The following is a 269,626-nucleotide window of genomic DNA, read 5'->3' as shown; positions in this document are numbered from 1 at the left end:
TCCACCTGCCTCAGCCTCCCAAAGTGCTGGGATTACAGGCGTGAGCCACTGCGCCTGGCTGACAATTTACTTGTCTTAGTATTATATGTAGATATGTGATTTTTGAGACCCTATTTTTAGAGTTGAATTTTTGACTAAAGACTTAATTTTATAATAATGAAATTACACAAGAGAAATTTAATTAAGTATTGACTTTATCTTTAGGCTTTTATATGTTTCTGATGCAAACATGAAAATTTCATATATTTACTTGACTGGGTTTTTTTTTTTGAAGACATACATTCATACAGTATTCACTTCCATTGTTATAATAAACGTTATTCAACATCTACTTTGTGCCAAGCACTCTGCTATAATGTGGGACCATAAAGATGAGTAAGACAGGGATTTTTGCCTCCAAGGACTTGGTATCACTGTCAACATTTTGGTGTATACAATATGGCTGTATTATATTTTTGTTTTACAAAATCAAGTCATTGTATATATTATTATGTATGCTTTCTTTTCATTTATTATAAATATTTTTCCCAGTCTGCTTTTAATATCTGTCAAATAAAAATTGAAATTGAAGATAATATCTAAGATTTCAGGAAATAAGCTACTTTAAATACTAAACATTGGTAAACGTACAGTCTTTTGCTGTGATTAGTATAACCCTGTTGACTTTTGCATATTGTGTTTTAGCTTTAGCTTTAATTTTCATGTAACTATAGGAACTGTAGGTCATTTTTGGCATGGTTCACCCCATAGTTTTAATTACTAGCAAGGATCCAGTTGCACAAATGCTGCCCCTGATGCTGTGTGATGGATTGCTAATATTAAAGTATTTTTGAAGATCCATGTAGAAAAACTACACCTCTGTGCTATCTGTGGTTAAGATACCTGGGCCACCTGAAGAGACTGTCACTCTGTACTTCATATCTGAAGTCATGGAATCCAAAGGTTGTTCCAGGATCTCCTCATCCCACGGCAGTCCAAATCCAGGAGTAAATCTAGGGGAATAATCAAGCACTTGGCTTCTATCTTGTCAACATTTGACTTGATAAAGGTCTAGGATTTGGGGAATTTTATCTTTATTTCCTCCCATTTTTTGGTTTACTTTCTTTTTTGAGTTGGATATTTAATTCACTTTATTTATTTATTTATTTATTTTGAGACAAGGTCTCACTCTATTGCAATGGTGCAGTCTTGGCTCATCACTACAACCTCCACCTCCTGGGTTCAAGGCAATTCTGGTGCCTAAAGGTGAATCTCATGCCTCACCCTCCCAAGTAGCTGGGACTACAGGCGCCAGCCACCACACCCAGCTAATTTTTGCATTTTTAGTAGAAATGGGTTTTGCCATGTTGGCCAGGCTGGTCTTGAACTCCTGGCCTCAAGTGATCCACCTGCCTTGGCCTCCCAAAGTGCTGGGACAACAGGCATGAGCCACCGAGCCTGGCCCACTTATTTATTTATTTAATTTTTTGAGACAGTCTTACTGTCACCGAGGCTGGAGTGCGGTGGTGCAATCTTGGCTCACTGCAACCTTTGCCTCCCAGGTTCAAGCAATTCTCCTGCCTCAACCTCCTGAGTAGCTGGGATTACAGGTACCCACCACCATCCCTGACTAATTTTTGTATTATTTATTTATTTATTTATTTATGAGATGGAGTCTCGCTCTTGTCACCCAGGCTGGAATGCAATGGTGCGATTTTGGCTCACTGCAACCTCCACCTCCTGGGTTCAAGCAGTTCTCTTGCCTCAGCCTCCAGAGTAGATGAGATTATAGGTGCCTGGTACCATGCCCAGCTAATTTTTGTTTTATTTGTTTGTTAATTGATTGATTGAGATGAAGTCTCGCTCTTGTCACCCAGGCTGGAGTGCAATGGTGCAATCTCTGCTCACTGCAACCTCTGCCTCCTGGTTTCAAGTGATTCTCCTGCCTCAGCCTCCTGAATAGCTGGAACTACAGGTGCCTGTCACCATGTTCAGCTAATTTTTGTATTTTTAGTAAAGAGAGGGTTTTGCCATGTTGGCCAGGCTGGTCTGAAACTCCTGGCCTCAAATGATCCACCCGCCTTGGCCTCCCAAGGTGCTGGGATTACAGGTGTGAGCCACTGTGCCCAGCCTGGTCCACTTATTTTTGTTCTCATTTTTTACATAAAGTATTTAAAGCTATGACTGGGCACAGTGGCTCATGCCTGTAATCCCAACACTTTGAGAGGCTGAGGCAAGAGGATCATTTGAGCCCAGGAGTTCAAGACCATCCTGGGCTATATAGTGAGATCTCGTCTCTACAAATTAATAAAATAAATTAGCTGGAAGTGGTAGCATGTGCCTGTCATGCTAGATACTTGGGAGGCTGAGAAGGGAGGATTGCTTGAGGCCAGGAGGTTGAGGCTGTAGTGAGCTGTGATCACGAGACTGCCTGCACTCAGCCTGGGTGACAGAGTGAGACTGTCTCAAAAGAAAAGAAAAGCTATGAATTTCCCCAATTGCTGATTTAATTGAATTGTAGCAATTCTGCCATTTAACTTTTTTTTCCAGAAATTTTTATTAAAGAAAAAAGCAGAAATAAATGTTAGAGTTAATAAATGGTGTTTCTCAAAAAAAAACACTAGATAATCCTCTAGTTTGCCTAATCAAGAAAGGACTAGGCCAGGTGCGGTGGTTCACACCTTTAATCCTAGCACTTTGGGAGGCTGAGGTGGGTGGATCACGAAGTCAGGAGTTCAAGACCAGCCTGGCCAACACAGTGAAACCCCGTCTTTACTAAAAATACAAAAATTAGCCGGGTGTGGTGGCACACGCCCGTAGTAGTCCTAGCTACTCAGGAAGCTGAGGCAGGAGAATCACTTGAACCCGGGAGGCAGAGGTTGTAGTGAGCCAAGACCATGCCATTGTACTCCAGCCTGGGCGACAGAAAGAGACTCCATCTAAAAAAAAAAAAGCACTAATATAAAAAGTAAAGAAAGGAAAAAACTGCCATACTAAAAAACCTCCTGGCCCAGATGGTTTCAGGAGGAAACTACCCAATCTTTTAAAGGCCAGATAATTTCTAATGTTAGATAAATTGTTTTAAAATATATAAAATTAAAGAAACTTTGTTTTTTTTATATGAAAATACCACATTGATGTCCAAATCTGAAAAAAAATTAATCTGAAATTTTCAGATGTCCAAATCTGAAAAAAATCTGACAAAAATCCTGTAAATCTCACATATGAGTATTGATGCAAAAATCCTAAATAAAATACTAGAAAGCAATCTATAGCATGTTTTAAAATGATATGGCATGACTGATACAAAGATGGTTCAATATTAGGAAGTCTGTTTATATAATTCACACATTAATATACCTAAGGCCAAACATGATGACTATCTTTATGCATAATAAGAAGGTCTTTGACAAAATTCAACACCCATTTCTGATTTCGTAAAAAAATACACAAAAAGTAGTATCTTGTTTAATGGGAAAGCACTAAATATTCCCATCAAAGCAAAGAAACAAGACAAGGATACCCACTAACTCCATTACATTTTAACATTGTATTGGAAAGAGCAAAACAATCACCAAAAGAACACAATGAAGGGAATCAGACTTGCAAAGAAGAGGGATCTTTTTACAGGTGATGTCATAGTTTAGGTGGAAAACAAAATTATAATTAAAACTAATTCAAACAATCCTATGCCTCAGTAAAGTAATAAAATAAGATTAACATAGAAATCAGTTTTTATACACGTGGTTACCAGTGACATAACACCAACAAGAATACTTAAGAAGTAGGCAAAACATATGATGAGGAAAACCATAAAATGTACCTGAAAAATACAAAAGTAGACTTTATGGTAAAATATCTTTTATTCTTGGATAGATAGACAATTTAAACAATCCTCAAGTTATATATTTAAAATGATCCTAGTCATGAAACCAATAGTTTTTCTGTTTTGTTTTGTTTCTCTAAAGCTAGACAAGTTGATTTTAAAGTTTACATGAAGAAATAAGGACAGGAAAATTTCCAAAAATGGGCAATGGAGGGATACTGGCCATATTATATATTAAAACATACTATAAATCCTGTATGGGCCAGGTGCAGTGGCTCATGCCTGTGATCCCAGCAGTTTGGGAGGCTGAAGTGGGTGGATCACTTGAGGCCAAGAGTTTGAGACTGGCCTGGCCAATATGGCAAAATTCTGTCTCTACAAAAAGTACAAAAATTAGCTGGGTGTGGTGGCCCACACCTGTAGTCCCAGCTACTTGAGAGGCTGAAGTGGCAGGATTGCTCGAGCCCAGGAGGTGCAGGTTGCAGTGAGCTGAGATCATGCTACTGGACTTCCAGCCTGGGCGACAGAGCAAGACTGTCTAAAAAAAAAAAAAAAGAAAAAAAGAAAAAAACAAAAAAACAATCTTGTATAATTAAAACAATGTAGTACTGTGTAGTATTGGTGCATTGGACAGATCAATGGATCAGAAAGACCATAAGTAGGCCCAAACATATGTAAAGTTTTAGTATATGATTTAAGTGGCATCTCAAATTACTGAGGAAAAAGAATTCTTCCTTTTTTCCTTCCTTCCTTCCTTTCTCTCCTTCCTTCTTTCCTTCCTTCCTTTCCTCCCTTCTTTCCTTCCTTCCTTTCCTCCCTCCTTCCCTCCTTCCTTTCTCTTTCCTTCCTTCCATCCCTCCTTCCCTCCTTCTTTCTCTTTCTGTTTCTTTCTTTCCTTCCTTCCTTCCCTCCCGTCCTTCCTCCTTTCTTTCTTTCTTTCCTTCTTTCTTTTGTTTCTCTTTCTTTCTTTTTTTTTTTTTTTGAGACGGAGTCTCACTCTTGTCACCCAGGCAGGAGTGCAATGGCACGATCTCGGCTCACTGCAACCTCTGCCTCCCAGGTTCAAGCAATTCTCCTGCCTCAGCCTCCCAAGGAGCTGGGATTACAGGCGTATACCACCACGCCCAGCTAATTTTTGTATTTTTAAGAGACAGGGTTTCACCATGTTGGCCAGGCTGGTCTCGAACTCCTAACCTCAGATGATCCGCCTACCTCGGCCTTCCAAAGTGCTGGGATTACAGGCGTGAGCCACTGCACCTGGCCTCTTTTTCCTTCTTTCTCAGAGACAGGATTTTGCTTTTTTACCCAGGCTGAAGTGCACTGGTGTGATCATAGCTCACTGCAGCTTCAAATCCCTAAGTTCAAGCAATCCTCCCACCTCAGCCTCCTGAGTAGCTACAACTACAGGTATGTACCACCACTCTTGGCTAAATTTTTAGACTTTTTTTTGTAGAGATGGGTTTCACTATATTGCCCACGTTGATCTTGAACTTCTGGCCTCAAGGAATCCTCCCACCTTGGCCTCCCAAAGTGCTGGGATTACAGGCATGAGCCACTGCACCCTGCCAAGATGATGTTTTTAATAAATAGAGTTGGATATATGGATATTTATTTGGAAGGAAACTTGGGTTTATACTTTATATACCATAATAAACTCCAAAAAGATCAGAGATCTAAATGTAAGAAATGAAACCTTATAAAATACCAGATGAAAACACAGGTAAATTTCCTTATAACCTGGGATGGAGGAAAGCCTTAAAATGCAAACACAGGAAAAGACTGATACATTTTGACTATATATAAAAATAGATAACTTTTGCATGGCAAAGAAAGCACACCATAATCAAAGTTAAAAAGGTAAATGACAAACTGGAGATATATATTTGCAACTCATCACCAACAAACTGCTTATCTTCCCAAAATACAAATATATAGACCCAGTAATCCCATTTCTAGGAATATGTCCTAATGATACATTTCCACAAATTAAAAAAAGCATAAGCATAAGGTTATTCATTGTAGCATTATTTGTAGTAGCATAAGATTGCAAATAACCTAAATGTTCACCAGGAGAGGACTAGTTGAACAAACACCCAAAGGAGTAAAAAAAGAGAAAAGAATATGCAGCCTTAAAAAAAGAGAAAAGAATGTGGGACCTGAAATTTTATACATGAATACAGCAGCATTATTCATGTTAGCCAAAAGTAGAAATAACCCAAATGTCTATCAACCAATGAATGGATAAAATATGGTATATCTAAACAATGAAAGATTACACAGCAGTAAAAAGGAGTGAAATACTGATACATGCTATGGAGATGAACCTTGAAAACATTATGCTAAGTGAAAGAAGCCAGACACAAAAAGCCACATGTAAGATTCCATTTATATAAAATGTTCAAATTATAGGCAAATCTGTAGAGACAGAAAGTAGATTATTGGTTGTCTAGGGCTGAAGGAAGAGAATGGGGGATAAGGAGGAGTAACTGCTAACGAATACAGGGTTTCTTTTGGGGGTGACGAATATGATCTCAGATTATGGTGATGGTCACACAACTCTGACTATATTGAAAACATTGAATTGTATACTTAAAGAAAGAAGAATGTGAGAGATTCTCATGAACTGATATGGAGTAAGCTCTAGGTTATAAGTGAAAAAAGCCAGATGCAGAACAGTATATATGATATGGTTTGACTCAGTGTCCCCAGCCAAGTCTCACCTCAAATTGTAATCTTCATAATCCCCACACATCAAGGGAGGGACCTGGTAAGAGGTGATTGAATCATGGGGGTTATTTCCCCCAAGCTGTTCTCATGATAGCGAGTGAGTTCTCACGAGATCTGATGGCTTTATAACTGTTCGACAGTTCCTCCTTCTCTCTCTCTCTCTCTCTCTCTCTCTTGCGTGCCACTATGTAAGATGTGCCTGCTTCTCCTTCTGCCATGACTGTAAGTTTCCTGAGGCCTCCCCAGTCCTGCAGAATTGTGAGTCAATTAAACCTCTTTCCTACACAAATTACCCAGTCTCAGGTATTCTTTATAGCAGTGTGAAAATGGACAAATACAATATATTTTCTGCCTAAGAAAGTTCACCTTCTTATCCTGCTTTTTTTCTTTTAGTTTTGAATTTATAAAACATTTGCATGTTTACGGGAGGTTATACTTAGAGATGTCTTGCGTTCATTCTGAATCCCTTTGTCCTCTTATCCATCCCCAACTCTTTTTTTTCTTTTTTTTTGGTTTCCAGTTTTTCCCAGCATTTGAATTGGTAATATCTCAGGTGAACCTTTAAAGTGGCAGAAGTTGTGTAAGACATTGATTTTTGGCCTGCAAACCTCCATTCCTCTTTCTGGTACTGGTACCACACCTTATTTTTTTGAGAGTCACCTTTACTGCACTGGTGTCCAGCTCTTGCCCATTCATGGGAAGTCACATGACTCAAGTTGCACCAGTTGGATACTCCTTCCTTGGAACACAAATCTTGATGAGAGAGAAAAAGAGATGAAAATGGTTGGTGCTCATTAGTTTCAGTGGCAGTAGCTTGAGAAAGCTATTGAATAGTTTCTACTATCTATTCTACATTCCCAGACTTTCTCTTTTCTTAGCCTAGTTTTCCAGCCTTCCTTTCATCTTCTAATCACCAATCCCCCATTTCCTTACTTCCTTCCAGTAAATTTCCCAGTTGTTTAATTTAGCCAGTGTGAGTTTTGGCGTTTGCAACCAAAATATCCTGACTGATACATATACTGAGTGTTAATGAGCTTGTATTGGAGTCAGGGGAAAATGCAAGGGAAGAAATAGGAGGCCCTCACCTGTTATTTTCTTCAATTTTTCTTTATCACCCTAGACTACTCATTTATTCATTCAAGAAATACTTACTGGCCAGGCGCGGTGACTCACACCTGTAATCCCAGCACTTTGGGAGGCCGAGGCAGGTGGATCACGAGGTCAGGAGATCGAGACCATCCTGGCCAACATGGTGAAACACTGTCTCTACTAAAAATACAAAAATTAGCTGGGTGTCGTGGCGCATGCTTGTAGTCCCAGCTACTCAGGAGGCTGAAGCAGGAGAATCACTTGAACCGGGGAGACAGAGGTTGCAGTGAGCTGAGATCGCACCACTGCACTCCAGCCTGGGCAACAGAGGAAGCCTGCCACCAAAAAAAAAAAAAAAAAAAAGAGGAAAAGAAATATTTACTGAGATAAATATGTCCCAGGCACTATACCAGGGATATAGTGATGAGAAAATCAGGTATAACTCTTGCCTTCATGGAGCATATAGTACAATGAGATAAATTAATGTTAATAAAATAATCACACCAATAATAGTAAATTCTAATTATAGTAATGTGACAAATGAGAGGAATATAAGTGGACATTTGATTCACAGGTATTGTTTAATATACTTATTGAATGTCTTGGTCAAAACCTTAAAATAAGAAAAGAAAATAAGAAATATAAGGATTGAAAAGGGAACATTATTTGTAGACCATATATGGAAAGGACAATCGCAAAATAAAGATTTCTATAAATAAAGAAGGTCAACAAGTTTGCCAGATACAAAGAGTTCCTTTAAAATCAGTAGCATTTTTCTACATCAGCAATAACGAGTAAGAAAAAATGATAGAAAATGAAAAAGCAAGAAAAAATATGATAACATTTCTGGAAATTAATGGTTCAAAAAATGAGTAGACATCAATAAAGAAAAATTTTAAGCTGTATTAAAAATATTATTTTAATATTTATATAAATGAAGAAATAGTCCATGGTCCTGGAAGTGATAGAATAACTTTGTAAAGTTGCCAGTTAACAACTGCCAGTGATCCCAAACCACCCGAGAGAAAATATTGATGCCATTCTGGTAATTTAACAAATTGGAAAGGTAAAATTTTGACGTGAATTGTAGAAGTGAAATTACATAGGACGTTCAACATCAATTCTTAAAAGTATATAAAGGTATATAAAAGTATTGTTATAAGAAAGAACAATGTGAAATGTTGATATGACCACTATATTATTAACCAATAAAATGTGGAGAAGGAAGGCTAGGTGAGAATATCAAAGGATTCCAAAGCATTTCAATTTCATTTCTTTTTTTTTTTTCCGAGACAGAGACTTGCTCTGTTGCCCAGGCTGGAGTGCAGTGGCACAATCTCGGCTCACAGCAACCTCTGCCTCCTGGGTTTGAGCAATTCTCCTGCCTCAGCCTCCTGGGATTACAGGTGCCTGCCACCATGCCCAGCTAATTTTTGTATTTTTAGTAGAGATGGAGTTGCACCATGTTGGCCAGGCTGGTCTCGAACTCCTGACCTCGTGATCCACCCACCAAGGTCTCCCAAAGTGCTGGGATTACAAGTTTGAGCCAGCACGCCCAGCCCTTCAGTTGCTTTTCTTTGTCCATTTTGAGCTTCTCCACTTACTGACTTACTGAGTCCAAAGTGGGAAAGTCCTGGTGATTTCCTGAAATTTTCAGTAATACCTGTACCAAAATTCTAAACTCTCATCATAAGCTTGTGTTCTCAGTCATTGCTGGGATACTCATTTGGTTTTCTCTTTTTTCTTTTTTCTTTCCTTTCCTTTTCTTTTCTTTCTTTCTTTCTTTTCTTTTCTTCTCTTTCTTTTTTCTTTTTCTTTCTTTCTTTCTTTTTCTTTCTTTCTTTCTCTTTCTTTCTTCTTTCTTTCTTTTTCTTTTTTTTTTTTTTGAGTTGGAGTTTAGGTCTTTTTGGCCAGGCTGGAGTGCAATGGCGCGATCTCGGCTCACCACAATCTCCACCTCCTGGGTTCAAGTGATTCTCCTGCCTCAGCCTCCTGAGTAGCTGGGATTACAGGCATGTGCCACCACACCCAGCTAAGTTTTGTATTTTTAGTACTAACGGGGTTTCTCCATTTTGGTCAGGCTGCTCTTGAACTCGCAACCTCAGGTGATCTGCCTGCCTCAGCCTCCCACAGTGCTAAGATTACAGGCATGAGCCATCGCGCCCAGCCTCATTCGGTTTTCTTTAAATTTTCTTTTTTTGAATTACTTATATATTCACACAATGAAAAATATCTGTTTCACCTCTGTCTTCCGGTCACCCAGTTCCACTCTCTAGAGTCAACAAACATTATAAGTTGAATTTATCTTTTTCTTCTCTCTTTTGAGGAATATGGTGGCAATCTATATTCTACTTGTTACTTTGCTTTTTTCCAATTTAACAATCAATATAGATCTTGGTGGTGATTCCATCTCCATTTGCAAAAGTCCTTTTTTTTTTTTTTTTTTTTTTTTTAGAAAGAAAGAAAAAAAAGAATGAGGAAGAGGAAGAAAAAGGAAGAGAAAGAGAGAGAGAGAATGGGAGTATTGCTTTCTTGCCCAGGCTAGAATGCAATTTAGTAATGGGTATTGAAAACCTCTTTTATACCAATAATTATACTTAATGATGAAGACAGGAAGGAATAAGGGAAGAAAATAACAAACAAGCAGCCAACCAATATTTCATTTAAACCTATGAAATGCTATGCGATTACTGAAGAGTGATTTACTTCCAATTATGTAGTCACTTTTGGAATAGGTGTGAGGTGGTAATGTATGTTTTGTGTATTTGAAGTGGAGAGTTCTATAAATATTTACTAAGTTTACTTGTTCCGGGTCTGAGTTCAAGTCCTGGATGTCCTTGTTAATTTTCTGTCTCGTTGATCTATGAAATCGTTAGTTCTTCTTGTTACATTGATCCTTTTGCCATTATGTAATGTCCTTCTTTGCCTCTTTCGATCTTTGTTGCTTTAAAGTCTACTTTATCAGAGGCGAGAATTTCATCTCCTGCTTTTTGTTTATTTGTTTATTTTTACTCTCTGTTTGGTTGGTAAATCTTCCTCCTTCTCTTTGTTTTGAGTCTTTGTGTATCATTGCATGTGAGATGGGTCTGGATGCAGCATATTGATGGGTTTTGGCTTTTTATCCAATTAGAATATATATAAGGTTAATACTGGCATTTGATGCTAGCTGGCTGTTTTGCCCATTAGTTGGTGTAAATTTTTCATTGTGTTAATGCTCTTTGCTTTTTGATATATTTTTGGAAAGGCTGATATTGGTTGTTCCTTTATATGTATAGTGCTTCTTTCAGAAGCTCTTGGAAAGCAAGCCTGGTGGTGGTGAAGTCTCTAAGTCCTTGTTTATTCGCAAAAGATTTAATTTCTCCTTCGCTTGTAAAGCTTAGTTTGGCTGGATAGGAAATTCTGGGTTGAAAGTTCTTTTCTTTAAGGATGTTAAATATTGGTCCCCACTCTTTTCTGGCTTGTAGGGTTTCTGCTGAGAGATCTGCTGTAAGTCTGATAGGTTTCCCTTTATGGGTAACCTGACCTTTCTCTCTGGCTGCCCTTAGTATTTTCTCCTTCATTTCAACCCTAATAAATCTGGCGATTATGTGCCTTGGGGTTGGTCTTCTTGAAGAATATCTTTGTGGTGTTCTCTGTATTACCTGGAGTTGAATATTACCCTGCCTTGCTAGGTTGGGAAAGTTTTCCTGAATGATATCCTGAAGAGTATTTTCCAACTTGGATTCATTCTCTTCATCACATTCAGGTACACCTATCAAACGTAAATTAGGTCTTTTCACATGGTCGCATATTTCATGGAGACTTTGCTCATTCCTTTTTATCCTTTTTTCTCCAATCTTGTCTTCTCGTTTCATTTCACTGAGCTGGTCCTCGACTTCTGATATCCTTTCTTCTGCTTGATCAATTCGACTGTTTAAACTTGTGCATGCTTCGCGAAGTTCTCATGTTGTGTTTATCAGCTCCATCAATTCACTTATATTCCTCTCTGAATTGTCCATTCTCGCTAACATTTCATCAAACCTTTTTTCAAAGTTCTTAGTTTCTTTGCATTGGGTTAGAACAAGTTCTTTTAATTCCCAGAAGTTTCTTATCACCCACCTTTTGAAACCTGCTTCTGATAATGGAACACACTCGCTCTCCATTAAGCCTTGCTCTGTTGCTGATGAGGAACTGCGATCCCCTGTAGAGGGAGAGGCATTCTGATTTTGAGTATTCTCTGCCTTTTTAGGCTGGTTTCTTCCCTTCGTTATATATTTATCCCTCTGTCGTCTTTGTAATTACCGACTTTCTAACTAGGTCTCTGAGTGGACGTCCAACTTGTTGGTTCCCAGCGCCGAAATCTGAGCAATCCACTGCGCTGGCCAAAACAGCAGTATTAAGATTGATGGTGCTTTTCTGCCCGGGAATCTCCAGACTCTGCACCAAGAACTGCCACGCTAAGGTGCCAGCAAAACCACTGCGCCGGCCACAAGAGTCACCCTGGTGACCTGTGGGGCTCCTCCACTGGGAATCTCTTGGTCTGTGAGCAACAAATATTCGTCTGAAAGTGTGGCGTCCTCTCATTCTCTGCGCTTTCACTGGGAGCTAGGAGCCCGAGCTGCTAGTGATCAGCCATCTTGGATCTCTCTCTAGCAAAAGTCCTTTTTTGTTTTTATTTATTTATTTATTTATTTATTTATTTATTTATTTATTTATTTTTTAAATAGAGACGGGGTCTTGCTATGTTGCCCAGGCTGGAGTGCAGTGGCTATTCACAGGCGTGATCCCACTACTGACCAGCACAGCAGTTTTGACCTGCTCCATTTCCAACCTGGCCTGGTTCACCCCTCCTTAGGCAACCTGGTGGTCCCCTGCTCCTGGGAGGTCACCATATTGATGCCGAACTTAGTGCGGACACCGATCGGCATAGTGCACTACAGCCCAGAACTCCTGGACTCAAGAGATCCTCCAGCCTCAGCCTCCCGAATAGCTGGGACTACAGGCACACGCCACCACGCCCGGCCCTTTTTTTTTTTTTTAATGGGTGCATTACATAAACATATCTTATTAAACCACCTCCTACTGATATACATTAGGTTGTTTCTAACCCTTTGATAATAAAAACAATGAAAATGAATATATATGTCATTTTACCCATGTGTAACTGGATCTCTAGGATAAATTCCTGGTAATGGAATTGCTAGTCAGGCCTGCCATGGTGGCTCACACCTGTAATCCTAGCATTTTGGGAAGCTGAGATGGGCAGATCACTTGAGGCCAGGAGTTTGAGACCAGCGTGGCTGACATGGTGAAACCCCCATTTCTACTAAAAATACAAAAATTAGCTGGTCGTGGTGGTGTGCACCTATAATCTCAGCTACTGGGGAGGCTGAGGCATGAGAATTGCTTGAACTCAGGAGGTGGAAGTTGCAGTGAGCCGAGATCATGCCACTGCGCTCTAGCCTGGGTGACAGACTGAGACCCTGTCTCAAGAAAAAGGGTATGTTGTTTTGACAGGTATAGCTCAACCGCCCTCTGCAGAAGTTGATACAAATTTATGCTTCAAGGGATGTATGTTTCTCCATACCTTTCCCAACACCTTATATTATTAAACTTGATGAGCCTTTGCTTATCTTTTACTGTGAACTGCCTGGTCTTTTTTTTTTTTTAAGAGATGGGGCCTTGCTTTGCCACCCATACCGAGGCTGCTGGAATACAGTGGTATCATCATAAATCACTGTAGCCTTGAACTCCTGGGCTCAACTGATGCTCCCACTTCAGCTTCCCAAGTAGCTAAGGTTACAGGTGCACACCACCACACCTGGCTAATTTAAAAAAAATTTTTGTAGAGATAGAGTCTTGCTATGTACCCCAGGCTGGTCTCAAATTCTTGGCCTCAAGCAATCTTCCCTCCTCAACCTTCCAAAGTGCTGGGATTACAGGCTTGAGCCACTGCACCTGGACAATTTTTGCCTGTTTTTTTCCTTTTTAATTGAATTAAACCTTAATTTCTTATTGATTTGCACAAGTTTTTATATTATAGGGAATTTATAATTTTGCTTTTCATTGTCTTGACTTACCCTTAAAGAGTCTGTAATGGCTAGGCCTTTTCTTTTTTCTTTTTTGAGATGGAGTCTTGCTCTGTTGCCTACGCTGTAGTGCAGTGGTGTGATCTCAGCTCACTGCAACCTCTGCCTCCTGGGTTCAAGCAATTCTCTTGCCTCAGCCTCCAAGTAGCTGTGATTACAGGCATGCACCACTGCACCCGGATTTTGTATTTTTAGTAGGAATAGGGTTTTACCATGTTGGCCAGGCTGGTCTTGAACTCCTGACCTCAAGTAATCCACCCATCTCGGCCTCCCAAAGTGCTGGGATTACAGGCATGAGCCATTCTGCCTGGCAGGCCTTTTATATAATAAAATAAAATAAAACACAGAATCAGAATATTCTACAACACAAGTATATGGCCTACTGATTTATTATAAGGTGAATACGCCTGTAATTACCACCCAGGTTACCTTGGTGACTAGAACTTTGCCAATTATCCCAGAAGACCCTCTGTATGCCCCATTCTGATCTCAACTCCCTCCCTTCCTTCATTATCCATTATCCTGTCTTTTACAATAACCACTTCTTTGTGTTTCTTCAGTTTCCAAACATGTACATTCCTAATCACTACAGTTTAGTATCGTATATTCAAAAATTGCTATGTCTTTAAAGTATCTTCTTTTTGAGATGGAATCTTACTCTGTTGGCCAGGCTGGAGTGCAGTGGTGTGATCTTGGCTCACTGCAACTTCTGCCTCCTGGATTCTCCTGCCTCAACCTCCTGAATAGCTGATATTACACATGCACACCACCATGACTGGCTAATTTTTTGTATTTTTAGTAGAGATAGGGTTTCACTATGTTGGCCATGCTGGTCTTGAACTCCTGACCTCAAGTGATCTGCCCAGCTTGGCCTCCCAAAGTGCTGGGATTACAGGCATGAGCCACCGAGCCCTGCCTTAAAGTATCTTTTAATCTTCAGGAATCCCCTCCATTCTTTGTTTTCTTTACATTTTTTTCCAGAGTAAGACGTCAGAACTTCTGATGTGTGGTTTCCCACCATCTGGATTTTGCTCTTGGTACAGTTCAATACATTTCTCTGTTTTCTGTATTACCTGCAGATTGGCAGCTGGAACCAGAGGCTTTATTGGATTTAGGTATAATCCCTTTGAAAAGTCCACAGGTGGTGCTGTGTTCATTCATCAGCAGGCTAGTAATGTTTGGTTTTCACCATTTTTTGATATTAGCAGCCTTTGATGCCCAATGTCTACATCCATTAATTTACTGGGAGTTGCAAAATTGTAATATTCTAACTCAATAATTTATTTGCCATGTATTAGTTGGACTGCTTTTACATACATCTATAAGTTGAAATATTTTTATAACCGCTGTTTTTACTGTTAGTAACCACAAGTACAATTTTATATAGGAAATATAAAATGAATCTTTGGTTCTCTCTCTTACCAGTTTTTAAGATAGTGATTTGGGTATCTATCATGATCCAAAACTAGTTAATTAGGTTTTTTAAAAATATCATGAGTCCATGATTTTAAGTATATTTGAAGAGTTCTGATCAATTACAATGATTATGCTGTATAAAGCTAAAAGTATCCTATCTTTGTTCAGTAGAAGCCTCTTCAAGTTGGTTCCTGAATCATTTGTGACCTAGTAGCTTTCTTGCTATCTGATGTGAAAACATATTCTAGATTCATCATGGACTTTTTCTGCCTTGGGCCTTGAATGAAGTATTTCCCTCTAAAAGCCTTAATTTTTCTTAGACATATTTCAAAACCACAATCTGTTTGGGTTAAAGGATGGCTAATTGCTACTGGATTGGCCATCGTTTGTAGGCTTCTTCAATGGACATTGCTAGGAAATGTATACACAGACACACAGACACACACACACACACACACACACACACACACACACAGAGCAAAATATCTCAAGTTCATACTGATACTTCTAATTCAAATTCAGGACTATAGGGTGTTTTACGTAACCTTTTCTACATTGGATATATTTCTATCCACCACATTGGAAATCCTGATTTTCAAGGACCTAGGTTATGATAGAATTAGAATATTCTATAATCACTCATTTACTTAGACCACATTATTCACACAAAAGTCTCAGGATAATACAATTACTGAGAACTTTTTTGTTTGTTTGTTTTGGGTTTGTTTTGACTATCTACTCTCCCTTTGTCTCCCCATTTTGATTTTTGCTTGTTGATATGGTCAATTTTAATCTATTTTTCTCATCAGTTTTTCCCCCCCATTTCTTCCTTTTCTGACTTCTTAGAGAATAACTGAATATTTTTATGATTCAATTTTACCTTCTTTTAATTAGCTGTAAGCTTAGTTGTGTCATTTTGGTGGATGGTTTAGGGTTATAATATACACCTTTACGTCACGACTTTCTGCCTTCCAGTAATATTATACCACTTTACATATAGTGTAAGAACCTTACAATCATGCACTTCCATTGCTTCCCTTCCAGCATTTATGCTATTTAGTAATATATTTTATTTTTATATGTGTTATAATTTCCACACTACATTGTTTTGATTTTATTTATTTATTTATTTTTAAATTTTTGCTATTTTTAATTTTATTTATTTATTTATTTTTGAGACATAGTCTCGCTCCATCACCGGGAGCCAGGCTGGAATGTAGTGGTGAGAACTTGGCTCACTGCAACCTCCGCCTCCTGGGTTCAAGCAATTCTCCTGCCTCAGCCTCCTGAGTAGCTGGGACTACAGGCGTGTGCCACTATGCCCAGCTAATTTTTGTATTTTTGGTAGAGACAGGTTTCACCATGTTGGCCAGGATGGTCTCGATCTCTTGACCTCATGATCCTCCTGCCTCAGCCTCCCAAAGTGCTGGGATTACAGGTGTGAGCCACCGCACCCAGACTGATTTTATTTAAACAGTGAATTATATTTTTAAAAATTTTAAAGTTTTTCTTAAACCTTTGTATATTTACTTACATATACTCATTTCTGGTGTTCTTCATTCCCTTGTGTAGATCCATATTTCCTCATATAATTTGTCTATTGCCTAAAGGACTTCTTTTAATAATTCTTGTATTGCAAATCTATGTGTGATAAATTGTTCCAGCTTTTGTATAACTTTTTTTTTTTTTTTTTTTTGAGACGGAGTCTCACACTGTTGCCCAGGCTGGAGTACAATGGTGCAATCTCAGCTCACTGCAGCCTCTACCTCCAGGGTTCAGGCGATTCGCCTGCCTCAGCCTCCCCAGTAGCTGGAATTACAGGTGCCCACCACGACACCCAGCTAATTTATGAATTTTTAGTAGAGACAGGGTTTCACCATTTTGGCCAGGCTGGTCTCGAACTTCTGACCTCAAGTGATCTGTCTGCCTTGGCCTCCCAAAGGGATTACAGGTATAAGACCACCGTGCCCGGCCAGCTTTTGTATATCTTCAAAAAGTCTTTATTTTGCCTTCAAATTTGAAAGATATTTTCACAGGGGGTAGAATTCTATGTTGATAGTTCCTGTTGTTTTTCACTTTCTTTCTTTCTTTTTTTTTTCTTGTTTTTGTTTTTCACTTTCAAATGTTGCCTCACTGTCTTCTTTTTTGTATCGTTTCTGATAGGAAATCCTCTGTGATCCATGTCATTGTTCCTTGTATGTAACGTGCATTTCCCCACCTCTAACTGCTTTTTTAAAAAGACATTATTTTTTAGAGCAGTTTTAGATTTACAACAAAATTGAAAGGAAGGTACAGAGATTTCCCATATACCTCCTACCTTCACACATGGGTAATCTTTCCCATTATCAACATCCTCCACCAGAGTGGTACATTTGTTATGATTGACAAACCTACATTGCTACATCATTATCACTTAAAGTCCCTAGTTTACATTGGGGTTCAGTCTTGGTGTTGTATATTCTAGGGGTTTGGATAAATGTATAATGGCATGTACTCACCACTAAAGTATCAGAGAGTAGTTTCATTGCCCTAGAAATCCTGTATGCTCTGTCTATTCATCTCTTCTTCCATGAAACCCTGGTAACCACTGATCTTTCTACTATCTCCATAGTTTTGCATTTTCCAGAATGACATATAGTTGGAAACATAAAGCATGTAGCATTTTCAGACTGGCCACTTTTACTTTGCAATATGCATTTGTGTCCTACATGTCTTTGCATGCCTTGATAACTTATTTCTTTTTAGTATCGAATAATATTCCAGTGCTTGGAAGTAACACAGTTTATCCATTCACCTCCTGAAGAACATTTAGTTGCTTTCAAGTTTTGGCAGTTGTGAATAAAGCTGCTATAAATAACCATGTGCAGGTTTTTGTGTGGACATAAGCTTTTAGCATCCTTGGGTAAATACTCAGGACTGTGACTGCTGAATCGCAGGTTAAGAGTATGTTTAGTTTTGTAAGAAACTACCAAACTGTCTTCCAAAGTGGCTATATCATTCTGCATTCCCATAGCAAAAAATAATAGTTCCTGTTGCCCCACATCCTTGCTAAACATTTGTTGTCAGTGTTTTGGATTTTAATCATTCTAATTGGTGTATAGTGGACCTCATTACAGTTTTAATTTGCAGTTTCCTAATTACATGTGATGTGGAGCATCTTTTCATATGCTTATTCACCATCTGCATATTTTCTTTGGTGAGGTATCTATTAAAGGCTTTGGTCCATTTTTAAATTGGATCGTTTATGTTCTTATTGTTGAGTTTTAAGAGTTTTTTGTATATTTTGGATAACAGTCATTTATCAGATTTCTGTAAGTTTGTTGCTTTAAGAAATTCTTGGTCCAGGCACGGTAGCTCACACCTGTTATCCCAGCACTTTGGGAGGCTGAGGTGGGCAGATCACAAGGTCAAGAGAGCAAGACTATCCTGGCCAACAGGGTGAAACCCCATCTCTACTAAAAACACAAAAATTAGCTGGATGTGGTGGTGTACGCTTGTAGTCCCAGCTACTTGGAAGGCTGAGACAGGAGAATTGCTTGAACCCAGGAGGTGGAGATTGCAGTGAGCTGAGATTGCACCACTGCACTCCAGCCTGGGTGACAGAGTGAGATTCTGTTTCAAAAAAAAAAATAAAATAAAAATAAACAGAAAAAAAAATGTAGGAGAATATTTTTGAAATTTAGGAGTGAGGAAGGTCTTTTTCAAAAAGATCCCCAAGACACAAATTATTCAACAAAATAACTCCTGTATTTATTACATCAAAATCAGAATATCTGTTAAATAGAAAAACAAATTAAACCAGATGACATATTGGGAGAAGATAGTTGCAGTATTTAAAAGCAACAGGAGACTAATATCTAGATTTTATAAGGAAGTTGTAGATTTACAATAAAAAGGGCAGAGAATCCAACAGAAAGATGAGTGAAGTGCATGTAAAGGCAATTCACAGAAGAGTAAACCAAAAAGCTAACTTTTGATGAAGTGATACTTCAACTCATGAATTATCAGAGAAATGCAAATAAAACAACAGTGAGACATCTCACACTGGGGTACTGCTGACAGTCTAGCAATTGGTCACCACCCCAAAATTTGCATGATGGGAACATAAATGGAAGGGCTATCATGGCAAAGAGAGAGGCCACGTATTGGCCTAACAGAATAGGCTCCCACTTACTAGGACCAAACTAACTACTACTGCCTCTGAATGCCCAACTTGTCAGCAACAGAGGTCAACATTAAGTCCTTCATATGGAATTATTTACTCAGGGGACCAAGTGGCTACTTGGTGCCACTTGGTGCCACATCACACTCCTTCTATTGTGTATTAATCGGGATTCTCCAGAGAAACAGAACCAATGGGATAGATGTAGATATATAAGAGGAGGTTTGTTATGGGAATTGGCTCACTCAATTATGGAGACCAAAAAGTGCCATGATCTGGCATCTGCATGCTGAAGACCAGGAAAGCTGGTGGTGTAATTCAGTCCAGGTCTGAAGGCCTGAGAGCTGTGTGTGTGTGGGGGGGTCGGAGGGTGGTGTTGGGGGATGGTTAGGGGAGAGCCTGGAGTCTGAAGGCCCAAAACCAGGAGCTCCAATGTCTGAGAGCAGGAGAAGATAGATGTCCCAGTTCACAAACAGAGAGAGAGACAGAAAGGGAAGTCACCCGTCCTTAGCCTTTTTGTTCTATTTAGGCCCTTAACAGATTGGATGATGCCCACCCACATTGGTGAGGGTGGATCTTCTTTACTCAGTCTACTGATTCAAATGCTAATTTCTTCTGGAACCACTCTCACAGACACACCTGGAAATAATATTTTACCAGCTATCTGGGTATCCCTCAGCCCAGTCAAGTTGGCATATAAAATTAACCATCACACCTTAAAAGAGCCGATGGTTCATGCCCACAGAAATGAAAATTTCTGGTATGAATTTTCCTTTCCTTCCTGTAATACCTCAGCTACAGCACTATCTGAGTGTTATGAAATGCCTGGTTCACAGGCATGGAAAGCATAGAATTTGACCAGCACTTTATGTGTTGGAGATGTAGGAGTGGGCCCATGACCATGGGATCCACTGGTTGTATCATGTATCACACCTCCTAGAGGCAGCTTTCTGGAATGGCCTTCTAAAGGTACAACTAAAGTGCTTGCTTGGAAGAAACACTCTGAAAGAGTGGAGTGGCATCCTTCAGAACATAACATATTTGTGTCTATCCAGAGATGTGTATTGGGTGCTCTGTTCCCAGTAGGAAGGATACAGGCATTAAGGAGGTTTAAATAGGAGTGGCCCCACTAACCCTCACTCCTAATGATCTGTTAGGGGATTTTGTGTTTCTTGTTCCTGAAACTCTGAGCTCTTCAGTGTTGGAGGTTCTTGTCCCAAATAGAGAAGATTCTTGCAAGGTGATATGGCAAGGGTCCCCCTGTATTACAGACTACTGCAGGGCACTTTGGACTCCTGTGATCTGGACCAGCAAGTAAAAAGTATTTACATGGGTAGAAGTAATTAATCCTGATTGACAAGAGGAGATAAGGCTGCTGTCACACAAGAGCAGTAGGGAGAAATAGATACGGTACCTACGAGATCCACTTTAGGCCTCTTGGTACTCCCTTGCCCCATTGTAACTGAACAGACATGTGCAGCAACCCTGAACTGGGAAAGTTATGACCATCAAGCATTTGCACCTTAGGGAGGTGAGTTGCACAACCAGCTGAACTACCAACATCTGATGAGGTACCTTCTGAGGGTGAAAGGAATTTAGAATGAATATTGAGAAGAAACAAGATGAGTCATAGCCTAAGATCAACTACAGTGACAGGGACTGTAGTTCATCTCAGTAACTTCCTTCTTGTTAGTTCCCTAAATCTGTGCAGCTCAAGGGGTGCACTGTGGCAGCTGTGAGAATGTGCCTCGCAGACCTCCAACTAGAGAAAGCATAACTGAGCATGGGTCCTAGCTGCTGCTGCTGCACTCTAAAATATATCACTGATTTTATGCCAAGGCCACTCCGTCCACAGGCTGCTCCCAGCCAATGACTGCATGTGGCAAGAGTACTAAGGTAGACCCACTCTTGAGAGATGCAGGACTACTCTATGACTGGCTTTTTTTTTTTTTTTTTTTTTAAATGAAGTCTCACTCTGTCTCCCAGGCTGGAGTGCAGTGCTGCGATCTTGGCTCACTGCAATGTCCCTCCCAGGTTCAAGTGATTCTCCTGCCTCAGCCTCTCGATTAGCTGGGATTACAGGTACCCACCACTCCTGGCTAATTTTTGTATTCTTAGTAGAGACGGGGTTTTACCATGTTAGCCAGGCTGGTCTCAAACTCCTGATCTCAGGTGATTCACTCACCTCAGCGTCCCAGTGCTGGGATTACAGGTGTGAGCCACCGCACCCAGCCTATATGACTGACTTTGGCTTGCCAGTGGCTGTGCTGAACCTTCTTTAGACAAGGACAGCCTTAGACAAGCCAGCCTAGAATGCTTCCCCTTAACTTCTCTCAGATCTGCATTGTGACTTGACAACTGTCCCAGCCATACAAGGCTTCCTTCCTATTTTTCTCACATATGCATTTCCCCAATAAAAACTTGCACAGTTAATCTCATCATAGTGTCTGCTTCTCAGAGGAGCTGAATTTATATAGCTTAGATGTGAGGGGTTAAACAAGAGTTAAGAGTTAGCCTCTAGTTTTTGGCTTGGGCAACTGAGTGCATGGTAATTGTCAGTCAGTGAGATAAGGAAGACCAGGGAACTCCATTTAAAGAGAAAATATATAGCAAGAGAACAGAGTGGGTGTGTGCAAGGACAAAAGGAAGGAAAGGCAGAGAGGCCTCTGGTGAGGAGGACAGGTCCACTTGCTTCAGGTTTCTGTTGCAGATGAAGTTACTCCTACCCCTCTGAAGCCTGCTCCCAATTCTCTAAATCTTAAGGGCAGCTCTAACCTCACCCATGGCTCAAAAACAGATTCTCATAAAAACACGTGTAAGGGGATTAGACAGAACAAACCTACCCTGGGGTTTCTGTCTTAGCTTGGGCTGCTATAACAAAATACCACAGATTGGGTGATTTAAACAAGATATTTATTTATCAGGTTCTTGCAAAAGTTATCTTCCTGGGTTGCAGCCACCTTCTCTCTGTGTTGCTCACATAGCCTTTCCATGGTAAATATGGAGGAGAGGGGGAGGGGGAGGAGGAGGGAGGAGGGCAGAGAGAGAGAGAGAGAGAGAGAGAGAGAGAATCTGTCTTCCTTTTTTCTCAGGGACCTATTCTAAACCTACTTACTTCCAAAGGCCCTGCCTCCAAACACTATCGCATTGTGGGTTAGGGCTTTAACATACAGGGGGGCACAAACATCTAACAGTTTCTTTCAGCCATATTGGAAAGTGCTCATTCTCAGATACTCAGGCTTTATCAAGTCCTGTGCCTTGTGGACCCTTAGCAGAGATGATCCTAAGCTGTTTTCAGTTCCTTACAGGAAAAAGAAACTAAACTCTGGCTTATAGAATTTAGCAAGGTCTCTTCAAATAGCCTTCCCTCTCAGAAAGGTGCCACTCTTTTCTAAAGGCTTCTTGCAGACCCCGTTCTTCAGTCTTTGAAAGTGGTGTCTGGGGCACAATTGGTTTATAGAGAATATTTATTAACTTATTTCTCCTTATCTCCCTGCCCTTATCCCCCCGCTTCTCTTTTATTGGCAAGCAAATTTCAAAAAGGGGGAAACTACACGTGTGAACATAATAATTTCCAGAACAAACCCAGAAATCAATTATTGATAGCTATGTAAAGTGTTGCAAACAGGGGCATGTTTGACTGCTGTGGCTGAGTGGAGAACAAAAAGCATTATCACCAGAAACACAAGGCTCCATTCATTTCCTTGGAAATTCAGAATAGTTTAAAATATTACTAAGGGACAAAGAGATTTGTCTCTGGTGCTAACTCATTGATTTTTGGTGAAAAATACTTTTTAACAATTTTTTAATGTTGATAATGTCAGTCCTTAATGCATGTCAATTATCTTATTATTCCTCTATGGGTTTCCTAGTGTTCTGCTATGGATTGTTGTTAATCTGCAGTGAAATGCCTCTGTCCAGCCATCTCCTCTCTGTTCATGTAAACCCAGCATTCCAGTCTTTTTCCAACTTCAGAACAGTGGTGAATGGAATTGCCAATGTTGATAAGATATCACTTTGTGTATTGGTTTTTCTCTGTTAGTAGCTGAATGCTTTAGCAAGTTTATCAGCCCCACTTGCTTAACAAATATGTTAAAACCGGAACTGTGGTTTCAAAGGCTCCAAAGTAAATAGGACAAATATTGCTAGGTTGAAAATTTCCTTCTTGCAATAAATCTGAGTTCAAAGAAGCTATAGAATTAAGCATTGTGCTTTTCATGTGAAATTCAATTCAACAAACATTTATTGTTAAAAAAAATTCTTTTAACTTCCTCTTCTTAATATAGTGGGTCCTGTAGAAGGAGGAAGTTTAGTGCCAAACACTGAACTATTTTCAATTGAGGTTAGCAGAGGTTATCCATAGGGCTGAAGAGTTGGGGAAATTTCTCCTCCAGTTCTATGGTTTTCTTCCATGGTCTACCTTTTTTTTTTTTTTTTAACACTAGTTCCAAATATCCAAGTATAATAGAAAAATGCTGAATTCAGAGGTTTTGTCTTATCCTTCTTATTTATTTGGGGCCACATCAGTTCACATTTCCTAAGTTCTCATCAGTCAGCAACAATTGCCCAGGCTCCATAGTCTGTTGGATTGACCAAGTCTGGCTTACATTATAATGGAGGAAGCAAGAACGCTCTCACATGACTCAGAAATTCCTAGGAAAGTAGACAATACCTGAATGCATATGTGACTACCATCGGTGTAGTCAGACACATCCATTGCTCAAAGACAAGTAGTTCTTTGTACATCTCTACTCAGATATCTACATTGAGGTTCCTAGGGGTTGCTTAGCTAGTTGGAGAAGGCCTGAGATTGTGTAGTGAAGAAATTCAGAGGAATTTTGAGCAGAGTTAGTGTCAAGGAGGGTCTGGGAGCAGGGACATTTCTTAGGGAACGTGATATGTAGGAGAAGATATGGAGAAGTGACATCCTGGGTTAAGGTACTGATGTAAAATATGGCCCCAGGGTTCAGGGTTTCTTGAAGCCCATCCTTGGAGCTTCTAGGGATCTGTGAAGTCCAGGTTAAAAGCTGCTTTTATGATACCTGTCTGAACAGACAGAAGTTAGTGTGGTATAGGCCAGGAAAGGCAGAAAGGGGAGCAGAAGGAAGGAAAAGTAGTTCTGTTCCTCAAACCAAAGGGAATGCTGAAGGATGGATCTGGGAGCCCTGAGAAGTTCCAGGTAGAGTGGCTCAGATGACAGGAGGCCTTCTCAAGAAGACACAGGAAGGACTTTGGGCTATGAACCTAAAGAGGCCCCAAGTACCAGTGACCTGCCTTCTGAACACATCTCATCAACTCTCACACAGGACTGAAGATTTCCCTCTTAAAGGTTCACTGGGGACCAGGTGTGGTGGCTCATGCCTGTAAGCCCAGCACTTTGGGAGGCCAAGGTGGGTGGATCACTTGAGGTAAGGAGTTCAAGACCAGGCTGGCCAATATGGTGAAACCCTATCTCTACTAAAAATACAAAAATTAGCCAGGCATGGTAGCACATGCCTGTAATCCCAGCTACTTGGAAGGCCGAGGCAGGAGTATCACTTGAACCTGGGAGGCGGAGTTTGCAGTGAGCTGAGATCATGCCACTGCACTCCAGTCTGGGCGACGGAACAAAACTCCATCTCAAAAAAAAAAAAAGGTTAGAATAGGGAATAGATTTTACTCATCTGAACAAAACAACATAATGTTTGTCATCAGGTAGTATAAATACCATCCATATTGATCTAATTCTATTTTTCTCTTCTATTTTCCTTGGTAGAAAGTGACAATTGTTTCTTTGGTTTACAAAGCTCTTTCGTTCTCACAATGAGCCTGAGGTTAGTCATTTTCTGCACTTTTCAAGGGAGTTGAGGCTCTGGGCAGTTTAGGGGCTTGTCTAGTGCCCTCAGCTTGGAGTGGCTGAAGGCATAACTCCAAGCTCAGTGCTACTTCCACCATACTTTCTACTTGGTTCTTGGTCAGACAGGTCCTACTTTTGTGCTTGGGATTTCACTGCATTGCTGATGCTCACACCCATCCTCCCCTGACAAAGACCATTAACCACATCACTGATCTCTGCCTTGACCACTTGTTCAATAGTTTTAGCCATTGGGCTAACAGTTGTTAGGCACCAAGATATGTGACCCACCTGAGACTCAGGAATGCGTTATCACTCCCACAAAAAAGTTACCAGAGGGTAACTCCCTCTAGTTACCCCTGAGCAAGGAGGAGCACTAATCTCCACTCCCCTTCATAAGAAAGAATAACCAGTCTGTCCAATTACAGAGAACTTTGGAAAGACGCTAAGGCACTCTGAGCCCAGAATTGTCCAGAGAAGAAATTCAGCTCCAAAAGGAAGAGGTTTGTGAAGACCTACAAGCTGTTTCTGGGGTCCTTGGACACATAGAAAACCAGAAGCCATCAATGAGTGTGACAGCTTTAACTCCCTTCCTGTAGGACCTGCTATGTTAGAATCCAAGGTCTGCTCAGGAGCTGTCCTACCTGCTCACGCTAGAGCATCCAGGGGGAACTGTGGATAGCTGCTCATGGCCCTTACAGGTGACTGAGCAGAGAATGGCTCCAAAGAAGATTACTAAGAGCTCATTTCAGGGGCAGTGGGGAATGCTAATACCATGGGAAATGTGGGAATTGCCCCATCAGTGGAGGGCAACAAAGCTGGCTTCCTGAGACTGGGAGGAGGCTCATACTCCCAAGGGGAACACTGGGGAAAAAGAAGCCTTCCTGCAGCCACTGTGACTGACAGTGGGGAACTACTTCTCATTATAGATCACTGGGGCTTCGGACTGCAGGGGTTTGTTCATTGCTTATTTGTGGTGCTGGGGTTTCTTTTCTTTTAATTAAACTTTGTGCTTGCAAAGGGGAGTTTGTATCACCGTACAGGGTCTCTGTCCATCATTTTGATTCAAGCTAAACTGATCAAGTGCAGGATATGTTCGCTACAGGATTATGCCAGGATACAGTTTTCTCTAGGTGAAATAATTCCTTTATAATCCCCATAATAGATCTACAAACAAGGAGGATTAGTGTGTGGGTCACCTTAAAAATCTGGTGAACCCCCTCTTGTTCCCAAGTATCTGTGTTTGGGGGAACTTAGTAAAGGGAGGAGCTTCCTGGGAACTTCTTGTGTTTAGTCTCAATCTGCCAATGATTTACTTACCCCTGTGTTGTTGAATTGGAAGATTAGGTGGTGATTTATCAGAAAGTGTAGTAGGAAAAACTTGTCATTTCTACGACCTCAAATACTGGTTAACTGCAAGTTTCCATCTAGACGGTAAGCTCTGATTCACTGTTCTGTATTTTCTAAAAGAGTTATACATAATTTGAAAAAATAGACCTGCCAAGAATTGAGATCTGTGTTCTCCTGGGTTAGAGCTAACATTTGTGGTGAGGGAAGCACTGCAGGTAACGGTTCAGAGCCTGGACTTCGGTGGCAGGTGAAGGCAAGTTACAGTCACAGCTCTGCTACTTGCTAATTGTGTGATTTTGGCAATTATTTAACTCTTTAGCCTTCAGTTTGCTTCCTTGGTTAATTTTTTCTTAGTTCTATTAGTTTTTCAATTATGTTTTCTGAAACTAGAGATCCTTTTGCCTCTTTTAATATTCACAGTAGAAATTCCTTTCTCTTGTTTCATTGCATTACAATTATTAGATGATATCAGTAACAATGACAATGGACATTCCTACCATATTTCTGACTTTAATGGGATGTTTCAAATGTTTCATATTGAGTATGATAATTGCTATATGTTCTGGTAGACATTATTTAAAATCAGCTTAAGAAAGTTTCCTTGTACTTTAAAAAATTGTGAATAGATGTTAAAGTTAGTCACATTCTTGGCATCTCTTGAGCCAAAATAATTATATGGCTTTTCTTCTTTAGTCTGTTAAAATAATGCATTTTATCAATAGTTTTCCCTATTAACTAATTATTTTTAATGTCAAATCATTTTAAAATCTAAGATAAATCCTAATTGGCTATGATGCATTTTTCTTTCTCACACATTTCTTTTTTTAATTTCTTGTCATGATTTTCACTCTGCTGCCCAAATTAGTATTGAACCCTCGGACTCAAGGGATCCTTCTGCCTCAGCCTCCCTAGTAGTGGGGACTACAGGCATGTGCCACCATGCCTGGATGCATTTTTCTTTTTAATATTTCTGAACTTGATTTTGTCATATTTTATTTAGGATTTTTTAAATTTAAGTTTTAAAATGATATTCATATATCATTTTCTCATGTGCTATCTTTATCAGGTTTTGCAATTGTGATTTTTAATTAATTGTGTTAATTTAAAAGAGCAGACTGGCACAGAGAAGTGGACATGTTGAAGGAGCTCCAGCTCTCCCTGTCAGTCATCCTGCTGCTTGCCTGTGGCTTCCTCTATCAGTTCACTCTGAAATCCAGCTGCCTCTTCTGCTCGCCTTCTTTCAAGTCCCAGCAGGGGCCGGAAGCCCTCCTGAGCCACAGACGTGGCATTGTGTTTCTAGAGACCTCAGAGAGAATGGAGCCACCCCACTTGGTCTCCTGTGCTGTAGAGTCTGCTGCCAAGATTTATCCTGAGCGGCCTGTGGCGTTTTTTATGAAGGGTCTCACTGATTCCACACCGATGCCCTCAAACTCCACATACCCAGCTTTTTCCCTGCTCTCAGAAATAGACAACGTTTTTCTCTTCCCTTTGGATATGAAAAGGCTGTTTGAAGACACACCATTGTTTTCATGGTACACTCAAGTAAGTGTTCAAGGGAACTTAAAATGTCGATGAATTATATATATGGGTAAACTGAGGGTAAGGACTCAGGTTGGAGATGGAACTAGAACCCATGTTTGGGCTGACTCTCATTTGGCCCTCTGTTTTACCACACTGAAAGCTGATCAAGTAAACAGGGGAGACTTAGGTTAGGTGTATCTTTAGTCTAGTGTCTTTTGCTTCTAGCCTTATTTCTTTTAGGATTTTGGTTACTTTGGAGACTATTCTTAACTGAATGAATTTTTATATCTTTTCTAGGTGTATAGGACATTTATTTTTTACTACAGTTTTAAATCCACTTATGTTAAACTTTTTTTTTTTTTGCACCTAAGGTGGAAATCAGGCAATATTTAACATGAAATTGATGTAAGTAGAAAATTCATGAAGGCTCTGTGAAATGCTGTGATATGAGATTGGGTTGTATTAAGATATGATTGAGAAACTCCTGGAGCTCGGAGGAATTTTGTAATCCCCATGTTAGCAGCAAACCATAATAAGGGAATAACATTCCAATCTAATATTTCTCTTACATGAGTTGAAATCGGGTTACTTAAGGAAATTATAGTACAACCATTCAATGATTCCATTATGCAGGCTTTAACTATGATTTTTTAAAACTGACATCTTATGAAGACTATAACATAATATAGAATTAAAACCACCTTATATCATAATATAATTAGATATAACATAATTATAATAGCTATAACGATTTAAATTATGCAAAAACCCACACACATCTATTGAAAAAAAGAGACCTGAAAGAACTATACAACACATTAATAGATGTTTTAGTATAATTGGATTAGGAGTGAATTTAGTGATGAGAATGTGTTGATTTTATAAATAAAATTATTTTAGAAAACAAAAAGTAATTTAAAAATTGACACAAAAATAATACTATTCATAATGGGCATGCTGGCATGCATCAGCTACTCCAGAGGCTGAGGTAGGAGGATTGCTGGAGCCCAGGAGTTCAAAGGCCAGCCTGGGCAACATACTGGTATAAAACAACAGAAATTCATTCTCTCACAGTTCTGGAGGCCAGAAGTCCCAGATTATTTTCACTGGGCCAATATCAAAGTGCTGGCAGGGGTGTGTTTCCTTCTGAGCTCCTAGGGAAGGATGATCCCTTGCCTCTTACAAGCTTCTCTGGCTGCCAGCATTCTCTGGCCAACAGCCCCTCACTCCAATCTCTGCCTCCATCTTCAAATCTCCTTCCCCTCTGTGTGTAAAATCTCCGTCTGTCTCTCTCTCTAAATGACACTTATGATTGTATTTAGGGTCCATCCAGGATATCTCCCTATCTTAAGGTTAATGACATCTGCAAAGTACTTTTCCCATATAAGGTAACATTGACAGGTTCCAGTAATTAGGACCTGAAGTCTTTCGGTAGCCATTATTTAGCCTACTCCCTGCCTCACTTCATTTGCCTGGGGACTGGGTGGACTGTCCTGGGTGCAGGGCATGCTTGCACCTAGTTGCTGTCAGGTGGAGACATTTTTTGGTTTAAGTGATAGACCTGATGGGGAGGGATCTGGTGGGCCAGAAAGGTAGGGCTGGGGCTGGGAGTGGCCCCTGTGGTTAGTTTTATTCTTGGCCCCAGTGACTTCTAGATCCCAAAGTGCCTATCTCTCCTTCTGAAGAGCCCTGAAGTCCTCAAATGGGGACCTATCAGGAGGAGGTGGGGCAGTTTATGGACCGAGTTTCCACTGTGAGGTCCTGGCAGTTGCCAACAGCAGAGTTCCCAACAAGTAGGTGGCACTGCCCTGTGCCGTGGCAGGGTGGGCAGAGGGGTAGGGAGGCAGTTGCTGGGAGTGGAGGAGACACCCTAGCTTGGTCTCTGTGGCTCTCAGTGCTAGCCTGCTAGAGGGTGCTCTGGGACTCTACAAGTTTCCTGATACCAGGGCTAGATTAATACTGCTTGATATAGTTTGAATATATGTCCTCACCAAATCTCATGTGGAATTGTATTCCCCAGTGTTTCAGGTGGGGCCTGGTAGGAGGTAAGTGGGTCACGGGGGTGGATCCCTTAAGTCTTGGTGCTCTCCTCGGGATAGTGAGTGGGTTCTCGTGAGATCTGGTGGTTTAAAAGTGTGTGGCACCTCCCCCTCCCACCCCCACTCTCTCTCTAGATCCTGCTCTCACCATGTGATGTGCCTACTCCTGCTTCACCTTCAGCTGTGAGTAAAAGCTCCCGGAGGCCTCCCCAGAAGCCAAGCAAATGTTATTGCTTTGCTTCCTGTACAGTCTGCAGAACCGTGAGCCAATCCAACCTCTTTTCTTTATAAATTACCCAGGCTCAGGTATTTCCTTATAGGAATGCAAGAACAACCTAACACACTGCCTAAATTGTATTTTTCTCCTTGAAAAAAATCTGTAATCAAATTATTTTGGGAGAAGTTACATACTTCATCCTTTTCTTACAGATGAATCATGAACATAAGGACACTAAAGCCTCTTTATCGTTCTGAACTAAAGAAATTTAACTGGATTCAACCCATCACTTCCTAAACTTATCTGAGCATGGAACCCTCTTTCAGTGTGACATTTAAATAATCTCTTGGCACTGATGTTCCATGGAACACAGTTTAGATTGCTCTGAGCTGCACCTTAATTTTACTACATTGGATTTTAGGAGCAAGATGGGCTCTGAACTAGAAAGCTCCTAAGTGTTTGTTCTGTCTGAGCCTGCAGGATTGTACATCTACAGGGATTACACCACAGTACCCTAGGGATGCTGAGCTGTGTGGCATGGGCTTCCCCAGTTAGGCCAACGCAGGTTAGCTGGGAGCCACCTGTTAGGAAAGATCCAAGATGCCATCACTTCTTCATGACCACTGGGTTTGCTGCATTGATCTGGACCATTGTAGCCCTTGAAGATGCCCAGGAATGAGAACTATGGGCATAGGAGGGGATGGGTGACTGTCCTCTGAGCAGCTAGAACCCTAAGCCTCTTTCTGCTGCTCATCCCTATTGGAGCGCTTATGTTTTAGGTTATTACTCTAATGCCTTCATGAAGGCAGATTCTTCTTCCTCCAGTTTTGTGTGGCTTTTGATGTCCTATGTCTCTGGGTCTGTTCACTAACAACTGCCAATTTACCAAATAATCATTTACTTATTTTTATCAAAACCTTGTTTTGTTTGACTGAGTGGATATCTGGAGCCAGACTGCCTGGGTTCAAATCCAATCTGTGCCTCTCTTACCTTGAACAAATGACTGAACTTCCTGTTCATAATTTTTAACTTGAAAAATAGGAATAACCATAGTTCTTATTTTTGAGGACTTGTGTAGATTATAAAGAGCTTAGGACAATTATTGATAAATGTTAGCTATTATTATTAGGTTTTTGGCAATTGTATACAATGTGACTTTTTTTTTTTTTTTTTTGAGATGGAATTTCACTCTTGCCACCCAGGCTGGAGTGCAATAGCATGGTCTTGGCTCACTGCAACCTCTGCCTCCTGGGTTCAAGCGATTCTCCTGTCTCAGCCTCCCTAGTAGCTGGGATTACAGGTGCCTGCCACCACACCCAGCTAATTTTTGTACTTTCAGTAGAGACGGGGTTTCACCACATTGGCCAGGCTGGTCTCGAACTCCTGAACTCAGGTGATCCACTCACCTCAGCCTCCCAAAGTGCTGGGATTACAGGTATGAGCCACCGCTCCCAGCACAATGTGACAATTTTTAACACCTTGTGAAGATTTCTGCAAAGTTTTAGTTGACCTGCTTTCATTAGACTTGATAGCAGAATTTTAAAAACTGTTCATTTTGTCAAAAGCCAAGGGTGGTTGTTTAATCTTTTAACCAATGTATTTAAAATTAAAAAAAAAATACATTTTGCTTTCTCTTTCTCTTCAAAATCTTAACATTCCTTATGGGAACATTGCCAATTATACTGATTTATTTTTATTCTTTTTAGAGTCATTTTCTGTTTTGCTCACATTTTAGCCTTTGCACTCATCGGTGAATTCTCTCTCTCCTACTCACATCTAGCCCATCAGTGAATCCTGACCAGCTTCATCTTCATTATGTACCCTTCTCTCACCCCCACTGTTAGCACCATCATCTCTCGTCTGGATTACGTCAGTCGACCCTTAACTTGCCTCTTTGCTTCTGCCCTTGCCACTTACCAACCCTACCCCAGACTGATTTCCATACAGCAGCCAGAGGGGCCCTTTGAAGATGAATTCAGATCACTTTTTTTCTTCCAAACCTTCCAAATAACTTCAGTCTTGGCCCCAGCCTACATGATCTGCCCTCCCTCCCCACCCCTCTCCAATTCTGATCTCATTGCCTACCCCACTCCCTCCTGTATTCTGCTTCAGCCCACTGCCTCCTCCTTGTTCCTGCACATGGCGAGTGCGCTTCTGCCTCAGGACTCTCACATTTGCTGGGATACAGACCCGAGTTTCAGTGACTCTTAGGCCCTGCATTCGTGGAACTACATGACCCTGGAGGGGAGGGCTGTGGTTAGAGGAAGCAACGCACTAGTGGAAAATCTCTACCGAAAGATAGTTAAGTTCTAGGAGTTCCCTCCTCCTAGAACTCTCTTCTCCTAGATATGGGCATGGTTCACCCACCCACTTCATTCCAGTTTCTGGAGGAACTAACGTAATATAGCGCTCCACCCTGCCCCTTTCACATTCCCTTCACCCAGTTTTTTTTTCTTTATAGTTGTTGTCAACATCCAACAGAGAATGTTTGTTTATTTATCTGTCTCCTTCCAGTAGGGATTTCTGTTTGTTTGTTCACTGCTGTATCCTTAGCGGCTTTAATAGTTTTTGGCACTAATAGAATGGTAAATAAGCCCTCAATAAATATTATTAAAGGAATTAATAAATGAGCAAAAGCATATATTTTAAGACTCTTTTTACCAACTTTTCACATAGCAGACATATTGATTTTTTTCATTGTCAGTTGTTAGCATTTTAAGGACTTTATTTGGTTCTTCCTCTACGGTTTCATATTTGTAGTTTATGTACACCCACGCTGAAGAATGACTCATACAGTGCATTGTGAAATCTTTTCTGGATTTCTTCTTTATCTTTCCAGTGCTTTAATGTTTTTAAAAAACAATTTCATCAAATGTTTAAAAGCTGCTAAAACCTTCCCACTGATACTGATTGCTGCAAACTTTTTACTTAAATGAAAAATTTTGGAGTGAGGTAAGTTTGGTAAATTTGCAAAACTGGGCTTGTGGCAAATAGGATTTTGGAAAGCTGACTTGTTTAATGCCCACCCCCCCCAAGCTGCACCCCGGCAACTTGGGGCTGATTTGCACCTGCTTCTGCAGATCAACACCAGTGCAGAGAGAAACTGGCTTCACATCAGCTCGGATGCATCCCGCCTGGCCATCATCTGGAAATACGGTGGCATCTACATGGACACCGACGTCATCTCCATCAGGCCCATCCCCGAAGAGAATTTTTTGGCTGCCCAGGATTCTCAATACTCTAGTAATGGAGTATTTGGGTTCCTCCCCCACCACCCCTTTTTGTGGGAATGCATGGAAAATTTTGTTGAAAACTACAATTCAGACATTTGGGGCAACCAAGGCCCTAATTTGATGACAAGGATGTTGAGGGTATGGTGCAAACTTAAAGACTTCCAGGAGCTGAGCGACCTCAGGTGTCCGAACATGTCCTTCCTACACCCCCAAAGATTTTACCCCATCTCCTATCCAGAGTGGAGGCGCTACTATGAAGTCTGGGACACAGACCCAAGCTTCAATGACTCTTATGCCCTGCATTTGTGGAACTACATGAACAAGGAGGGGCGGGCTGTGGTTAGCGGAAGCAACACACTGGTGGAAAATCTCTACCAAAAGCACTGTCCTGGGACTTACAGGGACCTGATTCAAGGCCCAGAGGGGCCAGTGACTGGGGAGCTGCATCCAGGTAACAAATGGAGCCAACACTAGGTTGCTGCTGCTGCAGTGTGGAAACGGACATTTCCTGGAGTGCGACACTTTCACTTGATCTCCACTGTCTCTTTGTTGGGGTGGGGTGGGCAGAGGGTTATCCAAATGTCAGTTAGGATTAGTTTTTTCTGTCTCTAATAGAACAATCCGAAACAATACTGGCTATAAAACATACACCCATGGTCCATGTGGCTGCATGACCTCCAACCCATCATGTTTGTATTTCAGGCAGTAGAATGAAGAAAAGAGAAAAGGTGCACTTGCTTGATTTTGTGAAGACTTCCTGCAAGTACCATATAACACTTCCTCTTACATTGCACTGACTTGGATGTAGCTGCAAGAGATGCTGGGAAATTTAAGGAGGAAGAAAAAATGGGTGCTGGATAGGCAGCTACCAGTTTTGCTACATGTTCTATTTATTCTTATTCTTTTTTTTTTTTTAAGATGGGGTTTTACCATGTTGATCAGGCTGGTCTTGAACTCTCGACTTCAGGTGATCTGCCCGCCTTGGCCTCCAAAGTGCTTGGATTATAGGTGTGAGCCACCATGCCTGGCCTCTATTTAATATAGTAAGATTAATTCTAGGACTTGTTAGAGCATTGACTGAGGAAAAAAGAGACTTGATTTCTAGTCCTGATTTTGACATTCATTAATGGATTCAGTCAATAAATATTAATTGAGCCTGGTCTATATGCCAAGCATTGATTTAGATGCTGCAGATACAGCTGAATCAAGCAGATGAGGTCCTCAGCACTTATATCCTAATCCCTGGCCTTACGACCCTTGGGTAGTCTCCTCCCCTGCCGAGGGTGTCTGCTGTTCTCTACCCTATTGCTTTCCAAAATACACAGTAACCCTGTCATAATTGGCCCATAGAAGCAAATTATAAACTCAGACTAGTTAAAACTGCTGTCCTTTTTAGGTTTACATAAAAAATTTACCTCCTGCATTTCAAAATGTCATGTTCGAAACACCATAAATATATATAATTTGTATTTGTGAATTATAAATAAATAATTTATTTCTTTTCAGGAGGTATGAGAATTAATATTTCTTCAGCAAACACTTCCAGCCAAGATTTTCTAGAACTTTCCTTTTGGTAGTTTGCTTTATGGAAAAAAGTTTACATTTGCCCTCAAATATAAAACTATAATGCCTTTTCAAACTATATCCATCTATCCCTCTTTTATTCGAATATTTCCCCCTTTAGGAATTACTGCTGGCCAGGCACTGTGGTTCACACCGTAATGCCAGCACTTTGGGAGGCTGAGGCAGGTGGAACACTTGAGCCCAGAAGTTCAAGACCAGCCTGGGCAACATGGTGAAACCCTGTCTCTACAAAAAATACAAAAATTAGCCAGGTGTGGTGATGCATGCCTGTGGTCCAAGCTAGTTAGGAGACTGAGTTGGGAGAATCACCTGAACCTGGGAAGGTTGAGGGTACAGTGAGCCAAGATCGTGCCACTGCACTCAGCGTGGGTGACAGAGCCAGATCCTATCTCAAAAAAAAGAAAGAAAGAAAGAAAGAAAAATTACTGTTTTGACAGTCTTATTAAAAAACATTCACAAGTCATGTCTCCTGCCCCAGCTTTCTTATTCACAGCTACTTGCTGTGGACTTGTAGATGTCTGATACCATCGTCAGGCTCTGAGGCCTGCTGCCATACCCCATGGCTGTCCTCTGGGTTGTGTCCTTGGAACCACTACTGGTTTTCAGCTCTCCTGACTGTCTCCACAGGTGAGGATTTCTAGGGCTAGCTGTCTTAGAGACAAGCAGGGACACATACATTGTCTCTCACTTCTACATCTGGAGAATGCATGACAAAGGGTTCTTCAACTATCGAACATTCCTTACCACCAGGGTTTTGAGGGATTTGATTAGAAATATTTTTGATATTTCAAAAATATGTGAACTGGCCACACACATTGGCTCACACCTATAATCCCAGCACTTTGGGAGGCCAAGGTGGGAGGATTGCTTGACACCAGGAGTTTGAGATGAGACTGGGCAACACATAAAGACCCTGTCCCTACAAAAAAAATATAGCCAGGCATGGTGGTGCATCTGTAGTCCCAGCTACTTTGGAGGCTAAGGAAGGAGGATCACTTGAGCTCATGGGTTTGAGGTTATGGTGAACTATGATCACGCCACTGCAGTCTAGTTTGGGTAATACAGTGAGATTCTATCTCAAATGAATAAATAAATAAATCTACGCACACACATACACACAAATTTATTTTGACATTAATGATAATTTGAAGTTTATAGGGAGTTTTACCTGGCAGTAAATTATATTTTTAATTAATAAAAAATGTAGGAAGTAAAGTAATAATGTGTTACTTAATGACTTCAGTTTGCTTAGTGGAAAAGAATATTTCAAAACATGGTGGTGATGATGATGGCAAGAGTAGTAAGAGGTAAGAAATGTGAGGTTCCTAGGACCCCAGATAACCCTGGATTCCTTCTGGCCTTTTGTGAGTCTATGCCATGCATTTATGTCAGCCTACATTTTGCAAATAGGCTCATGCTGATGCTTTTCCCTGTATTAATTTTTTTTCAAATCCTGCTCCTTCTTAGAATTTCAAACAGGATTGTGTGGGGCAAAAAGTGAAAGTGCCTCCTGTGTACTACTGTTAAGTTTGTATGTACCTCTCACTTTTTCTCTGCATATATATTCATGCTTATTAGTAAGAAATCTTCCAAGTACCCTACACTGCCACCTTGTCTGTCCTTGTTTTTTCCTCTGGACTTGCACAATTCAACAGGGCTGTCTAGTTTCTTTCTCCAGAGTAAGGGCCAACATCAGTGCTGATTGGTTGGTACCTGTGCCAGACTCGTTAAATATTTTGAATACCATTCCTGAGTTTCTCATATATATAGTTAAAAAAACCACAAATGGAATAATAAGATACATGTTATGGCCAGGTGCAGTCGCTCATGCCTGTAATCCCAGCACTCTGGGAGGCCGAGGTGGGTGGATCACTTGAGGTCGGGAGTTTGAGACCACCAGCCTGGCCTACATGATGAAACCTCATCTCTACTAAAAATACTAAAACTATCTGGGCGTGGTCGTGGGTGCCTGTAATCCCAGCTATTTGGGAGGCTGAGGCAGGAGAATTGCCTGAACCCAGGAGGCGGAGGTTGCAGGGAGCTGAGACTGTGCCACTGCATTCCAGCCCGGGCAACAAGAGCAAAAAAAAAAGATACTGTTATTTGTATGTTGTTTTTCACTTTAAAAATATATGTCTTAGGTACCTTTTTTCATTAGCACACAAAGATATACTTTATTCTTTATAATGGTTGCATGGTGTTTCATTGTAGAATACATGATACATAATCTATTCAATCATTGCTCAATTGGTAGATATTTAGGTTATTCTAATTTTAATAGTACACATAATACTATAGCAAAAAATTCTGATTTCCACATTTTTTGAGGACTTTAAATTTTGATATATGCTGCCAAATTATTTTGCTAGAAGGCTGTTTGAAACTGCCCATTTTCCAACTTTTCACCAATTTAAAACAACTATTTAATTTTGGCCAGTATAATAGTTTAAAACATGTAATTTTTATGACCATTTTCATAAGGTTGTTTACATGTTTAACTGGCAATATTTTTTTTTATTCTATGAGTTATCTCATCTTTTGTCCACTCTTTTGGGTTGTTCTATCATTTATTTGTAAACACTCCTTATAAATTAATGTCACTAATACTGTATCATTACATTGCATATTTTTAGTCTGTTCTTTGTTTTTTAATCTCATTTAGGATGTTTTCACCATATATGTTTTAAAATTTTATGTAATCCTGTGTTTTTTTGTCTTTTGGGTTTCACGCCATGCTTACCTACCCTTCCATCACCCTGCTCCCCTTTAAGAAATAAAGGTAAAGCTCTCTCACCTAAGGGAATTGTCAGGACCCTGAATCATAGATGTATCTTCTAAACTAAGTAGCAAGGTTAATGACTCACTCTCCTTAGTGAAATGGGGCAGGGATTATTAATTTGGGGGCCTGTGAAGAGATTTTGGGGGACTGAGAACTTACATCTTTATTTTTACTAGCTGTTAATAAAAATGTCTAATTTCTTTCAATTATGAATGTAGGCCACCAACCACACTAGTATTAGTAGAACCTGTGACTTTGTCATTAACTATTAGTTTTTTTAATCACATTAAAGTTATTACAGATATCTTGAAATATTGTTTACACTCTTACTACTTTTAGATCAGATTCTAAGTCTTGCCATTTAATACATTAATAAACAAAAATGCTACTATTTTACACATTTTCTTACGTTTTCATAGGTATATTTTCAATATGTTGATGTTCTCTGTAATTCTATGTTTTACTTTGTGTATTTAAAACCATTCTTAGTCCGGGTGCAGTGGCTCACGCTTGTAATCCCAGTACTTTGGGAGGTAAAGGCAGGTGGATCACGAGGTCAGGAGTTCGAGGCCAGCCTGACCAACACGGTAAAACCCTGTCTTTACCAAAAATACAAAAATTAGCTGGGCATGGTGGCACGCACCTGTAGTCCCAGCTACTGGGGAGGCTGAGGCAGGAGAATGGCTTGAACCCGGGAGGCGGAGGTTGCAGTGAGCTGAGATTGTGCCACTGCACTCCAGCCTGGCGACAGAGCGAGACTCTGTCTTAAACTACTACTACTACTACTACTAAACCATTCTGAGGAAAGGATATGGGCTTCATCAAATTGCCAAAGGGGAATCACTCCTCCAAAAGGCAAGAGTCCAGGCAGGAGGCAGCTGGGGCAGCTCCTTCCAGATCCCACCCCCATCACTGCCAGCCAATGACTGGCCAGATCACAGCCAGCCCACCACACCTTAGGCCAGGCTTATCCAGCTGCGCGTTTTCATTTCTGCTGAAGGGACCTTTTCCTGAGCAAGGTGGTCTTTTCGGTAAGTGCTCAGACTTCCTTCCAAGTGATCTTTTCAGGGATTGGGCTAGAATGCAGGATCTGCCTAAGAAAGAGTTTCCTTTCAGATTCTGCCAGTTCTAGACATGCTGGAGTGCAGGTCTTTTGTTGCCAGGTTCTTAGATTTTTCAGGAGAAATCAGCAAACCAGATTTTATGTAAAATCCCCCACTGACTATATGCCTGCCTATCTATACATCAACACAGAAAACCCAACAATACGCTTTTAACCTAAAATCACCTCAGGGCTCATTAGTGGCGGGCATCCCAGTGCTGGGAGACCTGTCTCATACACCTCAGATACATTTCCCTTCAGGAGAGGTGTGATGCCAGCAGTTGGCAGCAGAGGGCACTCCTATCACAGGCTGCCTAGGCTGTGTCCTATTTCCTGAGGTGTAGGAGGGAGACCATCTGTGAAAGGGGCTGAGGTGGGTCAGAGGGCAGGTGCCTAGTACTGGGCTAAGAAGGGAGTGAGGGGCCACAGGCATATTGAAAATCCATCCTCCTGTCCTCCCACCCAGCAGTTATGGGCCACCCTACTCAGGGTGACAGGAATGTCTCCTGGAGTAGCCAGCTAGGGCCAGTCTCCCTTGGTCTATGCACCTGTCCCCACAGCTGATGCCAGATCTTGTGTGTGCTGCATAGAGGTGGGCAGCAGAGAGTGACAGCTTTCCAGTGCCAAGTTATCTAGTCCTCTATAAGCTGTTGGTATCCTTGGGACTAAGAACAGAACTTGGCACATAATAGGCACTCAATAACTCTTCCCTGTGTTGAGTGTTGAACTAAGGCCCAGGAAGGGAAGGGTGTGAGAATTCCATGTGTGAGGTCTTGGTCAGCTCAAGTTGGAGGATTTGGTTTTTGGCTAAGGCAGATCTGGGTTCATGTCAAGTCTACTTTCTCACGCCAGCCCTGCAAAGAAGGACACTCTATTTACACATGGGGAAATTGAGGCTGGTGGAAATAATGCACACAAACACACATAAAGGTACCCTTGGAACTACTTTCTGCAAACTTCAGGGATACAGAGAACTACTTTCTGCAAACTTTAGGGAAAAGAGCTGAGAAACAAATGTCCCAGGTGATTTCAGTGTGAAGTCAGGAAAGCACACCACTGACTTCTAGGCCCCAGGCAAAGCTACAGATAACTTAGCTTATTTGGTTCTAACAACTCTTCTGGGTAGAGTTTATTTTTTCCATTTTACAGATGAGAAAAATGAAGGTCAGAGAAGTTACGTGACTTTCCCAGGGTTATGTAGCTTGGGAATGTGGAATGTAGATGTATCTTTGACTCCCAAAGCCTGGACTCTTCTCTTTGCTTTTGTGGGTGGCAGAAAACCCTGGGGTGAAAAAAGTGCCCTGACTAGGAGAAGACAGCAGGAAAAAGATTCGCCATCCGAGCAGATGGCACACAGATATCCTAACTTGGTTCTGGTCTCTGCTCTATCCACTATTTTTTTTAACGTTTAAAAAACTGTGGTAAAATAGACATAATATAAAATTTGCCATTGTAACCATTTTCAAGTGTATAATTCACTGGCATTAAGTACATTCACATTATTGTGCAACCATCACTACCACCCATCTCTGGAACTTTTTCATCATTCTCAAACTGAGATTCTATACTCATGAATCAATAACTACTCATTTCCCCTCTTCCACCCACTGGTAACCACCCTTCTACTTTCTGTCTCTGTGAATGGACTATTCTAGGTACAAGTGGAATCGTACAATATTTCTAGATATAAGTGGAATAATACAATATTTGCCCTTTTGTGTCTGGCTTATTTCATTTAGTATAATGTTTTTGCCTTGATCTGCATGTTTGTGTCTCTGCAAAATGGGGTTGAAATCCTGACCACCAAGGTGATGGTATTGGGAGGTGGGGCCTTTAGGAGGTGGTTAGGTCATGAGGGTAGAGTCCTCATAATTGGGATTAGTACCCTTATGAAATAAACCCCAGAGAGCCAGCTAGCCCCTTCTACTAAGTGACATGACGACAGTCTATCAACTAGGAAACGGGCCCTCACCAGGCACTGAATCTGCCAATGTCTCGAGTTTGGATTTCCCAGCCTCCAGAACTGTGAGAAAAAAACTTCTATTGTTTATATACTACGCACTCAATGGTATTTTGTCATAGCAGCCTGAATAGACTAAGGCAGTTTTGAAGGTTCATTCATATGTCAGGATTTCCTTCCCTTTTAAAGTTAATATTGCAGTGTATGGATATACCACATTTTGTTTATCCGTTTGTCTGTTTATAGACATTTGAATTGTTTCCACTTTTTGGCTATTGTGAATAATGCTATTATGAACATGAGTATATGGATATTTGTTTGAAGCCCTGCTTTCAGTTCTTTGGGGTATATACCCAGAAATGGAATTGCTGGATCTTTTGGCAATTCCGTGTTTAATTTTTTGAGGAACCATCATTCTGTTTCCACAGTAACAGTAGCATTTTAACATCCCACCAGCAATGCACAGGAGTTCCAGTTTCTCTGCATGTCCTTGCCAACGCTTGTTCCTACACACATTTGCTTTGGCTGCCTCAAAATGCAGAGCTTGGCAGATTGAGAGTGTGGTGGGAAGAAAGCCTTTGAAATGGAAAAAAAGGAAAGACGGAGGGAAGGCGAAGAGTTGGGGGGTGAGGGAGAGAGAGAGAGACACGGAGATGGAGACTTCCCACAAAACAGAATCTCAGCAAAACAACTACTGGCTGTGGGAAGAGATCAGGGACTAACATTAGGAGAAAAAAATACGTTTTTGAGTCCTGGGTTTCCCAGTTAGCATCCCCAGAGCAAACCAGCAAGTTGGGAGGGTGGGGGGTGGTGGGTGGGGGCTACGGAGGGAAGGTGGCTGCCATCTGTCTGACCAGACCTGGGGCACACCCAAAGAACTCTCCTAGCTTGGGGTCTGGTCAGGAAGAAACCAGGACGGTCCTTTTAGTTTATGAGGGGTGGGTACGGCTAGCTTCCAGGGTGGCTGCGGCCGCCCCTGCACAGCAGGCCAGCGATTGCACCGGCGGCAGGGTGTGGAGAGACCGAAGCAAGTCCAGCCTCTCAGCAAGGCCAGGAAACCACTCACTTGGATCCTGGATTTTGCTAACGGATTAAACGTGGCATTCCCTCCTTCCCCCTCCGTTGCAGACCTAAAAATAGCTCATCCCAGAGGGGCCGGGAGAGGCTCCACCTCTTCTTGAGGTGGGGCGGGGCGGCAGTAGTAGGAGCGGGAGGCGCCGGGGACCCCAGCCACGAGCTGCCTGCGCTCTGAGGTGCTCTCTGCCCCGCAGGCTGGCGGCACCGGGGTGGTCCGGGCAGGCTTTGCGTCCGCCGCAGGGAGCGCCAGGGCTGCGGGGGGCTGGGGAAGCATCCCGGGGCCGGCGGGCGGTAAGCATTCGGGGAACCGTCTCTGGGTTGTCTGGGGCGGTGGAGCAAGTCTGGAAGCGGGACGCGGGGCGAGGAGGGGAGCCGGTACCTCGAGACGTTTTCCCGCCGCCCCTAGCTCCAGGCGACCCCGTGGTGAGCAAGCCAAGCGGGTAAACTATGCCAGGAATTCGTCCCGGGAGCTGGGCGGGTGGGTAGCGTGGCTGCAGTCCGAGCGGTCAGGGCTGCGGGATGTTAAACATTAGTGGCTCCGGACGCCCTGAAGGGGTGCAGCTGGACGCGGGAGGAGCCGGCTGCGTGCGTCTGCGCTGCCCAGGGCGCGCCCTTCCGGCCCCGGCGCCGCCCTGCACCCGGGACCCTTCGGCCTGCCCCGAAACGCGGCGCTATGGGAGGGAAGGACCCTCGCGCGGGGGCGATGAAGGCGGGAGCAGGAATGACGGATGCCCCAAGACTCGGCTTCACCGGGAAGAAGGCCTTGGGTTTTTACTTTTTGAAAAAAGAAAAGTGATTGGGGAGGGTTTGATGATCTGAGTGCCACAGGTAAAGGAGGATCTTTCTTTTAGTAATGAAGTGATTTAAAAACAAACATACTGGTATCTTTCGTTCCCCCTCTTCCTCTCCTGGGCTGGACTTCAGCAGGAGGCAGACGTGGTATTTTCATCCTGAGGTGGCTGCGAATCAAGTTCACAGAAGACCTGGTCAGTGCAGGGCAGAGGTCCAGTAGGTAGGGCAGGGCAGGGCAGGCCGGGGTGGGGGTGGGGGTCTGAGGGGGCCTGGGCAGGGCCTAGTTCACGGAGCCCATATTAGGGACCCAGGGCCTAGGCTGCCCTGCCTCGTCTCCTGGAATTCGATTTCCAACAGGACTTTGGAGAGAGGCCTGGGAAGTATGGGTATTCTGACTTGATCTCTCACACCCTCATCTGCAGATAGGGTGGGTGATCTCTCCGTTCTCAGCCGCAGCCCCTAACACCTCTCCCCACCCCTCCCGGATGTGAGGACTGGCCAGTGAGACCAACCCTGCTTAGGGAAGACTGATCCTCCAGTCAAGCGGCTGATAAGGGGCCTTTGGTCATCTCGGTTAGCAGCAAGGGTCTGGAGACATCTCCTTCATCTGGAAATATTTTTTGATATTATCTAACTTGATAAAATGGCCTCATGAGGTTGTATGCTTCAGGTTGGGAACAGAAACTTGAATTCATGTGGACACCATAACTGTGGGTTGTGCCACGGAGCTGATATTTGATCAAAAAGTTTGTTGCTCAACTCAAATTGATGGGGACAGGGAAGGGCTGCACTGAGCCTTCCTGTGGACTCCCTGCAGAGATGGTCAGTCCAGGCCAGCCTGGCTAGGCACTCACAGTGTCTCCTGTCCCTAGGTCTGGCAACTCTAGTAGTTCTGGCTGAGTCACTGAAGGTGAACTCTTTCCTTCATGGCAGAGAAGACGCTAGTATGTTCTAAGCCAGTTTTCTTTTACATCTGTTTGTTTTACAATTCTGCATCTGGGAAGATAGGTCATGTCAGCACTGATTCCTCTTCTCTAAAGCACTCCCAAGGGACATCAGTCAAATACCTACCCCAATTTTTATTTTAAAGAAAATCCTTTTGTGGCAAAAACTTACTAGGCTTTTGATAAAATCATGGCCACTTAAAAATATCTCCTTAAAGTTGCTGGGAATAGGAGGCCAGCTGTAAGGAGAGCTTTGTGCCTGATGGAGGGGACCTCTGTCTTGTTGCTTGAAGGTTCTAGGAGTGGGTGCAGCCCCCATGAGGGTCAGGGAAGAGTGGAAAGGGAACTTTTTCTTTTTTTAAATAAAAACAGAATCTGACAATAAGTCTAGGGTCTGCAGTGGAAGTACTCCAGGAGATACCCCAGGTCCCTGTCATCTCCATTGAGGTCTCTGGAGCTCCCTTGTGTATTGTGTGTGCATAGCCTGTTTGCAAACTGTGCAAAGGTTTCCTTGGCAGCCGCAACAATAAGAATTAATGACATGCCTGAGCTCCCCCAGCAGGCACCTCTGAAGTTAGCTTGGGAGCCAGGGCAGGTTTGTCAATGATTGCCTGGCAGCCACCTTGGAAACTTGGCTCTCTCAAGTCCTCCTCTTGACTGCATTCTTGAGGAAGCAGAAGAGACAATGAGGTGGCAGTGTTGTTATTGTTGTCTAGCTGTCAGTTTATGTTAAAAAAATAAGGTGTTTGGCCAATTTTGAGAAAGTTATCTTTGACAGATTATCTATGGGCAGGTTTTAGAAGAACCATAAAGTCTCCAGGGACTGTTTCACAGTGGGATGGCTGCCTTGTGAGGTGGTGAACAGCCTGTCACTGGGAGTGTGCAAAGCAAGGGTGGTAGATGGGTTCTCTATATGCTAGATGGGTGTGGGATTGTCCCAGGCAGAAACCAACTCTTAACAATGAAGCAACTTTGAATGTTAGCACAAATATTCTTTTGGGTACCTAATTCATAATATTGGTCTAGGATTGGGAAGTTTTCCAAGACCCTGTCAATATATTTAAAGGTGATTAAACAGCTTCAGTTTTCTTAATGATAGTGAGTCTTTTTTTTGTTTGTTTTTTTTTGAGACAAAGTCTCTGTCGCCCAGGCTGGAGTGCAATGGCATGATCTCAGCTCTTTGCAACTTCTGCCTCCCGGGTTGAAGCGATTCTCCTGCCTCAGCCTCCTGAGTAGCTGGGACTACAGGTGTGTGCCACCATTCCCAGCTGATTTTTGTATTTTTAGTAGAGATGGGGTTTCATCATGTTGTCCAGGCTGATTTTGAGCTCCTGACCTCAGGCGATCTGTCTGCCACAGCCTCCCAAAGTGCTGGGACTACAGGCGTGAGCCACCGTGCCCGGACAACAGTGAGACATTTCTACCTTGTGTTTCTATTCCCAGATGTAGGAAAAGCAGTCTGCTCACAATTCAGTCTGGAGAAAGCACGATGTCCTTGCCCCGGGGGTGTATGTTTCCAGGTAACGTGCAACACTCTCATTTGGCTCTTTGTTCTGCCTATCCTAATCAGGACGCAAGCTGTGGAGCTGAGTCAGGTTCAGACAAGCCCTGCTGAAATACATGGAGAATTTAGGATCTGCAGCACTAACCCTGTCGTGATTTGCCGTAACCTCTGTCAGTGCTTGCACATTGGTCAAGAAAACTCAGGTATCGTAATTTCCATAATGGGAAATAATTTGTATATCATCATTATCATTATCATACTTATTGAGAGTTTAGCATAATTCAGAAGCTCTGGAATCTGATAGAACTTGGTTTGAATTTTGACTTCATTATTTAGTAGCTGAGTGAGCAGGGCCCTTAGCTTCTCTGAGCCCCAGTTTCTACATCTGTGAGATGAGACAGACCACAGCCATCTACAAGGCTATATGAGTTTAGAATTAGTACTTTTAAAGGCTGGCACAGTGCTTGGCATATAGATGTTTGATAAATGTTAACTATTATACTATCATCATGTCATCATAATCATCTTCAAGTTCCCACAGTTCTGCTCCATCTTTTTTTTTTTTTTTTTTGAGATGGAATTTCACTCTTGTTGCCCAGGCTGGAGTGCAGTGGTGTAGTCTCGGCTCACGGCTCACTGCAACCTCCACCTCCCAGGTTCAAGCTGTTCTCCTGCTTCAGCCTTCCAAGTAGCTGGGATTATAAGCACCTGCTGCCATGCCCAGGTAATTTCTGTATTTTTAGTAGAGATGGGTTTCACCATGTTGGCCAGGCTGGTCTTGAACTCCTGACCTCAGGTGATCTGTCTGCCTCGGCCTCTTTAAGTGCTGGCATTACAGGTGTGAGCCACCCTGCCTGGCCCTGCTCCGTTTTATAATGCCAGAGCTCTGGGAAATCTAAGAATTGGACCCTTAGGGGTCTAGAAAAAGACATGAGTCATACTTTTGAGGTGCATTAAAACCTCATGAACTCAGACTCCTAATTATGTGTGGCTGGGACCAGGGCTGTCACCCTCTGTGTTTATGGAGTATACGCAGAGTGTAAGTATGAAGGTTTCAGGGCTATTCAGGAAGCAAGCTCCAACACCGAGGCCATATCTTGACAGTCAGCGTGGGCACTGCGACTTCTCAGCAGTATGCCTGAGTCCACTTGCAAGGGCTCCTGCACTCTAAGCTCTTATTAGTAGCCCATGGGATTAATCTCCAGATGCAGATGGTCAACAAATCAAGCATTTACTAAGTCTGAATGGCATTTCCCTCCAATGAGTCTGAATGAGGGATCCCTAACTCAGCTTTTACTCTTTATCCTAACTTGGTGGTCTATAGCCCCATTTCTTCAAGACCCCAAGAATATAGAATTTTAAGTTAGATATTCTGAGATTTCAACAATTTTGCTCAGTTTAGTAGCAATCTGGGTGCCAGGCAATGGGCTAGGGGCTGGGATACAGCAGTATGAATAAGCCATGGTCTCAGCCCCTGTAAAGTTCATAGCTAGGGGAGTGGGAGAGGAAGGAGACAGAAGTGTCCTGGGTTCCCAGAGAACCCTTTTCCAGCTCCTATCTTGACACTTACCACTCTGTGGGGGTAATTTCTGTGTATTTTTCTGTCTTTCCAGAAAAAAAAAAAAACGTCGGAGCCAGATACTATCACTTACTAGTTGTGTGATTGTGGGAAAATCATTTCCCCTGGTTCTTTCCTCTCTGTGCCCTCTCTTTGTTCACTCTCTGTTTCTTCGTTTGTATAGTAGGTTGTTGTGAGAATTAAATGAGATAATACATGTAAAGCCTTAGCACTTGTGTGGAAAATAATAGAATTCCAGAAATGTGAACTATTTTTATTAACAATGGCAGGGATAGTTGCCCAGGTCATCATTGATCCCGAGTGTTAGTCATGATGCCTGGCACTTAGTAGGGCCTCAGGAATCATTTGTTGATGGGATGGAGATATGAATGTTGCAGAGCCACCCTAACAGGCCAAAGTGTATGCTCTGTCCTCTAGAAGGCCAGGAGAGGGGCAGAGAATTTTGACTTTGAGCCTAGCAGGGATATATGATGGTAATCATTTATTTATTTATTTATTTTATTTTTAATTTTACTGTAAGTTCTGGGATACATGTGCAGAACATGCAGGTTTGTTACATAGGTATACATGTGCCATGGTGGTTTGCTACACCTATCAACCCATCATTTAGGTTTTAAGCCCCGCATGCATTAGGTATTTGTCCTAAAGCTCTCCCTTCCCTTGTTCCCCAACACCTGAGAGGCCTTGGTGTGTGATGTTCCCCTCCTGGTGTCCGTGTGTTCTCATTGTTCAACTCCCACTTATGAGTGAGAACATGCAGTGTTTGGTTTTCTGTTGCTGTGTTAGTTTGCTGAGAATGATGATTTCCAGCTTCATCCATGTCCCTGCAAAGGACATGAACTCATCCTTTTTAATGGCTGCATAGTATTCCACAGTGTATATGTGCCACATTTTCTTTATCCAGTCTATCACTGATGGACATTTGGGTTGGTTCCCAGTCTTTGCTATTGTAAATAGTGCTGCAATAAACATATATCTGCATGTGTCTTTATAGTAGAATGATTTATAATCCTTTAGGCATATATCCAGTAATGGGATTGATAGGTCAAATGGTATTTCTGGTTCTAGATCCTTGAGGAATTGCCACACTGTCTTCCACAATGGTTGAACTAATTTATGCTACCATATGGTGGTAATCATTTACAAGCAGGGCCTTGAAAAATGCATCGACCTTTAGTTGGAGCAGAAGGAGGTGGCAAAGGGCCATCTATACCAAGAGGCCGTATGGAATAGAGGCTAGGAGGCCAGACTGGAGCCAGACTGCCTCAGTGTGAATCTTGCCTCTGGACCTTGGGCAAGCGTCTTTATTTCTCTGTGGCTTAGATGATAATAGTACTTCCTCAAGGGCTTGTCCTGAGAAATATATAAGTGATTCTTTGTAAAGCATTTAAAAACAGTGCCTATGAATTAAATAGCCCAGAGATATTAAAGTGTGGAAGGCAAGTAATATGGAAAATGGGAGATGCAGCTAGAAAGGTAGGTTTGGAAACAGTTCATTAAAGTCTTTGAATATCACTCAATGTATTTGGAATTAGCCAATAAGGAACACAAAATCCATTCCCCTATGGCTGGAGCTCAATAGTGGTTTCCCACTTTAAACAGGGCCTGCACTTTTAGGTTTGCCACAATCCCTAATGTTCACTAGCCCAATACTCCACAGATTAGTGGTTCTAAGTCAGTAAGTCTGGGGATCTGTATTTCTAACAAATTCCCAGGTGATGCTGATGATGCTGCTGGTCCAGGGACCACACTTTGGGAGCTACTGCCTTATTGTATCCCTGATGATGATGCTGGTCCAGGGACCACACTTTGGGAGCTACTGCCTTATTGTATCCCTGATGATGCTGCTGGTCCAGGGACCACACTTTGGGAGCTACTGCCTTATTGTATCTTGGACACTAAGATGGGGAATGAGTTGCCATTTATCATCAGGCATGCACTGTGGTTTTTTTCACTCCTGCTACATTTTGTGCATTAATGTTACTTTTCTGGCCCTAATGGAACTTGAGTTTAGAGTTCCTGGCATAACCAGTAAGGAAGGGTTGGATATAAGATCACAAGAGACTGGAAGGGCTAGAGAGAAAGAGATTTGGGAATGACTGAGGCTCGGCCTAGACCGAGCCTGTAGTAGCTGAAGCTCTGAGCTCATTCCTAGGGATAGCGTGCAGGGAGAAATGGGGTGCAGGTGGACAGCAGAATATCAAGCGGGCACTGGCACATCCTGTCATAAAAGAAAGGGGAAAGAATAGTCACTGTTTAAGGAAGAGGATTCAAAGAGGTAGGAGGAGAGATGAGAGAGAGAGTGGCTGATGGAGAGTTATTGACTTATTATAGAGAGAGGACTGTTGGCAAACATCTGAGGCCAAGCTTAAATAGTTAAACAGTAAAGTTCTCAGGTGAGCTCACTTGAGAGCTGGGACATCAGGAAGCAGGTGTCCTGTTACCCTTGCCCACAGCATGCCTGGTAACCTGCTGTTGCTCCGAGGCACAGCTTGTTGTGAGCAATAGTCTCTGAGGCTCCGCTGGCTCATTTGCAGCTTTGGAGCTAAGCATGGTGAGTATCATGTCGCCCAACTCCGTTTTTTTTCCCCATAACCATGGCACGTTAGGTAGAAATGTGCTAGTCTTCTCACGGCCATGGTGGAGGTGCTTATGTCTGGCTGGTTTTCTTTTTGGAGTACTTGTTGGGCAAGAGTATCTGAGAAAGGGAAGGATGGAGCTGAAACTGAAAAGGTGGGCCAGTGGCATCCTGTAGGCAGTCTCAAGAGCAGGCTAAGAGGTTTGCATTTGGTACAGTGGGAATAGGGAGCCATGCTGAACTCCAGGGTGGGGAGCAGCTGTGTGGTTAATATAGCTTCATAGCTCAGGACCTGATCTTAGAGTGGGCCTACATAGGCATACTATAAATGAGAAGTGAGTACATGGAAGAAGTGGAAGTTTAAGGGATAAAGGGTGATGATCTGTTCAAAGCAAAATTTTAGGAGGAATAGCCTCAAAAATCAATGTTGAGTGGTTCAGAGTCCATAAGCTTTGGTGCCAGATGAACCTACAATTACCCTTCAAACCTGGTCTCCTGTTTTCATCTATTTTGTACTGCTGCAACAGAATAACACAGACTGGGTAATTTTTAAAGAAAAGAAATTAATTTCTCACAGTTCTGGAAGCTAGAAGTCCAATATCAATGTGCTGGCACTGGGCAAGGGCCTTCTTGCTGTATCATCTCTTGGTGGAGAGTGGAAGGTCAAGAAAGCACAAGAGCAAGGGGAAAGGGGACGGAATTCCTCCATTCCTCAGGAACCTACTCCTGTGATAACTAACCCACCCCAACAATAATGACATTCATCCATTCATGAGGGCAGAGTCTTCGTGACTTAATTACCTCTTAAAAGTCTCACCTCTCAACATTGCTGCACTGGGGATGAAGTTTTCAACATATGACCTTTGGGGGATGCCACTGAACCACTCCAGAAGCCAGTTTCCTTATTTGTAAAAGGAGAATAATAATACCTGTTTGTAGGTTTGTATTCAGAGTTTGTATCTAGCACAGAGGGCAGCACTCCCTGCAGACTTGACAGTGTTATCACTGAGCACCTTCCCCTCGCATTTTCTCCAAGTCTCATGGCACCCTGAGAGGTAGGCAGGGCTGGCCTGTCACCACCTTTCACAGAAGAAGACAGTGGCTCACTGGGGTCAGGGGCTGTTCCTGGAGGCCCTTCTCTCTCTCTTTCTTTTTTTTTTTGCCAACCTGGTCCTACCATTTTTTAAGGCCTTCTTCCTTCATGAAGCTGATGACTTCTCTGACTTTTTATTGCACTTAAAAGTCTGAATCATGTAATCTCGAAATAACTTGATTAAATAGGGTAACATGTACCTCTTGTTGCCTTAGTCAGATTCTCACTTCAGCAAGAGCTGAAATTCTATTTTTTCTTTTGAAAAATAATAAAAGTGATAGAAGATGATGAGAAGAACTTTGAATAGTACAGAGAGGTGGAAAGTGAAAAATAAAAGTCCTCTAATCTCCATTCTCACTTCCCAGAGGTAGCCATTGCTTTTTGTTGTTGTTGTTGAGATGGAGTATTGCTCTGTTGCCCAGGCTGGAGTGCAGTGGCACCATCTTTGCTCACCACAACCTCCGCTTCCTGGGTTCAAGCGATTCTCCTGCCTCAGCCTCCTAACTAGCTGGGATTACAGGCGAGTGCCACCATGCCCAGCTAATTTTTGTATTTTTGGTAGAGACAGGGTTTCACCATGTTGGTCAGGCTGGTCTCAAACTCCTGAGCTTGTGATCTGCCTGTCTTGGCCTCCCAAAGTGCTGGGATTATAGGCATGAGCCACTGCACCTGGCTGGTAGCCATTGCTAATAGCTACTTGTTTATCTTTCCAGAAACAGTCTATGCTTATGAAATATACCTAAGGAAATAATATATATGAATCATAAATGAGCATATTTTATCATTATAAAACAAATTATGACAAATATAAGTCTTTCATATGTGTGTGTATATATATATGTATGTTGACTCTCCTTATCTGTGGATTCTACATCCATAGATTCAACAAACTGCGGATCAAAAATATTTGAAAAAAAAAAAAAAGGATAGTTTCTTTGTACTGAACATGTAGAGACTTTTTTCTTGTCATTCCTAAATAATTACATATAACAGCTATTTTTAAAGCATTTACATTGTATTAGGCATTATAAATAATCTGGAAATGATTTCAAATGTATAAGAGAATATGCATAGGTTATATGAAAATACTTCAGCATTTTATAAAAGCTATTCGAGCATCTGTAGATTTTGGTATCTGAGGAGGGTCCTGGATACTGAGGGATGACTGAATATGTATATATATGATTAACATCACTGGTCTGTGAAGGCCTATCCACCTGTCTGTTTGACCATCACTACCCACACACTATCCGTCTATTCATTTATCCCCATTCCACACTCCCATTTCCCTCCCTCCTTTTGTAGACAACAATCCTATATGATATATATCTTTCATTTTTGTGAGTTATTAAATATGATTATATTAATATGTCATTAAAACAGAAATAGAGGTACAATTGCCTACTTTGTGTGTTTACATATATATATACATATATATCTTGGAGATTATCATTTCATATCAGTACATGTAAGTCTGCTTTATACCAATCAATAGCTGCGTAATATTTCATTGCATAGAGATACATTGTACTTTGCTTTCTTCTACCTCTTCTTGTACTTTGCTTTTATAAAGAATACTACAATGACAGTTTTTTCACAAGTACCTTTGTATATATGAGTTTGTAGCATAAATTGTAATTCTTAGTGGAATATTCAAAATTCCCGTTGATACTGTCAAGTTACTCTTCAGAGAGAACAATTCGTATGTTCACCAAGAGTTTGGAGATTACAAACTGAGTCTTGGCAAACAAACTGGAGCTCTTTTTTCTTAACTGTTAAGTTTTAAAAAAAAAGCCCATCATGGATTGAGCATCATGTGGCAGAGACTCCCTGGCTCTCTTAAGCCCCTTCTAACAGAGGTGGACATCACATCACTCACATTCCAGGAGAGAGAACTTAGTCCTATGATCACATGTTATTGCTGGAGAAGCTGGGAAAGGTAGTCCACTCATGTTCCACTAGAATCCTGTAGTTACAGGAGAAAGAGAGGACAGGGTAGACATTAGGTAGCTTGGTCACTCACAGCGTATTGTTGGACTTAATCCTGAGATGAAAATAGGGTTGGAGAAGGACCCATTTCTAAATTGGATAGCCACCTGCTGACAAAGGCCTTTGCCAGGCACTCCTGCAGTGGAGGTGGGCTTTGCAGAGGGGGCTCACTAAGGACCTACTATGTGCCAGGAACTAGGCCGGGTACTTCACTTGCCTCATTCCTCACCACAGGCCTGCACAGTGGGCCTCATGTTCCTTCTTAGACACAGGAGGCTTACACATGTGCAGGGACTTGCCCAAGGCAGAGCATTCGAATCCACATCTGTGTGATTGCAAAGCCCACCTTTTCTTTCCACAGCTCTGGCCCTATCAGCACACACCATGCATGCTGAAGCTGCTGCACAATCACCTGACTTTTCCCCACTTAGGGGCTTGCTGGCCAGATATACAGTTTGTGCAGCCACACACACCTTACCTAACTTGGACTCTCTTCTCATTTTCCAGGCCTTCTCTCAGCTACTTGGCCTGCTGCCGTGGCCTTGGTGCCACCTTCCTCTGGTGGTCAGCTCAGGGATTCCCCTGCCCATGCAGTCCCCAGCTGCCACTGCTGAGGGCCTAAGTGGCCCCCTCTTTGGGGCTTACACGTTCCCCACCTTCAAGTTCCAGCCTCGTCGCGATAGCATGGACTGGAGGCGCATCAGCACCCTGGATGTAGACCGCGTGGCCCGGGAGCTGGATGTGGCCACTCTGCAGGAGAACATTGCCAGCATCACCTTCTGCAACTTGGAGCGGGAGGTATGCAGTCGCTGTGGGCAGCCTGTGGACCCAGCATTGCTCAAGGTGCTGCGCCTGGCGCAGCTCATCATCGAATACCTGCTGCACTGCCAGGACTGCCTGAGTGCCAGCATTGCCCAGCTGGAGGCACGGCTGCAAACCAGCCTGGGCCAGCAGCAGCGCAGTCAGCAGGAGCTGGGCCGCCAGGCTGACGAGCTCAAGGGTGTGCGGGAGGAGAGCCGCCGGCGTCGCAAGATGATCAGCACCCTGCAGCAGCTGCTAATGCAGACAGGCACCCACAGCTACCACACGGTGAGGAATCTCTACTGGGCGGGGAGAGTGGGAGGGCTGTGCACCCTAGCCACTGGGCAACTGGGGCAGCACTGCTGGTGGGGGTGCACAAGGCTGCTGGGGGCCATTCTCGGAGTGGTTAGGAGCAGATTTCAGGGATGCTGCTCTTGGCCAGAGAGCCTAGGGGTGTCTCATTAGGTTCTACTGTGTGTGTGTGTGTGTAGACTGTACATGTGTGGGAGGTGTGTGTATGGAGTGTGTATGTGTTTATGGAGAGGGTGCATATATATATTCATGAATGTATGGAGAGAGTGTGTGTTTGTAAATGGTGTGAATATGTGTGTGTGTTTAACGTGTGTGTGTATGAATACTTGAAGGGTATCTCTGTGTATATTGAGTGTGTAGTGTGTAATGTGTGCTTATACTATTTTATTATAAAGGATGCAACTCTGGAGCATATATAAAAAAGTGTATTTATAGTGTTTGTGTGTGTGTGAATGAACAAAGGGTATATATGTGTGTAAGAGTGTGCGTTTGTACTTATGGAGAGTGTGGGTAAGGATGTGTATGTAAAAGAAGGATGTGTATGTGTCTGAGGGTGTATTTATGGAGGGTGTGAGTGCATGCATATTTATGTATGTTGGAGGATTTGTGTGTGTGTGTGTGTTGTGTAAAGGTGTGTGTGAGGGGTTTGTGTGTGTGTATGTGTTGAATTTGTGTGTGACAAGGGATTGGTGGAGCCAGGCCGATTCTGGAATACTGACTCCATTATTCAACCAAATGATAGTTCATTACCCAGAGCAGCACTGGAGCATTTGAATGTGTCTCCATGGAAGTATGGACATTTGCCCTTTAATAAAAATTGTCATGATGGCTGGTCCTGTTCCAGGCTCTGTGGATGTGGGCACATGTCATGCTGGTTCAGGTTTTTAAGACATTCATAGTTTGTGGATGGGTGGGTTACCTATTTCTGCTCGTAACACTTCTGACACCAAATATGTGTTTTTTTTTCCTTACACCAACCAATTCTCCAATGCCAACTGGGTGCCCTGCAATTCAATTCTGACATTATCTAATGGAGTTAGCATCAGATTCCATGAGTTAAGGGATCAGTCCCACAAGACTGGCCCCACTTCAGATACCTGAGCCTCCTATATTTCTGACTAACTGTCTACAAATTGGGGGTTTCCACAACTCCATCCTGAGGATCAATAATTTGCTAGAATGGCTCACAGAACTCAGGAAGAAGACACTATATTACCAGTTTATGATAAAGGGTAGAAGTCAGAATAATCAAATGGAAGAGATGCACTTGGGGAAAAGAGAGGACAAGGTATGGGCGAAGGGACTTCCCTGCCCTTTCTGTGTGTGCCACCTCCTAGCACCTCAGTATTTACCAATCTGGAAACTCTCTAAATCCCATAATTTAGGGGTTTTATGAAGACTCCACCAAGCATGTGTAATTGATTAAATCATTGGCTGTTGCTTATTAGTCCAGCCCCTCTTCCCTCCCTGGAGGCTGGAGGGTGGGGCTGAAAGTTCCAACCCTCTACCCATGCCTTGGTCTTTCTGGTGACCAACCCCCATCCTGGGAGGATTACCTGAGCCCTGCATCCTCATCGTAATGATAGCTGATGAGCAAAAACAAAACAAAACAAAACAGGATGGGGGTTGGTCACCAGAAAGTCATTGGTGGGGTGCGGCAGAAGGTGCCCAGCCACCAGTCATTTCATTAGCATACATTCAAAACACACTGTCTTCGTAAGTTTAATGTTGCTACAAAGGAGTACCCGAGGCTGGATAAGTTATAAAGAAAAGAGATAATTTAACTCACAGTTCTGCTGGCTGGAAGGTTCAAGACTGGGCATCTGGCGAGGGCCTCAGGCTGCTTTCACTCCTGGTTAAAGGTGAAGGGGAGCTGGCCTGTGCAGATCTCATGGCAAGAGAGGAAGTAAGGGGAGAGGGAGGTGCCAGGCTCTTTGTAACAACCAGCTCTGTCAAACTCATAAGAATGAGAACTCCCTCACCCCCAAGGGAGGGCATTAATCTATATTTGAGGGATCTGCCCCCGTGACCCAAATACTTCCCAACTCTCTCAACACTGCTGCACTGGAGATTAAATTTCAACATGAGGTTTGGAATGGACAAACAAACTATAGCAAATCGCAAGGATCTCAGAAGCTTTTGTGTTATCAACTGGGGACTGAGACTAAATATTATTAGAAAAGATGCTTGATCACCCTTATCACTCTGAAGATTGTAAGTCATGGGTGTCCCATCTTTTGGCTTCCTGGACCACAATGGAAGAATTGTCTTCGGCCACACATAAAATACGGTAACATTAGTGATAGCTGATGAGCTTAAAAAAGAAATTCCTAAAAAAATCTCAATGCTTTAGGAAAGTTTACAAATTTGTGTTGGGCTGCATTCAAAGCTGTTCTGGGCCATATGTGGCCCATGGGCTGCAGGTTGGACAAGCTTGTTGTGTTTTAGGAGCTCCCTGCCAGAAACTAGAACAAAGACCCAATTTGCATTTTTTTTTTTTTTTTTTTTTTTTTTTGAGATGGGGTCTCTGTCACCAAGGTTGCTGTGTGATCATAGCTCACCACACCCTTAACCTCCCAGGCTCAGGTGATCCTTCCACTTCAGCCTTCTGAGTAATTAGGACTACAGACACCTACCACCACATTTGGCTAATTTTTTGTATTTTTTGTAGAGACAGGGTTTCTCTAAGTTGCCCAGTCTGGTTTCGAACTTCTGGGCTCAAGTGATCCACCCAACTCAGTCTCCCAAAGTTCTAGGATTGTAGGTGTGAGCCACTATGCCCAGCCTACGTTGTTATTACATCACAATATCACAGTGGGACAGAAGGAATCATTATGATATATTATTAATTGATAACAAATTGATATAATTGATACGATATTTATGATTAAAAGGGTCAGAACCCTTTTAGTATTAAGTCCTGTTGACACACCTGGTTGCTAGGAAGGCTGGGACATGGAGTGTTTATTCTCATTGACCACAGGACTATTACCAAGGAAGAAAATGGGTATTGGGGGACAACTGGCAATTCCTTCACAATTGTCTGCAAAGATAGCAAATAATCTGCCTATAACTGATTAACTAGCAATGGCAGCCTCCAAAGCTGTGTTGAGAAGAATTCTGAAATTTTACAGTGAGAAGACAGTATGATAGATTGGTCATGTCTGAAATGTCTCAGGAGAGGGATGTGGAATTACAGATACTGTTTATTTGCTAACCTCTGCCTCTGGTGATTCTCCACCCTTGGGACATTGGCATTTTTAAACAATTTTTTATTATAAAAAATTTCAAACGTATGCAATAGTAGAGAGAATAGTGTAATGAACCCTAGGCACTAACAGTTATCACCCCATAGCCAGTGTTGTTGCACCTGTCCCCCTGCCCACTTCCCCCACTTCTGGATTATTTTGAAGCATATTAGTAATATGATTTTATTTGTAATATTTCAATATCTCTATTTGTATCTCTAAAAGGGAAAGACTCTGACTTTTAAACATAGACAAACAGCATCATCACACTCTGAAAAAGCAATAGAAATTCCTGAGTATCATCAAATATCCAGTCAGTGTTCACAGTTTCCCGGGGGCACAGGTAGTATTTTAAAGCTCCCCAGGTGATTCTAGTAGGCAGCATGGGTTGACATCATTCCCTTGCTCAGTAAATTAAATTCTTTATTTCTGAAGCAGCCCAGGGGTCCCAAGGGGATGGGGGCTTTGATATAAATCCAAGGCTGACTCAGTTGACCTAATCCTGTTCCCCATTCCTTCCTCTCTGTATAGTGCCACCTGTGTGACAAGACATTCATGAATGCCACCTTTCTCCGGGGCCACATCCAGCGTAGGCATGCAGGACTGGACTCAGAAGGTGAGTCCAGACAGCAGCCTGGGCCCCTTCTGGGACTGTGGAAGGGCCTGGGGCTGGTATTAAGTGGGTGGTAACCACTTATACCACCCAAAACTGCTCTCAGAATCTCACTTTCCAATTGGGGTTGTGATGATCCCACCATCCACTGCCCGGAGAGCCCACATGGGTTGAAAGGATTTCTGACCCCATGTGTAAAGAAGGGCTGGGAGTCAGACAGGTAGATGTCACTCTTAGCTCTTTCTGTATTTATTATGTGACCTTGGTCAATACTTTCCCCTCTGTGTCTCAGTGGCCTTCACTGTAAGTGGGGCAGTCAGATGAAGTGACTTTGAAGGTCTCTTACCTTCCAGCCTTCTGCGAATCTGCAGTTCTCTGATGCTAGCCACGAATAAGCTTAAATGGGGTGAATGGGCAGTCAGACCAGTTCTTTGACTTTTCTACAGACCTGAGCTTATCATGATTTAATCACTTTAATTTTACAAATTCCAAAATGAGCAAGGCTGTTTGTTTTCCCCATAAAGAGATTTGCATATTTTGCATTCACCTTTTTTTTTTTTTTGAGACAGTGTCTCACTCTTTCACTCAGGCTCGAGTGCAGTGGCTTGATCTTGGCTCCACTGCAGCCTCCACTTCCTCGACTCAAGCCATCCCCACACCTTACCCTCCCAAGTAGCTGGGACTACAGGCACGTATCACCATTCCTGGCTAATTTAAAAAATTTTTCCTAGAGATGAGGTCTCACTATGTTGGCCAGGCCAGTCTCCTGGGCTCAAGCGATCTGCCTGCTTCAGCCTTCCAAAGTGCTAGGATTACAGGCATGAGCCACTGCACTCAACCTATATTTACTTTTTGAGATTCAGTAAGAAATATCTGTTAAAACATAAAATAAATATAAATATAAAAATACCATTAAGTAAAACTTTTCCTCCTATTTTTTGTCATTCAAATTCCCTTTTCATAGAACAGATTGAGTTTTAAAACAGTACCACTTACCTGATTATTATGCATTTAGTGCATATCTGACTCTTCTTAGTTCTGCATTGGAGGCTAAGGAAAAATAAATTTTCCATGCCTTAAATTTTTCTTTGAATAAAAATATGTCTCTGATTTAGAAAATTTAAATACAGGAAAGTAGAAAAGAGAAAATAAAAACCATGGACAATATCACCAGCAGTTAATATTTTGGTGTAGTCTCTGTAGACCTATATAATCAAATAGTGTGCACTTTGACTATTGCTTATTTTCATTTAAGAATATGTTGCATTTTCCAATGTCATTAAATTACCTTTGAAAATGTGATTTTTAATGGCTGAATTGTATTTTATCAAGTGGTTATCATAATTTATTTAACAATTTCCTCCTCTTGAATATATGCTTACCCCAACATTTCTTTATTATAAGTCACATGATGGTTGATATTCTTGCATGTAGATCTTTGTGTGTATCTCTTCTTATTTCCTTAATGTAAAGTGCTATAAGGAGAGATATGTGTTCTTAAGGTCACTTTTGCTATATCATGGCCTCTTTAATTGCGGGCAGCTGACTTCCCAGATGCTCAGCTCTCCTATTCCACAGTCGCCTCAAATCATGTTATTAAAGCAAATTAATTTATACTGCAACTAAAAATTGCTTGTTTTTAAAATGTCCAACCTGAGAAAAGTCATATCCCTCTTCAAAGAAAAGGCTTAGAACTTTAATAACAGTACTATTTATCTAGTAATCACTAAGTATGCTTTAAAAAGTATCAAATGTTCAAGAAAAATTGGTTTCTTTTTTGACTCTTAGCCCCTGCTTTATCATCAATATGTGGTTTAGTTAGGATGTTTTTATAATTCATTCTGAATCTTTTTCGTCACTTAAACAATTTAAAGTATGCACTTAAAGTAGCTTTGGTTCTTTATAATACATGCTGCTTTATTTTTCATTTGAAATTTAAAACTATATGCTTATTGAAAAAAGTGAACTTAAAACTATAATGATTTTTATTACTTTAAAATGATCTCTGATTACTGTCAGGATATATAGATATGTTTTTTGTACTGATAATTGGTGTACACACTATTTGGTATTCTGCTTCTGTTACTGTTGTAATTTTAAATTTCCATGCATCAGTACTGTCAAAATACTTATTTTAAGTGACAGTACAATAATAATTCACATTTTTTGAGCTGTCGTGCCAGGCACTATGCTAAGCACTTTGCATTCTCACATTTCATCCTCACAGCAGCCCTCTGAATTAGGTGCTATTGTTATCTCTATTTTTGAGTTTGGGGAAACAGAGGGACAGGGAGGTTACGTTCTTTGTCCAAAGTCAGTGTACTAAGTAGGAAAGCTGTTTTCAGACCGAGGTGTGGCTGACTGACGAGGTGAGAAACTAACTACACTCCCTTGATTTTTGGACTTAAACTGGTCACCCTGTCTTTGCATGGACCCCACAGGAAAACAGAAGAAGCAGGAACAGCCAGTGGAAGAGGTGTTAGAAGAGCTACGGGCCAAGCTAAAGTGGACCCAAGGGGAGCTGGAAGCCCAGAGGGAGGCCGAGAGGCAGCGGCAGCTCCAGGTGGGCAGGGAGAGAAAACATCAGGGAGACTTGGGTCATCCCAGGAGGCCCCTGATGCACATGAATCCCACAGGGCAAAATTTCCAGCTGGTTTCCCAGAGCTGGGACAGATAATGCCTTCTTGGACACAGCAAATGATTTTAGGTAGTCTGGAAAAGAAAATTGAATTATTTTTGCCAGACTTTTGTGGACGAAAGTAGAGCAGAGAGATGCAGTTTCCTGCATTAGTCAGCAGCCTCTGAGGATGTTTGAACCTGAATTTTAGCTTTGTACACAACACTGTTAGTTAACTTTTTGAGGACAAAGACTGGGTTTGATTCTGAAAGCTCCAGAACCCAGCCCAGATAAAATGCTCAGTAAATGTTTGTAGAATGAAAATACATGAAGTTGCCCTGCTCATTCCTTCATTATTCATTCTCTCAGCATGCATTTATTGAGCACCAGCTGCATAGTTGGTATTGTGACGAATACAGGCATACCTCATTTTTTGTGTGTGTTTTGTGTGTTTTACAGACATTGTATTGTTTGCACATTGAAGGTTTGTGCCAACCCTGTGTTGAGCAAATTTATCAGCATCATTTTCCAACAGCATGTACTCACTTCATGTGTCTGTGTCACATTTTGGTAATTCTCACAATATTTCAAACTTCTTGATTATCATTATATCTGTTATGGGGATCCGTGATCAGTGATCTTCGATGTTACTATTGTAATTGTTTTGGGGTGCCACAAACTGTCCATATAAGATAGCAAGCTTAATCAAACATCTCTTACTTTAAATCAAAAGGTAGGGCCGGGCGTGGTGGCTCATGCCTGTAATCCCAGCATTTTGGGAGACTGCAGTGGGCGGATCATGATGTCAGGAGTTTGAGACTAGCCTGGCCAACATGGTGAAACCCTGTCTCTACTAAAAATACAAAATTTAGCTGAGTGTGGTGGCACACACCTGTAATCCCAGCTACTCGGGAGGCTGAGGCAGGAGAATTGTTTGAACCCGGGAGGCGGAGGCTGCAGCGAGCTGAGATCATGCCATTGCACTCCAGCCTGGATGACAGGGCGAGACTCTGTCTCAAAAAAAAAAAAAAAAAAAAAAAAAAAATCAAAAGGTGGAAATGATTAAGTTTAGTGACGAAGGCATGTTGAGAGCTGAGATGGGCTGAGAGGTAGTCCTCTTGTGCCAAACAGCCAAGTTATAAATACAGAGTTATGAATTTCAAAGTTGTGCCTTGAAAGAAATTCAAAGCACTACTCCACTGAATGCACAAGTGATAAGAAAGTGAAACAGCCTTATTACTGAGATGGAGAAAGTTTTAATGGTCTGGGTAGAAGATCAAATCAGTCACAAAATTCCCTTAAGCCAAAGCCTAATCCAGAGCAAGGCCCTAACTCTATTCATTTCTATGAAGCCTGAGAGAAGTGAAGAAGCTGCAGAAGAAAAGTTGGAAGCTAATAGGTGTTGGTTCATAGGTTTAAGGAAAGAAACCATCTCCATAACAATGAAAGTGCAAGGTGAAGCAGCAAGTGCTAATGTAGAAGCTGCAGCAAGTTATCTAGAGGATCTAACTAAGATAATTGATCAAGGTGACTGTACTAAACAGATTTTCAGTGTAGAAAAAACAACCTTCTATTGGAAGAAGCCATCTAGAACTTTTGTAGTTAGAGATAAGTCAATGCCTGGCTTCACAAGTTCAAAGAACAGGATGATTCTCTTGTTAGGGTCTAATACAGCTGGTGACTTTAAATCGAAGCCAATGTTTATTTGCCAGTGTGAAAATTCTAGGGCCATTAAGAGTTATGCTAGCTCTCTCTACCTGTGCTCTAACAATGGAACAAGAAAGTCTGGATGACAGCACAGCTGTTTACAGCATGGTTTACTGAAAATTTTAAGCCCACTGTTGAGATCTACTGCTAACAAAAAGATTCCTTTCAAAATAATTACTGCTCATTGACAATGTTCCTGGTTATCTAAGAGCTCTGATGGAGATGTACAAGGAGATTTGTGTTGTTTTCAAGCCTGCTAACACAATATCCATTCTGCAGCCAATAAATCAGGAGTAATTTTGACTTCCAAGTCTTATTATTTAAGAAATACATCTTGTAAGGTTATAGCTGTCATAGATAGTGATTCTGAGCAAAGTAAATTGAAAACCTTTTGGAAAGGATTTGCCATTCTGGATGCTATTAAGAAAATGTGTGATTCTTTGGGGGAAGTCAAAATAGTAACATTAACAGGAGTCTGGATGAAATTGATTCAAGCCATTTTGGATGACTTTGAGGGATTCAAGACCTCAGTGGAGGAAGTAACTGCAGATGTGGTAGAAATAGCAAGAGAACTAGACTTAGAAGTGGAGCCTGAAGATGAGACTGAATTGCTGTGACCTCATGATAAAACTTTAATGGTTGAAGAGTTGTTTCTTATGGATGAGCAAATAAAGTTTTTTTTTCCCCCTAAATCTCTGTTTTTGGGGGGAATGGGCCTCTTGGGGGTCCTCACTGTATGGCTTGTTCATTGGCACTGCTTCCCAAGTCCTGGGGCTTCATCACATTGGGCAGCTTGGGCGGGCTGTAGAACAGCTTGATGCACAGGGCCCCAAAGGTGTCATCCACCTAGAAGGCCAGCCCCGCTGTGGCTGGGGCCTGTGGCCATGCTGTTTGGCTGGTGAAGTCACGCTCACCCAGTGTCTTGCCATCATCCAAGAGTTGGCCATCCTTGTACAGCCGCTGCTCTTCGGGCAGCCACTTGAGGATGCCCTCGACGTTGCACTTCAGCTTGAACAATTCCTTGGCGTCTGTGAAGATGGTGGTCTTGTGGCGCCAGATCATGAGGAAAACGTCCTGGGGGTGGTGGGCCGGCGTGAGGGTGAAACCCAGGCCCCCTGTGTGACCCAGCTGCTCCCCGCTGCCCCCCAAGTAGTTTCTTGAGATGGAATCTACTACTGTCGAAGATGCTGTGAACATTGTTAATTGATAAGAAAGGATTTAAAATATTACATTAACTTAGTTGAGAAAGCAGCAGGAAAGTTTAAGAGATTTGACTCTGATTTTGAAAGAAATTCTACTGTGTGTCAAATGCTACCAAACAGCATCTCATGCTATAGAGAGATCTTTCATGAAAGGAAGAACCAATTGATGTGGCAAACTTCATTGGTGTCTTTTTTTTTTTTTTTGACAGAGTCTTGTTCTGTCATCCAGGCTAGAGTGCAGTAGCATGGTCTCAGCTCACTGCAACTTTCGCCTCCTGGGTTCAAGTGATTCTCCTGCCTCAGCCTCCCTAGTAACTGGAATTACAGGCATGTGCCAGTAAACCTGACTAATTTTTTGTAGTTTTAGTAGAGACAGGGATTTTGCCATGTTTGCCATGTTGGTCTCGAACTCCTGACTTTAATCCACCCGCCTCTGCCTCCTAAAGTGTTGGGATTACAGGTGTGAGCCACCATGCCCGGCCTATTGTTGTCTTAAGAAATTACCGTAGCACCCCAACCCTGATCAGTCAGCAGCCATCAATATCAAGGCAAGACCCAACACCAGCAAAAAGATTATGACTCACTAAAGGATCAGACGATTGTTGACTTTTTTTAGCGATAAAGTATTTTTTTAAAAATTGTATTATTATTATTTTTTATTTTCTATAAGTTATTGGGGTACAGGTGGTATTTGGTCACATGAGTAAGTTCTTTAGTGGTGACTTGTGAGATTGTGGTGCACCCATCACTGAACAGTATACACTGCACCGTATTTGTTATCTTTTACCCCTTGCGCCCCTCCCACTCTTCCCCTCAAGTCCCCAAAGTCCATGGTATCATTCTTTTGTCTTTGCGTCCTCATAGCTTAGCTCCCACATATCAGCGAGAACATACGATGTTTGGTTTTCCATTCCTGAGTTACTTCACTTAACATAATAGTCTCTAATCTCATCCAGATCACTTCAAATGTGCAAATGTTGTTAATTTATTTCTTTTTATGGCTAAGTAGTATTCCATTGTGTGTGTGTATCTATCTATCTATCTATATCTATCTATATATATATACACCATAGTTTCTTTATCTACTTGTCGACTGATGGGCATTAGGGTTGGTTCCACGATTTTGCACTTGTGAATTGTGCTGCTATAAATGTGTGTGCAAGTATCTTTTCCAGTAATGACTTCTTTTCCTTTGGGTAGATACCCAGTAGTGGGATTGCTGGATCAAATGGTAGTTCTAGTTTTAATTCTTTAAGGAATCTCCACACTGTTTTCCATAGTGGCTGTACTAGTTTACATTCCCACCAACAGTGTAGAAGTGTTCCCTGATCACCACATCCACACTAACATCTACTGTGTTTTGATTTTTTGATTATGGCCATTCTTGCAGGTGTAAGGTGGTATTGCATTGTAGTTTTGATTTGCATTTCCCTGATCATTAGTGATCTTGAGCAGTTTTTCATATGTTTGTTGGCCGTTTGTATATCCCTTTTGAGAATGGTCTATTCATGTCCTTAGCCTGCTTTTTGATGGGATTGTTTGTTTTTTTCTTACTGATTTGTTTGAGTTCGTTGTAGATTCTGGATATTAAACCTTTGTCAGATGTATGGATTGTGAAGATTTTCTCCCACTCTGTGGGTTTTCTGTTTACTCTGCTGACTGTTCCTTTTGCTGTGCAAAGGCTCTTTAGTTTAATTAGGTCCTAGCTATTTCTCTTTGTTTTTAAGCAATAAAGTAGGTTTAAATTAAGTTATGTACGTTGTTTTTATACATAAACCTATGGAACACTTAATAGGTTACAGTCTAGTATAAATATAACTTTTATATACACTGGGGAAAAAAATATTTATATGGCATTCTTGCTTTATTGTGATACTTGCTCTATTCCATACTTGCTTTGTTATGATACTCACTTTATTGTGGTGGTCCGGAACTGAACCTGTAATATCTCAGAGGTACGCCTGCATAGAGAAAAAGGAACAAGTCCCTATCCTCAATGGACTTTACCATTCAGGTAAGACTAGCTTAGACTGGTCCTCTCAGCTCCAAACTATGGGAACTATGGGATGAATGTTCTTTGGGTCTCCATAGTGACTTGCATAGACAAGGAGGCCTAAGCAGGTTCTTAGTAAATATTTGTTGTAATGTGGAATTAATCATCTTATTGTTCTTGCTCTTCTTTGTAGGAAGCAGAGATCATTCATCAGAGACAAATAGAAGCTAAGAAACAATTTGATGAATGGAAACAACAAGAGTGGACCAAACTTTATGGGGAAATAGACAAACTAAAAAAAATATTTTGGGATGAATTTAAAAATGTTGCCAACCAGAACTCTTCACTAGAAGAGGTACCCAGTATAAAAGACTTTTCAAAGTTCCTTTGTTGGAAATCTGCTTATTCTCGAAATTAATTTCTTTGTTTGTACTAGTTTTAGTTCACTGCTGTTGGAAGCTAAAATACTGTGAGGACAGTTATCAGAAGCTAGTTATCAGAGGCCTGATATTAGAAGCCCAGATATCAGAGGCCTGGGGTTGAATCACTGCCCTGTCACATACTGATTGTGAGACCTTGAATGAATTAGTTAACCTCCTCATGCCTCAGTTTTATTTCTATAAGATAGGCTGCTGAAAGGGTTAAATTAGTACATAAACAGTAAGTAACATAATCCGGCATATAGTAATATATCAGTAGTATATCTGGTATATAGTAATATCTCTAGGTATTATCCTTATTTTTGCAAAGGGCTTTCATCACTGGACAAGAAATGGGGCGAAATTTAAATGAATGCATTTTTCTCCCAACAAATATTCCCTGAATCCTGGTTTACATGCCAGACACTCTGTTGGGGTCTTCAGAGGTCACACATAATGTCTAATATTTATGGACTGTGTTTACTATTTTCCAGCTCCTATGCAGTATACTTTATATATACTAACTTTTAATCTTCTTAGCAATCAACCATACCATTCTCAAAATGGGTGCATCACTAGTTTATAACTTTCATATATATATACACACACATATATATTTATTTTATTGCACTTTAGGTTCTGGGGTACATGTGCAGAACATGCAGGATTGTTGCATAGGTACATACATGGCAATGTGGTTTGCTGCCTCCATCCCCCCGTCACCTATATCTGGCATTTCTCCCCATGTTATCCCTCCCCAACCTCCCTATCCCTCACTGTCCCTCCCCTATTCCTCCCCAACAGACCCCTATTACTTTCTTTTTAAAAGTTTTTTAAAAGCTATTTCCTGATGTTAGGAAGGCCAATGAAAACTATATATATATATAGTATTTTTTCTTTTGCTTCCCCCCACCCCTAAAAACTATATATATTTTGAAATTTTTTTTTCCTCAAAACTTTTTCCCTGATACAGAAGTATGAGAGCTTACTTTGGCTAAGTTATGTGACTAAAGAGAGAACTTTAGACCTGGGTAAATTGAGATGCCAAAGGAGTGGCTAGCTAAATGAAAATACCATGAGGGTTTGTAATGCCAAGAAAGTCAGCTCTGTGGTGTGTCATAAGCTGCATCAGAACCTGGGAATTGTGCATACATCTGATCAAACTTTAAGGAGTTTAGAAATGGTTAACATTTGGAACCAGTATTGCTTAGCAATAGTTAAGAAATGTTAGCAAGAATGATACCAAGTTAAACTTAGGTGCTTGCCATTCTTTAAAGCCTTAATAGGGCTTATGAGTTTTTTGTTTCTGTTTTTTGTTTTTTTGTTTTTTTTGTTTTTGTTTTTGTTTTTTTTTTGAGACAGAGTTTCACTCTTGTTACTCAGGCTGGAGTGCAATGGCGTGATCTCGGCTCACCGCAACCTCCGCCTCCTGGGGCTTATGAGTTTTTTTTGTTGTTTTTGTTGTTGTTGAGATGGAGTCTTGCTCTGTCACCCAGGCTGGAATGCAGTGGCACGATCTTGGCTCACTGCAACCTCTGCTTCCTGTGTGGGTTCAAGTGATTCTCCTGCTTCAGCCTCCGGAGTAACTGGGACTACAGGCGCGTGCTACCACACCTGGCTAGTTTTTTGTATTTTTGGTAGAGATGAGTTTCACTATGTTGGCCAGGCTGGTCTCAATCTCCTGACCTCAGGTGATTTACCCGCCTCAGCCTCCCAAAGTGCTGGGATTACAGGTGTGAGCCACCATGCCCAGCAGGGTTTATGAGTTTTATGCAGTCATACAGATGGAAATATGTTGCTTTTGTTAATTCAACAGTCGTATATTTTAAGAAATAATCAAAGGTGGGTGAAAAGGCATCCTCTCTTTGATCCAGTTTTCTGTGCCTTTTCCTTCAGGTCACACACACTGCTAGCCCAGGAGTCAACAGGTGTTGATGACTCTACTCCAAGTTGTGCAAAGCCCTTTCTGGAGACAGCCAGGATGTTTTGTTGGGAGAGAGGCAGGAGTCCTCAGGGAGTGGCCTGGAGTGCCTGAGACCCTCCCACAGGCTCTAAGAGTCTGATTCTCATCAGTTTATTCCAGACTGAGGAAGAAATGGGGCAGCAGTCAGGAGATCTTGGGATTTTGAGTATACCAGAATTTAAGTGAAATGGAAACTACACTCTTTAATTTGTTCTTCCATGGAACTTGCTTTTTCTGTGCAAGGGCTGATCTCCCAGGAGAGCCTTCATGAAGGGGGCTGATTTGTGTGAATATTTGTTGGTGCGTAGGTATCTAGTGAGAATGAATTGGGAGGATGAGTTGGGTAAGGTGTGCACCTCTGACACTGTTCCATGTATAAAAGACAACATGGGCTGGGTGTGGTGGCTCACGCCTGTAATCCAAGCACTTTGGAGGCCAAGGCAGATGGATCACCTTAGGTAGGGAGTTCATGACCAGCCTGACCAACATGGTGAAACCCCGTCTTAAAAAAATAAAAATAAATAAAAAATAAAAAAAAGACAACATGATTAGATCTTCATCTGAATAAAACTATGCCCTGGCCTTTTCAGAAACTGCGGGCACTGCAGTCCCACAGTGTGATGGAATCCAACCTGGGATCACTGCAAAATGAGGAGTCTGAGGAGTGGCTCCGTCAGGCACGGGAGCTCCAGGCCCTGAGAGAGAAGACAGAAATTCAGGTGACCTGATGCTCCATGCCCCTCTTCCCACAGGAAGCCAAGAGCTATCTTCTCTTCCAATATATTCTTTCATTTTTGTTCTATGAATGTAGAGAAGTTGAAGGACATCAAAGTTCTATATTTTTAGACCTTCTGCCAATACATGAAAGCATAGAATAGGGTTCGCAGGTGAGGCTGGTGGTATGTGTGCAATGTCAGATTTGCCTAAGATCTTTTGAAAAATACATACAGCTCTGTCTCTTATTTGACACCTTTGCTCCATTCTGATTCTAACTCAGTTGAAAGCAACTCTTAGAAAGTGTGACAGTCTCTTGGGTTGGAAGATATTTGGGATGCATTCAGTGTTGTGATGATAGTTGTTTAGCAGCCAGCTCTCTGGAACTAAAAAGCTTTAATCTGTAGCATTTGCCAATTTCCATGGTGTAAATATTTCTACCATGGCCAATTTCATGCTATGTGTGAGGTCACCGAATGGAGCCGGGAGGACTTGTGCACAGTCTGCTCTCACAGGTTGGTAGGAGGTGGCTCTGGCTGACCCTGGATGAATTTTACTGCAGTCTGATTGTAAAATGATCTGTATCACTGATAATTCCATGGCAAAGAAGGGGAATCGGTACAGTTGTTAAATCATGTTGTGCTTCTCTTTCTGCTCTCCAAGATTCTTGAAAAAAAACCCCATAAAGTCTAGCTAACAATCAGCAGAACTGCTGATTGATGTTTTACAGGTTTCATGTTATAAAGAAGCCATTCTTTTCCCAAGAACTCTGTTCACATTCTTTCCCTGTTTTTCTATTATTGGCAAATTTGTGAGTTTGTATAATGTATGGAAATTAACTCAGCCCTTGTTGTTCTAATTGTGGTTATTTTTCCCAGTATTCTGTTGGTCTTTCAACTTTGTTGATTCTGGTTTGGCCATACAACAATGAATTATGTTTATGTAGTCAAAATTATCCAATTATTAATCTTTCTTTATAGCCTTCCTCACTCTGAGATTTAAAGACAACATTCCTGTGTTTTCTTTTAGTACTTTTATGGCCTTATTTTTTGTGTTAAATCTTTGACCCACCTAGAATTTATTTTGGTTTAAGATGTGAAATAAGGATCCAGCTTCCTATTTTTTTCTAGGCAGCTAGCCATTTGTTCCAACACCATTAGTCAATAATCCATCTCCCTCCCCTTAGTTTCCATTTATTTCCATCTTTAGTCTGGATTTTCTATTCTATTTCACTACTCTGTCTGCCTACCCATGAACCAGTACTTTTAACTTCCTATAGCTTTATAACATGTTTTAATACCTGTAAGGGCCCAATTGATAAGCTTTTAATCTTTTTCAGAAAATGGAATGGAAGAGAAAAATGAAGGAACTGCATGAAGAGCATGTGGCTGAGAAGCGAGAGGTAGTTCTTGTCTGGTGATCTCAGGGAATTTGGTTTCTTGTGACCTCTCAGAATTCAGTATTCTCCACCCCCCACTCACCCACCATCTCCCCTATCTCACCTGGAACTGGATGGCAGATACTTTGCTGCAGATATCGCTCCTGGCTACCGCTCCCATCAGGACACAGAAGAGGTTAGCTGCCCATCCAGCAGCTTCCCTGGCCAGGAGCAGGGGCCTCCAGGCCTTCTCTGAACTGAACATATCCTTTGTTCTATGGTCTTCTTTGCAGTGACCCCTTTAGGCTCTCCAGGGAGGGTTGTGCCATAAGCACCAGATGAATCACCTAGTGGTTTCACGTTTTGGCTCTTTGAAACTTTCCCACCCTAGGAGAGAACTGGGCGGCTGTGGGCCTCAGCGATAGTTCAGTGGGAGTTCAAAGAGAAGGATTCAGATACTGAGAATGGTGAACAGAGAGCAGCGGGCCTCAGGGCAGAGCAAACAGCTTCTGTAAAAATGCCCTCAGCAGGAGGCAAGTTGAGGAGGAAGCTGGTTCATTAGAGCCCCAGAATTCCGCCTGCAAAAAGCTTAGAAGATGAAAAGGCTTAGATCAGTCTGGCCCATGGTAGACGCTCCTCACTCTGGTGTAGGGACACACGATCACTCACATGTGATGGTTTTATTTTATCTGAAGCATTTTGAAATGGGAAATAAATTCACATTTGTTCCCAAAACAGGAGAAATACATTAAGATACACTGAGTAGAGTCTCACTCCCACCTGTCCCCATCTACCTGTCCCCAACACCCACTGCTCAGGTGACTTTTATGGCTTTCTTTTGTATTCTTCTAAAGTTTCTTTATGCAAGTATTAATAAATATTTTCACTTTATCTCTGCTCTTACATCAGAAGTAGCATGTTAACTCGTTTTCTTCACCTCTTGTTTTCACCTAAAAGGATCCATTTGATGATTTTCGAATGGTATTAATTTACCTGACTGTTCCTCAGTGGGTGGCTATGTCTGACAGAGCCCTTTCTCTCCTGGTCTTAAAGGCCTGCATTCTATTCTTACTTCTTCTCAGGCACAGCACAAAAATGTCCCCAGACTGGAAGGTAGTCTTGTTAGAAAGCCTGTCCACGTCTCAAAATCCTTTACCGTGCTTCAAGTGAAACCCTGGTCCAGCACATGCCTACAGGTGCTGGCCCTGCAGACACGGGGCACTCAGATGTCCCTGCAGACATTTGACCGACCGGCCAACCTGTGCCCGCCAGCTACAGGAGGAGAACCAGAGGCTCCAGGTCTCCCTGTCTCAGGATCAGAAGAAGGCAGCTGCCCAGTCCCAGCGTCAGATCAGCGCCCTCCGTGCCCAGCTGCAGGAACAAGCTAAGATCATTGCCTCCCAGGAGGAGATGGTAGGTCTGTCCCTCCTTTCAGCCAGGCCTTGGTGTCCTTGGGCCTCTATCCTGTGAGGATCTCCTTGGATTCTTCTGGGCTCAACAGTGCTAGTCTTACTACTGAGGCTTCTTAAGGAGAGAGAAGAGTCCTCTGGCGTGAAGGACACAAAATGATAAGGCTGTAACTGCCTCCTTCCAGGCTGAAGATGTGCCACCTCCTTACGGGCGGCTGGCAGAAGGGGCCACTCTAACAGCAGAGACCATATAAAATGCTCAGTGCCTCCCTTATGCTTTGCTTATTACCTCATTTAAGCCTCACTGCTATACTTCAAGGTAGGCATCCCCTTCTCCCCATCTTCATTTGACAGATGATGAAATACGCTGGAGAAGGCAAGTCCCTCGCTCAAGTCCTCATGGGGCACTCTGTGATGAGATTCAACCCTAGCCAGGCAGGAAGAACGCAAAGCTTGTGTTCTTTACACAGTGTTCTCAGGCTTAATTCCTTAGCCAGTATCTTTTTCATAAATGAACAGCCTCTGATGAGGTTACAGATAAAGCAGTGTGATGAAAAGGCACTCACTTAGCACCTTTCTCCTCAAGCTGGCCCCTGTGACTCTTTACCTCTTGCTGACAATTCTCTGTCCAGTCCAGGCTTAGCTCTCCCTCCTGAGCCCCAGGTCTGTGGAAAATCTGCGTCTTCCTCTGCTGCCATCCACCTCGTGGACTAGGTTCCACACAGCTACCCCGGGCTGAGCACCCACTGTTACTGTCTAGTCCCTGCCTCTTCTTCCTGCACCCCTTGCTATTTGTGCTTCTCTGTACTCCCAGCTACATTCCCCCCAGGCAGCATATCTACCCCACTCGCTTGTTACTTTTCACTGTTACCCCGCTGCCTCAAACGCTCAGCTCTGCACTGAGCTCTAGTCTGGAGGTTTCCTAAAGAGGAAACCACAGCAGAGTTTCCACCATGTTCCCTGCTGGCTGCAATGTGCTGTATGCTACTCAGACGTCTTGTTTGCAAGTGATTCAGTTAGGAACCTACTGGCTAAAGAGAACAGAATAGGCTAATAGGGACTTATTTTTATTGTAACAGCAATAAAGAGAGGTGACAGCTGCTGGCCTTGGTTAGCAGCAGAAGTATGCCATTGTGAACACAGCCTGTGGGTTTTTTTTTTTTTAACCATCTTCAGTATGATGACTTTTGTTTCCTGCTTCACTTTCATAGTTGCAAGCAGACTACTGTAGTCCCAGTCCTACAACCATATTTGGTGGAAAAGGTTGATGAAAAGGCCCCTTCCCAAGACTTCTCTTTGTCTATATTACTGGGCAAAGCTGTGTCGCATGGGCAGCAACAGCTGCAAAGAAGGCTGGGAAAGTAAATACTTAGTTTTGCAGTCTGGAGCAGGGGTAGGCAAAGAAGGCAACAGTGGAGAATGGACACATGAGTTATATGTCAGTATGTGCCACCGCAGGTAATAAAAAGTGACCCAAGCTTAAGCAGAAGAGGGAGTTTGCCATAAGGGTAGATGGTGCATATCATAGAGCTCACGCCAGGGGAGCAGCTGAGTCTGGGAATAAACTGAAACCAGAGACGTGAACGTGGTCATCAGTTTTCCTCTTCTGTGTGTCTCTGTTCCTTTCTCTATAACTGCTTTATTTTTTTCTTTTACCCTGAAAATCAGTTTCTGCTTCTTATCTGTTTCATGTGGTGAAACAAACAAATATACAAACCAAGAAAACTGTAAACAGTTGGCTGCCAGCAGCTCTTGACTTCATTCATTGTCAGTCCAGAATGTCTCTGCCCAAACCTGGATGTTGGCTACGGCTGTGATGTGAAGTCTCATTGTTCACCTGTGGCTGTCCTGCCTGCAGCCATGAAGGAGGAAGGAAGAGGAACTTCTTGGAGCAGGGTGGTTGAGTAGACAGTTCAGTGCATGTCTACATCTGGCCTCCTGTCCGGGGTCGTGTCTGACTCCTTCCTCCCGGGGTGCTCTGTTCAGAGGCTCACACTGTGGGAGGGGAGCCTCTCCCTTGCCCTGGCTGTTTTCCATGAATTATACCAATAGAACGATTGTGTGCATGTCCCACTCTGTTCCTATGGGACTACTGCCCTCGAGCTATAATTCTTTGAAGAGAGGACATTCTTGCCTCCCCACCTTGGAAAATGGAGCATGATGCCATTCTCTCTCTCACATGGACCCCAGAGATGTGTCAGGGGGCTGGGATGGTGCATCTGAGCTCCTTCCAGTTCCCAATGGGAGGCATGGAATCAGTAGCCATTCCTTCCTCAGTGTGCTAGGCAGACACACTGCTCCAAGCAGAGTTCTCACAACGTTCTCTGCTGGTTGTAACCCGCTCTATTCCACCTCTTTGCAGATCCAGACCTTGTCCCTCAGGAAGGTGGAGGGTAAGTCTACACAGGGCGGTTTATAGTAGTCTTGGCTGTTGTCTCTGGCTTTTCTCCCTCCTTTTCCCTCTCTCCCAGTCAATTCACGGGTAAGGATTGGTGACAGCAGCCTGTGGACATGTAGTATCAGGCTTCTGGGACACACAGGCTGCAGGTAGCGTTTGTGCTGAAGGCTTTCCATGCAAGCTGGCAGGGCTTCTTGCCTGGCTTGCTCCTGTCTGTAGAGGGATGGAGGCAGTGGGGAGGAGGGTGATTATGGGTGGAGTAGGGTTTCATGAGCAGGCTTTTCTAATGCACCATGCCTGCAGTGAATGAGGAAAATTAGGATTCAGCGTTGCCGGCAACCTTTACCTTGTTCCCAATGTTCAGCAAGTTGACCCCAGACTTATGTGAATGTGTCCTATTTGGATATACGGCCTCCTCTTGGGTACTGTGGTGTGGAAATGCATGTGTCTGTGTGTAAAGGGGTGTAGGTGCTGGCATCTGAAGTTAGATGGCAACCCACAGGGGACTGACTGCTCCTGTTTAGAGGACCTTGGACAGCCCCTTGTGAAGCTTGGCCCTTCATCTGCCACCCCCAGCTCCCCTGTCCTATGGCTTAAGCTATACTTCTACCTTTTATTGCAAACTCACATTTTCTCCTATCCCTCGCCTTCCCAGCCATACAGCCAGTTCAGAGAGGCCTGACCCCTGTGGCCCTGAACCTCCTGAGGGATGGAGGCAGAACAGAGCCATTAATAACAGCCGTGTGCCACACCTTTCCTTGGCCACTTCAGATTCATCATCTCATTACATTGGCTTACTATTGAATGTGGGGTGGATATTATTATCCTCATTTTCTAGGTGGGGAAACTGAGGCTGAGAGGGGTTCAAGGACTTGCCGTCTCTTGCACAGATAGCGAGGGGCAGAGATGGTGGGTGGACTCTGATCTTTCTGCCCTCCATGTCTGCTCCATCCTGCCTCTCCCCAGTCAAGACGAGCTGACTGGAGGGTTTTCTTTTTCTGGCTTATAACCAGCTGGAGTCCTGTACTTTTCTCCTAGTCAGGGATGGGGTCCAGGGCACTGGTGCCACTAACCATTCCTTTTCTCTTCAGGGATCCACGAGGTGCCAAAGGCTGCGGACACAGAGGAGGACTCTCCGGAGGAAGGTGGGGACTGACTTTCTTTCCTGGATGTCCAGGGCAGAAACAGATTTGCTGCCTTCCTCCTTGTTTAATTTGTCTCTACTTAACTGTATCTGGACACCTGAAACTGGAGTGGAGGGAACTAAGGACCTAAGGACATGAAATTATATATATATATATATATATATACACACACATATATATATATATATATATATTTTTTTTTTTTTTTTGTACGGAGTTTTGCTCTTGTTGCCCAGGGTGGATTGCAATGACATGATCTTGGCTCACTGCAACCTCTGCCTCTCTGGTTCAAGTGATTCTTCTGCCTCAGCCTCTCAAGTAGCTGAGATTACAGGCGCCCGCCACCAGCCTGGCTAATTTTTGCGCCACCATGCCTGGTTAATTTTTGTATTTTTAGTAGAGATGGTATTTTATCATGTTGACCAGGCTGGTCTTGAACTCCTGTCCTCAGGCGATCCCGCTTGCCTCAGCCTCCCAAAGTGCTGGGATTACAGGCATGAGCCACTACAGCCAGCCTGAAATAATACTTCTTAACACCTTCTGTGTGCCAGGTATGTGACATGCAGGTACTAACATTCAATCTGCTGGTTTAGTGATGGGGAAGCCCAGACCCAGAGAGGGTCATTAGCTTGTCCAAAGCCACAAAGCTAGCAGGTAGCTGAGTGAGGATTTGGAGTGACTTCTGATTCACAGCCCATCCCTCTGACTCTCACTTGAGCCTATGCAGAGCAGTGAAAGATAACTTGCTGAGTTGGCTTAAAATGGCCTTTGCTGTTTTCTTCTGCGTTGTGAGTTTCCTGCAGACAGGTCCCACAGGGCATAACTAATGTGTAGGAATCCACCTCGGCTCCCTTTTCAGAGCACTGGGTACCTGCTGTTTTTGTTCACCCTATTCCATGACTGACTCTGATTCGCAGACCTCTCAACCAGATGCAGCCAAGGGATGCAAAAGAAAAATGAAAAAAATAGAGATGCTCCCTGACTGCAAGGAGCTCTTCTTAGGATTGTCAGGGAGAGGAAGGACAGATGAGTAAGTAGTGACTGGAAAGCTACTGACCAGGGCCTGTCTGTTTGAGCAAGGCAATGATACGACAATTTCAAAGTTTCCCAGCAGACACACCCAGACAAATTTTAATTGTGCCATCAAAGAGCTCATTGTGGGATGTTTTATTTTTTAATGTAAAGTTTTTCTTTATTTTCAAGATGGTAATCTATGCCCTTCTGAAAAAAAAAGGAATGGTATAAAAGGGTGTGCAGTAAGAAATAGGCCTCCCTTCTGCCCAGCTATCCAGTTTCCTCTCCAGAAGTTTTATTGTTAATGATTTCACATGTATCCTTCAATTCTACATGGGAATATGTGCAAATGTAAGACATGTGTGTACCCATTCTTCTCCTTTTTCCCAAATGGGAACACACTGTACACATTGTTCTGCAGTTAGTTATGTTGTTAACAACTTATTTGGGAAATGGTTTCATATCCCTTTATAAAGAACTGCTTCATTATTTTTTTCAGGGCTTTGCAGCCTTCCATTAGATAGATGAACTAAAATTTATTTAACCAGTTAGTCCTCTGCTACCTCCCTCTACCCTCCCAGGGCATTTAACCTTCGGATATAGTTGTAAAAATTAGAATTGCATATCACTTTTGAGGAAGGTATCTGTTGAGTAACACAAGGTCCTCAGGTAGGATTAATCACATCTTCAAACAGTGGATGCAGGATACTAGAGAGGAGGAGTCTGAGACTGATGAGTCAGGGGATCCCATGGCTGTGCACCTGTTGCTACAGTGGAGGTTTTATTGCTTATCATACTGTGCGTGTTTGTCTACCTCTTCCCATCCCAGACCTGCAGGCAACAGCATCACTTGGGAATTTGTTAGAAATGCAAAGTTGTAATTCTCAGGCCCCATCCTAGACAAACTGAAGTGGAAACTCTGGGGGCAGGACCCAGCAGTCTGTTTTCACACACTCTCCAGGGCATTCTGATTCTTGCTCAAGTTTGAGAACCACTGTGAGACCAGTGGCTGTCTACAACTGGCTAAACGTTAAGAATCACCTATAAAGCTTGAACTGTCTGGAGGACCACTTCATACCCCCATGTTACCTAAAGCAGAACATGGAGTGGGTGGGTTCCAGGCATCAGCAGCATTTAAAGCTCCCCAGGTGATTCCAATGTGTAGACAAGGTTGAGGATCATGTCCAGGTGCAAACTTTATTGAGCAGAATCACACAGGGTTGGGGGTGAATGAGTGGCAGGGGAGCGATTATTATAACCCAGATTTCTGGGCCCCACCTGTAGAATTTTTGATTCAGTAGGTTTAGAGTGGGAGCTGAGAATCTGCGTCTCACAAGTTACCAGGTGATGCTGCTGCTTTGGCTCACAGTTAAGGAGAATTGTCCTACGATCATTGTTTCTCAGGCTTCACTGTTGATTAAAATATCTAGAGGATTTAAAACATAAATATGAAGTGTTGGGGTCCACCTTGAGAGATTCTGATGGCATCAGCCTGGGGTGATTCCAACACGCAGCCAATGGTGCGATTCACCACCCTTGATTGTGAGTGAGGTCCTTAGAGGGTGGGAGATGGGCTTCTGTGTCCTTAGCATCCAGCCCCAGCCTTATTACACTCATGCTACTTGTTCAGTTAATGTCTACTGAGTGAGTCAAAGGGCTTGGTCCAGCTCTTACCACAGAGGCCCCAACATGGAACTTGAAGAACACTCTGGGAGGCCTTCCTTGACTCGCCTTGGACTGCTCCTTTGTAGCACTTACCACATTTAATTGTAATTGCTTATTTTGCTAGCCTCAGATCAGTATTTCTTAAAGTATGGCCTGTGGCTCACCTCCATCAGAATCATCTCATGATGTTAAAATGCAGATTCTAGGGCCCTTCCCCAGACTTATGGAATCAGACTCTTTGGAGGGCGAGGTGAGGGACTATACATTTTTAACCCATGCCCAGGTGATTCTGATACATGCTGAAGTTAGAGGGAGAATACCCAATCTAGACGGTAAACTTGAGGGAGCAGCGATCTGTCTATTTGATCCACCAATTTATCACCTGGACCAGAATTTAGCCTGGCGTGGAAATGAGATGAGGGCATCAGGTGGAGCTAGGATTAGGCTGGAACCCATTGCAGAGGGCCTGGAATCTGAGATCAGAAGGGAGCCCAGGGAAGCTTTCAGGGCTCAAGTGCAAGCCCCAAGTCCTGAGTTAACCTGTGGTAGGACTGACTGAGCCCAGGTTTTAGAGATCCAGACTGGCAGGGGATGAGAATGCTGAAGGTGTGTCGAGTGCCCAAGGCAGTGGTACCCAGGAGCAGAAATACCCCAGCTTCTGACCCAAGGATGGACACTCAAGAGGGGTCAGTGGCCTTGGGAATCACAGGCCAGAGACCAGGATCCTTGGCAGAATGAGGGCGCGGCAGGTGCGGTGGGGTTCTGGGAATGGAGAGCTCAGGTGCCCAGGCTGATCTGGGTGATTATCTTATGCTACAGAGCCGGAGGACTCCCAGGATAGACAGCAAAAGGTGCTGGCAGCTCTGAGGTGTAACCCCACCTTGCTGAAGCAATTCAGACCAATCCTGGAGGATACCCTGGAAGAGAAGCTGGAGAGCATGGGGATAAGAAAGGTGAGTTTCAGGGCCACTGTTTTAAGGGCTGTTACCTACGATTTAGACATGAGGTGTTCTCAAACAGACAAATGGTTGATTGTTCTTTGCATTGTGAACTCATTCATCTCACTTGTGCCAGCCTGGGCTCCTTTGGCATCCACATGCCTTTCTCCCTTCACAGCTAGAATGTGGTATCTTTCCTCTGCTTCTCCAGCAGCTTCTCAGGACTGGCCCTATTTACTGGTGATGCTACCCTGAAGTCCTGACTGCTCAGTGTTCTCCACTCACTGGTTACTTCCTTTTGTGTCTCTAAATTTGTTGCTAGAGGGAATGTAATTGGCACAATCTGGCCTATGGACAGGTCTCCCCTTGGGTAAATATCCATTTCCAGGCCCATCATCTGTGGTACACATGGCCATGTCCACTCAGCAGGTGGCTGTGTGTGGGCATCACTGAAAGCTGTGCCTGACACCAATTATTATTTTTTTTGAGAAATAATAACTTATATTTTCCTATAGTTTTTTTAGCAATCACATATATATGTATATACATGTGCACATGTATATTTTATTTTCAGATTTTTAAATTTTTTAAATTTCAATGTTTTTTGGGGGGAAACAGGTGGTGTTTGGTGACATGAATAGTTCTTTAGTGGTGATTTCTGAGATTTTGGTGCACCCATCACCTGAGCGGTGTACACTGTACCCAGTGTGTAGTTTTTTTTATCCCTTGCCACCCACTACACTTTCCCCCAAATCCGCAAAGTCCAATGTATCATTCTTATGTCTTTGCATCCTCATAGCTTAGCTCCCACATATGAGTGAGACCATACGAGTTTGGTTTTCCATTCCTGAGTTACTTCACTTAGAATCATAGTCTCCAGTTCCATCCAGGTTGCTGCAGATACCATTATTTCATTCCTTTTTATGGCTGAGTAGTATTCCATGGCATGTAGATATACCACATTTTCTTTATCCGCTCGTCGATTGATGGGCATTTGGGCTGGTTCCATATTTTTGCAATTCCAAATTGTGCTGTTATAAACGTGCATGAGCAAGCATCTTTTTCTTGTAATGATTTCTTTTCCTTGGGGTAGATACCCAGTAGTGGGATTGCTGGATCAAAGGCTAGATCTACTTTTAGTTCTTTAGGGAATCTCCACACTGTTTTCCGTAGTGGTTGTACTAGCTTACATTGCCACCAACAGTGTAAAAGTGTTCCCTTTTCACCACATCCACGCCAACATCTATTAATTTTTGATTTTTTGTTTATGGCCATTCTTGTAGGAGGGAGGTGGTATCACATTGTGGTTTTGATTTGCATTTTCCTGGTAATTAGTGATGCTGAGCATCCCCACTCTGGGAAACTCCCTCTTCATTTAAGGACATTCTGCAGTCCTTAGGACCTCCAGTGCTCCTACCCAATGCTTCTGGGCCTGCTCCTCAGTCACCCATCCTGATCCATTGTCTCCTTGGGTTTGGATTATTCTTTTTTCTCCAGTTCCATGAGGAGTGACCTGGATTGTCTATTTTTTTCTTTTTTTTTTTTTTTGAGACAGAGTTTCGTTCTTGTTACTCAGGCTGGAGTGCAATGGCGCGATCTCGGCTCACCGCAACCTCCGCCTCCTGGGTTCAAGCAATTCTCCTGCCTCAGCCTCCTGAGTAGCTGGGATTACAGGCATGCGCCACCATGCCTAGCTAATTTTTTTGTATTTTTAGTAGAGACGGGGTTTCACCATGTTGACCAGGATGGTCTTGATCTCTTGACCTCATGATCCACCCGCCTCGGCCTCCCAAAGTGCTGGGATTACAGGTGTGCTCTTTCTTTGATGTAGGCATTTACTGCTATGAACTTTCCTCTTAGTACTGCTCTTGCTGTATCCCAGAGGTTTTGATAGGTTGTGTCACTATATTGTTCAGTTCAAAGAATTTTTAAATTTCCATCTTGATTTCATTGTTGACCCAATGATCATTCAGGAATGGGTTATTTAATTTCCATGTTTTTGATGGCTTTGAGGGTTTCTTTTGGAGTTGATTTCCAATTTTATTCCACTGTGATCTGAGAGAGTACTTGATATAATTTCTATTTTCTTAAATTTACTGAGACTTGTTTTGTGGCCTATCATCTGGTCTGTCTTGTAGAATGCTCCATGTGCTGATGAATAGAATGTATATTCTATCAGTTGTTGGGTAGAATGTTCTGTAAACATCTGTTAAGTCTGTTTGTTGTAGGATAGTTTAAGTCCATTGTTTCTTTGTTGATTTTCTGTCTTGATGACCTGTCTAGTGCTGTGAGTGCAGTATTAAAATCCCCTACTATTATTGTGTTTCTGTCTATCTCATTTCTTGGGTCAGTGGTAATTTTATTATAAATTTGGGAGGTCCAGTGTTAGGTACATATATATTTAGAATTGTGATATCTTCCTGTTGCACTCGTCCTTTTATCATTATATAATGTCCCTTTTTGTCTTTTAAACTGCTGTTGCTTTAAAGTTTGTTTTGTCTGATATAAGAATAGCTATTCCTGCTCACTTTTGGTGTCCATTTGCATGGAATATTATTTCCCACCCCTTTACCTTAAGTTATGTGAGTCCTAATGTGAGTTTAAGTGAGTCTCCTGAAGACAGAAGAAACTTGGTTGATGAATTCATATCTATTCTGCTATTCCGTGTTTTTTAAGTGGAGCATTTAGGCCCTTTACATTCAATGTTAGTATTGAGATGTGAGGTACTATTCTATTCATTGTGCTATTTGTTTCCTGAATACCTTGCTTTATTTTTTCATATGTTATTCTTGTCTAGGTCCTGTGAGATTTATGCTTTAAGCAGGTTCTATTTTGGTATATTTCAAGGACTTGTTTCAAGATTTAGAACTCCTTTTAGAATTCTTGTAGTGCTGGCTTGGAAGAGTAGCAGATTCTCTCAGCATATGTTTGTCTGGAAAAGACTATATCTTTCCTCATTTATGACGCTTAGTTTCACTGGATATAAAATTCTTGGCTGATAATTGTTTTGTTTAAGGGAGCTAAATAATAAGACCCCAATCCTTTCCAGCTTGTAGGGTTTCTGCTGAGAAATTTGTTGTTAATCTGATAGGTCTTTCTTTATAGGTTACCTGATGCTTCTGCCTCACAGTTCTTATGATTCTTTCCTTCATCTTGACTTTAGATAACCTGTTGACTATGTGCCTAGGTGATAATCTTTTTGCATTGAATTTCCCTGGAGTTCTCTGAGCTTCTTGTGTTTGGATATCTGGGTCGCTAGCAAGGTTGGGGAAGTTTTCTTTGATTATTCCGCTAAAAATGTTTTCAAACTTTTAGATTTCTCTTCTTCCTTGGGAATACCAATTATTCTTAGGTTTGGACATTTAACATAGTCCCAAACTTCTTGGAGACTTTGTTCATGTTTTAAAAATTCTTTTTTGTCTTTGATGGATTGGGTTAATTTGAAAGCCTTGCCTTTGAGCTCTGAAGTTCTTTCTCCTGCTTGTTCAGTTCTATTGCTGAGATTTTCCAGCGTATTTTGCATTTCTCTAAGTGTGTTTTTGATTTCCAGAAGTTGTGATTGTTTTCTATTTATGCTATTTCATTGAAGAATTTTCCTTTCATATCCTGTATCATGTGTTTGATTTCTTTAAGGTGGGCTTTACCTTTCTTTGGTGCCTCCTTGAATAGCTTAATAATTGACCTTCTGAATTCTTTTTCTGGCAATTCAGAGATTCATCTTGGTTTGGATCCATTGCTGGTGAGCTGGTATGATTTTTGGGGGTGTTAAAAACCTTGTTTTGTCATATTACCAGAATTGTTTTCCTGGTTCCTTCTCATTTGGGTAGACTATGTCAGAGGGAAGATCTGGAATTCAAGAGCTGCTGTTCAGATTCTTTTGTCCCACGGGGTGCTCCCTTGATGTGTTCTCCCCCTTCTCCTAGGAATGGGGCTTCCTGAGAGCTGAACGGTGGCAATAGTTTTTGATCTTCTGGGTCTAGCTACCCAGTGGAGTTACAGGCTGGTACTGGGAAGTGTTTGCAGAGTCCTGTGGTGTGATCCATCTTCAGGTCTTGCAGTCATGGATACTATTCTAGCACCTGCTCTGGTGGAGGTAGTAGGGAGTGAAGTGGACTCTGTGAGGGTCCTAGTTTTGTGTTTTTTGTTTGTTTGTTTGTTTAGTGCACTGGTTTTGTGTTGATTGGCCTCCAGCTAGGAGGTGGTGCTTTCAAGATCGCATCAGCTGTGATCCTATAGGGAGGATGCATACTTGCCCTAGGGAGACCTGATTAAGTGTTCAGGTTTCTCAAGCAGTGGGCATGGCCGTAGAGCTCCCAAGAGATTATGGCCTTTGTCTTCAGCTACCAGGCAGGTAGAGGAAGACCATCAGGTGGGGCCAGGGATAGATGTGTCTGAATTCAGTCTCTCCTTGGGTGAAGCTTACTGCAGCTGCTGTTGGGGGATGAGGGTGTGGTTCCCAGTCCAATGGAGTTATATTCCCAGGGGGATTTGGCCGCCTCTGCTGAATCATACAGGTTGTCAGGGAAGTGGGGGAGAGCCGGCAGTCACAGGCCTCAGCCTGCCTCCGTGCAGTCTGCACTCCCAAAGTCCCATCTCACTCGCACCGTGCCCCACCCCACCAACAGCACCGAGTCTGTAATCAGGCAGCCGGTGACCAGGGCTGAGAACTTGTCCCAGACCAGAGCCTCCCCACTGGGAAAGCAAGCAGACTGACAGGTTTTCACCATCTCAGGAAGCCCGCAGCAGTGATCCAGTTCCTTTAAAGGGTCTGTGGATTCTCTCTCCAGCTAGTATTTGAATGCCATTGTGCTTAACCAGAACACATATGTTGTTGTTAAAAGCACCAATTAAATAAAAACATATCTGTTATTAAAGTAGCCAAGCATTACATTATTGAAAATACTATTTGTATAGAGTAAGTTAGAAAAAAAAATAGACAACTAGGGTTATTTTAGTAAGAATGCTCACTACTTTGTTTTCAACTACTAACTTTGGCTCTGTATTCAGACTTGCTGAAGACATTCCTTGCTAACCTTACATGAATCCTCAACTTGGATTCAGATGCCTCCCTAGACCCTCCCATGGGCTCTGGATAGATGCCAAAGCTCGAGCAACTTCCAATAGGTCTTGAAAGAGTACCTGGATTGTGTTTATTGCAGTTTAGTTTTTTAAACATTGTTAGCCATGGACAGTGTGTTTGGCATAATAATGGTAATTGGGGGGTTTAAAAATGAGCAAGCCATGGTCTCTTATTCTAGGATTCAGTCAGATGGTAGAAAAGCATGTTCCAACTAAGTCCCTCATGCTGTGATGTGGTTAGAATTGTGACGAAGTCCTTTGCATTATCCTGCTATTCACATTTTGATGGGGCTCCCAAATCCTTAACCATTGCACTTTCAGCAACTTTGAAGCCACTGCTTGCCCTGCTCTGATCTTCATTTCATGCCCCCTCCTCATTCAAGAAAAGCACCAGGCACTGATCACAGACTCCCAGGCTAGCAGCAGCAGCAGCAGCAGGTGTGGGAGGCTTAGGGGAAGGAGGAGAAGCGTAGCCTCTGTCTGTAAAGGTGAACTCCTGTCTCCTCTAGGATGCAAAGGGAATCTCGGTTCAGACTCTCAGACACCTGGAATCCCTGCTGAGAGTCCAGCGGGAGCAGAAGGCCCGGAAGTTTTCTGAATTTCTGAGCCTGAGGGGAAAGCTCATCAAGGAAGTCACCAGCAGAGCGAAGGAGAGAGAGGAGAATGGTGCTGTGGTGTCCCAGCCAGACAGGCAGGCTTCAGGTACACTGGGGAGAGGGCTTGCTCAGGGCTGTGACCTGGAAGGGTCCCATTCTTGCCAAGGCTTGTTTGCATATGAGGAGGGTATAGTCTCTGTCCCCATTAGGGGCACTTCTCTGAAGGTCTGAGCTGGTAGAGTCCTCACAGATGACTGAGTCCCAAAGTTCTCTGTTGAGGAAACAGGATCTGGGGTGGGGGTGGGGGCACTTGCCCAGGGTCACTCAGGGAAGTTGGAGGAGAGCTGGAGCTGGACCCTGTTGTCAGCCTGAACTGTCCCTAAGCAGACATGCTGCCTCCCTTAGCACCTTCATTCTGTGCTACTTGGCTTGCTGTGACCACAGTTGAGTGTCTCTTTAACAGAGAGCAGCCTGTTCAGTTTCTGGCTCTACACACCAGGCATGCCAGCCCGGGGAGGCAGGCAGAGGCCTGGGAGCATTGAAGCTGCAGGTGGAGGCAAATATCAACCAAATGTAAATTTCCACAGAGCTCAGCTATCCCCTGCTCTGGCCATGGGAGGTCATGAGAGGCTGGGCCAGTTCTGCACTCAGATGAATTCTCAGAGCTCAGAGTTAGTTCCCTGGGCCAGGTCATAGCTGCTACTTTACCATTTGTCCATGCTCTGGGGGTCATGACAAGAGAAGGCCCTGTGTTTCTGGTGGAACACTGAATTCTGTGGACAAGTTCCCTTGAGTCTGTTCTTACAGAGCAAGGTTATTTGTGTTCCCAGGTTTGAAAGCCCCCTGTTTCTAGAGGGTTCCCAGAGGGCCTGGACTTCTGTAATTGGAGGCTCTGGGGAGGGCTTCAATGGGGCTGGGTCTGCTCATGCAGGGTGCTGCCCTGCTCCTTTCACTTCGTCTCCTCAGTCGGGGACACATGTGGCCAGAAGGAGGTCAATTCTGTATCTCCTGTGTCCAGAAAGAACTGATCTGAGCTCTTCGTGCAAAAATATTTTACAGTGTGGCCCCTGCATCTCTGAGGATATGAGAGATGATTTTAGTTGCTACAGGGACCAATCATTTTATGACTTATGTTTATTTTTCCTCATGTGAATTAGAAGAAAATAACACTAACATAGCAATACTGTGAGCTCATGGAAATTACTTGGACAAGTATAAAGCAGGTACTTTGTGTTTAAAAGAATTGTCATTTTGGCAGGAGAATATGGTAAAAAATGTGTTGATGACCTGGGAAATGATAATATTTAGTTTAAACTTCTGGTCTTAAAGTCTCTAAGAAAAGGACAGTTTTTAATCTTGCACAGAAATCTCAGACAGACAACCAGATTGTCCTGGTTGCTAATCTGGCTTTCATGCTCCAATTTAAAGGTACATCCTTTTGCTCATTCAGCCAAATGCTCATTCATTCATTAGTCCACTCATTCATTTAGTACAGTACTTGCTGAGGTTGACTCTGTGCCAGGGCCTGCCAACCTCACCTGGGAAACCAGCCAGGACCAGGTGATGTGATGGAGGCAAGCACGGGGGCAGTGGGAGCTCAGAGGAGGCAGGGGACAGGGACCCGGGGAGGATGAATGGAAAAACTCTCAGAATGCTGGCTTCCAAGAAAAAGCAAAGGTAACTTCCTCCTTCTAGGTGCCACGCCCCACCCACTCCCACACACCTTTGTTCCTGTAATAAAAAGCCAGGAGGAAAGGGAAAGGAGCCTTCACCGCCTTTGCCTTTCCCTGGCTGGGGTTCTGCCTTCTCTGGAGATGTTACTGAGGTGTGAGATGAACGTTGTGTTTTTGCGGCACTTTGTAGACCATTTCTTCCAGCTCTGCACCTTTATTCTCTTGCTGGGTCCCACAAGTGCTGTGTTAATGCTCACCCCCCATCTCTGCTCAGACCGTGCCTCTTCTCTTGTCTGGGGCAAGGCTGTGGAGGTAGCGAAGGCAGTGGTGAGAGCCCAAGATTGGGGCAGACAGACAACCTCAGTTTGTGTTCACCACTTTCTTCCGTGGAGCTGAGGGCAAGTCTCAATCTCTGGAGGCCTCTGTAGGGAAAATGATAGCCTCTGAAGATGCTCGGGGGCCAAGTGGCTGTATGTAAAGTGCTTTTCTTGGTATCTGGTGCACAGTGATGGGAAGCTATTGCTGTTATCCGCCAGCAGGCTTGTCTTTGTCTGCCCCTTCTCTTCAGTTTACTCTTTCTTGGCACCTCCACTTCTCAGTAGACACATTATCTGAGAGCAGTACACAGCTGGCCCTTGACCGATGCAGGGGTCAGGGACACCAACCCCCCATGCAGTTTAAAATTTGCATGTAATTTTTGACTGCCCCAAAACTTAATTACTCATAGTCTACTGTTGATGAGCAGTCTTACTGATAACATGGACTATTTACACATGTTTTATATGTTATATGTATTCTATGTTATATTACAATAAAGTAAGCTAGAGAAAAGAACTTGTTATTAAGAAAATCACAAGGAAGAGCAAATATGTTTACTATTCATTAAGAGGAAGTGGATCATCATAAAGGACTTCATCCTTGTCTTTATCTTCACCTTGACCTCATCTTTGTGTTGAGTAGGCTGAGGGGGAGGAGGAGGAAGTGGAAGGGTTGCTCCTGCTGTCTCAGGAGTGGCAGAGTTGGAAGGAAATCCACATATAAGTGGACCCGTGCTGTTCAAACCCATGTTGTTCAAGAGTCAACTGTATTCAAACATTTTTTGACCTTGAACTACTGTAAGAAACTCATTTTACGTTGTGACTGAAACCACACTTGCCTGACTCCCTGTGATGCACTCTCTCTCTTCTCTTTCCATGCAAAATCCGGGATCCCTCTTCCCGGCAATGGGTCTTGATGCAATTTGGAAAACAAAGTGGCTGTGTCCAATTGCCTGTCTCGGTACTGCCTTGCCCCAGGCCACGTTTAGGAGGTTTGAGCGGATCTTTGATAGTTCCTGCAGTCCTGCAGCGACCTCTGGTGGCAGTAGGGTCTTCCTGCAGGGCTGCCTGCACTGGAGCGGCTGTAGCGTGGGTTGGGAGAGAGGGTAGTGGCCTTGGTGAAGTCCGTTTCTAGGACTGCTGAGCCCCTCTTCAGACCTGCGGATTCCTCCTGGTCTTCTGTAATGACAGTATGACCCTGGAACACCCGTGCCCAGCTGGTCTCTGAGGAAAGTGTGGAACTGTGGTCCCAGCCTCGAATCTAGCCAGCAGCAGAATACCTAATTTGGCAGCAATCATGAAATCTGCTGTGGTTGTCACAGCACACTGAGAGGGAGTGGTTGTCCATTTTCAGGGTATTGGAGCCGCTTTCTTCCTCCTCTTAGGCTTGAAACCCAGCATGGCTGTACTGCAAAAGTCATTCCTTTCTGTGTTTCCAGTCAAAAACCAGCAGAGCACACTGGTCACCAGAGAGGCCCAGCCAAAGACCAGGACCCTGCAGGTGGCCTTGCCATCCAAGCCGGCAGAGCCACCCCCACCAACTCATCAGAGCCATGGCAGCCATGGCTCCACCCTGACCCAGGTGTCCACCCCCACTCCACGCCCCAGAGTGCATGGACCCTCCAGCACCCCTCCTTCCTCGGGGCCTGGGATGAGGTGAGCCCCAGACTCTGCCCTCTCACCCCACCTGTGGTGGTGGCTCCTGGCTTCAGGCAGCTCTGTTCTGGGCTCCCTCTGGGCTTCTCTAGATAGGAAAGGGGAAGACACATGTGACTAGAAGGTGCCTCAGGTGGGGTCCAGTGTGAGCTCTGGAGAAGAGACTTGAGAACTTGTGCTTCCAGCCAAGACAAACCCACCCTCCCCTTACCTATCCTCTATCCCAAGCCCATTCCCACTCCGGAGGGGCTGCATCCTCAGACAGGCAGGGCTCTACTAAGGGAGAAGCTGGTTGGCTGCTGCACTCCAGGGGTCTCCTGGCTGTCTTCTGTGCCTGAGGGAGGGAGCAGGGCTGGCCCTGAGCAAAGCAAACCAGCTTGCAACACGGTGAAGTTTGGGTTTTGAAGTTTTCTTTCTGGCCCATGCATCCCTCATTTCTTCTCCTTGTGGCAGCACCTCCCCATTCAGTTCTGAAGAGGACTCAGAGGGAGACCGTGTACAGCGTGTATCTCTACAGCCCCCGAAAGTTCCTTCCAGAATGGTGCCCCAGCCCGAGGTTGACTGGGACTGGTCTGACACAGAGACCTCGGAGGAGAACGCCCAGCCCCCTGGCCAGGGCTCAGGTGAGCTGGCATCCTCGGGTGAGTGGGCTGGGGCCACCGGTGTAGCCCTTCTCTAACTCAGATTTCTTGAGGCTCCAGCGACACCCTGCAGCTTCCTTTAGGCTTTCTGATTTGACATCTCTTTCCCTATTTGATTTGGAGAGGGTGGTCCTCCTTCCCCTAAGATATTTCATTGGGATAGTAGAGATATCAGGAGAAAGCTAGAGTTTGAGCAAGGTTTTATTTTACGCCTTGTTTTGTCATTAAATTGTTAACTGTGGGACGTTGAAGGGAGACCACTCACCTCTTTTCTCCTCCAGGTTCTTTCCAGTAGAGAATAAACACTGTGGCCAGTCATGGGTGATCAAAGAGAGGGGAGCATCACACCTGGGGTCCGTTGCGGGGGGCTAGGGGAGGGATAGTGGGAGGGACGGTGTGGAGGGATAACGTGGGGAGAAATGTCAGATACAGGTGATGGGGGGATGGAGGCAGCAAACCATCTTGCCATGAATGTACCTATGCAATAATCTTGCATGATCTGCACATGTAGCCCAGAATCTAAAGTACAATAATAATTGAAAAAAAAAAAAGCCTTGCTCTATCTGTGGTGACAGGGCCTATGAATGCCTAAGGCATAGGCTTCCTGTTAGGGCTGGATTAGAGGAACAACTGGCACTTGAGGCCAAAGTGGGGGCCCCTCCAGCATCCCAGAATCCAGATCCTGATCTTGTGCGCAGGGCTGGGTTTGCAAAGCAGACTCTGAGTGTGCGGGACCTCACACAGGCACACTCAGAGTCTGCCTGGAAAAACTCTTGGAATGCTGGCTTCCAAGAAAAAGCAAAGGTATCTTGCTCCTTCTAGATGCCATGCCCCACCCACTCCCACACACCTTTATTCCTGTAGTAAAAAGCCAGGAGGAAAGGGAAAGGAGCCTTCACCGCCTTTGCCTTTCCCTGGCTGGGGTTCTGCCTTCTCTGGAGATGTTACTGAGGTGTGAGATGAGCGTTGTGTTTTTGCGGCACTTTGTAGACCATTTCTTCCAGCTCTGCACCTTTATTCTCTTGCTGGGTCCCACAAGTGCTGTGTTAATGCTCACCCCCCATCTCTGCTCAGACCGTGCCTCTTCTCTTGTCTGGGGCAAGGCTGTGGAGGTAGCGAAGGCAGTGGTGAGAGCCCAAGATTGGGGCAGACAGACAACCTCAGTTTGTGTTCACCACTTTCTTCCGTGGAGCTGAGGGCAAGTCTCAATCTCTGGAGGCCTCTGTAGGGAAAATGATAGCCTCTGAAGATGCTCGGGGGCCAAGTGGCTGTATGTAAAGTGCTTTTCTTGGTATCTGGTGCACAGTGATGGGAAGCTATTGCTGTTATCCGCCAGCAGGCTTGTCTTTGTCTGCCCCTTCTCTTCAGTTTACTCTTTCTTGGCACCTCCACTTCTCAGTAGACACATTATCTGAGAGCAGTACACAGCTGGCCCTTGACCGATGCAGGGGTCAGGGACACCAACCCCCCATGCAGTTTAAAATTTGCATGTAATTTTTGACTGCCCCAAAACTTAATTACTCATAGTCTACTGTTGATGAGCAGTCTTACTGATAACATGGACTATTTACACATGTTTTATATGTTATATGTATTCTATGTTATATTACAATAAAGTAAGCTAGAGAAAAGAACTTGTTATTAAGAAAATCACAAGGAAGAGCAAATATGTTTACTATTCATTAAGAGGAAGTGGATCATCATAAAGGACTTCATCCTTGTCTTTATCTTCACCTTGACCTCATCTTTGTGTTGAGTAGGCTGAGGGGGAGGAGGAGGAAGTGGAAGGGTTGCTCCTGCTGTCTCAGGAGTGGCAGAGTTGGAAGGAAATCCACATATAAGTGGACCCGTGCTGTTCAAACCCATGTTGTTCAAGAGTCAACTGTATTCAAACATTTTTTGACCTTGAACTACTGTAAGAAACTCATTTTACGTTGTGACTGAAACCACACTTGCCTGACTCCCTGTGATGCACTCTCTCTCTTCTCTTTCCATGCAAAATCCGGGATCCCTCTTCCCGGCAATGGGTCTTGATGCAATTTGGAAAACAAAGTGGCTGTGTCCAATTGCCTGTCTCGGTACTGCCTTGCCCCAGGCCACGTTTAGGAGGTTTGAGCGGATCTTTGATAGTTCCTGCAGTCCTGCAGCGACCTCTGGTGGCAGTAGGGTCTTCCTGCAGGGCTGCCTGCACTGGAGCGGCTGTAGCGTGGGTTGGGAGAGAGGGTAGTGGCCTTGGTGAAGTCCGTTTCTAGGACTGCTGAGCCCCTCTTCAGACCTGCGGATTCCTCCTGGTCTTCTGTAATGACAGTATGACCCTGGAACACCCGTGCCCAGCTGGTCTCTGAGGAAAGTGTGGAACTGTGGTCCCAGCCTCGAATCTAGCCAGCAGCAGAATACCTAATTTGGCAGCAATCATGAAATCTGCTGTGGTTGTCACAGCACACTGAGAGGGAGTGGTTGTCCATTTTCAGGGTATTGGAGCCGCTTTCTTCCTCCTCTTAGGCTTGAAACCCAGCATGGCTGTACTGCAAAAGTCATTCCTTTCTGTGTTTCCAGTCAAAAACCAGCAGAGCACACTGGTCACCAGAGAGGCCCAGCCAAAGACCAGGACCCTGCAGGTGGCCTTGCCATCCAAGCCGGCAGAGCCACCCCCACCAACTCATCAGAGCCATGGCAGCCATGGCTCCACCCTGACCCAGGTGTCCACCCCCACTCCACGCCCCAGAGTGCATGGACCCTCCAGCACCCCTCCTTCCTCGGGGCCTGGGATGAGGTGAGCCCCAGACTCTGCCCTCTCACCCCACCTGTGGTGGTGGCTCCTGGCTTCAGGCAGCTCTGTTCTGGGCTCCCTCTGGGCTTCTCTAGATAGGAAAGGGGAAGACACATGTGACTAGAAGGTGCCTCAGGTGGGGTCCAGTGTGAGCTCTGGAGAAGAGACTTGAGAACTTGTGCTTCCAGCCAAGACAAACCCACCCTCCCCTTACCTATCCTCTATCCCAAGCCCATTCCCACTCCGGAGGGGCTGCATCCTCAGACAGGCAGGGCTCTACTAAGGGAGAAGCTGGTTGGCTGCTGCACTCCAGGGGTCTCCTGGCTGTCTTCTGTGCCTGAGGGAGGGAGCAGGGCTGGCCCTGAGCAAAGCAAACCAGCTTGCAACACGGTGAAGTTTGGGTTTTGAAGTTTTCTTTCTGGCCCATGCATCCCTCATTTCTTCTCCTTGTGGCAGCACCTCCCCATTCAGTTCTGAAGAGGACTCAGAGGGAGACCGTGTACAGCGTGTATCTCTACAGCCCCCGAAAGTTCCTTCCAGAATGGTGCCCCAGCCCGAGGTTGACTGGGACTGGTCTGACACAGAGACCTCGGAGGAGAACGCCCAGCCCCCTGGCCAGGGCTCAGGTGAGCTGGCATCCTCGGGTGAGTGGGCTGGGGCCACCGGTGTAGCCCTTCTCTAACTCAGATTTCTTGAGGCTCCAGCGACACCCTGCAGCTTCCTTTAGGCTTTCTGATTTGACATCTCTTTCCCTATTTGATTTGGAGAGGGTGGTCCTCCTTCCCCTAAGATATTTCATTGGGATAGTAGAGATATCAGGAGAAAGCTAGAGTTTGAGCAAGGTTTTATTTTACGCCTTGTTTTGTCATTAAATTGTTAACTGTGGGACGTTGAAGGGAGACCACTCACCTCTTTTCTCCTCCAGGTTCTTTCCAGTAGAGAATAAACACTGTGGCCAGTCATGGGTGATCAAAGAGAGGGGAGCATCACACCTGGGGTCCGTTGCGGGGGGCTAGGGGAGGGATAGTGGGAGGGACGGTGTGGAGGGATAACGTGGGGAGAAATGTCAGATACAGGTGATGGGGGGATGGAGGCAGCAAACCATCTTGCCATGAATGTACCTATGCAATAATCTTGCATGATCTGCACATGTAGCCCAGAATCTAAAGTACAATAATAATTGAAAAAAAAAAAAGCCTTGCTCTATCTGTGGTGACAGGGCCTATGAATGCCTAAGGCATAGGCTTCCTGTTAGGGCTGGATTAGAGGAACAACCGGCACTTGAGGCCAAAGTGGGGGCCCCTCCAGCATCCCAGAATCCAGATCCTGATCTTGTGCGCAGGGCTGGGTTTGCAAAGCAGACTCTGAGTGTGCGGGACCTCACACAGGCACACTCAGAGTCTGCCTGGAAAAACTCTTGGAATGCTGGCTTCCAAGAAAAAGCAAAGGTATCTTGCTCCTTCTAGATGCCATGCCCCACCCACTCCCACACACCTTTATTCCTGTAGTAAAAAGCCAGGAGGAAAGGGAAAGGAGCCTTCACCGCCTTTGCCTTTCCCTGGCTGGGGTTCTGCCTTCTCTGGAGATGTTACTGAGGTGTGAGATGAGCGTTGTGTTTTTGCGGCACTTTGTAGACCATTTCTTCCAGCTCTGCACCTTTATTCTCTTGCTGGGTCCCACAAGTGCTGTGTTAATGCTCACCCCCCATCTCTGCTCAGACCGTGCCTCTTCTCTTGTCTGGGGCAAGGCTGTGGAGGTAGCGAAGGCAGTGGTGAGAGCCCAAGATTAGGGCAGACAGACAACCTCGGCTTGTGTTCACCACTTTCTTCCATGGAGCTGAGGGTAAGTCTCTTAATCTCTGGAGGCCTCTGTAGGGAAAATGATAGCCTCTGAAGATGCTCAGGAGTGCCCTCTAGCCAGGCTCCAAACTCAGCCACAGGGGCGGGGAGGGTCTGAGAGAAAGAGCCGCACTGCATTCTGGATCAGCAGGCCTCCTTCAGGTGCACCGTGGCCCTGGGAGTGCTGCAGGCCCACCCCTCTGCTTGGCTCCTTCTGTGAGAAGGAGAAGGTAGTATGTGGGAAAGAAACCGGGAGGGGTTTCTCCTACCCTTGTCCATCCCAGTGAGTAGAGCAGAAGTTCCTGCATCTGTGGAAACTGGAGACATGAGAGAGAAAGCTGCCCCCCTATGTTGGCATTTCCGGGTGCTCACCAAGTGCTCAGCTCTGTGTGGGTCTCTCCACACGAGGTTCCTCATTTATGCCTCACAGCACTGATGAGGGAAGGCCGAGCCACACACGTGGTGACGGAAGTTGAAACAGCCTCCAAGATATTATGACTGGTCCAAGACCACAGGACTGGTGTCATGGGGATGTTGAGATTCTGTATGATGTTTTTGAAGTTAATGCTTTAGAGTCACTGTTTATTTGGATGGCAATAGGGTGGCAAGGTCTTGGGACTGGGAAATAAATATATTTGTAAAATAATTTTTATTTTCCCAAAAAGAGCTGCCTTTAGTGGTGTTCCCAATGTTAAGAATATCCACACAGTCTTTTATGCTGTTTGAGTTCATTAGCACCAGATCAAGAGTTGCTGGTCACAGAGTTACATATCACAGTGGTTAAAGCAGCCTCCAGGGGAATCCTTATTACAACTTGAAGGGAAAACAGTTTCCTACCATGAACATTTTGACAAATGTAGTTTTCTATAACACATAATGTACAACAAATATAACTTTTTGCAACAACTCAATTGGGAAAAATGTAGCTTCTCAGCAAAGCTGAGACAGAGGGGTAGCCACAAACAGCCTTTATAGCAGGCCGCCTTTGAGCCACAGCAGCCCATTTCATCCTACGGGAAAGCTCTTTGCTCTTTTCGGCCAGGAGACTTAGAAATTCAACTTGCTGATGAAAAGGGCATTGTAGAGACCTGAGCTAACTGTCATGGTAACTGGAATGAAAATAGTCATTAAACTTACTATTTTCTATCTAACAGGTTTAGATATGTTGACTAGTTGAGCATCCTTCTTTTCAAAACAATTGTCTACTCCCATTCTTTCAAGATTTTCCTATAAAACCACGAACTGAGGCCTGTAGCTTCTGGCCTCAGTGGCATTTTCTAGCCAAGGCTGAGTTAAAGAACATGGAATTTAGAGTTTTGTCTTTCTAAGGTTGGTGAGTAGAAACTCATCAGGCTAGGCTTGCACTCTGCAAAGTTCTTGCTCTTAATAGACTGCAGTACTTGGCAATGTTTACAGCATAAGCCAAGTCTGCCAGTCCATCAGAATTCACCAGAAACAAGATCTCTGGAGAAGTATTGATACCTTGCCAGGCAAGGGCAATGGGTGGCAAGGTCTTGGGACCGGGAGGAGTCTTCAGAGAAAGTCCTGGCTCTGCCACTTGCTACCTGCTTGTCCTTGTGCAGGGGGGTTCTGCTCCCTTGTTGTAAAATGAGGTATTTAGACAAGGTGATTAATGAGAATGAAACAGTGCCTGGTACATCGTAGGCCTTTAACAAATATTTCTTGAAAGAATCGTTGAGCCAAGGGCTGTTGTAGCTCCCAAAGTCTGCTCAGACCTTGATTTAATTTGAATCCTAGAAGGCTGTATTAGCTTCCTGCTTCTTGGTCATTCCTGAGGTTCATACATCACCTTGGTGTGCCAGGCACCAGGGATCTGTTGATGGTTTCTGTCATTGCTTAACTCCTGCTTCCCGCACGGACTTCACAGAAAGTCATTCTTGCCTGAGGTCCTCGCATGCGATCATAAAGATATGATATGATATCTTTATGGTATTTCTTCTTGTCTCTGTGTGAAGACGTTGAGGAACTAACTGCATGTTAATGATACAGTTCATTCCCCGCACTGAGCAGAGGTCCTGCTCAGCCTCTCAGTAGAGGGAAGCACAACTTCCTAAAGCCTCCATCACCAGCCGTGTCATTAAGTCTGCACAGTCACATTTTCAGAATAGGCCAAGCCTCTGTCCACTGGGTACCTGTTGGCCTGGCCTTCTCTGTCTCCTTGCCTCTCTTTTGTGATTGCTCAGCCTTCCTCCTCCTGGCCCTTTTTTCTCATTCCCTCTATCTACACTGGAGCCTGGACGCGAGACACGACCTGCAAGGGTGAAATGCTCATTTTCTAGGCTTCTCTCACTGACACAGCCACTTCTTCCCCTTCCAGGAACACTGGTGCAGTCAATGGTTAAAAACCTGGAGAAGCAGCTAGAAACTCCGGCAAAGAAGCCTGCTGGAGGGGTCAGTCTGTTTTTTACTCCCAATGCTGGGCCACAGAGGGCTCCCATACCTGGAAGGAAGCCTCAGGTAGGATGTGGGATGCTTAGAGTTTGCCCTGCAATTCCCTACAGAGCCAGCTCTGAGTTTGGGAGGCCTGGGGTAAAGGTTGGGGAGGGTCCAGCAGGTGTCATCCTTGGCCCTAGTGGGACATTGCAGGTGATGTCCCTCTGCCCCTGTGCATGTGGAGAGATAGCCGGTTTGGAATACTTGTATCCAAGTTAACTTTAAAAAGCCTTTTGGTTCATCATACAAGCAATGCTCAGTAAGTTTGGATTCTCCCATCTCCTGCCTCTAAGACAGCGTCGGAGCTGACTCTGTGTCTGGCTTCCTGCAGTTGCTGCTCTTCCAGCTCCATCTCATCCCACGGTGGGCTCCTCCCGAGTCCTTCACTCTGCCACAGACCCTAACACATTATGTGTGTGGAGCGGACTCCCCCAAGGGTGTTACTGGAGTGGCCTCACATAGCACATCAGAGTCAGTAACAGCACAAGACAGGAATACTTAGATACCTTTGTTTTAGAAACCTGAGCCTTGCCTCAGACTCTAGCCCACCATCAGATTTTCTGACTTAGAGCTCAGATGTTGAGCTTCCCCCAGCACCATCAGAGCCTCCTCACTGCCCTATCTCCTCCATCAGGGAACAATTTGCACGCTGCTGTTATTTTTCAAGCAGAAAACTTTAGCGCTCCCTTTACTTCACATCCTTTCTCAATCAGAAAGGTGCATGCTGGGGTAATCAGTGCCACTGTTCTAAGACGTGGAAGTGGCGGGCAACCATTCTTTGGTTTTTGGTAACTCTCCCCCTTCTTTACCACATAGTGTGTTTTGTTTATTACACAGCTCATGTATGTTGGTGAGTAATGCATCCAAATGATTGAAAAGAAAAACAAAACTTGTTCCTTTTTCCAAATTGTGAAAGAGCACCAACAGTCCCAAACAGAAAGAGACGCACTGCTCAGAGCACGCTTTTGCCGTGCACCCTGCGTGGGTCCTGATTGGTTGGCCTTACATTCCTGGAGAAAATGCATAGAATGGCTTGCTTCAAAGCCCAGGTGGCCAGCAGGGGCACTGAGGACTCTGGAAGGGAAGGCCTGGACTGCTATGCGGGTGGCTGTAGTCTGGGGGTGGCCTGGCCCCTTGTCTGACTCCAAGCTGTCCTGCTGGCTGCAGCCCAGACCCTTCCAGGCTGAAGGACTCCTGTTGTTCCCCGGCTCCTCTCATGCTCCTGCAGTCGGGATGTTTATCAGGCCGGAGGGAACCCATCTGAGAGGAGGTGGGAAGTTAGCCCACAGTACATTCAGCTCGAGAACTTGGTTGAGCTTCTAGCTCTGTCAAAGTGGGAGTTACAAATCTGCACAAAGTTTAAGTGAAAACAAGAGCAATCTGATCTGCACAGAGGCCTTTCTTTCCAAGGCACTTGCCTGGGTTTGGTTAGTAGAATTTCAGGGGTATTTGAAATCACTCTGACCCCAGGTCACTAAAACAGGTTCTCAAAGGTAGCGAGACTTGGGAAGGCAGGAGGAGTAACATCTCCCTATTGCTTTCTTCCTGATCTGCATTTGTCCCCATTTCCATTCTGCATTCCCATCCTGCAGTGTGCTTAGCTCTCAGCCACCCTCCTCCCTTATCAAAATGCATTTCCTTCTCCCCTTTTCCTTCTACAGCTTTCTAAAGATGAGAGTGACTTGGAGATCTCTTCCTTGGAAGATCTTCCTTTGGACCTGGACCAGAGAGAGAAACCCAAGCCCTTGTCTCGCTCAAAGCTCCCAGAGAAGTTTGGCACTGGTCTGCAGAGCTCTGGCCAACCCAGGGTCCCTGCCTGGTGATGCACCCCAGAGGCTGACAGGCCAGAGGGTTAACTTGGCTGGGGCCAGCTCAGGTCCTCTCCAATAGAAGAGGCTTCTGGGCCTCTCATCTTCACAAACAGCCAAGAGATGGTCCTCTTGGAGAGAAGCAGTGCAGGGAATAGATAGGGTCTCATCACTCTATCCCTGCCCTGTGAGAGGCCTTGCCGTAGAGGGCCACAGGTACCTGACTAGGATCCTCTGGGTCCCGAGGCTTGAAAAAGGGTTATAACAGGACCTCCAGGTAGTCTACCTCCATGTCTCCCCCAGACTGAAAAGAGTCAACTGGCTCTCTTTTCCCAAGCCTTTTATAAAGCTGCAGGAGGCCAGGCGTGGCTCACACCTGTAATCCCAGCACTTTGAGAGGCTGAGGTGGGTGGATTATGAGGTCAGGAGTTCAAGACCAGCCTAACCAAGATGGTGAAACCCTATCTCTACTAAAAATACAAAAAGTAGCCAGGTGTGGTGGCAGGCACCTGTAATCCCAGCTACTCAGGAGGTTGAGGCAGGAGAATCTCTTGAACCCAGGCAGCAGGGATTGCAGTGAGCTGAGATTGCGCCACTGCACTCTCAGCCTGAGCGACAGAGTGAGACTCTGTCTCAAAAACAAACAAAGAAAAACCGCAGGAACATTGTGGGGATGGGTCCTATCTGGGGTCCTTTTGGGAACATATGCCTCAGTCAGTCATTCAGTGATTGATCCAAAATTATTTACTGAGTGACTGCCTACTCTGTGCCAGGTTCTCCAGCCTCTCACTGCTGAGTTGGGGTGCAGGCAGAGGCTGGGACAGAATGTCTACAGCCAGTGCCAGCACAGGGTAGTAATCTAGTGATAGAGAACAAGGTGTTACAGGAGCGTATGAGAGACCATCCAAGCCAGCCTGGGTGATCCTGGGGAGTTTCCCAGGGTTGTGACATGTGGTAGACCTACTCATGGGTGCGAAGGGAGAAGGGCCACTTGGCTGGACTTCATGTCCCCAAAGGATCACACATGTAATTTTTGATATTATTTCCAAAATCAGGTTTTATACATAGCCATTTTATATTTTTAGTGTGAAAAACATTAATGTATTATATGTAAACATTTAAATATAGCACGATGTTTTTAACTCTGGTATGTATTTCATTATTTTTGGAGCTTTCAGGGGGTTGGGAGGGAAGGAAGCAACTGCATCTTAATTGTGTCAGTTTAGGTCTTTTGGGGCGCAGTTTTGAAGATGGAGTTATTGCGGAGCTGCATGTGGGAAAGAGGAGGTGGAGGCAGGATCTGGTGGGGAAAGGCCGCAGAGTGCAATGCTCATCTGACTATGTCAACAGAAAGAGAGAAGGAAGCCGGAGGAGTCAGGAGAGCTCAGGGCATCGATGTGCAATTGACAAGGTCTCCACTGACCCAGTGGGGAGCTCCTGAGCAAGAACTGCCCACTTGGGAGTCCCCATTGTGCAGAAATGGCCAGGCCCTTGTGCCTGCACCGCACTTGGCCATTGGCTGGAGCGACCCAGACTGAATGAGATCTCAACTTGAAAGCTGAAGTGAACCTGTCTGCCAACTTCATTTCTCCTGGTTAAATGGCATTTTTTTTCCGGAAAGGGAGACTCAGCAAAGAACCTCCATCCCTGCCATAGCAAAAATCTATTTTTAACTTTTTGCTATGGAAAATTTCAAACACATATATAAATAAAGGGAATAGTGTGATGAACCCATGTGCTCATCACTGGACTTTAAATATTATCAACTCAACTCAAGGTCAGTCTTGTTTCATCTATTACCACCTCTACCTCACCCAGACTTCTTTTGACCTCTGGATGGTCCTGACACCTGGCGAGGCCTTGAAGTTCTCATAGGAAGGTGATGGAAGACACGCACTTCAGGGAGCAAAAAGGGTCTGGTGGTGGAGTAGGGCGGCTAGGGAAGGGGGTGGGCTGGGGGGTCTTGTGGTATAAAGGAAGCAGCTCAGTGAGGAAGTTCAGGAGAGCTGATGCCACCAGATCAGCCCACAACCCTGGTGGAATGGGAGTTGATGAGTAATTGTTCCAGGCTTCCTGTGCTTCCGTGTGGCACCTCTGAGGTTTATTCCGCACAGTTTCTCAGAGTCCCTCATGGGATTGAGTGCTAGTTCTCATGAGTACGCAGTTACTATTATGAATGCATAGTTCATCGACCTTCCTCCTTTCTGTTTCATTTTTCTCTCTCCTTCACTTCTTTCTCTTATGAGCACCTCTGAGGTAAATTAATCTGCACCCAAGTCCTTGTCTCTAGCTCCACCTTTGGGGGAACCACAGTGAAACAGTAAACGTGTTAGTACGTGTGTGTGCACGCACTGGTGATGATTACCAGTGAGAATGTCCCTATTCTTGAATGTTCATCGTTATGTCATATGTTTCCAAATGGGTTTTTCTATCTACTTTGGAGGCTTTGACTAACATATTACTTTGGTTTTTCTATGCTGTGTTCACCCCTCCCCATTTTCAAATATATTTTAAAATTCTTTAATAAGTTGTGTTAGGTCTCCATAGAAACAGAACCAGGAGATATATATAAAAACATATAAAGTATACACACACATATCTATACATATATACATATATATACACACATAAGTATCTATACATATATATACATACGTATATATGTATATATGTATAGATACATATATACGTATGTATATGTATAGATTCTTATGTATATATGTATATATATCTATATCTATACATATATATACATACACACATAAGTATACATATATATGTATACACATAAGTATACATGTATATACGTATATATACACATAAGTATGTGTATGTGTGTATATATGTATGTATATATATGTGTGTATATATGTATATATGTATAGATACTTATGTGTATACACACATGTGTGTGTGTATATATGTATAGATACTTATATATGTATACACACGTGTGTGTATATATGTATATATGTATACTTATGTGTATACACACATGTGTGTGTATATATGTATAGATACTTATATATGTATACACATGTGTGTATATATGTATATATGTATACTTATGTGTATACACACATGTGTGTGTATATATGTATAGATACTTATATATGTATACACACATGTGTGTATATATATGTATAGATACTTATGTGTATATATACGTATATACATGTATACTTATGTGTATACATATATATGTATACATATGTGTGTGTATGTATATATATGTATAGATACTTTATTAGTCAATTTCTCTAATAAATGACAGGGTTTATTAAGGGAATTAGCTCACATGATTATGGAGGCTGAGAAGTCACGGCATAGACCATCTGTAAACTGGAGCATGAGGGAAGCTGGTAGAGTGGCTCAGTCTAAATCCAAAAGCCCGAGAACCTGGGACTGCTGGTACAGGTCCTGGGGTGCAAAGCCCAGAAAACCTGGAGTTCTGACATCGAAGGACAGAAGCTGGGTGTCCTGACTCCAGAGAGAGAGCCTTTCTATCTAGGCCCACAGCAGATTGGATGGTGCCCACCCACAGTGGGTGAGGGCAGATTTTCCTCACTCAGTTTACTGATTCAAATGCTAATCTCTTCTGGAAGCACCTTCTCAGACCTACTCAGAAATAATGCTTTACAGCTGTCCAGGTATCTCTTAATCTCATCAAATTGAACCTAAAATTAATCAGCACAAGATTTACCAGAACCATGGAACATATGAACAGATCTTTTAAAAATTAGACAAATAAGATTGATACAGAAAAATTAGAACATATAGATAATCAAAAAGAAAAATAAATTTGAGTAACCACAAATTCAGAGTCAATTATTGTTAACGTCTAGATGTACGTGCACTGATGAAAAAAAAAAAATCTCCTTCCTAGGGTTCAGTTCTTCTCTAGCTTGATTTTCCTCCTGGGAAACAGGTTACAAATGTCTTCATATCAGTAAACATGTACATGTCTGTACGTATAAATATAAGATAGTTTAATGGCCACCTAGTATTCCAGGCAAAGATTGAAAAAATTTTTTAAACCAGCCATTTCTACTTTTTGAGTTATGTAAATCATGAAGTGATTTAAAAATATGTATATAGATCTTTGTGCACTTGATTAAGATTTCCTTAAATTCTTAGAAGTGAGATTCCTGGGCCAACATAATAATGAAAGCCAGCACGATATGCCAGGCACTAGTCCAAGTTTAGTATGAATATTATGATTTAGCCTCACAGCATCCTTTGAGGTGGATGCCACTATTACAGTGCATGCATTTTATGGGCTAGGAATTGAGGCACACAGCCACTAAGGAACTTGCTTTGGGTCCTGCCACCAGTGAGTGGCATGACTACAATCTGACTTTGGCAGCCTGGCCCTGGAACTCTAGCTCCTTTCCCCATGTTCTTTTGTTACATATTGCCAAATGCTTTCCAGAACACTTGAGCCCATTTAGTCTGCTAGTGTTTAGAGCACACAAGAAAGCTAGTTTTTGGATTCCCTTGCTAGCAGGGATATCATTCATCTTTCAACGTTTTGGCCATGTGATACGTGAAAAATGAAACCTCACCTTTTAAGAAACTTGTATTTTTAAGATTTTTTTCTGAAGTAAAATTCTTTTTTATTTCTTTTCATACTGGTTATTGCTATTTTTTCTTTTATGAGTTGCCTGTAGTTAATTTTTCTTGTTGCTGTTTTATCTTTTTATTAGGGAAAATTTCAAGCATATATAAAAATAGAATTGTATAATGACCTTGGTGTTCCTATTACTCAGTTTTAACAATTATCAACACATAGGGAATCTTGTTTCCTGTAAATATTTCACCAAATAATATTGAATATTATAATATCATGCTGCATATTATTCCAAGTAATATACATGTAATACTGTATCTTATTCTAAATAATATTATTATCTCTACAAACATTTCTGTATGTGTCTCTAAAAGATACTTTCTTTTCAAAAATAACCATTGTACCACCATCACACTACAACAAAAATCAATACTTTTTTACTAAATGTCATCAAATATCTATTCCGTATCCACAATTCCTCTATTTTACTACACATATTTGTCTTTTTTAATCTATAGATTCCAGTTCCACTTTTCCCTCTTTCCTTTCTTCCCTTCTTCCCTCCTTTCCTCTCTTCCTTCCCCATGATTTGTATTATTTTTACTCTTGATAAATAAATCAGATTGTTTGTCTTAATTCCCCACAGTCTGGATTTTGCTAATTGATGACCGTGGTGGTATTTGTATTCCTTTTTCTCCTGAACTATCTGTAAATTTGTAGTTAGAGCTAAATACTTGATAAGATTCAGCTTTGACTGTTTTGTGTTTTGGCAGGACTCTTCATCAGTGGTGGTGTGCATCTCCGTCAGGAGACACAGAATCTTTTTCTCCTTTCTTGTGATGATGATGGCATGATGATAGACATTGATGACCATTGCCTAAATCCATCTGTTAATTAGAGATCTCTCAAATTTTGATAGTCTAAGTCTGTGATTCCTTTGACATTTGCTAGCTGGAAAACTTCTGTAAAGAGGAATTCTCCACATCAAACTGTCTGCTTGCCCTGAGGTACAATTCATACAGGTAAAACAGCTAAAGGTTTGAGTCTTTCTTTTTTTCAGAATAATGAGTTAATTTCCTAGTATCTTTAATAGGTGCCGTACAACCTTATGTATTTAAATGTATTTGATTTGTTTAAATCCTTTGTAGCTATTATTTTTATTATTGCTGAGATTGTCCTGTCTTTGGGTGCCTCTTTAATTTGATTCTTGAATGATTTTGATATGACGTTAGTAGTATGATAGCTTCCTTCCCGGCCCATTGCATACATTTCTTGTCCCAGACCTAAAATTAGTAATTTATCTGGGAGAGTCCTGGTTTTATTAAGAAGGAAATTATATTTATAGAAATAATCTGGTATTAGGAGTGCCTGTTACTACTGGACTTAATGTTTCTAAGATCTTTCAGTGTAGGATATACATTGAAATACAGAGGAAATACAATAAAAATATTGTGAGTTCATGTTGATATTCCCTATTCAAATTCCTGACTACAGAATTTTTACTTTATCTCATTGATCTAATATATCTATGTTGCTCTTCTTCCATACCAAAAATCCTGGCTGTTAACATCACAATCATAGTCTTAGAAATGGCAATACTCACCCTATTGCTTGTAGTATGAATACTGAAAACAATTTAAAATTTGTTATTAACTTTTTGGAGTTGTTTTGTCCTTAAGGGAGATCCCACTTGGGATGTCCTGTGAAATTACTGTGTTTTAAAGTCACTTGTAGTTCCTCTCTGTAGTTATGCTACTAGATGCCTTATTTTACTTTTGATTTTTAGAGACTGCATTTTTGTTATGTAATTTGTGTCTTATTGCTCTTAGGAGTTTTTAATATATTGAAAATATTAATCCTTTGTTATATATGTTACTTTTTCTCCTTTCTAGTCAGTCATTTGTCTTTTAATTATGTTCATGGAGTTTTTTTTGCTATAAAGAGATTTTAAGTTGTAGCTGTCTAATTAATCAGTGTTTTACTTTATAATTTCTCCTTTTGGTGTCATAATTAGGAAGGTCTTCTTCTAAGATTTCTACATGTTCATCTATGTTTTCTTTTACTAGTTTAAAAAGTCTTGAAATTTTGAATATGTACTATATCTGGATTTTTCGAGGGGTATTAGCAGTAAGTTAGGGATCTATTTTATTTTTACATTTAGTCATCTCAGCAGCATCACTTGACAATTCATCATTTCTTCACTTAAAAAGTGCCTGCTCCATCAAATGTAAATTATTGTATGTAGTTAGTCTATTCCTGGACTTTCTATATATTCCATTAATCTGACTGTTCTGGTACTATTCTGATATTGCACAGTTTTTAAAAATTCATTTTTAATTGTAAAATAACACATAAAATTTACCATCTTAACCACTTCTAATTGTATTGTTTGATGGTGTTGAGTATATTAACACTGTTGTGCAACCAATCTCCAGAACTTTTTCATCTTCCCCAACAGAAACTTTATACCCATTAAACAATTCCCTATCTCCCCCCAACCCCATTGCAGGCAACCACCATTCTACTTTCTATGATTTTGACTACTGTAGGTGCCTTATATGGTAGTATCATACAGTATTTGTCTTTTTGTGACTATCTTATTTCACTTAGCATAATGTCATCAAGGTTTATCCATGTTGTAGCTTGTGTCACAATTTCCTTCCTTTTAAACATTGAATAATACTCCATTATAAGAATATATCTCATTAAAAAAAATCCATTTGTTTGTCAACACTTGGGTTGCTTCCACATCTTGCCTATTATGAATAGTGCTGCTATAAACAACTGTGCAAATATTTCTCCAAGATCCTACTTTTGACTTTTTTGGATATATACCCAGAAGTGGAATTACTGGATCATATAGTAATCATATAGTCTATTTTTTGTTTTTCAGGAACCTGTATACTGTTTTCCATTTTATATTCCCACCGACAATGATCACGTGTTCCTATTTCTCCCCATCTTTGCTGACACTTGTTATTTTCTGTTTTTTTTTTTTAAATATTAGCCATGCTAATGGATGTGAGGTAGCATCTCATTGCAGTTTTGATTTGCATTTCCCTAATGATTAGTGAAGTTGAGTATCTTTTTATATGCTTGTTGGCCATTTGTATATCTTCGTTGGATAGATCTTTATCCAAGTCCTTTGCTTATTTTAAAATTGGTTTTTTTTGTTGCTGTTGTTGTTGAGTTATAGGATCTTTACATATTGTGGAGTTAGCTATGATTTGCAAATGTTTTCTTCCATTTTATAGGTTGTCTTTTACTCTGTTCATTGTGTGTTTTGATGCACAAGAATTTTCATTTTTTATGTAGTCAAATTTATCTATTTTTACTTTTATTGCCTGTGTTTTGGTGTTATTTCCAAGAAATCCTTGCCAAATCCAATGTCGTGAGTATTTCTCCCATCTTTTCTTCTAAGAGTTTATAGCGTTAGGTCTTATATATAGATCTTTGATCCAGTTTGAGTTAAATTTTGTATATGTTGTAAGGTGGGGAAGAAGGGGGGTCAAACTTCACTATTCTGCACATGGGTATCAAGTGTTCCTAACACCATGTGTTGAAGAGACTGTCCTTTTCCCATTGAATGTCTTAACATGCTTGTTGAAAATTGTGTGACCATATATGCAAGTGTTTATTTCTGGGGTCTCTGTTCTACACCATGGGTCTATATGTCTGTCTTTATACTAGGACTACACTATTTTGATTATTATAGCTTTGTCATAAATTTTGAAATCAGGAAGCATGAGACCTTCAACTTTGTTTTTCTTTTTTCGAGATTGTTTTGACTATTCAGGGTTCCTTGAGATTCCATATGAATTTTAGGATAAGTTTTGCTATTCCTGCAAAAAATGTTGGGATTTTGATAAAGATTGCATCACATTTGTAGATGATTTTGGGTAGTATTTCCATCTTAACAATACTAAATCTTCCAATCCATGATCACAGGATGCATTTCCATTTATTGGTGTCTTCTTTAATTTCTTTCAGCAATGTTTTGAAGTTTTTAGTGTACAAATCTTTTGTTTCCTTGGTTTGGTGTATTATTTTATTTTTGATGTTATTGTAAGTGGAATTGTCTTCTTAATTTCTTTTTCAGATTGTTCATTATTAATGTATAGAAATGCAACTGATTTTTGTGTGTTGATTTTGTGTCCTGTAACTTTGCTGAATTCATTTAGTCCTGACAGTGTGCTGTTTTTAATCATGGATATTGTATTATTTATTTCACCATCTTGCAAGACACAGATACCCTGGTTATTTTTCTCTTTTAGAATTTTATATTGGTTATTTTTCAAGTTGGAAATTATATCACATTTTTGTGAGGCCATCCCAATCTCCACATATGGATGAACACATGGAATGCCTTGACAGGTAGGTGCCTTCATTAATTCTAATTAGAAATATTTTTTAAAGTTGAGTCTTGAACCTTAGTTGTAGGCATCTTCTGAATACGTCTAAGTAGAAAGTCTTATTTCTTACAATTCTTCCTGTTCTGGATTCTTATCAGGCTAGTTCTCTGTAATGCAGGAGTATAATCCCTGGTAGTGTGGGGTAGCAGTGTGCTATAGGCTGTTACCAAAAAGTTTTGCAGTTGACTCAAGGTTGCTAACTTTTAATTTGCCAAGTCAGCACATGAAATGAAGTATTTAACAAGCACCATAATTTTATAAAGGACATTTTAATACCAGAAGACTAAGAAGATAGGACTGTGCAAGAGTGGACAATTGGTCCCACATTTTGTCTTAGACAAATGAAAATGTGGTAATGGACCAGCTCTGGTCCACAGCCTAGCACTTGGGAGCTGCTGCACTGGTTTGTGTCTTTGGACCATACCAGCTCTTCCATTCCATGACTGTGTAATTCAATATAAAAAGAGAAAATTTAATTAGCTGTATTTTCTGAGGTAAACTGAAGAATGCCCTTAACTTATACATATAGGAGTGACATTGATTGGAAATTTATAATAGGTTTATAGTTACAACCTGAAAAAGACTTTTATCACCTGAAAACCTGAGTCCACAATTTAGGAAGTAGAAGATGCTTTGGTCTCATGGTTGGAACCTAGTAGTGGTATGTAACCGACATAAAGATTAAGATCACTGGCCAGGCGCGGTGGCTCACGCCTGTAATCCCAGCACTTTGGGAGGCTGAGGCGGGTGGATCACGAGGTCAAGACATCGAGACCATCCTGGTCAACATGGTGAAACCCCATCTCTACTAAAAATACAAAAAAATTAGCTGGGCATGGTGGCGCATGCCTGTAATCCCAGCTACTCAGGAGGCTGAGGCAGGAGAATTGCCTGAACCCGGGAGGCGGAGGTTGCGGTGAGCCGAGATCGCGCCATTACACTCCAGCCTGGGTAACAAGAGCGAAACTCCGTCTCAAAAAAAAAAAAAAAAAAAAGATTAAGATCATTTTCAGCTTCAGAAAATCCAAAGTAAATTATGTATCTACAATAAGCTGACTCACATATTATAACCAAATTCTAGGCTTATAGGGAATCTACGTAAAGAAAGCTTTAAAATTAGCAGAGCATCAAGTGTGATTCTGCACTTTCTTCTCTTCCCCATGTCTCTCATTGCCAGTTTTTTTCTTTTTTTGAAATGGAGTCTTGCTCTGTTGCCCAGGCTGGAGTGCAGTGGCCTGATCTCAGCTGACTGCAACCTCTGCCTCCTGGATTCAAGCGATTCTCCTGCCTCAGCCTCCTGAGTATCTAGGATTACAGGCATGTGCCACTATGCCCAGCTAATTTTTGTATTTTTAGTAGAGACAGGGTTTCACCATGTTGGCCAGGCTGGTCTCAAACTCCTGACTTCAGGTGATCTGCCTGCCTTGGCCTCCCAAAGTGCTGGGATTACAGGTGTGAGCCATCGCGCCTGGCCTCACTACCAGTTTCTGAGGGGAGCTGCAAAGATCCGCTAAGGTTTCTCCAGGCTCAGGTGAAAAGGATGTGGAAGGAATTATCCTGCACCTATATGGCCTTCTCTACATCTGTGTTCATGTGTGTGTCTGTTACAAAATGTTGCAAGCCTGTCTCCCTGCTGGATGTAAAGATGCAGGCTCAATGTTTAGAATAGTAGACAGAAAACAGAGGTGCCAGTGGAGACACCAACATTTGTTAAGTTTGTTAGGGAGGAGGTGTCTGTGATGCTTGTATCACTTCTATCTGCCCATGGCCGACACTCATCATTTGATAAGCTGAACTGGGCCAAATCTGAGGCAGTAATTGTGCCAGGGGTGTCTTCATGCATTATCCCACCTAATGACAAGACAAGTGAGAAGGGCTAACCTAAGCAAGGAGCTGGAAAGAAAAATGTTTCAAAGGAATAGAGAGGACTTTAAATAAAGCTCAGAGGGTGGTGAATATAAGGACCTGATCCAGAAAAGATATGGTGAGCTGATTTGTTCTTCTATTGGCAATGGCTGACCATTGTTAGACTTTTGTGGAAGAGAAAGCTGCATTTTTTACTCAATAAACTCTATCAGTGCAATGGATCCAATGATTGGTATGAAAGAATAGAGAGGTGCCCATTGATCTATGATTCTGACCACAGTCAGGGATCTTAGACAGGAGATCAGTGAGAACTTAGGCCACACAGCTGATCACTAAGCATTCATTGAACCCACAGATTCAACAGCCTTTTCTTTGCTAAACTGAGCATAGTAGTCACATGGAGGGAGTGCTTTGGGTTCCCTGAGTGAAGGTGATGGGTTGGTTTGAAAGCTGCTACTGCTTCAGTTTTATTTTGTGTGTGTCCAGCCAACAGGTGCCTTCCACATGGTGGCACTGTGGGCCACAAAGTGAATGGCTACACAGGTACTTTTTAATGACAGGCGAACTTCACTGTAAGAAGTAAGCTGGGGTCCTCCAGCCTGTACCACCACTCACGGTTTGGCAGGATTTGTCGAATTGTCTTATTCAGCTAGGCAACTCTTTCATGATTAAAAAACAAAATGAAACACAAAACCCCCAACATTTGAAGATAGGAAATGGAGCAGGACAGGGTGTGGCCTCTCTTGCTTTCTGCGTACCCTTGTGTTGCCAAGGCCCAGCTGAGGTCCTTGCACAGAAAAGGCAATCAACAAATGCTGATGGGTTTCACAACCTGTACCTCCACCCCAGGAGCCTCACTATTAGGAGCTTTTCCCCAGCCTAGAAATGTCCAACGTGCATGGCAATCCCACACTGAAAGATCCGTATGACCCTGTTGCTCCCTCAGCTGCTGTACCATTTCTCTCATATCGTTTATAGATACATCTAACTGATTTGTCTATACCTGCTGAATCCCTTTCCTCATTCCACCAATTTCATATATGTTCTTTACGGAATTTCAGCTTTGGCTGACATGCCCTTGAACTGCCCTTCAACTGTCCCTTACTTCTCAACTTCCCAGCACATATGCAGACCACCACTACTTTCTCTTTGAAACAGGATCTTGCTCTATCACCCAGGCTAGAGTGCAGTAGTGTGATCACAGCTCACTGCAGCCTCGACCTCCCAGGCTCAAGAGATCCTCCTGCCTCAGCCTCCTCAGTAGCTGGGACCATAGATGTGTGCCACCATGCCCAGCTAATTTTTTATTTTTTATAGAGATGGGGTCTCCCTATGTTGCCCAGGTTGGTTTTGAACTCCTGGGCTCAGGTAATCCTCCCATCTGAGCTTCCTAAGGTGCTAGGATTATAGGTGTGCACCACTGTTCCCAGCCTTACCACTATTTTCATTATCTCCACCATCATCACTACCACCTCCACCTCTACCACCATCACCACTATCACCTTCACAACCTCATCCCCTTCACATCCACCACCATCACTACCATCATTCCACTACCACCATCACCACTCTACTACCACCATCACCTCCACTACCACCTCCACTACCACACCACCGCCATCACTACCATCATTCCACAACCACCTTCACCACTCTACTACCACCATCACCTCCACTACCATCTCCACTACCACCACCACCACCATCACTACGATCATTCCACTACCACCTTCACCTATCCACTACCACCATCACCTCCACTACCACCTCCACTACCACACCACCACCATCACTGCCATCATTCCACTACCACCATCACCACTCTACTACCACCATCACCTCCACTACCACCTCCACTACCACACTACCGCCATCACTACCATCATTCCACTACCACCTTCACCACTCTACTACCACCATCACCTCCACTACCACCTCTACTACCACACCACCACCATCACTGCCATCATTCCACTACCACCATCACCACTCTACTACCACCATCACCTCCACTACCACCTCCACTACCACACCACCGCCATCACTACCATCATTCCACTACCACCTTCACCACTCTACTACCACCATCACCTCCACTACCACCTCCACTACCACCACCACCGCCATCACTACCATCATTCCACTACCACCTTCACCACTCTACTACCACCATCACCTCCACTACCATCTCCACTACCACCACCACCACCATCACTACGATCATTCCACTACCACCATCACCACTCTACCACCATCACCTCCACTACCACCTCCACTACCACACCACTACCACTACCATCACTACCATCATTCCACTACCACCATCCCCACTCTACCACCACCATCACCTCCACTACCACTACCACCGCCATCACTACCATCATTACACTACCACCTTCACCACTCTACTACCACCATCACCTCCACTACCATCTCCACTACCACTACCACCGCCATTACTACCATCATTCCACTACCACCTTCACCACTCTACTACCACCATCACCTCCACCACCACTACCACCACCATCACTGCCATCATTCCACTACCATCATCAACACCTCTACTGCCACCATTACCTCCACTACCACACCACCGCCATCACTACCATCACTCCACCACCACCATCACCACCTCTACCACCACCATCACCTCCACTACCATCTCCACCACCACCACCATCACCACCTCTACCACCACCATCACCTCCACTACCACCACCACCGCCATCACTACCATCATTCCACTACCACCTTCACCACTCTACTACCACCATCACCTCCACTACCATCTCCACTACCATCTCCACTACCACCACCACCACCATCACTACGATCATTCCACTACCACCTTCACCTATCTACTACCACCATCACCTCCACTACCACCTCCATTACCACACCACCGCCATCACTACCATCATTCCACTACCACCTTCACCACTCTACTACCACCATCACCTCCACTACCATCTCCACTACCACCACCACCACCATCACTATGATCATTCCACTACCACCATCACCTCCACTACCACCTCCATTACCACACCACTACCACTACCATCACTACCATCATTCCACTACCACCATCCCCACTCTACTACCACCATCACCTCCACTACCACTGCCACCGCCATCACTACCATCATTACACTACCACCTTCACCACTCTACTACCACCATCACCTCCACTACCATCTCCACTACCACTACCACCGCCATCACTACCATCATTACACTGCCACCTTCACCACCTCTACTGCCACCATTACCTCCACTACCACACCACTGCCATCACTACCATCACTCCACCACCACCATCACCACCTCTACCACCACCATCACCTCCACTACCGTCTCCACCACCACCACCACCATCACCACCTCTACCACCACCATCACTACCATCACCTGCACTGCCTCCTCCACCTCGACATCCACCACATCACTACCATCACTCCATTACCACCATCACCACTTCTATCACCACCACAACCACCATCTCCACCACTACCACTTCCACCTCTATCACCATGGCTATTACCACCTCCTCTACTACCTCTATTACTATTATTACCACCCTCTTACCACCACATCACTATCACCACCTCCACAAACACCATCTCCATATATTTATCCAAGTAATCTAAAGATTACTTGGATAATGTTCTGGTCTTGTTAAATTTTTACCATTTGGAATTTCATAATGTAAATGTAGTTTCCACATGTACCAACCATGTTCCTTATTTGTGAAAGTAGCTTCCATTGTAGAATGGGTCAAAGAAACTGAAGATGGAGGTCAGGAGCTCCAGTTAAAATCCTGGCAGCCACAGACTTGTTTTATGACCTTGGGAAAGTCATGGAACCTTTTGTTTTCTCACCTGTGAAGTGAGGAGGCTGGCAGAGTCAGTCCCCTAGACTTACAGTATATATAATTCCATGAATGCTGCAGGCTTTAGAAATTCACTTTTACCTTTAAAAAGGTTAGTCAATTTACTAATTATAACCTGAAAGTCTTTTTGATATTTAAAAAATCCTCTTGCTTTTTCTTTGTTCTTTGAAAATTTAGAGCTGCCTCATTTCATAATGCCTGAAGCCTATATTTATAATCAGCATCTATTTCATGGTTCCGAGCCATTTTTCACATAATTGTCTTTTTTTTTTTTTTTTTTTTTTTTGCTTTAGAATTAGTTCTTTTGTGACTAATGTATAACAGAAACAAAATGACTTTTGAAAAAGCCCTTTAGGAATTACGGAGTTCACAGCTTTATCATTAGGGGCCCACACAGCTGTGTGACAGAACTGGGTCTCAGAAAGGGAAGGCAGCCCTGTTCTGGGAGACAGAGGCAGATGGTGTGTGCAGATCTGCAGTGGATGTAGATGGTGGTTTGAGAGTGGCCTGGAAGAAGCCAGAAAAATGGTAGTCTGGACTTCAGAGACGAGAGGGAGGCTGGCAGGGGGCCTTAGACCACAGAGCATGGGGGGGTGAGTGCAGAGGGTGCAGGTGACCACTCTGTTGCTGTGAGGGGCACTCTGGGCCCTCTGGCAGGGAACATGAGCTTACCTAGAACCCACAGATTAGTAGATCTAGGTGTCTTTGGGCTTCACCTGTCATGCTGGTGACATCATTGCTTACTTGCAATGCTGAGTCACATGTCAGCCTACTGTGAATGTTGGCTTCCAACATTCTTCCAACATTCCCTCAAATCTTGTTGCTGTGCTTTGTTGTTGAGAACAAATACACATCCTACCCAGAGTATGCAGAGAATCTGAATGATGATGTTCTGGTCTTGTTAAATTTACCATTTGGAATTTCATAATGTAAATGTAGCTTGACACATCTACCAACTGCGTCTTCACGTCTTTTCTTTGACTTTTAAGGCGGTAAGCCCCGCATTCCTAGAATGTGATTTATTTCCATGTTGGCATACCCCTGCCTTCCACACACAGCCACCTGCAGGCAGGCTAGGCAAAAGGCCTGTGGGTGGAGTGAGAAGAGCAAGGTATGTCCATTGTGCAAGGGATACACAAACATTTTCCACCATGGCTTAAAATTGAAGCTGGGGAGCATGAGATCACCATGTCAGCTGGAGGCAAGAAAGGACATTGGTTGGAAGGGACCACTGGTGTTGCAGAGCAACAGTCTCGAAGGTTCTTGGAGGATATAGCTGAGACCACCCCCAGAGGCCTGCTTTATGTTTGGCATGGGCCCCACGAGGGGTGGGGAGACTGCCCCTAGCGTCAGAGCCGGGCACACACAAGGTGAACGATGCCTTCTGCCGACGGGTGTTGTAACCTGAGGCAGCACTGTGAACAAAATGTGGAAGGGTGAGAGTGGATGCATGGGTCCACACATGTGACGATGGGCTTTTGATAGCCCAGAGTTCTGAACTTATTCTGTGAAAAATGTGAGTGAGACTCACCCTAAGTCAGAACTTTAGCACCATTTTAGACGCCCATACCGTAGGATCCACATCCTGGGATTCATACTCTGGGATCCACACCTTGGGCTCTCACCCTGGTAAGCCCACCTCCCCTTCGTGTTTCTCAAGCCACAAGTGAGTGGTGCTGCCACGGGGTTCTCCATCTAAGGCACGTCTACCTGGGGTATCAATTTTATTTGAATATCCGAGGGGATAAAAGTTAAGCATTTTAACTGGTAAATAACCTTAACCTTAAACAATTGCAACAGATATAGATATATTAAGTAGCAGAATGCAACATGCAAAAGGCTTCTTCATACTTAGAACTGTCCACTTGAGCCCTGGCCCTACTGGCCTTGCAGGGACATAGGCTGTTTCCTCTTTAAAAAATTTATTATTATTAACATATAATTCACATAATGTAATTTCAGCATGTTAAGGTATACAATTCAGTAGTTCTCAGTATATTTATAATATTGTGCAACTATCCCCACTGTTCCCCTGTGTTTAAGGGGTCCTTTCCTGGAAAGGTTCAGGGCCTATGCCGTTCTGCCTCCAGAGTAGAATTTGCAACATCGGTGACAGGAGATAGGGAAACACCTTTATTAGGGGAGGACTGGGTATCATGGGGCTGCATTTTCAGTTCCTATCAAGTCCTTCCACTTAGGCAACTCTCCTCCTTTCTATTTGGGAGGCAGGGCTTGAGTATTCATGCTGTGCTGTGTGGATTATCACCGGAAGAAACAAGGATGGAGTTTTCCTGCCATGACATCACTGAATCACAAAGGACAGCTTAGAAACTGCGAAGACTCCTGAGAGACTAGAAGGGGTTGGTCTTGCTTTTAATCAGGTTTCAATGCAGAGGCAGCTGTCCTGTCAGTTCCCTTATTCAGAGACACATTTGTTGTGGCATTAATAAACAAAGTCGGCATTCCCTAAAGACCAACAAAAGCCTGATCCAATGTGAGTTTGTGCCTTTCTGTAAAGATTTGTGGTGGGATTCCAGGAAGTATAGATAATGGTCTTCTACTCACTGCAGATACCTTGGCTATCCCTGGGGGCCAGATCCTTGGTTTGTTTTTGTTTTAAATCACATTTTATGCAAACTCACAGGCAGGCTTAAACAATAGTGAGTCTTCTTGTCATTCTTGGCCAGTAGCTCAGCTGAATGAAGATTTGGGAATACGAAAGCAAGTCTCTGAATTTGCCTCTGCTTTGAGATTTTTTTTTCTTGCAGACTTTCCTGAGATTTTTGCAACAGTCATATACCTTCTCAAAGCCATATAGCAAAATCTCGCTAGCTTAGATCCTAAATTTCATTATACACACCCATTGCAAGATCCAAGAATTCACTGTTTCAGAAAATAGCTCCTGCCTTTTTGAGAAATGGTAATTTACAAAGCTCTGAATAACGTAGCTATTCATAGACCACATACTGTGTGCTGGATGCTTTACTCATTATCTTGAATCCTTACAACAACCTTGCAAGGTAGGTATTAGCCTGTGTTGACTGTGCTGCTGAGGCTAAGACAGGTTAGTAACTGGCCTGCTTTCATACACTGGACTAGGAGATGCTCTGCCCCAAAATTTCCCAAGATACCCTCCCCAGTGTGAACCATACTTCTCAACTGGTCTCATGTCAGGAGAATTAAAATGGGCTCGAGTCAGGCAGACATGATTCAGATCCCAGCTCCAGTACCCACTAGATGAATGACTGGGTAGGTCATGTAACCTCCCCAAGCCTCGGTTTCCTCAGCTGTAACTGTGATAATGAAGCTTTGGGAGGTAGTTATGGGAATGGAATGAGCTGAATGCTTCTAAGCCCCAAGCATGGCATTAGCACATTGCATAGCACACCAGAATATCGACAAATGATCCTTCTCTTTTCTTCCTTATTCGTCTTTCTACCTGTTGTGACACCTGGCACAAAATAGGTTACTCAAAGAAATATTTGTGGAAGTAAATTCAAAGGCTTCTCCATGACCTTGTTTCATAGGGACATCATGAAGTGGGACCCTCTCCAAAAGCTCCCTGTAAGAACAAAAGAAGTTTTGAAGTATATCAAAGCTACTCATGGTTACAATCTTTAGGATGAAGCAGACAGACAAAAATAATCCTGAAAATAACAATAGTAGTAAAATTCTGAAGTAAAATTTACTAGATGGAGTGCTGTTGCTCTTCAAGAAACAGCAGTAGTTGAGGATCGTCAAGTACCCTGAAGCACAAGGGACAATAAATGTGACAAGAACAGCTTCTGGGTTGGGGGGATTGTTCAACAATGATTAGATTGGTTAGAGACAGTACGCTTTTGTTTGTGTATCCTTGCTTAAGAGTAGAGAAAATAAAATGTAAGATTTTTGAATATGTAACATGGGGTGTTAGAGTGAATGCATCTTCACTGATGCAGGGAGTGTTTGGCTGAGGTCCGTCTCAGAAAGGAATTCAACAGGGCAAACATGTGGCATGTGTACTGCTGCTTCCCAGTCAGTTCTACGACGAGCATTGCCAACTGTTCATGACATTCTTCCATTCCTGAGTCCTTCTCAGCATAGTCAGTTGGAATTGGTCTGAGTTGGCATTTAAGATCCAACCATTTGTTGTCCCTGGCTTCAAAAAGGAACACTTTCATGTACATTTAGTACCCAATATTCAAAGACTCCCTTCCTCCTCAGGAAGCTTTCTTTGTTCTCCTGACATGGCCAGAAAGGAACACTTTCATGTACATTTATTACCCAATATTCAAAGACTCCCTTCCTCCTCAGGAAGCTTTCTTTGTTCTCCTGACATGGCCAGATCATGGCACCAAAGCTACTAGCACCTTTCAGTATGCCACAGAGATTTTAGTGAAACAGTCATTTATATATATATATATATATATATATATATATATATATATATATATATATTTTTTTTTTACTGCTTTTTGCAATGTGTATGTCCTGGAACTCAGACATGAGTCTATGCACACTAGCTTAGAGAACAATAGAATTATTCCTACTCATCCCTACTCAAACTTGTTCTGTTTCACTTTTCTTCTCATGAGATGGGAGTTCCCAGGACGTTGTTCATTCCTCATGTTTTCCAAATCCACAAAACCCACATGACACCGTGGATATTTCTGTGGGAGCTGGACCTACACATGATCTTTGATGGAGGCCTGGCCTGGGTGTCCATGTTTTGATTAGGATGCCTTGGCTTTAAGCAATAGTAAATCCTAACTGAAATTGACTTAAGCAATAAAGAAACTTATCACACATTATAAAAAGTTCAGAGATGGGTGTTGTCAGGTGAGGAACGTAAAGTAGAGCTCTGGCTCCATTTCCCCAGACTTCTTTTGTTCTGCCTTTGTCCATGCTGGCTTCATCTTTGGGCTGCAGTACTTCCGGTGAATCATATGTAGTCATAAGAATGCTTCTTCCTTAGATGGAGGAAGAAGGTGTGCGTGTGCGTGTGCGTGTGTGTGTGTGTGTGTGTATTTCCAAGGATGGAGCTGCCTCTTGTTGTCTCTTCATTAAGAGTGAAGAAGTTTTCTCTTCAATGAAGAAATGCTGGAATCTTTCCTTTATGAATCACTAGTCAAAACTGGGTCATGTGCTCTTACAAAACTCACCATACTCTTGCCATATGATGTAGCCATCATGCTCCTTGGTATTTACAAAAAGAAACTGAAAGCTTATATCCACACAAAACCCCACACATAGATGTTTACAGCAGATTTATTCTTAGTTGCCAAAACTTGGAAGCAATCAAGATGTCCTTCAGCAGGTGAATGGATAAATTGTAGTACATCCAGACAATGGAATGCTATTCAGTACTAAAGATAAATGAGTTATCAAGCCCTGAAAAGACATGAAGAAATCTTAAGTGCATATCACAAACTGGAAGTAGCTAGTCTGAAAAGGCTACATACACTATGATCCCACCTATATGACATTCTGGAAAAGGCAAAACTGTAGAGACAGTAAAAATGTCAGTGGTTGCCAAGGGTTGGGGGAAGGAGGGATGAATAGTCAGAGGACAGAAGATTTTTATGGCCGTGAAGCTACTCTGTATGATACTACAGTGGTGGATATGTGTCATTATACATTTGTCAAAAACCCATAGAATGTACAATGACAAAAGCGAACCTTGTAAACTTTGGGTTATGATGATGTGTCAATGTAGGTTCATCAGTTGTAACAAAGGTACCAGTCTGTGGGGGATGTTGAAAATGGGGGAGTCTATGCATGTGTGGGTATGTGGGAAATCTCTGTACCTTCCTTTCAATTTTGCTGTGAGCTTAAAACTGCTTTTAAAAAATAAAGACTTAAAAAACAAAAAGAAACTGGGTCATGTGCTCCATGCCCTAAACCAATCACTGGTAAGGGGAATAGGACACCATGACTTAGGCAAATCAGAATATACCCCTTAAGCTAAGGATAGTGCCATAGGAGGGAGGGGTTGATTTACAATATTAGTAAGAAAAAAATGATAGTGATGGTGGAATGGATGTTGAGTAGGCAAGCCAACAGTTCTTGCTCCACAGGGACGGAGCTGATTGAATCAGAGGTGGACTCTTCAGAGAGAGGAGTGGCAAACATTTCATTGGGTAGTGATCAATCAGATTTTCTCTCTTGAGAGAATTTAAACTAAGGGAAACGTAGACTCTGCTTAGGCAGTAGTAGATGCTTTAACTAGAAGTTCACACAGAATTGGATCTGGGTGGGGCAACCATTATTAGTTGATGAGTAAGTATTTGGCAGGGAGAGCCAGAATCTTGGAGTGGGTTTTCTGTTCCTTGCATATGAAAAGACTTGACCAGGGTATTCATAGATGTATGCATTTTAGGGTGAGCACAGCTTAGGTTTAATCTGGGCCCTCTGCCCACCCAGTATACATATTTTTGCAGTTCTCAAATTAATGAAGTCATTTCAGATAGGTAAATGACACTAATACTTAGATTATGACTGCTATTCAAGGCCCACCTGCTCTTGAGTGTCTGGATAGAATCCTCAGTGACATTTGTATGGGATTCCCCACCTAACAAGGGCAACAGGATCTCCAGTTCCTTAGATTTGACCCCTTTTTCGTTAGGAGAATCCTGAGTGGCTTACACATTCTGAGCATGATGACAGCTGGAATTTCCAGTATCTTCTATGCTGGTCCCATGAAGGCTTTGATCACAATTGCTGTTGCTACTCTTTATCTTTTCCTTACTTTGGAATGATGATTTAGCTGGGTGTAAAATTCTAGCTTGACAGTTGTCTTCCTTCTGATCTTCGAAGAGATGATTACAAAGTCTTCTGCCATTTGTTGGTACTAATGTCAGTCTCATTGTCATAGATATGTAATACACATATTTTTTCTTATTTTAAGATGTTCTTTTTATTGTTGATATTCTCCATTTTCACTAGAAAGTAGCTAAGTATGGTTTAATACTTCTCAGGACACAGAGTGTTTTCAATACTAGAACATATGTCTTCAAGTTTAGAGGCATTTTCCTCTCCTTATTTGACTATTCTCCTTTCTTGGAACCTGAATTAAATGCATGTTAAAGTTCCCCATTCTATGTCTCCAAAGCCTTTTTAGTCTTCATATCTCTTTCCTTCACACATTGGCTCATTTTTTTGACTTGCTCTCCTCAGTCACTATTGCTGTGTCTTATCTGTTTAACACTGTTTAACTTATCTGTGTTTCTTGTTTCAATGACTATATTTTTATTTGGTTTATTTTAAAATCCTACATGCTCCTCCATCCCCCCACCACACCATTCTTTTTTTTTTTGGACATTTAACGTATACTTATTTTACAGTCTCTTTTTGATTTTTCTATTAGCTATAGACACTGAGATGGGAATTCTCTTGGTTATTATATTGGGTGCCTTTCTCGTCATGGTTTGTTTTCTCACATGCTCTCTAGTTCTTGATAGTGAGCATATCTTTAGTGAGAGGTGTTTTTGTTTGGGGAGCTTATGTGTGTCCTGGGATGTGGATGGATCCATAAGGAGTGCTGACTGTGGGACTCAACAGTTTTACCTGTGGCAGGCTAGTTTTTCCCTTTATTTCTTGACTTTTTAAAAAAACTGCTGCATGGTTCATAAATACTGTATTTTAATAGCAAAGTTTCTTCATGTTTTTGTAAAATAGAGGTTTAATACATGTTTCTTGAGTAGGTAAACACAACTGAATCTTGAAAGTATATTAAATGTGTGAAACCCAATTTGGAGAACAATAAATGAAGTGCCAGTTCTGCTGTTCACGGAAAGAAGAGCTGGCTTCCATGAAGCAAAAAAGAGTGTTAAGGGGTTGCATGTAAGTGGAGGTGACCCATGTTCAGCCTGTTTTTGGAGTTTCCATTCCAAGAAACATGAATCAGGGCAGAGCAGAAGAACTGAAGGGCAGTCAGCTACAGGATCTCACAACAGTGTCTTTTCACTCCTTGTCTATCCCATCCTACTCCGCAAACTGTACCCTCACTAGCTGCTCTGGGATTAAACTGTCCACTGAAGGGGCCATAATAATGTCCTTGGGAGAATCTGGCCTAAAGAGAGCTGCTGGAAAAGATTTTTCTTTCACATCCTGGAGGAAAATATGCCTGAAGGGAGAGGAGAGTTGAAATATTTGCCATCAATGATGATGACTAATTGATAAGTCTGTAATCCTTTTTAAAAATAGGTTTTAGGTGATTAAGTGCAAAAAGAGTAGTCTTGGTTTCATTTCTTTTAAAATCTTATCTCTGTACAACTTTCATATATACATACAGTTTTCCTGTTACCACCCTAGTGTGAAAAAGTTATTTTAGCAGATATTTTCAATCAATCAACTCAATGTACTGGGCATAAAATTACATTTTTTTTTGCTGTTATTCTTCCAGGAGTCTAGAAGTCTCTCATTTTTTAGCACATTCTGATTGAGAACCAAGGATTATCAAATTTCCTTTATTCTTACAAATACTCAACTCATCCATAAACATAAAACAAAGAGACACACATATCACACAAAATATTCAGTGTTAGCACACGTAAAAAGAGAGATCAAAACATAAAAACAAACATCTAACAAACTGATAGGTTGGTGAGAAATTTGAAGTGAAAGTCATCTTTTTTTTTCCTTACATGATACTACCTCCTAGTATGAGGCAAGACATTCAGAGAATGACCATTGATGAACTCTTTGCCATTGGTACTGGCTTTGCTTATTATCTGGAGATCCACTAAGAGATGTCTTTGAGATATGGAGATTGTGAGGGAATTCTCATCCTGGAACTTTTCACCTCTACATTAAATATGTACAAAGTAACATTTTCAAAAATTTCTTTCAATTCAGTTTGTAAAGTTAAGATTTTCATGGTTTAGTATTGATTTTAAAGACTGCCAAGACTTACCTATTGTTGTTAGCTGCTTAATGCTACTGTGTTTCCTCTTGATACATAAGCTAATATGTCCTTTTCCACGTGGATTCATACTCCCGGTTATGTGAGGCAGTGTATGAACGCTGATAGCTGGCCAGAACCGCTGTGATGGTGGAAGGCGAGGTGAGAGCCTGACTGCCTCAAATTCTCAGGCTTTCAGTCTTGCATTACATCTGGTGATATCCAATGTCCTATTCAACAAGGTCTATTTCTGACGCTCTTTAGGTCTTCCTGAAGATCCTAGTTTTCATCTAGTATTATTTTCCTTCAGAACGAAGAACTCTTTTAGCATTTTTTTAACAGTGCAGATTTTCTGGCAATGAATCTTTGTGGTTTCCTATTACCTGCAAACTATATTTGCCTCCATTCTTGAAGTGTATTTGTGCATTTTTTTTTTTCCTGTCAGCCCCTAAAAAATACCACTATCTTCTGGCCTCAACTGTTTCTTTTTTGATATTACCCTACAAGTCCCTGAGGTTCTGTTTTTGCTAAAACTTTTTTTCTGTATTTTTGAATAACTTCTAATGAGCTATCTTCAAGTTAACTGATAATTTCCTCTGTTATCTCCACTTTGCTAAGATAATACATTTTAAAATTTCAGATTTTGTATTTTTAGTTTCAGAAGTTCTGTTTTCAAGAATAGTTTTTATTTCTCTGTGAGATTTCTTGTCTTTTTAGTCATTATGAGCATATTTTCTTTTATGTATTTGAGCATAGTTACAATAGCTACTTCAAAAATCCCCATCTGCTAATTCCAATATCTGGATTATCTTGGGGTGAGGTCTCCATTGATCACCTTTTCTCTTGAAAATAGGTCATGTCATGTGCATGTCAGAGAATTTTGGGTTGTGTCCTGGATATTGTGAGAATTATGTTTCAGAGACTCTAGATGCTATTATAGACCTCCAAAGAGAATTGATTTTTTTGTTTGTTTGCTGGAGAAGACAATTTACTTGTTCTCATACAGCAAACTTTCTTTCTTGAGGACATCTCAAGTTGCCATTCAGCTCTTGATCCTAAGCCAGCTGTTTGTAGTTAGCCCTATACTTGCATAGCTTAGGGTTTAGCTAGAGACTCAGGGAGGGGTTTTTACGGAAAACTTGGATCTTCTCCCCCTGGGTCTCTTTTTTCTAAGATTCTCTGCTCACCTAATAGTGGCTGTAGTTGTCCTGAACTCTGTCTCATGGTTCTTCATGCTAGAAACACTGCAGATTCTCTAACAGATTTTAGCTACTTCATGCCACCTGACTTTGGCCTGTCTTTGGGCCAGAAGCCTTAAAAACGAAAATTTGCTTTATACTTTTCTTCTCTTTTAAATGTCGACTATCCTTCAGAATATATCCGTCTTTGTTCACTCTCTAGTGGCTTCAAGTAATTACTTTTTGTATTTTGTCCAATGTTTGTATTTGTTATCTGCAGGAGGGTTAGCCTGGTAGGAGCTTACTAAGCCATACTGGAAGCTGAGCTCCTCCTGCCTAGTTTTTGTATTAATTTCTGCGGAGTTTTGGTGTGTTATCAAAGAGGCCATGACGGTCATTTGATGCCAACCCTCCAATGAATTCCTTATTGGGTTCTCTCTGCTCCACTGGCTGTGCCCTTCTGCAGATGGATGGGGTGTGGCCTGTCTGCACAAAACCTACTGGTGGGTGGGTTCTGCCAGCTGTCATAAGAAGACATAGTCACATTCATTCACTGCTGACTCTTAAAATATCTCTGTCTACATTCTGACCCCCACTCCTAGCCCTCAACATTTTTTTTTTTTTTTTTTTTTGCAGCTGGACATTTTTGTTTTTCTTACTCTCTCTTAATTATGACTTAATTCTTAAGACTTGGGCAAACACTTCCAGTATCATAAGGGGCTTGCTGCCTGGCGGGGCTGCCTGTGCCCCACTGTGATACTTTATTCACCCTTCAGCCAGACCTTATCCTCCTTACCAGAGGTATTGCCGTGGCAACCTCCCTCCTTAGGGCAATAAGTATGGGCGGCAAAGTCTTACATGCTTAATATGTTTGATATTTTACCTTTCAAAACATTCTTTGGGGAAATTCAAGTTGGCCTGTTGAACAAAATAAATAAGCTTTTTATTGTCAACAAGGTTTAAGGGCGGTAGCTTTGATAACAGGGAAAGCTTAGACCGGTCAAAAACTTGCAACCAGAGTGAGCAGGTCACATCTAGTTCCACTTGAGATGAGAAAGGAATGGGAAACCTTTCCATGCTGATGGAAACTGACTCAGATCCCACATGCTGCTGGGGAAGCTCTAGCCTAAGGTGACTGCTGAGGTGAAGTGAGCTCTGGTCCAAACCCAACCTCGTAATGTTTGTGTAGCTGCCACCACTGGAGGGAACAGGTATTTCTCCTACAGACAGTCCACCTTTGGGATGCTGGGGCTTTTGCCCTTCTGGGTGGCATCACACCAGAGTCCTCTTTAGCCTGGAAGCCCTTAAGAGTGCACACACATCACGGAGCACACTGAGAGCTTTGCAGAGGCTGAGGGACCAGGTAGCCCAATGTCCTTCCCCATCTCTGCCATCTGTCTATGCACTAGTTACAGAGATAGGCTCTTATTTGGCATTATTTAAAATTCGAGTGTTAAAAATAAAAAATCTACAGTAAATTAAGTATTATGCTTCTTGACTTCATTGGCAAGTATTTTTTTCTTTTAAGTAGATTTATATGAATTTCTCCCTATCTTTATTTATTTTGTTCATTTGTTTTTTTCTTCTTCCTCGTCTCTCTCTCTCTCTCTCCCTTTTAAATTTTTTCCATTTAGAAAAATATAGTTATGAATTTATTTTTCCCATTTAATGAGATTTTCTATGGCATATTTGAAAAAGAGTGAGGTGTGGAGTCAGACAAACCCTGGTTGGAATCCATGCTTTTCTATTTATTTGCCATGTAGACTTGGCATAGCTGTCCTGGTTGGTTCAGGGCTGAGAGGTTTTCTGGAACACAGGACTTTTAGTAATGAACCTGGGACAGTCCTAGACAAACTGGGATGGTTGGTCACCTTACTTGGACAAGATACTTAGCCTCCCTGAGCCTTGGCTTCTTTACCTGTCAGCTGGGGATAATGATATCTGTCTCCTGGGGGTTATTTTGAGGGTTGGAAATACTGTAAGAAAAGGGCCTGAAACTATGTCTGGGACCTTGCAGGTTCTCAGTGATGATAATGATAATGACAGCAATATTAACATTAATAATCATCTGTATTTTTTAAAGGCTCAGAGTGAGTTTTTTTTTCTGCCATCAGTACTTTTCTCTTTATTTCTAATGTCTTTTCAAGAAGGAAAAGTTTATTTTGTTTTCTTCATTTTTACGTAACCCTGGGTATTATGGTTTGAATGTTTGTCCCTTCAAAAACTCATGTTGAAACTTAATTCCCAATGTGGAAGTAATGGGAAGTGGGGCCTTTAAGAGGTGATTGGGTCATGAGAACTTCACGCTTATGAATGGTTTAATCCATTCGTGGATTAATAGATTAGCAAGTTAATGGATTAGCGGGTTATCACAGGAATGGTACTGGTGGCTTTATAAGAAGAGCAAGAGAGACTTGAGCTAGCACACTTAGCTCCCTCACGACACGATACCCTGAACTCCTTTGGGACTCTGCAGAGAGAGTCCCCATTGGCAAGAAGGGCCTCACCAGGTGCAGCCCCTTGATCCTGAACGTCCAGCTTCCAGAATTGTAAAAAATAGATTTCATTTCTTTATAAATTACCCAGTTTCAGGTATTCTATTATAAGCAACAGAAAATTACTAAGAAACTGGGTTTCTGAAGCTTTGCTATGTCCAACTAAAAAACAATAGCTGCTGAATTTTCCCTGATGACTAACATCTGTGAGTAGAATCCATTGATAACACATGATTGAGATTATCTTTTAGAAACCTTGAAAAACTCAACAAGGACACAAAAGTCTTCTTTAGAGATAGGCTTTTCTGTGCATAGCTCATACAGAGTCCCTTCCTTATCAGATGGAGGGCTAATGAGTTACAGGTGATAACTATTTGGGGCCTCAGGGTCTGCTCTGGATATTTCTCCATACAGGTGGATCTGGTTGGCTCAGACCACCTGCCAACATTAGGCCACCTATCCTGAAGAAAGCCCATCCTGCTCTTTCTGGGTGGCCCTTCTAGTCAGGAAAAGGAGTTGGGAACTGAGATGGCCAGTGGATGGAGGAGATGAGGTCTGTGTGTCCTGTGGAGCCAGCAAAGGTTAACCTGGTATGGACTCTGGTCTTTGTTCTGATTCCCCTCATATGCCTGTGCAAAGGCCTTGAGCATGTCAGTTCTCCTTTCTGGTCCTTGTTCACTACAGAAGTAGCGGCCTCTGCTTTCCCATCTTCAGAGGCGAGTAGAGGTGAATAAGTGGGGAAATGATTGCCAATTGTCAAAGATCTCTAAAGGGGAAGAAAAGCTACAGCAACACAGTGTGAGGTCAGCTTATGGGCTCATGACCATCTTAATTTATTGTTTCAGAATAAACAGAGAACTCTACTCAGCCATGACTTAATAACTTCCTCCTTCCAAGCTGCCTGAGATAGTCATGTCTCTAGGTAATAAGCTATAACTGCTCCTGTGGACTTCATGTCTGGTGTTGTTTTCTGTTTTTTAATTCTTCAGTTTTTAGCTTTATTTTTTTCTCTAGATATAATATAAAGATATTCTCATGGAAGAAAATTTGCAAAGTACTGTAAAGTACAAATAAAAAATAAAGGTATCATCATTATATCTCCAATCAGAAGCAACTACTTAAAAATTTTTGGAATATATACTTCTTTCTAGGATGCTTTTCAATGCACTGTTTAATAGACTTAACATTAGAAAAATATTATAATAATTTTAATGACTATATAATAGTTTACTTATATGTAAAGACTACTAGAAATGTTCCCCTCATTAGATTTTTAGGTTGATCCAGTTACATTATTTTAAATAATTGATATATATCTTTGAGTATAAGTATTTATGATTATTTCCTTGGGAGAAATTTAAAGAAGGAGCATTGCTAGATTAAAGAAGAAATATTTCTAGCTTTCTTTCATATTAGATATAGTTCTATCTTTACGTTATCCTAAAAATATAAGTTAAAAGATAGGACAAAATATGATGTTTTCTATGTAAGGAACTTGTATGATCCTTGGTTTGCAGGTAGGACCTACCCACCCCTAGAAGTTTCTCTGAAGAAGAGTAAGTCTACGCTTTCTTTAGCTACCCACTGTGGCAGGGGTGACTAAGATTTCATCTTATTTGGTTATTAGGGAGTAGTTGCACTTAGTATTGAATATTGTGGTCATGTGGATATTAAAAACCATTACTGATAGACATTTTTGGGGTATCTAAATTAAATACCCTTACTCCAGAATAGAATTTGGACACATTTAAAGCATTTTAGTGACATTGTGTTTCTACAATATATTATAGTATCTTACATATTGAATAATAAACCGCAAGGAAAATTTTTGCTTATCATCAACTCTTAAGGGCCTTACGTGCTCATTTCACATTTATTTGGGCTCTTATGAAGAGAATACCCCCTTCCCTTTCTAGCTGTGGGTTGGGAAGTATGAAAAATCAGCTTGACTTTAGCTGAAGGAATGGAATTGTTCAAAAGCAGTTCTGAGGCATATGCAAATACTTAAAGAAAAATCAAAGAAGTGGTGGTCCCTGATGAGGCTCTGAAGTTGAACTGGCTGTGTAGTAAATGTGTGTATGTGTGAGTGTGAGTGTGTGTGTGATCTTTGAGTATTTAGGAGCATTGGGCCACTGGTGGGGTGAGATCAGCGTTGTTGGAGGTTGAAGTATATAAAGCACTAAGCACAGTACTGATTATCATGAGGACTCAGTACAGAAGTTAGATAATGAAAATATGTTAGTGAATCATTGTAATCAGTCCTGAAGGTCACATAATTGTTGGCAATGCAGTCAAAACCAGATATCCAGGTTTTTGATTCCAAGTCCAGTGCTCTCTCCAGTGGAACACGTCAACTAAGAGATACCAGGCATTTTGGCAAAAATTGTGGCCGTTGCCAGTCAACACTGGATAATGTCCTGTGGAGGCAGGAGGGGGCTGGATACTACCTAAGAAAAAGGTAAAAGAATTGGGCATCCCATCAAAAGACTGATTAAACCCCTTGCTTGTGGACCTTAAGATAGACAAGAGCGAAGCACCCAGTAGTCAGCTACTGGGGACTCCCAGGGATTTTTATGAGTAACAATGCTGAGTCATATTTTGAGCCTGTACTCCATGGCTTGGTTCCTCCATTTCTGTCTTTGTACGAGGAGACTTCAAAATGCCCCTAAATTTTAGAAAATCTAAATTTGAATAGCTCAAAATTATATAACTAAGAACAGCTTTCTACTGATGACTTTTTAAATCTCAGTTGTTTAAAACTGAATGTAAAGTGTTTTTTGCCTTTTTTTCCTCTTCATTTTTAGGTTTTAATTATCAGCTTTCTTTGAGAACCAGAGTAATCTCTCAGACCCTCCTTTCTGTACTATATACTATTTGGTAACTAGTTAGAGAAGCTTAGAAGTTATATCTCTGAAGCTTTCTCTGGAGTTCAGGTTCAACCAAAATGAGGCAAAGCAATCAGTTTGCCTGATTTCTAAGGACTCTGGGTCCTTAGAATACAAGTCTTCATGACATATGACAAATCTCCATGTTTTGGCTGGGGGACCCAGGCTTCACCAAGCTAGATACCACTGCTCTGGCTATAGGAAGAAGTTTAGGGATGGGTACATTACTCAAATCATCTAATGTATTTTGTTAGAATTTTTCTCCTGTGGCTAGAAGGAAAGAGATGCCTCCCTTTTGCTAGGTTTCATATAGCTGAAACATGGCTTTATGGCTGGAAATATAAGCAGTCAACACTGCTACCCTGTAGAAAATCTTCTTGAGAAGCAAACCAACAGAGAGGAAAGCAGAGCTGAGATGTGGAGTCTTAATCATAACCCTTGGTTCAGCTGTGCCTGAAGCCAGCCCTGGCCTCAGATATCCCAGTTACATAAGCATTACCCTCTTTGTCTTAAAGTTGTGCAGCTTGGTTTCCTGTCACTTAAGTGGGTCCTTTACTTGTATTATTCCACCATCCTTACCATCCCTATTTTACAGGTAAGGAAACCGAGACTCAGAAAGCCTAAGGGCTTTGCTCAAGCTAACACATCTGGGAAGTGCTATGATCTGGATTTGAGGTTGGGCTGTTCTGACTCTACAGCTTATGCTGTAGCCTGATACAGCCTGTTTATTGAGCTGGTAAACCCAACCCTTGGCAGCAACAAGAGGACGGGCATTGGCTTTCTTGTTTTACTGGCCCACAAATAGGCCAACGACATTAGACACCTTGGGCTGGTGTGCTTAGGGTCTGACAGGCTAAACTGGATCCTTGAACCCCATGCTGCATGCCTGGTTGCTCTAGGAACTCCTTTTCATTAAGGCTTCCCAACTTGCAGAAACCACAAACTGGTCTGGACCCACATCTAGCTGTCCTCCAGGTAGCTAGGCTGCTGCTGAGCAGAAATGGATTCTGAAAGCAGAAAAACTCCCATGAAGATGCATCCAACATTGAGGTATTGGGACTTCCCACCTCCACTTCCCAAAAATTACAAAAAAAGAGCAGATGCTATTCAACTGTAAGATAACAGTGCTTTTAATATTTAAGTAACAAAACATGTAGGTTAATACTCAATGCATATATAATAAGATAGAGCAACAACAACAAAATTACAAAGCACAATCTAAATATATGGAGGCTTTCAAACAATTAGGTGTTGCATAGAGAATGTGCTAATTAAAAACCCAGCTGAGTCACACTGCACTGCCTAAGACCTGACCAGGGACTTTCTAGTGGTAGGAGGGAGAGCTCATTGTGCCCTGTGGCCTTCAACTCAAATGGATGATCTTGTACTCAAATCCAGAGAACACTTAACAATCTTCATGCTCCAGATTGCCTAACCCTCCTCCCTGCTTTCTTTCTTCTTCTTTTTTTTTTTTTTTGAGATGGAGTCTTGCACTGTCACCAGGCTGGAGTGCAGTGGCGCAATCTCGGCTCACTGCAACCTCCACCTCGTGGGTTCAAGCGATTCTTCTGCTTCAGCCTCCCGAGTAGCTGGGACCACAGGCACGTGCCACCACGCCCGGCTAATTTTTTTTATATTTTTAGTGGAGATGGGGTTTCACCGCGTTGGCCAGGATGGTCTCGATCTCTTGACCTCGTGATCCTCCCGTCTCGACCTCCCAAAGTGCTGGGATTACATCTTTTTTCTTAGTTGACTTGTCTGCTCATCTTCTACCCAACCTGAGGCAGTGAGTTCCACAAATACTTCTTCTGGTTTGGCCTAAATCTTGCTGTCTCAGTGAAAAGGGCCTCTGAGCTCACTGCTCTGATTCTTGATGAACACAACTTGTTATTATTTAATGGGGCATGATCTGGTCTTTCCCCAGTCTGTTCAGCCTGAAGACCCTTATGAGTATTCACCAATCCCCCTGGAGGTCACTTTCATATGTACTATTGATGTGAGGACTTTTCTCTCAAATAATAGCCCAATGGCCAAGTTCCCCAGCACCAATGGCGCTCTGGGTAGTTTTTAGAGATTGTTCTTACCTCAGTTTCCCAGGGGGCCTATCTGGCTTTGGAACTGGGATGGAATTCTAGTGTCCTAGAAGGAATTTAGGCTTTCTGCTTAAAAGGGCAGTGATGTAAGCATAGGGAAGGTATGTGGTTGCAAAGAGCTTTCAGTTTTGCCTGAATATCTGATGGTCCAACCACTCTAGGTGAATTCAGAGAAGGGAACAGCTCTCAGAGTAACAAAACTGACCACAAGCCAGTTGTGATGGCGCATACCTATAGTCCCAGCTACTTGGGCGGCCAGGGTAGGAGAATTGCTTGAGTGCAGGAGTTTGAGGCCAGCCTGGAAAGTGAGACCCCGTCTCTAAACAAAGCAAAGCATAACAAAACAAACAAAACCAACCACAGTGCCAGGAAAGTGCTTGTAACCATGCAAATGTGGATATGTGTCACTTGGAAACCTAACATTAAATTTAGGTTCAATTTTTTTTTTTTTCTTAAGAACTGGTTTTAACCTACTTCCCAAGACTTGCTGTGTTCCATTGTTTATTTTTTATTTTTTAGACAGGGTCTTGCTATGTCACTGGCTGGAGTGCAGTGGTGTGATCACGGCTCACTGCAGCCTCAACCTATCTGGGCTCAAACGATCCTCCCACCTCAGCCTCCCGGGATGCTGGGACTTACAGGTGTTTGCCACCATGACTGGCTGATTTTTTTTTCTCTGTATTTTGTAGAGACAGGGTTTTTCCATGTTGCCCAGGCTGGTCTCAAACTTCTGGGCTCAAGTGATTCCTCCTCCTTAGCCTCCCAAAGTGCTGGGATTACAGACGTGAGCCACTGTGCCGAAACATTATTTATTTTTTACCTGGCTTACGCTTATTGTGTATAATCAGAGCCATAGAGGCCTCAAAGGGAAATAATTAGCATCAGTGAGCTTTTCATGGAATTTGTACTTAAGCATGACTTTACAAAGTACCATATAGACAATGTCAAAGCAGTTATTTTTTCATTTCCTTCTATCCACATGTAGGGGTGAGGCTTCACAGAAATAGTGTATCATTTTACTGAAACATTATTTGTTTTAACTATATTTAGGACTTAGATTACAAAGAAAATTTTCTCATTCATCTAGGGACAATTGCTGATCCGTGACAGAAAGAAGACTCCAGTGGAGAGCTCAGGAAACCCCTGGCATTCTTGCTGGAATAAGCAGAGGCCAACAGCAACAGAAAGGCTTGGTTTCCTCAATCTGAAAATTGCTTTGGTTTGGTAAGTTTTAAGATCACAGCATAAGAAAACTCAGATCATGGGCTGGAGAGATTACAAATAACTTTCTCTTTTTGCCTCTTCTTCAGTAAATGTTTATTAGTAGCCAAGTTAGGGGTGGGGAAGCAAACGTCAAATAGCAGAAAATAATGTCTTTTGATCTACTCTTTTTTTCCTTTCCAAAGAAGTTTTCCTGGGGATAAGCTGGGAAATAGATCATCAATGGGTTTATTGACTAGGAGGAAGAGAGGGAGTCTGTCTAAATCATCAAAATGTCAGAGAGAAATTCAAAGTACATTCTCTCATCAAAGTAGAAAGTTATATTTAAAAAAAGAAATAGAGTATTGAAAATGTGAGCTGTAGCATCTAATTCATAAATGATAACTCAGCTGTTTTATGATGAAATATTTAGAGACAGAGACATGAGGCTAACACCATTTGGCCTCTTCAAAGATGAAATGAAGGCTTTTCTTAGCTGTGAGTCAAAAGCAGTAAGAAATCAAGATGGAATATCCTTGTTTCTTGGGTGAGCTCTCTTGGGGAGTTTCTTCTGCTCATGCTGAGAGGTCTTGGAGCATTACACGTAGTCGTACTTGGAAGGATGAGATTGTCCCTCGTCCTCTGTGTGGGCACCCCCATCGTATATCTTCTTGCTTTTGGTGTTGGACCCAAAGCCAGTGCTGGCCTTGAAGCCTCCAGGCTTGTAGGCAACACTGTGGCCTGAGGCATGATAAGAAACAGCTTTGTAGCTGAAAGAAAAATAAACATTCCATGATTATAGAGGTCTTTGTTAGGAGGACCAGCCTCCTATTTACCCTAGACTGTCTCAGTCTCGGCACTGAAAGTCCAGTGTCCCTGGAAACCCATCAGTCCTGGGCAAACCAGGATAGTTAGTAACCCTAGTTTTTGGTACACTGGCTTTTCTGCCTCTGCAGTGGAACAGAAGTTCTGGCACTGTTTTAGAGCCTTGCTGAGCTGAGAACAAAATCCTCTGAGAATAAGATAATTGTGATTCCAAATGGACATTTTTGGATGGTGAAGAGAGGTATCCCCAAATCCTCAGTAACTAATGAGTTCCCTCTGTTAATCAGTAAAAATAAAGCTGAACCAGAAACAATGTCCGGGGAAACATTGTTACGTCAAAGGATCATAGAATTTGTGAGCTGGAAGGCACCTGTGTTCAGCCCATTGCCTTTACGCTGCTTATTTCATGGATGAGGTGATAGAGGCATAGAGAGAGCAAACAACGTCAGCAGCAGAACCACACTGGAATCCCGCTCTCCCCACACCAGTTCGATCTAGGGAGTTACAGCAGACTTTCTCAGCAGCAGCCGCACTGTTGACATTTTGGAACAGATGCTTCTTTGTTGTGGGACAGTTCTGTGCACTGTAGGGTGTTTAGCAGCGTCCCTGGCCTCTACCCATCAGATGCCAGTATCACTTTCCCCCATCCTCCCAAAGCTGCAACAATTAAAAATGTCTTCACGTGTTGCTAAATATCCCCTGGGGGGCAAATTACTCCTAGTCGAGAATCATGGAGTTACAAAACAATCTTAGAAGGAACCAAGATGGATGGATTTTTCTTTCAAATAGGATCACATTTAAATCAGTCTAGGCTGAAATAGTCTTGGTCTATTCTTTAGGTTCCTCCTAAAAGATAAGGTTCAATAATCTTTAAGTCAATAAAGTTCTTCCATATACCTAGAGTATTTTTTTTTTGGCTGCAAGTTATACATTAAAATAGACCCTGAACAAATAAAACGTCTGGTTGCAGCAGGACAGGGAGACTCACTTGGTTTCTTCTGGTGCCAGACCACGGCAGGCGATGCACATCATCACACCCCCAATTAGTGTGAGGCCTCCAGCGACCCAGCCCACGAACAGAGCTGCACCAAATGTGTACCTGGGAGGGGAGATGGTGGCTGTGAATGCTGTTGACTCGACTCTCCAGGCTCCGCCCACTGCACCTGGCTGTGCCTGTTCTTTCTGTCCTCACTTTTGGATTCCACATCCATCCCTGCCCATGCCCCCGAACACACACTCCTGTGGGTCACAGCCAACTGATCAGGTCCCCTGGAGAGTAGAACTGGGACTAAAGCTAGGGGGCAAAACAGCAGGGAGATTCTAGCATCACTTAACTGAAACATTATACATCTGATCTCTGCGAAACGTCTCAGGAAAGGGGAGCTCAGCACGGAAAAGAAGTGCCTCCCCTTGGAAGTTTCCCTTTGTGTTCCTCAAACAGAATGGGGACTGTTGTAGAACTCTGTGAATTACTAATATGTTTAAAGTCTATGACACAAGCTAAGAACATTATGCCAACAATAGGAAGACAAGTAATATGTGTGCAAACCTCTGCAACCTAAGAAAATACAGTACTTTAGATGTGCTTTAAAAGCACACACATTGGCCAGGCGCTGTGGCTCATGGCTGTAATCCCAGCACTTTGGGAGGCCGAGGTAGGCAATATCACCTGAGATCGGGAGTTTGAGACCAGCCTTGCCAGCATGGTGAAACTCTGTCTCTGTTAAAAATACAAAATTAGCTGGGCATAGTGACAGGTGCCTGTAATCCCAGCTACTCCAGAAGCTGAGGCAGGAGAATTGCTGGAACCCAGGAGGCGGAGGTTGAAGTGGACCGAGATCAAGCCATTGTACTCCAGTCTGGACAACAGAGCGAGACCTCAACAAAAAAAAAAAAAAAAAAAAAAAAAAAAAAAAAAAAAAAGCACACACATTTTAGCAGGATTAAAGTAAACAATATAAGCTTCATGACCAAGTGTAATATTAATATGTAGGTCAAAAGTGGTTAACTGAGTTCAGTCCTTGAAAAAGTCCTGGGAGAAAATTTACTTAGGCTATTTTTATTTCCTTTGGACTGGGAAAAAGACAGATATTTGGTTTGAGGGCTTCTGCCTTGGGATGAAGAACCCTGCCTCCTCATCCTACCCAGTGTGGATGGGGGCTGAACAGCAGGTCTTTTCCTGGGGCTCCTCCTAGGGGGTCCCTAGGTTATTTCCTGGTGACAGCCCTGCTCCTTGATACCCCTATAGATGGTTGAGTGATTGCTTAATGCTAATGATGATAACAACAATGCTACCATTTATTAAGCCCTTACTGATATTGTGATAAGCACTTTTTAACTACTATCTTGTTTAATTCTCCCAATAGCCACTGTGATAGTATTTGTCACTCGCATTTTACAGATGAAGACATTGAGTCTCAGCAAGGTTAAGTAACTTCTCCAATGACCCAGGAAGGACATGACATTGTCAGGATTCAAATTCAGGTCACTTTGACTTCAACGCTTTCATTGTTCATGCATCTTCTGGGCATGAGAGACAGTCTTCTTCCTCAATTTAGACAGTCTGGGTCAAGGTTAGCAAACCTAAATACTTACCTGGGACAGGCAAGAAACTTAAATGAGTGAAGTGAGCTAGATATAAGAACGTACTTCATTTTCTCAGCTGTAATATATGGGAAAAACCCCTATAAGCATGAGTCGGGCCATTTGGGTGTAGTGGGGATTGTGGTAAACTGGACAAAATGAGTCCTAGCCAAAAGGGCAGCTGCCTCTCAGCTGCAGAGATGGAGGCCATATAAGAATGAGGGTCCAGTGCAATGCTGCCAGATCTTCTGATGTTTTACACAAAGTTGGAAAAACAGAGTATGTGTGTATGTGTGTCTGGGGGTGAAGTCTCCTTGTACTAGGCACTAGTGGTGCTTTACCCGTTAACTGTTTCTGTGTCTCTTCCCTGGCTTGTATGTTCCTTTGCCTTTTCCTGCTGGCTCCTGTGGCTGCCTCTGGTTTAGCCACTGGCTTTGGTTTAGCCACTGAAGCCACTCTGCCCACAAGGACTGACTGGCACTGAGATACGAAAGCTCAGCTCTTTAGTTTGGAGTTGAGACAACTGTGACATATAATTCATACTGCACAGCGCCCCTCAGGATCAGGCCGAGTCCAGGGCTTCACCTGAAATCGCGCCCATGCTTGGCTTTCCTTCCTTCCTGGCCCTGCCTCTCTCACCCACTAACCAGTCTCCCTTTTCTTAACAAACTCTGGCACTGGGATCCTCTTCTCAGGATCTGTTTCTGAGGAACCCAACCCTAACTCTTCTAATTTTTAAAAGCTGGCGATTGGTTCAGATTATAAAATGAAATGTTTTGTACAAAACACCTTGCAGACTGTGTACAGTGTGAGGGCAGGCAGTTTGCAGCTCTAGTACAGGGCTTAGGCTCTGCCAATGTGACATACAACACATAATAGAGTTGGGGAACAGGAGAAGGAGGGTGTCCCAGGACCAAGTAGGGCACTGGAACCAAAGCTCCATCAAGGTGACTAACAAGGTCTTTCTTTGCATCTGGTCTGTCTTGTATGACTTCTGGGTGGAAAAAAATGAGAAGACAAAAGAAAGGGAAAGACAGCTGCCCATTTATGGAGGGAGAAGTTCAGGAGTAGTCTTAATTCCAGGACTGAAGTTGCCTGCCCATGGGACAGCGGCCAATGCCAGGGAGATGGTGTGAGAGAGTGATGGCAGGTATTAGTGCCAAGTGCAAAGTGGCTAGTAGATGGCTCCTCTGGGCAATGACAGTGATCCCGGGCACCCAAATACTCTGGGAAAGGTGGGCTCTTCTAAGTAGGGTGAGCAATCATTCTGGTTTGCCCATGATGGAGGAGTTTCCCAGAATGTGGAACTTACAGTGCTAAAACTGGGCAAGTCCCAGGCAGACTGGAATGAGTTGGTCATCCTACTTCTAAGTTGCACCTGTAACTAAGAGACCATGAGAGGAACATGGAGTAGGATCAGGGGAGCTTTTGGGGGCCACTTCCTTCCCATTCTTGAAATAAAGCAGAAATATGAATGGGGATTGGAGTTCCAGGGAGCCAGTGGTAATGGATTTATCATACTCTCACTCTCTGTCTGTACCCTATGTTGGTGTGGCTGGAAAAATGTCAAGTGCATGCATCCAGAGATGACGGGTCACTAAGATCTAATATTTATATTTCTTCCCAAGAACAAGATCTTTCTTTTTCAGGAATTTGTTCCAGCTTCTTGCTATGGGATATATCCCTTACTTTAAAGGGACTAAATGAATACAGGTGTTGGTATTGCTTTTCTATCTTTTAAAAGTTCTACCATCATTCAGACACCAAATTGTGGTGGGGTTTCATCTCCCTCTGCCAGGCTGTACCCCGTGTGAGAGTGGGGACTTTGTATCTCCAGCACTGTGAACATGTTTTGGCTTACAGCAGGTGCTCAATACATTTGTAGAATAAAAGAATTAATGAGTGAGAGAAAGAAGCAGCTGTGCCAGGAAGGAATATTACTTTTCTCAGCCGTACTGCACCTTGCTAATTTCTATTCAAATATTTACCTCTTCCTAGCTGGGTTCCTGTGATGGACTGTAGATGTAAGTTGATGTTCATTTACTTGCCTGGGTTAATAGTGCCTGTTTCGTTGCCATCACAATGGGGCTTGTGTAAGAGTGTTAGATAAATACTGTGAACTGTCACTGTATTTCAATGCAAATGTCAGATCAGCCTCAAGTCATATCACCAAGGATATTTCACTGAAATGAAGTTTATGAATTTACTGGTGATTGTTGATTTATGATATGGCATGGTTGTCTCTGATAAATTTTTGCTATTTCAGGCACTGACAGTCACATTAGGCACATGTGTTTAATCAGATTCTTATAACAATATTTATCATGGTGAATGCCAACACCTAGATTAGGAGGTTACCTGGTCTGAACAGTCTGCACCATCCCACCCATGCCGGTGTACATGTTAGCGGTGGACATCCAGAAGTTAGTAACCAGCATGTTGGCAAACACGGACACTCCAGCAATTGCACAAAGACCTGTGGGCAAAGAAAAAGAAAGCTCCAGAGTTAGTTTTAAGGAATTACAATGTTTCTGAGGCAGTTTATGCCTGAATGAGTTTAGATGAGTAGGCTGCAGAATATTGTATCCCTATAACCAAGTATTGAATTCTCGCTATGTGCTAAATATTGTGATAGGTGCTTATAATGTTTTATCTCACTAATTGTAGAAGAATATGTGTGTGTACAGAAAGAAATTTTTTATGTATCTTGGGACCATACTTGAATGGTCCAAATATTTTGGGTCTGGTTCTTTGGTAATGTCAAGATAATTCCCTTAAAATCACTTTCTAAAGCCTTGCCAAGAAAATGCTTTTTAGGGATCAAGTCACATGACTCTTTTAGGGTTGAAAACTTTTTTTTTTTTAGCTGAATTTAAGATTTAAAAGCTTACTAAGGTTTTTTGTTTTGTTTTGTTTTGTTTTTTTTAATAAAAAACCATTTTTAAAAATAGAGATGGGGTGTTACCATGCTGCTCAGGCTGGTCCTGAACTCCTGGGCTCAGGTGATCCTCCTGTCTTGGCCTCTCAAAATGCTGACATTATAGGCTAAGGACCTCTTATATTGGGGTTGGAGTGGCAGCTAAAAAGGACCTTAGCACTCATGATACACAATTGGGCCTCCACACTCAGATCATGAATCCCAGTATGAAAAGTTCTGAACCACATTCAGCAGTGGGAAGAGTCATGTTTTCTCTACCCAAATGATTTTGCTTTGGCATTCACAGAAGTGGGAACTCCAGGCTCTGTGTTTACCTGAGATGATGAACATGATCCCAGAGGTCAGTGTCATGTTGGCTTTGGCAGAGTCCTCCATGCTGCCAATGCGGATGCATTTCAGGGCAAAGATGGATACCAGGAGGCCAATGGCACCCAGGACGATGCCCACGATCATCAGGGCTCGCACCGCCTGCAGCATGGCTGTGGGACAAGGGGCAAGACACAAGCAGACGAATAAGACTGTCTCAACACACTTGATTAGGCTCTGGTTTAATAAAACAAAGCAGGCCAGGCACGGTGGCTGACGCCTGTAATCCCAGTACTTTGGGAGGCCGAGGTGGGCAGACCATGATGTCATGAGTTTGACACCAGCCTGACCATTATGGTGAAACCCCGTCTCTACTAAAAATATAAAATTAGCTGGGCAGGTGGCACACACCTGTAATCCCAGCTACTCAGGAGGCTGAGGCAGGAGAATCGCTTGAACCCAGGAGGCAGAGGTTGTGGTGGGCCAAGATCGCGCCACTGCACTCCAGCCTGGGTGACAGAGGGAGACTCCATCTCAAAGATAAATAAATAAATAAATAAAATAAAATAAATAATAAATAAAACAAAGTAACAACAACTAACCAGCACCAAACCTCTGAGAGACAGCAAAGTCCATAAACTGAATCTTGCCATTGTCAAAGGATGTGCAATTATGGGAAATACAAAATGCGTCACTTACAATTATCTGACTGATGAAGGACATGCACTCAGATGTCTACAAAATCAGAAAATTATGGATAGTTGGAACTGGGAGGGCCCTTGGATTGTATCTATTTCAGCTTCCTCATCTTTCAGGCCCTGACTTTATAGCTGGTGCCGTGATCATGGCAAATTAATCCAGCATGGGTATCTGAGTCAAACTGGGCAGATGAGAACCTTACACAGAATGTTTGTGCTTTGGACACAGAGAGCATCAGGCCAGTCTCTTTCCAGGGGCTGAAAGCATAAGATGCTGTCCTGGGAGTCCATGGTTTCCTGCAGGTGGTAAGCTATTGTATAATGGCAAGCAGACCAAACCCAAGAGAGAGGTTAAGAGCCCTGACAGGTTTTGAGCTCCTGACTCCAGCTTTTCCTATGGTCCACATACATGCTTTCCTTAGGTTTCAGGTGCTATCCTAGCATCATTATTATTCTTTTTAAAAAAATCCCTACCTGTTTGAAGTAATTCAGGTTGGGGTTCTGTTACTTGAAATCAAGCAGTTCTAACTTATGCAAGATGGTTTCATCAGTGTCTAGACATGCTAACCTTTAAAGCCTTATTGTTTATGGAGAGTTTCTACCCTTTCAGGTTCAAGGTCATGACCAGAGAGCTGCTGAAGCCCCTTGCAGATGTGAGGGACCTCTCATGCCAAGTCTTACAGCTGCAAAGAGACTGCATCCCACACTGTGGTGTCAGAGAAGAGGTAAAGGGCATCCTTTTTCTTTTGTGGGCAATTGCCAATTTTTTTCCTAGTTATATAAGCAATCTACTCATTATAAAAATTTCAGGATGAGGCCAGGCGCGGTGGCTTATGCCTGTAATCCCAGCACTTTGGGAGGCCAAGCAGCTGGATCACCTGAGGTCAGGAATTCAAGACCAGTCTGGCCAACATGGTGAATCCCCACCTCTACTAAAAATACAAAAATACTCGGGAGGCTGAGGTAGGAGAATCGCTTGAACCCAGGAGGCAGAGATTGCAGTTAGCCAAGATCATGCCATTGCACTCCAGCCTGGGCAACAAAAGTGAAACTCTGTCTCAAAAAAAATAAATAAATAAAATTCAGGATGTGTAGAAAACTATAAACAGGAAATAAAAAACAATAACCTGTTATTCCAATTCTTGGAGATAACTACCTTTAGCATTCTGGTGGGTAGTTTTCCAGGAAGGAATTTTTTAAAAGGAGAAGCAAAACCCTGATGAGGCTCCCCCGCTGTCACCTAGACCCCAGGGAGCAAGTCAGAAGCCAACTAGAAATGCAGATGGAGACCTCGCAGAGTTTTAACTAGAAGGGGATTGAGGGGTACAATCAAAGGAAGTGCCGTTCCTACCCTCAGTGAGATCAGTTAGTAGCACCCAGGCAACACTAAAATTTGGGAATGGAAAAGAAACAAGAGAAATGATTAACACTTTTTCTCTTTGAAGGAGATACTGAGGGAATCTGCCTATACAGCCGTAGGCAAAAGGCTCAGAGGAAACTGTAAACAAAACGGGAAGTTCTATCCTGCCCTAGTTTTCACAGGAGTCGCTACTTTTGATTGAAAGCCAGTAAGAAATTTTCAGACATTAAAAAATGTAATCCATGGGGGAAAAACCCTACAATGCAGGTAACGTAATTATCACCATTTTATGGTTGAAGAAATGGAGTCTCAGGTGAAGTAACTTGTCCAAGGACATACACCAAGGGAAAGGAGGCAGAGCTGGGGGTCAAATCCAGAACTGCCTCAAAATCAAGGCAGGTGGATCACCTGAGGTCAGGAGTTCAAGACCAGCCTGGCCAATGTGGTGAAACCCTGTCTCTACTAAAAATACAAAAACTTAGTCGGGCCTGGTGGTGGATGCCTGTAATCCCAGCTACTCGGGAGGCTGAGGCAGGAGAATCGCTTGAACTCAGGAGGTGGATGCAGTGAGCCGAGATTGTGCCACTGCACCCCAGCCTGGGCAACAAAAACAGAACTCCGTCTCAAAAAAACCCAAAATCATTACTTTTCCATCACAACACATTGCTTTGAGGCACCTTATTCTGGAAAAACAGGTAGAATCCTGGCTTTCATCAAGGTGCAAGGATCTGTAAGTGCTTACAGAATGTATCCTTCAAACTTGGAGACTCTGAAATGTATGCTAAGAATGTGGAAGGAAACATTCTCCAAATCATCTTAGGGAATAACCTGGCCTGGTAGATTATTTATAAATGTGACTCTCAGGATAGCAGCATTCCCATCTCCTCCAGCAGTCCTGCGAGAGAACTCTCTCCAGTCACCTTGGGAAGATTTCCCTCTCCCATAACAGCCAACATTAGTGGAGCTGCCAGAAGGTGTGTGTCATAAAGGAATTTGTCATGCCAGAAAATCGGCAATCAATGAGAAATATTGAAAAAAGGAGTTAGATAATGTAGAACTTGTTAAAGTGCCTTCTGCCTTAGCAGCCTTCTCACCAGATATCTGTCTGAAGTATGAATGACAGTGCCCAGCTATTCTAGTTCTATCCCATTGATGTCCATAAACTTGATTCTGATTCTCTTCTCCCTAAAGAAACTTCTGTTTTAATGTTGCTTCTCTGCTGGGAAGAGAATTCTACAAATAATGATCATTAGTCTTGGTCCTACTAGCAACTCTCATGGGTGCAGGTGCCAGTAAGTGGGAGGAAATTAGCTCTACCACTCATTGCCAGAAACCCCTGTGCATGGAGATGCATGGTGGTAAACTGACCTTCCCTTCCACCTGCATGGTCCTACCTTCTGGGATCCTATTCTTCTCTGTAGATAAGTAAACAGAGAAAACTTCCCCAAAGCAGGTAGCAGGTAGGTTTCTCTTTTAGCCATTCTGTCTCTTACTTGATATTCTGATCAAGAGGCTTATCAGCTGATAAGAGGTGAGTCAACAGGCTCTAAAGGCTGATTCCCTGCACCAAAGTTGTGACTACAGCATTCTTCCCAATGAACAATGAAGTGTTATCAGACCTCAAGGGTGGGCAGGATTCAGGGCTGAAAGAAGCAAACAGAGAAATGGGAACTCAGTGTTCCCTCCCTGTTGCAAAATAGTTTAATCCCACAAGTAGCTGTGGACTGACAGGTGAGGTGCCCTTGGGTGTGGTTTTTCAACTCAGGCTGCACCTGAGCATCTTCTGGGGGAACTTTTAAAGAAATATTAATGATTGTCTTCACCCCCAGAGATTTTCATTTAATTATTCAAAAACAAAATTTCAAGGAATAATGTGAGAAAATGACTTTCAAGGAGGGCACAGCAGAGGCACTCAGAGTGGAGAGCTGAGCTGAAAGGGAGTTCCCAGGGGCTGGCATCACTAAGTGGAAGTGGGAGTGAGGCTGATGGGAAAGCAGTTCACCAGCAGCCAAAGGCCTGGACTGGGGCCGTGGTGGGGTGGGGGATGGGAGGAGTCATACATTCAGGCATAGCTTGGTCCTAGACTGGGGACAACAGGGCTAATGGAGGAGCCCACAGGAGGGGAGCACAGAATATGGTAGTCTGAGGTCAGACCCCAGAGGAAAGAATAAGATGGGAGAGAATAGATTCTCTAGAGATCCCAGGGAATCAACACAGAGGTCCTCTGTACCTTGTAAAATTCTACAGACAGTGTGACACCAGGTGAGTGTTATTAGGTACATCATTTAAGCTCAATGAAAATGAGTCCTGGCCGGGCACAGTGGCTTACACCTGTAATCCCAGCACTTTGGGAGGCTGAGGCGGGTGGATCAACTGAGGTCGGAAGCATGAGACCAGCCTGACCAACGTGGAGGAAACCCCGTCTCTACTAAAAATACAAACTTAGCTGGGTGCCATTATGGGCTCCTGTAATCCCGCTTGAATCTGGGAGGCAAGATCACGCCATTGCACTCCAGCCTGGGCAACAAGAGTGAAACTCTGTCAAAAAATAAAATGAGTCCTCCATTCTGGAGTGAATCAGATATCTCTTGCTTAGATGTGTGAGGCTCAGATGCTACTTGGCGCCAGCATAAATCTAAGCCAGGCTCAATAAATATCAGTTTCCTCTTCTTCCCTAAAAAGAATGTACCCTTGGCAACTCCACATGGCTTTGACTTGTACTAACTGTATACAAACCTGAATCCTCTCACATGATGATTAAATACGGTTGAGGATTTGAACAGCCACGTGTGTGAGCTGCTATGGGCAAGAGGGGAAGAAAGTTTGAAAAGAGGAAGAAAAGAAAGACCTGAACCTCACAGCACCTAAGTAGTGGGGAAGATCAGGAAAAGTGGACACAAGACCCGCCATGAGCAGGGGAGCTAACTGATGGGAGAGGCAGCACAGGTGGGTTTCTGTCCTCACTGACCTTCCTCTTCACCTCTGTTGTGATTTGAATGTGTGTTTTCCTCCAAAATTTATATGTTGAAACTACGAGGTTAGGTTTGTAGGAGGTACCCTCAGGAAAGACAGTAGTGCCCTTATAAAAGGCCTCGAGGGAGGCTGTTTGTCTCTTTTGCTCTCTGTCCCTTCTGCCATATGAAGACACAGCGAAAGGCACAATCTTTGAAGAGCGTGAACCCTTACCAGACACGGAATCTGCTGACACCTTGATCTTGGACTTCCCAGCCTCCAAAACTGAGAATAAATTTCTGTTGTTTATATATTGCCCAGGCTAAGGTAATCTTGTTACAGTAGCAGGAACCATCTAAGACATCCTTTAAAGTGAGATCTAGCTACAACTCTGATGTGTCTCCCTACCAAGAAATGATGCTGCACCACTGACTAAGCCATCCTAGGGCATGATGCTTTGTGGTAGCTGCCCCTGCCGTCTATGGGGACGATAGGCATTCTGGTTCCTAGCTTTTCTCATTGAGAAATCACGGCCAGCAGCCTCATTTACCTAAGATGCAGGTTCTCTTAAGCTGTGTAGGCCTATTCTCAGCTCCCTGTGGTGTCTTCTTCATATGTACAACAACGTGTAAACATTTAGATGTTTGTCTACATATTTGAAGAGGCATGCTGATGCTAAAATATTTTTCTCTTTTGAAGAGAGGGCAAGCAGCTTGACTGAAAACCAATAGACGCCCCAACTTTATAACTAACTTATGATCACTTCATCTTCTAGGGCTGGTTTCTTCTACCAGAAAATGGGGAAAGGCAAACTGGTTTCACAACTAGTGAAACCTTCAGCCAATAGCAAGAAGAAATAAACAGACAAGCTCCTTTAAAAAGGACACTTATAAGAAGTCTCATTTATTTTCCCCTTACGGATTTTTGATTTAGATTTTGTGAAACTGTTCTCTGGGTTAAATGTGGTTTGGTTTAAAACCTCATTCCTGTGTGTGTAAATATGATTTACAGGTTGATAGGAAACTCCGTAACTCTCCAGTGGCTGTTGTTTTTACACACTGAAGCAGAAAGGGGAAAATGTAGCTAGTCATATAACAAAATCAAGACCCTCAGTGCCTGCAAAGGGGCTGAGATATAGTGAGGTGCTCAGAACATGGGTAGGATGCGGATGGGAAGGGAGAACACAGGACCCTAAGTCATCTACTTTGGATATTTGAATTCATAAAATGTGCTTGATTTTGGAGGAAAAAAAAGTCTAGAAGATCAAATGTCCCGTTTGAGAGCTCTCAGTGATGCAGACACAGCAGTGATGATTTAGTAATGTCAAGAGCTAGATCAAATGGATCACAGAACACTTTTTTTTTTTTTTTTAAAGACAGAGTTTCACTCAATTGCCAGTCTGAAGTGCGGTGGTACGATCTCAGCTCACTGCATCCTCCGCCTCCCGGGTTCAAGCAATTTTCCTGTCTCAGCCTCCTGAGTGGCTGGGACTACAGATGCCTGCCACCACGCCTGGCTAATTTTTTCATATTTTTGGTGGAGACTGGTTTTCACCATATTGATCAGGCTGGTCTCGAACTCCTGACCTTAGGTGATCCACACGCCTTGGCCTCCCAAAGTGCTCAGGTTATAGGTGTGAGCCACCACGCCCGACCCAGCACTTTCATGTAAATCTTACTGTGAGGCATTTCACAAATATAGAAAGTGAGGTCCAGAGATGTAGGTGGCCAAGCTGTGCCCTTGATTCCAGCTCACTTCCCTCTAACTGTAAGGTTTACCACTGTACCAAATTTAGTTCAAATGTTTGCAAATACTTTAGAAAAAGTATTACTTGACTGTGATGTCAAGCCAGGGACATGAGTTTGCTGTATCTTTGCCCCGTCTCCATTCTGCTCATTCTTGGCCCTTTGCTCTTCCCTTCCACTGTTTCCAGGAAAGGCATGTGTGAATGGGGTGCAAGTCATCCATGCTTTAAACTTAGTTAATACTCCTAAGTTCGCATCGTTGATTATATTGTTACAAATGGGTCAACGCCCATATGCCCTCTGCTCTTACTGTACTCAAGCCTAGACCAAACTCTTCAATTCTGAAGGCAGCACATTCCTGCCTTTAGAAACAGGGTCTGGGCAGGGGAAAAGAGCACAGACTTGGAAGTCTTTCAGCCTTGTGTTCGCCTCCTGTTTCTGTCATCTTCTATTCACAGGACTTTGGGCACATCCTTCCCTCACCCCCAGCCTCCAACTTTTTAAACCTAAAGCTAAGACATATTTTCTGGATTTTTGTAAAGATGAAGCTGAAGAGTCAGTATGTAGTTCAATAATACATAGTAGTTATTTTTATTTCTGGCACTGTCCTCAGAGCACTCCATGCTGTATTGACTGTGTGGAACGCAATGAGATTGAATCTTGAGCTATCACTTATACAGAGCTGGTAATATACAAGTATATAGTCGTGCTACCACCACCATTTACCTCACTAATCTATCTGTAGTTTACATAATACAACTTGTCGCATTGAATTACATTCTTCTATAGCTGTGAGTTCCAAAGAGACATGATACATTTTTGTCAGACAAATGAAAAGTTAAGTGAGAGTTTGCAAGAACAGAGATTGTACTTAGGAAGAATTTAATAACTGGTAATGATTATTATAACTATTTACTATTTTTTTGAGGTGGGATCTTGCTCTGTTGCCCATGTTGGAATGCACTGGCATCATCATAGCTCACTGCAGCCTTGAATTCCTGGGCTCAAGTGATCCTTCTGCCTCAGCCTCCTGAGTTACTAGGCTTACAGGTGTAATCCACTGTACCCAGTGATGATTATGATTATTAAGTAAAGTATTATAGGTATCTGCCTTGTGTCTTTCTGTAAACACTTTAAGGCTTACTTCTCTGCTAAAGGGTGGTACTTTTCTGGGTTCTAGGTCAAAATTAAACTCTCTGAGAGAATCATTGCAAACTTACATTTCTCCCTCCAGGCATTTCATCCAGCTCCTCTGCTTCAGGTCTCTCTTCCCCAGGTCTCTTGTCATGCTCAAGAAAATAGTTTAAACAGCTGTTTCTGATGGGAAGTTAGGCATTAGGTCCTGGCTAATTGTTACTCCTTCTGGCTCCTTTAGGAGCTGCACAAGTGTCCTCTAGTGCTGTTTTATCTCCTGGCATTGTTGCCTTTAGCTTTTGAGTTTCTTTCAAGCTTTTTCTTCCTGGTAATCTTCCTGCCCATTCTTACACTCTAAATATTTTTTGTTTGTTTGTCTTTGTTTTTTGAGACAGAATCTTGCTCTGTCACCCAGGCTGGAGTGGAATGGCGCGATCTTGGCTCACTGAAACCTCAGTTTCACGGGTTCAAGCAATTCTCCTGCCTCAGTCTCCCAAGTAGCTGGGATTACATGTGCCCACCACCATGCCTGGCTAATTTTTTTTGTATTTTTAGTAGAGATGAGGCTTCACCATATTGGCCAGACTGGTCTCAAACTCTTGACCTCAGGTGATCCACCCGCCTTGGCCTCCCAAAGTGCTGGGATTACAGGCGTGAGCCACTGCGCCTGGCCTAAATATTTTTTAAAAAATATTTTATTTTTAGAGATGAATGGAGTTTCCCTTTGTTGCCCAAGGTGGAGTACAGTGACATGATCACAGTTCACTGCAGCTTCTAACTCTAGCTCCAGTGATTTTCCTGACTCAGCCTCCCGAGTAACTGGGATTACAGGCATATAACATTGCCCAGCTAGTTTAAAAAAAATTTAAATGTACTATAGAGATGGGTCTCATTTTGTTGCCCAGGTTGGTCTTGAACTCCTGGTCTCAAGCAATCCTCCCACCTTGGCCTCCCAAAGTGCTGGGATTACAGGTGAAAGCCACCACTCCCAGCTCCTGTCCATTCCTTATCTAAGTCATCAAATAGACACTTGTATTTTGGGGTGCCAATTTGTAGTGTAGCCACTCCTGCTGCACGAGGACTGTGCTTCTAAGTCCATACGCTTCTTGAAGGCCACAGATTTTCAGTGATTTAAAGTACCTCATTTCCCGCAAACTCAATCCCAAGAAGTAGTTTTCCTGGCTTTTGGTGGAATCCTCTTTCCTCAACTCAGATAGGCAGAACTGGGGTACACTTCTGTGGTGGCTGCTGGGAACTGTCCTCCAGTTCCCAAGCTGGCTCAGCCCAGCTTGACTTTTCACAGCACAACTGGGAGACAGGACACAGAGCAGCATCCACTTCCCCTCCCCAAGGCCTCTGTGCTTGTTGTGGGCCATGCTGGGTTTTGTGGGAGTTGCAAGACAGGCACATCAGAGTCCTCTGGCCACAAGCTTACCGACAGAGCTTACCAACAGATGGTCTTGTGACCAACAGTTTCCAAGAGCCCTCAGTGAATTGCTGCTGGTCCTGACATTTACGTTTGCTGTCTTCCAGATGGCATTTGAGGAAGTCATTTCTTCCAGCTTCCCTAAAATCCTTCTCAGAGAGCCAAGGACCTCTCATTTTGTGGGTCTGAAACATCTTAGGGTTCCATGAGTGGCAACTGGGTTTCCTCTCTAAGAGGTCTTTGTCTGGCCTGACATGGAATAACAGTACCTAGCACCACCAACTCTCCCACCTCTCTTCCTCCCTCTCTCCCTCTCTACCTTCTTCCTTCTCTCCCTCTCTCCCTCACTCACTGTTCCTTTCTTCCCCCTTACATTTTGAAAAAAATGTGCTTTTTTTCCATGGCCATATTTACATTCCTCTGATATGAAATACCAGGGAATTTTTACATTGCAGAAATTTACCTCAAACCACTCCTCTTTCCTGATTCCAGGCCACCCCCTCCAAAATGTCTAGCTCTGAAATTACACACTATATATTATCTTGTATCAGATGATAGTTTACACATATAATTCAGTCATATTTGTTTGAATATAAATTAATGGTATATCTTCTTTTGCAATCTCATTGGGTTTGACTCTTTGGTGTTCAAGGAATTATCTGTCTCGCAGAACTGAAATTAGCGTGGTTGATATGTTGCAGCCCAGGCAGTTACTACTATTCAAATGCTCCCTGTGGTAGACACAGTAGGTGCTCACCAAATAGCTATGTGCTCCTACATCTCCCGGCTCCTGGGGCCATATGCCTAGTTCTGGCCAATGCACTGTGAGTGACATGTTACTTTCAGATTGAAGTAGTTAAGAACTGTTCCTCCTTCAAGCCTTTCTTCTCTTGCCCCAGCAACTTTGAATAGTGTAGCTACAAGCAGGCTGCTCTTCCTACAGTGGACTTTATGTGAGGAGTAAGTAAACTTTTGTTGTGTTAAGCCATTGAGATGTTTAAGTTTGTTTGTTGCAGCAGCAGACATTAACTGGTCTGACTGACAGAGTCCCTGAACTCTAGTCTCTGCCACACAGTAGGCATGCAAGAGATATTTGTTAAATACATGATTTGATGAACAAATGAATCTGTTCCAGGCAGGAGGAGGACCTTTCTATATATGGAGCCATAATAGCCAAAAATTTGTAGTACAAAAACAATGTACTGTCCTTTTTGGGGGAAGACCATGACCTGTTTTTTGTTCAATGGCTTGCATAAACACTTCAAATGAACTATTTGTACTATTTAATTCAACTTAGTTTATCAATCCTTTGCTGAATACTCACTCTACCAGGCCCTTTTCTGGGAATGGGGGAAATAATTCTTATCTAGCTGAAGGGACCTGCCACATAGAAGCTGAATGAGACAGATATACAAACAATCAAGTTAATAGCTGAAGTTCAGACTCGAACAGAACTCCTTTAGTGAAACTCCTCGTTTCCTCCTCTCCTGACTCTTCCTACTGAATGATCACTTTCTACCTAGTGCTCCAAACACCTGTGTCAAAGCCCCATGACATGTGTTGCCTTTGCTTTGATATTTATGCACATGCCTGTCCCCTCCACTGGAATTTATGGTCCCGTCAAGACTGGTTTTGTGTTTACTCTTTGTATGTATGCAATAAATGCTTCTCAGATTTGAGAGCAGTGTCATGAGGGGTGAATATGCTCAATGCTATGATAATGCTCTGGGTTTGGTACAGAGACTTGTGGAATCTTATTCAATTTGGGGGCTTGAGGAGGTTTTGGGGGAGATTAGTGAAGGACAGTTGGGGTGGTGGAGGGAGGCATTCAGGGAAGCAGGAGCAATGGGTGTCCAGGACCAAGTCCGGGGTACACTGAAAGGACAGAAGAAACAGGATGGGGGAAGAGGATTAGTAAGAGACCACCAGGGAAGGTAGGCGAGGGGTTAGGAAGGCTTGGTGTTGGGCTGTTATGTGTGCAACTAATTAAGCTTGGAATGGGGAACCATGGAAGGTGCTTGGGTTTTGAAATGTCTAAAGAGATGAGAACTGAAAACTGGGGGTTGGTGATTGAAAGACTCCCCCTCATCCTCTGCCATGTCAAAAAAGCAAACATCCTAAAGAGATGAAGGATAGAAACCAGACTGAGAAAGGTTAAGGGTGAGAGGTAGAAAAATTTAGTCTTTTAATTTGGTTGTCAGTGACTCAGGAGAGAGACAGAACTTGACAATGATTAGGATTAACAGATTTCCTCGGAAAGGAGGCCATATGCATAAGTGAGGAGAAGAGATGAAAGAGGCAAGAAGGAGAGGGGCTGACCAGCAGGGCATCATGTGGCATGAGGCCTTCAGAGCCCTGCTGGAGAGGTTGACCTTAGCAGGAAAGTAGGGAGGGGAATCTTGTTCTATCAAGGGGGAGAGGAGGAGTTACTCTGAGACGGGTCTTGGAGATAGGGTCCGTTGATGGAACAGGAGTGACAAGTCAGTGGAAGCAATGGGGTTTGCCCATTTAGGAGAGTGGGAATATTCAGGAACCCCATGTATGCAGACTGCGATACAGAGTGAGCAAGAGATTGATCATATGTCATGGGGCCCTGAGAAGAGGTTATTAAACATGAAGTCATAAGATATCATGCCTTAATTTTGAATATGAAGACAATCTTTTTTCTCCATATGATAGTTAAAATTAGACATAACTAGCAGCTCAACATTCCATGTCGCATTTCCTGCGTCTCATCTCCCCCCTCCCACTGCAGCATAATCCCTCCTCAGTCTGGTTCTCTTTCTTCTGGCCAGGTTCTACCTCCCTCGCTTCCTAAGCAGGTCTTTCCACAGAGTCAGTGATCCTGTTGATCCTGCAATGAGTGGCTTCCAAAAAATGGAGTAAACAACCCAATTCTTCACTCTGACACCCATCTTCTATTTCTTCCTGAAAATGAACTTGGATTAGTTGAATTGCTTTTCACAATTCAATTCAGTTTCAAGGGCTCTGCAGCCTCTTCACAATTTCTTGCAAATATATTTCCATCTACTTGTTTATAAAGGTATTTGTTTCAGAGAGGAAGAGCCTAACATTGTTCTCCTTTCTCCATCACACGCACATCTGGGTCACTCCTTGGAGCCACTAATTAGCTTGATCTATTATTTTCTTGTTTGTTTTTAAAAAATACAAATAGAGCTCCCATATTATTCAGAATGCAAAGCTGCTATGATACATATTTGAAGTAATTATCTGTATTAAAAGCAGGGGCTTAATTTATTTCATCTTTAGGGGTGAAAGGATGTCACATTGTAATTATATTTATATTTTGACATTATTATATAATTATAATTATGTAATTATGTTTTGATATACATTGATTTTCAGGACAGTATACCAGATATTCTTAATACAAATGCAGAAAAAGGATATTTATAATTTAATGGCAGTATTCTTTTTGGCACCCACAGAGACTCCAACTTTGAAAAATTTAATTGAATTGGAAAGAAAATTAAATTAAAAACAAAATACTCAGCATCCTGCTTCCCTATTCCCATGTACGTGCAGGCAGGAGCAAGCCACATGCACATGCGTAATGCACACAATTTGTTTTCTCCTTGAGAAACACGAGTTTTTTCCAGGTATCATGAATGTACCCTTAGAATAGACCCATTCTTCTCGAGACTGCCTCCTCACTAGCGATTCCTTCGCCCTGAGTATGAATCCTCCCATTTTCTCCTGTATGACTGTTGCCCTATTTGACAGGAGCCAACTTCTCTTACTCACACCTTTCATTCTGAGCTAAAGCTGCCAGGGTCCTCATCCAGAGGTGGGATGGGCTCAGCGCAAAACACCCGCTTCCCTGCGCTCACCTGGCCCACCTGGCCCTGCCCCGGGGTGCGCGGCGCCTACCTGGAAGGCCCAGGATGGTGAAATAGGGCCTGCACTCGGTGAACCCCGAGCTCTGCCTCACGCAGCTCCTCCAGAGCCCTTCGTACTGGAACACGGAGGTGACGGGGTTGTCATACAGGTCCTGGGTGCTCCACATGTCCATCCCGGTGGCCGCGATGCAGCCCGCCAGCCCCAGGATGGACAGGAGGAACGCCACCACTTGGCATGTGGTGGTGGACATGGCCCCGGCCCGCCAGCCCTGCCGCCTGCGAGGACCTGCCGCCCTCCTGCTGCCGCTGGGAGCTCTTCTAATCAGATGGTTTCCCTAGGCGCTCAGTATTTGCTCACAGTGTTTTCCTTAGATAGCTCAGTTTCACTCTTGGTTCAAGGGCATTATTTTTACATTTGTTAGAGAAGCCGCCCCAAGAGGCACTTGTCTGCGCTTCGCAGGCTGGGTGGGTTCGGGCAGAGCCGTGCCAGGGTGCAGAAGGACTCTCCGCTCCAGGCCCGACCGGCCTCTCTCCAGCTCTCGCTCCTCCCTGGAGCGCCGCCATCTGGAAAAGGCTGATGTGTCCCTACCACTGGGAATGTGACTGGAGACCACTTTGGCTGACCTCGCTTAAGATGGCCCTGGGAAGCACCCATGGTGCTCCGTCTTAAACCAGACTTTTCACATTTTCCTCTCGTAACTCACAAACGACTTTTCATTGACATCTTTCCGTTTTGATCTTACAGAAATGGGTAGGGCAGGGATTATTATCCCCATTTTATTTTTATTTTTATTTTTTGGTGAGTCAAGAAAAGTACAGATAAGGGACTTGTTCCCAGTGCCTGGAACCACAGATACTCTAAAAACGGCAGGTGTGGGGCTCCCACCTCCGCTTCCAGTCCAGGGCTCTTTCTCTATTTCCATGTGGGGCAGCAGGGGCAGGCAAAATTGTCCCCACTTTTGAGAACAGGAAGCCAAGTCCTAGAGCAATGCTTTTGGTCCACATGCCCTGGAACTGGAATGAGAGAAAGTCAGGGATCCCATTGATTTCCATCTCATCGTTTCACTTGTGCCACAGGAACCACATGAGGACTCTGTAGCTAACACAGAAGGTCCCACAAAGGCCAGAGGAGGAACCAGGGCTGGCTGGGCTGAAGTCCTTGGCCTGGTCACTGAGAAGCTTAGGATCTGCCCCTGACACTGTTCCTAACTTGCTGTGTGCTGGGTGGGTTGGGGGCAAACTTCTAAGCCCTTGTAGGAAGTTCTTCATCTACAAGTGAGATCTAAACTAGAACACTCCAGAACCTTTTCGGATCTCATAACACTATCTTCTACATTTTGCAGAAAAGTTTTCATAGAATTGGTCAAAACATTAGGAATTGTATAATCACAGTAAAGAGAGACTTGGCTGAAGACATCAGGGGTTGTGTTTTGTCTATACAACTAAATTTTGCTAGAGAATTGGTTGACTGACATGGGGGTCGGGTATGTCTGGCCTCTGAACCCAGAGACTTTTTTTTTTTTGAGATAGAGTCTCACTCTGTTGCCCAGACTGGAGTACAGTGGTGTGACCAGGCTCACTGCAACTTCTGCCTCCCGGCTTCAAGCAATTCTGATGCCTCGGTCTCCAGAGTAGCTGGGACTACACATACACACCACCACACCCGGCTATGTTTGTATTTTTAGTAGAGCCTTGGTTTCACCATGTTGCCCAGGCTGGTCTTGAATTTCTTAGCTCAAGTGATCTGCTTGTCTCAGCTTCCCAAAGTGCTGGGATTACAGGCGTGAGCCACCATACCAGACCTCCAGAGATATTTTATTTTTATTTTTATTTTTGGAGAGGGAGTCTCACTCTGTTGCCTAGGCTGGGGTGCAGTGGCGTGATACTGGCTCACTGCAACCTCCACCTCCTGGGTTCAAGTGATTCTCCTGCCTCAGCCTCCTGACTAGCTGTGATAACAGGCACCTGCCACCACACCCAACTAATTTTTATATTTTTAGTAGAGATGGGGTTTCACCATGTTAGTCAGACTGGTCTCGAACTCCTGACCTCAAATGATCTGCCCACCTCAGCCTCCAAAAATGCCGGGATTGCAGGTGTGAGCCACCGCTCCTGGCCCTCCAGAGACATTTTAATGAGACTCCAAAATCTGAATTTCAAAGCCCTGAAACACAGACACAGATACACACCACACTTGCACACACACACCACATACATACTCCAATCTTTAACCTTTATAGGTCTTTATAGATTCTCCAGGAAATGAGCCTCTGTGTCTGAACATTTTGTTATCTTGGGTGCACCCAGCCACCACTCCCACAGCGTTATTCCCAGCAAACACAGAACGCAAATAGGGAAGAACTACTCCTCATTTGAATGGCGGCAGCACTCCCCTTCACTGTACACCTTACTTTAGGTTCTGTGATCAGTATTTCTAAAGAGTGGATCACGAAACAGAAAGCCTAAAATAAGAGGCTAAGCAAGTTACATGATTTACAGTGAAGTAGTGTTGGTGGCTCTGTATCCCTTGAGTTGAGTTAGAAGACCAGTTCTAAAAGGAGGGAAGGAGACAACTAGAAGTGACGCCGGTTTCTGCTGGTTGGCATCGATTCACCAATTACGTTGAAAGATGTTGGAATAATTCAGGAATGATTCTGCCATTGTTTTTGTGGACAGAGTCTATCTTACTTTTATTTCAACCATCAGGCAGGTTTTTTTTTTTTTTTTTTTTTTTTTTGGTGACCCCTACATGGTTTGAACATTTTAATTCTTATTTTAAAAATTTATTTCCTTAAAAAAATTGTTTTACTGTAAGTTCTGGGATACATGTGCAGAACATGCAGGTTTGTTGCATAGGTACGCATGTGCCATGGTTGTTTGCTGCACCTATTGACCTGTCATTGAGGTTCTCTCCCTTCACCTCCCCAACCCCCAACAGGCCCCTGTGTGTGATGTTCCCCTCCCTGTGTCCATGTGTTCTCATTGTTCAGCTCCCTCTTATGAGTGAGAACATGTGGTGTATGGTTTTCTGTTCCTGTGTTAGTTTGCTGAGGATGATGGCTTCCAGCTTTATCCATGTCCCTGCAAAAGACATGATCTCATTCCTTTTTATGGCTGCATAGTATTCCATGGTGTACATGTACCACATTTTCTTTATCCAGTCTGTCATTGATGGGCATTTGGGTTGGTTCCATATCTTTGCTATTATAAATGGTGCTGCAATAAACAGACATGTGCATGTGTCTTTATAGTAGAATGGTTTATATTCCTTTGGATAGATACCCAGTAATGGGATTGCTGGGTCAAATGGTATCTTTTTATTCTTAAAAAGCTCTATCGATTTGATTTTCAGATGTTCAATTTATGACATTTGTCTAATCCTCCCCCCACAATACATATCCATTTGTTATAACACCACCAAAAACAGCTTGAAGATGAAAAAATAAAAAAAATAGTTGATGAAAGTTATCTATTTTTCGTCTATGGCAGTTCCTTCCCCAGTTTCCCTATGTAAATGTTTTCATGCAGAGTTTCAAAATAGGAAAAAATGTTACTCAGGTAGTAATGAATTAAGCTTTCTTTCTTGGCTGAAATGGTGACAATGACACTTTTTTGAAAGTGGAAAAAGTTAATTTTAAAGAATAAACTAAGGCTATCTCTACCTAGGCAGAATACTGAATGAGAGGAGGCAAATTGTTAAGTCTACACACTTCTTCTGTGTGAAATAAATATTGACGTGTTTTAAAACACCTGGAAGATAGGATTTTTCACTTCCTGGTGAGTTTTCTGGGCTCTGAGCAGACTACTATTTTAGCCGTATCTGCCAAAAAATGAATGGGGGTCTGCAGAGGAAAATAGGACTTTCTAATTTATGGCAACAGGCTTTATTGAAACATATCAATGTATCTCTACCAGATAAGTCTGGGTATGATTCTGCTTAACAATATTGGGGTTGGTACAACTTTGTTTAATCACCTTTAAAATGAGCTGCATTTTTTGCTGACTTTGTAGGGGAAATCATCCATGCATTCAGGTTTAAATACGGCTCTGGCAGTGTCACTTCAGGTTGTAAGTTTCCAGGAGCTTATATTATTTTACTGACATTGGATAAAACATTTCCACCACTTTTTATCACACTGTCTATGGTAATTAGGCAAAAATGGTGGCATAAATAGCAATAGAAAATATTATAGCTAGGAATTAGGAAGAAGTAAAATGAATATACTAGTGAGAAAAATAATTGACACATCTATTAATGTTTTCTTCCAAATTATTACCACATCATATATCCCTAATTTCTAATTTCACCTTTTGGTGTTCATAATAGAAAATCTGGAGAGAATTGAACAAATTGCTCACAATTTTAAACCCTAGACAAAACGTTTGGCATACTTCCTTCTTACCAATTCTCTGCATGCATTTTTTACATAATTAAAGGATAATGTAGCTTGATGTTTTGCTCTTTTCACTTAACTGTATTAATTTCACCAAAGCTCTTATAAACATCATTTAATATGAGTGCATTAGTATTTCATTATATAGAAGTGCTACTATTCACCTATTTTTATATAGTTAGATTGTACCTCCTCCCATTTTTTTTGAATAAATGGCAACGTTATGATGAACATCTTACATATAACTCTTTGTCAGCATTTCTAATTACTCTTTTAGGATAGATTCCTAGGAGCAAAATTAAATTGTCAAATACTGTGAAGTTAAAAAAAATTTTTTTTATACACAACCATATTGCTTTCTATGAATTTTATCCTAACAACAGTGTTTGAAAGTTCTTATCTCTTTACATTCTAGTCTACATTGTGAATTTGGTAAGTAATATATGTATATGATTGCTTGTTTTAACTTGCATCTCTTTAATTAGTTTGAGCCTTTTTAAAAAAAAAAAAAAATGTGAGTTCATGTCCTTTGTAGGAAAATGGATGAAGCTGGAAACCATCATTCTCAGCAAACTAACACAGGAACAGAAAACCAAACACTGCATGTTCTCAATCATAAGTGCGAGTTGAATAATGAGGACATATGGGCACAGGGAGGGGAACATGACACACTGGGGTCTATCAGGGGGTGGTGAGTGAGGGGAGAGATAGCATTAGGAGAAATACCTAATGTAGATGACGGGTTGATGGGTGCAGTAAACCACCATGGCACATGTATACATAACAAACCTGTAAGTTCTGCACATGTATCCCAGAACTTAAAGTATAATAATAATTTTAAAAACTCATCATCAAAAATAGAAAAGAAAGAAAACCCAACAAATATGTATGAAACATTTAGTTCTTTTCTTGAATTATCAGTTTGTATTCCTTCCTCATTGATTTGCTAGAATTTTAGCACTTTCTCTATCAGTTTATCTGAGACATGAATTTGTTAAGGATTTTAATACGTTGCCGTAATTACTGAAAATATCTTTTGGCATTGATTATTTGCTTTTAAATTCCATTCATGATTTAGAAGAAAAATAATGTATTTTATTTTATGTTCTTCCTGGTGCCTGATACGTAAGGTATGCTCAATAAATATTTGTTGATTGATATAGTCAAATAAAATTACATTTTCTTTGTGGTTTCCTCCACTATTTCCATGCTTAGAGAATCATTTTCCATTTAAAAGATAGTTATTCTATAATTATTTTGTTATTTTAAAATATTTAAAATTATCTCATATTTTAAAATAATTAATCTAGGATCTATTTTGGTATATTTGTTAGTTATACTGTGATTACTTTTTCCTTCCAAAAACTCTAGTCAGTTACTTCTGCAGCATTAACTAAATAACCTTCCTTTTCCTTCATTGCTTTGTAAAACCTCCTCTATCTTATATTAAACTCACATATATATCTTTCTGATTTTAGATTTTGTTCCATTAATGTTTGTCCATCTTTATGCCAAAGCATACTTTTAATTATCAAAACCTTAAAATTTGGTTGAATATGTGGCAGTGTTAGCCCATCACTTTATTATTCTTAAAAAAAAAAACTTTTGTTTTTCATCTGCTTCTTCTTATACGTATACACTTTGTCAAGTTCCCATGGGGAAGCTCTTACTGGTATTTTGATAAGAATTCTTGTAAAGGAGAAGAGCTCAGGCTCTGAAGAATGTTCATATGGTTTGAATCTTCATCTTGCTATTTACTGCTACAGTGGTATTAGGCAAATACTTTAACTTCTTTATGCCCGTTTCCTCATCTATAAAATGGAGATAACACTAGTACTTACTTCACAGGGTAGTGGCAAATAGTAAAGTATGTATAGGTAATTTATCTAAAATTTTTTTTTGAGACGGATCTCGCTCTATCATCCAGGCTGAGTGCAGTGGTACAGCCTCAGCCCACTGCAACCTCCACCTCCTGGGTTCAAGCGATTCTCTTGCCTCAGCCTCCCAAGTAGCAGGACTACAGGCATGTGCCACCAAGGCCAGTTTTTTTTTTTTTGTATTTTTAGTAGAGACGAGGTTTCACCATGTTGGTCAGGCTGGTCTTGAACTCCTGACCCTCCAATTAGTCAGGATTAGATCCCACATTAACCTTCTTCTCCAGCCAAGGTCATTCTCTCATTGCCCCTGAGTAAGACTTGGGCGGTGGCACCCTCATGGCTTTGCCCATGCTGTTTTTCCTTTCTGTATTGCTGCCATCTCCAAATCTTAACTCCTTTTCACAAGACACTTGTGGTTTTTCCACCTTGATGGAGTCTTGGAGTTTCACCCTCCTCTCCTGCAGCACTGGCTCTCTGCCCCCTCACTTGGCATATTGTCATACCCAGCCTGGTACACTCATATTTTTGGGAATAGAAGGCCCACAGATTCCTGAGGTTATAGGAAGCTCTCCATAAATCGATGTATAAAAGAATAAATCACTGTATGATTCAAGTCTTCTCTTGTTACCTTTTTTGTGTGTCTAAGTCTTGACCCTGCAGTCAAATGGCAAATTCCTGGGGGAGAAAGCCCCATATTTTCCATTTCTGATCCTCTTTACATTATCACCTTAGGTCACCTTAGATCAATGCCTCTCTCAAGACTTCAATATGTATTTATGGAAGAAACAAATAAGCAAAAATAAAAATGACAATTTTATTCATTGTCTTACTCTCTTATCTGAGTGAGACATTTTTAACATTCTCAGAATATAAATATCTTGTAAAAATCCAAGTATATTACAACTTGTTTGTAGACACTAGCTACCTAAATTTTGGTATTATAATCAAAACATAATTCACATGATCAACAGAGTTATGAACATAAAACTTTTCTGTAAATTTTTCTGTCATAATAAGAACAAGCAGTGATTCTAGACCAAAGAAAAAAAAAATTTTCTTGTGACTTGAATTTTTCTTCTAGTTAAAATGACCAATGTATTAAGCAAATAAACACAATCCTTGTATAGTGAATATACCAATCCGTGGAAGGGGCACAACAGCCTGCAACACCTTTCCCTCCATGGCAGTGCTCATTTGCCACAGCAGAAGCCCCTGTGCAGAGAGCATCCTGAGTCTGGTTCCTTATCACCAGTATTTTCTGGAGGTCAGGAACCTGGATCCCCAGAGCAGGGGCCCATCGACGTCCCAGGGAAGCACAGTCACTTAGTTCTTTTTCTCTGCCTTTTTCCTCTGCCCCATTTCTATCGCTGCTGCTTACTTAGGTGTCCCTGGAGGCTGAGCCCAGGCACAAAGACGCCTGAAGACAGAACTCTATTCAGGAGGTAGGCAGTCACCAACTCAGAGAGGGGAAATCCCAGGGCTGAAGGAAGAAAGTGCCCGAAGTCTGGACTTCCTAGTCCTGTTTCTATCGATGATTGAGACTATGCCATTGCTAGCATAGGAGTTAATGAAAAAATATATTCCTTTGGGATAATTGGCCACCATCCAGTTAGGGGAACAGGAGCTCAGACAGCTCCAGAAAGTTCCTTTCCCTCAGGTTCCCGTCCTCCCATTCCACCCTGTGCTGGTGGCTCTTGCCCCTGTCAAACATGAATCACGGTTACTCCCTCTCCAGCAGTCCCTGTCGTGGTGCCCAGGCAGAGACTGCAGTTTCCTCTCCACCTCCAATCTCTCTCTCCAGCCAGCCAGGCACCTGGCCCTTACCTGGCAGCCCCAGCAGGGTGAAGTAGCCCCGACACTCAGTGAAGCCGGAGCTCTCTCGGACACAGGAGCGCCACAGCCCCTGGTAGTTGAATACAGCTGTCACGGGGTTGTTGTACAAGTCTTGGGTGCTCCACTGGTCCATGCAGGTGGCAGCAATGATGCCCGCCATCCCAATCAGTGAAACCACGAACCCCAAGCCCTGGCAGGCAGTCACGGCCATGGTGGCACACAGTGTCAACACAGAGCCACACGACAAGTGGACAGCGCAGTTCTGAGACTGCTGAGCGTAGAGATGGAGTTTTCTCCGAGAGGCTGGTGCACACGTCAGGAATGGGCCATGTAATGGAGGCGGTTACTCACCAGTGCCACCTGGGCTTGCCCTACTCCTTTATCTATCGAAGTGAGATAATTCCCACAATGTGGTACCAAGAGCCATTTGTTTTCCGCCATATGTACACTCTACTCACTGTTTACCTTTCGAGGGAGTTTCTTTCCTGATTAACCAGGCTCCCCTCTGTAGAGGGTAAAGCAAGCGCAGAGCTGGTTGCCTGGGAGGTACTGCAGATTGGTCAGGCGGGGCTTCCAGCAGCTAAGCCACAAAATACTTGGAGATAAAAAGGCTTCATCCATGTGGCCCTGGGGACTGAGATACATGCCGCCACCTTAGTTAAAAAACTGAGGCAAGGCCAGTTATGAGGCATAATAAAGTATAGTTGATTCTCATTAATCATGGTAGTTATGTACTATAAAGTCATAAAGAACACTGAATTAGCGAATACTGAATTATTGGCCATAGGGGAAATACAGGGTCAGGCTCCTACAAGCCTCTGGTCTCAACATTTTCATCATCAATAGATAACCTTATTTTATGTGTATTTCTGTTTAAAAACAGCTTCTTTAATATAAATTGTTGGTTCATTAGCATTGAACTCACAGCCAACAGCAGTGCAATTCATGTCTGAATGAAGCTTATCTAACACACATATTTACTCCATAAGGCACAGCACAGCCTCCTTGCGCTTCTAAACAGTAATCAGTGCTTCCGTACTGCGCTTGGGGGCCATTTTAAACAGTGAAATCAACAAAAAGCACAAAAATGTGAAAAATGTGGCAGTAAACATACTTCAAAAAGGATGCTTGTTTACAGTATGAGAGCTGAAAAAAGAATGCAGAGATTCACCTTATTGAACCTCAGCTGGGAACATGCAACTTGGGCAACGCAAATTTTTCACCCTTGGCACACGTTATTATGATTGCAGCAGTGCCATAATTTGCACAGTACTGTACAGCAGTGCAGAGTATTGATTTTGGAGTTAAAATAAGTTTTAGCAAATTCAAAAATATGGTACACATGGTTAATGAGAATCAGCTGTAGTTATTTGATGGAACTGACTAGTTAATGCGGTTAAACTGTTTGCAGCTTCTGTGACACTGACTGCCTTAATCAATGGAGAAACCATGCAGGAAGGAAGATAGCAGAGGTAAGTAGCAAGAAAGCCTCTGGGCTCTGGAGCTACACAGCTTGGGTTCAAGCCTCACTACACAGCTTGGGTTCGAGCCTTACTAGCTGTGGAGGGAGAACAGCTAAATACTTAACCTTTTTGAGCCACAGTGTCTTCCTAAAATGAGGTAATAATAGTGCTTATGTCTCTGGATTGTTTTGTAGATTAAATGTGAAAATACATGTGAAATGTCGAGCATTACATGTGGAGCACCGTACTCAGAAAATACTAGCAAATATTACTAGGGCAGACTGATAATATAATTGAAAGCTGTAGCAATCGATGATCGCTCTCTTATTGTGTTTCTTCACATTGATCAGAAATTAAACTGCAGCCTACTGACACAAAGTGTCTCTAGTTACAAAAAGGCTTAAAGTTTTTCTTTGTCCAAATATTATTCCTACTTATTTTGAACCTGGACTCAAGTCTCAACTTTTTTCACCAACTCACAGAGCTATATTATACGTTGTTGGCTAAGATCTCTGTGTTCTAGCCTCTCCGTTTCTAAAGTTTAGGTTTTGGAATATCTTAGAAAGTTACTAATTGTAAAAAAGAGGTACCTTTTTCTTTGACTCTGATATTGTCAGGAAGACAAATATATCGTTTAGATTAAAAGTGAGTGTATGTGTTTATGTGTGTGTGCATGTATATGCTTGTGTGGCAGCGGGAGGGCAAGAGGAAAGGCATGCTACTCTGGATTATAGGATGGAGAAACTTTTCTCTTGCTCCGTGAAGTAGCTTCTAAGATCATTTTATTAGAATTCCAGGGCTCCAGGAAACATAATTTGAAAACCGTTGGCTTAGATTCCCTCAATAATCTATTAAAAAATTCATACAGTGAAGAAATGAACTAGAAAAATCAGCTCACTGACCCAGAGAGAAAACAAGGAAACTTGTTAGGCTTTTCCTGGGCTGGTCCATGTGTGAAAAAATAGAAAAAAATCTTCTGAGAGTATATACCAAAAGCCTCTTTCTTTAATGTGACTGGGGTTTGAATTTGTACCCTGAACATCATGGCCCTGGAGCTCCTACACTAAGAAAGTAGCTTTAAAAGGTGATTCCAAGCTGATAACACATCTAGAATGATTTGCAGAGGCAACCGCAAAACCCTCAATGCAGGTTGCATAAGGTTTTTACTTTTAAAGTCCTGTCAAACTTGAGCTCAAAACCCAAAATTCAAAATCTGTTATAAACAGTGGTATACTGGTAAACCCAGTGGTACACTAGTAAACCAGCTCTAAAAAGAGGAAATGAATTACTCTGATATATAGCCTTTGCAAATTCACATAGTATAGATACTCTCACTATCACTGATTTCAAGCTACTAATGTGAATGTAAAGTTACTAAATGCAAAGTTGGGAAAAGATGCATGGAATCAACTCTTGCAAGCTGACTCCAGCATGTTACTTATGAATAATATCACAAGACTTAACAAATACTTTTAAGAAACCCTTTCTCAAATCAGATAATATAGTTAAAGACATAAAAGAAGGAACTAAAACCATAAATAATTAAAAGTCACCATAAAAAGAGAACAGGAAGATTTGACAACTTCTCCACTTGAATTTCTAGATATTTAGGATGTAGATAATGACACAAAACCTCAATAGATAGTGTGGTAGGCCCAATTTTGCCCTCTTGCCCAGTGATCTCTGGCCTTTGTGTTATTCCTATGACTGTAATATATTGCATGGCAAAAAGGATTTTACAGATGTAATTTAAGTTACTAACCAGCTGATCTTAATATAAAGAGACTATTTTAGAGTATCCAGAAAAGCCCAGTGTAATCATATAAATCCTAAAAAGCAGCAGAAAAAGGTAGAGCATGGAGTGAGAGGGATGTAGCAGAATGTTAAGTTAGAGAGATCTCAACAATGAGAAGGATTTGAGGCACAATTGTTAGCCTGAAGGTGAAAAGAGATCACATGACAAGGAAGCAGGAACTTCAGCCCTTCAAGTGCAAAGAACTGAATTCATCCAACCAACAGTGAATTTGGAAGAAGTCCCCAAGTCCCATATGAGAACCACAGGCATGGCAAATACCTTAATTGAAGCTTAGCAATTCCTTAAACAGAATATCCCCAAACTAATTGGGCCCTTATCTTACACCATCCACAAAAATCAACATCGTGCTAGACATCTGATTTATAGAAACTGTGAGATAATAAATGGGTGTTGTTTGAAGCTGCTAAGTTGCTGGAAATTTGTTATGACAGCAATAGAAAACTAAAAACAGATAACTAACAGATTAAACACAGCTGAAGGGAGCATTCAAAAAGTAAAAAATACAACTGAAAAAAATATGCAAAATGTAGATAGAGAAATAAAGAGATGGAAAACATGAAACAGTAGTAAGAGAATGGAAGAATGAATAAGAAATTCCAACATACATCTAATAGGAGTACAAGAAGAAGACAATAAATAGAATGAAAAGCAATATTTGATGAGTTATTGGCTAAGGATTTTCAAGAATGAATGAAAAGCATAAATTCCATATTAATGTTGTTAAATAAGTTCCAAGAAAGGCAAATAAAAAGAAATCCACACCTGGATGTATTGTAGTATTGAAAAATAACAGAGTCAAAGAGAAAAACCTTTAAAATTAAAACCTGAAAGACAGAAATTACAGCTATTATATCAATTGCAACAACTGAAGCCAAAAGGATAGAGTTATATCTTTAAAAACTGATAATAAAAATAATTACTAACTCAAAACATTGAGAAGACAAGCCATAGACAGAGAGAAAATATTTGCAAAAGACATCTGATACAAGATTCTTTTCTAAAATACACTAAGAACTCTTAAAACTGAACAATAATAAGAAAAAAAACCCTGATTTTAAAATGCAAGAATTAGCATGAGCAATCAGACAAGGAAAAGAAGCAAAAGACATCCAATTTGGAAAGAAAGAGGTAAAATGATCTGTTTTCAGATGATGTGATCCCATATTATAAAAACTTCTTAAGATTCCACAAAAAAAACCCTGTTAAAACTAATGAATGAATTAAGTAATGTTGCAGGATACAAAAGAAACACAAAAATTAGTTGCACTTCTTTATACCAATTATCTATCCAGAAAGGAAATCAAGAAAAAATATCATTTATAATAGAATAAAAAACAATAAAATTTTTAGGAATAAATTTAACCAAGGAGGTGAGAGATCTGTAGCCTGAAAACTATAAAACACCAATAAAATACCTAGGAATACAACTAACAAGGAACATAAAGGACCTCTTCAAGGAGAACTACAAACGACTGCTCAATGAAATAAGAGAGGACACAAACAGATGGAGAAACATTCCATGTTCACGGTTAGGAAGAATCAATATCGTGAAAATGGCCATACTGCCCAAAGTAATTTACAGATTCAATGCTATCTCCATCAAGCTATCAATGACCTTCCTCACAGAACTGGAAAAAACCACCTTCAATTTCATATGGAACCAAAAGAGAGCCCGCATAGCCAAGTCAATTCTAAGCAAAAAGAACAAAGCGGGAGGCATCACACTACTGGACATCAAACTATACTACAAGGCTACAGTAATCAAAACAGCATGGTACTGGTACCAAAACAGAGATATAGACCAATGGAACAGAACAGAGGCATCGGAGGCAACACAACATATCTACAACCATCTGATCTTTGACAAACCTGAAAAAAACAAGCAATGGGGAAAGGAGTCCCTGTTTAATAAGTGGTGTTGGGAAAACTGGCTAGCCATATGCAGAAAGCAGAAACTGGGCCCCTTCCTGACACCTTACACTAAAATTAACTCCAGATGGATTAAAGACTTAAACATAAGACCTAACACCATAAAAACCCTAGAAGAAAACCTAGGCAAAACCATTCAGGACATAGGTGTAGGCAAGGACTTCATGACCAAAACACCAAAAGCATTGGCAACAAAAGCCAAAATAGACAAATCGGACCTAATCAAACTCCACAGCTTCTGCACAGGGAAAGAAACAGTCAATAGAGTGAATCGGCAACCAACAGAACGGGAAAAAATTTTTGCAGCCTACCCATCTGACAAAGGGCTGATATCCAGAATTTACAACGAACTAAAACAGATTTACAAGAAAAAAACAAACAAGCCCATTCAAAAATGGGTGAAGGATATGAATAGGTACTTTACAAAAGAAGACATACATGAGGCCAACAAACAAATGAAAAAATGCTCATCATCACTGGTCATTAGAGAAATGCAAATCAAAACTACATTGAGATACCATCTCACGCCAGTTAGAACAGCGATCATTAAAAAATCTGGAGACAACAGATGCTGGAGAGGATGTGGAGAAATAGGAACACTTTTACACTGTTGGTGGGAGTGTAAATTAGTTCAACCATTGTGGAAGACAGTGTGGCGATTCCTCAAGGACCGAGAAATAGAAATTCCATTTGACCCAGGAATCCCATTACTGGTTATATATCCAAAGGATTATAAATCGTTTTACTATAAGGACATATGCACACGAATGTTCATTGCAGCACAGTTTACAATAGCAAAGACCTGGAACCAACCCAAATGCCCATCGATGATAGAATGGACAGGAAAAATGTGGCACATATACACCATGGAATATTATGCAGCCATCAAAAACGATGAGTTCCCGTCCTTTGTAGGGACATGGATGAACCTGGAAACCATCATTCTCAGCAAACTGACACAAGAACACAAAATCAAACATCGCATGTTCTCACTCATAGACGGGTGTTGAACAATGGGAACACATGGACACAGGGAGGGGAGCACTATACACTGGGGTCTGTTGGGGGGAAGTGGGGGTGACAGCGGGGGGTGGGGAGTTGAGAGATAGCATGGGGAGAAATGCCACATATAGGTGAAGGGGAGGAAGGCAGCAAATCACACTGCCACGTATGGACTTATGCAACAACCTTGCATGTTTTTCACATGTACCCCAAAACCTAAAATGCAAAACAAAACAAAACAAAAAAAAAAAAACACCAGTGAAAGAAATTGAAGACACAAATAAATGGAAAGATGGCTCTTGTTCATGGATTGAAAGAATTAATATTGTTAAAATGTCCATACTACTCAAAGTGATATATAGATTCAGCATAACCCCTATCAAACTCCAGTGGCATTTTTCACAGAAATGAAAAAAATTCTAAAATTTATATGGAACCACAAAAGACCCCAAAAAGCCAAAGCAATCTGGAGGAAAAAGAACAGAGTTGGAGACGTCACACTTCCTGATTTCAAATTATATTACAAAACTATAGTAATCAAAACAATATAGCGCTGACATAAAAACAGACACATAGACCAGTGGAACAAAATATAGAGGACAGAAATAATTCCAAGCAATATACAGTTAACTAATTTTCAACAGGGAAATCAAAATACACAAAAAAGAAAGACAGTAAATGGTGTTGGGATAACTGGATATCCACATACAAAGAATGGAATTGGGCTCTTACCTTCCACCATACATAAAAATCAATTCAAATTGGATTAAAGACTTAAACATAAGACCTGAAGCCATAAAGCTTCTTAAAGAAAACATTAGGAAAAAGCTTGTTGACTTTGGGCTTGATAATAGTTTTTTTGTTTGTTTGTTTTTTTTGTTTTGTTTTGTTTTGTTTTGTTTCTGAATATGACACCAAAAGCTCAGGCAACAGTAGGAAAAATAGCCAAGTGGGACTACTTCAAGCTAAAAACCTCTGTACAGCAATGCTAACAATTAACAAAATGAAAAGACAATCTAGAGACTAGGGGAAAATATTTCCAGACTATATAGCTGATAAGGGGTTAGCATAAAAGATATATGGAGAACTCACACAACTTAATAGCAAATAAACAAACAACCTGATAAAAAATGGGCAAAGAACCTGAATTGATATTTTCCCAAAGAAGACATATAAATTGACAACAAATATATGAAAAAGTGCTCAACATCACTATCAGGGAGATTCAAATCAAAGCAATAACAAAATATCACCTCACATCTGTTAGAAAGGCTATTTTCAAAAAGACGAAGGATAGCAAGTGTTGGCGAGGACGTGGAGAAAAATAAATTCTTGAATGCTGTTGGTGGGAATGTAAATTGGCACAGTCATTCTGGAAAGTCATTCTGTAGTTTCTCCCCAAAAATTAATAATAGAGCTACCATAAGATCCAGAAGTCCCTCTTCTAGGTATATACGCAAAGGAAATGAAATTAGAACATCAAAGAAATATCTGTGCACTCATGTTCATTGCAGCACTGTTTATAATGGCCAAGATACAGAAACAATCTAAGCATCTGTTGATGGAAGAATGGATAAAGAAATTATGGAAATTTGGTAAGAAAGTAGATTTCAGGTGCTCTCACCATACAAAAATGTAACTATGTGAAGAGATGGATGTGTAAATTTGCTTGACAGTAGTAATCATTTCACCAAGTATATGTATATGAAAACATCATGTTTCATACCTTAAAAATAATAATAGAAAATGGGTAAAATGTCTTAACTGACACCTTACCAAAGAAAACATGCAGATGACAAATAAGCATATGAAAAGATGCCCGACATCTTATGTCATTAGGGCAGACTTCAGTAGGGGCAGGGAATTGGAATCAGAGGTGTCCATAAAAATATAAAATTCCTGGGTATTCTGAGAAATCTTGGGAAGGGCGATAGGGTTTCTCCATGTGTGGGCTCAATCCAATCTCATTTAGATTTTCAGGCACAGGGAAAGAAGCCCTAGGAGAAATCTGTTACATGACAAGCCAATGGAATAGGGAACCTGTCTTGGTGAAGTTCTCAGTCATGGAAAGGACTGAAGTCAGTGAGCACATTCAAACTCCCAGTAATGGGGCACTTGTGAGGCCTATCCTGGGAAGAAAGAATTGTGATTCACAATCCGGGTCAGTGACTGGGAGGCTGGGTCCTTGTAGCTCTGCCTCTCTGGCTGTCGAGGTCCCATATGACCCTCCAGATGCACACCTTAGCCTGGGGGCCAAGAGAACACCTTTTTTTTTTTTTTTTTTTTTTTTTTTTTTTAACTTTTTTCTTGTTTGTCAGTGTTCAAGGATGCTTTAGAAACTTGCAGAAATATTTTTTTGTTAGATCTGGGAATCAGGAGCAAAGCGATCTCGGTAACTACAATCACATGTAGAAAAGTTCACGTGCTAACTCTAATATGTGCTAACTCTAATGGTGCTGAGGGATTTTATTTGCACCATTTTATCAGTCTGGGCCTCTGATTCCCAGGCACATAGGGAATATTTCTCACCTACAGTATAGGAACAGTTTGAAAAATAACAGTGTAAATACCACTATGTTCAGAGGTCTCCAGCACTAAGTGTGGGCTCTGAAAAAACAAAATTCAATTTTCCAGAAGAGAGAGCCCACCTGCTCTTTCCAGGAAAAATGCCCATCCCAGATTCTGGAGGAGAAACTCAGTATGTTCTTGTCATAAGCTCATGCTTCTGGGTCAGATATGACTCAGAAAAATGACCATTGAACCCCGAGTTTCAGCCTAATGTGGGAGTTGCAGGGATAGCATTCAGTGAAGTAGTGACTCGTTTCCATTTGGTTTGGCTTGTGGGAGTAACAAGGCATCACTCCCCTGACTGTAGACAGAAGGTATAAATGGCTCAAGCACCCTCCCCCATTGGCAGACTCAAGATTCCATTCTAACGTCAGAAAGCATGGCTAACCAAAATATTCCCAGTATTATTCATTGGCTTCCTAGTCCTGGCTATATTTTTGAGCCCCAGTTTGAGTGACTAATAACGTATGGATTTTCAATAAAAAATGCACCTAAAAGCAGTTTATAAATTCAAGCATACTTGGAAAGAATTTGAACAGTATTTATTCTCTGAGGCTATACATGAATTGATCTGTTTGTTTGCCAAGCAGAGTTTTGGTTGGCAAACTCAAATCCTGCTTCCATTGACATAAAGCGAGACGCAGCAGAACTGTGAACACTATCTATAATACCATGCTTTCCTGGTTGCCAGCACATGCCTATATTAAGGTGTACCCTGAAATACAGGAGGCCTTTCTAGGACAAGAATTCTAAGACAGAATCATCAGCCTTTGACAAGGGTGTGATGACGCCACACATGATCTTCAGGCTCCCCGACCCTCACCTGTTTGTCTTTTTCTGAGACCTTTTCTCCTCATGGATGCTCATTGCTCCGGGTCCTCTTGTGCCTTCATATTTCTAAAATATGCCAGTAGGAAAGAGATGTGCTAAGGCATGATCTGGAAGGCTTCGTCTGCAGCCTCTTCTGAATTATTTACACTTTACCCTGGGAATCAACTTGTCTCTCCACCTTAAAAACACATCAAACAAAACATTTTCTGTTTGCTGGTGGTTTGGCGATTCCTAGACTTTTGGATTTTATAAATGAGCAAATCTTATATAAAAGATTTCAGGATTCAAAGAGGACTGGCAAATCATTATTTTGTTAAGTAAGGACAATAACTAATGACCATGTCAAATCATTTATAAGATAAATAATATTTTCATGTGAAATGGTAGAAAACCACAATCTCAGAATAAAGAACAGTCTTCAACAGGTAAGATATATATATATATAAAATATGTTTTTATGTTCAACATGGTCCTGATTTTTTATCAATTTCTTTTCATATGAGGAAGTCATCATCATGGATCATCATAGTTCATGAATCAGCATGAGTGCAGACGCTTGGAGCTGGAGGGTTAGTAGCTAACCTGTAGCTGGTGAGAAGCTTGTTGCTAAAGTTTGTTGAGGAGGAGCGATGCCAGGATAAGGGGGCAAGAAATGTGACTCTTGAGCTGCAGGTGATCCTGAGGAAAGACACTGAATTTGGGAGAAGATGTAGACAGGCAAAGATAGAAGATCTTGAGGACTCCAGATGATCTGACTGAGGGGGCAGGGCCTGAGGTGGGTAGAAGTTGGGGCAGGGTGTCTGGTGAAAAGTCATTCACATCAGGGACAGAAGAGAAGAGAGGCAACGAAAAGTCCCTAAAGACCATGACTATGAACTCACAAGCTGCTCATTTAGAATGTTCTGTGGACAAGGACGAAGGAACATTGATTGAGTGATTGATTGGTTGATTGATTGATTGCATGAGATTCATTTGATTCATTCATGAATTCATTTGTCTAAAAAGCAATTGTTGAGTCAGGTAATTCACTGAGGACTGGGGTTATGGAAATTAATAAGGTACAGTTTTTGTCCTGAGATATGTGTAATTATTTATAAATGGTATACGGTCATGCATTGAATAACAATGTTTTGGTCAACAATAACTTATGATGGTGGGCCTTAGAGATTATAATGGAGCTGAAAAACTTTAATTGCCTAGTGACATTGTAGCTGTCGTAACATCATAATATAATGCATTACTTGTGTGTTTATGGTGATACTGGTATAAATAAACCTGCTACACTGCCAGTTGTATGAGAGTATAGCCCATAACAACTATACACAATACATAATACTTGATAGTGATAATAAATGACTATGTTACTGCTCTTATGTATTTACTATACTATACTTTTTGTTGTTGGGGTGTACTCCTTCTACTTATTAAAAATAGCTGTAAAACAGCCTCAGGCAGGTCCCTCAGGAGGAATTCCAGAAGGTGATATTGTTATCACAGGAGATGACAGCTCCATGTGTGTTATTGCTTCTGTAGACCCTCCAGTGGGACAAGTTGTGGAGGTGAAAGACAATGATATTGATTATTCTGACCCTACGTAGGCCTATCCTAATTCGTGTGTGTCTTAGTTCTTTCTTTAAATGTTTAAAAAGTACAAAAAAAAAAAGGAGAAAATTATGATATAAAGAAAAGATATTTATGCAGCTGTACAAAATGTGTTTGTGTCTTAAGTAGTATTACAAGAGAGTCCAAAAATTACAAATGATTAAAAGGCTTATAAAGTAAAAATGTTACAGTAAGCTAAGTTTAATTTATTATTGAAGAAAAAATTAAAGAAATAAATCTAGTGTAGCCTAAGCATACAGTGTTTGCAAAGTCTATAGTGGTGTACAGTAATGTCCTAGGCCTTCACATTCACTCCCCACTCATTCACTAACTCACCCAGAGCAACTTACAGTCCTGTAAGCTCTATCCATGGTAAATGCCCTACCCAGGTGAAGCATTTAAAAAAATCTTTTATGCCATATTTTTACTGTACCTCTTTATGTTTAGATATGTTTAGATACATAAATACTTACCATTGTGTTACATTGATTACAGTATTTTTTTTTGAGATGGAGTCTTGCTCTGTTACCCAGGCTAGAGTGCAGTGGCGTGATCTCAGCTCACCACAACCTCCGCCTCCTGAGTTCAAGTAATTCTCTTGTCTCAGTCTCCCGAGTAGCTGGGACTACAGGTGCGTGCCACCATGCCCAGCTAATTTTTATATTTTTAGTAGAGATGGAGTTTCACCATGTTGTTCAGGCTGGTCTAGAACTCCTGACATTGTGATCTGCCTGCCTTGGCCTCCCTAAGTGCTAGGATTACAGACGTGAGCCACCGTGCCCGGCCTGATCACAATATTTATTACAGTAATGTACTGTACAGGTTTGTAGCATAGGAGCAATAGGCTATACCATATAGCCTAGGTGTGTAGTAGGTTATACCAAGCAGGTTTGTGTAAGTTCACTCTATGATGTTCCCACAATAACAAAGTCGCCTAACGATTCACTTCTTCGAATGTATCCCCATTGTTAAGTGACGCATGACTGTATATATGCTAATATGTTTTATGTATTAGATATATTACAAAGCATACCCTGACATGAAAATTAAATGAGGATAATACAAAAATGATCATAAATAGAAGTTCTGAGATTATCTTCCTGTGGATTATTTTCCTGGGCTGTGTACACTCCCTGTTTGGAGACTGTCGGCCAAATGAGGTGTGAACAAATTGAGAGAGGGATACTGACAAGTAGGAGGGCTGATGGCTCTGGGGAAAGGAATAGCGCCAGGAGGCTCAGGAGTAGACATGGGGCTCAAAGAGAGAGTGGCAGGAGTTTCTTAGGACCAAAGAGAAAAAAGGGAAAAAGAAGGCAGAGAGCTGAAATGAAGCAAAAAGAAGAGAGAGAGGAAGAATGTAGCTCGGGGCTGGGGGAGTAAGCAGGGTGATTTAAAAAACTGGTGGGTGCTCATTGAGCTGGAGCTTACTGACTGACAGAAAGGGAGCTAGAAACTCTGGTTGGAGTGGATCTGGCTAATGTGGACCCGGCTTATGTGGACCCGGCTAAGTGAGCAGCATGAGGCTGGCTTGTGATTTACCTACTGTTCGTATGAGATACACCCCATTGTCATACTATGATGATTGACAGATTGTGCTCAGCTGCAGAGCACAGGGTGGGAAGGGCTTATGTGAGACTGGAAAGAGGGAAAAACCATAAATTTCAAGGGAGAAACTTGCACTTATTCTGGTAGGCTTATAGGTCACCAGGCACTGTGGCTCAGTGTTAGCTTTTTGAGTCATTTGATAACAGCACTAGGCTGACCAGTCATCCTGATTTGCTCAGGCTGGACCTGGTTATGTGACTGAAAGTCCTAAGTCCCAGAAATCCCCTGAATTCAGGCAGTGGTGCTTCAAAACACTCCTAGTAAAGGTCCTGTAGCGGAACTGTGTTTCGTAAACCAAAGTGTTTAAGTGTGTGAATGGAGGAGGAGTTTCCCTTCTGACTTCTTAGGTTGCATGAAAAGAAATTTTTTTAGGCTGGGCGCAGTAGCTCACGCTTGTAATCCCAGCACTTTGGGAGGCCAAAGTGAGCTAACTGCTTGAGCTCAGGAGTTTGAGACCAGCCTGGGCAACATGGTGAAACCGTGTCTCTACAACAGGATACAAAAATAGCTGGACATGGTGGTGTGTGCCTGTAGTTCTCGCTACTTGGGAGGCTGAGGTGGAAGGATCACTTGAACCCAGGAGGTCAAGGCTGCAATGAACCATGATACGGCACCACTGCACTCCAGCCAGGGCAACAGAGCAAGACTCTGTCTCAAAGAGTTTTTTTTTTTTAATATAAAATTAAATTACCTTTAGTTAATGTATGTAATAAATTAACTTCGTGATGACACTAAGATGGGAAGAAATCCCCCACGTGGGAACTGGTAGGGCTGATGGCCATAGATGTTTTCATTTGCCCACCACACATGCTTTTATCTAAGGCGACTTTCAGTATCAGCAGCGAACTCTGTTTCCTGCTCTCAGGAATCACAAGGAGAGTGAGACAAGAGAGCAAACAAGGTAGGGAGGCCTGGTTTCTGTTTGACTAGCTGTAGGCCTGCTTGCCTTCCTGCCACCTCCCAACGTTCAACACATCAGCTGCAGGTTCACCTTTAGGTGCTTTTATTCACGGGAGCTAAAAACTTAAAGAATTTCTGAGTCATGGGGAAAATTAAGATTCCAACCTACATTTTCTTTCATAAAGGTTTTCTTTAAGTTACAATGTTTATTCTTTTATTTTCACAAAAGTAATATAAACAGTAATATAAAAGTGAAAGAATAAAAAAATTTACAAACAAATCCAAAGGAGGGATGAATAGGTGGGGCGCAGGGGGGTTTTAGGGCAGGGAAACCACTCTGTACGATGCTGCAATGGTGAATACATCACACATTTGTCATTATACATGTGTCCAAACCCACAGAGTGCATAACACCAAGAGTAAACCCTAACGTAAACTATGAACTGTGGATGATAATGATGTGTCAATGAAGGTTCATCAATCACAAGAAATGTACCACTCTGTGGGGGATGTTGATAACGGGGGAAGTTTTTAATGTGTGGGATATAGGGGCACGGTGTATATGAAAAATATATACCTTCCTCTCAGTTTTGCTGTGAACCTATAACTGCTCTAAAAAAGCAAATTCTAATTAAGAAAAAAGGAAAAGAAGTCCTCAATAAAGCATAGAGAAAAACCTCTGATTCCTGTAAGAGATACCACCTGTAATTCCAGCTACTTGGGAGGCTGAGGCAGGAGAATCGTTTGAACCCAGGAGGTGGAGGTTGCAGTCAGCCAAGAACACATAGCCTGGACAACAGAGTGAGACTCCAACTCAAAAAAAAAAAAAAAAAAAAAAAAGTACAATGACTTTCTTCACAGAAATAGAAAAAAACCATCTTAAAATTTATATGGAATCACAAAGATTTAGAATAGCAAAAACTATCCTAAGCAAAAAGAAAAAAACTAGTGGAATCACATTACCTTACTTCAAAGTATACTTCAGAGCTATAGTAACCAAACAGCATAGTACTGGCACAAAAACAGACACATAGACCAATGGAACAGAATAAAGAACCCAGAAACAAATCCACACACCTACAGTGAACTCATTTTTAACAAAGGAGTCAAAACATTCACTTGGGAAAAACAGTCTCTTCAACAAATGGTTTTGGGAAAATTGGATATTCATATGCAGAAGAAAGGAACTAGACTCCTATCACTTGCCATATTACAAAAATCAAATCAAAATGGATTAAGGACTTAAATCTAATACCTCAAACAATGAAAACATTGGGAAAACAATTGGGGAAACAATGAAAACATTGGGAAAACAATGAAAACATGCAAGAAAACATTGGGAAAATCTCTAGGACATTGGTCTGGGCAAAAATTTCTTGAGTAGCACTCCACAAGCACAGGCAACCAAAGCAAAAATGGACAAATGGGATCACATCAAGTTAAAAAGCTTCTGCATAGCAAAGCAAATAATCAACAAAGTGAAGAGTCGACCCACAGAATGGGAGAAAATATTTGCAAATTACTCATCTGACAAGGAATTAATAACCAGGATATATAAGGAGTTCAAACAACTCTATAGGAAAAAAAATCTAAGAGTCTAATCAAAAACTGGGCAAAAGATTTCAATAGACATTTCTCAAAAGAAGACATACAAATGGCAAATAGGCATATGAAAAGGTCAATATCATTGATTACTACAGAAATGCAAATCAAAACTACAATGAGATAGCATCTCACCCCAGTTAAAATGGCTTATATTCAAAAGATAGATAATAACAAATGCTAGTGAGGATGTAGAGAAAAGGCAACCCTCGTACGCTGTTGGTGGGAATGTATGTTAGTACAACCACCATGGAGAACAGTTTGGAGGTTCCTCAAAAAACTGAAAATAGAGGTATCATATGATCCAGCAATTCTACTGCTGGGTATATACCCAGAGAAAGGAAATCAGTATATCGAAGAGTTACATTCACTTCCGTCTTTGTTGCAGCACTGTTCACAATAGCCAAAATTTGGAAGCAATCTCAGTGTCCATCAACAGATGAATGGATAAAGAAAATGTGGTACATATACACAGTGGAATAGTATTCAGCCATAAAAAAGAATGAGATCCTGTTATTTGCAACAACATGCGTGGAACTGGAGGTCATTATTAAGTGAAATAAGCCAGGCACAAAAAGACAAACATCACAAGTTCTCATTTATTTGTGGGATCTAAAATTTGAAATAACTGAACTCACAGAGATAGAGAGCAGAAAGATGGTTACCAGAGCCTGGGAAGGGTAGTGGGAGGGTTGGAGTGGGGAGGTGAGGATAATTAATGGGTGCAAAAAAAATACTCAGAAAGAATGAATAATACCTACTATTTGATAGCACAAAAGAGTGACTATAGTCAATAATAACTTAATTGTACATTTTAAAGTAACCACATTTGGATTGTTGGTAACACAAAGGATAAATACTTGAGGGGATGGATACCTCATTTTACATGATGTAATTGCTACACATTGCATACTGTATCAAAACATCTCATTTACCCTACAAATGCATATATATATATATCTCTACTATGTGTCCACAAAAATTAAAATTAAAAATTAAAAAAAGAAATTATCAAAAACCTGAATTAGGTGAGGTACAGAGTGGTACTCCAGATAATTTATTTAATCTTTGTAGTTGTGGAAACTTCTTGAATGAAGTGATATCTGATGGAAACCTGAAAGATGATTGGAAGTGAGCCAGAAAATGGGAGAGGAACCAGAGAGCAGTGGGTGCAAAGGCTGAGAATGAAGGGTATGTGTGATGAGGCCAGGTGCTGAAGGAGGTTGGGGTGACTGCAGCAGACTGAGGTGGGGTGAATGATGAGGGGGATGAGGGAGTTGGGCAAAAGCCAGGGCATGGAGGCGTTGTAGGCCAGGGAGGCTCTTGTGGGCCTGTTAAGAATTTTAGACTCCATCCCAAGGGTAATGGCAAACCAAAGAAGAGTTTAGCCAGAAAAAGGACATGATCATATCTACATCTCAGAAGGTTACTTTGGTTGCATACGGAGGATGGAATGGACTAGTGGGAAACTAACAGCGGAAAGCCCGAAGGCTTTGAACGGGCCAGGCAAGAACTTATGGTGTCCTGGACTCCAAGAGTCTCAATGCCAATGGAGAGAAGTAGATGGATTTGAGATATACTCAGAAGGTTGTATTGGCCAGGGTTCTTAACTGCAAGAAACAGAATCCATTCCAGGAGAGTTAATCAGGGAGAGATTTATTATAGGATGATAGGTAGCTCATAGAACATTGAGGAAGGCTCATGCAGTGGACCCTAGTCTGAGCTTTTGGAAAAAACTCTAAAGGGGATAGTTGAGAAATCCTTTTGTCATGGTCAAAAATCTACCCTGTGACTAGAAAATCCAGGACCATATGGTCCCTGCTACTATCCATACCAGCAACACAAATGCCCCATGCTCTGCCTAATGCAGTTCTGATAAAAGTGTCATGCATGTTCATCTAATTAAAAGAACCTTAATCATATACATCCCCCCAGTGACAAAGAAGCAAGAGATATATATATGACCTTTGTACAGGAAGGAATGCTAGAAAGTAACTGGAATGGTGTTGAATGAACCAGCCCGCAGTACGTGCCCCAGAGCTGGCAGGGTCAATAAATTTTGGTGGTTGAGGAGAATGAGAGAGAAGAGAGTGTTAAGAAAGATGTCTAACTTCTGGCGTGGCATCTGAGGGGATTGTGGTAGATTATAATGAAATAAAAAAAACATGGCAGAAGGAAAACCACTTTGGAGGTTGGAGAAAGGGGAGGGATGAGTTCAGTTCGGTATGGGATGACTTTGAGGTATCTTGGTCTGTGTATATAGAGGTGTCTCATAAATAGTTAGATTTAGGGGTTTGGAGGTGTACGTTTCTGAGTCATCAACATATGAATGACATATGTTGAGAGAGGCCAGATGGTTATTAGAGAAATGAAATCATGCAGGAAGAGAGTACAGAATCTGTAGCATGGTGAGTTCAAGGACGGAAACTTTAGGAACACTACCAACACTTAGAGGACAGACAGAGCAAGAGGCATCAGCATAGAGACTGGGAAGCACTGACCAGAGAGGTGGGAGGAGACTGGGGATGTGGGATCGTGGAAGGCAAGATAAAAGAATGTGTGGAGGAGTGAGTGTGACAGTGTTGAATTCTGGTAGAGGTCAAGCAGGTGGACGACTGAGGGGTGTCCAGAGGATTGAATGGCAAGGGGGTCACTGGTGACTCTTCAGGGGATAATTTTAATAGTGTGATAAGGAAAAAAGCCAGAATATACGGAATGAAGGAGTGAATAGGATGTTGGAAAGGGAAGAGAAGCACAGAAGATGTGTCTTTCCATAAGTTTTCCATGAAAGGAGAAACGATGGTGGAAAGGAGCATGGGGTTGAAGGAATATTGGGGGTAGAGTGGGGAAGGCACTGCTGGAGTGTATGAACGGTGATGAGAAACTAGGAGAGAAGAGAAAGATTCAGAAAAGGGAGGGTAATTGAGAGATTGAAGTCCCAGAGGAAATAGATGGGGTTAAGCCAGAGTTTAGGCAAATAGGAAATTCATACACACAATTCATTTTTATTCATTCATTCAATTTGTTTTCTTTCTGAGCCATCTGCCTCCTGAAGCTGTTGAGGAGTTCAGAATCCACTATAAATTTCCTCATTTACTCATCCATTTGCTCCTCCCTCCCTCTCTCCCTTCCTTCCTCTTTTCTTTCCTTTCTCCCATTATTTATTTATTGATAACTTTCTTTAAGCCAGGCCCTGTCCTAGATGCAGAGGATATAATGGTGAATAAAAACCTATAACCCATTTTCATTGAGCTGGTAGAATAATAGGGAGAGAAAGATTAATCACATCACAATTATAAACCTGAAATTATAACAGTGATAAGAAGCACAAGGGAGAGGCTCATGGTGCTGTTATAGCATATAATAGGGTGGTTTGCGCTAGTCTGGGGAGTTCAGAAAAAGCTTCTCTGAGAAAGTGGAAATTGAGCTGAGATGTGAAAGATGAGCAGAAATTCACTAGAAAAAGAGGAGTAGGTGGCTGGGAGCAAATAGTATTGCCAATAAAAGGAAATGAACTTTAGATACACCAAAATGTCCAACAATAGGGGATATTTTTTCAATAAATTATAGTGCATCCACATGATGAAATAATGTGCAGCCCGGCTGAGCAAGGTGGCTCATGCCTGTAATCCTACTACTTTGGGAGGCTAAGGCAGGCAGATCACCTGAGGTCAGGAGTTTGAGACCAACCTGGCCAACATGGCAAAACCCTGTCTCTACTAAAAATCCAAAAATTAGCTGGGTGTGGTAGCACGCACCTGTAATTCCAGCTACTTGGGAGGTTGAGGCTGGAGAATTGCTTGAACCTGAGAGGTAGAGGTTGTGGTAAGCTGAGATTGTGCCACTGCACTCCATCCTGGGCAACAGAGTGAGACTGTCTCAAAAAAAGAAAGAAAGAAAGAAAGTGCAGCCATTTATAAAAGATAGATGTGTATACTTTGGGTGATATGAAAGATATACTGTTTAGTAAATAAGGAGGTCATAAAATAGTATGTTTGGCATGATTTCCTTTATGTAAAAATATTTATGTATAGATAGATAAATGTATAAAATATCCAGAATGATAGTAGTGGGGCTTGCTTTCTACATGAGCATGTACTACATTTGTAAAGCAAATAAAAATCAAGAAAGATATGATCATTTATTAACTAAAATCTGACCCATTTAATATAACTAAGGAAAATCCAAAACATTTCCTGCAACTTTAGATGTGGTTTGAGAGAGAACAAGTTGGTGGTAGGTCACTGCAAGGGGCAGAGCGGACCAGGGCCGGGTGAGCAAGGGGATATGCATTCAGGTCCCACAAGTTCCAAGTCAGCTGGCATGGGTGGGGAAGGAAAGCCCTTCCTATCTGCCTTACCTGGGAGGCAGGTGGTGGATCTTGGGCCAGGAGGAGTGCACTTCTTTTCATGGGCTTGTCCTGAGCCAGGGAAGGGACAGCTCTTTGGCTCACTTTTCCATTTGAGACATCTTCCTTCTGCTGGCCTTTGAGTAGTCCAGAGTTCACTGGGAATTTCTCCATTCAGTCCATTTATTCTTGAATTTATTCACTGTCTCAAACATTCATTCATTTAGCTACTCACTAATTTATTTATTTATCCATTCATTTACTCACCCATTTACAAATAATTCGTTTATTCAACCAATCTTTTTGTGCTGGGCATTGTGGCGATGAGGAGAGAAGCGGACAGGTTCAGGGTTTGGAGTTCAGGGCTGTCTCCTTGCCTTGGCCAATGGTGCTGGAGAGCTCCATCTTACTTCTCCTGTATGCCTCCACTTAGCTAGTGGCTTTCTAGCTTAGGGCTTCTCAAACTTGATGTCCACATGAATCACCTAAGAATTTTGTTAAACTGCAGGTTCTGGTTCAGTGGCTATGGATGAGGCCTGTGGTTCTGCATTTCTGATAGGCTCCCAATTAAGACCTATGCTGCTGGTCCTCAGACCACACTCTGAGTAGCAGGAGTCTAATTGGTGATGTCCGGTAGACATATTAGGGTGGCCAGATAAAATACAGGGCACACAGTTAAATTTGAATTTTAGATAAACCATGAATTTTGTTTTTAGTATAAGCATATCCCAAGTATTGCATGAGACACATTTTTACTGAAAATTTACTAAATATACTAAAAAATTACTTGAGTTTCTCTGGAATTCAAATATAACTGAGCATCCAGTATTTTTATTTGCTACACCTGGCAATCTTACATATAAATCCTAGCCATAAGTGTGAGCCACATATGTAATTCGGTTTTCTAGTATCTGTATTTTAAAAAATAAAAACAGATTAAATAATATATTTAATCCCATTTATTCAAAATATCATTTCAACATATAATTAATATCAAATTATGAGTGAGATGGTCTATTTTCTTGTACTATGTCTTTGAAATTTAGTGTGTATTTTACACTTCCATCATATCTCAATTCAAAGTAGCCACGTCTCATGTGGTAAAGAGCACCATGTGGCTAGTGGCTAGTGCATTGGAGAGCACAGGTCTAGATCACCCTAGTAATTTGGCTTTCATGGGCCTGGGGAATGGGCACGTTTTCAAAGCTCCTAGGTGTTTCCAACGTGCAGCCAGATTGCCACCACTGCTTGGCGGGGCTATCTGGTCACAGAGCATTTGGTGATGAGCGGCAGCCGCCACAAGAGGGAGCCAGCCCCTTGGCATAAAGGCGCCTTCTCGAAGTCACGTAAAGTCTCACCAGACAGGGATCAGGAAATGCTGGGCGAATCCACACGCCTCGCCTGGACCGGTTTCTCAGCTTCCCTCACGCTCGCTTTCCCAGCTAACATTTTCCACAGTCTGAGCCACTCCTGTGGATCTTTCTGTTAAGTTGCTCCACAATTTTTCCTGTTACCTGCAGTATCTTGATCCCTTCCTCCTCCTCCGGCTATCATAAGGTCTTCCCCGTTTAGCGGTGTGGGAAGGTGCAAAGACTAGGAAACGGGAGTCCAACAGATTGGGGTCTGGATTCCAGCTCTGCTCCTTACTAGCTAAAGTCTTTCAGGGCGTCGCACAACTGTCCTCAGCCTCCTCACTAGTGTGAAGATGATGCCAATCTTACCACCATGTCGAGGAAACGCAATGTGTGATAATATACTTAGAGCCCTGCCCAGGAGGTGTTTGTAATAAAGCAAAGTAGGTGCTCAGAAAATAAGTTCATTTTCCCCCTCCCCTACAAATATGTTGACGGTGATGTGATACCCCTAATACATTAGTCCTCAAACCTGGCTGCACCACAGGACCACCTAAGGAGCTTATGAATAAATCCTGTTTCCTCATCCTCTCTCCCAGAGTTTCTGATCCAGTAGGACTAGGATGAGGCCAGGGATTATGAACTATGAATTTTAAAGAAGTTCTCCAGGTGATTCTGAGCAGCCAGCCTGATACTGATTTTGTAGGGTATTGTTTGGAAACCACTGAAAGTAGAAGGAACAGGGGATTTGGAATTAAGGGTCCTGGGTTTAACTTCTTGTTTTGTTGTTCGCTCAGTTTCTTTGAGCCTCAGTTATGATATTTGTTAAAGGAGACTAATAAGACGCTGTGCTCAGGAAGTGGTGATACACACAAGGCACCTGGCAGAGGAAGGGCTGCGTAGCCCTGGTCTTCCCTTTCCCTGTCCTCTCCCTCTCCCCTAATTCCCTGTGCTGCTGACTGTTTCTCGCACAGGTTATTCTTTCTCACCTACCAACAACTGTTCATCACTTTCCTGCCACTTGGCATGTTCTCCCTCCTTTTCTCCCTCGTTTATCAGAGGTGGACCGCTAAACCAACAGCCTCACCGCCTTCCCTTTGACTTCAGGTTAGATTTTGTCTTTGGTGTCCTATTGTTTCACTCCTAGTTTCTGATTTAATTTCTTTGACCCACAAGGAGTTTTCCATTGGACTAGTTCATATAAGGCCTTTCCTATCCCCTCACTAGTCAAAGTCCTCCAGGTTTTTGTGGGAAGGGATGGGTTGCATCGGGAAGGGGTAAGTCCAAGTTCTATGTGGAGAAGATTAAAGAACACAACTCCACCCTCCATTTCCATCGTAGGCTTCTGGCCTGAAGCAGGTTTGCTATACAGCAAAACATCAAAAACAAAGCCAAAAGCAAATGACAAACTGGGGGAAATAGGCAAAGGGTTAATATCTTAACAGGTCTCATATACAAATAACATTAAATCAGGTTTGGAGTTTTTATTCATGTCATGGACCAACCATCCTGATTCCTGCATTGAGACAGGAATTGTAACTTAAAATGACTGTAGGATTGTGTACTAACTAAGAGTGAGCAGCAAAATCATGGACCTGCTGGAGTTTTCATCTAGTTGCAGAAGAAATTTACATCCACTGAACAAATTTTAAAATGACAATAAAAGACCCAAAATAAAACTGCATTTTTGTTATGTCAACAGTGATGTCTATTCAATGTATTGGTCACACACAGTATTCTGTACCCTTCTTATTTTTTACTTAATATACCACGGAATTTTTACAGTTCAAGTACATCAAGATTTGCCTCAAACTTCTGATTCCTTAAAGAACTAAAAGTAGATCTATTGTTTGATCCATCAATCCCACTACTGGGTATCTACCCAGAGGAAAAGAAGTCATTATATGAAAAAGATACTTGCACACACATGTTTATAGCAGCACAATTTGCAATTGCAAAACTATGGAAGCAGCCCAAATTCCCATGCATCAACAGGTGGATAAGGAAAATGTGGTATATGTATATATATACCATGGAATGCTACTCAGCCATAAAAAGAACAAAATAATGGCATTTGCAGAAACCTGGATGAAACTGGAGACTGTTATTCTAAGTGAAGTAACTCAGGAATGGAAAACCAAACATTGTATGTTCTCACTCACATGTGGGAGCTAAGCTATGAGGACACAAAGGTATAAGAATGATACATTGGACTTCGGGGACATGGGGGAAAGAATGAGGGATGGTGAGGTGTAAAAGACTGCACACTGGGTACCGTGTACACCGCTCAGGTGATGAATGCACAAAAATCTCAGACATCACCACTGAAGAACTATTCATGTCACCAAAACCATTTGTTTCCCAAAACCCATTGAAACAAAAAAAATAAAAAAAAGATTTTCCTTGTCAATTCTGTATTGTTTGTTTAGTCATTTCCAATGTTTTTTCTTATAAAGAATGATGATATTACTATCTTAAACCCTTACTATTTCCCCACTTCTTTCATTATTTTCTTAGGATATATTCCTCAAAATGAAATATTCGATATGGATATTTAAAAAAGCATGTTTAAAATTTTGATATATTATTCTCTCAAAAAGTTAGATCAGCTTACACTCTTGCTAACAAACTATGCTTAATGACAAATTTCCATATCCTTGAAAACTGAAGAATTATCAATATTTTTATTATTTTCAAGAGAGAATGGGTGTAAGTAATGTCTTAGTTTAACCTATAAGTTCTTGGATTATTGTCTACTGATAAGCACCTTTTTCTGCATTTGTGGGTGTTTTAAATTTCTTCTCTTTTCCTTTTCTTGTTCATGTTGGTGAAGAAAGTTTTAATCAGATTAATAATTCCATTACAAGGTTGTGTTTTAATATCTTCTTTTGGTGAAATTAATGTTAAATTGGTGGGCAGAGGTCTCTACCCCTCAATTATATATAAAATTAATGCCTCCAAGTACTGTTTTAGATTAGAGTACTTTTCAGATTATTATCTTCCATGTAACTTAAGGTTTTACAGTATTTCAATTTTTTTAAGCATGTGAGTGTAGCATGAAGCTCACTTAGACAGAAATAAGCTTGTTAACATGGACTTTGGGGAGGGTGGGAGGAGGTGGTGCTGCTAACCTAGTTGGGCACTTTGTGGGTGCCCAGTCATTGATTCTCAGAGTCAGGCAGTCCAAGTCTATCTGAAACAATTTTTGGGGATGTTTATAAAAATTACAAAGAAGTTTGTTAGTGAGACAACTTATTCTTTTACCATACAGTTAAAAATAAACATGTACATCTGATCAATTTTAATTTTTCTCACTGAGGAGCTTGTGAAAGTCTTCATCTGAAATGACGTCTAGAATGGCCATTCCTGTCGCATTTGCAGCGAACAGGTTTTTGGGGACCCTCTCTGTGTGTCCAAGCAGCATGTTCTTACACTAAGCCCAGCATTTGTCGTTGACACTCATTTTCTGTTTTTTTCCTCATGTTTCAGTTCAGCATAATCACAATAAAGTTTAGGATTTTTCCTTCCCTCTCCTAAGTTTTGCAAAATGCAGTGAAGGTACTGAATCCATCAGGTGCAAGCGCAAGACAGCTCTCCTTGCCCAGGGTCCGTCCTAACCCAGCCTTGGGGTGCTTTTTTCCTTGCTTGTGGATGATTACACTCCAAATAGGCCGCATATCTTTCCCAATCATTCTTAGATGGCAAAAAGTGCTTTCAGTCAGAGAAACTGAAAAACAGCCACACCTCAGTAATCCACATGTCCCATCTAACTATGGTGTCCCTAGGTATATCTGACAATTCAAGAGGATTGTTAATATTTCTTCCCTCTATATGACCACATTGTCTTCAGTAATAATCACAAAATGAAGCAAATCATAATAATGGCCAAAGAAGAAATAGAGACAGTGAAAATTTTCTTTTATTAAACTTCTCTATATAATCATGCCAGTAAACAAAAAATAAAAATAAAGATATTACAATATGGAAAGGATAAAAGTAATGAACTAATGCTTTGCACATACACTAGGATTTTTTAAAGGAAGAATTACATTGCAATCTGCAGTCTTTTAAAATTCAAACACAAGAAAAACTCCAGGTTGTCTCACAGAATGACAGAATTGAAGTAACACCTGTGCTTTGTCTTTGCGGCAACCATGCTATCATTGCTTATTTCAGATCTTTTGATTAAATGCAGAAGTACGTAGTACCACAGGAGCTGGAGATAGCAAACTGTGCCTGAAGCAAACGTGAGTGATTCTCAACCCTTAGGAACTTGTTCTTGAAATGAATGTATGTAGCTAGGACCCAGTGTGTTGAGACCAACTGGACAGCTGGGAACTTTCTGAATTAACTTCTATGTAGAAAATATTTATTAAAAGGCGAATGGTAGCAATGTACTGATTTGAAACTTATGTATTATTATTTCTCAAGAGTAACCACAGCAATGGTTTAGACATTAAACCAACAAAAGATATTTTTGGAGAGGAGTATTTATCATTGGCAGTATGTAAAAATGCTGCAAAATGATCATGAAAAGCAGACTAACTTTGAGTGAATTTAATCACTGCTTTAAAATTCTCCACAGATGACTCATCCTTGATGCCTTGGTACCATATAAGCTCCTGAGCTTCTGAAGCTTTCTGAACCTTCAGAAAAACGTGAGTAGAAGGCCCAGTTTCTGTCATTGAGTGAAAGGGGCTCAAGGTAAAAATAATCCTCAGTTGTTAAATGAAGAGTTATTTTTTTAAACATCTGAGTTTGTAGTTGATTTGTACTCAGTAACTTGTTACTATAGAAACTGCTTCTTGGTGCCGTTGAGGTAAGAGGCAGGACTTGGACACTGGGCCAAATTGAGGACAGGGACAGGGTGGAAGCAGCTTTCCATAAGATATTCCCACCAGTGTGGCATGTCAGTTTACCGTTGCCATGGCAACACCCAGAAGTTACTGCCCTTTTCCCTGGCAGTGACCTGACAACCCCAAAGTTACCAAGTTTTGCCTAGAAATGTCTGCATATCTGCTGTGCAATTTGCATGAAATTAAAGGAGGATGTAAATATGACCACAGAATTGCCTTTGCGCCGCTTGCTACTCTGGATACACTGCCTGCAGGGTAGCCCTGCTCCGCAAGGAGCAGCACCTCTGCTGCTGCTGTACGCTGCTGCTCTCAATAAAAGTTGCTGTCTAACACCACTGACTCACCCTGGAATTATTTCCTGGGCGAAGCCAAGAACCCTCCTGGAGTAAGCCCTGATCCGGGGGCTCGTTTGCCCTGCAACACTGGCTTTCCTTCTTGCTGTCATCTGAACTGGGTCTTCTTTCTATATGGTGCAGTTTTTCTTGCATGAAAAGAAGAGGTTTTAAACCCTTATTTTAGAGAGAAGAATCACTCTGTGAATAGGATGCAAACTGAACATGGATGCTGCCTGGGCAGAGGCATGAATATGTAGCCCCAGTACACAGTCTGCACAGAACTCAGTGGATGTCCACATTCACTGTCAAGTGGGTCACAGAGGCCTTTTTCACCGCTCCACAATGCTTTTGTTTGGGGCCTTCCACACCCTCATCTTTGACAATTACTGGCCTGAGGCTGCCCCAGGGACCTAAAATGGCAAGTAGGCCCACTGATTCCAAATGTCTTAATTCTGAAAAGCATTGATCTGAATATCTATGGGAGAGAGTGAGGGGCCTGCTATTGTAGAGGAGGTGATCTCTCTTGGAGCAATGGTAATTTTTCTGAATAGTGAAATCCAACATGACTTTGCAAATGACCACTGGTGAGTGTGAGTCTTCAATCAGGATGCCTCTTTGGTGGTGTGTCAGCATGCAATTGTCTTGAAAGTCCTCAGGGGGAGGCACAATCGGTATGGTTCCCCGTCGGGCCTGATAACTCTCCAAGGCCTCCCTGGGGTGCGGTGCCCATGCCAAGAAGGCACTGCAGCAATTAAAGAAGGTTTTCTCCCTGAGCTCTGGGGTATATTTATCTTCAAGCTAATGTTACAGTTGGTGCTTCCTTTTGCCAAGCTTCATAACAACTGGGCCTCCTATTCCTTCACAGCCTCATGACAGTGAGAGGAGGGCTCAAAAAAAAAATCTTCCTTCTGGTAAGAAGGGAAGAGTGCTAGTTGAATATCCATTAGATTCAATAAGTCAGCCTCATTTCAAAGGCATCTTGACCTATTGTGGGTCCTGCTGAAGCTGTGACCTAGAAGAGATGCTGGGCCTTTTGTCTCCACAGACTGGTGGGAGGAAGCCTGAGCGGCCGGGATGATGCCCTGCTGGACAATGGGGAGCATTGACGAAGTGCTCCCATTTATTGGCTGAGCGACTGCATCAGTCATTCATTCACAGGCACAAGGTCTAAATTGCAGAACCAATTAACAGCACTAATAGCCGTTGCCTGAATTAATCTTTGAGACAAAAGGGAGGAGAAGTGGAAGTGCTATTAGCAAATCAAGCTGTACCATCCCTGCTTTATTGCGGAAATCTCAGTGTCTGTATGTGGCTATTGTGCACTGACTGCAATTACAGCCCTCATTTAAAAATGATTAAGTGGTTATAATTATTTTTCAATTAAAACTTATATCTTCCATTTATGCAACATTTCAGACTTCAATTAAACTTCTTTTTAAAAGTGCCACTGAACCAAAAGATTCCTGTTGTCTTTCACCAGGAAACCCTAAACTCAATCCAGATAGGATTTTGATTTCCAGCCTTTGGAATTAGTTATATTAAATTTAGATATTGTGATGAAAGTTAACAAGTGATAAAATTTGCAGTGCCTGCAGGAAGTGCCTGCAGGAAGTGACTGTCACCATCTCCACCACCATGGGTGTTGAGGAGAGAGACAGTTCTAGGCCCTTTTTGGTCAGGCCTGAGAAATTTGTGACCTTGTCATCGTAAGGTAACATCACTAGAAAAGCTGCTGCCTGAGGCCCAATATTTAGAATAGCACCCTCAGCTGTGGTCTTGTGACAGTAATGAGTTACTGTAAGAAACGTGTGACATTTCAAGCAATTTGATTTGTTTAAAAGGTAGATCAGTTTCAGGATTTTCCTCGTAAACCCATCTTATTTGCCTTTAATGTTCTTTCTTGAGGAGGAGAGAATGGAATTGACAGGAATGATGCATAAACCATGGCTTATTTTATCTTGCTGCCACCCATAATCAGAACAGGTTCTTGGGACGATGACCCTCATGGAGACATCACAGTTGTGTGTGGTGTTGGAGAAAAGAACTGGGAATCTTTAGGATCTGGAGGTTTCATCAGGACTGTTTTATGGAGCCCTGCTCACCAGCTTTAGTGAGCACCAGGGTTGTGAAAGCAATTCTTGGGTTCAGACAGTGGAAGGTATTAGTTGTTATCTTGATACTGGCCAACCTTGGACTTCTATTTTAACTGGTTATTCTGAGTTAATGACTGCAATGTTGTTCTGTACTGTTGAAGGAGCACATATTTCATGTAATGAGTTTTAGAATCACACAATTAAAAGAAATCATTTATAATTCTTGTTCCTTAGTAACAAAGTCCTGGTTTCTCTGGCCTGATTATAGCACTAGTAAGGAAAATTATGTCTAAGGAAATGGAAGACAATGGTAGTCATGAAGTCTTGAGCCTGTACTATGGACCAGATGTTGTCCAAGTAACTCAGAAAAACTTATGGCCCCTCCTTGCAAGGAAGAGATGTACTATGGCAATTTATTTTTCCCTTTTAAAAAATTAAATAAAATATGTCACCTGTTATTGTTTATTTCTCCATAGTACCTTTAATTTTTATGCTTATACAATATGTTAACTGTAGAAGAATAGAAAATTTGGGAAATAAACCTAAGCAAAAAATCAAATCAAATCAAATTACCTCTGACCAGTGTTGAAGATTTCATGTAATACCTTCTACTATAAAAAAGTTATTTCTCATTAAAGTTAGATCCCCTGAGCATCTGATCAGCCTATAGCCACAGGACAGATGAGCTGTGTGTTATCCTTCCGTGTGAATTGTAGCCAGGGTCAGGGGAAAGTACTCAGGCGTCTACTGAATTCTATGTGTTGGGTAGGTCGGGAGTGTGCAGGACAAAGAAACCTATGAGAACCTCTGGATTCAGAGGAAAGTGAGGAATTGTACTTGGTGCAGACCAGCACCAGAAACAAGAATGGTAGTCAAGACCCAGCAGCAAGTGGGTTACTGGGTCAAGAGACTGGATTTTTTTTTTTCCCTTAATCTATAGGCCATGCAGGGCTGGCAGCAGAGCAAATAGGGCCTTGAAGACTTGGAGAAGCTGAAATATTTGGAAGTGCATATTTCCCTGTTAATATTTTTGGGAAAGCTTAATCACTATTTTTGGTTTTTGCATGTATACCTACCTTTTAAAAATGTCTCTACTATTTCCTACTGAACTGACCAGTTTACATCAGTTATTTTATAGCTTATATAACAGACTTACAATGTAGATGCTTTACAAGCTAAATTTTCAGATGGGAGTAGAGATGTTCTTCAGAGAGGCTAAGAATCTTGCCCCTGGTTACATATCTAAGATGTGGCAGAGCTGGATTTACTTGTCTGTCTTAGCAGCAGTACCACTCTTCCTTAATGATAATGACTTTATAGAAAAGCAGACACGTGGTAGGACAAGGACGTCCCTCCCCAGTCTCGCCCCATGGTTCCTTCTGTCCCCACCCATGCACCTGTTACTTTTCTTCAAAACAGTTGTTCATTTTCTTTTTTTCAACTCTTCTCTCTGAATTTAAGGATGAGCTTATCACATTCCATAAATAAGACCCCTCTTGGGATATTGATTGGATATTGATTGGAAAAACATTAAACTTATAGGTTACTTTGGAAAAGACTTGACATCTTTATGAGATTAAGTCTTTCTGTCTGTGAATGTGGAGTATCTCTATTTATTCAGATCTTCTTACATATGCCTTAATAATATTTAATAATTTGTTTTCCTGCAAAGCACATCTATTTATTACAAGGCTCCTTACAGATTTTTACAGGTTTGTATTGTGAATGGGATTTTTCTCTATTATCTTTTTCAATTGATTATTACTGTTGAATAGAACTTCAATTGATTTTTGTATATAAATTTTGTCTCTAGTGAGCTTGCTAAATTATCTTATTCACAAATGGAGACAATTTTGTTTCTTTTTTCAATTTTTGTATGTGTATTAGAAATGAATTGCTTGTATTCAATAAAACAGTGAATAGAAGCAATGATGTGAGCATTTTTTCCTTGTTCTTGTTTTAAAGAGACAACCTCTAATATTTCATTATTAAGTATATTATTTGTTTTAGGTTTTGATAAATGCTTGTTTTAGATTAAATAAATTATTTTCTCTTTATAATTTGCTAGAAGTTATTTTTAATTCTGAAAAGATTGACCTTCATCAGATCTTTCTTTGTAGTTATTGAGATGACTACATAGTTTTCCTTATTCAGTCTCATGCTGGGGCATATTATATTACTCTCCTTGCATTCCTGGGATATGCCCTACATTGTCACGATAAACTATTGAATTCAGTTTGGTGGTATTTTACCTTAAATTTTCCATCCAGTTTTATAAATGAGATCGACCTGTAATTTCTGCCCTCCCCGCCTTCCTCTTTCCCTTCTCTCCTTCCATGTCTTACTACTAAGGGTATGCTTACCCCCTCCATGAGTTGATTTTTATCTTTCCATCTTTTCCCATGCTTTGGAGCAGTTTGTGTGTCATCAAGATCATTTATTTGATGCACATTTACTGAGTGCTGACTATGTGCCAAGCCCTCTTCTAGTCATTAGGGATATAGCAATGGACAAGCAATGGTTCCGTTAACATTTAAAAGACTCTCCTGGCTTTGGGTCTTTGGAAGTGTGAAAGAGTCTTTTGATTTCCAGTTTAATTTCTTTCATGGTTTTTTGGTTTATTCAGCCTTTCTATTTTTCTTCAGTTTGTTTTTTAGATTTTTTCCTAGGAACTTTTCTAATATATATATTTACCAATGAATTGAGATGAATTATTTATAATATTAATGTATGATTTTTAATCTGTTCTGTAGCTGTAGCTTTGTCCCTTCCCCTCCACCCCATAGTATTGCTTATTTCTGCCTTTTCACTTGCTCAGTCTTGTTAAAGGCTTATCTATTTTATTATTGTTAAACTAGTTTTATTAGTTTTTGCAAGAAACCATATTTCAGCTCTCAATTTCTGCCCTTTACTATTTTTTATATTTCTTTCATAAACATTTCTGTTTCTAGCTTTTTGAAATGATCACATAATTAATTTATTTCCAACCTGTCAATTAAAAAGTACATCTCTCTATTATTCCCACTGAAAGAAACTAGGACTTCTAGAAGAATGGCTGAGTTAAGATCTGGGGCAGAAAATATACAAAATAAGCTGGGAACATCTGTCACAATAGATAACAAAGGAGCTATCAAAGACTACCAGGGTCATAACAATAGGACTCTGAAGCTTAATTAAAGAGGTTCATTCTCACTGGCCAAAAATGGGACAATATGACCATCAAAAAGAATAATATCTGCAGAGAATTGAAATACATCATGTATATTAAAATCCATGAGCCCATAATGATTCTAAAACTATCTCACATGGTAATCTTTGATATTAGGGTATTAACTCATTATTGTAAAACCTCTTACAAAGGAACAGGGTCGGTATTTATCCTGTTTTTCCTATTTAAACTTTTCCTAGGTATAACTAAGTAGTTGAGGGAAAGCTCTCTTTAGAATAAGTTTAGTCGATAAACAAAGAATGGTATGTTTAGGATACCATCCCTTCACAGTCCTCAATGAGTATGCGAAGGTAGGCAATAATCCTTAATGCCCACTAAAGCCTCCTGACTTGATGCATTGGGAAGTACACACCCTCACCTATGAAATATTATAGCCCAAAATTTAAACCTTGATTGAATCATATTTCAGCATCGAAATAATAGTGTATGGGAAGCACAGAAACCAAGGAACATGTGAAATGACCCCATGGGGATGGAACTAATAAAATCCAGACTATGGGGAATCCCACATCAAAAACAGCAGGCTTTTTCAACAAATAATTAGCAAGCAGAAAAAAAAAAGAGGGAGTAAAATCTATAGAGTAAAGGATACCTAAATGACATATAAGCCAAATACAATCACTGGACCTTGTTTGGAATCCTGATTTAAACACACTGTATAAAAATTATAAAGGAATTATTATTGGTTTTTAGTTGTGATGACAGAAGTGTTGTTTGGTTAAAAAAGAGAGATGCATATCTTTTAGAGATATATGCTAAAGTATTTATACCTAAAATGTATGACATAGTTTGCTTCAAAATATTCCAGGATGGTCAAATGTTGATAATGGTTGAAGCTGGATGATAGGTACATAAAGGCTCATTATACTCCCTTCTCTACTTTCATATATATATGAATTTTCCTATAATTAAAAAAATACATCTAAGATTTTAAATTAACCTCTCAGTAGTAATTCAGCTTTATTCTACAAGTTTTCTAAGTAGTACTTTTATTGTTTAGATCTAAACATTTTTTCATTTCCATTGTGAATTTCCTCTTTAAACAGTAAATTTAGTGATGTATTTGTATACATACACACACTTTACATATTTTAATGTTTATATTTTAAATGTTAACTGATTGTTCATTTCTGAGTTAATTGTATGAGATCAAACATTGTCTCAATTGCATTGATTTTATTCTTTGAAATTGCTTGAGACTTCTTTTGTTATCTAATGGTCAAGGGCAAGTTAAAAAATAATTTTTAAGGAAATACTGCATTTGAATTTGTAAAAAAAAATTTATTATCTATTTTGTGGATTCAAAATTCTTCTTTTTATCGATTAGATCAACTTGCTCACTTTGCTGTTCTTTATTACTGTAATCCCAGTACCTTGGGAAGCCGAGGCGGGCAGATCACCTGAGGTCGGGAGTTCAAGACTAGCCTGACCAACATGGAGAAACCCCATCTCTACTAAAAATACAAAATTAGAGCGGCATGATGGTGAAACTGGACCACTTCCTTACACCATATACAATGATTAACTCAAGATGGATTAAATATTTAAATATAAAATCACAAACTATAGAAACCCTAGAAGAAAATCTAGGCAATACCATTCAGGACACAGGCATGGGCACAGATTTCATAACAAAAACACCAAAAGCAATTGCAACCAAAGCAAAAATTGACAAATGGGATCTAATTAAACTAAAGAGCTTCTGCACAGCAAAACAAAACAAAACAAAACAAAAAACTGTCATCAGAGTGAACAGGCAACCTGCAGAATGGGAGAAAAGTTTTGCAATCTATCCATCTGACAAAGGTCTAATATCCAGAGTCTACAATGAATTTAAAGAAATTTACAAGGAAAAAAATCCAACCCCATTAAAAAGTGGACAAATGACATAAACATATACTTCTCAAAAGAAGATATTTATGCAGCCAATAAACATATGAAAAAAATCTCAACATCCCTGATCATTAGAGAAATGCAAATCAAAGCCACAATGAGATACCATCTTATGTTAGTCAGAATGGCGATTATTAAAAAGTCAAGAAGCAATAGATGCTGGCAAGGTTGCAGAGAAATAGGAATGTTTTTATATTATTGGTGGGAATGTAAATATGGAAGACAGTGGTGATTCCTCAAAAACCTAGAACCAGAAATACCATTTAACCCAGCAATCCCATCGCTGAGTTTATACCCAAAGGAATGAAAATCATGCTATTATAAAAATACATGCCCATGTATGTTCAATGCAGCACTCTTCACAATAGCAAAGACATGGAATCAACCCAAATGCCATCAATGATAGACTGAATAAAGGAAATGTGGTACACATATGCCGTGGAATACTATGCAGCCATAAAAAGGAATGAAATCATGTCCTTTGCAGAGACATGGATGGAGCTGGAAGCCATTATCCTCAGCAAACTAATACAGGAACATAAAACCAAACACCGAATGTTCTCACTTATTAAGTTGGAGCTGAACGATGAGAACACACAGACACAGGGAGGGGAACAACATACCCTGCGGCCTGTTGTTGTTGGGGTGGGGAGAGGGAGAGCATTAGAAAAATAACTAATGCATGCTGGGCTTAATATCTAGATGGTGGGTTGATAGGTACAGCAAATTACCATGGCACACGTTTATGTATGTAACAAACCTGCACTTCTTACACATGTACCCCGGAACTTAAAAAAAAATAAACTTAAATATTGTTTTTGATGCAATTAATATTACTTGCTTAGTTTTTCTTTTTTTTTATTTTGGGATGGGGTCTCACTCTCTCCTGGGCTGGGGTGCAGTGGCATGGTCTCAGCTCACTGTAACCTCTGCCTCTTGGGTTCAAGCGATTCTCCTGCCTCAGTCTCCTGAGTAGCTGGGATTACAGGCGCCCACCACTACACCAGGCTAATTTTCGGTACTTTTAGTAGAGACAGGATTTCCCCATGTTGGCCAGGCTGGTCTCAAACTCCTGACTTAGTGATTCGCCTGCCTCAGCCTCCCAAAGTGCTGGGATTACAGGCGTGAGCTAATATTTGTATGATACATCTTTTTGGATTCCTTTATTTTTCGTCTTTCTTTTGGTTTTATTTTAGGTTGATCTTTTAAAAAATTCTTATAATCTTTTTTTTTATTGCATTTTAGGTTTTGGGGTACATGTGAAGAACATGCAAGATTGTTGCATAGGTGCATACGTGGCAGTGTGATTTGCTGCCTTCCTCCCCTTCTCTTATAATCTTTATACTTTAATTGGTAAATGTAATCTGCTTACATGTATTGTGATTCTTGATATATTGGTGTTAACTCCATCATCTTATTTTGGGTTTATTTTCTGCCATCTGCAGATGCAGGTAGGCAAGCCACTTCAAGAAAAACCTGGTGAATTAACTCATGGAGAAAGATTTACGACGTGTGATTTAGGGTATGCCAGCCACTCATATAATTATATATGCTTGCCAACGTTTGTATTTTTTTAAAGAAATAAATCTATTTATTCTACTATGGGAAAGGGGGTAGAGGCAAAAGTTGACGGATGGAGGAAAATTGTTTTTTTCTCTGTTCCCTAAGGCAAATGATGGTTGGTAAATTACTGATGATGATTGTTAGGGTCAGTCAGCCCTTCGGCCAGAAGGTATTTGTTGAGAAATACGATGTTCTGGGCATTGTGTTGATGCAGGGATCTAGTGATGCACGAGATAATCAGTGTCCGTGTTTACATACAGAAAGTCAAGAAGGAAACGGTTATTAGCAAATAAGGCTCAAACTGGGCTCCCTGGGCTAGGAGTCACAGGTATCCAGACATAGAAGGGTATGATGAGCAGAATGTTGGCCCCTGGCTTTCACACTCTGGTGTTATGCCATGGAGTAAAATATAACTAAAGTTATTAATCAATGGACTTAAAATAGGGAGCTTATCCTGGATTATCCAGTTGAGTCTAATTTAATCATATGAGTCCCTAAAAGCAGAGAACTTTCTCTGGCTGGTGGCACAAGAGGAAGGCAGAAGTGGAAATCAGAAAGCAGAGTGAATTATTCGAAGCATGAAAAGAATTTTGTATGCTCTCTCTGTTTGAAGGTGAACATGGCCCTGTGACAATGGAAATGGGGACTTCAGTCCTACAACCACTAGGGACTGAATTCTGCTAACACCAGTGAGCTTGGAAGAGGACCCTGAGCTCCAGATGAGAATCAGAGTCCCTTGATTTTAGACCGGTGAGACCCTGAGTAGAGAATTCATCCACACTGTGCTGGACCTATTAATTTTCCAAACTTCTCTGTAAAATGCTCTGTTTGCAATTCTGCAAGCTACGGATGTCCCTTAGAGACTTTCAGTGCTTCCTGATGTCTGACTGGTGAAAGACAGTTTCTTTCCTGGATCCATTACCATGGGGAATTTCCAGCATAGGCCTAGGTTCAGATACTGTGGCTAAGGACATAATTTGGAATTTCTTTATTACTCATTGGCTGTTTGATTTTGGACAAGTTAACCTTTCAGAATCTTAGTTTTCATATCTGGAAGCTGAAGATATCAAATGCAGTGAGAATTAAATGAAGTCATGTAAAGTGCCTAGTACAATGATTTTAGGTAGAAGTTATGGTTATTAGTATCATTTCCAAAAACACTTTTTGAGGTTAACTCTAAGTTTTGCCCTAAGCCAAGCCCTGGGGCACTGCAACCAAGAACCCACTTTCGGGCAGGGGAGTAGCCTCTGGATCCATCTGCCTCCTAAGGACACACACTTTGTCAGGGTCCCTCTTCATTTAGCATGCAGGTAGCCATTGCCATCTAAATTTCACATCAGGAAGTTGATCTAAATAACTTTAGCCAGCAGTAGACTTTTTTAGGTACAAGTTGTCCAATGTGAGATCCTTAATCACCTGCTTTGAAGATGAGGATGGGGGCTCAGCTGCATGTAAAGACCTCTGTGGATCAATGTGCTTGCTTTAACATTGAGTTTTGTTGCTACTTTTTCCCTTCTGTCTTCGGATGCCAGTGAGGTACTTCTCCAGCATTAATAAGCACATAGCTAAACTCAAGTCCTAGGGTCAAGTGGGATTAAAATTCAGTGTCTTTTGGCTTCACTACTTGTGCACTTGCTGGGCTGGGCTGTACCAAGCAGACTGGAGCTACTTTGGCACAACATTGCCTCAAAGTGTTAGGAATAAACAGGCATGTGCCTGGCGAATGTTGACTCATGCTACCACCTTCCGTCTTTCTATCTCTCCTTGATGATGGAGTGTCTATGGTTCTGACAGATGCCACAGCACTGGGGGATGCATGGGCATAGTGCTACCCCCTCATGTCTGTGGAAAGCCAGCCCAGGACTTCCTCTTTATCTGATCTGGTGTGGATGCCTATGAGGTTGGAGCTCTCCGACAGTGGGGCATTTTATCAGAGGCTGCTTGATTCCCTGCCCCATCTCTAATTCTCCACCAGCCATGCCTTCTACAAATGCATGTGTCTCCTCTGGATGGGACACTGCTTCTCAGGCTTGTTGCTGGCAATCAGTGCCAGGCTCAGGGTAGATGTGGCATTGGCAAGAGGAATATGTGAGTCAGCAGAGCTCAGTGACTAGCCTTTAAACCAAGCTGGTGCCCTCAGGGTTTCTAAAGGTGTAGCTGAGCTGCTATCAAGAGGCAGGGTTTCCAAAGGTACAGCTGAGCTGCTATCAAGAGTTCTGTCAAATTGGGAAGAACATGCCAGCACTTGTTTCAATGTAAGTACATGCTCCTCATTGGGTCTTTGTCATGTTCTTCATTTGCACTGTAGAAATTCCTTCTTTTACCTTTAAACAACTTCAGAAATATTCTTCATAGAAAGGCACAGCTATTCTTGAAATTCTGACAGTTTTATAAAGACATAATTAGATTAATTGACTGTTCATACATGCCAGCTCCTTTTACATACTATCTCATTCAGTCCTTACAAATCCAGGTGAGACAGTGCTTATTCTCTCAGTTTACAGATGAAGAAACAGAAGCACAGAGGATTAAGTAAGCTGCTCAAAATGACACAGCTAGAAATTGAGGTGCAAAAAAATCAAGTCATGTGCCCATGGTCATGTAGCTCTTAAATGCTACCATGGGGGCCAGAACCAAGGCCCCTTCCACTCACACTTCATTGGCTCACTGAAATCACGTGGTGATGTCTGACTTCAAGACGGGAGTGAATGCAATTATACTATGAGCCTGGGCAGTTTCCTTATCTATAAAGAGGTTATGGTAATGATTACACCTATTTCATAGGGATGTCATGAGAATTCAATGAGTGATTGCATATTCAATGCTCAGAACTGAGCTTGGCACAGAGTTAAGTGCTCATTAAATATCAGCTGTTAATATTCCCCCTATGGGATGAGCAATTTGACATATGCAACTGTGTGGATTTATTTTCTTTCTCCATAAAGTTGACTAAATGCCTTGTAAATATTAGACCATGTGCAAGGTGGTTAGGACTGTGAAAATGGACAGCACAGGAGCCACTGTATAGCAATGATAAACTGAAAGCTGTTTTAGTTCTGATTCCTAATCTTGGCACATAAGATGTACCAGAGAGGATTCTGAAATCTGACAAAGAACATATAGTTTACCTACCAGTTTTGGCTTATTTTATGTCACTGACACTTTTAAGGTATTGTCGATTTGTGATGGTGGTTGTGTGATTTGTTTATTCTCTGTTTTAAATTTGTCGGACATTGAGCCCACAGTTTACCTAATATTTGCACTTTTCTTAGTTTGCCCTTTCCTGTGGCATCCTAACAGGATGTGACAATACAGCTCACCTGTCACGTGATTGAGTACTGAAGACTTCATGTGTCCAGGAAGCATCAGGCCCGAGGGCTCCTTTCTTGGAGGAAAGCAAATCATCTTATGACCACTAGAGGGCAGTAGCAACTCACGGATGCAATAGGACAAACACTCCCCCATCCCCTCCACCTCGCAAAGGTAAGTTAGAGATGATCTGCTAAAACTAGTACTCATTTAACAGATGAGGAAACTGAGTCTCAGGGAGGGCAAATTGTTTTTTCAAGATCACACAAAAAATGAGTGGTAGGTTTGCACCTGGAACCTGACTCCAAGTTTGAAACTGTTAATTACAAATGCCACACTAAGACAGGAAATCAAAGCTACTTAGGCATCAGAACTTAATTTGCACTAGATGAAAAACAGTTGTATCGCTGACAAAAAAAAAAAAAAAAAGAAACAAAAAAGAAGAAAAGGAGGTGAAGACTAAATGTTTTGCTTATCCTCATGTGTGCCTAGAAAGGTCATCCTGGGATTCCAGCACCGGTGAAGAAAATCTTAACAATTTAGTGGAAGAGGCTGTTACCAGAGGAGCATCTGAAAGCCAGGACATTGCAAGGGAAAGGTGGCTTCTGAGGAGAACCTAGGTAGGAAGTCATCCTGGTGGTTACAGGTTATCACAGGCCTAGAATGAGCAGGGATACAGGAACCCACACCTACATTCCAGGCTTGCATCCCTGGACATTCAAGTAAGGTTCAATTTAGTGTCCTAGCCGAAGCTCTGACCATCCCAGTGCTATGATGAGAATATGATTTTAAGGCAATATCATTTTAGCTAGAGATCCATACAGTCATTGTATAACATAACTGAGTCTCTTCCAAAGCGGACAGCTGTTCCCTATGAGCAACCTACACCTGGGAAATGCTTAGTCAGGATCCATCTGTATCAGTTAGAATTAGATTTGGCTATTGAAAAACAGAGGCCCAAGGCCGGGCGTGGTGGCTCACTCCTGTAATCCCAGTACTTTGAGGTGGGCGGATCACCTGAGATCAGGAGTTCGAGACCTGCCAACATGGTAAATGAAACCCCGTCTCTACTAAAAATACAAAAATTATCTAGGCATGGTGGCAGGTGCCTGTAATCTCAGCTACTCAGGAGGCTGAGGCAGGAGAATCATTTGAACCTGGGAGGTGGAGGTTGCAGTAAGCTGAGATTGCACCACTGCACTCCAGCCTGGGTGACAAAGCAAGATTCCATCTTAAAAAAAAAAAAAAGGCTCACCAAACACGGGCTGACATGAAAGGAAAAGAAGAAAAAAAAAAAAAAAGGAAAACAAAAACAAAAAAGCCCAGAGACCCAAAATAGCAATGATCCAAATAAGACAGAATTTATTTGTGCTCTTGAGAGTCCAGAGACAGGGAATCCAGGGAAGGTATGCAGCTCTGCTTCACAAAGCCCTCAGAGCCTTGCCACCTCCATCCAGTTGGTCACACATGTGGCCTTATTTGCACAATCACCTCATGTCCCAGGAGGGCTATACCAGACTCTGACATCATGTTGCCTTCTGGTCAAGAATGAGGAAGGGATGAAGAAAAAGGACAAAGGATAAGTAGCAGCCATCTATTTAGGAAGATTGGGTTCCTGGCAGTGTTACAGGAAACATCTGACCACAATTCATTGATCAGAGCTTGGCCACGTGGCCATGATTCCTGCAAGGGAGGCTGGAAAATGTAGTGTTTATTCGGAGCAATTACTGTGCTCACATAAAAATTATGGTTTTATTATTATGAAAAAAAGGGAAAATGGATACTGAGCAGTGGTAACTGAAAATCTTCGTGCAGTAGACATGGGCTTGAACCATCCAGAATCCTCTTCAAGGAAGGATTTGCTTTCTGGGTGTACCGGGAAGTGTGGTTAGCAGGTGACTGTCAGCTGTGAGTGCCTTCAAAGGTTGGCCTCAGCTGTAGATAGCTGAGGTTACAACTTCCCTAACAGCCAACATCCAGTGATTTAACAAGCTGGTAGTATAAAGGCTCAACCTTTCCAGCCCAATCAGGCCTGCATTGTAAATGAATCCTGCTTTCACCCCTTCCTTCCACAGGTGTTGGTCCCTAATCAGCACCTTAGACCATAAATTTTCTCTCCCCATCTGCTTCCAGAGAACCCAAGCTGCAATGTTTGGTACCAAGAATGGCTGGTTAAAGAGTATAGACAATGAAATACAGTTTTGGAGAAGGATTATTCACCACCTGTCTATAGTGAGGTGCTTATCACTGCTGGCGAGTGGTCACAGAGAGCCTCTAGTATAAGACGAAGGTCCAATTATTAAACAGTGGTGAACTGGGGCTATTGTACAGTGGAAGGGAATGTACTAGCAGACAGGATGTGTCAGGTGTTTGAAAGGTCTGAAGAAACAAGAGCTCTAAGGGTAACAGTATTAGATAGCTATTGTTAAATGCCAGTGACCCTACAGTAAGATAATGAGCAGCGGAGAACAAGTATTAGGCAATCGAAAGCCAGGTGTGAACGCTAAAGAGTCTTCTTGGTTATATACAAGGAAGCCCCCTTGTCTTGCTGGGAGAACAAGAGGAAGCCAAGGATCAAGCTTAGAACTGTATAGGTTCAGTGGCTGAATATCAAGGAAAGTTAAATGTGTACTCAAAGCAGATCTGTTGTGCCAGAGTTAGGGCCCTAATTAGGAAATCCTAGGACTCTGACACATGAGATAAAGACATCTGGGCAATGCTTCTAAGGATTTTGGCTTCCTAGACTGCCTTGAAACTTCTGAGGCTGCAAAGTGGCTGAACGCTCCCTGGTAAGTGCTAGCACTCCTCTGTGTTGGAAGAGAGAGACCTCTTCACTGAAAGGCAGTGGGTACCCCCTCAGAATCCACTCCCACTGCCCCTCTTGGGGAGTAGGGCTATAACCGGGGTTGTCTCAGCACATCCCAGCTGAGAATGTGCTGGTCCTGATAAGGAAGAAAAAATATTCTACTTTTAAAAGGCTGCAGGATGTAGTCACTGTATCCAGAGACTAGATTCTAAGAGTGTTTGATCAGGGGGCCCAGAACATAAAATGAATAGGGAAGACTTTGTTGACTTGGAAGTACTCTCCTGACATTCAGGATTTAACATCCTGGCAAGGACCCCTGACTAAGTGAGAGCGTGCTACGAGGATGGCTCCTGGAAGCATGAAAGAAGCAATGCACTATGCTTAGAAAAGTTTAAATGCCAGAATTGCCTTGGCAGATGGTGGATAAAGGGATTAAATGGCTCAGGAAAGTGGGCATGCTAGAATAGGTATACTTTGCAAAGCTGGAAGGCTAGCCAAATGATTATGTTCCAGTGTATTCTTTTTGGTCTTCTTAAATGATGTTTAACAACATCATTTAAGAACACCAAAAGAAATGTGCTGGTGAGGGGCCTACCTGAGGGTGGAGGGTGGGAAGAGGGTAAGATTAAAAAGCTACTAGTCAAGTACTATGCTTTTTACCTGGGTGATGAAATAATCTGTACACCAACCCCCTGCAACACACAACGTGTCTATATAACAAACTTGCATATGTATCCCTGAACCTAAAAAAAAAGTTAAAAAAAATGCACTGGTGAGAGAGCCTTTGGCATCACTAAGATGTTCAGTGGTAGCTATTCCCTGTAGGCTGGAGCCGATGATACATGACGTTATAAAACTTGACTCACTGATGGCAGTGGGGATGATAGGACCCTGAAAGAGCAGTAGTCAGGTTGCAGTGCTTAGTCTCTGAAATATCGGGGAATTATAATCATTGCAACAACCAGTAAGGTTAGAATGGAAGCCAAGAGGACCTGATCCACACAGGGTTATGGAGATGGTGAATTGAATATGGTGTCCTAAGAGGTTAAACGAATGGGCATCTGACAAATCAAGCATAAATCAAGGATGGATGATTAGAAGGCTGAAAGTGATTGCTCCAATAAAAAGTTATGTTCACTCCCTAGTTTCCAGACACCAGCCAGTTTGTAGACTTCTGGTCTATTGGACTGATGCAATGGCCAGGATTCTAGGAGGAAGGTCCTTACAATGCCATGGAAATTTTATGCTATAATGATTCTTTCCTCAAAGGGACTTTGGCCACTTGCTCAGGTAATTGAATGTGGGGAAAGAGAAATACCCTGATATTTTGAGGACTTTTGAACACCAGCTCTGAGTTGACATTGTTACCTAGAGACCTAAAATGTTATTGTTGACCCTCTGTTAGAGTAGGATGTCATGTGGGATTAGATAATAAATAGATTCCTGGTCAAGATCTGGCTTACATTGGATCCACTGGGTCTGAGAGCTCACTCTTACAGTTCCTGAATGAATAATTGTGACTGACACACTTGAAAGTTGGTACAACCTCAATATTGGGTTTTTGGTCTCTGGGGAAAGAGCCATCATGGTAGGAAAGGGTAAGAGCTGTCATGGTAGGGAAAGCCACATGGAAATCTCTAAAACCATCCAATTCTACCATGGCCAAGTCATAAACCAAAATCAGTATTGCATCCCAGGGTGAATTGTGGAGATAAGTGTCACCTTTAGGGAACTATAGCAGGAGTTGGCAAATTCTTTTTTCTGGAAAGTGACAGATAGTAAATAATTTAGACTGTGTGGGCCATATATTCTGTTACAACCTCCCAACTTTGCTGCTGCAGCATGAAAACAGCTATAAAATGTGTAAGTGAATGGGTGCCACTGTGTTCCAGTAAAGCTTTGGTTACAGCAATGGGGGCAGGCTGGATTTGGTCTTTGAGCCTTAGTTTGCCAACTCCTGATCTAATAGGGTCAGAAGAGGTGGTCTTCATAATATCTCAAATTAATTAACTATTCTGGTCCCTGAAGAACCTGGATGAATGTTGGATGATGACAGTGGACTATTCTGAGCTCGACCAAGTGATAGACCTGATCACAGCCCCTGTGTCAGATCTGGTACCTTTGTTAGAAAAAAATGGGCATGACCTCAGGTACATGATGTGGAGTATGAATTTGGCCAATGTGTTTTTTTCTATCCCAACCGGAAAGGAGAATCAGAAACAGTCTGTATTCACATGGAAAAAACCAACAATATACTTGATTGTTTCCGCACCTGCCTCCCCAGGGTTTTGCTACCTCTCCCACTCTCTGTCGTAGTATGGTCTGAAGAGATCTAGACCTTTTTTTTTTTTGAAAAATATATATACTTTATTGCGTTTTAAGTTCTGGGGTACATGTGAAGAACATGCAGGATTGCTGCATAGGTACATACATGGCAATGTGGTTTGCTGCCTTCCTCCCCATCACCTATATCTGGCATTTCTCCCCATGTTATTCCTCCCCAGCTCCCAATCCCCCCGCTGTCCCTCCCCTGATTCCCCCTCACAGACCTCAGTGTGTGATGCTCCCCTCCCTCTGTCCATGTGTTCTCATTGTTCAACATCCACCTATGAGTGAGAACATGCGGTGTTTGATTTTCTGTTCTTATGTCAGTTTGCTGAGAATGATGGTTTCCAGGTTCATCCACGTCCCTACAAAGGACATGAATTCATCGTTTTTTATGGCTGCATAGTATTCCATGGTGTATATGTGCCACATTTTCCCTGTCCAGTCTATCATTGATGAGCATTTGGGTTGGTTCCAGGTCTTTGCTATTGTAAACATGCTGCAATGAACATTCGTGTGCATGTGTCCTTATAATAGAACAATTTATAATCCTTGGGATATATACCCAGTCATGGGATTGCTGGGTCAAATGGAATTTCTATTTCTAGGTCCTTGAGGAATCGCCACACTGTCTTCCACAATGGTTGAACTAGTTTACGCTCCCACCAACAGTGTAAAAGTGTTCCTATTTCTCCACATCCTCTCCAGCATCTTTTGTCTCCAGATTTTTTAATGATTGCCATTCTAACTGGCGTGAGATGGTATCTCAAGGTGGTTTTGATTTGCATTTCTCTAATGACCAGTGATGATGAGCATTTTTTCATAAGTTTGTTGGCCTCATATATGTCTTCTTTTGAAAAATGTCTGTTCATATCCTTTGCCCACTTTTGAATGGGCTTGTTTGTTTTTTTCTTGTAAATCTGTTTTAATTCTTTGTAGATTCTGGATATCAGCCCTTTGTCAGATGGGTAGATTGCAAAATTTTTTTTCCCATTCTGTTGGCTGCCGATTCACTCTAATGATTGTTTCTTTTGCTGTGTAGAAGCTGTGGAGTTTGATTAGGTCCCATTTGTCTATTTTGGCTTTTGTTGCCAATGCTTTTGGTGTTTTAGTCATGAAGTCCTTGCCTATGCCTATGTCCTGAATGGTTTTGCTTAGGTTTTCTCCTGTGGTTTTTATGGTGTTAGGTCTTATGTTTAAGTCTTTAATCCATCTGGAGTTAGTTTTAGTGTAAGGTGTCAGGAAGGGGTCCAGTTTCTGCTTTCTGCACATGGCTAGCCAGTTTTCCCAATACCATTTATTAAACAGGGAATCCTTTCCCCATTGCTTGTTTTTGTCAGGTTTGTGAAAGATCAGAGGGTTGTAGATGTGTGGCATTGCCTCTGAGGCCTCTGTTCTCTTCCATTGGTCTATATCTCTGTTTTGGTACCAGTACCATGCTGTTTTGATTACTGTAGCCTTGTAGTACAGTTTGAAGTCAGGTAGTGTGATGCCTCCAGCTTTGCTCTTTTTGCTTAGAATTGACTTGGCTATGTGGGCTCTCTTTGGGTTCCATATGAAGTTTAAGGTGGTTTTTTCCAGTTCTGTGAAGAAGGTCATTGGTAGCTTGATGGAGATAACGTTGAATCTATAAATTACTTTGGGCTGTATGGCCATTTTCACGATATTGATTCTTCCTAACCATGAACATGGAATGTTTCTCCATCTGTTTGTGTTCTCTCTTATTTCGTTGAGCAGTGGTTTGTAGTTCTCCTTGAAGAGGTCCTTTACGTTCCTTGTTAGTTGTATTCCTAGGTATTTTATTTTCTTTGTAGCAATTGTGAATGGCAGTTCATTCTTGATTTGGCTCTCTTTAAGTCTGTTATTGGTGTATAGGAATGCTTGTGATTTCTGCACATTGATATTCCTGAGACTGCTGGAGTTGCTTATCAGTTTCAGGAGATTTTGGGCTGAGACGATGGGATCTTCTAAATATACAATCATGTCATCTGCAAATAGAGACAATTTGACTTCCTTAAGCATTCTGCAGAGCATCATATTTCTTCAATACGTCAGTGACATTGTGCTGATCAGCCTCTACAACAAGTTGGAGTGTTTGGTAAACACAAGTGCTCCAGAAATGAGAGATAAGCCCTGTGAAGATCCAACAGCTTGCCATATCTGTAAAATACTTAGGAGTCTAGTGATCAGGGGATGGCTGGGACATCCCATTCAAAGTAAAAAGATTATTGCATACTGCATCATCCGCAAAAAGAAGCAAACACAACACATGGTGGATCTCTTTAGGTTTTAGAGGTAGGGCATTCCATATCAAGAGATACTTATCTGGTATATACACTGAGTGGCATAAAAGACTGCTAGATTTAATAGGCCCCAGAGCTGAAAAGGATTTTGCACCTTTCAGCCCGACAGTTCAGTAGAACCTATGATGTTGGAGATGGAGATATCAATGATAGGAAAAGATGCTGTGTGGAATTTGTGACAAGCTCCAGTAGGAGAATCATAACATGGCTCCTAGATTTCTGGAGCAAGGCTATGTCATCTACAGGAGAAAATTACATGTCTTTCAAAAAGCAACTTCTGTTGTGCTACTAGGCTCTGGTAAAGACAGACTGCTTGATCATGGGCCACCATATGACCACATGGCTGGAACTGCTCCTCATGAGCTGGGTCCTGTCAGACTCAACAGGCATAGGTTGTGTGGTCTCAACAATAATTTACTGTAACATGGAACTTGTATATCTGGGATCAAGAATGAGTAGGACCAGAGGATGCAAGCAGACTGACCCCCAGCACACCTGTCACTGTTGTTCTTGAACTGTGACTTGTATGGAGGATCATGTACAACCAGCTGAAATAGGAGAAAAATTTTGATCTTTGTGTATGAATAGGTTGGCATGGTAGGTGTACACAGGCTTAAGTGGGATAGTAGCTGCACTTTAATCTTTCTCACATGTGGCCTTGAAAGACGGTGGTGAGAGAATATTTTCCCAATGGGCATAGTTTTGGGTGGCAGACCTGGAATCCACTTTGCATGGAAAGATAAGTGTCTAAGGTAAGACTACCACTCATAAGCAGTGGTGAACGGCCTGACCAGAAGGTCGAGGGACTGTAAGGAAAATATTAGAAGACTGGGAATACGGACATCTGGAAGAAGGGCATGTAAAAGGACATATGGGAGTGGGCAAAAGTGTGAAGATCCTTGTATCACATTTTATCACCCATCAGAGAGTGTTCACTATAGAGGAAGCACTAAAAAACCCAGGTAGACAAAATGACCCAGTCCATTGACAACAGCCATTCTCTCTCATTGGCCAACTGCATGAAGAGCATTTTAACAAACTGGCCATGATGGCCAAGGTGGAGACTACCTATTGGCCCAATAGCAGGGACTCCTATTTATCAAGACTGATATAGTTACCGCACAACATAAAAATCAACCTGCCACCAAGAGACACGAATTCTGAACTCCTGATGGCACCATCCCTTGAGGGGGCCAACCAGCTACTTTAAGGCAAGCTGTTGAGTACCTTGGGTTCCTTCCTTCCAGGAAGAGCCATAGGGTGGTCTTCACAGGAACAAACACCTATTCTGTGTATAAGTTTGGCTTTCCTGTGTGTAGGGCTTCAAGCTGCACCACTACCTAAGGGTCTATGAACTTTGATCCACTGGCTCGGGCCCCGCATAATACTGTGTCACACCAGGGGATCCATTTTACAGCAAAGAAGGTACAGGAGTCGGCCTATGACCATGGAATACACTGATCATTTCACATATTGGGCCTTTCATGTGCTGCCAGCCTCATAAAGCATTGGAGCAGCCTGCTGAAGAAATAGCCAAAACTCCAACTCAGAGGTAAATCCTTTGAGGACAGGGTGCCATCCTTCAAGACACAGTGTTTTCATGGACTCAAAGACTTTTAAAATAGGTTACTGTGTCTCCAATAGGAAGAACACATGGGTCTTAGAACAAATAAATAGAAGCAGGAATGACCCCACTTACCACCACTCCCAAGGATCCACTGAAGGACTTTGTGATTCATGTCCTTGAGACTCTGGGCTCTCTAAGGTTAGAAGCCCTAGTTTCCAGAGGACCCACTTTCAATGGAGGGCATAGTAAGGGTCCTATTTAATTTTAAGCTGTTGTGCTATTATGGTTGCTGCTTGGGCACTTTGGCATCCTTGTATCTAGGGATCAGCAGTAAAGAAAAGGAGTTACTGTCTTGGCAGGGTGACTTCCTGATTGCCAAGAAGATGTAGCCTGTTGTTACTAATGTAGCCAGAGATGAAATTACATGAAACTCAGATGATTCACTTGGGTTCCTCTTGGTACTCCCCTGACTAACCAACTGTGACTAAAATGAACAGGTAGAGTAAGCCCAACCTGGGAAGGATATGGTAACCAGCGGCTTGAGGGACTTGAGCATGAGTATCTGGTCAATACACCAGGGGAAGCCACCGAAACCTGCAGAGGTGCTAGCTGAAGATGGGAAGAATCTAGAATGGTAAGTGAAGGAGGGAGACAGTGATGATCCATTGTGGCCCTGAGACCAACTGCAGTGTCAGGGCTGTGGTTCATCTTACTATCTCCCTCTATGTTAGTTTGCCTGGGCTGCCATAACAAAATACAGTCATCCCTGAAACCAAACCCAGGGGATTAGTTTTAGGAAGACCTAGGATACCAACATCTGTGGATGCTCAAATTCTTTATAAAAAATGGTGCAATGTTTGCATATAACCTATATACGTCTTGTATACTTTAAATCATCTCTAGATTCCTTATAGTAACTAATACAATGTAGATTCTATGTAAATAATTGTTGCATCATTTTTTATTTGTATTATTTTGAATTGTTGTGTTATTTTTTATTTTTTTTTTACCCAAATATCTTTGATTCATGATTGATTGAATCTGTAGGTGTGGAACCAGGGATATGGAAGCTGCAGATATGGAGGGATGACTGTCCCACAGACTGGCTGCCTAAACAATAGAAATTTATTTTCTTACTTTTCTGTAGGCTAGAGGTCCCAGTTCAAGGTGTCAGCTTGTTTGCTTTTTTCTGAGGTCTCTCTTTTGGGTTTGCAGATTGTCACCTTCTTGCTGTGTCCTCATGAGGTCTTTCCTCTGTGAACATGCATGTCTATGTCCAAATTAATCCTAGGTACTGTGGAGGCTGAGGCAGGAGAATTGCTTGAACCCAGGAGGTGGAGGTTACAGTGAGTGGAGATTGTACCATTGCACATTGTACCATTGCACTCCAGCCTGGGCCACAAGTGTGAAACTCCATCTCAAAAAAAAAAAAAAGGAACTCAAGTCATATTAGATTAAGATAAACCTTAAAGACCTCATTTTAGCTTAATTACCTCTTTAAAGACCTTATCTAGAAATATATGGTTATTTTCTAAGGTATTGGGGTTTAAAGCTTCAACATATGAATTTTGAGAGGGACACAATTCAGCCCATGAGACCCTCGAATGAACTTCTACTTAAGTAGAGAGATCCAACAGAATCCTTGAATAGATGTTCCCTAAATGCATGTGAGAGTGGATTTGAGCAGTGCAAAGGGTGGATTGTGATTAACACAGAGATGCACCATTCAATTCCCCTTTCGGTTGTGGAGCGATCAGCATAAAGCTTTCAGCCATCAACTTCTGAAGGGTTCATGTTCATCTATGGAGAGCCAAGTTGTCTGAGGTAATAACTTTATGGGTTAGGCTGCATCTGGTGACAGAGAAAGGCAGAGGATAAAAGCTTGGCAATTTTGACCTGACAGGAACACTTATGATCAGCTCCCCTTCAGGTTGGCTAAGGCTCTGTCAGGGATGTGCTGCAGTTTTATTTTTCCCTCTGCTCAATCTTACTTCCTCCCTTGGAATCCCAATAAACCTTGGTAATTCAAACTCCATCTCAAGTGCCTGATTCTGGAGAACCCAACTGGTGACACTTTGCCTCCCAGCTTTAAATACACTAGCTGTATTACCATTCTAGGCTGCACTATTTCAAGAAAATTAGTTGAGCAAAAATTGGAACAATTGAAGATTAATAGAAGGTGAGAGTAAATGTAATGACCTTATCTTGTTGCTCCTCTCCTTCTTTAGGCCTGTTAACTGGTGCCATTCACTTGGCCTTAGTTAGGATTCTGGCCCCAGTCCTCCTTAAGCAAGTCCTTGAATCTCAGATCTAAGTATTGTAACTCAGTTCCCATGGTTTTCATCTCTGACCAAGCTCTCACTTTACCTTGTATCTTATATCCAGCAACTACTCAGTCCTGTCCCCATGTGGTTTGTTTGCCCTTAGTGACTCTGGGCTGCTTTGTTAAATTACTGGAGCACAGAGAAGACAGCACATGCTTCATAGAGGTCTTTTGCTGGCTGTCTCTGCTCTCTTCCATCACTCCTTACATTAGCACATAATTTTTCATAATATAGTACTTTGTTGTCATATAAAAAATGATAATCTGAGGTGGTTCTACTTTTCCTTTTAGTAGATTTTTCTGCCCTTTTTTATTTAATTTCCTCCATCTTCTCCTACCTTCTCTGGTTTCCCCCTTTCTCTTCCTCCCCGCTCTTCTCTTCTTGTAATGATTGGCTCCTTCTTCATGTTAGGAGGACATGCTTCAATAAAGAGATAAAAAACTTGGTCTTTGCTCTCAGGGAGCTCCCAGGTCAAGGGGGTGGGGTGGGGGACTTGAAATGAATGTCATCTCCAAATGAGTGCCCAGTACTGTGTCTGCATGAGCCAACAACTCCCCGGAAGCAAGGTGTGCAGCTTCTTGAAGGAGTTGCGGTTTAATCTGAGTGTGAAGAATGGGAAGAATGTTGTGATGTTTGCTTCTGGATTCTTGACTACATATGTGCTTATTTTGGAGAGTTTATCTTTCAGATAAGCAACATGCAAATGTATTTAACGTACCACTGCTTTTATATAAATGACTATTTCTGATATTTTTGAAAGATATGCAGCCCAAAGTAATTTATAGATTCAATACTATTCTCATCAAACTACCATTGACATTCTTCACAGATTTAGAAAAAACTGTAAGTTTCATATGGAACCAAAAAAAGAGCTCATGTAACCAAGACAATCCTAAGCAAAAAGAAAAAGACTGAAGGCATCATGCTACCTGACTTCAAACTATAGTACAAGGCTACAGTGACCAAAACAGCATGGTACTGGTACCAAAACAGCATGGTATTGGTACCATATAGACTAATGGCACAGAACAGAGATCTCAGAAATAACACCACACATCTACAACCATCTGATCTTTGACAAATCTGACAAAAACAAGCAATGGGGAAAGGATTCCCTATTTGGTAAATGGTGCTGGGAAAACTGGCTAGCCATATGCAGAAAGCTGAAACTGGACCCCTTCCTTACACCTTATACAAAAATTAACTCAAGATGGATTAAAGACTTAAATATAAAACCCAAAGCCATAAAAACCCTAGAAGAAAACCTAGGCAATATCATTCAGGACATAGGCATAGGCAAAGTCTTCATGACTAAAACACCAAAAGCAATTGCAACAAAAACCTAAATTGACAAATGGGATCTAATTAAACTAAAGAGCTTCTGAACAGCCAAAGAAACTATCATCAGAGTGAACAGGCAACCTCCAGAATAGGAGAAAATTTTTGCAATCTATCCATCTGGCAAAGGTCTAATATCCAGAATCTATAAGGAACTTAAACAAATTTACAAGGAAAAAACCAAACAATCCCATCAAAAAGTGGGCAAAGGATATGAACAAACACTTCTCAAAAGAAAACATTTATGCAGCCAACAAACATATGAAAAGAACAAAGCTTAATATCACTGATCATTAGAAAAATGCAAATCAAAACCACAATGGGATACTATACCACACCAGTTGGAATGGCAATTATTAAAAAGTCAAGAAACAATGGTTGGTGGTGAGGTTGTGGAGAAATAGGAATGCTTTTACACTGTTGGTGGAAATGTAAATTAGTTCAACCATTGTGGAAGATAGTGTGGTGATTCCTCAAGGATCTAGAACCAGAAATGCCATTTGACTCAGCAATTCCGTTACTGGGTATATTCCCAAAGGAATATAAATCATTCTGTTATAAGGACACATGCACACATATGCTTATTTCAATAGCAAAGAGGTGGAACCAACCCAAATTCCCATCAATGATAGACTGGATAAAGAAAATGTGGCACATATATACCATGGAATACTACGCAGCCATGAAAAGGATGAGTTCATGTCCTTTGCAGGGACATGGATGAAGCTGGAAGCCATCATCCTCAGCAAACTAACACAGGAACAGAAAACCAAACACCACATGTTCTCACTCATAAGTGGGAGTTGAACAATGAGAACACATGGACTCAGGGAGGGGATCAACACATACTGGGGCCTGTCGAGGGTGGGAGGCAAGGGAAAGGAGAGCATTAGGACAAATACCTAATGTATCAGAGCTTAAACTCAGATGATAGGTTGATAGGTGCAGCAAACCACAATGGCACATATATACTTATGTAACAAAGCTGCATATTCTGCACCTGTGTCCTGGAACCTAAAGTAAAATAAAAAAAGAAGAAAACAATAATTTCAATATGCAATTTCTATCTAAAATCTTTGCACTGTTAATTTGCCTTATAAACCATTTAATTCCAGGTGGCAGAAAAAACAACTTCGTTCTCGGTTTGGACTATATCACTTTAAACATCTCAAGAAGAGCTGTAGTTCTCAAAGAAGTTTAGTAGTATATTGAGTGTTTCCATATTTCCTTCTGGCTTCTGAGTACATACATGCAAATTTGCTCATCAGACATGAAACTCTACATTTTAAAAGAGGAAAGATATTTCTCGGTCAGAGCATGGCTCATCAAAAGGCACCATTTTTCAAGCCTGAGATTTAACAGCTTGCGGCTTATTCTGAGGCTCCTACTGCCAGCATCCCGTTCTCCTCCTAAACATTTGTGTATTCTCCACGCTCTAGGCTGCTGTTGCTGGATGCTGCCCTGCTATTCCCAGAAACCTCTGGGTAATGGTAATGTCAGATTTTTGCCAAGTACCATTTAGCTTCATTTTCCCATTTTTTTAGGGGAAATAAGAAAGAACAACACTGTACTGACTGCTAGTCTGTTCCAAGTTTCTTAGAAATATCTGATACAGTAACGCTCAAATGATTAATTTCTTGATAGTGTATCTTTTAATCACTTTCAAAGCCATATTACTACTTATATATCATTTTAATCAATAATTCATTGGAACAAACTAGATAAATAGAATTTATAAGTAGAAATAACATAAATTTTATCACAGTGTAATGTCTTAGGATTAACTAGCGTTCATACTCAAGATCATCAATGGAGAAAACTAAACAGTAGACAGCATCTGAAAAACTAGTTTTTCTGACTTTGAAGAGGCCATGAATGATTTAGATTTGTTCATTTTTTACATTCCTCACTCCTCATTTACATGAAAATAAATCAGGTTACTATTAGCTTTTGCAAAATAATACATCCCTGTGGACTCACAAACAGCACATGCTCGATAGACTCTCTGGGATCTGGAGCCCCTTGCATTAGCGATCTTCCTAGGTGTCTTCACAGCAAAGCCTGTCTCTTCCAGGATTGCATCCAGACCCCATAAATGACCCTCCAGGTGAATATGACTTATTAGTTTTACCTAGTCACAAATGCATATCCAAATCCTTGAGAAATGATGCTGTTTGGCCACAAAGCCAAAACAAATCGAATACTCATCACATCCTCCATTAATGCATTTGACACAAATCGCATTTAAGCTGAACTACGGTATGATCACACAGCCATTTGATAGCAGCTGTTTGTGCACTCTGCTCACTTATACTCTGGGTTTATTATTAAAATTATTCTGTACAAATAACTAAATCTTCCCATGTTGAAAAATAAACTTGGTCTTAATGGAAAAAGTCAAGAGGTCACAAAATGGTACAATTAATTCAGCACTTCTGTCTCCAAGTGACTGTGAGGCAACAAATTATGAAGTGCAATTATGCTTATAGAGCATCAGAGCATTTGACAAATTCAGTTAATTCTATTGAGGCAAATCAGTCTTTGGCTTTAGATTGAATTATTTGTGAGTTCACTTGGTGCTTTGTCATTACATGTACACATGTGAGGAGGCTTCAGGGACAGGATTTTGGTGGGATGCCAAATCCAAGAAGGAAAGAATAATGGCTATGGATGGAGGGCCAGTGTTTTGCACTCATTTAAGAAATGACTGGGCCAGGCAAGGTGGCTCACGCCTGTAATCTCAGCACTTTGGCAGGCTGAGGCGGGAGAGTTGTTTGAGCCCAGGAGTTTAATATGAGCCTGGTCAACATAGTAAGACCCCATCTCTACAAAAATAAAAAAAAATTGCCAGGCATGGTGATGCACGCTTATACCGAGCTACTTAGGGGGCTGAAGCAGGAGGATCCCTTACCCTAGGAGTTCAAGGCTTCAGTGAGCTATGATCACATATTGCACTCTAGCCTGGGTGACAGAGGAAGACCTTGACTTTAAAAAAGAGAGAAATGACTGTCTGGGGGAGAACTTTGCTGAAATCCAGTGTACCGCATCTCTGCTTGAGTTTGTAACTTACTAACCTGTGTGGTTGCTCTGAGGACTAAGGATGAGCAAAATGAAACATTGATGCACAAGGGACCCAAAATTGTGCAGAGGACCAGGACTCCACAAGAAGACTCGTCCTGTTCCCTGCACTGTGGCTAAAAATTCACTTGTCTTCTTTTTATATCATTTTCTGCAAGGTAGAGATGACTTAGAAATCACAAAGAAGAATAATACCTTGGAGGAAAACACTCAGTACTTACTCAAAGTGTGTCAAACAATTGATCTGCCTCCTTGAAAATGGCTGCATGGAGGAAAAGCACAAAATACATGCTGGAAAGTTGAATGGAATCAGGTAGTTCAGTGAAAACATCTTTTTCCCTTTCTCTTTATTTCTTCGTATTCCTTCCCTCTCTACTACTTTGTCCTCCTTCTCCCTACCCATTCCTTTTGTCCTCCTACCTCCATCTTCCTTTCCTGTCCAATAAAGGGAACAGCCCATTCAAAGATAAATAAGAGGAAATAAGAATTTTTGTACCAAGGCTGATTAGGCAACAGGTTTGGCTGAAGCCAAAGAATAAGATTGGGAGATATTTTGGGTATTACACATGGAGATGGCACTGAAAGTTGGGTTAGATTAGTTTCAAAGGACATTAAAACGCCTGATAAATTCTTGAGCAGGAAATTAATGTGATAAGAATAGTATTTAGAAGGACATTCCAATAGTGAGTAGAGCTAATTGTGGCATAAGATAATATCACTTTATCAAGATATAAAGCCACTCATCTGTACCAGTTCTAGGTCATAGAATCTGCATGTGTCCTAATTAACTAAATAATTTATTATTGTCCAGACATGGATGTTCACGCTTGTAATCCCAACACTTTGGGAGGCTCAGGCGGGTGGATCACTTGAAGTAAGGAGTTTGAGACCAGCCTGACCAACGTGGTGTAACCCCGTCTCTACTAAAAATATACAAAAATTAGCTGGACGTGGTGGCACGTACCTGTAATTCCAGCTACTCAGGAGACTGAGGCAGAAGAATCGCTTGAACCCGGGAGGCAGAGGTTGCAGTGAGCCGAGATCGTGCCACTGCACTCCAGCCTGGGTGACACAGTGAGACTTCATCTAAAAAAAAATAATAATAATTTATTGTTGCCAACAGGAATTCACTCTGGAAGACATGAAGGCACTTCTAAAAAAATACACCAGCCGTATCTTGCCCATATCTGGGCTGAAAGCATCTCCCCAGGAGACCCAGGCTCCCTTTCAGAGCTCAGCTGTGGCACCTCCTCCTTGAAGAAGCCTTCCCTGTCCTCCTCTGTTCAGGTGCTTTCCTCTGTCAGTGTAGGAACACACTACTTTTTCCAACTGCCTGCATTGGCTCCTGTCTCTCCCTGTCCCCCATATTCCTCTACTTCAGTTGCCCCTTGTTTAGTGCAAGGCAGAGCAGATAGCTGTGGACTGGCTAAGCCTCCATAACTCTGGGCAGTCAGATGGGATGCACCGATGTCATTCTGTATCATAACTGGAAAACATTGTTCTTCAAATATGCTTTCAAATATGGCTCATCCTAAGAAGCAGCCAGACTGTATGTGGAAAGGTAGATTTGAGGGGACTGAATTAAGGTGTTTGTAGCCCTTACATCCTGTGGTCCAAGTGCTAAGCTCCCTGGAAGGAGAAGGTAGGGTCAATGAAGCTATTTGCTGGGATTATCTAGAAAAGTTTAGGGCTGGAGGAAATCTGTTACCCTAATCCTCCTTAACCCACCTACATGGTGGGTTACTCTTAACATCAGAAACTTTAAACAAACCAAAACAAAATAAGTCCTCTTTGTTGGTACAGCAAATAAAGAAAGTGGTAAAGATGCTTAGCTGCACCATCCCTAATCTTCCTGGGTCTTGTCTAGGATGAATGTAACTATTGACAGATATGATGGTGATGACCCTTCAGACAGCTGCTGGACTATGCACTTTCAGAGACTTTAGCCTATCTTCTGATTAAGCAGGATGCAGTATGAAAGGATACTATGGGACCAAGGCTTTCCTTCTTTCCTCTCTTTCTTTTCCTTCCTTCCCTCCGCTGGCCCACCTGACCTCCCTCCCTCCCTCTCTCCCTCCCTCCCTCTTTCCCTCTCTCTCTTCCTTCCTTCCTTTCTTTTTTCTTTATCTCTTTCTTTCCTTCCTTCTTTCTTTCTCTCTTCCCCCCTCCTTCCTCCTCTCTCTTTCCTTCTTTCTCTTTCTTTTCTTTTCTCTCTTTCTCTTCTCTCTTTCTTTCAACAGGGTCTTGCTCTGTCACCCAGACTAGAGTGCAGTGGTGCAATCATAGCTCACTGCAGCCTTCGCCTGCTGGGTGCAGGTGATTCTTTTGCCTCAGCCTCAAGTGTAGCTGGGATTACAGAAGTGTGACTAATTTTGTTTGTTTCTTTTTACTTTATATTTTATTTATTTATTTATTTGAGATGGAGTCTTGCTCTGTTGCCCAGGCTGGAGTGCAGTGGCACCATCTCTACTCACTGCAATCTCTGCCTCTCAGGTTCAAACGATGCTCCTGCTTCAACCTCTAGTATAACAGGGATTACAAGTCTGTACCACCATGCCTGGCTAATTTTTGTATTTTTAATACAGATGGGGTTTTACCATGTTGGCCACGCTGGTCTGAAACTCCGGGCCTCATGTGATCCACCCACTTTGGCCTCTCAAAGTGCTGGGATTACAAACGTGAGCCACTGTGTCTCTTTACAGTGTTTTTCTCCTTAGGGTAGTTATTCTAGAAGTTGGTGACTATTTCTCATTGGCTGATTTGCACCTAAGGCCCACCTAGAAGAAGGTGGAGTCCAAATTTTATCGGCTCTACTGCTTTATATTCCTTAGTAAGTTTGGTAAAACACTGAAACAAAAGTATTCTTATGTAAGTACTTGATGCCCAGTGAAAGCTTGCTACGTTTGCTCCTGTTCACGATAATTAGCTCACACAGTGGACCTCTTTATATCCCAAAGTATAATATAATCACAAATGATATTTTACTAAAGTCCCTGTACACCATGGCAAGAAGAAAATCAGAGGGGAGACCTATTTTTTTTTAATTGGGCAACACCTCCACCTCCACCAGGGACTCCAGGTGTGATGTGGGTGGGGGCTGGGGAGAATTTCAGATGGCTGGAAGGCTGGAAGACTGTGAGCAAAGGTATGAATCAAGAACTTTACAGGACCCAGGGAAGAATCTAATTGTTTGGAGGATTTGATCTAGGAGATAAAGCTGGAAAGGCAGGTTGAGTTTATACTGTGTAAGGTCCTGAATTGGGTGGACAGTGAGTGAACCATTAAGTGGCACAGTTGGTGCTATGATTTAGAGATTAGTTTGACGATGGTATGCAGATTCATGTATTGTTACCATCCAAGTCCAGCAACAGAGTGGTAAGCCCTGCTGGAGGAATTTTTATAACTCTGCAGATGACATGAAAAATGCACTGTCTTCTATCTCGGGCTGCTTAGCAACTCTTCTATGTGGCATCAGGCTGCTCCTCTTAGGTTCCCCATAGTGTAAACTGTCCATTCCCTATTCAAAACTATCTCCTATGGCCCTTGGAAATTTCTATTCAGTAGGTCTGTAAAAGTTCCTTAATGGATTCTGATATGGACTTCTCCTTAAAGCCAGAAGGGAAGGTGAAAGTTGTGGGAAAACAAAACAAACGAACAAGCAAGCAAAACAAAAACAAAAACAGAAACAGAAACAGACAACCCCAACATGAGCAAGGTAATGCCTCTGCCTTGCATTTGAGAAAGTTCACTTAAGGTGGAGAGTGAAGAAGGGATGGGGAGTAAGTGTAAGGGACAATACCTGTGGCAGGAAGAGGCAAGAGAGAGAAGATGAGGGTCTGGTGTCATGCATTGCCAGTGGAGATGGAGGGGAGAGAATAAATGCAAAAGGCGTTTAGAAGATGAACTCTATAGGACTTGGATGACTTGGGTTGTGGGTTGGATGTGAAGGTTGAGAGAGTCAGAGTCATCTCCCAGATTTCTGACTTGAGTGACTGGCGAATGGTGGTACCATTAGGCAACCCAAGATGAGGAACAGTTTGGGAGGAAGATGAGTTATTTCTGGAATCTGTAGAAAGATAGAATTGTCTTCAGTTTCTACTTACATTAAAAAATTTTAATGCTTGAAGACAATCTGCTATGGCTGCCAAAGTTTTTGATAAAAAAGTTGCTTGTTTCATTGAGTTGTCACTTCTTAGGCACTTCTATGGCAGAAATGCTTCAACTCCACTGTTCTCCAAAGTGGGCATGCTTTGACATTGTTATTTTAAAAACTTCTGAACACACCATCTCCATGTCCAAGCCTTCTAGATTGATTTGGAAAGAACAAAATCTTTCCATGTATCTCACACATATTTATGCACATTATCACCTTCCAAGATAAGGCATACCTAAAATATACCTTATCTTGGTGTTGATACTTCATTTATGATTCTGGTGCTAGCTTAATGGCTTGACTCCATGGGATGTAAATACTTATACCATGAAGTTAGAGGAAACATATAGGTTATGTAATTCTTTGTTCTTAAAGCTGGAACAGGAAACTATAGCTTCTCTATTCCTGGCTTGGCCAAAGGTGTGCTGTACTTCCTTATCTGCTTCAGCTGCCTCATGGGGGATCGATATTTAATAGGCCACCTTTTACTGGGGAGGAGGGCGGGTAGAATGACTGCATTTCAATAGCAGAACAAAGCCTGCTGTTTCTTCCTACCTGCCAAATGCAACTGGCTCACTTGGTCCTGCTCCTATGGCATCAAGCTAGAGGCTGGCTAGAGGCATCCATGCAGTTTCCTGAGAAATGAAATTACAACTTGTTCTGGGGCTCTTAGATATCACTATGAATATCTGGGACTATGGGTTCCAAGATTTGGGTCTTTAGTTGAAAGTGGGAAATGTCACCTTGGTCATGCCAAGCTATGTTCCCCACTCTAGTTTTGGCCAGAAAGCCCTGCGTTGGGAGATTATGGGTACTGATTAGTAAAATCAGTACTTCTTCCCTTTCAAGTAGTGTCCTGTCTGTGCTCCGTGGTCAGGAAGAGGACATAATTGGGTATCTCAAACCCCCAACAGCCTGAATGTGTGTGACTGTCTTGGAAAGCACAGGACTAAGTGAGATTATGATATCCCGCTCAGCCTGGCTCACACTTCTCTAACGTTTTTAAATATTCATACTTAACCCCCAGGTCTAAATCCAGCCTTATGTTATCCTCTGTCCAAGGGGTTGGATTTCTTGTGCTTAAAAAATACAATTTGGCATGCCTATCTCTGTGATCTCCTTGATGCTTCTTGCTGTTCACTTACTCCCTGCTAACGTTTGGTCCTCATCTCCGTTAGACTGGCACCCGAGTTCTGAACTCTGCCTTGACCTCAGTTTACAGTGCTTACTCCTTTGAGCTGGCCCCAGTTTCAATTATTTCTGGATTTAAGTGCCCTCTGCTTGCAGTGGGATGGGTGACCTCTGGCTTTGCTCTTGTGATTAGAAAGCAGATCTCTCCATGGACGTGGGTGTCTTCATAGACCTTTCATTTGCATCCTGCTTCCAGCAAACAAGCCTAGCTCATGGCCACCAAAGAGCAAACCTCAGGGTCTGCTTCATTTTTCAGCCTGTGGAAGGAGACACTCTGGTCCTGAGGAAGAAGAGAGATTGAATTGATGATACTGACTTTAAGTGATAGTATAAAGAGGCTTAGACTGGAATAGGAAAGAATTTCCAGTCATTAGTTGTTCACTTGTCAAATGTTTACCTAACATAGGCTTTTTGTTAGCAATGTTATATGTCGTTAGTGCTATGAGGTGAAATGAGGCAGGGAGCTCCCTGTGGAATAGGGAAGACTTTCTCTACAACCTGATAAATCACTGGATAAGATTAAGGCAGAGGGCTAAGGGAGAAGCTGCACCTCATCCAGTCTTGGAGTTGGAGGGTATGGTGTTGGTCAAAACCAAGTTGAGAAGAATTGAGTAAGAGCTAGTTAGATGAAGAGAGGAAGGAAGGGATTCTGGGCAGAGGGAACAGCATGGGCAAAGCAGTGGAGGTGAATTTGGTACAAGAATGGGTGACCATGGTAAGTCATGTGATGTTTGGCTTTGGACAGTTTTAAGAAAAGGTCACATCTGAACAACCTGGGACACGTATGTGGAATGTGTGATGCCCAAAGTCAGAGTAAGCCTCATATAATTTCTCAGGGTCACTATAGACCTGAAGAGTATGCTCAGCATCTTTTCCCTGACACCTAAGTTTTCTAAACCCCTTGAACTTCTCAGAAGGTTAGATGACAAATCCAGCACATCAACCACTTGGCCGTGGGTATTGGCCTTCAACATTTTTGATGAGCACTGAATTTCCCACAACGAAAGCAAAACTCCACCTGCTTTCTGCTGCTTCTCTCGTAAAAGGGTGGGCCCTGTAAACAAATGTTCTGGTTGCATCCTTCATTTGTGTGAATGCATGAAACACATTATCTTTCTTATCTGCCATTTCTTGGAAGATACCCTTCCTCCTCCCCAACTCTGTGTTGGAGTCCGTAATTAGAATAAGCTTTATTTAGCAAGCTTAGAATTCTTTCTTTTCTGCTCCTCTTCTCCTGCTATACCTCTCTTGGTTTCTGAAAGCAAGGACAGGTCACTCGCTTTTGTCATGAGCGTTTGGATGAAATGTTCTGATGAATACACATATCTGTATACACAAAGACACAAAAGCCCATTTTTAATGGGAAGTGTTTTGTTTTCCTTGGGCTTTTAACTTTAAACGGAGCTCACACTCCCCCTCTTAGGCTAGTCTTCGGGCTGCTTTATTTCTCTGTGTCCGTGCTTTCATGGTGCAGTATAAGGGCGGGAGGACCCTGAATGCCAGAGGTCTGCATTATATCCGTAACAGTAGATTTAGATGGCGAAGCAGAGGTTGGGGGAAGGTAAGAGCAAGTGTTTCCCATCAGTGAGCCGGAATCCTTCTAGCAACATGGGCACGGTGGGCACCATTCTGAGGATGGAACAAGCTCTGGCAGCAGAGGCACTGACACACTCACTCACAACCCACACAGTGGGCCCTGTGCTGCAGCCTTGCCCAACACGATGGCACCTGCCTCTCAAGGTGATTGTTACAGGACAAAAAGAACTTTGTTTGCTGTGTATCCACTGAGCCTTCTGTGTTAATATTTCTTTCTTTAAAAAAAATAAATTTTATTTTCCCATTCTTTTATTTCTCTCTCCAAAGTGAATAGACTACAGTGAATTTCAGCCTTGGTTCCAGAATCAGGAAATCCAATGGAAAACCTGAAATGGTTGGTGGGAAAAGAAGAGAGTGGATAGAGGTAAAAAAAATTAAAGAAGCTTTCAATTGCTTCATCTTTTTAATGTTATTATTAATGAGGTAGGGGAAAACGTAGCGGAGGTGGCCGTCTCAGGCCTGGAACCCACGAGGAATGAGGACCAATAAGGGCTTGGGCCTGTGGATCCACGCTAATGAGTGGTTAATGGCTCAGGGCAGGACCCTGCTGAGGAAGTTGCTCCTCTACCAGTTGAGAACCTAAGCCCAGAAATCTTTACTGTCTCCTCTGGAGATATTCCCCTGCTGTGGGGACAAACTGACGTTGTGTAAGGCTCAGTACTTGTGGAAATGCCAGTGCCATTAGACTTATTTACATTTATTATTTCAAATGTTATTGCTTATTTTAAAAACATTTACTCTCATAATTTGTCTTCTTTTAGTTTGTTTCAGTCAGGCAGCAGTACAAAGCCCCCTGTTGTTTTGAATTGATGTTTTTCTGGAAGTAGGAGGTGTAATTCTAGTCTACCAGTAACTGAGTTACTTATCCCCATGACCACCTTTTCCAAACAGAGAAGGATTTCTCAGTCACTTTACTAACAAGCTGCCTTTCTCATTTCTGGTCAATCCGCTATTTTAATAACAAAACTTATATGTGCATGTTAAACATTTCACTGCAGTCCTTAATCACAGATTTGACTCAAAAGTTAAAAAAAGTTAAATAAAATATATAAATATCTGGCATCATAATAATTTATAAATGTTTCATTATGATGACTTTTTAGCTAATGCAAATAGTCTCTTTTATGGAATCAGTTTAAACATGGGGATTCTGGTCAAGAATAGAATTCCTGTCCATCCTCCCTCAAAAGAAATGTGTAATATTAATCTAAAAAAACTAGATGTGAATGCATAGTTACAAGAAAAAAGCTACATATTAATTTTAATGAAACATCAAAGCAAAATATAAAATCTAGTAAAATCTTTATACATATAAACAAAGGGTAAGTACATTTAGGTGGTGGGGTTGAGGAAGATAAATAGAACACATCTGAGAAAGCTGGGTGACAGTTTATGAGCGAGACTGGTCTTGTGGAGCTGTCAGTAATGGAAAAGAGGCTGCTTGAAGGGCAGGAGAAGGGAGAGAATGTGCCCACAAGGTGCCCCAGACTAAAGATTAAGAGATGTTCCAGTTCTTCCATACACCTGATTCAGGCTGACTATGGGTAATGTCACCAAAGTTAATCACCTGGAAATTCTGTTCTAGGGTCTCTTTCTTACCTCTACAATGAGAGCAGAATTAAAAGGGATGGTATAGACCTACATGAAAGGTTTCAGGCATTTATAGAACCATCCCTAGGACATCTTGGTGGATCTGAATGTAATAGCACAGTGGCAAAGAGGCAAATGGATCTCTTACAACATCAAAGGTGTAACTGCTACATAGAATGGCAGATCTATGCATTGCCCCTTTTTAGCTTCAGTTCTCTCATCTATAAACTGGGAACAACAGTTGCAACTATTTCCCAGAGTTGTTGAGAGGATGATTCCAGAGGCTATAGCTCAGTGTCTGACATGCATGAAGAGCTCAACAAATATTTATCAATCATCATCATCATTGTCACCATCATCATCATTATCATCAAACAGAAGAATCAAACTGTGAGCATCTTTATGGCTTAATGAATTATATATTATTAATGTTTACTATATTAATGTAGAACTCCTTTACCCTCCACTTGGTACTTTGCCATTCTTATGCTCTATCAAGTGAGAACAAACACCATGCTGCTGGTGAATATTTCTACCTCGATCTTTTGAAAATATCTTTCCTTTGAATACCAATAAATTAGGCTCATATTTGAAATGAAAATATTGTCAGATAAATTCTGAAAAAACTTCGGGTGCTGAGTGTTGGTCAAGAGTGGACCTGCATGCCAGCCCTAGCCAAATGAACCATCTTTTACCCAAGAAAGGTCGATGAGTTGATGAGATATATATCAGGTTGGTTTCTAAGTCCTAGAGGCCATCAAAGGTATCCTGATATTAAAAATATCACTATTTTAATGATCTCTGCTGAAGAGTATTTAAAAAAAAAAGCTGTGCTTTCAAGTCTTAAGACTTATTGCTTGTATTTTCACAGCTTTCTTAAAGTAAAAAGGGGTGTTGTGGAAAATGATAAAATTTATCATTTATAGCAAAATATTAATGTAGCAGCAGGAGATTCGATGAGGCCATCTATCTATGAGCATTCAGACTTCAAAGGAAGCATAAACACGAAATTAATGGTTTGTCTAGTGTAAGAGACAAATAAATGCAAATGTGGGCTCATTAATATCAAGTGGATGACTTCTTGGTTTATGGGGTTTGGATTGATTTTGTCAAAGGCCAATAGATTTATTTTAAAAAGTCTTTGAAATTTAGCATCCATACACCCATTATTGAGAGAAATAAAACTCACAGCACTCTGGACAGCCTCTCTTCCTCCTCCTCCTTCCCCCTGTCCTAGATGTTGCTTTACTGAGATAAAGTTCTCACATTAGGACTTACTTTCACACTGAAATATGTCCCTTGTAGGAACTGCTATAAACGTCAGCATTTTCCGTAGCATTAGTTTATGGGCAGAGTGAATTTTAATGGCATCATAATCTCGTGGCAATCAATTGCAGTGCTTGGGGGAAAAAAAAGCTCCAGGGGTGTCCATTAAATGGGCTTTGCATCACTTTTAATGCTCCAAAATCTTAAAGTCTCTTCCTGTCTTTCCTGTTTGTCTATGGACAAAATAGTGTTTCTCCGCTTCTCCCCCCATTTTAGGCTGAAGTAGAGTTAAGCACTTTTATTTACCATTTAATTCTCTGATGCAGAAAAAACCTTGCCTTTTTTCTTTCACTTGAATGAGGGCAGGAATCTGTTGGCTTGGATACAATATGGGCAACTAAGGCAGGAGCTTTGGTGGGGTTTTAGCTCTTTCCAGATTGGCAAATGCCTCTGTTGTGAAATGTAGCTGTTGTGGTTGTGAAGTTACCCCAAGTGAAGTGGTCTAGGTGCTGTGAAGGAACCTATACACAGTGGCTGCCACTCCTTCTGAGCCTGTTCTCTGTGATGTCCATGTCTATCTCTGCCTCCAGTTCCAATGTGGTTTCCATATCTATTTCTATATATCACATACACGAATGTGCAGCACAGATAGCATATGGGTTATCGTGATTATTTAAAGTGAGTTTTCCATTTTCAGTCTTCTCTTTTTGCTTAGTTTTTCACCTTCTAAAGATAACATGGATTACATATCTAATACTCTGTTACAAGTTTTTCAGGTTAACTGTATTCATATTTCTTAATCATTTTGAGACACTTTCTTGCTTCAAAATCTCTGACCCTTCTTTAAGATTTATATGCATAACAAACTAATTTGAGAAAACAAAGTGTTCATGACTTGGTTCTATAGCTGGTTCTCTACAAAACTTAAAAATGACGGAAATAATAATACCCTCTGAGAGTTAAATTGGAAAGTTAACATATGATGAACAAGAACAAGGATATGCAAGGTAACCAGAAAGATGAGTGGGTTCTGAGGTCACACGAAACCTGGTTTAGTGTGTTTATTAATGATCAATAAATATGTCAATTAGGTGGTCAGCTACAAGAGTGGAGAAAAAAGAATACCACAGAACAAAAGTAGGTGTTCCCATTCCTGTCCCATCCGTGGGAGACAAATTGTAGCTAAATGATAGAGACATTTTTACTGTGAAAGGACTGTATCAGCATGCAACCGTTACGGCCATTTGTGAAAGCCACTGTTTAGAATGTCTTAACATCTGCAAATCCCCTTCTCTGAGAATCTATTTCACCCACCCACAAGCCTGGCTTGGCCAGAGTTGATTGCACCAAGATAGGGCTTCTGATCCAAGTTAATCTCACTGGAATTTGGCTCCTGCAAATTGGGATGGTGATTCTATATAGTCTCCACTGACCCTTTCAATTGAGGATATAAAAGTCGGTAGCCTTGAGGTGATGGCGTTTGGTCAGGAGCATGCTTAAGTAGTAAAAATGACTCAGCAGAAAAAAAAAAGTAGAAAAAGGGATATTAAATGAGAAGTAGAGACACTAGGGTTGGGAGAGAGATGGTGGAGGCAGAGCTTGGGATCCTGAGGCTTGTCAGTTTTATTCCTAATGAAGCCAGGCTGTACTATCTACCTTAGAGATGCCTCAGTTCCTTGTAAATACTCCCCATCTTAGTTTAACTAGCTCAAGGGACCTTTGGTACCCAATGAGGGAGAGGTCATTTGATCTGTCTACATAACTACCTTAAGGGTCTTCACTGCTCAAGCAGCCTCTGATTATCACCAGGTCTCCAATTAGAGCCCGCTTTTAGGGATAAGATGTGCTGTTTTTGCTGACTTGAGCCCTTTCCATTTTGGGCTCAAAAAAGCTAATTGTGCTTATTCCAAACTTTATGTTCAACTGCAGAGTATGCATACCTTTGTGTGGACACTTGGATTGTTCTTCAGCCTCTACTCTTACTCAGTTCCAAAGCCACATCCACACTTTTAGGTATTTGTTATAGCTGTACTTCACTTCTCAGTACAAAACCTTGCTTCAGTCACCTTGGGGTGCTATAACAAAATGCAATGGACTGGGTGGCTTAAACAAGAGATATTTATTTTTCCTTGTTCTAGAGGCTGGGAAGTCTAAGATCAAGTGCATGTCACCTGTTCCTGATGAGGGCCCTCTGCCTGGCTTGTAGATCTCTCCTTCTCCCAGTTGGAAAAACAGCACAATAGATTTTTAACAAAGGGGCCAAGATAACTCAATGAAGACAAGATGCGTTTTCCAACAACTAGTGCTGGAACAATTGAATATCCATTTGTAAAAACATAAAATTCAGCCTGTACTTCACACTACGTATAATACTTAAATTATAGACCTAACTGTAAAACCAAAAACTGTACCACTTCTAAGAAAATATAGGAGAAATTCTTTGTGGTCTTTGGCTAGTCAAAGAATTTTTAGATGGGACACAAAAAGCAGGAATCATTAAAGAAAAATTTGATAAATTGGATTTCATCAAAATAAAACATATGCTCTTCAAAAGACAATGTTAACAAAACAAAAAACCAATGACTGAGAGAAAATATTTGTGAAACATAGATCTGATGAAGGATTTAGATGCAGAATATACAGAAAAAACCCTTTATAAATTGATAATAAGAAACCTGTAAGGGTTACTGCCGAGTTTAAAATGAGGAAACTGAGACCAGCACAAGAAGATCCAATGCGAATTTATTCAGCTCCCTGGCGAGGTTCTGCGGTCCGACAGGAGGGGCCGGAGAAGTCACATGGACTCCTCTCAGATGTGAGGTTTTATAGGGAGTGGAGGCATTTGATTGGTTGTGGGAGAGCAGGACGTGGGCGGGGCAAGCTGTCATTGGCAGGTAAGCGGGATGCACAATGCTATTGGGCAGATTTGTGAGGCTTCTTTTGCATTTTGGCAGGGTTTTCCAATGGCTGGCTAGGTGCTGAGTGCAAAACCTAGTGCCGAGTGCAGACACGGGGTGATGACGTAGTTTCTAGGCGTGGAGAGGGATGGGCGTGCCTGAGCTCCTGGCGAGGCGACCAGCCTTACAAAACTAATCTTTTAAAATAATAGGTGAAATATTTGAATAGCTACTTCACAAAGAGAATATACTCAATAGCATCGCTCATTAGGGATATGCTAATTAAATCCACAATGAGATTCTGGAAAAGATAAAATCATAAAAACAGAAAACAGATCAGAAACTGGGGATAGAAATAAGTGTTGAAAACAAAGGAAGAGTGCAAGGAAATGTTTTTGGTGATGGAACTACTGTGTATCTCGATGTGGTGGTTATAAGAATATATAAATTTGCCGGGCGCGGTGGCTCACGCCTGTAATCCCAGCACTTTGGGAGACTGAGGCGGGTGGATCACGAGGTCAAGAGATCATGACCATCCTGGTCAACATGGTGAAACCCCGTCTCTACTAAAAATACAAAAAATTAGCTGGGCATGGTGGTGTGTGCCTATAATCCCAGCTACTCAGGAGACTGAGGCAGGAGAATTGCCTGAACCCAGGAGGCGGAGGTTGCGGTGAGCTGAGATCGCGCCATTGCACTCCAGCCTGGGTAACAAGAGTGAAACTCCGTCTCAAAAAAAAAAAAAAAAAAAAAGAGAGAATATATAAATTTGCCAAAACTCAAGTAACTACACCAGAAGGAGTGAATATTGCTGTATGTAAATAAAAGAATGAATAATTTAAAAACACATGATGAGACACCTGTAGGCACTTATTAGAATGACTGAACTGAAAATTTAAAAATAGCCAACAAAAAAACCTGAAAATATCCTATATACCAACTGTTGATAAAGATATATAATTGGAATGCTCATATGTTGGTACCAAAACTTAGGCAAGTAATTTAGTAGTATCTAGACCTTCACTATCTGATAGGGTAGCCATTAGCCACATGTGGCTGCTGAGCATTTGAAATGTGTTGAGCTAAGCTGAGCTTTAAGTATAAAATACACATTAATTTTCAAACAGTTAGTATAAAAAACAAGATATAGGCTGGGTGCAGTGACTCAAGCCTGTAACCTTAGCACTTTGAGAGGCCAAGATGGGAAGATTATTTGAACCCAGGAGTTTGAGACAAGCCTGGGCAACATAGTGAGACCCTGTCTCTACAAAAAATACAAAAATTAGCCAGCCCTGGTGGTGCACACCTGCTTGGGAGGCTGAGGTAGGAGGATCACTTGAGCCCAGGAAGTTGAGGCTGCAGTGATCTGCAGTTGCTCCACTGCACTCCAGCCTGGGTGACAGAAAAAGACCTAGTCTCAAAAAAATAAAAAAGTATCACATTGATAATTTAAAAATTTTGTTTTATTTTGAAATAATATTTTTAATATATTGTATTAAATTTTATTCTTAAGCATGTTTAAAAATATATAAAATAGCCAGCAATACCTAGTGGTTAGGATACCAAACACACACTGTTGATGGGAATGGAAAATGGCACAGGCAGTTTGACAGTTCCTTATAAAAATCAAATGTACATTTATTATATGACCTAGTTATCTACTCCTGTGTATTTACCCAAGAGAAATGAAAACATATGTCCATGCAAAGACCTGTATACAAATATTTGTTGTAGTTTTATTCATAATCAGCAAAACCTGAAAGAAACCCAGCTATCCACTGATATAAACACACTGGATAGACAGAACTGCACAAACATACTGGGATGTGTCCATACAAACAAATGTTACCAGCAATAAAAATGAGTGAACTGTTGAGAGATGCAACATGAATGAATTCCAAAAACATTATGCTAATGAAAGTAGTCAAACATAAAGTTCTATGTTCCATACAATTCTATTTGTATAAGACTCTAGAAAAAGCAAAGCTATAAGGGCAGAGACCAGGTTAGTGGTTACTAGGGTCTGAAGTAGGAAAAGGGACTTGCAAATGGGCACTGAGGAACTTTTTGGTGTAACAGAAATATTCTATATCTGGATTGTGGTGATGGCTACCTGATAGCATATGTTTGTCAAAACACATAGAATTATGCATCTTTTTTAAAAAGGTGAGTTTTTAAATGTAAATTGTATCTCAATAAACCTGACTTTAGAAAAATGAACTGTAGTTTCACAAAACATCATGGCTCAATCTCACAAATACAATTTTAAGTTAGAGAAGCAAAAAATAGATGAGTATGACTTATTAAATTTCAAAAAGATGTAAACTGATATCTCATGATGTTTAGAGATGCATATGTGTATGACAAAATTATGTTGAAAAGCAAGAAATTGATTAAAATCTAAGTCAGGCTAGGAGTTACCTTTTGGAGAGAGGGAGGAGATTGTCATCAAAGAGAAACAAAACAGGGTGGGAAGATGGGCAATGTCCAGCTTCTTGACAGGGGTGTTAATATGAGTGTGTTCATTCCATAATTATTTCCTACTCTGTACCTATATACTTTATGCATTATTCTGTATGTATGTTATATTTTGCAATAAGAAACATTAAATGAAAAGGTGATTCTGTCAGTAGCATTTATTAAATCATCTTTCCCCCCACAGAAATGCCACCTTTATCAAATAAGATCTTGTATATAATTAGATCTTCTACTAAATTTTGTACTCTATTCCATTTATCTATTTATCTCATTTTATGTTAATTTCATTTTAGCCATAGTGACTTTGTAATAATTTTTAATATCTACTAGAATAAGTCACCTTTTCCTATCCTTTAAAAAGTAGTTTTCATAATTTTCATGTGATTATTCTTTTCTTATGTTTATTCTTTTTCTAATGTTCATAATGTACTTTCTTTAACCCAATATATAATATATTACCATTTCAACATCGAACCAATATAGAAAATTATCAATGAGATAGTTTACATTCTTTTTTATCATACAACATCCTCAAAATCTGATGAGTATTTTACACTGACAGCACATCTTAATTTAGAAGCTGATTTTCATCAGAAATATTTTATCTATATTTAGATTTTATAAAATATGTTATCAAAAACTGTAGAGTCACATGCTCAAGCTGCTTGAAAGATACTTACAAGTTTTCTAAAAACAGAATGGAATACCAAAACATCATTTTCTTTTTTAAATTTTGTCTAAAAAAAAAACCAATGAAATACACGTACAGAACGTGCAGGTTTGTTACATAGGTATATGTGTGCCATAGTGGTTTGATGCACCTATTGACCCATCCTCTAAGTTCCCACCCCATGCCTCCCCCACCACAAACAGACCCCAGTGTGTGTTGTTTTCCTCTCTGTGTCCATGTGTTCTCATTGTTTAACTCCCACTTATGAGTGAGAACATGCTGTTTAACTCCTACTTATGAGTGAGAACATGCAGTATTTGGTTTTCTGTTCCTGTGTTAGTTTGCTGAAGATGATGGCTTCCAGCTTCATCCATGTCCCTGCAAAGGACATCATCTCATTCCTTTTTATGGTTGCATAATATTCTGTGGTGTATGTGTAGCACATTTTCTTTATCCAGTCTATCATTGATGGGCATTTGGGTTGGTTCCATGTCTTTGCTATTGTACATAATGCTGCATTAAACATATGTGTACATATATTTTTATGGTAGAATGATATATATTCCTTTGGGTATGTACACAGTAATGGGATTGCTGGGTCAAATGGTATTTCTGGTTCTAGATCCTTGAGGATCTACATTCCCACTAATAGTGTAAAAGTGTTTCTATTTCTCCACAGTCTCACCACCATCTACTGTTTCTTTACTTTTTAATAGTCACAGTTCTAACTGGCGTGAGGTGGCATCTCATTGTGGTTTTGATTTGCATTTCTCTAATGATCAGTGATACTGAGTTATTTTTCATATGTTTGTTGGCTGCATAAGTGTCTTCTTTTGAAAAGTGTCTGTTCATATCCTTTGCTCACTTTTGATGGGGTTCTTTCTTGTAAGTTTGTTTAAGTTCCTTATAAATTCTGGATGGTAGACCTTTGTCAGATGGGTAGATTGCAAAAATTTTCTTCCATTCTGTAGGTTGCCTGTTCACTCTGGTGGTAGTTTCTTTTGCTGTGCAGAAACTCTTTAGTTTAATTAGGTCATATTTGTTAATTTTAGCTTTTGTTGAAATTGTTTTGGGGGTTTTTGTCATGAAGCCTTTGCCTATGCCTATGTCCTAAATGGTATTGCCTAGGTTTTCTTCTAGGGTGTTTATAGTTTTTGGGTTTTACATTTAAGTCTTATAATATCTTGAGTTAATTTTTATATAAGGTGTAAAGAAGGGGTCCAGTTTCAGTTACCTGCATATGGCTAGCCAGTTTTCCCAGCACCACTTATTAAATAGGGAATTCTTTCCCCATTGCTTGTTTCTGTCAGGTTTGTTGAACATTAGATGGCTGTAGATGTATGGTGTTAATTCTGAGGTCTCTGTTCTGCTCCACTGGTCTATGTCTGTTTTGGTACTAGTATCATCTGTTTTGGTTACTGTAGCCTCATAGTGTAGTTTAAAGTCAGGTAGTGTGATGCCTCCAGATTTGTTCTTTTTGCTTAGGATTGTCTTGGCTATACGGGGTCTTCTTTGATTTCATATGAAATTTAAAATAGTTTTTTTTTTCTACTTCTGTAAAGAATATCAATAGTAGTTTGATGGGAATAGCATTGAATCTATAAATTATTTTGGACAGTATGGTCATTTTCACAATAGTGATTCTTCCTGTCTATGAAGATGGAATGTTTTTCCATTTGTTTGCATCCTCTCTTATTTCCTTGAGTAGTGATTTGTAGTTCTCCTTGAAGAGGTCCTTCACATCCCTGGTTAGCTGTATTTCTAGATATTTTATTCTCTTTGTAGCAATTGTGAATGGGAGTTCATTTATGATTTGGCTCTCTGCTTGTCTATTGTTGGCACATGGGAATGCTTGTGCTTTTTGCACATTAGTTTTGTATCCTGAGACTGCTGAAATTGCTTATCTGTTTAAGAAGTTTTTGGGCTGAGATGATGGGATTTTCTAAATATGCAATCATGCCATCTACAAACAGAGACAATTTGACTTCCTCTCTTTCTATTTGAATACACTTTATTTCTTTCTCTTGCCTGATTACCCTGGTCAGAACTTCCAATACTCTGTTGAATAGAAGTGGCGAGAGAGGGCATCCTTGTCTTGTACTGGTTTTCAAAGGGAATGTTTCCAGGTTTTGCCTATTCAGTATGATATTGGCTGTGGGTTTGTCATAAATAGCTCTTATTATTTTGAGATATATTCCATCAATACCTAGTTTATTTAGAGTTTTTAACGTGAAGAAGAAATGTTTAATTTTATCAAGGACCTTTCCTGCATCTATTGAGATAATCATGTGGTTTTTGTCATTGGTTCTGTTTATGATGGACTATATTTATTGATTTGCATATGTTGAACCAGCCTTGCATCCCAGGGATGAAACTGACTTAATTGAGATGGATAGGTTTTTTTTTATGTGCTGCTCGATTTGGTTTGCCAGTATTTTATTGAAGATTTTTGCATTGATTTTTGGGATATTTGGCCTGAAGTTTCCTTTTTTTTTAATTTCTCTTCCCAGTTTTGGTATCAAGTTGATGCTGGCTTCATAAAATGAGTTAGGGAGGAGTCCTTCCTTTTCCATTGTTTGGAATAGTTTCAAAAGAAATGGTACCAGCTGCTCTTTGTATTTCTGTTACAATTCAGCTGTGAATCACTCCGGTCCTGGGCTTTTTTTGGTCAGTAGGCTATTAATTAATGCTTCAATTTCAGAACTTGTTACTGGTCTATTTAGGGATTCAACTTCTTCCTGGTTTTGTCTTGGGAGGGTGTACGCGTCCAGGAATTTATCAGTTTCGTCTAGATTTTCTAGTTTATTTGCATAGAGGTGTTTCTAGTATTCTCTGATGGTAGTTTGTGTTTCTGTGGGGTCAGTGGTGATATCGCCTTTATCATTTTTTATTGTGTCTATTTGATTCTTCTCTCTTTTCTTCTTATTAGTCTAGATTAGTCTAGCTAGTGGTTTGTCTTCTTAATCTTTTCAAAAAACCAGCTCCTAAATTTATTGATTTTTTTAGAGGGATTTTCATGTCTCTAGCTCCTTCAATTCTCTGATCTTAGTTATTTCTTGTATTCTTTTAGCTTTTGTATTAGTTTGTTCTTGCCTCTCTAGTTCTTTTATTTGTGATGTTAGAGTGTTGATTTGAGATCTTTCAAGCTTTCTGATGTGAGCATTTAGTACTCTAAATATCCTTCTTAACACTGCTCTGGCTGTGTCCAGATATTCTGGTATGTTGTCTCTTTGTTCTCATTGGTTTCAAAGAACTTGTTGACTTCTGCCTTAATTTCATTATTTACCTAGGAGTCATTCAGGAGCAGATTGTTCAATTTCCATGTAATTGTGTGGTTTTGGGGGAGTTTCTTAATCCTGAGTTCTAATTTGATTGCACTGTGGTCTGAGAGACTGCTTGTTATTGTTTTAGTTGTTTTGCATTTGCTGAGGAATGTTTTACTTCCAATTATGTGGTCAATTTTAGAGTAAGTGTCATATGACACTGAGAAGAATGTATATTCTGTTGATTTGGGGTAGAGAGTTCTGTAGATGTCTATTAGGTCCACTTGATCCAAAGCTAAGTTCAAGTCCTGAATATCCTTGTTAATTTTCTGTCTTGTTGATCTGTTTAAAACTGACAGTGGGGTGTTAAAATCTCCCACTATTATTGTCTGGGAGTCTATGTCTCTTTGTAGGTCTCTAGGAACTTGTTTTATGAAGCTAGGTGCTCCTGTATTGGGTGCATATATATTTAGAATAGTTAGCTCTTATTGTTGAATTGTTCCTTTTACCATTATGTAATGCACTTCTTTGTCTTTTTTGATCTTTGTTGCTTTAAAGTCTGTTTTATCAGAGACTAGGATTGCAACCCTTGTTTTTTTTTTTTTCTTTCCATTTTCTTGGTAAATTTTACTCCATCCCTTTATTTTGAGCTTATGTGTGTCCATTCACATGAGATGGGACTCCTGAATACCTGAATACAGCACACCAATGGGTCTTTGTCAGTCCGTGTCTTTAAATTGGGCCTTTAGTCCATTTACATTTAATGTCAATATTGTTATGTGTGAATTTAATCCTGTCATCATGCTGCTATTTGGTTATTTTGCACATTAGTTGATACAGTTTCTTCATAGTGTCATTGGTCTTTATATTTTGGTGTGTTTTTGCAGTGGCTGGTACTGGCTTTTCCTTTCCATATTTAGTGTTTCTTTTCAGGAGCTCTGGCAGGGAAGGCCTCATGGTAATAAAATCCCTCAGCCTTTACTTGTCTAAATTTTATTTCTCCTTTACTTATGAATCTTAGTTTGACTGGGTATGAAATTTGGGGTTGACTTTTTTTTTTTTTTTTTTTTTTTAGAATGTTGAATATTGGCCCCTAGTCTCTTTGGCGTGTAGAGTTTCTACTGAGAGGTCTGCTGTAAGTCTGATGGGCCTCCCTTTGTAGGTGACCTGACCTTTTTCTCTGGCTGCCCTTAACAGTTTTTCCTTCATTTCAACCTTGGAGAATCTGATGATTATGTGTCTTGGGGTTGATCTTCTCATGGAGTATCTTAATAGTGTTCTCTGTATTTCCTGAATTTGCATGCTGGCATGTGTTCATATGTTCTCATCATTTAGCTCCCATGTATAAGCGAGAGTATGTGGTATTTTGTTTTCTGTTCCTGCATTAGTTTGCTAAGGATAATGTCCTCCAGCACCATCCATGTTCCTGCAAAGGACATGATCTTGCTCCTTTTTGTGACTGCATAGTATTCCATGGTATATATGTACCACAATTTCTTTATCCAGTCTACCATTGATGGGCATGTAGGTTGATTCCATGTTTTTGCTATTGTGAATAGTGCTGCGATGAACGTTTCCATGCATGTGTCTTTATGGTAGAACAATTTATATTCCTTTGAGTATATATCCAGTAATGGTGTGGCTAGGTTGAATGGTAGTTCTGTTTTTAGCCCTTTGAGGAATTGCCACACTGCTTTCCACAATGTTTTAACTAATTTATATTCCCACCAAAAATGTATAGGTGTTCCCTTTTCTCTACAATCTCACCAGCATTTGTTATTTTTTTGACTTCTTAAAATAGCCACTCTTACTGGTGTGAGAAGGTATCTCATTGTGATTTTGATTAGATCAGTGTGGTTTTGAATGATCAGTGATATTGAAATTTTTTCATATGCTTATTGGCACATGTATGTGTTCTTTTGAAAAGTGTCAGTTCATGTCCTTTGGCCAGTCTTTAATGGAGTTTTTTGTTGCAAATAGCTTAAGTTCCTTATAGATACTGGATATTAGATCTTTGCTAAATGCATAGTTTGCAAATATTTTCATTCCTTCTGTAGGTTGTTTGCTTACTCTGTTGATAGTTTCTTTTGCTGTATGCAGAATGCTTAAGTTTAATTAGATCCCGTTTGTCAATTTTTGCCTTTTTGTGATTGCTTTTGGCATTTTTGTCATGAAGTCTTTGCCAGTTCCTATGTCCAGAATGGTATTGCCTATGCTATCTTCCAGGGTTTTTATAGTTTTGGGTTTTACATTTAAGTCTTTAATCCATCTTGAGTATTTGGTGTATATGGTGTAAGGAAGGGTCTCGTTTCACTCTTCTGCACATGGCTAGCCAGTTATCCCAGCATCATTTACTGAATACAGAGTCCTTTCTCTGCTACTTACTTTTTGTCAGCTTTGTCAAAGATCAGATGGTTGTAGGTGTACGGCTTTATTTCTGGGCCCTCCATTCTGTTCCATTGGTCTATATACCTGTTTTCGTACCAGTACCATACTGTTTTGGGTTACTATACCCCTGTAGTATAGTTTGAAGTTAGATAGCATAATGCCTCCAGCTTTGTGAGAACATGTGGTGTTTGATTTTCTGTTCTTGTGTCAGTCTGCTGAGAATAATGGTTTCCAGGTTCATCCATGTCCCTACAAAGGACACGAACTCATTGTTTTTTGTGGCTGCGTAGTATTCCATGGTGTATATGTGCCACATTTTCCCTGTCCAGTCTAACATCGATGGGCTTTTGGGTTGGTTCCCGGTCCTTGCTATTGTAAACAGTGCCAAAATGAACATATGTGTGCATGTGTCTTTATAATAGAATGATTTATAATCCTTTGGATATATACCCAGTAATGAGATTGCTGGTCAAATGGAATTTCTATTTCTAGGTCCCTGAGGAATCATCACACTGTCTTCCACAATGGTTGAGCTAATTTACACTCCCACCAACAGTGTAAAAGTGTTCCTATTTCTCCACATCCCCTCCAGCTTCTGTTGTCTCCAGATTTTTAAATGATTGCCATTCTAACTGGTGTGAGATGGTATCTCAATGTGGTTTTGATTTGCATTTCTCTAATGACCAGTGATGATGAGCATTTTTTCATATGTTTGTTGGCCTCATATATGTCTTCTTTTGAAAGTGTCTGTTCATATCCTTTGACCACTTTTGAATGAGTTTGTTCATTTTTTTCTTGTAAATCTGTTTTAGTTCTTTGTAGATTTTGGATATCAGCCCTTTGTCAGATGGGTAGATTGCAAAAATTTTTTCCCATTCTGTTGGTTGCCGGTTCACTCTAATGATTGTTTCTTTTGCTGTGGAGAAGCTCTGGAGTTTAATTAGATCCCATTTGTCTATTTTGGCTTTTGTTGCCAATGCTTTTGGTGTTTTAGTCATGAAGTCCTTGCCTATGCCTATGTCCTGAATGGTTTTGCTTAGGTTTTCTTCTATGGTTTTTATGGTGTTAGGTCTTATGTTTAAGTCTTTAATCCATCTGGAGTTAGTTTTAGTGTAAGGTGTTAGGAAGGGGTCCAGTTTCTGCTTTCTGCACATGGCTAGCCAGTTTTCCCAATACCATTTATTAAACAGGGAATCCTTTCCCCATTGCTTGTTTTTATCATGTTTGTCAAAGATCAAATGGTTGTACATGTATGGCATTGCCTCCGAGGCCTCTGTTGTGTTCCATTGGTCTATATCTCTGTTTTGGTACCAGTACCATGCTGTTTTGATTACTGTAGCCTTGTAGTATAGTTTGAAGTCAGGTAGTGTGATGGCTCCAGCTTTGTTCTTTTTGCTTAGAATTGACTTGGCAATGTGGGCTCTCTTTTGGTTCCATATGAAGTTTAAGGTGGTTTTTTCCAGTTCTTGAAGAAGGTCATAGTTAGCTTGATGAGGATAGCATTGAATCTATAAATTACTTTGGGCAGTATGGCCATCTTCACAATATTGACTCTTCCTAACCATGAGCATGGAATGTTTCTCCATCTGTTTGTGTCCTCTCTTATTTCGTTGAGCAGTGGTTTGTAGTTCTCCATGAAGAGGTCCTTTACATTCTTTGTTAGTTGTATTCCTAGGTATTTTATTCTCTTTGTAGCAATTGTGAATGGCAATTCATTCTTGATTTGGCTCTCTTTAAGTCTGTTATTGGTGTATAGGAATGCTGTGATTTTTGCACATTGATTTTGTATCCTGAGACTTTGCTGAAGTTGCTTATGAGTTTCAGGAGATTTTGGGGTGAGACAATGGGGTCTTCTAAATATACAAACATGTCGTCTGCAAATAGAGACAATTTGCCTTCCTCCTTTCCTAATTGAATACCCTTTATTTATTTTTCTTGCCTGATTGCTCTGGATAGAACTTCCAATACTATGTTGAATAGGAGTGGTGAGAGAGCGCATCCTTGTCTGGTGCCAGATTTCAAAGGGAATGCTTCCAGTTTTTGCCCATTCAGTATGATATTGGCTGTAGTTTTGTTGTAAATAGCTTTTATTATTTTGAGATACGTTCCGTTGATGCCTAATTTATTGAGAGTTTTTAGCATAAAGGGCTGTTGAATTTTGTCAAAGGCCTTCTCTGCATCAATTGAGATAATCATGTAGTTTTTGTCTTTGGTTTGTGTATGTGGTGAATTACATTTATAGACTTGCATATGTTGAACCAGTTTTGCATCCCTTGGATGAAGCCTACTTGATCGTGATGGATAAGCTTTTTGATGTGCTGTTGCAATCAGTTTGCCGGTGTTTTATTGAAGATTTTTGCATCTATGTTCATCCTGGATATTGGCCTGAAGTTTTCTTTTCTTGTTGAGTCTCTGCTGGGTTTTGGTATCAGGATGATGTTGGTCTCATAAAATGATTTGGGAAGGATTCCCTCTTTTTGGATTGTTTGGAATAGTTTCAGAGGGAGTGGTACCAGCTTCTCTTTGTATGTCTGGTAGAATTTGGCTGGGAACCCATCTGAACCTAGGCTTTTTTTGGTTGGTAGGCTGTTAATTGCTGCTTCAACTTCAGCCCTTGTTATTGGTCTATTCAAGGTTTCGACTTCTTCCTGGTTTAGGCTTGGGAGGGTGCAAGTGTCCAGGAATTTATCCATTTCTTCCAGGTTTACTGGTTTATGTGCATAGAGTTGTTTGTAGTAATCTCTGATGATGGTTTGTATTTCTGTGGAATTGGTGATGATATCCCTTTATTGTTTTTTACTGCATCTATTTGATTCTTCTCTCTTTTCTTTTTTTAAATCTGGCTAGCAGTCTATTTTATTGATCTTTTCAAAATACCAGCTCCTGGATTTATTAATTTTTTGAAGGGTTTTTTGTGTCTCTATCTTCTTCAGTTCTGCTCTGATCTTAGTTATTTCTTGTCTTCTGCTAGCTTTTGAGTTCTTTTGATGTTGTTCCTCTAGCTCTTTCAATTTTGATGATAGGGTGTCAATTTTAGATCTTTCCTTGCTTCTCATTTGGGCATTTATTGCTATAAATTTTCCTCTAGACATTGCTTTAAATGTGTCCCAGAGATTCTGGTATGTTTTGTCTTTGTTCTCGTTGGTTTCAAAGAGCATCTTAATTTCTGCCTTCATTTCATTGTTTATCCAATCAACATTTGAGAGCCAGTTGTTCAGTTTCCATGAAGTTGTGCAGTTGTGAGTTAGTTTCTGAATCCTGAGTTCTAATTTGATTGCACTGTGGTCTGAGAGACTGTTTGTTATGATTTCCTTTCTTTTGCATTTGCTGAGGAGTGATTTACTTCCAATTATGTGGTCAATTTTAGAGTAGGTGTGATGTGGTGCTGAGGAGAATGTATATTCTGTGGATTTGGGGTGTAGAGTTCGGTAAATGTCTATTAGATTTGCTTGGTCCAGATCTGAGTTCAAGTCCTGGATACCCTTGTTAATTTTCTGTCTCATTGTTGATCTCTTTAATATTGACAGTGGAGTGTTAAAGTCTCCCACTATTATTGTGTGGAGTCTAAGTCTCTTTGTAGGTCGTTGAGAACTTGCTTTATGTATCTGGGTGCTCCTGTATTTGGTGTATATATATTTAGGATCATTAGCTCTTCTTGTTGCATTGATCCTTTTACCATTATGTAAGGCCCCTCTTTGTCTCTTTTGATCTTTGTTGGTTTAAAGTCTATTTTATCAGAGACTAGGATTGCAACTCCTGCTTTTTTTTTGCTCTCCATTTGCTTGGTAAATCTTCCTCCATCCCTTTATTTTGAGCTTATGTGTATCCTTGCATGTGAGATGGGTTTCTTGGATACAGCACACTGATGGGTTTTGACTTTTTATCCAGTTTGCCAGGACTTTAGCCCATTTACATTTAAGGTTAATATTGTTATGTGTGAATTCAATCCTGACATTTTGATGCTAGCTGGTTGTTTTGCCCATTAGTTGATGCAGTTTCTTCATTGTGTTGATGCTCTTTACTATTTGGCACGTTTTTGGAGTGGCTGGCACTGGTTGTTCCTTTCTATGTTTAGTGCTTCTTTCAGGAGCTCTTGTAAGACAGGCCTGGTGGTGATGAAATCACTCAGCAATTGCTTGCTCATAAAGGATTTTATTTCTCCTTCACTTATGAAGCTTAGTTTGGCTGGCTATGAAATTCTAGTTTGAAAGTTCTTTTCTTTAAGGATGTTGAATATTGGCTCCCACTCTCTTCTGGCTTGTAGGGTTTCTGCCAAGAGATCCACTGTGAGTCTGATGGGTTTCCCTTTGTGGGTAACCCAACCTTTCTCTCTGGCTGCCCTTAGCATTTTTTCTTTCATTACATAATTGTGGTGAATCTCATAATTATGTGCCTTGGGGTTGCTCTTCTTGAGGAATATCTTTGTGGTGTTCTCTGTATTTCCTAGACTTCAATATTGGCCTGGCTTGCTAGGTTGGGGAAGTTCTCCTGGATAATATCCTGAAGAGTGTTTTCCAGCTTGGATTCATTCTCTCTGTTACATTCAGGTACACCTATCAAACGTAGATTAGGTCTTTTTACATAATCACATATTTCTTGGAGGCTTTGTTCATTTCTTTTCACTCTTTTCTCTATTCTTGCCTTCTCATTTTATTTTATTGAGTTGATCTTCAATCTCTGATATCCTTTCTTCTGCTTTGTGATTTGGCTAGTGAAACTTGTGTATGCTTCACAAAGTTCTCATGTTGTGTTTTTCAGCTCCATCAATTCATTTATATTCTTTTCTAAGCTGTTTATTCTCATTAGCATTTTGTCAAACATTTTATCAAGGTTCTTAATTTCCTTGCATTGGATTAGCACATGTTCTTTTAGCTCAGAGAAGTTTGTTATTACCCATCTTTTGAAGCCTGTTTCTGTCAATTCATTAGACTCATTCTCCATCCAGCTTTGTTCCCTTGCTGGTGAGGAGTTGTGATCCCTTGGGGGAGGAGACACTTTCTGGTTTTGGGCGTTTTCATCCTTTTTTGCACTGATTTCTTTTCATCTTTGTGGATTTATCTACCTGTGGTCTTTGTAGTTGGTGACTTTCGGATGGGATCTCTGAGTGGATGTCCTTTTTGTTGATGATGAAGTTATTTCTTTCTGTTTTTTAGTTTTCCTTCTAACAGTCAGGCTCCTCTGCTTTAGGACTTCTGGAGGTCCTCTCCAGACCCTCCTTGCCTGGGGATCACCTGCAGTGGCTGCAGAATGGAAAGGGTTGCTGCCAGTTTCTTCTTCTGTTATCTTTGACCCAGAAGGATACCCGCCAGAGGTCAGCCTGAGCTCTCCTTTATGAGGTGTCTCTTTGGATATATAGGGGTTGGGGAGCTGCTTGAGGAGACAGTCTGTCCTTTATAGGAGCTCAAGTGCTGAGCTGTGAGCTCCATTGTTCTTGGTCAGAGCTGCTGGGCAGGTACATTTAAGTCTGCTGTAGTGGAGCTCATAACTGCCTTTTTTCCCCAGGTGCTCTGTCCTGGGAAGGTGGGGCTTTATTTATAAGTTCCTGATGTGCTGCTGCCTTTTTTCAGAAATGCCCTGCCCAGCAAGGAGGTAGCCTAGTCACAGTCTGCCAGAAGCATTGCTGAGCTGCTGTGGGCTCTGTCCAGCTGCCGTGTGAACTTCCTTGCAGTTTTGTTTATAGAGATATAGTTAGAACTACCTCAGTAATGGCAATCTGCCTCAGTAATGCTGGACTGCCTCAGTAATGGCAGACTGCCTTGGTAGTGGTAGACTACCTTGGTAATGGTGGTTGCCCTACCCCCCCACAGAGCTGGACCATCCCGGCTCCAGCTGTGCTTACTGTGAAACTCTCAATCCAGAGTGTTTCAGATTGCTGGTCTTTGTGGGGGTGGGACCCACTGAGCCAGATCACTTGGCTCCCTGTTTCAGCACCCTCTTTTTCAGTTGAATGGGTGACTGTCTCCCAGGCATTCCAGGAGCCAGTTGAAATGGTGACCAGATTTGTGTGAGTTTTTTTGTGGAGACCCACTGCACCAGCTGAAATGGCTGCGCTGGAGACCCACGGCACTTTTCCGCCTGGGAATCTCCAGGTGGTAAAAATTCTGTTCTTTTGGCAGTAAAAATTTGTTTAGAAATGTGGTGATCACTCACCCTCTGCATTCTCACTGGGAACTGCACTCCAGAACTGTTCCTATTCAGCCATCTTCCCCAGTTCAGCTACCTGTTGGTGTCATTAATCTTTAGGTTGTCTCTGGGTTGTTTGGCTTCTCAGATCTTCTGTTACTGGTATAGCTAATTCCCTTTATTAAATACCTTCATTTTGTTTTTATTTTCTGGTATGGACCCTCTCTGACATGGGAGTATTTGCTTTTTAAATTTGTGTACTTCAATTTTCTATTTTCATTTATTGGACCTTGTAATTATATTAATTGGGTTACTCTTAATCCTTGGTCATAAAGTTTCATCATTATTTTGTGTTTAGTTTTACGTTTATCCATTCATTCATCTATCCATCCATAATAATATAATAAGCACCAGTGAATTCACTGTACAACACAAATCTAGAGCTCTAATGATACTCTACTTATGTGCTTAACCAGTCACCAACTCCCTTTTTCTTTCTGGTATACCTCTCCCTCTTGCAGATGTAACCATCATTTTGAATCCTGAGCTTAGCATTCCTTTTGTTTTTCATATAGTTCTATGTAACACATATTATACACATGCACACACACATATTAAACTGGTTACAGCTTAAGAAAAGAGTATCACGCTATATGTAATCTTGTTGATCTTACTATTTTTTGCTAAACATTATGTTGCTAAGATTCATCCATGTTGTGTTATTTAGCTATATAGTTTGTTCATTTTTATCACTATCTAATATTCCATATGTGTGACTATACTTCAGTTTATAAATTTTGCTGATGATGAACCTATACATTATTTCAGAATTTTTGTTATTGAGAACAGTGCTAGTATGATTATTCTTGTGCATATCTTCTAGTACACATGAGCAAGAGTTTCTCTTGGATATATCTCTAGGAGTGAAATTGCTGTACAAAGAGTATGAGTATCTTTGACTATATGAATAATTCCAAACAATTTTCCAAAGTGGTGTGTGAGAGTTCTTATTGTTTCATAACCTCTCCAACATTTATTCATTATTTCAAATGTTTGCTAAGTGAAAAGATATGGAATTATATTTTAGTGTGGTCTTCTATGTATTTCTGTATCATTCCCATTTTCAAATAGTACAAGTAGTTTGTAATTATTTTAGTTAAAAAAATCCTTAGCTGGGTGTGGTGGCACATGTCTGTAATCCCAGCTACTTGGGAGGCTGAGGCAGCAGAATTGCTTGAACCTGGGAGGCAGAGGTTGCCGTGAGCCGAGATCATACTATTACACTCCAGCCTGGGCAATAAGAGTGAAACTCCATCTCAATAAATAAATAAATAAATAAATAAATAAATCCCAGCTACTTAGGTTTGGATAATTTGCTTGTAAGAACCTTCACAATGTTTATCAGATGGAGCATTTGCTAATGGCTCAGCCTGCCAAACTAAACCAGAGAATTTATTTAGTGCCTTCTGGTTAATTTGTAGCTATATCTAGACCATGGACATTATGAAAGTTGTAGACTAATATTGCAAGGAGTCCTAATTTACTATACAATACAGTCTACTGTCCTACTCAGAGTTTGGAAGAGTCTATCCAACATACGTATTATCCAGTTCAAGAAGCTCTTTCACATATTAATTTGATGGTACTTGCCAATTAAATGTGACAACTGCAAATTTAAACTTACTGTCTATGTGGCACTGTAATTGCTTATTTAAGCCCTCACAGGTTTGGAATCCTATATGAAATGGAAATAAGTAGAGGAAATATTAGAGATAGCCTCTCTCCTTAAAGAATCTGATTGAAGGAATGAAAGATTCACACAGGAAGACACTTGAGATGAATTTCTAGGGCAACTTACTATCAACATGGAATAATCAGATAAAATTAAAATGACCAGTTCTGCTGGGATAAGAAATGAAGGTGTGGTCAGTGTCGTTTGTGGTAAACTGATGGCTTCCTGATTTTGAGGAGATAATTGTTTTCTAGACACTACAATTTTTATAGTAGATAGCATATAAATTTTGGGTAAAAATAAGACTCCATTCTCCAGGAAAACTCAAATTTTCCTTGATTTGACTTCTTTTTAAGATGATAGGAATAAAAGGAATATGACATTTAACATCTTTTATTTTGCCTCATATAAAGCTAGGATTGGCCAGGTTCTTCCAAATCAACTTTGCTTGGTATACTGCCATGGGTTTTTCAAATCAAGTTGTATTTTCTTTCTTTTTTTTACATCAATTTTATTTTATTTTAAGTTCTTGGGTACATGTGCAAGACATCCAGATTTGTTACATAGGTAGATGTGTGCCCTGGTGGTTTGCTGCACCTGTTAACCTATCACCTAGGTATTGAGCCCAGCATACATTAGGTATTTATCCTGATACTCTCCCACCCTCCAACCCCTGAGTAGGCCCAATTGTGTGTTGTTCCCCTCCCTGTGTATGTATTCTCAATTGCTCAGCTCCACTTACAAGTAAGAATACATGGTGTGTGGTTTTCTGCTCCTGTGTTAGTTTGCTGAGTTCCATCCATGTCCCTGTAAAGGACATGATCTTGTTCCATTTTATGGCTGTGTAAAAGTATTCCACGGTCTATGTGTACCATATTTTCTTTATTCAGTCTATCATTGGTGGGTATGTAGGTTGATTTCATGTCTTTGCTATTGCAAATAGTGTTGCAGTGAACAAACGCATTCATGAATCTTTACAACATAATGATCTGTATTCCTTTGGGTATATACCCAGTAAAGGGATTGCTGGGTCTAATGGCATTTCTGGTTCTAGGTCTTTGAGGAATCACCACAATGTCTTCCACAATGGTTGAACTAATTTACATTCCCATTAACAGTGTAAAAGCATTCCTATTTCTCTACAGCCTCTCCAGCATCTGTCGTTTCTTGAATTTTTAAGAATCATCATTCTGACTGGCGTGAGATGGTATCTTATTATGGTTTCGATTTTCATTTCTCTAATGATCAGTGATGTTGAGCTTTTTTTCATATGTTTATTGGCTGCATAAATGTCTTCTTCTGAGAAGTGTCTGTTCATGTCCTTTGCCCACTTTTTAATGTTTTTTTTTTCTTGTAAATTTGTTTAAGTTCTCAAGTTATATTTTCTGCCTCACTAGTTTTGTACTGGGCTCCTCTTGCAGTCATCTTCATTTTATTTACGTATTTCTATGAAAGAATGATGGAGAACTTGAGAATGTTGATACCTGAGGAAGCTTTTGCTTAATTTTCTCTTTATCAGAAATTTTTTCTTATTTATTTGTGGACCTCTATACTTTTCCTTATCAAATTTTGAGGTACTGCACAAATAAATTTGTTCAGTTACACAAGATCGAGCGAATGGAACACAGAAGGCATGTTGGGCCAGAAGGGGACAAGATGATGAAGAATTTTGTTTGCTCTAAGACACACATCTTTAAACAGTTTTAACATCTCTTAAATAAGGATGGCATTTAGGCCAGAAGGAAGTAGAGCTCTTTCAGAGAGAATCTGCCCATCACCTGGGGCAATGCTAACCTGAGATTGGTTTGAATTCTCTGCTTGAGGTTTTTGGGACCATACCAATAAGTGAGACTTCAGACTGCAGACTTGCTTGAGTTCCAGTTTATGATTCAAAGTCTCAGAGAATTTTTCCTTTTTTTCGTTGTCCAGTGCCAAGATGAAACATGCAAGTGTATTTCTTGTTTGCTCCTGCACTGAGAGGGTAGCGATATGTCTCAGGTTTCGGTTGCACTTTAGTGTTATTTTTCTCTCTCTTAATGTTACCTAAAATAACAGTGTATGTGTTAGAAATTGTAGAGCCCACAGAAGACACAGACATGAATGTGAGAAGTTCCATGAAAGTGAACCAACTAGTTCTGTCTTTTTCACAAAGGATAAAGTTTTAGTGATTCAAAGAGTGATTTTTAAGGAGCCATTCTCATTACCTTAACTGTGAAACTAGAACCTGAACTAAATAAGGTAAGAGTCATTGAACTTTCCAATTTCTATTTGGGATGCATAGCACTTTCAATCTTTAAGTAAGTCTTGACTTTTTTTCTGAGATTGACTTCTTTCTGAATTTATTACTCCTTTTAATCACATACTGAAACTAAAAGTCTCAATGACACTTGATTTACTGGCACATTAACTGATTTCATCGCTTTGACTTGGATAGCTGAATGGTTGGGAGTTCTCAGTTCCCGATTGAGACGCCAACTAACAGCAATGGAAGTGGAGTAGTTGTACTTAAGTGGAAGACGTGAAATGGGAGAGAAGTGATTAGGACAGAGCCGACAGGCTTTGCTGGTAGATTTGATGGAAGATAGGAGAAAAAGTGAGAAGTAGATGCCATTAAGGGTTTTGGGATGGGTAACAGTGAAGATGAAGCAAGTCTTTGGAGAGTAATCAAAGGATCAAGGGTTGTCTGGGTAAGTATCGCTCATTTCCATTATAATTTTAAAAAACTCAATCAAATATCCAAAAGAGATTCATGAAATGTGATGCTGCCTCCAGCAATGTGAAAGTCATGTTTGTCAGACAGAACATGCATCCCAAGTCACTGGAAATAACTGAAGAACTAAATAGAAGCACAGTCTCATTAGGTCTATGAATAGAACATTGGTGTTTTTGATCTCTCTGTGTATTCTAAGGAAAGGGTAAGTGCGTCTCCTTTTCATCTTTTCCATCACACTTTAAAGGGCTGCTATAATGTTCCCACCAACTGAATCATTTTCATTTCCAACTCTAATCAATTTGTGACTACATATCTTTTGGAGATGAGCTGCTTTAAATGATGGCTGCCTTTCCACCTTTAATCTATGATACTACAGTTCTCTTGAAAGAAGATAGCTCCTTGTGTCTTTATTCCCTCTTTGAGTTCATATTTGCAGCACACCTTCTATTTTATTATTACCTAGAGATGGCTTTAGTGGGTGAATAAAAGGTTGCACAAGTTTTGCAAAAATAAGAGGCTATTTACCCTTGCTACCTTTAATCTCCTACATTCTCCCGTTAATGAGTACAAATTATCGAAGCTATTTCTCAAAAAGTCTTTATACAGTACAATACCATTGGCAGATTGTCCTCAGGAAGGGCTCTTTGTAAATTTCATAATTAGTGGTATTATCTTTAATCTTTTGTGGCATGAAAATCAAGGACAACATGAAACTTAATACAAAGTCAGAATCTGATTATTTTGGTAAATTCTAGGGAATAAAAATAAAGCTTTGAATCAAATCTTCTTTTATAAAGTTCTTAAAGATTCTAAAAGTACAAGAAATATAGATAAACTTCTTGATGCAATTTCTTCTACAAATTGTTTAGCTGCTTTGATCAGATGAGATCCAATTTGATCCTCTGTCCTAAATTCAAAAGGACCAAGAGCTAGGCATTTCTGGAAAGGTCTGAATACATTAAACTAATTGCTCCTAATGAAGCATTTCCTTTGGGGTCCCCTTAGGTTAGTTTTTGAAATATATTCATGTCAGTTTTCCATTTGTCAACTTGGCAAATTGAATCAATATAGTTACCCCTCTTCCCTATCAAAATCCTAAGTTCATATTAAAATGAAAAACAGAAACAAACAAAAATGCCTGTGACAACTTTGAGAAATGGTGTGGAACATCATACATAGGCTGAGAACTTTGAAGATTTTCAATTTTTGAAAAACAGAAAACAAATATTAGAAAAGTCAATCAATGCTTAAAAAGTCCAGATGTCTTGCACCAGCCAAAGAGAAATCAGTTGCCCTATTTCTCCAACTGAGTACTGGGAAAACTGAAAGCTGGAGAAAGACGGACTAGGACATTGTTTGGAGGCAGTTGCTAGGAGAATGGTCAGCTCTCCAGCCTTCCCCAACACACACACACACACACACACACACACACACACACACACACACAGGCTGGCTATTGGCTTCAATCCCTGATCTTGCTTGGTAGGAGGCTTGCTGAGTAAAATGAAATATTTTTCTTACACTCATTTGAACATCGGCAATAGGTCTAAAGGAATAAGGGGTGGGGCTATGGTTTATTTTAGACATTCTAATGATAATGGCAAAACCAGTCAACCAATCAAACAAAATCTGTCAGAGCAGTGAAATTCCTGAAGACCATTTTACATCACCTGTTATACTTGCTACTGGCAATTATGCATTTAATAAGACCCAGGCATATTTTAGATGCCACCAGCAGAAGTCAGAGGAATGATCAAGAATGACCACAGTAAAGAATGTTCAAGAAGGGGACCTTGGGAAATGCATCAAAACCTGAGGACAAGGTGGCTGGCCACCACTGGAACTCAGTCTTCCCTTGGGTCTGATGATGCCCGAGAAGTTGGGCTCTTATGTTTACAGGTGAATCTGTGGAAGCTGTGGCCATGCATAAGGAGTGGGCTGTGGACTTCTGGTCCCCACCAGGGCCTGGAATCATAAAGGGAAACATGTCTGAATGCTTGTATTTTTCTGTCATTCACAATGATAGCAAACCCCTCACAATTTTCTGATGATACAAATTCATAAATGTGGTTCTATTCCAGCGGATGGTATGACTATCTATTGACTAAAGAGACCATTAATTTTTGGAATGATAGAAATGTTGTTTATCTTAATCAGATATTAGCTATATGATTGTACACATACAGATATATTTGTTGAGTTATACACTCAAAATTAATTTATTTTATATAAAACAAAACATATACTATTCATAGAATATCACAATAAGTAATATAAATGCTTTTTTAGAAAACTGTAAATTACCAAAATTTACCCAAGAAAACATAAAATACCCTGGAAGAACACAAACATAATTTTTTTAAGAATAAAAGATTTACCCTTATATATACTAGGGCCAGAATATTATTATTATCTGGGTTTTAATAAAAACATCAAAATCTAGATAATTCCTACATTGCTTAAATTATTGTCCTACAGGGAAAAATTAGAAATGTCCTCAAGCTCTTCTTTCAGTGATAATCCAAGTTCCAAAATATAGTAAGAGTGTACTGTCAACATTAAACTATAGATAAATTCACTTTTGAATATAAATGTAGAAATCATAAGTAAAGAGGGACTGAGTAAAATTCTAGCAATTTGTTAAAATAAAAATTTAATATTACCTGTTATGTTTATTTAGAAAATACAAGAATAGCTCAATATTAGAGAACTTAATAATATAATCCAGGATATTAATTTATTTTAGAATTAAATAATGGATTTAAGAGAAATACATGATAACAAATAAAGATGCTTAAAGAAGCAATTTTAAGTAATCCAATGCTCATTCTTAATTTAAGAAAAGATAATATGTTAAGAATAGGAAAAACTGTATTTTCTTTTTATAACTGTCTTTATTTTTGAAGATGTAATATATAAACATGGTCCAAAATTCTAAAGATATAAAAGGGTAAACAGTGAAGTAAGTCTTTCTTCCATCCTATTGGCCAGTTAGTTACTCAGTTTACACAGTTTATAGCTTCCTACTCACATGATTCTGCAGCTTCCTGCTTTGACTTATCATTATATTTTGGTAACCAAAACATGGCAGTATATATAAATGACCTCATTTTTAAATGGCTATAATAGCTCAGTGTTTGGAAGTGCAAAAATTTATTTAATCAGTCTTCTTAGAGTAGGGTTATTTATTTATTTATTTTTTATTTATTTATTTTTTTTATTGCATTTTAGGTTTTGGGGTACATGTGAAAAACATGCAAAGTTGTTGCATAGGTGCATTCATGGCAGTGTGATTTGCTGCCTCCCTCCCCCTCACCCATATCTGGCATTTCTCCCCATGCTATCCCTCCCCAACTCCCCCCACCGGTGTCCCCCCCACTCCCCCACAACAGATCCCCGTGTATAGTGCTCCCCTCCCTGTGTCCATGTGTTCTCCTTGTTCAACACCCTCCTATGAGTGAGAACATGTGGTGTTTGGTTTTGTGTTCTTGTGTCAGTTTGCTGAGAATGATGGTTTCCAGGTTCATCCATGTCCCTACAAAGGACGCGAACTCCTCATTTTTAATGGCTGCATAATATTCCATGGTGTATATGTGCCACATTTTTCCTGTCCAGTCTATCATCGATGGGCATTTGGGTTGGTTCCAGGTCTTTGCTATTGTAAACTGTGCTGCAATGAACATTCGTGTGCATGTGTTCTTATAGTAGAACGATTTATAATCCTTTGGATATATGCCCAGTAATGGGATTGCTGGGTCAAATGGAATTTCTATTTCTAGGTCCTTGAGGAATCGCCACACTGTTTTCCACAGTGGTTGAACTAATTTACACTCCCACCAACAGTGTAAAAGTGTTCCTGTTTCTCCACATCCTCTCCAGCATCTATTTTCTCCAGATTTTTTAATGATCGCCATTCTAACTGGCGTGAGATGGTATCTCAATGTAGTTTTGATTTGCATTTCTCTAATGACCAGTGATGATGAGCATTTTTTCATATGTTTGTTGGCCTCTTGTATGTCTTCTTTTGTAAAGTATCTGTTCATATCCTTTGCCCATTTTTGAATGGGCTTGTTTGTTTTTTTCTTGTAAATCTTTTTTAGCTCGTTGTAAATTCTGGATATCAGCCCTTTGTCAGATGGGTAGGCTGCAAAAATTTTTTCTTTTTGCATTGTTTTTTGCTAGTTCACATAATACTTGAGTAAATATCTTTGAAATGGGTATTTATGCACTTGAATAATATTTCTAAATGTAAAGTAACTCAAAACTTAGGAACACTTCTATTTTCGATAGATTTTTACCAAATTTTTCTTCTTGATATACTTGATCATATATTTCCCTTAAATCCATTATTTAATTCTAAAATAAATTAATATCCTAGATTATATTATTAAGTTCTTTAATACTGAGCTATTCTTGTATTTTCTAAATACATCTATTGGATAATCTTCTTGATGTACTTGTAGTAATTTGTAATTCTTCCATCAATGAATGATACTGGACTTTTGAATTTCTTGGTAACATGGCTAACTAGGTTTCTTTACCTACACTCTCAACAAAAAAACTATATAAAATGGTAGATACATTATCAGAAAACATTTTAAATGCAGTGGTAAACTAACAAGGAAGTAAAAGGGACTATCTCTCCTTTTTGTAACCATAATTTTTTTACCTAAATTCAAATTACCTAGGTGGATAAAAATATCTCAAGCTGAGAATTGATTTTAAAATGACATTGGGTGAGTAATGCCCCTAATTGCCTGAAAAAGGGTAGACATCAATCTTTTTGGTAAGAAAAAAGCCCCACAACAAATGAAAAAAAAATAAGGCTAACATAGAGTGGTTACAGGAAATCAGGAAAATTTGTTGTATAAAGAGTATATTTACAAGAATGGCCCTATAAAATAAAACTGTAAATCAATTTCACATATTTCAATATAGCATATATGTGCAAATCCTAAGTGAAATGGGTGGACAAAATTCTAACAAAATAATATTTATTTTAGATCATGATTTAAAATAATATGCTATTATTTATTTATTCACCTTCAGTGCAACAAATGAAGAAAACAACTAAACACACAATGAAACAATAAACATGAATGAAACTAATAGAGACAGAAAATAAAATATTAACACATATTACATTTCAAGAGATAAAAGTCAAGCTTGAAAACATAAGTATGAAATAAGAACTCATAAGTAATGACCAAGACATTCAGGAAGGAACCAAGTTTAACTTATAAAAATGAAAAATATCAATGAAATTGAAAACATAATGGACAAATTTAAAAATAGATTAAAACTTTGGCTGATAAGGATATATCAATGTAAGTTTATCCATTGTAACACTGGTGGGGAATGCTGATATTGGGGGAAGCTATGCATGTGTGAGAGAAGGGGATATATGAGATATTGCTGTACCTTACTCTCAGTTTCGCTGTAACTCTAAAACTTATCTAAAAATAGTAGTCTTTAAAAATAGATCAGAGACTTTCACTTATCATGTTTTCATGTATTTAAAAGTCAATTTACCAATTAAAGTAAAAATAGTAAATTTGGGGTTTATAATATAAGTAGACGTGAAATGTATAACAATAACACAAAGAGCAGAAGGGAGAACTGGAAGATACTGTAATAAGGTTCTAACACTGCCTTATAGAAAGTGTCATAATATTATTTGAAGGTTGGGTGTGATAAATTAATGATGCAATTTGTAACTCTTGAACAACCTCTAAAAAGAAAACAATAAAGCAAATAAGCCAATAGTAGGGACACAGTGAAACACTTAGAAAATTCAGTTAATTCAAGAGGAGAAATGTAATAAAGAAGAGATAGGAAGGATAGAAAATAGCAAGATGGTAAATTAAACCAAATGATATTGAAAACTACATTAACTGTAAATGTTCTAAAGACTTGAATTAAAACACAAAGATTGTCACACTGGACAAAAAAACAAGGCCAATGTATATGCTGCCTATAAGAAATCTACTTTAAATATAATGACACATACAACAGCAAAAGGATAAAAACATAGGCTATGCAAAAAACTAATTATAATAAAGCTGAAGTGGCTTTATTAGTGTCAAAGTAGATTTCAAAAAAGTACTATTACCAGAGATAAAGAGGACTGTTTCATATTAACAAAGGGGTCAATTTGCTAAAAAATGGTAATTATCCTACAAGTGTATACACACAATAGGAGAGATTCAAAATATATAAAGCAAATATATGAAAGAAATAGACAAATCACAATTAAAACCTGACACTCCCACTATCAGCAATTAATAGAATAGGTAGATGTAGACAGAAAATAAATAAGAATATAGAATACTTGAATGACACTTGATCCAATTAACATAAAATACTCAACAGCAGCAGAATACTGATTCCTTATAGATTAACATTGAACATGCAATAGGAGAGACTGTATGCTAGGCTATAGAACCACTTACAATAAAATTTAAAAAGATTGAAATCATGCATAATAAATTCTCTTACAGAAATGAAGTTAAATTAGAAATAAACAGCATAAAGATATTTGGTTCCCAGCCTATGATGACAGTGGAGGACAGGCGGAAATGCTGGATTTGCATTACCACCTGGTAGTAACAAGACATCCCTTCCCCTTTTCTTCAAATTGGTGTCAGAGGAGGCTGAGTGAAAAGCTAAATATTTTGTTTTATGACAGAAATTTTTTTAATTGACCCATAATAATTATACAAATATATGTGTTACAGTGTGATGTTTCAATATATGTATATATTGTATAATGATCAAATCAGAGTAATTAGCATATCTATCATCTGAAAGGTTTATTCACTTACTGTGGTGAGAATGTGTAAAATCTTCTTTTCTAGCTACTTTGAATTGTTATGATCTGTAGTCAGCCTAGTGTGTAATAAAACACTATAAATTATTCCTTCTATCTAATTGTAACTCTATACTCATTGACCAGTCTCTCTCTGTTCCCTCCTACCCCCTTTTCCATCCTCTAGTGACCACTATTGTACTCTCTACTTCTATGAGATTAACTTTTGTAGATTCCATCTATGAGTAAGATCATGCAGCATTTGTCTTCTGTGTCTTAGATTAATTTAACATATGTCCTTGAACTTCATCCGTGTTGCTGTGAATAATAGGATTTCATTCCTTTTTTATAGTTGAATAGTATTCTATTGTGCAAATGTACCACATTTTCTTTAATCACTTGTACATAGGAGAACATTTAGGTTGAATCCATCTCTTGGCTATTGTGAATACTGCTGTAAGAAACATGGGAATGCAGATTTCTCTTTGACATACTGATTTCTATTTCTTTGGATAAATGCTCAGTAGTGAAATTGCTGAATCATACGGTAGTTCTTCTTTTAATTTTTTGAGAAACCTGTATGCTATTTTCCATAATAGTTGTACTAATTTACATTTCTACCAATAGTGTATAAGAATTTTCCTTTCTAGCTGCTGGGTACAGTGGTGTGGGCCTGTAGTCTCAGCTACTCAGGATGCTGAGGCAGGATAGATAAGCCCAGGATTTTGAGGCCAACTTGGCAACATGGTGAGACATTATCTTTAAAAAAAGTGTTTAAAAAGAAGAGTTTCCCTTTCTCTGCATCCTCATCAGCATGTGTTACTTTTCAGCTTTTAGATAACAGCCATTCTAACTGATGTGAGGTAATACCTCATTGTGATTTTGATTTGCATTTCCCTGGTGATTAGTGATGTTGAGCATTTTGTCATTTACCTGGTGATTTGTATGTCTTATTTTGAGAAAGGTCTATTCAGGTCTTTTGCTCATTTTAAAATCTGATTTTTCTTTTTGTTTTTTTTTTGCTGTTGAGTTGTTTGAATTCCTTATGTATTCTAAACATTAGTCCCTTGTCACATGGAAAGTTTGTGAATATTTTCTCCCATTCTTAAGATTGTCTCTTCACTCTATTGATTGTTTTCTTTGCTATGCAGAAGCTTTTTGGATGGTCCCATTTGTCTATTTTGCTTTTGTTGCCTGTGCTTCTGAGTCCTATCCAAAAAATTCTTGCCCAGACCAATTTTATGAAATGCTTCCCCTGTGTTTTCTCCTAGTAATTTATAGTTTTGGGTCTTACATTTCAGTCTTTAATCTATTTTTAGTTTTTTTTAATATGGTGAAAGATAGGGGTCTTTCATTTTTCTGCGTGTGAATATTCGGTTTTCCCAGCACCTTTCATTGAAGAGACTGTCCTTTCCCCATGTGTGTTCTTGACACCTTTGTTGAAAATCAACAAATCCAGCCTGGATTTCATTGTCCATATCATTATCAGCATTTTGGTCAAAGCCGTTCATTAAGTCTCTAGGGAGTTCCAAACTTTGCCACATTTTCCTGTCATCTTCTGAGTCCTTTAAACTGTTTCAACCTCTGACTGTTACCCAGTTCCAAAGTTGCTTCCACATTTCAGGTATCTTTCCAGCAGTGTCCTACTCTACTGGCACCAATTTTTGTATTAGTTTGTTTAAATGCTGCTGATAAAGACATACCTTAGACTGCAAAGAAAAAGAGTTTTAATGGACTTAGACAATTTCATATGGCTGGGGAGGCCTCACAATCATGACAGAAGGGAAGGAGGAGCAAGTCATGTCTTACATGGATGGTAGCAGGCAAAGAGAGAGAGCTTGTGCAGGGGAACTCCTCTTTTTAAAACTATCCGATCTTGTGAGGCTTATTTACTATCACAAGAACAGCACAGGAAAGACCTGCCCCCGTGATTCAATTACCTCCCACTGGGTCCCTCCCACAACACTTGGGAATTCAAGATGAGATTTGGGTGGGGATGTAGCCAAACCATAACAACCATGTATTTTCTTTATCCCCCTGAATTTCATGTCATTTGTGTATGAATACTTAAGCATGGGTTTGTTATTTTATTTTTAAAATTTTGTGAGTACATGAGGTGTTTTGATACAGGCATGCAATGTGAAATAAACACATCATGGAGAATGGGATATTTATCCCCTCAAACATTTATCCTTTGAGTTACAAATAATCCAGTTACACTCTTTGAGTTAATTTAAAATATACATTAAGTTATTATTGACTATAGACACTCTGTTGTGCTATCAAATCATAGGTCTTATTCATTCTTCCTACTTTTTTGTACCTATTAACCATTCCCATCTCCCCCCAAGCCACCCATTACCTTTCCCAGCCTTTGGTAATCAGCCTTCTACTCTCTATGTCCACAAGTTCAGCTGTTTTAATTTTTAGATATCATAAATAAGTAAAAACATGCAACGTCTGTCTTTCTGTACCTAGCTTATTTTACTTAAAATAACGATCTCCAGTTCCATCCATCTTGTTGTAAATGACTGGATCTCATTTTTTATGATTGAATAGTACTCCATTGTGTATATGTGTCACATTTTCTTTTTTCATTTGTCTGTTGATGGACATTTAGGTTGCTTCCAATCTTAGATATTGTAAACAGTGCTGTAACAAAAATAGTAGTGCAGATATCTCTTGATACACTGATTTCCCTCCTTTTGAATATATACCCAACAGTGGGATTGTTGGATCACATGGTAGCTCAATTTTAGTTTCATGAGAAACCTCCAAACTGTTCTCCATAGTGGTTGTACTAATTTACATTCCCACCAACATACAAGCATTCTCTTTTCTCCACATCCCCACCAACATTTGTTATTGCCTATCTTTTGGATATAAGACATTTTAACTGGTGTAAGATGATATATAATTGTAGTTTTGATTTGCATTTCTCTGATGATCAATCATGTTGAGTACCTTTTTATATTTCTGTTTGCCATTTGTATGTCTTCATTTGAGAAATGTTTATTCAAATATTTTGTCTAGTTTTTATCAGATTATTAGATTTTTTTCCTATAAAGTTTTTTGAGCTCCTTATATATGCTGGTTATTAATCTCTTATCAGATAGATAGTTTGAAAATATTTTCTCCCATTCTGTAGGTTGTCTCTTCACTTTGTTGATTGTATTTTTTTGCTTTACAGAAGTTTTTAGCTTGATATGATCCCATTTGTCCAGTTTTGCTTTGGTTGCCTGTGCTTGTGGGGTATTACTCAAAAATTTGCCCAGACTAATGTCCTGGAGATTTCCCCAATGTTTTCTTGTAGTAGTTTCATAGTTTGTGGTCTTATATTTAAGCCTTTAATCCATTTTGATTTGATTTTTGTATATAGTGAAAAACGGGGGTTGAATTTCATTCTTCTGCATATGGATATTCAGTTTTCCCAGCACCATTTATTGAAGAGACTGTCTTTTCCCCAGTGTATGTTCTTGCATCTTTGCTGAAAATGAGTTCACTGTAGGTGTGTGGATTTGTTTCTGGGTTCTCTATTCTGTTCCATTGGCCTGTCTGTTTTTGAGTCAGTACCATGCTATTTTGGTTGCTACAGCTCTGTAGTGCATTTGAAGTCAGGTAATATAATTCCTCCAGTTTTGTTCTTTTTGCTTAGGATAGCTTTGGATATTCTGGATCTTTTGTGGTTTCATATAAATTTTAGGATGATTTTTTCTATTTCTGTGAAGAATGTCATTGGTATTTTGATAGCGATTGCATTGAATGTGTAGATTGCTTTGGGTAATAGGAACATTTTAACAATATTGATTCTTCCAATCCGTGATCATGGAATGTCTTTCCACTTGTTGGTGTCCTCTTCAATTTCTTTCATCAGTGTTTTATAGTTTTTGTTATAGAGATCTTTCACTTCTTTGATTAAGTCAATTCCTCCGTATGTAGTTTTATGTGTGGCTATTGTAAATGGGATTACTTTTTAAAGTAATATCTTTCCACTTGTTGGTGTCCTCTTCAATTTCTTTCATGAGTTTTTTATAGTTTTTATTATGGAGATCTTTCACTTCTTTGATTAAGTCAATTCTTATGTATGTAGTTTTATGTGTGGCTATTGTAAATGGGATTACTTTTTAACTTTTTAACATTGTTCACTGAAGGCATATAGAAATGCTACTGGTTTTTTAATGTTGATTCTGAATTTTACTGAGCTTTACTTAATTTGTTTATTAGTTCTAATAATTTTCTTGCAAAGTCTTTATATTTTTCCAATTAAAAGATTATGTAATCTGCAAATAAGGATAATTTGACTTATTTTTTTCCAGTTATCTTTATATACTTGATTGAATTTGTTTATTAGTTCTAATAGTTTTCTTGCAAAGTCTTTATAGTTTTCAAATTATAAGATTATGTAATCTGCAAACAAGGATGATTTGACTTCTTTCTTTCCAATTTGGATGCCCTTTATATCTTTACCTTGTCTGATTGCTCTAGCTAGGACTTCCAGTACTATGCTGAATAATGGTGATGACAACGGGGATCCTTGTCATGTTTCAGATCTTACAGAAAAGGTTTACAGTTTTTCCCCATTTGGTGTGATTCTAGCTGTGAGTCTGTTGTATATGGTTTTTATTATGTTGAGGTATGTTCCTTCTATACCCAGTTTTTTCTTGGGATTTTTATCATGAAAAGATGTTGAATTTTATCAAATGCATTTCAGCATCAATTGAAATGATCATATGTTTTGATACTTCATTCTGTTGATATAATGTATCACATTTATTTCCATATGTTGAACCATTCCTGTATCCCAGGGATAAATCCCACTTGGTTGTGATGAATGATCTTTCTAATGTATTGTTGAATTCAATTTGCTAATATTTTGTTGAGGGTTTTGGTATCAGTATTCAGAGATATTGGCCTGAAGTTTCCCTTTTTTTGATGTGTCTTTGTCTGGTTTCGATATCAGGGTAATACTGGCCTCATGTAATGAGTTTGGAAGTATTTCCTCCTCTATTTTTTGGAACATTTTGAGAAGGATTGGTATTAGTTTTTGAAATGTTTCGTAGAATTCAGCAATGCAGTCATTGGGTCCTGGACTTTTCTTAATAGGAGACTTTTTATTAGGGCTCTGTTCTTATTACTTTTGTTGGTCTATTTAGGTTTTGGATTTCTTCCAAATTCAATCTTAGTAGGCTGTTTGAGTCTAGGAATTTGTATATTTCTTCTAGATTTTCCAATTTATTGGCATTTTATTGCTCATCGTAGCCACTAATAATCCTTTGAATTTCTGCAGTATCAGTTGTTATGTCTCCTTTTTCATTTCTGGTTTTATGCATTTGGATCTTCTTTCTTTTTTTCTTAGTCTGGCAAAAGGTTTGTCAATTTTGCTTAACTTTAAAACAATTTTTTTCATTAATATTTTAATTTTTTATATAAATTTTATTTATTTCTGATCTGAACTTTATTATTTCTTTTCTTTTACTATTTTTGGGCTGGATTTGCTCTTTCTTTTCTGGTTCTTTTAAGATGCATTGTTAGATTGTTCATTCAAAGTTTTCCCTCTTTTTTGATGTAGGTACTTATGACTATTAATATAAACTTTCCTCTTGGTACTGCATTTGCTCTATCCCATAGGTTTTGGTAAGTTGTGTTTCCCTTATCATTTGTTTCAAGAAATTTAAAAATTTCCTTCTTAATGTATTCATTGACAGACTGATCATTCAGGAATGCAATGTTTAATTTCTATGCATTTGTATAGTTTCCAAAATTCCTTTTGTCATTAATTTCTAGTTTTATTCCATTGTGGTCAGAGAAGATGCTTGATATGAGTTCAACTTTTTTTAATGTTTCAAGACTTGTTTTGTGACCTAACATATGGTCTATCCTTGAGAATGATTGATGTGCTGAGGAAAATTATGTGTATTCTATAGCTCTTAGATAAAATGTTCTGTAAATGTCTATTAAATCCATTTGGTTTATAGAGCAGATTAAGTTGGACAGTTCTTTGTTTGTTTTCTGTCTGAAAGATCTGTCTAATACTGAAAGTGGGATGTTGAAGTCTCCAACTATTATTGTATTGGGACCTATCTGTCTCTTAGCTCTAATAATATTTGCTTTATATATCTGATAATCAATCATGTTGAGTACCTTTTTATATTTCTGTTTACATAACCTTCAGTGTTAGATGCATATATATTTAAAACTGTTATATCCTCTTGCTGAATTGACTCCTTTATTATTATATAGTGACCTTCTTTGTCTTTTATTATAGTTTTTGTCCTGAAATCTATTTTGTCTGATACATGAGAATAGCCAGGGGGAAATCTTCCCCTATGATCCAATCACTTCCCACCAGATCTCTCCCCTGACATATGGGGATTACAATTTCAACATGAGATTTGGGCAGGAATGCAGAGCCAAGCCATATCAACAGTTTCACATAAACTTTTCCTGGCATAGCTACTCTTGCTCTTTTTTTGGTTTCATTTGTGTGAAATATCTTTTTTCATACCTTTATTTTCATTCTATGTGTGTCTCCATAGGTGAAGGGTGTTTCTTGTAGGCAACAGGTCAATGAGTTTTGCTTTTTCATCCATTCAGCCACTCTATGTCTTTTGATTGGAGAGCTTAGTCTTAGTCTACTTATATTCAACATTATTGTTGGTAAGTAAGGACTTATTCTGTCATTTTGCTATTTCTGTTCTGGTTGTTTTCTGGTCTTCTCTTCCTTTCTTCTTCTGACTTCCTTTACTGAAGGTGATTTTTCTCTGGTGATATGATTTAGTTTCTTGCTTTTTATTTTTTATTTTTTGTCTCCATTGTCTGTTTTTTTGGATTGAGATTACCATGAGTCTTGCAAATACTATCTTATAACCCATTATTTTAAGCTGATAACAATTTAACACTGTTTGCATACACAAACAAGCAAAATGAAAACTAATAAAAACTCTAAGCCTTTATCCCCCACTTTTTAACTTTTTTGTTTTTTCTATATTTATATTTTTTGTACTGAGTATGTCTGAAAAGCTGCAATAGTTATTATTTTTGATTGGTTCATCACTTAGTCTTTCTACTTAAGATCAGAGTAGTTTACACACCACACTTACAGTGTCATGTATTTTTTTCTGTGTACTTACTATTACCAGTGAGTTTTGTACCTTTAGATGATTACTTATTGCTCATTAATGTCCTTTTCTTTCTGGTTGAAGTATGCTGTTTAACATTTCTTACAGGACAAGTCTAGTGTTTATAAAATGCCTCAGCTTTTGTTTGTTTGGAAAAGTCTTTATCCTTCATGTTTGAAGGATATTTTTGCTAGATATACTATTCTAGGGTAAAAGCCTTTTCCTTCAGCACTTTAAATATGTCATGCCACTCCCTCCTGGCCTGTAAGGTTTTCACTGAAAAGTTTGCTGCCAGATATATTGGAGTTCCATAGTATGTTGGGTCTAGATGTGCTGTCTGGGAGTCAGGGACTAGAGTCAAATACCTTAGAAATCTATCTGGTGTTCTGTGTAACTGTAGCTGAGCTGGCACTCAAACCACAAGGTGCAGTTCTTTCCACTCTTCCTTCCATTTCCCAAAGGCAAAGGAGCCTCACCCCATAACAACTGCCACCTCAGGCCACGAGGAATACTGCCAGACTGCTGCTGATGTTCCCTTTTGGCCCAAGGGCTATTAAGTCAGCTTGTGGCAAATGTTGCCTAGACTCACCCTTCAGGGCATTGGGCTCCCTTCTAGCCCTCAGCAGGTCCAGAAGTACCATCTGAGTCAAGTCCTGAAATCAGAGATCCTAAGAGCTCACTTAGTGGTCTACCTTTCTGTGCTGTGCTGTTACCTGAAGCCAGCAAGTCTCAGAGGCTCACCCAAGGCCCTCAACATAGTACCTGAGTATTGCTGCTGGTTATTCAGGGCCCAAGGGCTCTTCAGTTAGCAGAAGATAAATGCTTCCAGGATGGGGTCCTTTCCTTCAAGGCAGTGGCCTTTCTTCTGGCCCAGGGTGTGTCTAGAAATATCATATGAGAGCTAGAGCCTGGAAGGGGAGCCTCACAACTCTGGCCAGTATCCTATTCTGCTGTGGCTGAGCTGGTATCCAAGATGCAAGACGAAGTCTTCTCTACTCTTCCCTCTCCTCTCCTCAAGTGGACGGGAGGGGTCTCTTTTGGAGCTGCAAGCTGTGCAGCCTGGGAATAGGGAAAGGGGTGAATGTCACCCTTCCCTCTCCCAAGCATTGTCTCTGGGCCTAGTGTGGCATTAGGACTCACCTAAGAGTTGCAATCCTTATGGCCTAGACTACCTTTCAAGTTTACTTGGAGACACAGAGTCCTGTAGTCTTCAGTTGTGAGGGTTGCAGGAACTCCAGTTCTGATAGCTGGGATCTGTGATTCCCCTCTGACTAGGATGCTCCCTCCATGGGTGGGAATCAGCTGAGTTTGGTCCAGATTTCCTTTCCACTTTACCAGGACAACACTGAGTTCAATGCCTCACAATTGCTGTATTCTTCCGCCTAGGGATGGTCTCTGCACCATGCTGACCTACTGGGGGTGGCAGAAGGATGGCATCAGGGATTCAGGACTGTTTTTCTTTCTCTTCAGTGCCTATTTCACTGGTATGAAGTTAAAATCTGGTACTATGAGGGCTCACCTAATTTTTGGTAATTGTGAAGGTGTTTTTTCACTATAGATAGTTGGTAAATTGGTGTCCTTGTTGGGGGGACTTTGGTGGAGGCTTCTAGTCCACCATCTTCCTCCACCTTTCTCAAGCATGGGTTTGTTGCCTTAAAAAAACACAATTCATGAGAATCCTTTTGAAAAAACTCATTAGGTAAAGCCACCACTCAGTTTCTGGTATTTTGTCATAGCAGCCTGAATGGACACAGACAGAAAATTGGTACTGCGAAGTGGGAGTGCTGTTGTAACAGATTCCTAAAATGTGGAAGCAACTTTAGAACGGGGTCATGGGTAGAAGCTGCAGGACTTTTAAAGTGTGTTCTAGAATAAGTCTGCATTGACATGCATAGATTTTAAGGGAAATTATGGTGAGGGCTCAGAAGGAGAAGAGGCAAACTATAGAGAAAGCCTGAGTCTTATTAGAGAATATCTAAGCAGTCATAAACAGAATGGTCATTAAAATATGGATGATAAAGGCCATTCTGGTGAGGTAAAAGACAGAAATGAGGAATATGATATTGGACAGTGGAGGAAAAGTTTTTTTTTTTTTGATAAAGTGGCAAAGAACTTGGCTAAATTGTTTTGTGTTTGATTATTTTGAGGAAGGTATAACTTGTGAGCAATGAAATGGATATTTGGCTGAGGAAACTGCTCAGCAAAGTGTTGAAGGTATGATGTGCTTTCTCTTGACTTGCTATAATAAAATGCAAAAGGAGAAAAATTATTTAAAGCTACAATTGTTAATGAAAAGGAAGCAGAGCTTAATAATTGTGAAAAATCTCAGCCTATCTGTATTGGAAAAATGAGAAAACCTGTTTGGAAGAGAACAGAGGGTGCGGACAGGTGACTGATACATCAGGCATTTCAGTGGAAGCCAGGTGCTGTTTATCAAGACAATGGTGATATTAATGAGTTGTCTAAACAGAAGTCAGAACATATTGCCCAAGACAATGAAAGAATGTCCCTAAAGGCATTTCAGGGATCACTGGGGTTGCCCTTCCTATCATAGGCCCAGAGTGCCAGGTCCTGGGGCTGAAGCAATATCAAGAGAGGGGATCCCTGGTGCCTGTGCTACCTTACATCATGGGCTTCCCTCACTGCATTGAGTTGCCATGCTTCTTGGCTGCCTGAAGTGCATCAAGTACTGCACCAAGCCAAGCTTCAGGAGCCTGGCTGCCTCCACCTAGATTCCAAAGGATGTTCCAGATTGCTGGGGCCCAGGCAGAGAGCCTCCATGGAGGCAGGGTCACCTCTGAGACCCCAGATGGTAGAGCCACCTGTGTGTGATTCCAGCTCAGCAGAGCTACAAGCATACAACTCCAACCTGTGAGTGCCTTGGACTGGCTAATCCCAGCAAAGCCATCAGGGAGAAGCTGCCCATATCTGTGGGGGCAGGACCACTGCCCCAGTGGGTATGGAGGGTGTTATCGAACCAAACTGGGGTCCACTCGCTGTGCTTAGTAAGGCCAGATATCCACACCAAAGTTTGCAGTGGGAGAAAGCAAGGTGCTTCTTTGCAGGGCACAAAGCTAGAAGGATCAGGCAGCTAATGCTTAAGTTTTGACCTCCCAGATTGCTTGAAGGTAAGAGTTTTTAAAGGTAGGTATGAATTTCAAGAAGGCAGAAGTTACAAGCAAAATCCTAAATCAATACATGGAGGCTACAAATTAGTTTTTGGAGGTTACACAAAGGCAGGATATCTTGAAGTCGGGGGTTCTAAGTCAGGTAGATTTAAAGATTTTCTGATTTGCAATTAGTTAAGGAAGAGAAGCTTTGTTAAAAATTTTGAGGTCAGAGAAAAGACTGTTAGCTCTAACTCCTGGGCTCAATGGTGATAGAGGGTGGGTCTTTGAAAGGTGATTAGGTGTGGTGAGGGTGGACCCCTCATGAATGGAATTAATACCCTTATAAAAGAGGTCTGAGAAAGCTCCTTTGGCCTCTCTGCCACATGAAATTACAACAAATTACCTCCAACTCAGAAAAGAGAGGCAGGTGGGAAGCCACTGAATGGAGTCTTTTGCTTGGCAATTTCACCGGAACCTGTGAAGAGGGGCAGGAGCAGTTCCTCAAAAGTGGGGATAGCCAGAAGAGACACACAGTACCTCAAGGGAGGGGAGGGATGCTGGATAGACAGAAATAATAAAGGCCACTGTAGCTTTCCAAACTACATTTGAAGAGAGGTCTACAAAATCATCATTTCCCCCCCTCATATCACTTAATGGTTATCTTTTTACCACCAAAGCTCTATAATATTTCGTGATCAATTGTTTTTGCCTGCAATTTGATAAAAACTTCTTTTTTCATTAGGGTAAATATTACAAAGTGTACAAAAGGCAGGAAAACAGGGTGTTTTTGTTTTAAAAAGCAAACAACTCTACATCTTGTTGGTGCAACCAGATGTGCCTTGGCTTTTGTTTTTGAATATTCATTAGATTTCATTGTTCAAAGTGATCCTGTAAGAATCTGGCCAAGCCTTACAAGAGATGTCATACTGGCTTCTTTCCAAGGAAATTAATAATTTTATTTCAAGCTGCTCTCCCTTCTCTTAGCTGTGGGCTTCTAAGCAAGGCCACTGGTGTTCCCCTCTCTATGAATTACAAGGTGGTTCAGACCTCCAGTATTTCTATTATAGAGCATTCTGTCTTTCATTTAAAAATTGCCTCTTATGAGTATTATTCTCTGTTCTAAAAAGACTTCATTGTTTCTCTCCTATTCTACACTCCTTCTGTGTTCAAGGTCGCTAGTTACTCTATTATTCAGGCAGACAATCTTTTCATAATTTTTTTTTCCAATCAGTCTCAGTTCAAGGACTTACATTCTCAGTATCCCCCATAAGTTTTGCCATTTCTTCTCATGAAAACATTCTCCATAGCTTCCCTTTCTTTAGCAGCTTCATGTATTCAGTTCTTTGTAATGCATTGTTGTGTGGAATGTAGGCAAACCTTGTTTATGGTACGTTTTGTTTGGGTAAAAGATTTCTTCTTTTTTCCTTAGAATCAGCAACAATTAACTAAAGTTTATGGATTGATTTGGGAAAACCTGCTGTTGTTATCTAGCTTACACGGAGAGAATTCTCAGCCTCCAAGGGCCAAGAGATACAAGCTTTGAGGGTAGCAGAAACAGAGCATAGATCATAGGGCAAGATTAACTGAAGCTGAGGTTTAATGGGAAAAGTACAGAAATCAAAATAATCTTTTGATAAAAGTTCCAAAACAAAATTTAAGGTGATCATAAATCTTGCTTAAACTAAATATATATGTATTATGTTGTTTTAGCAAGAAACTATCCCATTAATACTCACAGCAACTACTAATTTAGGGCTGCTTATCATGTATTGCTTCTAACCATGAAGAACTGCAATTAAAGTCCTCATTTTACAAAATCCAAGGTCAGACAACTGGTAAAGAATGAGCCTGTTTAATTCCAAAGTCAGTGATCTTTCTATACTCTGCTGCCTCATAATATAGCATGCAATGCTGACATGTGCAAAGCTGGTCTTTAGACTTGAATAATCCCTGTAAGAGGAACGATTTTTAATGAAATAGACTGAATATTCTATAAAAGAAATATTGGAACTATTGAACCTCCTTGTGAGATGGGACAGTTCCCTGACCCCCTCGTGAGATTTGTGATGGGGGAGCTGGGGGATGGCTCATTTTGCTCAGCCACTGAGCTCAAACCCCTTGTGGGAGGGGGAGCACATAGGTGAGCAGGTGCAGGAGCTGGGGTGAATGCCTTTAGGTGCCGGCAGGAATGAACCCCTTACCAGCCCATGGCAGCATCTAGTGGTTGCCCAAGCCCTCTGGAGGCCCAGAGGGCATGTGCCACAAACAATCCTCTTTTAATGTTTGCCATCTGCTGATGGCTAAGTGTTAACCAGCTCAGTGGAGAGTCAGAGTGACAGCCTTTTACACCCTGCCCTCTTGATATCCGGGTCCTTGTCTGGATGTCCAGGAAGAATCAGGTCACACAGACTTGAAGGATGGTGAATGAGGAGGTTTTATTGAGTGATGGAGGTGGTTCTCAGCAAAGAGGAGCTGGGAGGGGGATGATGCAGGAAGAAGATGATTTTTCCCTGAAGCCCCACTGTCTCCAGCAGGGCTCCTCTCCAAGTGCCATCTGAGATTAAACATGCCTATTCATAGTCTCCTTCACTCAGTTGCTTCTTCTTCTTTCTCCTTCTCTGCCATACCACTGTGCCCTTCTGCCAGTGGAGTTTGGGGTTTTTATGAGTACAAGATGTGGGGGTTGGGGGAGTGGGGGTGTGGTGGGCCAGGATGGTTTCGGAAAAGGCAACATTTGGTCGAGAAAACAAGGATAACCATTCTTTTTTTTTTTTTTTTTTTTGAGACGGAGTTTCGCTCTTGTTACCCAGGCTGGAGTGCAATGGCGCGATCTCGGCTCACCGCAACCTCCGCCTCCTGGGTTCAGGCAATTCTCCTGCCTCAGCCTCCTGAGTAGCTGGGATTACAGGCACGCGCCACCATGCCCAGCTAATTTTTTTGTATTAGTAGAGACGGGGTTTCACAATGTTGACCAGGATGGTCTTGATCTCTTGACCTCGTGATCCACCCGCCTCGGCCTCCCAAAGTGCTGGGATTACAGGCTTGAGCCACCGCGCCCGGCCAAGGATAACCATTCTTATTTAGGGCTGCGGTTTCCAGGCTAGAGGGTGGGGCCTTTGCCTGGGAACTGCCCCTTCTACCCAGTATTTCCCTGCCTCCCATCTGTATCGCTTGTTATACCTACGAGAGCCATGTTTAATTTTTCTTGGACTTAAAATCCAGATAGACCTGATAGTTTGAAGTTAGGGATGACTCTAGATGAATATATAAAATAAAGACTTATTCCCCTTCTGTGCTACCCTCATTATCACGCCAATCCCAGGGGATATTCATTATCATCATGATACACATTAGTTCTGCCATACTTCCTAACTTGTGTGAACCTGAAAGTTACTTAGCTTCTCTGAACCTCATTTCCTGCATGTAGAAAATGGAGAGAGGAGACTGGATCAAGATAGCATGCTAAACACGTTTCAGCCTTTTTTTCTCACCATAAAATCATAGAAATGGCAGAAAAATACTTTGAAAACTCATAACAGTATTGGAAAACAAGAAAAGGCTATGTTAATTGACCAGAAAATATAAGGAAAAGTTGCAGTCAGAAAGCGGATGCAATTTGATGGAGAAACCATAGCCCAAAACATACTCATGAAGGCCTGGTTGTAGGAGGTGAGAAGGTTCTAGAGACTCAGCAGAAGCAGATAATATCTTCAAGTGTATAGATATAAATGAACAGGGTGAAAAAATTAGAAGTAAGTGGGATTGAGGAGCTACTTTAGGTAGGGAGATCAAAAAGGGACTCTGAGGGGCCCTGAGACCTGAAGGGTAAGAAAGAGCCGGCAATGAGAAGACTCAGGGACAAATTATTCAGGCGGGGGGAACAGCAAGTGCAAAGTAGGTAGAAAGGAAGGAGCATGCTGTTGGATAGGAGAGAGCCCAGTGTAGGTGCAGCAGGTGAGTGGACTGAAGCTGGAGATGGTCGTTGGGATTAAGAGCCCCTTGGAAACATTCATGTCTCTGAAGGGCATGATCGTGTTGCAAGGCCCTGAGAGGGTGTGAGAACCAACTCTTTGGCGCTGATGACTTACCTTGTTCCTTTGCTGCTGTCTCTTCTGCTGTGAGTCATTTAAGCGGGGCTGAGATCTCAGCCTTCACCTTCCGTCCTAGAAAACTAAGGAGAGTTTGGGGTTTGATGATTATAATGAGTGGTTTGTCAAACTCCTTACTAATTCAACTTGAGGTTTTCTGAGCACAGATGACGTAGGTGGGCAGCCTTAGGCTCTCAAATAGAAGGGCTAGGCCTAGGGCCTGAACTCTTTGGTGAGAGGTGATCAGCATGCCAACCTGAGTGGAATGGCCATTCCACCCCTGCTGTGCCTTCTGCTGACCTTAATATCCTTTCTAATCACATACAAGCTGGTTTGGAAGGTTGATAGATGGCTGTGAATAGAAGGTTGTGCCAGGAAAACTATAGAAAGCAGAACCTTTTGCATTCTTTCTGACAGTGAGGCCTGATACTCTACTTATATCTGTAGTTTCTAGAGCTGAAGTGGGCTATTGAGAATACATTTAAGAAGTAAGGATGGAGTAGCATTCTGAGTGTGGACTGATAACAGCACCTCACTTATCAGCAGAAAATTGCATGCTGCAGGGCAGCATCGGATGGGAGGTCTAGTGGACAGTGATTTCTGTTTTCTTTATCTGCTAAGGGCTTAGCTGCAGAGAGGTTGGTGCACTGGGGAGACTCAAGAGCCTGGGGCTTGCCAACACCCTTTACCACTTCCAGAGGTTCTTTCCAGTAGCTATAAGACAAATAACTGTCAGTCTTAGGTTCCAACTCCAGGGTAGGATTGAAGCTAGTGAGAAAGGTCAGTGGGATTTCAAGAGGCTGAGAACCATAGAAAGGGAAATCATAAGAGCTCAACTGCAAAATTGCCCAAGTGATCACTGATTTGTGGAGTAGTATATCTGCTCTGTAGAACTATAGGCTCTAGGTTATGGTGGAATTACAGAAAATCTCCATCATAACTCTCTAAGTGGGATCTAAACTTTTCAATCTTGTAAATATGGGGATTGCAATATTGGAAATCTAATGAAAAACAGTCTTTTTCAGTGAATCAGTATCAGCCTGTTCAGGCTGCTGAAATACCATAAAATACAGTAAACTGGATAGTTGAAACAACAGAAATTTATTTTTCATAGCTCTAGAGGGTGGGAAGGCCAAGTTCAAGGCACCAGCAGACTTGATGTGTAGTGAATGTCCATTTCTTTCATATAGGGACATCTCATTGTAACCTCACATGACAGAACACAAGGACTTTGATCTCTTCAGCCTCTAATCCCATGGCATTAATCTCATTCATGAGGGCTTCACCCTTATGACCTAATCACTTCCCAAAGGTACCATTCCTAACACTGTCACACTGGGAATTAGGTTTCAACATATGAGTTTGGGGGGATGCAAACATTCAGACCATAGCAGTCAACAGTGCCCTAAAAAACACAAAAGTAAAGATGGTAGATTATGTACTATGTATGAGTAGACATATATGGAAAAAAGAAAGTCTTAAATGACCCTGGGGTCACTGCTTGCTTTCTACCTGTCCCTTCTCAACCCCACCCAAGATAAGAACTTTAGCAGAGGCTGAGGCGGAAGAATTGCTTGAACCCAGGAGGCAGAGGTTGCAGTGAGCCGAGATTGCACCACTGCACTCCAGCCTGGTGACAGAGCAAGACTCCATCTCAAAAAAAAAAAAAAGGAGACAATTGCCAAGTACATTATATGCAAGTGTGCATCACTGGGGCTGTGGGTGAGGTTATGAGTGTAGGTACTATTGTTCTGGGAAAACCACCCTGTGGTGCTAAGTGGGGCGTGATGACCTCAGACACAAGAGAAGAAGCAGAAGTTGCTATAAATAAATGTAGCTCCATTCTTGTGGCCCAGAGTATTTTTAGAGGAATTACAACACCCCTGCCCAATATATATGTAGTGGAAACCTACTCTCAAAGATAGGACAGGGGGAGATTGAAAACTCAGACCACTCAGACTAGTGAAGGACAACAATTAGTATACATCAACTTTTAGTCTCTACAACCTGATAGTTGAAACTACAGATTTTATGGCGACAAATCCTGTAGTTACGAATCCTAAGCATGTCCTATCAGAGATGAGCAAGTGTCTATTATTGCATAGATATTAGGAGAAAAATTCTCTGATCAGATTCAATCTAATCAAAGGAGGACTTGGAGACTTGGTTATTATGAGAATTCTTCTCACTGAAGGTCACACAGTTTATAATTTCTCTCTATTATCCCAAAGATACATATAATCCCATGGAGGTAATATGTGGGTCCTCAAATAGGAATTGTATCACTTCCTTCACTCCCAATTCTTGCTTTTCAGACCAGAGCCAGGCTGCCTGTGGGCCTCTGTTTTCTGTTTTGCTGCAAAGGAGCAGAAAGTATAGCCTTATCTCATAGACTGCTACACTGAGGAATATCCTCCAGGAGCTATTACAAATGGGCCACTGGGGCATCCCTGCATAACGTGGTATGATTAAGAACTCCTTGAGACCTCATGTGCGGTTCTAGGACATGCAGGCCAGACACAGGCCTCATTTCAAATGAGATGGCCGAGCTGTCAGGGATCCTGCATTTCAAGTGCAGCACTCAGCACTTCTGCCAATTTGAGAAATGCTCTGAGACCGAGGTGTGTCTGTCTCACTGCTATAGGGTAACATTGAACCTGTGAGAACTTTGTTGAGGGCTTCCACTCTGTCCCGGCATGCTGATATTCACACAAAGGACGTGGAGCAACAGGTAGTGTTCCAAATGGACCTCAAAGGGTCCCACCATCTCCCAGCATGAAGGTGGTAAGGATGAGTAGAAAGAGTTGGAGGCTACCCCTTGGGTGGAGCAAAAGACAACTGGCCCAGCTTAGAGATAGAACACCTTTCACCTCATCATGGAGAAGCAGCAATCCCTTTCTGTGAGCTCAAACCCAGAGGAAGCAGCATTTGAGTCCAAAAGATCCAGTGAAGCTGGACAAAAAAAATAAAAACAACAAAAAACCAACCAACCAACCAACCAACCAACCAAACAACAAAAAAACTCCAGCATCCCTGGGGAAAGGGTGGTGATACCTGTGGGACATGAGCAGAGCTGTGTTTCCACACCTGAGGAGCAGGTGTCAGCTCATCACAGAAGGGTGTGAGAAGTCCATCAGGTTGCTCAATTAACTCACGATGGTCTGGACGAAGACATCTCTTATGTGGCTAATTTGACATGGTATTAATGTTGGTGTTAACAGAGATATCCTTAACAGAGATGTCCCCATCCTCTACTCCCTGAGTGGGAGAGACTGGGAATTACATATATACATATATATATATATATACACACACATATATACATATATATATATATATATATTTTTTTTTTTTTCCCCCAGGGAGGTTGAGGAATTCTCCTTTCCTATAGTATGAGGTAATAGGATGAATCCCTTTGTAACATGGCTCAAGGTGAAGATCAAGCCCAACTATTTATTAGATGGTCATATATGCCAGAGATGTGCTTATGGATTAGATCTTGCAATCCATCCCTCTTCTGCTCCCGGGCCAGGCTTGCCCTTGTCCTTGGTATGACACCTTTGACGTCTTACACGGTTAGATCATTTCTTCAGAATGGAAGTGAGTGGGAAAAAACACATCTTTGGCCCTGCAGAGAGTGAGAGCTATTGCCTAAGCAACTAACTTGCCACATTCAGCACGTTATTAAGCACTATGTATCCGCCTTGATTAAGCTGAATCCTGATCCCATCACTAAACACTGAATGCTTTACGATGCTTATGCTATCCTGGATGATTCTGGGACCTATCAACAGTTAGGTGTAGGTTTTAAAATAAGATCTAACTTTGGTAGACTCTTTTTATCGTTTTAAAAAATATATCCCAGCAGTTCCCAAGAATAAAATATCCTTGCTAGAAGGACCTGTAGAGTATCCCAGACACCTATCTGTTTAGCATAAGATGAAGGGGATAGTGTGGTGGCTTGGATCAGGCCCAAAGTCACCTGTATGTCTGAGGAGCCTTTTCCAACCAAAATTATAGTACAGAAATGTATGCATGTTGGGATGTTGGTGATCATGCCAGTGGCTATGCTGTGACTTTGTCTTTGCACATCTCCAAGCCTGCCTGTCAATTCTCTTCTCATTTTATAAAAGAGCTCAACGATTCAACTCAAACATCTCCTTCTTTTCTTATTTTACTTGTTGATATCT

At 41.2% G+C, this 269,626-nt stretch overlaps 4 protein-coding genes, 1 long non-coding RNA gene and 1 pseudogene across 13 annotated transcripts in view; 4 read left to right on the top strand and 2 right to left on the bottom strand.

The window, feature by feature from the left end:
- The window catches only part of DBR1 (debranching RNA lariats 1), a 13,509-nt gene extending 12,673 nt beyond the window's left edge, over window positions 1–836 (top strand). For both annotated transcript variants that reach the window (XM_012451141.3, XM_012451142.3), the window contains one exon: window positions 1–836. This exon is cut by the window's left edge and continues 940 nt beyond it. The gene's annotated coding sequence lies outside the window, so the exon portion shown is untranslated.
- A 25,457-nt stretch (window positions 837–26,293) lies between these two features.
- On the top strand, window positions 26,294–37,748 carry A4GNT (alpha-1,4-N-acetylglucosaminyltransferase). Of its 3 annotated transcripts, none has more exons than XM_021666631.2 (4): window positions 26,294–26,534; window positions 27,565–27,992; window positions 30,146–30,193; window positions 33,308–37,748. In XM_021666631.2, exons 2-4 carry the CDS (start codon window positions 27,585–27,587, stop codon window positions 33,932–33,934), a joined length of 1,083 nt encoding a protein of 360 aa, XP_021522306.2. In that variant the 5' UTR covers window positions 26,294–26,534; window positions 27,565–27,584; the 3' UTR covers window positions 33,935–37,748. The 3 variants fall into 3 exon arrangements, with proteins under 3 accessions (XP_021522306.2, XP_012306566.2, XP_012306567.2); XM_012451143.2 differs by having other exon boundaries at window positions 27,560–27,992; XM_012451144.2 differs by lacking the exon at window positions 30,146–30,193 and having other exon boundaries at window positions 27,560–27,992.
- Window positions 37,749–42,678: 4,930 nt separating this feature from the next.
- On the top strand, window positions 42,679–98,716 carry DZIP1L (DAZ interacting zinc finger protein 1 like). 5 transcript variants are annotated; one of them, XM_012451145.2, is made up of 19 exons: window positions 42,679–42,790; window positions 45,269–45,405; window positions 52,949–53,530; window positions 57,334–57,418; window positions 59,857–59,978; window positions 65,128–65,289; window positions 67,907–68,035; window positions 69,370–69,432; window positions 70,681–70,821; window positions 73,180–73,210; window positions 74,307–74,360; window positions 77,859–77,992; window positions 83,566–83,758; window positions 87,082–87,298; window positions 87,752–87,921; window positions 90,496–90,712; window positions 91,166–91,335; window positions 94,886–95,025; window positions 96,663–98,716. In XM_012451145.2, the coding sequence occupies exons 3-19, from the start codon at window positions 53,030–53,032 to the stop codon at window positions 96,822–96,824; spliced, it is 2,691 nt and encodes an 896-aa protein (XP_012306568.2). In that variant the 5' UTR covers window positions 42,679–42,790; window positions 45,269–45,405; window positions 52,949–53,029; the 3' UTR covers window positions 96,825–98,716. The 5 variants fall into 5 exon arrangements, with proteins under 5 accessions (XP_012306568.2, XP_012306569.2, XP_064234798.1 ...); XM_012451146.2 differs by lacking the exon at window positions 70,681–70,821; XM_064378728.1 differs by lacking the exons at window positions 90,496–90,712; window positions 96,663–98,716 and having other exon boundaries at window positions 94,886–95,019.
- LOC105716530 (elongin-B-like) lies at window positions 62,469–62,936 on the bottom strand (annotated as a pseudogene).
- A 1,265-nt stretch (window positions 98,717–99,981) lies between the features above and the next one.
- On the top strand, window positions 99,982–192,231 carry LOC135275881 (uncharacterized). Its single transcript, XR_010343457.1, has 8 exons — window positions 99,982–102,401; window positions 105,654–105,753; window positions 130,172–130,308; window positions 138,245–138,359; window positions 159,627–159,687; window positions 183,410–183,480; window positions 183,819–183,891; window positions 191,117–192,231. It is a non-coding gene; the product is annotated as an uncharacterized LOC135275881 (long non-coding RNA).
- On the bottom strand, window positions 130,883–158,426 carry CLDN18 (claudin 18). 2 transcript variants are annotated; one of them, XM_012451148.2, is made up of 5 exons: window positions 158,207–158,426; window positions 136,945–137,109; window positions 136,051–136,168; window positions 132,098–132,208; window positions 130,883–131,054 (listed from the first exon to the last, which is right to left on the bottom strand). In XM_012451148.2, the coding sequence occupies exons 1-5, from the start codon at window positions 158,424–158,426 to the stop codon at window positions 130,883–130,885; spliced, it is 786 nt and encodes a 261-aa protein (XP_012306571.1). The 2 variants fall into 2 exon arrangements, with proteins under 2 accessions (XP_012306571.1, XP_012306570.1); XM_012451147.2 differs by lacking the exon at window positions 158,207–158,426 and adding an exon at window positions 150,143–150,362.
- Window positions 192,232–269,626: the final 77,395 nt, after the last annotated feature.

This window comes from Aotus nancymaae, unplaced genomic scaffold (genome assembly GCF_030222135.1).
Source record: "Aotus nancymaae isolate 86718 unplaced genomic scaffold, 86718_ANA_hifiasm-v0.15.2.pri h1tg000019l, whole genome shotgun sequence".
Lineage (NCBI taxonomy): Eukaryota > Metazoa > Chordata > Mammalia > Primates > Aotidae > Aotus > Aotus nancymaae.
Note: the sequence above shows the minus strand (reverse complement) of the source record. Positions and strands in the feature narration are given on the sequence as shown.

Bases quoted from the DNA above. Each gene is read 5' to 3' on its own strand.
- CLDN18 (XM_012451148.2), bottom strand. From the start codon at position 158,426: ATGGCCGTGACTGCCTGCCAGGGCTTGGGGTTCGTGGTTTCACTGATT. The intron at 136,169-136,944 runs GTAAACACAGAG...CTTTGCCCACAG, and splicing joins GATCATGTTCATCATCTCAG to GTCTTTGTGCAATTGCTGGA. The intron at 132,209-136,050 runs GTAACCTCCTAA...CTCCCCTCCCAG, and splicing joins GTGCAGACTGTTCAGACCAG to GTACACATTTGGTGCAGCTC.
- A4GNT (XM_021666631.2), top strand. From the start codon at position 27,585: ATGTTGAAGGAGCTCCAGCTCTCCCTGTCAGTCATCCTGCTGCTTGCC. The intron at 27,993-30,145 runs GTAAGTGTTCAA...CTCTCTCTCTAG, and splicing joins TGTTTTCATGGTACACTCAA to ATCCTGCTCTCACCATGTGA. The intron at 30,194-33,307 runs GTGAGTAAAAGC...CTGCTTCTGCAG, and splicing joins CTCCTGCTTCACCTTCAGCT to ATCAACACCAGTGCAGAGAG.
- DZIP1L (XM_012451145.2), top strand. From the start codon at position 53,030: ATGCAGTCCCCAGCTGCCACTGCTGAGGGCCTAAGTGGCCCCCTCTTT. The intron at 57,419-59,856 runs GTGAGTCCAGAC...TGGACCCCACAG, and splicing joins TGCAGGACTGGACTCAGAAG to GAAAACAGAAGAAGCAGGAA. The intron at 59,979-65,127 runs GTGGGCAGGGAG...TCTTCTTTGTAG, and splicing joins AGAGGCAGCGGCAGCTCCAG to GAAGCAGAGATCATTCATCA.